Source organism: Ammospiza caudacuta, chromosome 7 (genome assembly GCF_027887145.1).
Source record: "Ammospiza caudacuta isolate bAmmCau1 chromosome 7, bAmmCau1.pri, whole genome shotgun sequence".
NCBI classification, from domain to species: Eukaryota; Metazoa; Chordata; class Aves; order Passeriformes; family Passerellidae; genus Ammospiza; species Ammospiza caudacuta.
The window spans coordinates 38,147,671-38,428,880 of NC_080599.1; the positions used below are offsets into that span (position 1 = coordinate 38,147,671).

Consider the following 281,210-nt stretch of genomic DNA (forward strand, 5'->3'; position numbering starts at 1 on the left):
TGACTCTTCCAGCTGTTTTTATGGTATGAAAGGGGATGGGGTAATGCCTGTCTGGAGAGCTCAAGATGAAGCCATTGAGGTTCACTGCCATCACAGTTCTAAGCATCTCAGAAATTCAAGTTTATTCAGCAATCATCTCAGAAATTCAAAGACAGCACTTCTGGCTTCAGAGAGGCAGCATGGCCACAGCTGGAGCTGGGTTCATTCAAGGTTCCTGCAGCACTGGCATGAAGAAATGCACTGTGATACCAGTGATGGCATCTGGGCTGAGCAAGACTACATATTTCACTCCCAGATCTCAGGTAGGCTTCACTGGGGAGGCTGCTGGTGGGTGGGGGAGGTTATTTTACCTGGTTTCTTAAGGAGTAGAATTAAAGAGGAAACCTTCACCTAGCCTATTACTTTTAAGAGGCTGTGTTCATGGTGTGCAGCCTGGTAACTAGTCAGTGCACAGATTCTACGGTGACCATTGTCACTCTGGACAGAATGGGTAAAATATTAACAGGCATTGCAAAATACTTCCCAGACAGTCAAACCAGCCTGCCTGCCAGCAGGCACTGCTTGGTTCTGTGCTCTCCTTCTTGCACGGTGCAGTAACCTACTGGGACCAGGACATTTGCTCGTGGACAGCTCACCAGGGCTTAGCAAATCTTCCTAAGGCCTGCCAAGCTCAGCTCTCTAAGCCCCCCCAACCATGACATCCATGATTCTAGGACAAGGGAGCAAGTGAGGGAGGTGTGTGGGAGTGGAGGTGTCTCCAACCAGCAAACTCCATTCCTCAGTTCCTGGATGTGCAGCTGAGATACAGGTGGTTCTAACCTGCCAGCAGGGGGTCTGGAAAAGATTTAAGACAATCCTGCCTGAATCCTTATCCTGATGCTGTGGTAGAAAGGACTAATGCAGCTCTTTAAGTCAGAAAATAGGAAAAGAAGATTAAATCCCTGTGTCAAAGCATTAAGGGAGGCTCATTGTGGGATTCTATATCTTGAAAAGGATTCAGGAAAATCAGAGAGGCTCTGTAGAGCAGAAACACAAAAAATGGCTTGAGGGTGGGAGGAAAAGCCTGGCAGAAAGAGAATTAAGCGACTCAGTATATTTAGCTTTTCAGAAAGATGGATGAGAGGGGGTTTGCCTGCAGCATATGTGTAGTGTCACAAAGAGAAAATGCCAGGCTCTGAAAGGCTCTTTAATCAAGCAGAAGGCAGAATAAAATGGTATGTCTGCAAGCTGAAGCCAGACACAGGGAGGTGGGATTCTCTTCTGAATGTGAGGGTGAGGGACTCCTGAAACAGACCCAGAAAAGTGGGAGTCTTCAATGATTGTCTTCAATTCAAGCCTACCTCCTCTCTTGGAAACTCTGGGTGAACCAAACATAGTGTATTGGAATTACTGCAAGGAGAAGAACTGCTGAGCAGGGTACTGGCCAGGGGCTTGCATTTGCATGACTGCCTGCCAGGTGGGACCATTGGGTCACATCCTCTGAGGAAGATCCTTGGAAAGCTGCTCCACTCAGGCAGAGTACTTGGGGAGGCAATCAGGCAGGCTCCAGATGTTTACCTGCTCCCAAAGTGGTAAGTGTGATTCTTTGCTGTTGAAAACATCTGGAGGGTGGCAGAATTTTTGAGCCAAGTTCAGATTGTTTTAACTTGTTTTGTGTGGGCCTGGTGCTGATGCTGTTTAACATTTCTGTTCTTAGAGTAGCCAGAGCACCAGATATGTAAAGTGTTCTCCACAGTCTGATCACGTTCAGAGTCTGCATTTAAGAATAAGACATGAATGTGTGAGATGAAACAAGTTTGGTCAGAAAGATAAGACAAACTACAAGTGTCTTATAGCCCAGATTGCATTCCTTGAGCCTGTGCATCAGCAGAGGTAATCTCTGTCTAGCCATTACTGAAAGAGATCTTTGCTGTGGTATAGAGTGGTATGTAATTAATCATAAAATATTGCATTAATTAGTATTGAGTCTGATTTGATGACATTTAATTTGGGGAGAAGGATTACAGTGTGAGTATTAGAATAGTAATTTTTATAGGGTAAAGAAACAAAATGAGATTAGAAGTCTCTATGAAGGAAGCCTGGAGGCTGATGTGTATATTTGGCATCTGATGCAGATAGTTACAACCTAACTTAATTTACTGGTGGGAAAAGATGCTGCTCAGCATCTCCTCATGCACATGAGGGGAATTTGCAGAGCAATTCTGGCATGCCTCAGGTGGGCTCCTTTCAAAAGAAGGGCTGAAGGAAGCTTTGCTTATGGTCATGGTGGTGTGTCCAAGTCATGCTGAGTCCAACATGAGTGTCTCTGCAGCATTGATGCAGGGACACAGGGGTAGGACCCCTCACTGCCTGCTCCAAGCAGTGACCAGCCCTAACTGTCTTATGCTACTTGCTAATGCAGCCACCAGCTGTGCCCTCTGCCAGAGCCCTTTTTCTCCAGATCATGGCCAGTGCTGCAGTAGGAAATTCTCTGCAGACATGGGTAGCTACAGGTTCAGCTGGTTTACTGCAAGTGGGTTTTGTTGAGCAGGATGGGCTAGATCACTTGCCTGATCATTTGGTCAGTTTGGCTTTAAAAAGCTCCAGAGCATTCTGGAAAGCAGCACAGCAATATGATAGGATTTAATCAGACTTAATTATTCCCCTGCTGTCTATCTCCTAGCAACATCCGGCTTGACATCTGCCTGCGAATGAAATGTGTAAGCTAAGTAGGAACATGTTCAGACTAAAGTCCTGCTACTTGAACCAAATCACGCCACTAATCATTGCCTTAATTCATCTAATGGCCATCAAACAGCTGCCAGGTGCTGGTACCTGATTTTCCAAGATGCACAGCGCTCGCCTTCCGAGTTTTTTCCAGGCTGGCAAGGAGGGTGACTTCATCCCGGGCTCTTTGCAGCACACTGACACCTGATAACGGGGTTAGAGTTTCCCGAGTGACAAACAGGGCTCAGGGGCAAGCCCCAGACTTGTCGCTGTTTGGCTTCGTGCTGTAGATCCCCGCTTATCTCATCAGTGAAATCAGATCACCTGCTGTGCCCACACACCGCGGGGTTCAAATGCGGTACGGGGGCGGTGTAGGTGAAGCTTGGGGACAGCTGGAGCAGATGTGGCGCAGTGGCAGCAAGCAGTGCAGCAGCTCCGTGTCACAGGGACAAGGGCGGTTGAGGCAGGGAGATGAGAGCCAGCTTACACAGATGGAGGGATGAAGAGGGGAAGAGAGGAGCAGGCATAAAGCAAGCGTTTGTGAAGCAAAACTGGGCTCCAGCCAGACATGATGTGGCACAGGAGTCGGTGGAGCTGCTGGAAGAAATGAGCCCGGCAGGAGAGCTGGGGCCATAGGAGGAGGCTGCCTGCACCAGCCCTGGCTGCCTGCACCAGCCCTGGCTGCCAGCTCGCCTTGAAGCTGGAGGGAAGGGAGCTGCCTCAGAGCAACGAGCATCCTGAGCAGGTCAGCCCTTCGAACTGGGGGTTGATGGGCCAGTAGCTTGGGGGCAGATCTACAGATAGACAGGACTGCATGAAAGTGGTCGTGTCCCCTCTCCACCTGCCTCCTCACCACATACCTCCTCATGGGGAAATTGGTGTCAGTGGTACCTGGGTGCTTGCATGAGCCTGTTGGTCTCCTCTGCTGTCTCTAGAAATTGTTGTTGGCATCCAAAAAAAACTAATGGTGTATCAGTGTGACATGTGTCTCCCTTGTGTCCCTGCAGAGGAGAGTGGTAGCTCTGGAAGCCTGGCTGCATGGGTGCCACATTAGCAATCAACTTGTACCGACTTCATTTGTGCAGAGCACAAAGTGGGGTTTCTGGCTCTGAAAATGGGGCTGCATGAACCCCCACCAGCTCTCCCTGTGACCAGCAGGAACTTGGCCTTTTGTCAATTCCCTTTGTCAACAGAGCTCAGCCAGCTCTGCGCTGTTCAAGGCAGTGTCTGCCATTCAACATCAGCACTTGGGCTCACCTCAGTGGGAGCTGCCACCATGCCGGACATGATCTTACTAGGATTCCCCTAAAATCACCTTTTGTTTTCCTTCTGTTATCAGTGACAAATGGAGGGTCACTGGGCTGGTCACTAAAGATGCAGGTTTATTCCTCACCGTTTCTTTCCTTTCAGATGACTTTCCCCTTCACGACTAATAATTTCCCTTTGTCATTCTATTCCTGAGAGGTGTTATATTAGAATTTGTCACTTGCCCTTTGCCTAAGGACCATTAGATGGTTGTGGGACCAGCAAGAACGAGGCAATGCTGTGGGAAGGTTGCGTTGCAGGCTGTTCCCAGTGCTGCTGTGCTCACAGGGCGGCTGTGCAGTGAGAAGGTGGAGACTGTCACACACCGGGAAGCGGTGGAAGCTGCACTGTGTGCGTGGCATGAGCTGTGCTGTGCTGTGGAAGGGCAGCTGGGGGGGTCCGTGCCGCCCGGCCTAGTGTGGTCCAGTGGCGGAGGCTGTGCCACAGCGGGGAGGTGGCGCAGAGCCGTGCAGGGGCTGGGCAGCACCTTGCTGGGTGTGCAGTGCTGGGAGGGTTTGCAGGAGGTGTGAAGGCAGTGGCCGGACGGTGCAGCAGGGACAGGCGCTGTGCGGGGCAGTGATGGAAGCAAACTCAGGGCTGCGTTGTCGTGTCGCGGCTGCATCTCGGCTGTGCAGAGCGGGGCAGGGCCGAGAGGCCATCGGAGCAGTGCTCGGCGGTCGGGCAGTGCAGCACCTGAGGGGAGGCGCAGCGCACTCAGTGCAGTGCCCGGAGGGAGGGCGATGCCGTGTCACTGCAGGGGCAGCAGCTGAGGTGCCTCAGCTGGCGGAAGATGCAGCGCTGTGGGGTGACAATGCGGCGCCTCACAGCGGGTACAGTGCTGGCAGGGGCCACCCAGTGCCATGCCTGGAGGTACCACAGTGCTCTGGAGGTGCCGCGGCGTGACTGGAGAACGGTGCGGGACTTGGAGGAGGAGCGGTGCCCGGCGGCGGCCGTGACGGGGGAGCGGGCCCGAACCGTTCACCGCGGCGCCACCGCCACGCGCTGATTCTGGGGGGCGCTCGGCGCACGCGCACCGCCGCCCTGCCGCAGCGCTCCTCCGGCGGGGACCCCCTGCCGCGCGCCATTGGCTGCGGAAGCCTCCCGCGATTGGCCGGGGAGCGACCCCCCGCGCCGTCCCATTGGCCGGCGGCAGCCGCTATGCGGGCGGGCCCCGCCCCGCCCCCGCGCGCCATTGGCGGCCGCGGCGCCCCCCGGCGGCGGCGGGTCCCGCTGGGCGCGCCCGGCATGGCGGCGCCCGCAGCCCCGCGCCCGGGGGGCGCAGCCGGCGGCCGAGCGCCCGGGGCCGGCGGCGGCCGGGTGAGGAGGGGCGGGGGGGAGCGGGCGGGCAGGGCCGCTCACGGCGGCTGGCGCGCCGAGCGGGGTCCGGCGGGGCGCGGCGCGGCGTAGCCCGTAGCGGAGCACGGCGAGGCGGGGGCAGCCCGGCGGTGGCGACGCCGCTGCCCGTTCAAACCCAGGCTCCAGCCGGCCGCTGGCGGCTGTCAGCTGGCGGGCAGCTGCCGTCCTGCCCGGGCCCGGCGAGCCCCTCTCCCCAGGCGCCGGTACCTGTCTAGGGCAGCGCGTCCCCGCAGCGCGCAGTGCCCGGGGCTCCGCGGGGCTCCAGCCGGGAGCAGCGCCGCGCCGGCCGCTCCCGCGGGCCCCCGACCGCAGGACACCCCGGCGCTGGGGGCTCGCTCTGTGGCGTGTCGGCAGGACGCGGTGCTCGCCAGGCCTCGGCGGCCAGGGCCGCGCTGGGCTCGGGTGTGTGAGGCGGCAGGAGCGCGGCTGATGCTCGGTCACAGCGTGGCGGTGACCGCCGGCTCTCCGGAGCGGCGCTGACCCTGTGGCGGCCAGAACGGGCGGCTGCCCGGGGTGGTTCTTGTTCCGCTGCTACGCTTTGGGGAACGCGTGTGTTTTATCTGGAGGAGGAGCACGGTTTGGGATCTGTGCGTTATGGTGGGTATGGGATTGCACGTTTTGGAGAGGACGCCTGTTGGAGAAGGTGGCTCCAGCCTCAACCTGTTTTTCTTTCTCAGGTCATGTAGAAGAGCGGATTTAATGTGAAGATGGGACTCTTGGTGTTTATGCGTAACCTGCTGCTAGCCCTCTGCCTCTTTCTGGTTCTGGGATTTCTGTACTATTCTGCTTGGAAGTTGCACCTTCTCAGATGGGAGGATTCAAGTAAGTAGGGGAACGGTGCAACTGTTTCTGGGCTCCCTAAATCGCCTGTTAAATAGTTGCAATAGTGGTGAGGTGGTTCTGATTTAGTAGTATTAGAGCGATGTGATTAAGCCCACTCAAATGCTAGAGCTTTTAGTACGCTTAAGGGGTCGAATTTGTGACTACCTAATGCTCTTTATGGCTTTGCTTTTATTACTGGGTACAAGAGCAGATTCATGCTTTATAAATCTAGTATTAGAGATCTCAGTTCTTGAAATATTTTGTTAGTTTATGATTCCTAATTGTCAAAATAAAGAGTTTGTATGTTGAGGCTTTTATTTCCTGAATCCTCTGTGCATTTTAACATATCTAAGAAAAGTTTGGTTTTTTCCCTCTGGTGAGTTTTGATTTCTTTCTGTAATCATCTGTGCTGGTTATCTCATCATCTTACTTTGTCCTTCAGAAATCCCCATCTTCCATTTATCTTCCATGTTATTATCTGCCAACTATCTGTCATCTAAAGGATGTCTTTCAACCTTTTTAAGTCCAAAGAGACATCTGACCTCATTGAATACAATCTGCGGATTGTACTGTGCAGTAAGGCCATAGAAGGTTACAGTTGCAATGAAATTAGGCTGAAGTTTGATTGCTCAGTTGCTGCTCTTATTTTTGTTTGTGTTGATTTTGCCTGCATGCAAGAACTGTTTATTTAAAACATAAAAACAAGGAAACAATTCCCTCCTCTCCCCTCCTGCCCAAAACACAAGCCGGCCCTCCTTGCAGCTGTTCCACAGGCTGTTTCAGATGTCTCAGAGCTGACTGTTGCTCCCTGGATCAGCAGCTGAGAAACATTGATCCAGAACTGACAAGAAGTCGCTGGTCAAATTTCTTCTTTGCTGTACTGTGTTTTTGTGCATACTGATAGAGGTTTCTGCTAAAATGCTTCTTAAACTTCACATTTTTTCTACCTCTGTGTGCTCCAAATCTGTTGTTGTGTGCTCTTAAGAAGTTTTGCATGATGACAGATGATGCCTTGGATATGACACTTGTGCTGATGCACTGATTTTGACAGGGAACTACTAAGGTGACTTGGACTAGAACAAGTATTGTAAGACTAAATTTGTAAAAGAAGATGCATAGTGTTTTTCTGAGCAGGGATTTTTTCTTCAGGTTTGTGCTTCAGAGAGGGAGTTAAAAACCTTCATTATGTGTTTCTGCAGAATAGCACTTTTATTGGCAAGATGTAGAAAACCCTTCCTGCATGAAAATAAGTACAGTTCTGGTTAAAAGAATAGTTTTTCCATATCTGCTATCACATGATGATCTCTTATGAAATTATACCACCTACCATCCTTTACTTCCTTCACGCCACCAGGAAATCATGTTGGACTTCCCAAGGCCTGCAAAAAAAAAAAAACTTTCATGCCACAACTTGCGTGTGATCTTTGTTACAAATGAAGAAGCAGCTATGTGTTTATGTGTTATGCACCACGGCGCTGGGGAGGGTTCTAACTTTCTGCAATCCTCCTCAGATTTTGTGCCTTTAGCTTTGTGTGCTATTTGTTGTTTTACAGTCCCTGGGAGGTTTTGTGGTAACTTTGGGTTGCAGTGTAGTGTTGCAAATGTGTGTGCAGATGCTGTGGATTTCTATAAATGGAACATTGTACCTAGAAAGATGACTCTTAAGTTGCAGCCTAGTTAGAGTGATTTCTGTTGAGTGCATTGCCTGCTTTTGGGTAACCAGGATGTTCTGACAGGAGCACTGTGAGGTGGCATAACAGAACTTTGGTTTGGTGTGTCTCCCTTTTTCTCATCTTCTGTGTAAAATGTGTCATTCATTTATTCTTGGAAGTTCAGTGCTTGCATTAAGCTTCTCCAACCTGTACAAAGAGATGATTCTAGCTTGAGGATTTAGCTTGCTGTTCTTTATCAGTTGCCACAATTGATTTAGGCTGTACTGTTGTTCCTTCTAGACGCTTTTGTGGATTGTGTCTTAAATATTGGATGAAGTTCTTTGAAATATTAGCATAAGCAGCAGCCTAATGTAAAGGGGCAGATGTTACTTTTGAAACAGTAAGGATGGTACCTGTTTTCAGTTGATCTTCAGACTTTTTTATGCATCATAACCCATTTTATTTATCATGTAATTTAACACAGGATGAGCTTATGCAAATAATGTAGAAATTTAAAACCCCATTTTGGGAAACTTCATATGAAGAGTTAAATAAATAAATTGTGTTCTAGAAGTCTGCTTTGGAAGTTAACAAATGACAGATTTGAATTACTTATTTAACTGATTAGGCCTTCTCGAGTATGTGTAATATGATACAATGTATAATGGGGCAATTGTACTTTGTATTTGCTGAAGGGGAGCCTTGCTTACTTAAGTGCTCCAGACAGGTGGTGCATAACTCTTGTGGTTTTATTTCCTGAATTACAATGTAGTGTGTGACCTTGTAAATTTCCTTAAGATTGATATGATAATGCTGATGTCCCCAAAGGCAAAACTAAGTCAGATGTGTTAATTTTGGGGTCCTTAGTAATCAAAGGTTATTGATTTTGTGTGAGTTATCTTCTTATTAAGTTACTTTAATTTTTCTTTTGACTAGTGCCTTTCATCTGTTTAATAGTGACTCCCTAGCTTCAGCAGTGATGTTTTTGTTCTGTTCTTTGTGCTAGAGGAGGTATGAAACTAAGCTGATCCCAGCACCTGACACCTTTGCAATCTCTTCAGAGACTGGTTTTAGTAAACTTGACACCCGTGTTTAATAATGGAAATAAACAAATTTGTTGTAGAGTATGGTGGAAAACACTTGATCTGCTTATTTGCTGCTTGTGTGGTTTGATCACTTAATGTATTAGAAGATGCCTCTGCTTATCCATTCTCATGGATGAATTGAATGGTAACTGTAAAGTGGTTTACTGTGTAACTAGTCTCCCTGACACTTGGATGTTCATGTATTTAGCTGCTAAAGTAAATAAATAGCTAAATTATTTTGTTTATATATACATCTGACCTCTACAAGAAAGGAGGCTAAACTTGGAAATAGACTGAAAGATACACATCAATGTTTCTCTTAATGTTCCCTTAACATTAAATGTTCTCCTCTTAATGTTAAATCTGTCCTCCTTGAGTGATGCTTTAGTGAGTACTGCAAGATTATTCTCCTTCTTGTATGACTCTCCACCTTGCCAAAATACAAAGGAGAATAGGAAATAATTAATTTTTAAAAAGGCTTATCTTTACTGTGACAGGAATAGATTGGATTCAGCTCATGTGAACTAATTAACATTGAATTAAGTTCAACTCCTTCTTCTGTTCAGACAAACCTCCAGTGATTGCTACCCTTCTCTCATCCTTTTAGTGAGTATCATGGCTGGCTACTCTTCCCCAAGCCTTGTTTCATGTCAGTGGCAGAATGTTACTTCTCAGAGCAGCAACAAAGTACAAAAATAAGGGGTGTAATGCTGAATGCAGAAGGACCCTTGAGTTCTCGTGATGGTTGGGAGTACATAAGCAGGGTTTGGGACACATTTCCTTTTTCTCTTTCCTGATGTTTGTAATGCAGCTTCAGTCTCTGACAGTAGTGGTAAGGGACGTGCACTGGCCCTGCATGTTCTCCCCAGGCAGGCAGTAACAGTGGATTCACAGCTCTCTGAGGAAGTGTTGAGTTGCACGGAGGTGTGCTGAGCACATAGAACTGATAATGTGATGTGGGAGACAAACAAGGAAATAACTAGTTTGTAATCAGGCTTAGCTGTCCTGAACATTCTGGAAGGAACTCAGAGGAGCAAATAATTGTACTGCTGTTCTTTGTGTTTCTGGCCACTTGGTTGTAGGAGAATTCTTGCAGAGTAATGGTAGTGATAGGAGCAGGTTTTGAAGGTCTGAGACATGCACAGCAGCTCCTTTCCCAGTAACTTCCCATCCTGTTCCTTCCCTGATGCATTTGGCTCTGAGGGGGAAGGATGGTGTTGTCTGTACCAGTGTGAAGATACAGCTCGTAGGAGGGTGCACTGTCGTCTTTAAAAGTATGGTGGGAGATGGAGTTACTTAACCTGATATGTGTGTAGCTGATTTTGCAACTTCAAAATGAATGTGTTGTAAGGAATGATTCCATTACAAAGCATCCTGGCAATGGAAATATTGGACTCATTCCCCCAGTCAGCTTTTACTTTTTCCCTCTCTCTCAAAGTATTGAAGTAAACCTGGGACAAGGACAGTGATGCTATTTTCTTGTTCTCTATTGTATTTCTTTCTACATTAGCATTGAACTAATGTAAAAAAATCTATACTCTGCATGAAGTACTTTTGCCAGAACCCATGTTAATACAGTTTGAGCTTGTCAGTTTGAATGTGGTTTTTGAAACATCTCCAGGTATGTTCTGTTGATGTCTTCTTAAAAAAGTCAAGTCACTATTCTATCATCTGTTGCTCTGTGTTATTTTCAACTCTAATTCTGGCAAAGCAGCCAAAGAGATAAAGCTTTGGGAGGAGATTTTCCAAAGGTATTTCAGGACCCTTATCCTTTTTACTCCTTTTTTTTTTTAATGTCTGTTTCCAAGGGAACTGAGGAGACATAAACAGGCAAAACTGACTCACTTCTGGTTGCAGGTTTTTAATCTGCTTGCATTGCCATGGAAACCAGTCATGCAGCAAAAAAGGCTGAATTAATCAAAAGCAATCAAACCTTTATTATCAATATAAATACTGGTTTATCTCTTTCAAAGTAAAATGGTACTTTTGTCAATTCTTGTATTAGGGTCTAACAACGTACTGAAGAAATGGATCTTCTTGCAAGGACTTGGAAAATGTTTACTCTTAGTCAGGTGGCTCATGGATGTGTGTTGGTATCCAGGGTGGATGGGTACAGCTGCTGTGTCTTGGGCCACTGGGAGTGTCACTTGTTCTGCGTCAAGGGTGTGGCTCTTACGTACACGGACATCTGACTTCCTTCTGTTCTTTGTTTAGTGAAGAACCAATGAACAGACCTTCAGTTGGTGTGTGAGCAACTAGGCCATGGGGACAAACTTGTCCTCTTTGTGGAGAGAGTCACGTAATGGTTTTGTGCTCTGCTCTGACTGTCCTACTTGCCTTTGCCAGAAGATGTGAATGCAGGAGTACTCCTATAAAAAAATAACAACTCCAGGCCAGCTCAGCTTGGCACTGGGACCATAAATCTAATGAAAGTGGCTTGAGCTGGGATGGCTGAGTTGGTGGTTAGGTGGTTGAGGGAGCATATTTTTTGACAAGGCACTCACAGTGCTGTTGTGAGTGATAGCAAGTAAATGGTGATGGTAACAATTTTAATTGCTCTGTATCTGTGGCATTAGCTTTAGAGGGGGTATGTGTGTACATTCTTTAAAGTAGACCTTACTGCTGTTGCCTCTGCTTCCCATTCTGGAAAGCCTGAGAGACTAACCTTGTGGGCATTGCTTGGGACAGTATTGTGCAGCACTCTAAGCTTCCTGAAACAGTTGGGGATTTTTTTTTTTTTGGTTTGGTGTTTTGTTTTGGTTTAGTTTTTTTTTTTCCTTTTGTCGGTTTTTTTTTTTTTAATTTGTTTGTTTGTTTGCTTTGTAGGAAGAGACCAGGTACAGCACTGAGATGGATTATTGTGAATTCTTTAATGTTTGAGTTATTAGTAACTTCAAGGTTTGTTTCATCCACTTAGCTGTAAAGTGTATTAGTGCTGTACTTTATGCACCAAAATTGAGAACAAATGTTTAGAAAGTTCTTGTAACATGGATCCAGCTACAGTTTTATGAATCTCTTTGCTAGTTTTCAGATGCTTTGGGGATTTGAGGATCACAGTGATGCTTTTTTGAAATGCTAAAAATAGCAAGTAGTGTTATTGAGGCAGCATGCATATTAGAAACAAAGATGTAAAAATAGAACTTAAAACAAGAGTTGTCTGGTAAAGTAGCTTAAATTTTCTAAGTTTTTCTCATATTGGGCTGAAGTATTCCACTTGTGTTCAGTTAGAAACTTAAAGCTAAAGTGTACTAACTATGGTGGATAATTCTTTTATCTGTGCAGAACACAGGAAAAAATTGATCTGGTGCCCAGAAATTGTCACTGCTCAAGTTACTTTTGTGTTCCCTCTTAGCCTGCCAGAATAAGGAGCATGGCTAAACTTAAACTCCAGCAACTGCAGGACACTCAGTTGTGCTAGTATCTTTCACAGCTGTAATTGTGCCAGCTATTTCTCTCTTGGCTGGAGGCTGGTGTGTGTGTTCCTGACTGCTCTTGCTGCGGCTGTTAAACGTAACCGCACGGAGCTGCTGCCCAGCTCAGCCACGGCAGCTGCCCGTGTGTGTGCCACCAGGACAGAGGAGACAGTCTGCTCTCTGAATGTGAATCACAACCCAGGAGACTTAAAAACCAATTTCAGAAATTCACGAGTGCCTCTCTGTCTTTTAGAAGGCAGGACTTCACAGGACAGACAAGGAACATAGGGGAATGCAAGTGCCTCATCTTTTTCTGATCTGTTACTGCTTATTTAGTGAAATACCCAGCATTACTTTATGACCCAGCTGTCTCTCCAGGAATTTTGAGTGCTGCTATGATGTTAGCAGTACTGGACAAAACTCTGCAGGGGCAATGGGAAATGATGCATGGCAGAGCTGTTGAGAGAGGAAGTAAGTATAATGTGCCTTGTCCTTGGGATTTCTCCAGAGGAGGACACTCCCTGAACAGTCTTCTGGCTTTAGGAACATGTAAGGAGCAGGTTTAGTGAAGGTCATTAAGGGCATAACACCCTAAGCATGTTGTGGCTTGAGGGGTGGCTGTAACACTCCATCTTAATTTTGGCTTTTTTGGGTTACTGTTTTAGTTGTGGATGAGTGCTGACCTTTTAGGAAGATGAAAAAGCGAGGTGCAAGAATACTTCTCCATCTCCCTGCTTATGGCTGAGCCATAGTTTTGCATTTTGAAATAAGTAAGTTGCTCTTGCTTCTCTTGACAGCGACTGTCTTGATGCTATTTGAGTCCCTTTCTCTTTCCCCCATCTCTTCATTTGTGTTATTAGTCATGGGTGCAATTGAGGAATTTGCCCAGTTTAAAACTCAGTGTGATATTTATTTGTTTCACTCAGTTGACCTCAGCCTGGCTTGGTGTTTCACTTGCTTCACTTTCTTAATTTATGCATTTTCTCCCCAGCCTCCCCACAAATTTTTGGGAAGGGTATGTTCCTGTGACTTTAGATGTGTTCATAAGGAGCAGTATTTCAGTGTCTTACATGCAGCCGAAGCTGTGTCCTCCAGTATGGATTTGCAGAGGTCAAAGTCAGCAGTTTTCCATATTCTGGAAATGCATTGGAAGTACATTGCAGTGAAAGCACTTTACCTTTGGTTGCAATTGCTCTGCAGCTGAGTGCTTTCAGAGGTGAAAGGATTTATTCATCTCAGCTGACTGTGAACCCCTCAGCAATGTGTTCAGCTGGAAACAATACCTCCTTGTGAGAGCTGTGTCATCTGTGCTAGCGAGTGCTTCTCTGCCTCTCCTCCTCACTGTGCATCCTCCTCCTCTCACCTGTACCATTGCAGCACTGCCTGTAGTGATTAAGGTATTGCCAACCTCAATGGGAGCTCCCCCCACCACTCATTTGATAGAATAGATGGCAAATTTTCCCTTAACTTTGATACAGACATGCTGGCTTTTGGCACCTTCCATGCTCATTTCAGTTCTGCTGACGTTGGGACAAAGGAGGTAATTTGTGATTTGTCTCAAGTTGGACAGCTGCTGCTGCTGCTGTGATCTAAGTGTGGCCTTGGTACTGATTCTGACTATGCCTGTCACACTTAATGATGTTTTTCAGAGATTTTTCCTAGTTTGTTATCTTCTGTCAACACTGTCACTGTAACATCTCATTTTTGTCATTGTAGTCTGGGTTTACATCACAGTGTCAGGCTGAGGCAATAAAGCAGCCAAACAACCTGGGTATGACTTGCAAGGACAAGTACACTTGGGTCATGAGGTCTAGCTCTCTATGAATTATGTATCTCTTCTGCACTTCAGAAGGAATGTAATTGTGCATCCAAGCAAAAAGTAATTTGTACTGTGCATGCATATCCTGAATGGATAGTTTGAACCTGAGGTAGCTGATTTCAAGGGGTTACTCCTTCATGGCACTGGGTGATTATATTGCTCTTGTATGCATTGCTTTCCTGAGAGAGTAACAGGATAGTGCCAAAATTCTAGTCAGGTACAGAACTACAGGATGTTTCTTAAGCAGTCCTTGGTATTTTGCATAACCAAAGGCCTCAACAATCCAGGAAGTGTATATCTCTGAGGGTCAGAATTTAGCATTCCTTGCTCAGTTCCAAAAAAAAAAAAAATCGGAATGTGTTAAAATCATCAATTTCCATTTTTAAGTGCTTATAACCATGTATTTTTAAAACCTTTTTCATATCCTGCTGGGATCCCTCCTACTTTAACTCAGTTCTGTTAGAGCATGTCACTTTTTCACAATTGTTACCCTGTGAGTTTCAGTGTTTGGACACTGATTAAATGTGAGTCATTAGAGCTGCAGCAGTGCAGGAAGTGTACTCCTTAATCACACACAGGACAAAAGAGATAATAACTACAGAAAAGTTTAACTGATATCTAACTACAGTGAATATGCATGTTCCAAGGAGGATCTTCTTTCAAAGCACTATGAACAGATGCATGTATGCTTTAAAAGAAGTAGTGAAAAAAAGATGGCACAGAAATTAATAAAAACTGAGTTTTACTAACAGATAAGTAGCTGATGGCTGCCTGCTTCTGAAGGCTTACCCTTACTGTTGCAATGTTAATAATTTATTAGTGCAATTGCATTTATTTGTCTTTGTTACAAGTTAATCAATCTCAGAGTAGCTATAAAATGCTATGTAAATATTGTTTCTCAGCTGTAATTGTGCCCAGACATACTAATGGGAAAAATGTACTGAGGCATATGTCTTAGGATGAAGGGTGATGAATAGACCTGACTCAGGGAGGCAGAGGAAGCTGAGGCACAGGAAAGTCAAATTTTTCTACGTCATGCAGCAGCTCAAGGGCAGAGCTATGAATAGAATAAAGGTCTCAAGGTTTTTCATCTCAGTCCAGTTGGCTAAATGAGACTCACTGTCCTATAATTACACATTCTGTGTCTCTGGTTTAGGAGGGCAGCAATATGTTGAAGTTGCTTGCTTGTGGCAGAGGTCACCTGTGGGTGCTTGTAAAAGCACAGGCAGTATTTCGGAGAGCTGCACTGATGCTAAAGCATGGTCTGCATGGGCAGTGCTGCTGGAGTGATGCAGGGGCTGTAATTGGGGTGTGATGTGGCTGCTGTGAGTTGCTGCTGGGAGCTGCCTCAGATGCATCTGTGCAAGTGCCTTCAGAACTAAGTGTGCAGCCTGAACTGTTGTGAATTCTGGTCTGGGGCTTTTCAACCTTTGAAAGGGTTGATTTGCCCCATCAAAGGCCCTGTACTTCTTGCTTTTTAGCTGCTTCGATACTGGGGAGTATTTATTTTTTTATAGTGGAAAAGTTTAATTTTGCTCTCCATATATAAGGTCAAGACTCTCTGTCATTCCAAAGTTTAAACATTAAACAAATACATGTTCAGGCAAACTAAACTTCTATAATTTCTGCTCAAACAATGAAAGACTGAGCTTTCAGAAAGAGAGGAACAACGAAACAGTTCAGGCTGTTTTAACCATAGCAATCATTAATGCTCTGGGTATAATTAGAAACCTAATTACAGTGAATTTACTTGCAAAGACTTTTCAGCCTTTTGAGACTTGCCCCACACAATTCTATCAGGTTCCAAGTGGAGCATGGGTGGTTCTCCTTTAAACTGCTAGGAAATTAGTAATGCTGCTTTTTTTTGTTAGCACTGCTGCTATAATCTCTGTTTAAATGTGCCTTATCTGAACAATGGAAAGACTTTTAGTATTTTTCATTATGATTAATTTTAATATTATTTTCTATATATTTGAGTCCAGAGCTTTTGTGTTTGGGTCAGATACTTCATTAGAGGCAAAAGCCTGAGTTAATGCAGTGTGATGAGTGCAAATTGAATTACAGTGGAAAAAATGTGTTAATTTTGATTGAATTTTCTAATTTCGCCTTTTTATTTAACAGTTCTTCAAATATAATTTTTAATATTTCTAAACTTTTGAAATATAGGTTTATGCATTGATTTCAGTCAGGTATGAGGAAGAAATTCTTCACGGTGAGACACTGGAACGTTGCCTGGAGAAGTTGTGGATCCCCCATCCCTGGAAGTGTTTAAGGCCAGGCTGGATGGGGCATTGACCTACCTGGTCTATTGGAAGGTGTCCCCTGCCCACAGTGGAGAAATTGGAACTAGATGATCTGTGCTCTTAATTTTTTTTCCAATTAAATACTTCAGTCTTTGTAAAGATTAAATAACATGACAGAGTAAGTAATGTGAAACAGGATTTCTGTACTGGAAAGTTTCTGCAGAGCTCCTGTCTAAGCAGTTTCTGCTCCTCTGGCTTGCGTTCAGATATCTAAAAAACTTGTTTGTGTAGTGAATTAGTCCAGGGAACTGATATCGTGTGAAAATACAGGGACCTTCTCTTCCTTCCCCCTCCAGCTCTTTAGGAAATGTTATTTTAAATCTGTCCTGGACAGACCGGCATTCTTAACTCAGGATTTTTACGGAAACATCGGGATGTTCGCAGAAACATCAGGGCTTTTACAGAAACATGAGGATTTTTACGGAAACAACAGGATTTTTACGGAAATATCAGGATTTTCCGGGGAGCTCCGCGGAGCCCCGCAGGTGAGGAAGGATGGGCGGCCGGGCCTGCAGTAGCGCCCGGGTACCGCGCGGGGGCAGCAGAGGCCCGGCGCGCCCGCCACGTCACGGCCGCGGCAAAGATGTTGGGTTAAAAAACCACGAAAAACTCCAAAACCAAAAACCCAGAGCATTCTTATTTTCATCGCAGTTACAGAATGGCAGCTGCCATCCCCTGGGTGAAAATTAAGAAAACTTCCTTGGAGTCATTTGGTTTTACAGTACTCTAATTTGGAGAAACCTTGCTATTTATATCCACTTATATTTAACAGTCCATTACTGTTGCCTATAGCTCTTTTCATAATCTGATGATTCAGATCACGTCCTGTGACAAATGTATGGTTTTATTTCCTGGCACTGGTGTTCAGAAGGTCTTTCCTAGTGGAATTTTTTTTCTTTTGCATTCAATTGAAATTCTATATTTGTCCAAAGAATCTGGAGAGATCACACAGGAATATAAAGTTTTGAGTACCATTATTGCAGAGAGGAAAAAAGGTAGACAAATCTAAAATTTTTAGGAAGTCAGACTCTGTTACTTCATTCATTTAAAAAATAGCTCATTCTATTTGAAGGACTTCTGCCAGCTGAGGAGAGAGAAGAAAAGTTCTTACTATTTAATCTTATCTCATGGGTTGCTGCTGTGGAGAAAATCTGGGTGCTTTTAATCTTGAATAATTGAAAGGTCTAGAAAATCTGCAGATCCTTCTGCAGAGGTTGAAGCAGGAGGAAAATAAAGACACATTTGATAATTTGAATTGCTTTCCATAAGGTAGAACAGATACAGGAACTGAAAGTGAAAATATGCTGCAGTCCTCTGACAAGTGATGATGGCGTGTTTATAATTACTGAAACAACTGCTGCTCTTAGTTTCACGTACTTTAAAGAAAGAAGTAAAATAAAAGCTTTGGGAGACAAGTTTGTGTTAAGAAGCGCATCTGTTGTAAATGTCTCTCATGGCAGAATCTGTGCAGGTGAGTTCTGCCCCTCTGGCACTGGTACCAGTCTCCTGTAAGGGCAGATGGGCCTGCTCAGGCCAGAGGCACAAGCAGCAGACAGTGGGGTTAGCAGGTACTGTTGTTTCTCCCATCCTATACTCCTCTCTTCCTGCAGTGTGTGACCATTGGTTTCCTGAGATAGATATGTTATCTTTTTATATAATAGTGCCTGTTAAATTTTCAGACATAAACTTGTCTGACTGCTTTGCAAACCTAATGAGAGCTTCTGTTACCATCTTCACATGGTATTGAGCTTCCCAGACTAATGGTGTTGTCTGAAAAAGCACCCCTAACACCTAGTTAAAACATAAATGAGTTAAGAAGATGGGGAGATAATTAATGTTTCTAGAAATGCTTGATAAAATTGCCCTAAATGAATGGCAAAGTATTCTCTTTGTATATGTTTTGTCAAAAGGTGTTTAAGAAGACAGGGTAGCGAGTGTTTAACTCTGTGTAGAAATTACAATGAGACTCTTAAGAATTTACCTGGGTTCTAAAAATAATTTAGTATCTACATAGAGATTGGAAAGGCTAAGAATGTGTGACTAACCAAGATTGTAGAAAGCCAGTTTAGGAAGGAGAATGAATGAATAGTATTTCAAGATATTAAACTTCTTTATGTGAACTTACTTGGAAAAAAATATATTGTAATTGAAGCAGTACTTTTCCAAATGTTTCCTATACTGTAAGCACCTGAAAGATTAAATGCACATACTACATTATTTCTTTGAAAGCAACTAATCTTTGTACTACTTAAGTTTGCACATTGTAACTGTTGACATGAGATCAGCTTGAAGATGAAAGTAGATTTATTCTAGCAAAGCAGTGTGAGATTATGAATTAGTCTTGGGATATGTGAGAATTAGCCATATTGATAAATAGAAATATTAGATATGTTCAGAATTTCCATCTCTGTTCTCTTGTTTAAAGCAGAATGTTTTTGCTTCTTTCACCTGAGCTATTTGTATATTTCTCTCCGATTCTGTTTAGCCATTATTGTTGTAGGCTTAGTAGTAAAAAGAGCTCTTTTACTAAAGGTAACTGTAGTACACTCTTACATTTGTGTACCTACATCTGCAATGTGTAAATAGTGGGAAAAATAATTCTTTCCATCTTATGTGTCCAGATATGTTAAGCTAGAGGAAAAGAAATCTACATGGATTAGTTTTAATGTTTGATTTGTTCAAGTTTAAAATACTTAAAAAAAAATCTTAAGTGTTTTTAAGAATAGAGCAAGACTTTGCAAAATTAGAGGATAATAATAGTTGGAATGAATGCAACTAAATTTCTAGTCCTACCTCCTGGTCAAAGCAGCATCAATTATTGGCTGAGACCAAGTCTTTTTCCAGTCAGGTTTTGAAAACTTCCAAGAATGGAGACTGCCCAACCTTTCTATACAGTCTTTTCCAATATATCACTGTCTTCATGGTGAACAGATTTCTCTTTACATCCAACAGTCCCAACCTCTCATTTCAGCTTGTGGCCACTGCCTCTCATCCTCCCACCGTGGGGCACTTTGGGAACCAGGCTCCATTTCCTGGGGTGCCTCCTGCAGGTGCTGGAGGGCTGCCCTTGGGCCTCCCCCAGGTGCAGGCTAAACAAGCTCATTGCCTCAGTCTCTCCTCACAGGCCTTGTGTCAGTGCCCTGGTGTTTGATCATCTGCACAATCCCTGCACAATCCCTTGTTTGTCTGTAGCCCTCCCTAGGGACCAGGCATGATGTAGTAGAACAGAGGGTTCATTGTCATCTGGAGTGGTTTTTTATATTTGTGTATTCCTGTACCCCTTTCCCAAAACGTTTTTGCTGTTTTCTGTCAGTTAAATAGTTCTATATACTTTTTGGTACGTCACCTTATGTTTCACACACCTCTGTCATGCCTTCGTTGCACTGGAGGTGCTCATATTGGAGTTGGTTGAGAAAATGTCAGGTGAATGATGGAACACTTACCATGGAATGTACAATATTGAATGTATTGAATATACAATAACAATGTAGGTATTGATGTTGCTGCCACAAAGGCTTTATGCTTCTCAAGGGGATCAGTCCAAAAGCAGTTACTTTTAAGGGAGTATAAAACAGAGTGATGAGTAGAAAAACAGACTTCAGGTACCAGGCACCCTCTGTGGGCAGCCTGTTCCATTGTGCTGTGGTAGAGACATTTTTCCTAATGTCCAGTCAGAGCATCCTAATCTGTAACTTGTGGCCATTGTCACTTCCTTCCTCTGAAGGACTTGCAGGATCGAGTGAGAATTGAATATATGTTCCATATGCTACACTGGTTTTTTTTGGTTTATAATTGTGGGTATAAAGTGAAGACCAGAAGACAGTGTGAGAAGTAATTACCAGAGTAATCAGGGCTGTCTCTCGAAATTTCAGAACTCAACAGATGAGAAGGTCAGTGAGGAAAGGCAGTGGCTGTTTGTGCAATACTTCTCATTTAGGCTCTGAGTGCTTGACACACAGCTGTTTAGTAAGCTCAGAATAACAAAGAACTGTTTGAAAGGGAGTGGCTGTTACTGACTGCTGTGAAATCAGAAGCTGAGGATTCGTGAGAAGATGATGGTTGCAAGGGGGACTATATATGTTGTAACTGGTTCCCTCTGGAGAAGGCAGAGCTGCTGAAGATGGCTGGGTTGGGTGTGAACACTGATGTGTTTTAACAACTTCTGCTGCTGCCAGCTATTAATGATAGGCATGTCTGGATTGTGACTAAAAATGTGGAGATATCTGGAGTGTTGAACGTAGGTTTGTTCAATATTGAAGTGACTAAATTTGGGGTTGCAACCTGTTTCAGAGGCAGTTGGGGACTGCAACGTGTTGCATCCGAAAGGAGTGGTGCCCTTAAAGTCTCCCTTTTGTACTTATGTTTGGTTTTTCTAATCCTTTTGAGCATTTGTATTGCTTATTTGATCATGCTTCAACTTTCTGCATATCTTTCTTCAATTTTCTTCAAGTTGTGGTTCCTGGTGTAACACAGATGTTGTTTTCCAAACTATTTTTGAGGTAGTTTATTTTTTCAGTCAGGTATCCACACTAAGCTCTTTAAATCTATCCCATGAATTGCTTCATTGATTCAAAACTCTCTGGTATAGGAACACTGGAGGTATTTCATGAATTGTGCAATAAGATATATATGCTGGTGGCAACCATAGTGTTGTATGTTGCGAATTCATTTCCCTTTTGAGTCCTTTTAGCCATTGCACACGATTGTCTGTCTTTCTGCCTGCAGTGACTGCACCAACAGTAGTGGTTGTCTCTTCCTCATAGCACCTCCACTTATTGTCCTTGAAAGGTGAGATTTCCAAAGCTATTAATCCATAACAAATACCATAATTTCTTTTCTTTTAGTAGGAGTTGAGAAGTAAGTATACTTCTTTTCTATTCATTTTATCTTATTGTGTTTTTTACCAGTTCCTTCTAATGTGTGCCTGTGTACACTTTGTAACACATTTTAATTAAAAAGCATTATTTGTGGTATTTCCTTTGTCCGTGTCCAGTGGGATGAATGTTTCCAGAAGGCTTCATCTTGCATAGATTGCTGGGTGGTTCCCTTCCTGCATCCTGTGCAGTGTGAAGCCTCATCTCTGGAATGTCTGTCTGCTCCAATAAAGTGTTTGGGGAATGCAGTTACTTGGAATCACGTGAGGTATAAATCCCCTGCTATTGCATATTGAATGCTGGGCTCTGTCAGGATTACAGACTTGTGGAGGTGCTTGCATATTGCAAGTTTCATCTTGAACATGGAAGCAAATCTCTGTTTATAATTTTTAATTCTCTTTTCTTCCATGTTGTTTCTCCATCAAGGCAAATGTTTTTGGCTTCTTTTAAAGGACAGGCTTGAACCAGTCTCAAATTTCTAGAGGGATGTTGGTCAATTGTTCGGAGGAAGAAGTTACGTTGTTATGATTGTATCCTTCTTAGGACTTGGATAGTATTGAAGAATAATGTTTCTTTGGCCATAAAGTAGAAGACTCCTTCCTTATTGCTGTCCTAATGCTAAAGTTGGTTGCAAATTAATTTTATTCTTTTTTTTTTTTTTAAAGCACTGACAGCAGCAAGATAATATCAGCAAGTGAGAATAACAGTCCTGAACAGTGAGTCTGTAGGTAAGAAAGGGATAGTGTTAAGAGGGATAGTGTTAAGCTCCAAAATAATTATTTAAGTTTTGAAAAGATAATTAATATTTATTTTTAACTTATTTTCATATTTATGTTATGTACCTCAGTGCCGTTATCTTGCATTTTTGTACTCCTGGCACTGTGGCATTTAGTCCAGCTACCTCACTGGCATTAAGAAACAACAGGGAGTGAGCTGGGTGTACAAGGCAGTTTCCTCTCCTTCTGTATAAAATTAAGGTACTTTCTAAGATATTTTAGTAAATATTTAATTTGAAAAATAATTGTCCTGTGCTTTTTTAAAGTGTAGATTAATAGGCTTGATTTCTAGTAGTGTGTTTTCTTGATTATCTGACCTTAAATGTTACTACTTATTTTAGAGGTTGTATATTTTAATAAAAGCCATTCAAAATATTTTCCTTCATAGGAAATTGTAGCAGATAGCACTGGAAAGAACTACCCCAGGTCTTTCTCTGGACTTTTAGAAACAATATTTTTAACATATTTTTATTCTAACATATGTCATAAGTACTCTATAAAATCTAATTAGGGGAACTGGTACAATCTGTCCCAGTGCTTATTTGTTCTTCCCTCTAGACAGATTTTTCCTGATGTCTACTCTAAGTCCATTTGACCATAATGAAGTCAATTGCAAGCTTTTCTGACTTTCACCCTCTCTTGTTTAATTTTTTTTCTCCCCTGATCATGTGTTTGTGAGTTTTAGATTAGTTGATAAGCTTCTTGCAGTCTTACTTTCTTCAGATTTGGGCTTTATAATCTTTCTAGTGGAGAAATTTTTAAAAAATATTAAACATTGCTACTTCTAAATACTCTCTAACTTGTGTGTATGTTTCTTGGCGTGTGGTGCTCCAGCATAGATTTCTTTGGAATGAGTGGAATAGAAAAATGTGGTTTGCAGTTGTGCTCTAGCTATGCTTTTCAGTGCAAAGACATGAGGGTATCAGTGTTGTGGTGCCAATTCAGATCAGCTTGCTGTTCACTGTAACTCATTACAACACCATTGAGTCCCCTTGGAAGTACTTTGTTCCGTTGCCAAGATCAAATATTTGTATACTTGCCATACACTTGGAAGTCGTGTTGCTGTTAAATGTATGAAAATTTGATTCTAAGTCTGCCTGTGATGGAAAGACATGAAACCAGCCTTGAAGCTTCAAAGTTGTGTCCTTTGCTCAGAGGCAGCTGACTGCTGTCTCCCATCGCTTCAGAAGAAGACACTGAACTGGGTGGAACTGTCCTGTTGACAATGTAGTTAAGGACAACATGTTTTGTTCTGTTTCTTTTGATTTTAAGCTCTGTAGACATCTTCTGTCATATGTCACCCTGCCCTGAAAAGCTTTTGAGATCAGGCAGTAGAGGTTTCTTTTCCATTGCCAGTTGTACAAATTTGTTTCTTCTCTATACTGAAAGAGTTCTATTTTCTGGTTTGTTTGTTTTGAGGTTTTTTTTCTGTAGTTCTGGATTATATTTCAGTGTATTCATTCACATTTCAATTTTGGCACCGTCATCTTAACTATGTAATCTAGTTAGAGCATTCCTTGTTCTTGTATGTCTTTTCCTCCTTGTGCTTGTTCATACAGGCTGCCTTGGTGAGATGCCTGTGCCTCAAATCCCACTTGGGGGCATTTTTTCCCCTGTAGGGCTCATACAATTTGTGCCTATCCTCCCTGACATTGCCTTCCACGTGAGGGGATAAGAGCAGTAGTACACTCCATTTCTGAATTTCTCTGCTGCTGGTGATCATCAGCTGGACACTCTGAGGGTGGTGTCTCCTCAGGTTCAGTGCTTTTCCTGAAGCTTCATGGTGACCCTGCGTGGGTGGGTCTGGAATTTTCATCACAGGGGAATTCCCTGCCTCGCCTCCCTGTTTCTGCTCTTGCTGTGCTGCATCTGCAGTGTGATGATCCTTCTTCCAGCATGGGCATGCTGGGTTATCAGAGGATATCAGAAGTACAGGAGTCTTCCTGTGTTGTTTCCCCTAGGGCCATTTGCCAGATGGGATGTAGCCTTCAAGATGCGTTTTGAAAAACCTTGTGGTAGAATATCTGATGTGTGGCTGTTGAGCAATACACTGATTTTAAAATCTAAAACCCCCTTTGGCTTTACAGAAATGTTCCAGAAAATATTATTGTGGTGTTGACTGGGTCTTGTCTTCCTTAGAGGATAGCTTTCCATTTATTTTGTTTTTGTTAATTTTAAAAGATTAATTTAAAAATTATTTCTAAGGCTAAAACTGTGTTTTTCTAAACACAGAAGAAGGTTTTGGGACAATAAGTATATTAATATTATAACCAACCCAAAACCTGTCTCATTAGTAGGAAGTAACCAATAGATCTGGAACATCTTTACAGGAAGTGGGATAATTAATGAATAAAGCTAGGTGGATGCTTTTGATGGATGGAGTATTCTGATGGTCAGGGCTGGATGTCACCTTATGCAGTGCAGCTTTGGAACAGCAGAGGGTACTGTTGGTGCAAGATAAAAAATGAGGTTTTTCACACCGAGTTTGGAATTTTTTCTTGTTCCTAATATGTTACTCATTAGAACTGTTGACATGTTATTGGTCTTTGTTGGATCACTGCCCTGTCCTCATAGCATGCATTTATGGATTTACTAAGTAGTTTTGTGGAGAATCACCCAATTAAGTACAAATGTTTTCTCATTAGTTCTGATGTCACAAAAAGTGCTTCAACGATGTGGATTCTGATACAGTTGTTTGTCCTTCAGTGTTGTGGAAGGACTGTTCCTTCTTTGTTCTAGATTGAGGAGTTGATTATGCTGGAACTTTCCAGAGACTTTTCTTCTGGAGATAAACTATAAAAGAACCAGTAAAGGTTTGGGGACAAAGTTGCAATTATTCCATCTCTTGTTGGACAGCCCTGCTCTCTCCTCCTGTGTTTTATTTACCATATTCTTGCACAGTCTCTGGCTGCTGTTCACCAGAGTTGTGTTTTATTTGAATGTCAACAGGTGGGCTGTTATTTAAGACCTGCTTTTAAGGAATGTTACCATTTTGCCAGGGATCATTTCAGTTCTGTGGAAAGGACCTGAGCTTTCCAAATCTAAGTTTCTGAGAGTACAGTTACATAGTGTGTTGATTTTGGTGATAAATCTGCTCTAAGTGACTACTTAATAGTAACATTTTTAAGGACTATTTTTGGTGATTTTTGTCCCATACTTTTTCAGTGATCCAATTTGCCAACTCCCCTGTCCCTGTGAGCAGTTGTCATGGCACAGCTGTGCTGGGGGCAGTTGCAGTGATATGCTGGGCCACACAGGGTGTGAAAATCTCCTAAATTTTGCTTTGCTGCCAAAGTGTCCTGTCTGGCCTTGAGGCTGGTGTTAATTTGGGGTTGGAATTGGTAATCCTGATGGAAGTGAGACACCTTCAGTTTGGTCACTGCTGTGTTCTGACTCCACTGTAATGTGCCTGTGCTTACAGAAATGGTTTCAAACTGAAAGTGCAGGTTTAGGCTGAATATTAGGAAGAAATTATTTACTGTGAGGCTGGTGAGGCACTAGAAGAGGGTTCCCAGAGAAGTTGTGGCTGCCTCATTCCTGGAAGTTTTGAAGGCCAGGTTGGGGTTTGAGCAACCTGATCTAGTGAAAGTTGTTTCTGCCCATGGCAGGGGTTTGGAACTATGGTGGTTTTTAAGATCTAGATGGTTTTTAAAACTAGATGGTTTTTTGGTTCAGAAGTTCCCTTCCGAACCAAAACATTCTGTGATTCCATGGAATTCTGGTACAGGTTTATTTGATATGAAGTTGGCAAAAAGAACTGCTCTGTGAGTGAGGTTTTCTGCTTTGCAGAGTGATCTAAGCCATGGTGTCAGAAGACACCTCTTGCAGGTACAGGATGTAGTAGATACAGTAGCAAACTCACTGAAGCACTTTGTGCTGAGTCTACCTCTCATCGTGGTTTGTCCTCATGGATAATTTTACAGGTACTGACTACAGTGTGATTTCATTGAGAGAAGACCTTATGTAGACATGCTTGAAAAATAAAAAAATATTCAAAGGCCACAATAACTCTTTTCCCAATCTGTCTTCATTCTTCTGCATGTTTCTGGGACGGTAGGTGGCTTTCAGTGATGGAATCTGTTGGGAGCAGAAGACAAGATGCCTGGTAGGAGTAGAGCCATAGTGAAGGAGGAGTGGATAGAAAGGTATTAATGTGCCTTTGGCTGCAGGAAACACTGCTAGCACTGGCTATAACTGTGTTTTGGAACATCACTCACATTCTTTGTGCTTCAACCCTAGCCCTTATTTCTACAGCTTACCTTGAGCCAGCTGTTTCTGTTTGACTGATGGCATGGCAAACAATGCCAGCCTACTGCAAAACAGCAGAAAACCAACATGGAAAGTCTGACCTTTCAGCCATGGGAGTCCTTGTGATGGCTCAAAGGAGGGGGCCTAGGGGAATGGGCTGTTTGGGGCTGTGGTGGGAAGCTGTGCCTTCTTGGCCATCACTATGTAAATTTTCACTAGCAGAATGCAGGGCATTAATAACCCACTGGCTTGAAATCTTCTGAAGGGTGAAATTTGGTGGGGGAATTTGTCAGTGTGGGACACTTCAGTCATGTTGAATATGTTGAGCAACTCTAGAGAAACTGCCCAGATCCTTCTAGCTCAGTTCTTGGCCAAAACACTCCAGTGTGCACATTGTATTTAACTGGCTGCTCCTCTTGTGAAAGCCAGTAGTAAAACCCAGTTCATTATGGGTAATAATCATGACCTCAGCAGGATCATTGGATTTTCACTCCTGGACTCAAATAGTAGCCATTAACAATATATTTCATTATACTGGGAAGGAAATTCTTTGTAAATGAACCCTAACTTTGTAGTTATTAGATTTACCCTGTGCTCCATTTGAGTTCTCACTTTTTAAAGGCATTTGCTCAGAATTTTTGCCTGGCGTCATCTTACCAGCAGACTGGAAGGTTTGTCTTTTTTTTGCAGTTGATTCCTCTGCATTTAATTTGTTCTGAAGCAATCTCAATTGAGGGGCAGTACTTGCACTTAAATCCTAAGAGCAATACTTATTTAGAACACAAGGGTGTTTCACAGAGTCACAAAATAGTGTAACTCAGTGGCACCCCCATAGTACAGATGTGGTTTTTTATAAGGTTTAAACAGAATTTCCTGCTTCTCACTTTGTTCCCATTGCCTATTGTCCTTTCACTGGTCACCTCACCTCTGAGCCCATCTCTGCCTACAATCCTTGCCATCAGGTTAAGTTACTAAGATCCCTCTGAGCCTTGCCTACTCAAGGCTGAGCAATCCCAGCTCTCTCAGCCTCCCCTCGTGGCAGATGCTCCAATCCTTTAATCATCTTAGCCTGCTGGACTTGTTCCAGTGTGTGTCTCTGCAGAGGGGAGCTCAGCAGTGCCCCAGCCCTGCAGCAGAGCCCCCCCAGTGCTGAGCAGGGGAAGGGTCCCCACCCTGGGGGCTGCTGGCTGCCTTTGTGACCAGGGCATGCTGCTGGCTCGGGTCAGCTGCTCCACCCGGATTCCCAGGTTCTTCTCTGCAAAGCTGTTTTCCAGCAGGTTGGCACCCAGCCTGAAGGGCATAGTTATTCCTCTCCAGGAGCAGGACTTTGCATTTTTCTTTCTGAACTTCATGAGATCTGCCTGCTCGTTTCTCCAGGCCTTTTCCATATTTTTTTCTTGGCAGCAGGCCCCCATTTTCTCTAACCTTCTTTTTACTGCTCTATTGCTTGTAGAAGCACTTCTTGTCCCTGGCTGTTTTCAGCTCCAGGCAGGATTTGACCTTTCCAAGTCTGTCTTTGCACACTAGGGCAGTGTCTCTACATTTGTCCCTGCTCACCTGGCCCTGCTCCCACCACTTGTGTGCATTCTTTTTATATTTGAGTACTGTCAAAATCTCCTTGTTGATCCATGTGGGTCTCCTGGTACCATATCTTGATTTTCTGCACATTGGCTCTATGATTCTTGAGCATGGTGGAGGTCATTCTTCAAAATGAGCAAACTCTCCTGCACCAGTCTTCTCCCAAGGCCCAAATCCCTTGGGCTTTTCTGAAGCTGGTCCCTGAATTCTGCTCTTGTGAAGCTCATACCTTGAGTGAACCAGACAGACCGGGTGTGGGTACATGCTAAGTGTTCCTGCAGAGGGCTGATTTTTTTTTTTTTTCTCCATGTTCTTGACTTATTTTTAGTGATCCCTCTGTTCCTTATGTGTGTTGGTGTCACATACCAGTGCTGGTACTGATACCATTAGTGTCTCCCACTCCAATTGCCGGTCACAGATTCACCTTAGAAAAAAATTTCCATGTAGTTAGATGCCATTAAAATTACTGCTTTTCTAGACCCTTTCTCATTCCCCTAATGGGGCTTACATTTGCACAGTCTGGCCATACCCTGGATTGTTCTGACATCCTGGTATAACCCAAAGCATTTCTTCGTGCTTAACCTGCCCTATCCTGCATGTATCCATAAAAGAAAAACTACACAACTAGCCTGGAACTTATATAGGCCATTCTGTTTGTTGCAGCTCCAAAATCTCCTCAATATCCATGTGATCATTTACAGGTTTCATGTACCATGGGCATGGCCAAGGCATTACAGGATTCTGGCAAATGATCTACCTGCTTTTTCAGGAGTGGTTTTCTCAGTGGAATTTATCCAATGCCTTTCCTCACATTCTGCATCTTCTCCCCACACTCCATTATCTGTAAACAGTGGCTCCAGTTACCTGTAAGCAGTGGCTGTACCAGATGATTTTAAAGGAGAGTGGATACACAGCTCTAAAATTCTGTCCCTCAGACAGATCCTAGTTAGTATCAAGTATCCTGGTTATCACAGGTGGTGAAATGCTGGCAAAAATGCTTGCAAAGTGATTTGGGAGGGCTCTGCTTGCTGTCAGTCATTACTGCCAAATTAGCTTAATTAAAACCAGCTGTGGGAAAGTGCTCTGCTGCAACTGATAACTTTGTTTCCTTCTCTGAAGTCTTGTGGGCCTGGGGCTGGTGATAACGAGTTGCTCAGATTCAGTGAGGATCTTCAAGTGGTTGCAGCTCTCTTACGTATATAGAGTTTTGAGGCTGGGCCTAAATCCTGCTTTTGGCTTGTGTTTCTCCATATGGAGTCCTTGGCCTTGAGATGCTGAGGTTTGTGTATTGCCTTGAATAGCACCTACTGTGGTTAGTGTTGCCATTTCTTGACCCGATTTGGGAGAGCTGGTGGCCATGTTTGTTTCAGTATGGTTTAAAAGGAATGTCAAGGTTATCCAGCCTGAGAAAGACACTCTTTTATTACAGTTTAAAAACATTATAAAACCCAATAACCTCTTCTTCTACAGCCAGTCCTTGACTTTATAACCCAACAGCTTGAGCCATTCAACGCAGTTTGCCTTTTCTGAGTGACCAGCAGCCCTTTGTGTTATGTGAACTGCTGTCTCAGGCTTCTGCAATATTCTTCATTTGCAGAATGCCCTACTCATTGCTATCTCCCTTTCCTTAATCCTCTCCTCTCTTTCCCTATCATCTGCTCAGTTGTGCAGGCAATTTCATAGTCAAATTCAGGGCCAAAAAGTTGCCAAAATTGATGACTTGTCACAAATCAAGAAAAGGCCTTTTTCCATTTCTGAGTTGATCCCAGACCTGCCAACATCAAGCTGTTGGGTTTTTTTGCCAGTCAAAAGAAGTTGTGTTGGATGAAGCAGCTGTTTTGGAATAAGGTTAATAAAATGACTGTTGCCTTTTATAAGGAGTTCTGCTAGTGGAGTAATCCAGAACTGGTGAAACTCTAAAATTTGTGAATCCCAGTGAGCCTGTGAAATCCTGGCTTGGAAGCACACATTGGCAGGTGGCTGGAAATGCTAATAAGTACTGGAGTCTGTTGTGGAGTGTTGTGGAAGTTTTGTCTTTCTGAGATTACAGTAGATTTTCTTTGTGGAAATTGACTTAGAAAGGGAGTTGTTCTTGGCATCTCTCAATTTCTGAAGTTTCAACTTTTAGTGAAGTAGAGTTGGCAGTTTCACAAGATTTTCAACAACAACAAAAAATTGATGCTTCAGTGATGCTGCTGCACTGCATGCTGGATTACTGTTCTTAAGCAAGCTTATCCCTTGTCTCCATATCTTCCTTAAAGTAGTCCATTGATGTGGATTGGGGTTTTGGCTTTTCTTCTTCTGTATTTGGGGTGGGTTTTCTTGTTTAGCTTTTTTTTCCAGAAGAATTTTGATTGCTTGTTGCAAAGATGCAAGAGACTTTGTGGCTTTCCTGGGTTCTCTGGTATTTTACTGCCTATTCCAGTTTTGCACACAAGTTTTGTGTCACTGTAACCTTCAGTCTGGCTGACAAGGATCTTTTTGATAGAATTTATCCATGGACAGTAAAAGTTCTTATAGCTGGAGGTGATATTGGCATTTTTTTAATGTCCTTTTCCCACTTAGAAGAGTGGCTGCTGATTTTTAGTCACTGCTGACTTGGAAACGACCCTATGAGTTATTTTTTTTTTTAAAGGCCGAAACACTTCAGGGAGGTGCTCAACAGTTTAATTCCATTGATCCCAGACTGCAACCGATGGTTCTTCTTATTTAACCTTCTGGGTGCCTTGGAATTATTTTAATGCTTTATTTGGTTGGTTGCTTTTTTTTTTCCCCCTCAGTGGCTTGTTTCTCTGCCAAGTGCTAATTTAAAGGGATTCATTGTATTTTTCTATGTGGTGTGATAGAAGGAACACTTTTCCTTAGATTGTCTCCAGCTGTATTTGTCCAGGGCTGAGTGGTGTGTGTGGTGATCAACTTCCACTCCTGCAGCTGCTATTTCAATAAGTTTTTCATTGTCCTGCAATTTCTGCACATGGAAATGAGGCACTACTGACAGTATTTAGTGCATCCCTGAGTTATTTTTCTTATGTTTTGATGAACTCTCTTATTAAAAATTAAAATCAAACACTTCTTTAAAAGAAAATAATAGGAAATGAGAATATAGGCACTGTTCAGTAACTGAGGTTCTTGTTTTGGAGCTTTATGGTTTTTTTTTTCCTCTGAGTATGGGCGCTTTCATAGTCCAGCAGATACTCTGGGAACATCTTTATTTCAGATTTGCTTGTGTCAGTGTTTGGTTTAGGATGTGAAGGCTTTTGTGTAGACATAATGCCCTTTGTAGGCCAGTTAGTGTGTCAGTAAGGTCAAGACAAATTGCTTCCCAAGCCATCAGCTTGGGAAGAACTTATGCTCCATATCTCTGAGTCTGTCTGCTACCTATAAAATCACATATTGTTTAGGATCTCTCAAATAAAAATTTTCTTTTGGAAGTCTCAGCGTGTTTTGGAAACTTACTAAGTTTTAGGATTTGATGAGCCAGAAATCCCTTCAAATTTTTGAATCAGTTGTGGTGATGCTGTTAAAAGTTAAACGAATTCCCACAAACTTCCCCCTGGCCCCAAAGTGCAGAATACATGAGTGAAAAATGGATCCAGCAGACTTTCTGTTCAACATCACCTTTCATGTTAATAAATGATCTAGATCCTTGCTATGCAAAAGAAATTCAAGTGTGGTCATTTTCTGGACAAGATGCCTCTGAAACACTTGTACTCAGGAGATGTTTTAGGTTCTTACCTCATACCTTAGTCCTTCCTGTAATTTGTTTGTGCTCCAGGCAGAGTCAGGAGAAATGACAAATCTTACTGTAAAAACTCTACATAGGAGCTTGTTGGCAGTTATTGTGGCAGTTGGGCCAGATATTGCATGCTTTAAGGTTTTGGGAAGCTTTTGACCACTGGCTAAATATCTTAAGTTGTAGATCATTTTCAAAGAAACTCAAGAATGTGAATTTCCTGATGGAAGTATTTGTACTTCTGCTTTTGAGAAAGGAGGGGTTCCTGAGAGTTAGCTTGGAAAAGGTTTTTGCATATCAGGGAAAGGGAGAAAAAAATGGTTGAGTGGCTCAATAGGCATAAAACCAAGACCAGTCTATAAAATAGTTGTTGTCCTAATTGTCATTAATTGTGTGTAGATATCTTCATTTATGTAAACCAGAAAATAGTGTGCATCAGCCTTCCAGAATTCTCTGACAGCTGTGTGAGTATATGTAAGTTTGAGACACAAACTGTGTTTTATTAAGGTAAAAGCCCATGTCCATATTTAGGAAAAATGCTACAAGACTAAAGCAATTTATTTCAAATTATAAATGCTTTGTGTTTTATAGTATCTAAGCTAGCAATATATGCTTTTTTTGCAATATGAAAATACAGAATTAATTTTCTCTGTGCTGTGTAATTCCCCAACTGCCAGTACCTATTTTCTGTCTTGCCACATAGATTGTTATCTTCAAAGAGAGAAATTATACTGCTTTGTAATTTATTGCATGTTCTTCTATGGAATTTGGGAGTATGACTGACTTTTTGCTACGGTAATAATTGAAACCAAAATATGAGGCTTGTCTTAGGAGATAATGAGCTCCTTAAAATACTGAGAATCTGTTCGGGATTAGCTATAAAGAATTTCTCATTGTCAAGAAAAGAACTTCTTGGACACCAGCTTTATTGGCAGAGTTTGGCCTGGGTATTTTTGTGACTTTTTGATAGTTCTGTACCTTCTCTGGAGTTGTGTTCCTCAAAGCCAAGTGTATCTTCATTAATGCCTGCAGCACCTTGATCTCACCTTGTCCTTTGTCTCTGGGAACTGTCCACCTCCCTTCTGCAAGGTGCAAGGTGAGAGGCAGGAGCTGTTGGCCTTCCCCTGGATCAGGAGCTGTGGTGGGCACGGAGGAGCTGCCTGTCCCTGATGCTCAGTAAGCACCATGCTCATCATGGCTCTGAGAAATTATGTAGTAGATTCAAGTAAATACTGATCTTATGAGCAAAACATACCAGCCCTTCCTGCCACCAAACAGTTATTTGGGCACTGCTGAAGACAATAGCAATGTAATATCCTTCTGAAGCATTTGCCAGCTGGCGCAGGACGCCACATCTTTTCATTCCATTCATTCATTGCAGAATAAAGAAAATTGGCATGCTCAAACCATTTTAAAAATACATCTGTTCAGAACATGAGTGTTGTTCAGTTCATTTACCACTTCACAACAAACGTCCTGATGAAAGAGGAGTAATGCACAAAACAGCAAGTGTAAAAAGGTTGGTTAGGTGCCATGAAATTCATAAAAATTGCCTAAAGGAATATTACTACATCTCTCAAGTTCAGTATCACTAAGACAACTGTATTTTCAATTAAATGACAGGAAATTGAGAGGTGATAGAGAATGACTTTTCTGTTTACAGTGTAACCAGTAGACCTTGATGCCACATTAAATTCTCCAGACAAGTGATAATACTTTGCTATATCCATTCTTAACTTTCAAGCCTTTTATCCAAGGGTCTTTGGAAAAAATCAGATTGTTTATTTTTGTGGATGAGAAACAATTTAATCAAAGGACTTGTTCAGGGCTGCATGGGTTATAGCAGAATTACCCCTGTTGGCTATGGCTTAGTTTGCAGAGACTCACTCAGAGCCCGCTGTGCCTGCCCTCCCCAGCAGAGCTTGTGCTGAGCCTCAGTGCTCCGTGGCAAGTTTCGCGGTGTGGAAGCTGGCTGGCTCCAGGCTGAAGCACAAAAGGGACCTCATGTCTGCACAGAGAGGATGGCCAAGGAATCTGGGTTCAGATCTAAGCTTGGCTGTGAAGTCAGCTGTCAATAAAATGGGTGTTTTGGGTGAGCCACAAAAATGGAGAGAGAACCTATGGGTCTTCAGTACTGTGTGCTTTGTAAATGGGAATGGTATTTCAAGAGATAGTGGCTAGAGCAACATGCAGAAACTTTTGTTTGTACAGTGCATGAGTGAATTGCTCTTAAGAATGAGATATTTCCATTATTATGATATTTCTCAATGATGTGTGTTCTCAAATGAGGATGAATCTTCCCTCACAGGTACGTTATTTGAAACAAGCATTGTCCTATTCCCACATCTCCATACCAAAATAAGTATAGCTAGGTGGCACACAGGACAGACATTCAAATTTAGTGTAGCCTTGTTTTAAGACAATTTATTAAACCCAGAGTTTATTGGAAATGTTCTTTACAATCGGATGTTTCCTGTTGCTGAGTGGCTTTTCTCTTCCCATAAAGGGACTAAGTTCTGAACTTTGAACCTGTATCTCCTATCAGCTGCAGACAGCACTGGACTGAAACTCTGCATGTGTTTTGCTTGCCAAAACTTGCAGTTCCTTTATTTGCTGCTATTTACTCTCCCATCTGTGATTAGGAAGTGTGCCTGTGCTCTGTGTGTGTCATCTTTATACGTAATTTCTCATCTTAGATATTGAAAATGTTAGAATTATGCTGCTCAAACAATACACTTGAGATAATAACTCCTTGTGGTGTCTAAACACAGGAGCAGTACTGATTATTTTTGACAAAGTACGTGTGTAGGAGCTGAGATTTTCAGTAAGAGTGGTATGATATGTGTTTCCTTTGACCTTCACTGATGCTGTGTGAAGTGGAGCTTAGGTGGTGTGTTACAATTAGTGCCTTGAGTTTTAAATGATGAGTATGAGTCACTTGGAACATCCTTGAACTGTGGTACAGAAGATGTTGTTGTAGTGACCAGTGCCCTTAACACAGAGCCGTCTGTCTCACTGTGTTCAGAAAAGGAGGTGTCAAGTAGGAAAATCCTTGGCACTATAGAAGAAAGAGCTCAGCAAAGCAAAACAGACCAAGCTGGGGGGAATGGGGAGCCCAACATTAATGCAAAAGTAGGATACTTACTAAGTTAGTCAGATGGCATTTGTCATTAAACTCAGTAAATTACTTAGCCCTTTCCTGAATCCATCTTCAGCATGCAAAACAATGTGTTAGGAAGTGAAGGTTGCCTTGTCAAGGAATTTTTAAGTGCAGGCAGTTATGTTTTACTGAATCTGAGGAAGGATATACTTTAGATATCTAAGTGAGATCTCTAAGACAGAAATGAAATTATTCAGTTTCCTTCAGTTCTTTGGATATAAGAATTATTCAGTATAATGCATAGTCATCATAAGATAGGGTCTTATTCAAAATATTTTTTCTTTGGGGCAGGAGATGTTCTAAGATCTTCTTGCCAAATGAATCCCAACAGTAGAATGTGTTTGAGAGTGTGCTTTTGTATGCTTCATTTCCTGACTAGGTGAAACATAATAATAGTTTTTGTTGTTATTGATCTCTTTGTCAGCAAGTTATGAAGAGTTTCAGGCATTAAATATTCCTTCTCTGGTATGTCACATCCCAGAATATTGATCTCAAATAGAAAATAAATTTTGATGGCCCTTGGGAATTTTGATCCTATACTTTTCAGTACTCAGCAGAAAAAGGGAGACAGATGAATGACAGACCCTTAAGAATGTTCTTCTAATTCCTTGATTAAAATGAAGCCCCTCTTTTTTTTTCTTTTCATTCTGACTCTGAATCAAAATTTTGTTGGGCAATATTACTGCAGTTGCCATCCCCAGGCCAGCTGATGGAGCTCTGCAGGATATCTGATCTCTGATCAAGCTCTGGAGGTATAAATTACATTAGATATTATTAAATACAGGTTGTAGTTCTGTAGGAATCCATCAGAGTATCTGGAGAACAGAGGTATATGGAATGAGAGACATTGATAATGCATGTAAGAAAGCAAAGCAGACCTCAGAGCTTGAACATCTGAAGAAGGATGTGCCAAATCACAGCCTTATGTTGTGATGTGTTCTTGTATTCCCTGTTTGGCTTGGCCTGTGGTGTGTATTGCTGTAATGGTATGTGGTACTGAGGCTGTGTTAAGCCTTTATTATTAAACTCTTATAACTCCAGTGGGACTGACAGTTTGTGGTTTCTCAGGACCATTTCCAAAGCAGCACGCAATCATGTTGGTTTTTTTGGGGAAGTTACTTTATTGCTGAAGTCTGGTTTTGCATTTCATTTTTTTTTTTTCTTTAAAAAACCCCTAAACAATCCTCCCCTAAAAAAAAAAAAAAACAGGAGAGAGAAGTTATTGGTTCAGCTTCTTTGGTTTCCAATAGGTTGAGACAGATATCTACAAATCCTTGCAGGGAGAATCTGTAAAAAGCAATAAAAACTTAGTGACTTCGCAGAGGGACTTACTATAAAAATCTTAACTGAAATTTTGAAACAGCACTTAGGTAAACATACAGTTTATGTACAGTTCTTGTTTAAATGTGGATTATATTTGCAGTTCTCATTACGTGTTGTCACTGCTTATGTTTTGGTTTGTATATTGCATCTTCTTCAATTATGAAATCAAAGTAAGGATAGTATTTGTGTTGGAAATTAATCCATGTATTTGCTCTTGCATGATTTTAAGAACTTGACACAACTGGGCTTTTAAGAGCTGTTTCCATACATCTCTTCAGTGCAGTACCCATGGTAAATGTTTATCTAGGGATGTGCATGGAGTATGAAACTTCAGGTGCTTTTCAGCATGGCTTTGTCTCCTACAAATCTGCAGTTGGTGTGGGTCATCAGTCATTTGTGAAGACCCAAATCTGCATTTATTTTTCTGTTCAGAAACCAGAGTACTGGAAAAGATGCAGCAATGTGTTACAAGTAGCAGTTAAATACTAGTCTGGTGTCCAGAAATGCCCTAAGGTGCACAATATATGCAGCAAGATGGATGATTTAATTTGTCTGTCTTGGGGACAGGGGAATGTGGTGCAGTTATCCAGGCCCTGAGAAGGTTAGCAACACTTGAAGTGCATCCCTTGCCTTGAAATACAATCAGTCCACATACCTGGATATCTTATCTGGAGTGTGGTATAAGTGCAGCAATACATTTAGTCATCACAGATTTGCTTGAAGGTGGGGTTTTTTTGAGGTTTGGGTTTTGTTTTTGTTTTTTCTTTTACTACAGAACAGGTCTGTTGAAGTCCTGTTGTGTTGCTTTGAAGGTGCATTCAGCTCTGGGTCCTGTATGGACCATTATTGGAAATGATTTAAATTTGTTCCCAGAGCAGCATTGAGGGTCTTTGCAGAGTCTGTCTTCGAGCCCTTATTTCCTGAATGAAATGGGACCCTTGTGTTGGTTTCACAGCAGTGGAGCAGGGTCTCATGAACCACTCCACTGTCCAAAGGGGCTGAGGTGAGTGCCTTCAGGTAACCCTGTACAGCACTGTTTTGTGGGGCATGATGGAGCACATTTGTATATTGGTCCAATTTGTGATGCTCTAACTGGATGGTGGGAGTGAGGGAAAGTGACCCAGAGCATAGGTCCCAATGCAATTTTGGGTTTAAGTTGACACAAAGTGACCCAAAGCAACTTTGCAATCTGGCTGGTGAGGTCTCAGCCATCATTATTCCTGGCACCGAGTGCCTTCTAAATTGAGTGAGTGCTTGTGCTGTCTTTGCTTCTTCTGATGGATTGGATAAGATCCAGAATTACATTTGGATTTTGCTATATCGTGTTGTTTTGGGGTTTTTTTTTCCTTTTCTTTTTTAAGCTGCTAGAGCCACTGAAAAAAAAAGATTGTAGTTAACATGAAAACAGATGTAAAAGACTGGCACTGCGGCATGTGCAGCCTTAAGCTGTACATATTGGCAAGTTACTGTGTGTCAGATTTCATGATTTAGGCATAAAGGCTGCCCTTCAGTTAAGGCAGGAGGACAAAAATTTAAGCTTATTTATGGAAATAGGTATCTGAAAGGTTGGGGATTGCTCCTTCAGGCACGAACACTTCCTGGCACCTAAAGCAAGGGTGCATGTAAGTGGGTATGTTTTACATTGTATCTTAATGAGTTTTGAAAGGTAGAGCCTTTGAAGATTGCCTTTGAAAGGTAGAGCCCACTCTGGGGCTTGGGGAAAGGCACTGGGCACAGACAGAGCTGCCACTTTGTCTCAGCAAAAAAGACCCCCTAGAAAGTCAGGGGGATTTGGAACTGAGTGATGACTGGAAGAGATTTGAAAATAGAAGCAAAGAAACTTTTCTTTTTGAGTTCTGTGAAGCAGAACTCAGCGTATTTGCAAGTAAATCTGGCTTGCTTCAAAGAAATGTTTATCTCCATCAAATTCTGACAGAAATAACCTGTAGCTCTGAGTTTGGATGTGAGTAGGTTTTGGGGGTAGAAGAAAGGCGACATATTATTATCTTCTCAGCCTTTTCCAGGTTTATAGTTTCTTCACTTTTGGAGTGTTAATACCAGAAATAAACATAGTGTTTTAATAAAGATCCATTTTTAGTGAAATTACTTCTGGAAGTCTAGGGGGAGTTGACTATAATTCAGGTTATTCATAGTGAATTTGATTAGTTGAAACTAATAGTAGCATGAAGAACTAGATTGGAAAAGGGAGCTCCTAATCTGCTTGTAAATTGTTTTTTTTTAATATGAGGAAGACAATGTTCTCAGTTAAGGGAATGAAACATTATGCTATTTTGTGGGTTGCAATAATGTTATTAATTTGGTGCTTGCAGTGCTTTTCAGCCATTCTCAGATAAATCCTAATATTTCATGTGCAGTGTTTGAATGCAAAATATATTTTAGGAAAATTAACAGCTTTTAAATTTGACATTAACTACAAAGCAGTACTTTATGTTGATAAAAATCTCAACAGTTTTTTAAAAGTAGAACCCCACACAGATACTTTAAAATTGATGACAAATGAAGTTAATGCAGTTAAAATGAATTAAACTCATTGCTATTTAGAATAATATAATGATGTCTGAATTTTATTCCCAAAAGAGGAAATACAGTTGTTAAGTCCAGATGGATTTTTGTTTTTGTTGGAGTAAGTTTTGAGACTAGCAATATCTTCTTTTTAATATTTTTAACGTTACTACCATAGTGCTGGATCCGTGACAGCACAGACCTCCTTTTTCTAAATTCTTTTGAACCCAGTCAAATTAACAGTTCTTTATTAAAACATCAGTGTTTATTTTGAAAATTAGCAGTTTCTTATTGCATTTTTAAGAGTTGGAACATAAGCACCAGGATAATGTAAAATATAGAGAAGCCAAGGGCTCAGTCCTGTCAAGTTATTTTCAGCTCTAATATGGTAACTGCCTGTGATTGTAGCCTGCCTAAATTTCAAGTGGTGCAGCAGGAGGTTAAGCTCTTCAGCAGGCTGTCTTCTTGTGCTTGAGCTTTTTGCCTTGCACTGAGGGCTTGCACCTTGGCAGCCTTTGTGGTGCTGCAAAGGATGTGTAGTGAGTTGATCACACATCTGAAACCTGAGTGACAAAGATAAAGGATTCAGACCATTTGTTTAGATGAAGATGAAAGGCAGTTCAGCTATTGCTGTGTCAGTTTAAAGCTTCTCAGGCCATAAAATTATTAATCCTATTGTGCTGGTTTGTTCTTTTCTGTGTTTTGGCCGTTGGCAATTTTTTTCTAACTTCTGGGCCCTATTTTGCTTCACTGTTAGGGAAATAGAATTTGGTCATCTTTCTCCTTCATTATAGGACTTCCATGAAAATAGATGGGAAACCAGGAGGCTTACTACCAAAGTAAATCCTGGTTTGTCTGAAATAAGCATAAAGCTGGGGGAAAGTCCCATTATTGAGCATAACATAATGCAACTCCACTTGGAACAGATTATCAAATCATTACTGATAATTTTGCAAACAAATTCTAGGTTGGAAGGGTCCTATGTGAGGAAAATGAATGACTTATAGAGGGGTCTGGATCATGGGGTAAGCTGAGTGCAAGCAGGCACTAAGGGTTTCTATGGCCAAATGTCAAGTTGCATATAGAAAAACTCTGGTCTTTAAACTACAGTTGAAGCAAAGGGTGCCCCATCCTATGAAACAGTGACTAAGTGTCAGGCATTAACTGGTGAGCAAGAATTGCCACTGCAGTCATGGATAAAAGCTTTGTTGTGATTCCCAGATAGAAAAATAAAAGGGTATCAAGTACAGAGGTTATATTTTCTTGATGCTTGACACATGTGTTGCATATAGTACAAAGGTGAAAAGATATTGATGAATTGAAATGCATTGAGTTGGAAGCCACTACTGTGAGTAAAGATGTGGGAAACATGGTGAGCATGGAGTGCAAGGAGCACAAAAGTTCTTGGCTTAGCAAACCGTGTCAGGGAAGAACTGATCATAACAGGTGAGTCCTCTAAGTGGGGACAAAATATTGGGAATACATTTGATAAGAAAAAACTCTCTGGGCCAGCAGTCAAAGCATGTTATGATTCAGTTGACCAAGCTTATTAGACATAAAATTAATTTATTTTCAATGAATTGTGGCTACTTCATTGGTTAACAGCACTGTGATTTACTGCATACTGCGTTGTTCTGCCTTTGCTAGGTGCCTGTTTTCTTTCTGGTTGGTGAAGAAGTTGTTCTGCTTCCTGGCAGAAGGGAGCACAAGGAATTCTTAAGCAAAAGAACAAAAAAAAATGTTACAGCAAGAAATGCTGCTGAAAAAAAGGGGAAAATGAACTTGTACTCTTGTGTTACAGATTCAGTGGTTCTTTCCTTTGACTCCGTTGGACATACAATAGGCTCAGGTACAACATTGCCTTCTTCTTTATCTCCCACCTCATGACAAGGCTTCTACTTAACTGGACATGGTAGCCATGTTGGGAGGCAGGACACTGAGTCAGGCTTCTGTGGGAATCAACCATCTAGCCAAAGGGTAAATAGATCCTTTCCCAAGTGCAGTGGGAGTTTTTAGAGCCTTAGTAGGACACAAGGATTAACCTGCGGGACTCTTCCCTTACCCAGCGAGGAAACGACCTGGACATGTGTTGATGATGCAGTTTGTGCTCCTCTTCTCGTGTGAAAGGCATTAAGATGATGTCACCTACCAGCTGAAGAAAAACTGTTTCATGCTACTAGGATAGTTTCCCAGCTAAACAAACAGTTGAGTTATTTGGGGAAAGACATGAGGAATGCTTCCAGGAAGGGGAAGACGAAGGAGTCATAACTAAACCAATAGGGCTGGAAACTTTTTTTTTGGGTGGAGATTGACCAGCATTATTGAACCCCAGGGCAAATCCTTCCCAATCTCATTTTGTTTGGAACCTAAGCATGACCTACAATGAAACTGAACCAGAAATTAAAAATTCTTTTGTGCTGGGAGCACTTTACTAGATCAGTAACTCTCCATTTGGCTGTGTATAATGTGCAAGCTGCAGCCAAGACACGCCACAGTGAGCATGATACTTGATGAAATTCAGTTTAAAATGTGTGTATAAGGATATATGAAGTCCAAGGGAAAGACTAAGAATTGCTCCTATAACTTTAAACCCCTTAACACTTAAAAGATGGGGATATTTATTGTCTTCCACAAAAGACAAAACCTTTGCTTGGATTTTTTTAATCTTGCTTGCCAGCCTTTCCTCTTAGGTTGATAGGGGGAACATGCTGCCTTCCAACATAGCACCTGTCTTCTGCCTGCACACTTTGAAAGAGAGCCTGCTGCCTGACACTAACATTGAAGCTTGAACACACATCTGATTTACTAACCCCTCAACTAGTGGTAGTAACTTACTTTGTTTAGAACACCTCAAACTTTTTCTGCTCTCCCTATATCTCCTCTAAAACTTGTATCTGGAAATAGATCTAATCTTAGTGCATGATCTGATGTGGGAGTATCTCTAGAGTGCCAAATGGACATGTTGTGTATATGGGGGGAAGAAATCCTCTATTAATTCTTTCTAATTAATGTGTCATAACTGAAGTGTGTTGTTGCCTGTCTCCTGTATTGGGTGGTGGTCTCTTCAGCCTGCAGAAGTAGAGAGGAAGTTGCATAGGTTTTGAATTTTAACCACAGATTTTGTATCTGTGGAGTTAACCATAAATGTTTTCACCAATAGGAAAGTAAACTTAGTGATTAAAAACAGTTCAACTGCTCTGTGTCTTTTGGAGTTCTGTTAATATGGAGGGTGGGAGACAGGCTCATGCAAGCCATTGGACTGCCTGGGTCTGCTTTAAAAGCACTGATCTTTACTCTGCTTGAATTTTACAACTCAGGCTTGGTTTGGTTAGGAATTGAGACAGTAAGACTTGACCTTTTGTAAACCCTTTCACTGCAGCAAGACTGACTTCCTTCATTGAAGAAATGTGAAGAAAACTCATATATTTGAGAAAGGAGGCTCAGAAATGCCCGAGAAAGCTGTATGTTTATTGCTCTTGTGTTTAGTACTTTGCACTTACTGTGCTGCAAGGTTCACCTTGCTCTGAACTGGTATGTTTAATAAGATGTCAAGATGTGTGATATCTGTCCAACTGAGGGATAGCTTTCCTTGTTGAACAGGAAGGAGAGAGAGAAAAACTGTGGCTATTGTGCTTCCGCTGTCCATCCCATCTCACCTTGCTGCAGACCCAGGAAAAGACAGAGCCCAGAAAGAACCCACAGAAACCATGGCAGCTCCAGGCCCAGCCATTCCCAGTAGGTGATGTTTCAGCTAAAGTTATATGCTTTGAAACATAAAATTACATATACCTTTTTCTTTATTAGTCAAAACCAGCTGAGAATAATAGTCTCCCTGTTAAGATTTCATGCTGCTTAAAACTGGTACTTATATTTGCATATTAAACACCTTAGAAGTCCTTTTTAGTACCTGTTAGTCATGCCATGTGAAGGGCAATGTCTTGTTGCAGCTTCTGTATCATACTTGAATTGGCTGTTTGTCTTTATCTTGGCTTTCCTCTTCACTTTGTCCCACATGCAAGTCTCAGTTTTCAGAAAAGCTGGAAATCTGTCCTTATGCAACTCAGATTAATGACACTGTCTAGGTTTTTCTGGATAAACTTTCTGAACTGAGTGTTCAGAAGCTCATATGTCTATGGAGCTTCATAGGAGATTATTGGGTAGAGGGTATGTGAGCCAAATGTGTTTTGAGTGAGACTGAACTATGAGGTTCATGCTGTGGTCCAGCCTTCCCAAGTCCAGATGTTTTTGTAATTCTCTTCATGGCTGTCTGTTCCCTTAAAAGATAAAGCTTGAGCAGCTGAGATAAGTGTTTGATGTTATGTCTAGGCCAGAGTTTCAGCTGAAACCATTTCAGAAAGAAGGGTGTCATGCTCTGAGGTTGGGGAAACAATCAGGACGCAGGGTGTTTGAGGAGTCCTAGATTTCATTCACTTGCCATAGACAGCTAGTGCTTCTTTTATTTTTTTCTTTTCTCTCTAGTTACTTTGTTTTACTTTGTTGCTACCAAATCAAACATTGGACCTTGAAAGTTAGATTTATACCCCTGCTATTTTTGTTCAAGACCTTTTCCTACCTCCTGTGTTTAACAGCAAGCTAAATTTTTCTTCTCTAAGCCTTGGATAGGAGTGCACTGGATGTGCAAGTTTCCCAGATGCTACTGAGCTTGCTGAAAATACTGAATACCTTTGGGCTGGTAGGCTTATGCTCTTGTCAGATGTGTTTGATTGCAGTACTGACCACTGATTCATTGCAGATGTTCTCACTTGCAGGCTTAAAAGGTGCTAGTTTTAACATTAAGAGCAAGCAAGTGTTATCTAGGTCTTGCTCAAATTGTTTGCATGTATTAACTCTTCTGGATTCCCAGACTTTGGTTTAGAGTAGCTGTCTGCTGCAGCTCACGTGCTTGCGACAGCCCACATGTAAGACCATGCTTCCAAATGCTGAGTTCACACTGACAGTGGAGTAATCATCTGAGAATTTAAATCTGTGCTTCTTTTGGAGTCTGCTCTTAGTGATTCCTTAAGTCAAAGTCCATAAACCATTTTGGGAAAAGCTGTGAGAACTATGAAGGAAACTTTCTCTGTTCCATTCAGCTGCTGAAGATGCTCAGATAACCATTGTGTGAAGGATGAGAATAACCCTGTGTCTGTCCTACCAAATACAGCTGCAGAGTGAATTTGGTGACTGCTTGCCTACATTTTAGATAGACAGTGGTATGGATGGAGGCCAGGAATAGAAATGCAACTGAATGAGGTATCAAATCTATAGGGTAGTGATAGATTCCTAGCATAAGAAACATTGGTGACTTGCAGAAAATTCCTTGCTGTTTATTTGATTTCTCAATGATACTCTGATAGTACAAATGTCTACAGTTGCACACTCTGATATTTCCTGGATTTTCAGGTCAGTGGTAATTAACTTTAGGCATTCTTAGTTTGAGGAAAGCAACTTTAATTAATGTTTGGAGCTGATGTGGATCTAGAGTGTTGGGGTTTTTCACCCAAATTGCGTTTCTTTCTTAGCACTATGTGATAATGATGTGAAAGGAGAGATGAAATTACTGTGCTATATATTTCTCCATTCCTGTAAGGCTGAAAGAAAAAAGGGAAATACATGTATTCTCTCTGATGGTTTAGTGGGTTTTTTCTGCAGAAATGCTTTTTCCTTTTCATTTTTTGATTATTGAAGTTCTACTTCATTCTTTCTTTTTCTGAGTGTAGACTGTGGGAGCTGTTTGAATCTTTGCCAGTGACTGTCATGAAGCAGTTTCATAGTCCTTATGTGACTTTGCCAGTGTGTTCAGTATCATCATCTGTCTTCTTATTAATGCTCTATTCCTCCAGTTGAAAATACAGCTGTGAATGATTTGAGGTGCAAATGTCAAGAAGTGGCTTAATGAACGCCTCAAATTAAGAGTATTTCAATGTGATTTTTCTCTCTCACATGACATCTCTGCATCAAATCAGCACATCTTGTAAGTCACTAAAAGCCAATATAGATTACTGATTTGTTAATATTGTTCTTGACTTTTATTAGGAAATACGATAAATTTCATAGAATAAAGAGTATGTTGGGAAACTCAGTAGGGCAGCATTAACTCCATTTGCCAAGTGGACTCATGGCAGTAAATGTTTAGCAAAGGCTGTAATCTGTCTTGAAACAGATGACTTCCTGGGAAAAGTGAAAGGGCATATGCATATCAAAGGAGGAAATATTTCATCTTCCTATTGTAGTCTTTCCTAAATTCAGCTTAAAGCAGTCAGTTGCTTTTCTACCATTGGAGGTAGCTATAGTTTTATTAGGATGTGCAGATGTAGACTGGTGAGGTAAGCTTCTGGTGCTAGGCTGCAAGGGCTGAGCACTTCTGCTCCTTCTGTGATTGTTACAGAGCAGGGGAAGGCACCAGGGACTGGGCTTTGTCTTAGCAGTTTTCTTGGTGTTTTTCTTGATGTCACTTGGCAACCTGCAGAAAAAGGTTGATAAATGCATATGCAAAAGCATGAGTGGGGGTGAGGAGGAAACTGAAGCATAGACCTGCATGCCGTCCATGCAGGGCTGGGCTGAGAAGCTCGGGTGGCCTCAGCTGTACCACTCCTGAACTTGCCTTTGCAGTCTTTTTTATTCCCTGGTTATTTAAATAGAAGATAATGTTTTCACCAGTAAATTCCATCACTGAAGAGGTTAAAGGGAAAATCCTATGGAAAGGATGTAACATTAAGTCTTTGTTTATCCAGTACTTTGATTGTTACTCAGTAGTCCTGACTGCTATTTTTTTAACCTTGCAATAAAAGCTTTCTTTTGTCCTTTTCAGTTGATCCATTTAACATGACTTTTTTTTTTCATTAATTCTTTCTTGTCTCTCGAGTTCTAGCAGAATTATTTTACATTGGTGAACTTTTATAACTGTCCATATGTGTTTTCTTAGTCCAAGGTGAATGTGATGTGTTTGGCCTTTTTCATTGCAGAATAAATTATTTTACTTGTGGCCTTTACTGCAGATGTAGAACTTGCATGTGAATAGTGACCAGGGCTTGGCTCATATAGATCCTCAATTCTGCAGAGACCAAACTGCACTGGACAGGATGAAATATATCAGGGTGGTCTGAGCATCCTTGATAGGACCTCTGTCTCTTGAGAATCGTACTGATTTCTTTGACAAACACAAACATTTTGAATAAAAGAGCGAAATTGAATCTTCTGCCTTCCCTCCTGTACTTGCAATTAGCAGTTAAACACAGAGCTAGAACTGCATATAGCCTGTCTTTTTAAAAAAAATTTAATTTTCTATTTCTGCTTCTTTATAGCTATATTGGCTGCAGATGCAAGAGGCAACTTGAATACTTGCTAGATACTGTACACTGGACTTTATGGCTTCCTGGGTGGTCTGCATAGAGTTTTCAGACATGAGACAATGCATCTCTCACTTGCAGCCTGATAGCTGGATTTCTGTTGGATTCTTTGGAGGAATTTCCATGCTAATGCCAACATTGAATTTGGCACAGGATTTGCATAATTCATAGAAATTGCTATGCTTGGCTGTATTTCTGTTCATGTAATCCCAATTACATGCTTTATTATGAAATAGTTGTCAGTTCTTAGATCCTTATTCAGTTCTGATCTTCCTGGAAATGTAGAAATGCATTTTGGTTTTGACCTAAGATGACCTCTTGTTCTAACGATGCAAGATGGTGCATGATGAAACTTCATTTTCCGTATTTGTTCACTTCTGTGCTTCTGTGCACTGCTGTACCACATTGTCAACGGAGATCTGTAGGTCCTTAGCACAGGTGATTGTGATCTTTAGAATGACTTGTGTTCTTCTAATAATGTTACTTTTATCCTCCATGGGCCTTTCAGTCTTCTGTGGGCTGATAATATGAAGTCTTGTTCAGATTACTCCATGATGTTCTTCCAGGGGATGCAAACTAAGTTCTTTATTACCTTTACTCATCTTTTGCTTTAAAAGCAGATCCTGTGCCACAGAGCCATAGAAGTGTTTGGTCTGGAAATTGGTGGGTCAGACATGGCCTGGGCTGGATCAGACCTACCAGCATGCTTAAATGTGAAGGGAGTTCTCCAGACCGTACCTGTGAGTGGCTCTGCATTGTCCTTCAGTGCAGAGACCCCTAATGATTTGGGTGCTGGGGGAGGATCATCCTGATGATGTTGGTGGAGGCCAACATGAAACCACACTTAACATGGCCAGCTGGTCCGAGCTGATTTTTGGTGGAGAAGTCTTTTTACCTTATTCTCTCTGATTATTTTGTTCTATTTTCTCTAATATTCCAGCACTTCTTTATTCCACTACATGAAAAAGTGGAGAAATATTTCTGTATATCAAGGGCTTAACTTGGTGAGTAAGGCTTTTAACTAAGGTTATGGGAGGAGGAAGCAACCTGTAAGGTCACAGAGAGGTGGCATGAGTGCCAAGGCAGGCTATTGCCACCTCTATTTTCAGTGGAGGAAAAGGTAGGAATGGGACTGCCCCTTTCTTGAGCTGTGAACTGTGTGATCAGTTCAGTTCCTCTCCTGTAATTGTCACACCCTGACCAAACTGTATTTTAGATTCAGTTGTACTTTGATTGTGTGGATCTGTGTTTCATCTTGTTTTAATTTAGACACATAACTCCAGACAAGGATTGCCTTTTCCTGCAGCTTGGCTCTGTGTGTTTGACTTTCTTCAGATATTTGGGACTTTATCTGTCTTTTGTGAATCCAGGCCACTTCCAGCCAGCATGTGGGCAGACTTTTGGCCCCTGTATTTGTAGTGATACAGCTAAATGGCACTGGAAGTCTGTAACAAGACTCCAATTTTACTAAAAAGGAAGATAACTTTGAATCTGTAATTTTGGAGTGTCCTAGTGTCTTTCCTGGGGAAACAGCATGTGATAGAGATTGATTTCTAAGCTAATAGTAATGCTGACTTCTGAAAGTGCCCATGAGGGTGAGATGGCCCATGGTGAGGGCAGCATTTCTTTGCCTGCAGTAGCTTGCACATCTCACCTGCCAACAAGAGGAAGGGGCATGGATGCTTCTGGTTTGATGTTACAGCCTGAAACTGTACTTACACCCTAGTGAAAATCAAGAACATACCCCTGCATCTGGCTTGAAACCAGAAATGTTGTTTTGTTTTGTAATAGTTGTTTTTGGAAGTGCCTGTTGCAAGGTAGTGCAAAGTAATTTCAGTGAACATGAAAACTTAAATCCTAGGGAAGGTGAAACAGTTGTGACAAACAGAAGATAAATCTTCTGAAACATTGCAGTGGAGGTCTGTCCTTAGTGTTTAGCTCATATCTTTGGTTGCAAAGTTGATGAAGTGCTGAGTTAATAGAAAATCCAGGATGTTGTTGTAGTTATGAGGTTATGTATCTCTTATTGCATTTCCTCTTTTTGTATTTCTTGTTGGGAAGAAGGCAATGTTGGTTTGAATGAGATAAGACTGATGACAGATGGGTCAGTGGCTATAGATGGTTTTTAAAAAAGAGTTATCAAAAAATTCTTTGTGGTTTTTTGCTTAGTACAGACGTTAGTTTTGGGAGTCAGAAGGGTTAATAAAAATTGAAGGCATGTTTCTTTTTATGGAATGGATACCTTCCTATGCACAGTCCTGCTGGTGGAGGAGGTGAGGTTGTACAGGACATAATTTCTTGTGGGAGGAATAAACTGGGAAGAAATTATGAAGAAAGCAGCACATGGGGGAAACAGAACTGTCAGTATGTGAAGAGTAGGGGAGAGATGCACAGGTGGAGTGAGGATGGTGGGTGGCACTCGGGTGCTGGCAGGGAACAGACACTGTGTGCCAATATCAAGCGTGCACGTGTTCTGCAGCTTCTGTTACCTAAATGATGTCAAATAGAATACTTCCTTTGGCTCAGGAATTAAACCTTAATGGGATTGAAACCAATGGCATAGTTTACATTGGCCTGTCTGCTGCAATCATTGTGTCTGAGGTACATGTTTAGGCTTGGCTGTTCTGCTGGTAAATGAGAGTGAAAAGCTTGTGACCTTCAGTGGTAAACTTCTGCACCAGAAATCCTAGGGGTGTCTCATGAGAAAAGTAATCTTGTATTTTCAATGAGGTCTTTCTAAAAGCTTGCGAGATTTTTTTTTCTTGTTGTTTCTTTTAATCTCTGATTGGGTTATCTTTTACTTCTCTGTATTTTTTTTATTGTATAGCTGTGAGACCCAGGGGTCCTCAGTGTGAGGAGACCCCTGAGTTTAACCCAGCACTGCACCTTTTCCTTGTGTATCTCATGTGAATTCTAATAGTTTTAATTTTTGTATCCAGTGTTTGATTTACAAGATCACAAAATATTCAGGGATGCTGTATTTTGTACATGAGTTGCATATATTCTGAGTGATTTTGTTTCTGTAGCTGTCCCCTGTTCATGGCATAAACTGACTTTGCAGTTTTATACTGAAAACACCTGAATTTTAAGCATTTTTGCCACTGTGAGTGGGAAAAGCCTTTCTCTTGAAGAAGAGCTGCTTGATTATGAAGTTGTGGGTTGGAATGGACAAGGAATGAAGAAAAATTTCAAAGCTCTACATATCAGAACTTAGGAGGAATGTTTTTCATACAGTTTAGTGTCAAGATTATTTGTACAGCAAGCAGGAAAGCTTTGTTTATCACTGCCTAAGTGGTTTCAGTAATACTTTTTATCACTCTGGATAGCTTGCTTAATTCTAGTGATTTCTGAATTAATGGTTACCCATGTGTTCTCTTGCTGTGGTATTTCCGGGAGACTGAGAAATGTTAATTTAGGAATACTTTGGAGTAACAATAATCTGTTAACAGCTGCTATAAGGACTTGCTGCTGTTCGGTTTTGGTGCCTTTTGCAGGGGAGACTCTTGCAGCTTTTATGATATTGTGTCCTTTGCTTTTGTTTTCCAGAATATGACAAACTGGGCTTTCTCCTGAACCTGGACTCAAAATTGTAAGTAGAACAGTAGGATTCTTCTTCATTTCTTTAGTTACAGCTTTATGTTGTAAGCAACTTTTATGTCACCTGGGCAGCTGGCTCACTAAATTCTGCACTTCTTCCTGGGACAGCCAAGTCCTGCAGCAACCTGGCAATTACAACTCCTTTCCTTGCACTAGGCTTTGTAGGCCAGCTTGGGTTGTGGTTCACTGTCATTAATTCCTTAATAACTGATCAAGAGTCTATAAATACCCGCTTGAAGCCACGACTGTCAGTCTGCTCTAGATAGCCTTCTCTTAACCTTCCAAATGAAAAATGAATTACAGATGTGAAAGCAGAAGAAATGGGAATCTCCAATTTCCTGGGATGCTTAGGAGTTTATATTTATTTCCTACTTGTTCCTTTCAAAATGGATATTACTATTTTTGTTGATGAAATAGAGCGGAAGGAACCTCAGCACAAGGCGGGGACCTCTTGCTATGTCAGAGGGACGCTGCAGTGCTGAAGGATGAATATGCTTCTCGTGCTTTTTGCCTTAAATCAGTCGAATTGAGCCTGGGTTGCCGAACACTAGGGGTCAGTAGCCACCCTGTTTCTGGGGTCAGCAACCTAACGGAATTTTCATGTATTGGGAGCAAAAACACTGCTAAAAGCCTTTTACTTAAAAGGGCCCAGAACCAATCTCGTGGCTTTGAATGACTTGAGAATCATCCCCTGCACAGCATGTCATGTCAATATGAACCCCATTCTTAATGTTTTGAAAATATCATTGTACCTATAGGTGAAACAATTTAGTTTAATAATCATGAGCAGCCTGTGAGCTTCCATAATGGAATAAAAGCATCCTAAGTGTGTTGGGAATTGCTGCTTGCAGGAGATGAGAAAGTTTCTAGGTAGGAACTTCTCTTGCAGATGCAGCTGGGTACATCAACTCAGTTATAGTAACATATGGCAAAAAGATTGCAGAATGCATATGAGAAAGAAGAAATACTGATTATTTGTTTATTAATTTTCCTCCAAAGGCTCTGTATCTTGTTCAGTGGTCAGGAAGGATAGTGTTGACTGCATGAATAGTTCAAGGTTTCTTTCTGCTCTCATTCAATGTAGTGTTCTACACAGTTTTGTTGCATGCTGTCTGGAACCCATGCTGGTGGCATATTTACCCATTTTCTTTGTTAAATTTTCTGTGTTGGGACATCCTAGTGATTCAGGAACAATAGTGTGTGTACCCATAGATGAGATTCACATGATACATTACCTTCAATTTATAAATGTAGAAGTCAAAGCAAAAAGACAAATCCAAAATTGTGAAGTGGGTAAAGTAACCTTTGAGTGAATGTCTGGGTGTTGGAGAGGGAAAATTTTTTTTAGCTTTTTAACTAGACTGATTGTTTTTTCCAGGCTATTTCTGTGTATTTTGTAATGTCCAATTTATTGAACACGCCATTGACTGTCCACACACAGTTGTCATCCCAGTCTGTGCTGCATCCAAACCACTGCTTCAGTCTTCCTCTTCCTTCTCCTTCTGCTTGCACTGTCCTTTTCATTGTGCTTTTAGCAAATCCCTTGAGTCTTCCTTCCCCTCAGGCCTCTGTTCCATTCTTTTCCCCCTTCTTTGCTGACTTACCAGTTTGATTACAGCACTCCAAGGCACAGTCTGCTTTTTCTTATTTTTCAGCATGAGGCCAAGTGAGGTTTTTACCTGCTAGAGGGCTTCCAGAGCACTGATTTATTTTCTTAAAACCTAGCCTTTATAAACTTTCCATTGGTTTGATTAAAAAAATATTTTGTTGACTACTTAAAAATATATATTCTAAATATGCGTGTTTATTTTTCAAAGTCCTAGAGTTAACTTCTAGAAAGAGTTGTAACAAAATCAGCATGATTAAAATAAATGCTACAAGTTAGCTTAAGGAAAAAGAAAGCAAGTACTGTATGTAGGTGAAATAACTTTTTTTTAACTACAGCTTTGTTAGGTGTTTGGCTTTTTTTTTTTCTTTTTGTTGTGGTTTATTTGTTTCTTCTCTAAAATTAAAGCTAATCCTGCTTTGAAAATAGAGCTGATGACCTGCAGACTTCACTTCTGGCCTGAATATTCTGAACTTTTTGTTTTTTTCTTTTTAATAGCATGGAAGACAGAAAATACCATAAAATGTAGGAAATAAATTTGGGAAGAAAAATGGCTGATAGTGTAGAGCTACCACTAGCTACCATTCTACAAGTTCACCTTTGTTGGTCAGAAATTTTGTGGTACCAAATTTCTAAGTACAGACTGAATTCAGTGGGACTTAGTGGTTAAAATACTTGCTGTGATTGAGTCAAGATGGTACCATCATAGAAGCACTCTCTGGTTTAAAAAAAATGCTTAGAGTTGAAAGGGGTAATATGTTCTGCACTGATGACTTTACTGGCAGAAATAATTGAATTGTGTCTGTTGTTGTGATATAATCACTCTGGTGGAATCTTGCCATAAATCATAACTTTATAGGGTTCACTTAATTGACAGCATGTGAGAATCTTGTGTGACTTGAAGCACTTAAGGCAACAATTAGTTTTCTTTGGATTCTTTTTCTTAATCTTTCATTTGCTCAAAACCTGTTGCTGGCTGTGTCAGTTGATGTCATTGAAACTAGTGGCCCATAAGACCAACATTTTCTGCAAAGGTAGATCTGCATTACACCTTAAGTGCTCTGACTTGCATTTTGGATGTCATACAAAGGAAAACATTTGACATAACTAAGTAGTAATGTGTCCATTTGCCTTTGCATCTCTAGTTTTTTTGTGCATTGCTACTTGAATGTCCTCTACCCTGCAGTTGTCCAGGGCTTTTATTCAGATATAGTACAGTCTGCTCTGGTTACAGGAATGTAATGGTTTTGTTCTCCCTGAATTCATGGAAATGCTAATGAAACCAGATTTGTTCACTTTGGAAGGAATTCTGTCAGAAGCACTTGAGTAGTTTTCTGTGGGATCTGATAAATGCCTGGCTGTAATTAGGGAGGCTGGCATGGACAGGAATCTCACCTGTGAGGGAATGGCCACTTTTAAAGATGCTGTGTGGAGGCTTCATGGAAAGGACAGCTTCTGACCAATCTTGTTGGGAAGAAGAATATTAAGGTGGAAGATGCTTCTGTTCTGGTGCCTGAGCCTGGGAAAGCTCTTCTTTAGAAAGCCTAACAGCTTTAAAAGGGCAGGATGGTATCCAGGTGGGGACTGTTAATGACACACAGGGTGAATGGAAAGCTGAGGACTTCCATACACAATGCAGTTTATGAATGAGTTGTTCCCTTAGTCAAAACAAGACCTAAGGCTCCTAAGGACCAGGTTAGTGAAAAAGATCAGTTGCAAGAGGAATTTATCTTTTAGTTATGTTTGTAATAACCATAACATCATTACCAGAATTAGAATAGCAAAACAAAATATGCACTAAGTATAGAAACAGGCCAGTTGCATCTGTTTCTCCCTGCTAAAGAGTTTTCCCAAGCAGCAGGAACCTTTTTAAAACCTGTAAGGATAACATTTGCTGGTTGTGCAGAGAAAAACACTTATACAAAAACTATGATAGAACTCACGGATTTTCATCCTTGGGGGGGTCAATAGTTCCTGAACAACTTAAGACTATCAATCACTTTGGTGACTCAGGCAGTGGATTACTGGGTGCCACCAAACGCCAAGATTTGCAGTCACTTCTAACATCTGTGCTTGGCAACGAGTTGCATGCTTTTGTTATTATTAAATATTTATATTGTAGTAGTTCTTTGAGACTGGCCAGGTCTTATAAACAAGAGTCTCATTCACTACAAATTCTGAATCATTCCCCAAGCAGAATCTATGTTTGCATTGAATTAAATGAGATTTCCAAAGGAGGATCACGAACGTGGAGTTAATTATGGACTGTATTTAATGCTTATTAGGTGGGCCAAGCTGAAGGTTGTATTGTCATTCTTCTGCTTGGTTTGGTCACCTTAATGGCTGCTTTGTGTCTGCCTTGGCAGATTGCAAGTGTAGGTTCACTTGTGCTGAGCATATGAAAAGTTCCTTTTTTGTAACCCATGTTATTTGGGGGCTTCTCCCTTGCATTGTGCTTCTGGGCCACCTTTCCTTCCTGCTCTGCTGGTCTGTCATTTCCTCAGTGGGATGGAAGCTTAGTGGTTGCTTCTGCCCCTCTTTCAAACTCATCCTTCAGAAACTACTTTCATAGACTTCAGCAGGTACACTGGGGGTTTGATGCTTCTAAACAGAGAAAAGTTCCCCTTAGGAACTTGGTTGATCTTTTCACCTTCCACCATAGTCAGTTCAAAACCTTGGAAGTCAAGATCTCAGCTAATGAATGATGGAAAAATCTTCCCAGGGCTTGACTTTGACTGGGGAAGAACCAGTCCCTCATAAAGTTTAACAAATGTTAGGAGATACACGTGAGTTTCATGGAATCATTTTGCACTTAAAAAAGGGGGTCTTATCGTTTTCTTTCAAGGTAGGAATAGGAAAAAAAAAAGTTGTTGCCCCTCTGAATTGGAAAAATGGTTATATGATCACTATGGTTAATCACAATAACATAATATTAGCATATATGAGTACACCCTATTAACTATATGATATATATTTTATATTGTGTACTTTGGGAATCTTTAGGCAGAACTTAACTAAAAGAAGGAATATTTTTCAATAGGCTTTTTGTTTTGCTAGACATTTTGTAATGTTGTGTATTTACCTATTTCTTCATTATGGAATAGATTGGGAAAGTGCAACAAAGATTTTTTGAATATTCATGATGATTTCAACTTTGTGTTAAAAAGAAAAGAGAAAAAAATTGTCTCTTGTGGAGGGGAAGGCAGAAATAACAACCTTCACCCTGCAAACTCAAATGAAACTTGATATAGACTGAAAAGGCCATAAAAATGGAGGGAGTTTGGGCTAGGGAAACACACAGATTGGGTTACTTATGTTTGTTGAAATTTCTTTACTTCAGAGCTTTAATAATGAAGAACTGAAACAGAGCCCCTTCCCCTCATTTTCTTTCTAGACTGGGAGACTGCTTTGAGACTGTTTGTGTCTTTGTGTGGTACTTTGCCATTAAACACTGTAAAAATAAGCAGTAAACGTGTTGGAATGCTGGACTTTCCCCATGCCTGGTGCTGTGGGATTTCTTCCTGCCCTGTTTTTTTTTTTTTTTCAATTTGTCTTTTTGTATTCCTGCAATCCTGAATGAGGTACAAAAGAAAAGTGAGAAGTCCCAATGATATCCTGCCCTGTCCAAGGCTAAGTGAAAGGATTCTGACCATCACATGAAGAGTCTCCTGATGCTTTTTTTGAAAGATTATTTAAAGGCTTAGCATGCTTTATGACACTGGTATTTTTCTGGCAATTATTTATTTCTCTTTCATTTCAGATTTTTACTTCATCTCCTTCTACCTAATCTCTTCCATTCTTTACTGTTTGAGCATTGAAATAGTTACGAAAACTAACCCAAGCTATTTATAGCAATTCAGTTACCTGGCTATTTGTTGTTCATCCATTGAACCTCTCCCACATTTGGGTGGGATGTAACTACCATCCCTGGTTTTGTTTTGCTCTTCTTAATTCATTTCAGTTTGTTTCAATTTTGATCCTTTGTCATTCTGATAAAGATTTCTTATGTGAGTCTTTGTTATGTAACTTTGGGATTCCTGTGTTAGACACAGTCTCAGTTGATGAAGAAGATAGAAATTGTAGAATTCAGAATTGCTGGCAGCTTAGATAGAATTGATTCATTGCTTGATTTGTTAAGTGCAAACAAAGTCAAGAACTTATGTTTGGTGCCTTTAGAAGGGCCAGTTTCCTGAAGCTGGAAGTAATTATGAATCAAACCATGTGGAAAAAGCATGTAAAGCAAGAAATATGAATGGCTGGGCATTGTTTAGACCAGTTTTATACTGTTTGCCCCAAAAGTTCAGTTTCATAAGAAAGAAATGCTCATGGAAAAATAGTTTTATTGAGAGTATAAGGGGAGACAGTGATAATGTATTTATAGAAAAGGTAGAAGTGTGCAGTAAATGCAGAGTTTTGTTCAGCTTGGATGGAGGGAAAAAATGCTCTCCTTAATATAAACAATAAAATTTCAAGCAGTAGATACCTAAGTTTATGTGCTTTAGAATTGGTATGTCTGGATAAGATTTTTGAAAGAATTTCTGAAGAAATTGCAGAGGACTTTTTGGACTACTACAGAGTATTAATAAATCTTCAAACACTAGGGATTCTCCATATCCTTGGCAGAAAGTTGAAGTGCAAATATTTTAAAAGCAAAAGGCAATGACTCATAATCTTTTCAACCCATTTTTGATTTTGAGATCAATAGCACATTTGCTACTATGAGTTTCCACAGAGAAAAAAGAAGTAATACCTATAGTTCCAGTTATTGTGCACACTAACAAATGAACACTTTTTAAAGATGGGTTTGTTCTTCATCTGAGTACCCATGAAGGTGCCTTCTGTATGTGAGATTGATTTCTTTCTTGATATGTTTGTCTTAGAACTAAGTTTGTACATTTTGTGTTCTTCTAACCAGCCAGACAAGTTGCATAAAATGGGGAAATCTCAGTTCTTTTTTCCCCCTTTGTATGTGTAAGGTGGAATGCTTAGTACTAGTACAAGAGCTACTTTGCTTGCAGCTCTTCACCACAAGTAGCATCAACCTAATTAAATGTTGGTTTATTTGTTTTCCGGGATGGAATATGGTTACAGCTAGTTACAAGTTTCTACTTTGTTGTCCTGCTACTGTTGCTCCTGCAAAAGTTTTTACAGTTGTTGCATTCACAGAAGGCTAAATTAGTAGCAAAACTCTGTTTAGGAAATATCTAATAGCTCATAAATGGCATGGAGATCATCATGTTCCTTTGTTTTCTTGAGATAAGAGTTCATTAAAAGCTACACTTAATTTTCTTCCTTCAGAGATCTGTTTTAAAACTCAGAGACAAAATATCTTCCTAGAAAGACCTTCTTGTTCCCTGAATAACTTCAGAAAATTGAATGAATTGGGCTATCTAAGCATTGGTTATTCCCAAAACTTCAGTTAAAGAGATTTTGGTTTTGATAGAAATTTATGTTAAAATGCTGGCTTTCATAATTTTGTTCTTCATCTTGGTCATAAAGAGCAAAGCACTAGCACACACTGTGGAAGCAGGTGATGTGTCGCTGCCTTTATTGAATCAAAGCAGTTATGAACTTATCCTCAAACTGATGCAAGAGCTTCCTCTCTTGAAAATCCTGAAGTTGTGTGTGTGATCACCAAGCATCAACCCTTCTGTGCCTGCCTGCAAGGTCAGCGATGTTTCACCTCCAGAGGGAAACCTGCTTCCCTTTTGTGTTCTCTTGGAAATGTTGTAGGGAACCCTCATCAGATGATTGAGTGGGAATCAAGTGTATTCCAACAGGTGAATGTTATCTATTTTATCAAGCCTTCCTCTGAACCTTGTCACTTACTCTGAAGAGCACACTTGCTATGGTATCCAGACACAGCTCAGTTGGCAGCCCTTGATTTATAAGCTGGCTCTGAGGAGGTTTTGTAAATGGAGTGTATGGGAAGAGACATATATAGTATACTCAGCCTGCCTCTAATTTTGTCTTCTGCATTGCTATCATGTCACCAGAGAGATCAAAGCTTTGCTGTCTGCCTCATTCTGGAAAGATTGCCATACATAAATTTTGGAGTATGTGGTAGATCATCAAGGCAGCAAAGAGTTTAGTGGAACAAACACATACAGACTTCTTGTGTGCTGAGGAAGGCCAGTAAAACCAAGACCTACTTTTAACACTTGTGATTAACATCTGTTAGGTAAGAAAACAATATCTTATTACACTGTGAGAATGGAAGATGCCTTATTGTTGTGCTTGAGAACTGTCTAGCAGAAGAGAGGAATGAAGGAGACTGAAGGAACCCTGTTAAATGTAATCCAAGAGATATTTTATTTTACTTGTTCTGTTCTCAGTCTTAAGACTGGAAATCTGGTAGTAAGTTGTGATGAGCAAAGACCTCTTTATTTTATTGTTCAAGGACTGAAGGACAAGGTAAGTTTTGATTAGATTGATAAATTTAGGATGTGCTTTTTCCTTCAGGAAGCATGATGTTGCTGCTGGCATCCTTGAGAAATCTGCACTGGAGAAGTACTCCAAAAGACCCCAGACATAACTAGGACTGGTGGAAGAGGTGATGGGGTGTGATGCCCATTGCAATAAACAAAACATGATCAAGGCTACTTTGGAGCAGGAAGGTTAATGGCAGCTGTGTCTGATGTGACATGTTTGGAGAAGGAGTCATATAGCAGTTGTTGCTGTAAGATATTTTTGAGGTTATGGGTGTTTAAATAAATTAGGAGGCTGAGGTGAGGTTTTCTCTGTTTGCTTTTGAGAAAACCAGGCAGTTGAATTAATTTTAATGAAATACGTTTTACTCTAACATTACAGAGAAGCTCATGTGATTCTTTCCCAGTTCACAGCAGAAATGTAAACAGGCAGAAATGCTACTGCTAACACTAGCTTGCAGTCCCACTCCTGCTCTAAGAAATCAGAATGAGGACTACAAAGGGAGGGACAGAAAACTGAGAACATGTATGTACTGTTCTTGCCTTGTCTGCCATGCAATCTGTTCCAGCTCATCAAAGAATAAACTGAAAAGCCAACAAACAGTGTTTTAAATTTCCATATTGAATGTGCTTGAATAATTCTGGTTGATTTCAGACTTCTAAATTCCTACTTAGAAATAACTTCTCCCTGGCTCCTTAAAAGAGTCAGTCTTGAAGACCTCAAAACTGTGAGTGGTGTCCTGTACAGCTGCAAAATGTCAGGTGCCTTCCTCCTGTCCCCTTTAATCTTCAGTCAGTGAGTCTTTCTATATCATTGAAGGTAGAAATTCCCAAAGGTGGTTGTGTCACTGGACTGTTTGAGTCAGAGACCCTTGATCAGTACAGGAGTCAAAGCTGTATTTTAACATCTTGGAACTTGGCTCAGATGATTTTCTCAAGTGTTGCTATTTTGGTGAATTAACAAGGAGAGGATAGGATTTGTCCTGCTAGCAAGGGAAACCTATGGCTCAGCCTTGGGGCTCTCCTTTAGCCTGTTCTCCAAACAATTTGGAAAAAACATTTCTCTCTCTCTCTCTCTGTCTCAGAGCCACGAATAACCAGCTGATCTAGGGCTGGTGTTCAGTGGAGTTATGATGATACAAGATGAAGGACAGTCTGATTAACTGGACTATTCACAGTTCTTTGTGACAAACTTTATTGAGTTCTCTGACTCATGGTGCTTACCTATGGCAGTTTGGGCAGTTGGTTAGGCAGCCTTTTCAGACAAACAGCTGCTCTTTGAAGCCAAGGAAGGAAAAAAAAGGCATTTATCTTAGCAGAAGAACATTCACTAGAACAATGTATGGAGTAAACAGCAGGGCTTTTTTGATCTGAGTGATTCTGCAGCTGTTCTTACTGTTAAAGGTTGCAGCTATTCTCTATTTTCCCTAAAGCAGTTTGGATTTTGTTTAGTTTTGTGGGGGCACCTTAAGTCACAGTAGTTGCAAGGGTTCTTCCAGGATAGGGTTGTGCTCTGTACTTACAGCAAAGTTTCTGGAGGAAACATTTTTCCTCCCCTAACGTTCTTCTTCTTAAGGTTTCAGTGTGGTACTTACTAAATTAATTGATGTCTGCTTGAATTCATGACATCTGTCTCTAATATAGGTCAGTGGAGACAGCCTTTTTTGGACTACTGTTTCAGAAAGAGGGGTGAGGAATATTCAAAACCTCATGACTATATACAGCATTTTGTAAAACTACTGTTAAACCACATTCCCCAATTGTGAGGTCACCTCTGCATACCATCTAGAGCACTTTATTCACTGACCAGTGGTTTTTTTCTCTGAATTTCAGCCCAGTCTGGAGAGGGGGGAAAGCACCCTTGCCATGTCAAGTTGGCTTTTTCTTTTGTTTAGAGGAGTTAAGTTGTTATTTTTTCCCAGGCTGTCCAGACCTTCCAAAGAAGAGTTTAAAGGGCAGCTTTTATCACCCTTAGCCCTGGAAAGTTACTGAAGAAACTGAAAAGGGAGGATGTTGTGAAGTGTTCGTGTGAGATTTCCATCTCTGTCAGTTGCTGAGAGAGATCTTTCCAAGTGGAGTTCATTCCCCTAAGGTTTGGTGTCTTCCAGCTGTCTGTGCAGTAGATCTGCTGCTGCAACAGAAAGGGTTGAACTTCTTTTGGAAAATAAAAATGGCCAGACCAAAGACTCATCTGCTCCAATATCTTGTCTCAAAGTGCTCCTCTAGTTTAGGGGAGGAGAAAAATACACAATTGTGACACTATTCTTACTCCAGGATCTGCTCTCCAGCTTCTGAGGGGAGGAAGCTTTAGAATTTCCAAGTTAGGGATGTTGTTAAACCTCTTAATAGCTTTTGATCCCATTTATATATCTGGTGTCTGGTAACATACTGATGTGGAGAAATCTGCTTATTAACTGTGTGTTATACAAGTGCTTCCTTTTGTTTGTTTTACAATCTTCAGGGTAATTATGCTTGATGTTTCAATGATATAGGAAATAGTGAATAATAAATCATGGTGGACATATTCCATATTATTCTGCTGTGCCCTACACCTAGCAAAATGCTGAGTCCATAGCCTGGTTCATTCCACAATGAAATGAACTACATTTTTCTGAAGGAAGATTTGATGATTAAGACCTTAGTGAGACTGATGTTCTCATCTGGCATTTAGAACTGCTAAGCACTAGATTTTGACACTCAAATCTACTAAAGTGTATTATCCACAGACATACAACTGTAATTTTGGCTGTGCTGCTCCAGAAATTATTAGGTGACCTTTTTTCCCCCCACAGCTATAGGCTTTGGGGAAGTATCTTTGTTTTCAGATGTACTGATTCCTGTTAGTTTGAGCAGAGGATTCCTGGATTCTAATTGGATCGAATTATTTATTCTAATCTCTTTAGCACTTGTTTGTCTCTTCTGGACCTACACTGCTGAGTTCATTACACTACAAGTAGAAAAACCCTGTTCCCTGTCCAAAGAAAGCATTGCCTATTTGTAGATGTAACAGATGAGTGTTGGTGAGGAAGATTTATGGGTTACAGCAACAAAATTATGACACTGCAATTTATCTTCCATCATTCCTTTCTTTGGCTGAAGTTGATGTGATAGGTGAGCATTTTATTTCCTATTGGGCTTGTAGTTGCTTCATTTATTATGGCCATTGGACTAACAGTGGTTTTTAAGAGGCATTTAAATAGCTAATCTAAACTAAACTAAATCTAATCTATCTAAACTAAATCTAATCTCAGCATTTAGTTTCTGCAGGCTTTGAGAATACATAGCCTAATATATCAGGGTGCACAGGTTCCTGGCTTTGGAGAAACATAGACATTCTTTAGAAGGTTCTTGAAGAAGGAGTTGAGCTAGGAATCCCAACTGACTGCTGAGAGAGTTTTTATTGGCTACTGAGTCCTAACACATCCCACCTCCAAACAGTGTGGTCATCCTCCATTAGGTTATCCTTGTCTCCTAGTGTAAAACCAGAATGCTGATAATTATCACTGAGGATGGAAACCCAGTAATTTTGGACTTATGGAAACTAGAATAGATAAAAGTCTAGTAATATACATTGGGAAATTGTGTTGATTGTCAGCAAGTTACTTCATCATTAAGTTATATGGTTTTTGTCCAAAGATTAGTAAATAATCAGAAACTCGGGGAGCAGTCATCTTCATTTCTTTGTCTTTCTTTGGTAAAACAACTGCCTTCTGAGGAATTAAAATTTCTGGAGTTCATGCTTTTTGTTTAGTCTAATAATTGGTATTCTAGCCAGCTGTTTTTTCCTTTCCATGTTTCTTTAAAAACACAAACAAGCCTGAAATGGACTGTTTTCTTTGGTCCTCATCTGTGTCTATTTGAACACAATTCTGCTTTTTCCCTGGACTACTAGTCTTGATGGTAAGATGTAACCAAAACAGATTTTTTTTTTTTTTTTTAAGGGCAAGTTTACAGAAACCAAAGGAGATTGGGAGATCAGGGATATTACTCAGTCTTGGAGGAGTATGCAGCATGAGGTCACATACAAAATGTGCCATGGAGTTTGGTTGCATTTCTTATCTTCATCCTTTAAATCTGTTTTTCGTTAGTGTCAGGATTTTGTTTCTTTATTTACTTACTTAAACAAATAAAAACTGTCTACCTTGAAAGCTTTTAATTCTTTTTTCCACAAGAATCCCAACACTTTTTTAGGTGTTGATAAAAGGTTGTTACTTGAGAAGCTCCAGGCAGGGTTCTTAGTCCTTGGAGCTATAAGGGATGGTACAATGAGATATTCCTTTCTGATAGAAAAATCACTTACAGCTGTATTTCTTAAGATGTTTATGTATTTAGCACGGCTGAGACTAATCTGAAATTATTTCTTCTGCCTAGTGGTCTAATTTCTACTATTGCAAAGACCGGGAATGGAATTTAGTAAGGAAGTAGGATCCTCATGACTTTTTTGTGGGTGGAAGCCCTTTCAGTGTGTTGGTGCAAAGATGGCATTTCAGAGGGTGAGTGGCATTTCAGTGTCACTGCTCTGAGCTGTCCCTGCCCCTCCGCCTGCCCTGCACTTCCCAAGGGCAGAACTGGCTTCATGTCACCTCTTCCTTCAGGGATGTGAAGGTAGGTCGTGGGTTTTGGTGAAATGTCTTCAAAACTTTGTTTTCCTGGGCCAGTTTAATGTAACCTAATCTTCTTCAGCTGCTGTTCTTGAGTAGTCCAAATAAATAAATAGAACTATGTGTTGATTATCCTTGTAAATTAATTTTGTGAGAAGCCACAGCTCTTGATAGAGAAGCAGAATTAGCCATTCATCGTGTCATTTTAGAAACAGGGATTTGGATCATCTTTCCTTGTATTTGGCCCTACAACCGCCCTGAGGAATTTGCTTACATACTGGAGTAACATTTAAAATATTTACATTTATTTTGCTGGCTATAGGGCAGTAGATGCAGTTCCCATCTCTTTCAATGTAAGCATTTTGATTTTCCTCTATCTACTCATTCCTTTCATTTGTTTACTTTTTCCTCAGCTGGAAAATAGCAAATATCAAATGATCAGGCTGTGTAATGCTTTGAACCCAAGTTTGCAAACTTGTAAGAACTGTAATTGGAGCTTCTTAAAATTCTGGTTCAGTGTTTCCCAAGCCATACAGGTGAATGTGGATCTCCTACCATGTACCCAGGGGAGGGTTTTGTGGTGGTGTCTTCACTCAAAGAGATTCCACAGAGTGACATGATGCTCACAACTCTACTTATGAAGGCAGAGGTGGAGATGCAATTTTCAGTGCCCTGGTGTATGGGATTGACTACCCTGGAGGTGAATGTAAATGACTTCTCTTCCTCAGGCTGAGTGGCAGTAACTGAGGGAAACTGAACTGAAAGTTTTGTTCCAGGAGTGTACAAACTTGTCCTTTGGCCAACACTGAGCAGTGACTGGATATGGTAGATACATCTGAACCAGGGAGTCCTACCTAAATTAAAATGCTCTGAATCTTACAGGGTATAGCTATGGGGTCTCAGTCTCATTAGCTGCTTTGATTTGGTGATGTGCCAAATTATATACTAATATTTCATTATTGTTCCATAATACCTCGCTTTGTTTTATATGCCTTCATTTCATATTCTCATTCCATCTCCTATTCATTCTTCATGTATCATGACAAAAGCTTTGTAGAGCTGCTGTGTAGGCATAAGACTCAGGTTATTTTGAACCAAAGAGAAAGAAACCCCAAGGAGAAGGATCAGCCTAGAGAGCACATTGCCAAGGACTCCTTTTCCTTGCTTGAGAAATGTGTCAGTTCATATATTGTGTGTGCAAGAGTAACAGGAAGAGACATCAGTCCTCAAATAAGATGATCTCAAGTAGATGAAGTTTTTTTGATTTTTACAAGCTGCAGTTTAAATTCCATGTGAAAGGCAAAGCAACAAAATCTGTCTCTTCAAGTAGATTTTGTAATATTCAATTACATGAGCTTAGTTGTGGCCATTTTTTTAGTAATCTAAACACTGAGTTGTATTACTAATTTCTTTTTTTAAAAGGATTTAGATTCCAGTCTATGAGGATGACATGCTGTCCCTGATCAGGACATGATGAAGGAATTAACCATGGTGACGTTTTCATATTTGAGATTAAAAGGAGACACACATCTGCCAAATGCAAGCAGAAGGAAAAATCTTGTTACTTTTTCTAAATCCTCTGAAAGCAGCTGGATTTTTAACTTATCCAAATTGTGAAATTTTGTTGAGATTGATGTCCACATAACAGTGTAGAGAAGCACAGAATATCATAAGAATTCAGGATGTGTGCTGGTCTCATAAGAGAAAAGTTAGAAAAAAAAGCAAGAGTGCATTTTCTCTTCAGTGGAATAAGACAATTACTTCCCTTCAACTTCACCCTCATGCAGGCACTTGTTTAAAAACAGCAGATGTTTACAGTTACTGACTGTGACTTGTTTTTCTCATTTATTCTGGAAAAATTTTTTACTTTACTGAGTTTTTCCTGCACAAAATCTGAGCAAAATTTAAAGGGTCCACAGTGTCATCTAATTACATTATTTCTGGTGTCTCCACTAGCTCTTTAGCTACCTCAGCCCAGTGTGAACATGAGCATTGAGAGCTGGAATAATGTATCTGGACCTGGAAGATGTAGGGGAGATTGGAACCCTTCTGTCATAAGTGTCACTATGCTTCTGGCTGGCTGGCTTATCAGGATGGCCTTGGAGTCCAGGCTCAGTAATGGGGCTAGTGAGATGAAGTTATTACTAGCTTCTAAAGCACTAAGAAAGTAAAAGTGTTTGGTTTTCCCATTTGGAAATAAAAGCATTGTCAAAGAGGCACCAAAATATGCAGGAGTGTAGTAGAGACATTGTCATCAAATACAGAGGAGATGTTCATTTGTAGACTTGAGTTCTGTGCAGTTCTTTTATTACAGAACCACATAGCTACAAACACAGTGTGATTTTTCAAAGTTGGATTTGTTTGAAAGATGTGTAGTACTCTATGGGATGCTTCATGCAGGATGTTTTACACCCTGATTTGTGGAACACTGATCTCTGCAAGATTTGTGGATCTTGCAGGGAAAAATACCAGCAAAGCAAATGTGTGTATTTAAAATGAAGTCAGCTTGGATAGCTTCATCTGGTAGCAGAATGATAAACAGCAAAGCTGCCCCCAGCCCTATTCTGAATTTGCTCTGGGTTACACCTACTAGGAGCTTATAATTACGAGCATGTTGGCAGTGACAGTATGCAGTGCCTATTTCAAAGAGATTGAACAAATAAAACATGTGCCTAAATGGATTTAAAATGTAGAGTGCCCCTTTCTAGTTTTCTGTAGCTTGGTGACTCAAAATGCGGCACCAAGAAAGGAGATGAGCAAATGTTGAATGATATGAGATGGCAGCTATGGTTGGCTTAGAGAACTGTTCTGCCTCTGGCACTTTGGATCATGAACTTCATCACATCCAAGAAATGTTAACAGCTTGGCCTGGGGGCTTTAGCAGCTCTGGGAGTCTTTGTGGGTTTGTACTGACAGCTCTCCTCCATCAGTATGCAGCGATTGGCATGCGGGGGGCTCACATGCAGGAGGGTCCCAGCCTGCTATTCTTGTGCAGAAACACCATGATGGGCATCTGAGTGACGTTTTAATTTGATAATGAAAGCACCATTAAATCAGAAAAGAGAAAAATGCCTGTGTTTGTGGCTCAAGATATTTTGTGTGACCACTGAGGTCATTTGAGACAGGCCTGCTGTTGAAATAGTTATACAAGTTTGCCAGCAATGACTCACTGCTGTGGTGGCTGCAGATAAATTCAGTTGCTTTCTACTTGTTTTTGGAGGTTTTGGTATTAGGGGTTTCTGTACTTTGCCTAAAGATTAAAATTCTAGCAATTTTAGATTTGGTTGAAAAAAGTTAAAATTTCCCACATTTCTTCATATCTGAAATGCTTCAACAAGCTGTGATCAATGCATCCTGCTGTCCCTTTTGTCTGTGTCAGAAGGGGATAGAATATACCTTAGCATCATTAAAACCTTTTGTTTTGTCAGTCCTTCATGTACCTATTTATAAAGAGATCCTGACTGGCATAAGAATGCAAATAATTTTGGATACTCATTTCTCAGATGTTTTCTCATCTCTCTCATTTAAAGAAATGTATTATGATATCCCATCCTCACCTATGGAAACCAAACTCACGGATTTGGGTTGTGCTAGATGATGTTACACCTCTCTTTCTCTCCATGTCTATATCATATATTTAGAGATATCTATACTTTATTGTAAGTAATTGGCAGTGTAAATGGCTAAATGTATTGTTCTTCCATCCTACAGATGAGGAATTTTGGTGGTAAAATACGGCATATTTGGACCATAACCATGCAGGATATCTGTGGCAGAATTAAATAGGATCTGTGTTCTTAAGCTTTTTATGGTGCTTTTTAGCTTAAAAGATCTTACAAAATTAAATACTTACAATGACTATTGATCTTCTCTTGGTTCTTCTCCCTTCCAGCTGCTGAAGGTTTAGATTTTTATTCAGCAGAAATAGATTTTATTCTTTAAGAGCCACAGAGGTTCTGTATGTATGTATATATGCAGAATTGCAGGGGTTCTGTATACAGAGAGACCATTCCCCTATGGTTTAGGAGCTATATAAGGTTTTGTACTCTATGCAGCTAATTGTAAAATTAATTGTCCATCTATTGTCCATCCATTTGGAAGGGGCTACTGGCCTCTTAAGAGGTAATGCAAGACCAATATAAGAAAAATAGTTACTACCAGTTCAGCATGGAGTTATTGTCCTTCCTATATGTAATTTTGAAACTCTGAATCCACATTCATTGCAGGTAGTAGTAGTTTGCTGGTTAAGTGATAATGATGATGCCTGGGAAAGAACAATGATTGGGATAATAACGGGCTCTTTGGAACTGATTTTGTGGTTCTACTCTGTGGGGCTGCATTGTCATCTTCATTTGAGTGTTACTGTTGAACTGGAGGAAGAAACCTTTCATTACTTTCCTGTTGCTGATAATGATGCAGCAAGAACAGTGTTATTGATGTTATTGATGAGTCTTTGCAGCTTTCACTGAATGTTGAGCATGGAACTGTAAATGCTTTCTTGGTTGTTCTTTGAAGGAATATTAACAATCCTCATATTGTGACTGACACTAAGATATCTAATGTTACTTTGAAAGCACAAGTGAATTAATGACCCTTGTAATGCTTTAATGAAATGGATGAACGTAAAAATTTTGCAGGTGATGAATAGAGGACAAAAAATTAAAGGGTTTTTTTCACATAACTCAGTAGACCTATGGTAAATGCATGTGCTGGACTGAAATACCTTTAATTGAGTTGCTACTCTTGTTGCTGTACAGAAACTGAATGAAGAAACACCCATATATTCTAAATTTGGCCAAAGAGTCACTAGCCAAGCTGAATTAAGACACACCTCAACAAAGCAGCAGCAATGTCATCTGTTCCAAATCCTGAAATCACTCATCCCTTGATGATACCCCGCCAATACTGCTTGAAGCTTTGTTTCAAATTCCTGAAACTATCTTCAAGTAATCTTCTAAATAATACTTTTCTATAATTTTAACTTTGATCATAACTTAGAAAAATAGCCAAAGCAAAGTGCTGTTTATGTCTTTTTTCCTTTTGAAAGGTGTAAGTCTAAAATGATTATTGATATTTTTCTTCCATGAACTTTACCTTGCTAGCTATGAAAATCTTTCAGCAAAACTAGTGGTTTAGTGGTATTACAGATATCTTTACCTCTCTGCTTTGTTTGTTGTTCTTTTGTGATGCCATAGTGCAACAAATACATGATGGTCTGTGTTTGCAATTACTCCCTGTGGCTCTTTTCTGCAAAGCTGTGAGGAGAAAAATTACTTGGATGATTGCAAAAACTAGTTCATAGCCAGGAGAGTCCTGATTCTGTACTTGTTTTTTCACAGGCCTCCAGAACTAGCATCAAAGTATGCCAATTTCTCTGAGGGAATGTGCAAGCCAGGCTATGCATCAGCGCTCATGACTGTCATCTTCCCAAAGTAAGTAATCATTGTGGGAGTTTTTCCCCACTTCCCCCAACGACTTCTCATCCTTCAAGGTGGGTGATAGGCAGAGCTTGTCTTGAAAAGTGTCATTGCTCTCTCACTTCTTTGGTTCATGGAGAGACCAGTGCTGAAATTCTGGACAATTTGAGTGGTCAGTGGCAATGGCTAAGTTGACTTCAGTCTGATGAGGACTTTGCTCAAAGAGTAGAGACTCCTGGGTGTTGAGTGATGGAACAAATTATATTGTTAGTGCATGATACAAACGTGTGGTCAGGCTCACTGCTAGTACCAGGTGATGCAATGCTTGGGGAGCTTTGGTCATGATTAAGTTATCTGGAGTAAATAGTAAAGTGTGATGTTTTGTTGTGGTTGATTTTGGGTTTTTTGTTCTTGGGAGAACAGGGTAAAGCATCCCTCAGGTGCCTGGAGTTTATAGAATTGCTGAGAGACAGTTCAGGAGATAGATTGGCAGGAACATTAATCTGTTGAGGCTCAAGCATTTCAGTTTGGTGCATTGAATGGAAAATTTGACCAAACAGTTTGACCACTGTACCAACTTCTTGTTCACGTGGAAGAGATGCTTTAGTGCAATGATCTCTTTGGCAAAAGAGATTGTGGACTTCTTAACATAACTGGCACTTTTCCAAAAGAGATATTTTATTTCTTTTGAGGAGGGAATTTCCATGACCTGTGCATCTAAAGGTTAGGTTGAGTGATCATGGCCTTCCATCCAAGCCTGAAACTGGTGGTATCTTCTGCCTTTGTTTTTGTTGACAAGCACAGTGACTGGAAGCTTTTTTAAAATAAAAAAATACATCTGACATTGCCTTGTAACCAGTAGATACTAGAGACATGCCTTAAAAACAAAACAAAACAAACACTGAAGTTCTCCATCACCAGTGTAAACCAATTATCAGTATTATCTTCTGTGAGAATTTTGGAACTCTGGGTAGAGTATAAATACTAGAACTGAAAGTGAGTGCTTTTAAATCTGTATTTGTGTACATGCTAAATGTAAATAGTAGAGAGTAGAATGAACTCATTATTACAAAACTATTAATCTTATTTTAATTTTTAAAATACTTTGGCTTTAAGAAGGAGCTGTTTAGCCTCCTAGAATCTGAAGTGATATTTAGTCTCTCCCTCAGCAGCTGCTAGCATATCTCTGTTCAGTCACCTCCCAATAGCTGCCTGCATTGAACTAATTCCTTGCAAAGAGGTACAAATGTGTCTCTAGTCAAAGGAAATGTTCATACATTGAAAAATTGTATTGACAGTTTTAAAGACAGCATGGACCTTAAAACTTGACTAATGTTGCCTTTTTTTCCTGTGATGTGTTTGATTTCTTTACAAATTAAATTCAGTGTTGGACATTTAATTATTTTACCCAGTTCTGCTGTAAGGATGACTGACCAGTAGTTCTGAAAGAAAAATCAAGCTGCACTTAAAATTCCTTCTCCTCTGCAACTTTCCTTGTACTCAGAGAACTATGAAAGTTAATATTACCAAGCCAGGTATTCAATATATTTAGAACTCTTAAAGCCAAATTATCATGCCTGTTCATTTAAAGATTGGAGCTGCATGATTTGTTTTATTCTAGCTTCTGTTTTCAGTTGATTGTGTCATTAGGAAACCATCATCTCTACAACTGACGTTTTTTAGGCGCGGTCTTTGTGGTAAAATGTGTGTTTTTGATGGGTGTTTTTAATATTTGGATAAAGTTGGTTTGGCTGTTTTCAAGCATGAATGAAATGAATAAATGTTTTCCCATTTTAAGGTTCCTGACTTTTTAGTGCAATTTTAAATGTGAATGGGCAAAATATGGTGGAAATAGTTGAAATAGAATAAATGTTTCTCAAAGGATGTAGCTGTTCTTGATGCTTTTTTACTGGTAAAAATGAGAATTCAGACTTTAGCAAGCATAAGCAAGTGCTGGATGGATTAAAGAGCAATAGCCTGAGAAATACCAAAATGTGGTTGATGGTAAAGAAAGACTAAGTATTTGTTTGTTTGTTTGTTTGTTTGTTTTCTTTAATGAGGTCCTCAGTTGATCAGTTCTCATTCTAGCAATGCTTTATCCCTTCATCAATAATCCTATCTGGAAAAAATCCTAGGTTGTGAGTATTAAATAAAGGGTCAGTTATTTCTAAAGAGCAATCTGGATTGCCTGATTTAAATGGCCACAGTCCAACAAAATATATGTTAATATATCCAACATGAAATAAAACATCTGGGAGGACCAAATACAGATTTTACCTTCAAGATAGAAAAAAAATTCTCTATCTTGGAAACAGGCAGAGAAATCTTCATGTCATCTTAACAAAATACCATTTCTTAAGTGCTATTTCATATGTGCACAAAAAACGTTGAGAATTTTGTGTGGAACATTGACTTAAAATTAAAATACAAAACCTCACAATCCAAGATTTCTAGACTACTGTGTCCAGTTTCAATGGTAAAGTGTGAGAAGGGAGAGGAAATAAGAGGTGGAAGAAAAGCCACAAAAATGAACAACGACTTGCTTAAACAGTAAAATAAACAAGACTCCTAGAAATAAGTAATCTTTCTGAAGCCGAAGTTGTATCCAAATGAGGAGAATAGGAAAGAGCATTAACTTTGGCAAGTTAAATATAAACCATAATGAGGTAGAGCAAAAAAAATGTTGAGGAACAACTTTGTAGAGACTTTAAAAAAATAATAAAGCTTTTTGTCTAACTGTCAAAGGCAGAGAGCCTGTCAGAGATCCCGATGAGCTGATAGAGGTTCCTAATATTACATGTGAGCTGAGGGAAGGTAAAGCTGGTGCAGAGAAGTTATTTGCATTGCTATTCACTGCAGAACAGTTCCCATGTGGACCCTTCATTTCCAGGGGACAGGCTGGGGGAATGTGACAGAAGCTTGACGTTTTGGAGTGAATTCCAGCACAAAGAATTGCTAGGAAAAGTTCTCACTTTGTGAGGAGCTCGGTGTTGATGTTGCCGAGTTACACACGGTTGTGTGTAATCATTGCTTAAATTGGCCTTAGAATGGAGGAATGAAAAGCAGTAAACGTGCTGGGCTTTTCAAGAAGGGTCTGGGGGGTTCTTTGGGAAAGTGGAAGCTAAGAGCAAGCCTGGTTTCTGTATCAGGCTCCTCTTAGAACCTAAAATTAAAGAATAGCATTAGTGTTTGTTCACAGATAGAGAGGAGACAAGTTGGCTTTTGCAGCAGGAGCTTCTGCCCTGTAAATCTGCTTGTTGTGTTTCAATGACTGGATCAGCATTTGATAAAGGTGATTCAACTAATACAATTCATCTGGATTTCTTTTAAAAACCCATAATACATGCATTAAAAAAAAACCCCAAGCAAACAAACCCATGCCCAAAAAACCAAAACCAACCAAATATTTGCTGTTTGAAAGATTTTTTGGCAAGTTAAACTGGTGTAACACTGTACTGATTAGATAGTGACTAGGTAAATAGTGCAAACTGTACGGAAAAGATAAGAAGATTGGACAGTACAGGGATGTTACTCCTGGAGTCTTCTGGAAGAAAGTGTGCTGGGATCTCTGGTGTTCTAAGTGCTCATAAACTACCTGGAATGGAGGATGAATAATGAAGCACTAACACATTTTTCCAGGTGGTAAGACCAAAAGCTGACTGTGAGAAATGTCAGAGGGATCTCACAGTGGTAACTGGTGGGGCAAGAAAATGGCAGCCCAAATTCAGTTCTGATAAAATGGTGTTTGTTTGTGGAGAAGACTGATCTGATAGTTTGAGGTGTGTGGTGGACTTAGTTGTGCCTTAGTTATACTCTGTGAATCAGAGCAAGCAGAGTGTGTTCACAAGCCTGTATAACATAGTGAGTGATGTGGTTTGACAAGTTTTAGAGATATTAAATGCAAATATTGTGCTCCGGATTTAAAATGAATAAAAGTAAGTGCTATTTCATGTTATTTCCAGTTAAATTTTTCTGCAAATGGCTCCGTAGTGGACAAAAGATTTTTAAAAAATAAAATATACTTTAAAGCGTATTTTATATACCAAAAGTACGGAACTCTCTAAGTTACATCCTAAATGGATGTTGACGGCAGCATGTGGCTTGATGTAGTCCCTCTTTCTTAGGCGCTTTTTACTGGAGTGTTGTCCCATGGACTCAGACATCAGGTGTTGGACAAAATGGATGGCTGGTCTAATCCCTTGTGCCCATGCCTTTATTTTCTGGGTTTTTTAATGATAGCAGAGTGACATAGCTTCAGAAAAACATGCTGTAATCTGAGTCACGACAGTGGCTCCACACCAGGAGAAGTGGGTGCATGATCCCAGAGCTGCATCTCAGTGTAAGGTCTGGCCAGCTGGGCTGCTGCTCACTGTAAATGAAGGAGCTATCTACTTTCTCACTTTCCAGGACAATAAGATTCTGCCTCTTGCAAATCTCTCAACAGCAGATAATGACTCAAAGTGCCTGAAGTGAAGTTACTGGTTTCAGAATGATACAAAGGAAATGGCAAGTGTGTTTGGTAGAATGGCATCAGTTGGTCGGTGAATTAGACTACTATGTTCAATGAATTACACTATTTTAGTTGGTCTGAGGTCACCTACGAGTCTGGAGTTAATGCTTTGACCTTTTTGTAGAAGGCACTAACTTGTATTTGCAGTGGTAACCCTGCAGTCTCCTGCGTGTCTGGCCTTGCTGTGGAAACGATGCTGCCTGTGTACAGCTCTTTCTATGCCCTATTCTTTATCAAATCAGAAAAGAGATCTCTGCCCACAGTTTGTGGCTGACATGCCAGCCTGGGACAGTTCAGCTACTCAATACTCAGCTGCAATTTTCCAACCACAAGCTCTTGTAATTTGGCAGCTAATACTAAAAATTAGAGGAGGCGGTAAATAGAGAGGGAATGTCTGCAGCCTGCAGACTTGTGTATCTGTGTGTGGTAGGGTAACATGGCAAAGAATTATTTAAAGAGTATCTGAAAGTATTTCAGAGTAAGGGAGAAAGGAGAAGTTCAATACACAACAAATCTGTTGGTGTTGTGACCAAAATAGTGAATTTATGATTTGTGGTTCAGATACATAAGACTGTTTTTGCACCAAGGATAAGATTGTAAGCATTTTCTAGTCAACTGGTGCTAAGAAATAGCCTTATATGAATCACAAACCTTTTAAAGTCACTTCAGATATAAAATCAGTCTGATTTGTTTGATTATTCTGGTTTGAACTTCTATTGATTAGCAATTGGTATTTTCTTTACAGTCATATTTTTCCCCCTCTTATTTTTCAATACTGTAGCATGCTCATCACTCAGACAATAAACAGCTCTCCTGTAAAGTTTTCTGGGTTTATATTTTCATGCTGAATTGCTTCTTTGTACATAAAGTTCAAAAATTTTAAAGCTTTCATATCAGCAGAGAGTGCATGACACGGATTTATGCCAGCCACAGAAATTTCAGTGGCTTTCTCTGAAGTCATTCTTCTGTGGGTTTTTTTTCTGATGTTTAGTTTCCTCTTGATTTTGTAGGTCACAGACTCCTGTGCCTTTCTCTACTTCCACAGGCTGGGGGAGTATAGATAGGGCAGCACCAGAAGTCCTTTCTTTAGCATGTAGACTCCTGTCTCCTTCACATCAGAGTCTGGTAAAATTTCTTTGCTGTTTCTTTCCTACAAATACGGTTTTGCAGTTTTTATGCTTTAGGGAAAAAAACCCCATTTTTATATGCAAATGGGGGATAGGGACTTTGGGTGGAAATGGAGCTTCAGCAAGGGCTTTAGTAGGAGTCAGGATAATTTAAAAATGTGGTCCCCTGATCCTAAGTATTTCCACATTCATTTCCATATCTCCTTTCAGGAAGCTGTGCTTCTTATAATAGGCACACAATAGCATCTGTCCATCCCACACATTTCTGCTTTGTTGTTTAGATATTCAGAAAAAAAATATTCCAGAAAGAGAATTTTTTAACCCTCTGCTTGGAATTGACTTTCTGCATGTCTGACTGTCTCCATGCCTCATGAATTACTGCCATACCCAGCATGGGTTTGTACTGAAGTGACAGGACACGAGCTCAGTGCTTAGGGGCTGTCAGTGCAGGTGATGGCTGCTTCCTCTGTGATTAACTATTTAGGGAGAGCAGAGGAAGGCGAAGGATGGCAGCTTCATGTGGCTCCTGAGAGCTCCTGAAGAAATAGGCTGGATAATTAATGTGCCACTGAGGATTGCTACAGAGATTCAAAACTGTTGCCTGACTGTAGTGTGGGGCATCTGCTGCATAGCTTGGGGTCTTCTCAGTTGCAGTGGACAGTATCTCTTAATATTTTACAATATATAAAATTGTGTGTGTGTGTATGTATATATATATATATATATATGCTGAATTAGTTATTGTAGTTATTGATAGTAGGGTTTTTTTTATTTCTAAGTTTAAATATAATGTGCATCTCATTTTGAAATACACTGAGCTGGTTCATTTTGTTAATGTGAGCTGTGAAAGCAGCTCGTTTTCAACGAAGAGTACACACATCTCAAGACTTCCATTGAAGTCAGGATCCCTGTGTCTCAGACACTGCTGTGAGAGTTTTCTGCTTTCCTTCAAAACAGGATTGATGCTGTTCTGGGAATGGGGAGTACTCTAATCCCTGTCCCTTCTTTAAACCTCTTGTTCTGTGCCTGTACATTCATTTAGGAATAGTGTGTGATGGTGACAGTGATGGTTTCAGAGCTCACTGTTACATTTGGAGTCCCAGTAATGCTGTAATCACAGCTCTGGAAGGAACTTCCTAGGTGCCAGTGCCCAAAAGGGTGTTTGGGGAAGCTGATCTGCTGACCTGGAATCTTCATCACACATCCCACCTGTCACCACATCAAAGACTAAGAAAATATAATTGTTGCATTATTGAGGTTTGAATTTGAAGGGACAAGTTCATGCAGGTGTATTTTCTGATAGGCAGCACTGAACATCATCCATTTCCTTAATTTTCTTGGTTAACTGCGGCTAAAGAGTTCAAGACTCACAGGAGGGGAAAGGAAGGGTGAAAGAGAAGTTGTTGGTGCCCTGGTCACTTGAGCTGTCAGGGTTTTCCATTTGTCCAAGCTCCAGGCTGTTAAAAGCCTGCCTGTGCCATGCCAGGGGATTGAAGCCTGCTGCTGCTCACCCTTACCTCCTGTCACCTCCTTGTTCTGTGTTTTGTAAATCCCAGGCTAAACAAACATGCAAGCCAAAACACACACCCTCTCAAATCACTTCTGGTGTCTGGGTAGCACCTCCCCACGCAGAGCTCTGTGGCTTTTCCAGCAACACATCTTCCCATGCAGTCAGCTGCTGTTCCACTGCCACTGCTGGCAAAGGCAATATTTTGCACTTTCCTACCTTTCTTTCCTTGTGAATTTTATGAAGTAGTGCCTTTTTTTTCCTTTATATGTTGGTTTTGGAAAAACTTCCTCAGCTTTTTCACCTCTGCAGTTAGTGTGTCAGATATTATATATAATTTGAAAGCAGTTATTAAGAGGGTGATTTTAAAAAGTATGTATTAGTGTTGATTTTGAGTGACAATTGGGGTCAGAGTATAGAACAGGTGAAATTCCCATGTTTGTTTTATTGTCATGGACTTGTTTGAGATATTTAAATCTCTCATACTTCGGCCTAAAGGTGACAGGTATGTTATCTCACTAAATATTTTTGCAGAGGCTGGCTCTAGTGAATATACAGCACAGTCTGCTAAGAGATGTTTGCTTTCAATGTTCAAACTAGGATTGTTGTCTGAGTCTTGGTGCTATTTATAGCTGGGTCAATTGGATTGCCCTTTATAACACCCTGACTGCTTCAGTCCCTTGAACCTGCCTTGTCTGTAGGAGAAAGCTGGAATTAAGGAGCAGCATTTGTTAACTCATGTCCAGAGTGTTGCAAACCTCTGGTACTGAAGTGGTGGTAGCTAAAGCTTTCTTTAAAGTGTGGTCATTTAACTTAATTTCTCTGCAGCTGATTCCCTTCATTCATTTTTTATTGTAGAGAACAGTGCTTGGGAACGTAATTCCAGAGAGGAGCAGATGAATCCTGACTCATAACTTCACTGCTAGCTCTGAAATTCATGCACTGATTGACCAGCTGGAGCTCAAAACACTTTGTACTTTAAAACAAAATTCAATGGCAGCCGCTCATTGCCTCACTGCTGGTGATGTGCATGCTGCTGCAGTCAGGTTGAAGTAGACATGGCATAATGTAAGAGTAGATGTAAAAAAAAAGAGGAAGAAAAGGAAAAGCCTCTGGTTTTGTTTCTGCATCCCTAAGGAGTTCATGCTGCTCCATCACCTGAGTGAGCAGAGCTGCCTGTGCACAGTGCAATGAACTAGGTAAGTAAAGTAATCCTTAGAGCTGAACATGAGTTTTCCCTCCCCCATCACCTACTCATTTAGTGCAAGTTTATTTTAAATCCAGACAATCCAGACCAGTTCACTGATTCAGTTTATGGAGTTTCCATGTCATTATACAAACCCTGCCAAGGGTGCAGCCTGAGAATTGAAGAGCTGAGGTGATGGCACTGCAAAAGCTCTGGGCACCAGGACAGGGGTGTGGGGAGCTGATGCTCAGGAGACAGAAGTATGGTTTCACCTTCAGTTCATGTAGGTTGTTCTTTCTATCCCCTGTTGAATTTTTAATTTTTAACCAAATGTGTATAGTTATACATGCAATTCCCACGTGCTGATCATGACAGTAGATGCTGTATCAGAGCCACTTTTGGTGCTAAAATTTTTCATGTTTGACCTCTCTCAAGAGTTTAAAATGAAGTATGTGAATCCATGTGATGTGCAGGCTTTGTGACTGAAAAGTAAGTCTTCAGAGTCTTTTTCGTGACTTTGGAACTAAGTGAGACTATAAAATGAAAGTGGAACATGGACACAGGGACTTTACTGAGTATGTGCCTTTCTGGTTTCAAAAAGGATGCAGAGCATATGTGTTCTTTCTTTAATATGAGTACCCTGCATCATATGTTAGAGTGGGAACAGGACAGGTTTGGTTGTTTTGAGGGTGGCTTTTTTTTTTTTTTGCTTGTTGTTGTTTTGAGGAATACTGAAGTTATTTTAAATTGCGGACTGTTAACAAAAAAAAAAGGAAGGAGAGCTTTGAAATGTACAAATAAATAACCATATTTGCGTGAGCATGAAAGATTGTAATAGAAGCAATAAACTTAATTTGTGCTACCAAATGAGCATATTTTATTGTGCGTGGGTGTTTGGGCTCTGTTGCTGTGGCCCATCTGCTCTTAAAGCTATACCAGCAAGAATGTTTGACCTCCAGGAAAATCTTGAAAATCTTGCAGGAAAGATTGCCTGAGGTTCTAAATCCATCTGAATGAAGGAAAATATCAATGAGCATGGAATGCAAGATATGAAAAATATCAGTGAGCTTGAAGGTTAAGCTGTAATATCACTGTGGTTTTGATATACAAGCCTTACCTTCTTTTCTCTTCCTCACATTCCCATAAGAAATTATTTTTATCTTTTTTGATTAAAACTCTGACTTTGCCTTTCTGAAAATTCATATTTATTGGTTCAGGCCACCATCTCCCCAGAGCCCCAACAAGTTCCTTGGTATCTTTGAGACTCTGTATGTCACTGATGATTTCCTCTTGCTGTAGAAAAGTGTGCAGGTTCCCTCAAAGTTTTCTGAATTGTATTCCAGAGTGGATAATTGTTCCTACTGAACTCCCTACTGGTGGCTTTCATCACATTTCCTATCTTTGGGTAGATTTCAAGTCAAATTATTTTCCTCTTCTATCTTTCCCTCTCCTCTATTACTGCTCACTTTGTTCTATTATTGAAACATTTCAGGAGTGTCAGTGCATGCAAATGCTGTCACTGAGCCAGTGTACTTTGGCTAAGAATATGGATGAAAAGGCAGCCTGATAATTTATGCAAGATTATTAGACCAAATTAGAAACAGTCTGGGGAACCCTCCAACTCTACATTAGGCAAAGGAAGGTAAAAACTGCAAAGATTATAAATTCTCTTTGTAACAATTTGAAAAGTCACTTGAGAACATTGTTCAGATAATGTTGTAGAAACTCTGGCTCCACCACAGAGAGAACAGCAAAAGCTCCTTTGGCAACTATTTTCTTGCTACCTTTACTACAATTCTGAGCTGAGTCCCCAAATGAATTGCTAAATACTATCAAAGCAGTGCTGTAACTGTTGCAGTAGTGCCAGGGATCACAACAACTTGGTGAAGTTTCTGTAGTTTCCCAAGTTTGCCCAAACCAACACACACGTAATGCTGGAAACCAGGGCAAGGGCATTGCCACACACTGCAGTGGGATAGCAGATTTCACTTGTATTGCACACTGTGGGTTCTTATTCTGCTTCTGTCTTGCTAAATTCTGGAGATTCATGCATTCAGTAAAAGTTGTTTCCTTTTTGTGTAATCTGCTTACATTTAAGAATGATCACATCGTTTTTCTCCTGAAGCTCTTTGAGTTACTTGCACAGGAACTTTCTTTGTGCAAGTCAGGGCTGTAGCTTACTCCAGTGTCCAGCCTGAAAACGAGAAAAACTGTGTCCAGCTTTCTTGAGAAACGTTTGATTGTGATTCCTCTGAAACTCATTACATATGCCATGCTAACTTGCTCTTCTTTCAAGCATAAATAACTGATGTAAACTTCAGGATTATGCAAGTTTCAAATAACATGCCTTGTACAGTTCTTGGAAAAGAGAAAAGAAGATTTGAGGTTTATATGGTTTCCCCTTTCTAAACTGATATTTGTGTCACACCAATTTTAGCATGTTTCTTATCTGTTTATTAGCTGTGCCAGCCTAGGTTCATGTTCACACTGGTGATATCAGTATGATAAAGAGATTGCTGAGAAGTTAGTTAATTTATCTTGGAACTAAACAGATCAAAATATGTGTGACATTCTGAGGGATCTTGGAACACCTGAAACCAGAAGAATATATAACTCTGCCAGTGCATAAAACCACAATGATTTTACTCCTAGATGAAAAGGTCTGTGCATCTGATTTACTTTGGGCTTGCCTCTGTTAGTAAGAGTCAGTCTCTGGTACTTTTAATGGAAGGTGATGCTCTGTTAGCCACCAGAAGTGTTTGTTTCTGGGCTTGGGTTTTTTTTTTTAAGCTGTTTGTGACCCAGTGAGTTTCCCTGTCCCTGGAGCCATCCCTGTGCTCCATGATGTGCTGTCCTGGGCTGGCCTCAGCACGAGCAAGTCCATAGGATGGCAGCTGTTGTGGTGGGAGAGTCTTGCCTCCAGTTTGGAAAGAAAACACCAGCTTTGAAGTGGCCTTAGGGATGTTCAAAGCCACACCAGCTGCTCCACCAGGCAGTGAATTAGGGATGAGTAGCACAGCATCTATCTGTCCTGGGAGTTGTGTTTATGTTTTAACAAATGTAAATGTGTAACCTCATGCATGGATACAGTATACAGCTCCAGGCAGTCTTAGTGTAACCTGTGGCAAAGCAAGCGGCTTCTCAGAGGCAGTAGTGGCCAGCTTTTTTTGCTTTTGATTTGTTTCTTAAACAGTGTCTGTGGGGTTTAGGCATCTGCAGAGGAAGATGCTGGTCCCAAGAGTCTGATTAAACAGGCCAGCTCTCAGTCTGCTGTTGCTGACTTATTCCTGCTGTTCTGGGAACGTCTGAGAAAGGATGTCCAGAATTTGAAGGAGGCAAAATATGCTTACAGGTTCTGGGTTAAGGAAAGAAAACTAAAATAAAGGAAACCACAACATTTCTCTGGGTTTTTTCCCTTGTTGGGGATTTTTGTCAGTACATGTACCAGGCATTTCTTCTCCTTAAGGCAGATCTGATCTCCTGGGTAATAATAATTATTTATGGAACAACAGGATACCAAACAGTTTATAAACACTGGGCTTGTTTACTTTTGCTCTGTGACTGCTCATTTCACATAGGGGTTTCCTCATGTGTCAAGGGTGAAGAAACTTGTCTGAGTAGACACATCTGTAAAGAAGTAATTGGTCTTGCTCTGCCATAGTAGCCTGGTGGAAGATCTGTCCTGCTCAGCCAAAAATTCCACCTGTGCTCAGTAAGGAAGGTATTTTAGCAGGAAAGTGGTCATCATGTATTTTCTAAGAGAAAAGGAGGAACTGTTCTGCTTCATTCTTCCAGATCTGCCACCTGCTGCTTATGGGGGGTGTGGGTTTGAAATGCTGATCTCTGTCTCTTCTCTGGGAAGCAAATTGTTCATTCTTCAGTACTGCATTACTAGCATTTGGAATAGCTGGAGGACTCCTAAACCATGTCCAGACAGGAAATTTAAAAATCCAAGGCTAATAGTTTGGGTGGGTTTTTTCTCTTTATATTAACAGGACATTATTTCCAGTCTTTTGCCATCTCTTGTGGGTTGTTGGACAGAAAACATGGAGGGGAAACAGCACTTCATTCTGTGAAATTAGCTGCCAGACACCACACCCTCCCTGAGGATATGGGAATGATGATGGTTCCAGGCCATCCAGGAGAAAGAGGAGAGTAATCCTGTGAAACAAGCCATGTCTGAAGGTCTCTGAGCTACAGAATAATTTATGTAGAAATGCAGAGCTGTGTGAGATGTGCAGTGCTGACTGATGCACCCTCTGTCTCCATCTAAATGGTGGCTGTGAGATGATGAACTGCTGAGATGTTTTGACAGATGCCAGTCAGAGGGATGCTTTTGACAGGTTTTTTGTAATGATTAACATCACTTGAAGCAGTTGTTTGGGTTTCTGCATGTTTGTTTTAATTCATCTCCTCTTTGTTTCCCTTTCACAGCAGTGCCCAGTTTACCATAATGAGATTCAGGAAGCTGGAATCAGTCTCAATTAGGGAGGTTACTGTAAATATTTTCACTGACAGAACTGTCTTTATTCAGTTAAGATCTCAAAATACTTGAATGTCGTCTTGTGTTAAACAGAAGATCCAGTAATTCAAATAAAGTGATACCAGGAGAGCAGTTTATCCTGAGATAATCCTGTCTTTAGCTATTCTAAAGAAATTGTGCTCCCTGAAGATGCAGGAAGCCCAATGAGAGTCAGAGAGAGGTGCATGAGGGAAAAGATTCCTACAGACAGATGTGCCAGTATTCAACAAGTTGCCTGGCCTGTTTGGAAGTGCACAGGCACTGTTGTCTGGAGTTGGTAAACTGAGTAATAATTTGAGTTTTCTGTATCTGGAGAACTTGGAGCAGCCGTGAGGGGCTTGTCACTTCCTTGGTGAGGAGAGGAAGCCTCAGTATCCCAGACACCTGGCTGAGGAGGAGCCCTCAACAGCTTATTCACAGTGACCACTGCAGCTAAGAAGTAAAAAATTAGGTGGGAAAAGCAGTGTTAAACACTTGAGACTTTTCTACAGTTGTAGGAATCTCTTGCTTCTAGAAGTTATTTTTTAGCATAGCACAGACTTTCAGCTGCTACTGAGGTGTTTCTTTTAATACCCAAGACCTGGCATGTCAGCTACAGAGTTAGACACACAGGAGGGGAGGTTTCCAGCATTGTTCCAGTTTGTGAGTGTTGAGAGGCTTTGTCTGCTACATTTTATTTTGGGTTTGGTTTGGGGTTTCTTGGGGATTACAGTGCATCTCTTCATGTCAGACCATTAAACAAAATTTTTAAAAAACAACCTGATTTCTCTAGCAAATCAGAGTTGAAATTCTTGATCAGTAACTTGAAAATAGCTACAAAACAAAGCATGCAGTTAGCCAAGTGCAAAATTCTGAATATACCTGGCATCAATCTCTTCATTTCATCTGCTGCTAGAAGATTTTGGAGACTTGACTTGACTGTGGAAGCCAAGTGTCAACTCTTCAATATTCTGACTTCATAATGCTGCCTTTCACTGCAGTGCTAGGGAAGGAGATGCTTGTTCTCTGTCTCATCTCCCAGGGTTTGTTCTGTGCTGTAGTCCTGGGCTGTTTTCTCACACATAAGGCAATCACTTCTCTCCTTCTCCTGTTTTTTTCCTCAGAGCTCTTCTTTTGGCCCCATCTGCCTTTTTGTGTGGATGGAGATTGTGTCACACGGATTGTGTCCCTCCTTTATCTCTCTGGACTACATCTCTGTTTACTTTTTTGTTTAAATAAGGTGGTAACCCTTGTTGTTCACAACAATTTAAGGCTCCTACAGCATTTTGTATATCTTGTGACAGATCTCTCAGGGTTTTTTTGGGGGCAGTTTTGGATGGAATGGAGGACTCCGAGGCAGCAGAGAAGAATCAGAGATCGTGTGCTGGTGGACCAGAGGGTTCAGGCTCTCTGGGGCATTTCAAGGCAGCACAAGCACCACTTTGGTGGTTTGTAGGGAGCCACTGCAAAGCTGTGCCTCCCAGGCCCTGGAAATTCTCTCAGTTCCCACTAGCAGATATAAGCTGGTGGGTTTCCTGTAAGCATTGCTCAGGAAAAGAACCTGCAGTTATCATCACCCCCGGAGCATGACAGCCACCTTCACTCTGCTGAAATGTGGGGAGCTGATTTGTTTCCCAGCAGACTAATTGCTCATGGCTTATTATAGAGACTATTTGGTGCCCTGTTCTGAAGACTCTTTGTTCTGGACAGAGTGTTTTAGAATATGTTTGTATGTGCTGACAAATTTTTTGAGTTGTGCTGGTTTTTTTTTTTTAAAGGTCACCTTGGGTTTAGGAGAGTTTAAAGAACTGCAGCAGCTAAATAGATACAAGAAATTCAAACAAATCTTGAAGGTGGTTAGATTGTGGAATTCTTTTCAGCTTTTCAGTCTGAACTTCCTTAAATTTGCCAAATGACTCATTTACATCTGTATTCTAAGGCCTTCCTGGCTTTATTTCCTACAACTGCCTTAGAACTTTCCAGGTTTTCTGCAATTACAGTGTTTCATTAAAATTATCCTTGCAGGATTGCCTTAGTTTCTTCACACTGTGTCACTTCATTCTGATCTAAACCTGTTTCTCCACTATGGAGCTAAAATAACTACTAGCATTGTGCAGTTCCCTTTCTCTGTGAGATTTGTGTTGCCTTTGCCTTATCTGTCCAAATGAATGACAGATGTTTTTGCATGGGCTGGTCCCTGGTTTTATGCTGCACAGCACAATAGGACCTCAGCTTTCATCCTCGACTCTGTGGTGATTAGCATTGTGAGTAACATTCCTGGAGTCTACTGGGTTATTCTGCTGGCAAAAGATTATTTTGCCCTTTCTGTGCAAGGTATTTCTTCCTGTTTTTGCAGTTTTGCACACTGTGCTCTTTGGGTAGCTCTGGGCACTATGAGCCAGTGCCTTATCTATCCTTTTCCTTCCACGGTAAAATTTGTTTATTCTCTAGACCACCATGTGTCCTGGTATGCTGCGATACTGCAGTGTGATACTACAAGAATGAAAACACTTGTCAGCTCATTCTGCTGAGCCACTGTTCATGATTTCTGTAATTGTCTGCCTCTGAACCTGTAGGAACTATTTTGCAGCTGGATGATAATGATCTTACTTTAACATTTGATGTGACGCCATGTTTTTTGTATTTGGAATGTATATTGGAAACAGCAGAAATGAGTTTTGGCTGGAACTTCAGTGCAATCTTGCAGGCAGTAAATAACAAAGAGTTTAACAGGAAAAGAGAATCCAAACACTTTGTGTTCTGGGTTAACTTGTATGAATCAGCAAGTCTGTGTTGCTTAATAACAAGATCAGATTGCTAAATGTAACCCAAATAGTATAGCCATGTAGAGACATAACCCATGGGATTCTGCTCCAAAACTGATCTACAAAAAACCAGCAAGCTGCCTCCTTTTCACATAGCTGAACCCTGAGCTGGGACTTTCTCTTTTTAGTATTATTACAGTGATGTGCTGCTTTCTCCTTGTTTACACTTGTATCGCTCCTTTTAGTCTCTCATAAAACTGGTATTAAGTTCATCCTTCTCATTTGTCATACTTTCAGTGACAAGATCTGCCTCCTTTCACTAACTCCCTCTTTTCCACTCTATTAAATTCAGGCTTATTGGCCTCTGCAGGACTCTGGGGACCGTTACTGCCAACCACTTAACTGTTAGCTGACTTAAACGTAAAACCTTTTTGTCTTTCCAAGGAAATCTGTGAGCATTCTGACAGCTCACACAAGTTGATTGCAAGCCTATAGTGGATTTAATTGCAAAGATAAATTATTACATGATACTTTCCTGTAAATGTTCAGAATGATGTAATCCTTGTATGTGGGTACCTGAGACTAGGGAGAAAAACAAGATAAGGCAGAAGAAAGGTCGTCTGTCTGACTGAAGGAAAAAGAAACTAGATTTGAATTGCATCTTCTTTGTCTGCCAGATGTTGCCACAGAGTACCCGACGAGTTTGAATGTATTAAGTTTGAGCAGCATGTTATGTAATGCATATACACTTACCATGAAATGGTGGGCATGAACCTGCCTTTGGAAGGAGGAGAAGCTCATCTGTGGCTCCTGTGCCAAAGCTCATAAGCCCCATGGGTGGCTTTATTCTCTCTGGCATGGCTCTCCTGCTTCTGGGAGCAGGCTCCTACCTCGCTGTGGCCGTGCGTGCCAGCTTGTCTCAGCAGCACAGCTCTGTGTTACACAACGGGGATGTGCCACCAGGTCCCTGACTACCAGGTGGGTTGGAGCATCCACTGGGTGTGATGTTGCATTTCTCATTTGTGCTCACTAATCAGAGGGAGGTGGAGTCTAATATCTTGCGAGCATCTTGAAGGAAAAGTCAGAGCATTGCAGAAGAGTAACACCATGTTTTATTAATGAGTAATAGAAGTGCACAACAGTGATGGAAATAATTGTAAAGCAAACATGGTACTAATAGGATAGAGGCTATAAAAGTTAGAGTTTAGCCTCATGGGAAATTTGTAAATGTTGAATCCTTTGCTGCCTTAGCTATTTCTTCTTAGAATTTTAATTTCTAGATGCTCTGAATTACATTGATGAGGAAGGAAGAGAGCCCCTTACTTTTCTTGCATTTCAATTTTCAGACAACTAGCAAAAGCTCTTGACCAGAGGGAAAGTGAAGAGATTTTCTTTTTTGCCTGTGTTGGTTCAGTGTAGTGTTCTACTTCTTGAACTAAGCAGGAAAGAAAAGACCAATAATGGGAATTCTTGTAGGCTGCTAACTTAGTGTGTTATGTCAATGCTTTCTGCAGTGCTTGTACCACCTGAGTTAAAGTGATGCAACTCTGAATTTACTGTGTTGGTTTGCCTACAGTGAGGAGGTAATAAAAAAAAAGCGCCCAGTAGTTATGTCTGTGCTTTGGTATGTGGAAGAGTGAAGAGGAAGCTAGAATAATTCAATTACAAGCATAAGAGATCTGCCTGCTGGGACCTGTGCCATGGAAATGTATAGATTTCATTTTTTCCTAAAGCACACATCTCCTGCAAGCACTGTAAAATGCACTTACAGGAGGAAGGAAGCCAGCTGAGGTACCTGAGCAATAGTCAGAGTGTGTCTCACCCCTGCAAGCACTAGGAATTATGTAGGAAAATAAGCATTAGCAGAGCTCTGTGGAAGCAGGCAGTGTATTTCATAGCAGACATTCAACAGTCCATTAGGACTTCGGGTGACATTTCTTCAGTGTCTGAGGTGGTTATTAAAAGCATGTCCATTATGGATTATACTTCAAAAAAGAGGCATTTGTGAGCATGGATCCCCCACTGCAGTGTAATATTAATGTTGGTTTTTAAAATTTGTTTTAAAGAGAGAGAAGAATGTGCCCAATGAAGGTATAGCTCAATAAATCTTTGCTGTGTGCATGATGCTGTGGCATAAATGTGCTAAGAAAAAATGCATAGAAAATATTTTCACAAGCTGACTCTGGTTTCTTTTGTGATCAGTTTCAGATCCTTGACTTTAAACCAACATTTCCAAAGTTTAGTCTATACCCATGTTTTATGAACTAGTCTCTTTTTTTTAAACTATATATGCTACAGAGCTGTGGGAGCCGAATGCATTCAATACCTCAGAAATCTAGGCCAAAGTTTTATAGACTTATTTTACTTAAATTGCCTTAGAAAACTGATGTCTGGGTAGCCTATTTTAAAAATGTTGACCTCCATGACTGAAAGCTGCTAAAGCACAGAATTTCACACAGTGATGGAAAGGCATTCTTCATGCTGACCATCCCTTCAAATGGTGTAATGGGGTAATAGTTATGAACAGTTTGATAAAACTTATCTCAAAACAATTTCTGAGTCACTCTTGGCTTAGAATTATTTAATTCAAGAGAAAGTAGTCCAAGTATTAGATAGTTTATGAGTAAATTTACTTGGTTCCTACTTTGCCGACAGGGAAAGGATTAAGTTCAGCCTTCTTTCTCCTTCTCTCGGATAGGGAAAGATTGTGAAGTGAGGGCTAAGGAGTCTAAGGTGCTTCCAGAAGGAGATATCAAGGCTCCCTCTAGGATGGCTGCTGGGAAGCAGGAGGGACAAATCTCTGAAGAAAAGGCAGGCTGTGCCCTGTGGATTACAGAAGTGGGAGTAATTTGTAGGTTTGCCAGCCTTTCCTAAACCACTTTAGGTGTTTGTGTTGTCAGGAACCTTGGCCTCATCAGAAGGATTCTGTCTGGGTTTGTTATAGTCCTAACTGAATCCTAACACTCTTTGGATGTTCACAGACTACTTCATGCTTAGGAGGCCTCTAAGTGCTTTTTGGACTCAGGCTTTGATAATACTTGTGGAGAATAAAACCTGCCATCTAGCTGCCAGCATAACCCAAGTGCTGGCTGTGTTTTCTGTTCCCCAGTCTCTTGTTTAATACCTGTGTTGGATCAGCTGGATTGATGCTGAAATGATGTATAAAAGGAGCCTCAGATCAGATAAACTGAAGTCCCTATTGCTCCTATGGTGTGTTCGTATTCAAGAAATATTCTGCTTTGTGCTGTCCAAGATGGCTCATGAGTATAAATTATAAAACCAGATCACATGTCTGGGCACATAATTTTCAAATTTCTGACCTCTCTGCCATGAGGCTATTGGGGAGCCTTGACTGATAAAGGGATTGTTCAATTATTAATTTGACTCAATCACAAAAGTGAAGCATCTTTCCTATTTGTGCTTATTAGTTGTATAAGTTTATGTTAGTTGCATGGTTCTGTAGTTTGTCAGATGACTGTGCTGAAGAGTAGCTTAGAAAAAAATAAAATCAAAACATTAGGGAGAAATAGTAGTCACTTTTGCAATCTGTTTCCTTTGCAACACAAGTTAACATTTTAAACAATGCCATGATGTGCACACTCACTGGACGTGCTGGGCTTTCTTGTTCTTTTAATCTCTGCTCTATGACTGTCCTTTTGTCCTTGCCTGCAGCAGCACTGCTGGCTGTACCACAGCCCTGAGTCTCCCAGCACAGACAGTGGTGTCACACAGCTCTGGTGCTAACTTATTTATCAGTCCTACCACTCCACTTAAATTGTGAAGGTGTGGAATGGTGTTGGGTGTTTGTATACATAGGAGAGCTTTGACTAAACAGCAAAGACCTTGATTTATCAAATTATCCTTGTGTGGTTTATGCCAGGTAAATATGACCATTAGCAATGGGATGACATTAAAGCTACAGATTTCCAGTTTTGTTGAATGTCAGATTTCAACTGTGATTTCCAGAGGATGAAATCCTCTATTTTTATGCATTAATCCAATTTTCATGAGCTCTTCATAGCCAAGCATTAGGTCAATGGAATAGCTACGAGTAATGATCAAATTAAAGCCCCTTTTTTTTTTTTATTTTTGTAATCTTACCACTTGATTAGGCTGATTGAGGTCATCAGGAATTACAGCACTTGTATAAAATGGGGTTTTAGCAGACCCATGTTTCTGAGATTTGACCTGGATAGGAATTGAGTTCTTGCAAGTTTGTTGTTCCTTGCTTCATGGGGAGAAGGATCACAGCATCACTGACTAGGAGGGTTGGGCAGGGACCTCTGGAGGTGATCTAGTTCAAACCTCTGCTCAAAGTGGGGTCACAGGTTGCTCAGGACCATGCTCAGTTGTGTTTGAACAACCTCTCTGCTCAGCCTGTTTCTGTGTTTGACCACCCTAGCAGTATTATTATTTCCAAAGGAACTTCTTGTATTTCAGTTTTTTCCCTTTGCCCGGTGTGTTGTGCACCCCTGAGAAGAGTCTCTCTGCCTGCTTGACTGCCCCTGTCAGGTGTTTATGCACACTGATCAGAGCCCCCTGAGCCTTCCCTGTTCAAGGCTGAGCAATCCCAGCTCTCTCAGCCTCCCCTCGTGGCAGATGCTCCAATCCTTTAATCATCTTAGCCTGCTGGACTTGTTCCAGTGTGTGTCTCTGCAGAGGGGAGCCCAGCAGTGCCCCATCCCTGCAGCAGAGCCCCCCCAGTGCTGAGCAGGGGAAGGGTCCCCACCCTGGGGGCTGCTGGCTGCCTTTGTGACCAGGGCATGCTGCTGGCTCATGCTCATCTTGCCCACCAGGACCCTCACCTTTGCTTGTGGTACAACCAGTGCCCCATCTCAGTGATACCCTGAATAAAGGCCTCATTCATCCTTTGAGTTATCTCTCTTCCTTCAGTTTCCTTAATTACACCCTTGCTAATCATTTAAAAAGAACCCCATTGATCATGAGGTAGGCTACCACGGAAGCTGCCACTAAAACTGCTTGGAGGGTGGATTCTTCGTCATGCTTGTGCCCGTAACAGCAAGTATTTTTTGTAAGTTAGAGGCATTTTGTTTTCATTTGTACAGACAGGAAGGAGGTGGAGGATAGAGTGTATCTGACTGAAGCTTTAGCTCTCCTCCCTGTTGCAATTTGTAAAGCTGCTCTCCTATTTTTCAGCTTTCAAACCTCATATGCTGAGAAAGTAACTTCAGAACAGTAAAATACCTCTGAGCAGTGTCTGGTCTCTGTCACACCACTAAACTAATCACTGCTAAATCACCCATCCTAGGCTGTATATTTGCAGGAATTTTAAAGAGGCTTAAGAATGTAAAGATTGAGCTGCTAACCAAAATGAGCAATCTCTCATTAAAATCAGACTTTCAGTTGCAGGAATGAAAGAAACAAATATATTACCTAAACTTGCCAATAGACTTGAGAAACCACAACACAATACATATGCTCTACCAGGAAAACTCTTTAAAAGTAATGCTAAAAATAGAACTCCAAACATCCAGTTGACCATGGAATGACGGATCAGCAAGACTCCTGTAATTCAATGTGATGCAGTGGGAACCTATTTGAAGTTTTGCTATATATGTAATGGCTCAAATCTCACATTTCAATTCCCTTTTCTTCTTTGCTATGACCTCTTGCATCACTTATGACAATTCATTGTGCTTTTCTTATACTGCCTTGTATTGCTTTTCCCCCCTCCATTTGCAGCTGTTTTGTTCTCCCCATCTTCTTTTTACTTGCTTCACTGCTAAGCTTCAAGGACTAATCTCAGACGGGGTCCTAGCAGACTGTAGAGATGTGACTCTGAAATACGGTTTTAAAAATTAAACTCTCTAGTCCAAGTCACCAGAGAGCCTGTCCCATTGTCTGTGGAATCCTGTATTTATAGCTTTTCTTGTTATGTCTTCCTGGTGATGTTTTCTGAGCTGATGTGATGTGACTTTACAGGAGGGGATGGAAGAAGAAGTGTGACATATTAAAACTGGTGGTCTTTTAGGTTACTTCAGCCAACAGCCTTTACCACTGTCAAGCTGGCTCTTCTCAAAATGTGTTTTTTTACTGCATTCCTTCACGGGTCCTTCAGAAGCTCTTTCACACCAGCTCTGTAAAGCCCCCTTTAGAAAGAGGCCCAAAGTGCTCAGGCACTGGTCGTGTGCTCTTTCTCCCACCCTGTGCTAAGAAGATGTAGTGGCAGAGAAGACCTGTGTGTCTGCAAATCCACTTCAGATCTGATTTCTCATCTACTCCAAAATAAAATCACAGCATGTCTGTCTAGGAAGGACGGGTTTTGTATGGACAAAAATGTGATGCATTTAGTTTGCAGAGGGAATACTATAGGTGTGTACAATTTAGTGAACGTTAGAAAAGTGGTAAATTGCATTAATATTAAACCTTCTTGGCTTTCAGTTGAAAGGAAATAGATCATGTTTCAAACTAGTCTTATGTTATACACTTTATTGAGACAGAATCTGAAAGAGAGATTGTAACATCATAAACTAATATTAATATAAAAGTAATAAAACTTCTATAGTTACAGTAGATTAAATAAGAATGTGAATTCTTGCTATTTAGGGTATTAATTTTGAAGCTGATTGGGGTTGGGAAGAAACTGTCTCTGCTCAGTTTATTCCTCTATGGCTTAACACAAAGTTATTTTACATTTGTGGGAAGTATGTTGCTGGTTTTTGTTTTAGGTGGGAATGCTTATCTGATTTGGTGTAGCCTTGATACTTGAAGTAATACATGTCCTACTGTCATCTAATTGAATAAAAACATGTGCAGCTGCACACATCTTATTCATAGCCTCTTTCCAAACCTACCAGCTAATCTAATCTCAGTTAATTGTTTGAGTGATTTCAGTGTCTACCAGAGGTAATTTGTCAACACTTCCCACACAAGACTGGGTTTTAAGTTATTATTGCTGGATCAAAGCATATGTATTCCTGTACTTCCTGCAGGTCCATAGGGACAACATGTGAATGTCTATACTCAAAGTACAGAAAATGGGAGAGTGTCTCTATGGGCACCTACTTTGTGCTGTCATATTGAGACTCTGAAGTTGCTCAGTTGGCCAGGGTTGTAGTAGCACTTCTCTTCTTCCTGTGCCTGACTTGTTCAGATGCTGGTTCTTTGACAGCTGCAGGACATTGCTACAGAGGAAGTTTTCTTGTGTCTGAGCTTCATTCCCATGCTAGCCAAAGCTAAAGAGGAGGAATGTGGCTCTTTGTCATTGGTGTCTGAACAGACCTCGTCTCCTAAAGAAAGAAGTCTTTTTGAAAGCTGATGTTTGACTCCTTGTGTGCAGCTGCTGAAGAACATTGGCCCTCTCAAAAGAGCAGGAGAGGATCTCTAGAAGCCGTTGGTAGCTGCCATAATTGCTGTTTCTTATTCAGTGCAGTCTGTGGATGTAGTGACTTCATGTTTTTCACTAGCTGGAAGCCCAGACCATTTCCTGAGTGTGCCATGATTTCTGTGCATGTGCCTGGTTTCCAGAAAGCACCTGGAGTTTACTGTAAGTGTATGGATGGGGTTTACTGTATGTGTGTGGCCCTTCAGTCCTATGCAGATCATAGAACCATACAAGGGTTTGGGTTGAAGGAACCCTAAAGATCATCATGTTCCACTCATCCTACCATGGGCAGGGACACCTTCCACTAGACCAGGCTGATCCAAGCCCCATCCAGCCCACCCTTGAACACTCCAGCCCTTTTATCATCTTCTTGGCCCTTCTCTAGACTCGCTCCAGCCTTTCATGTCCTTCCCTGGAATTTGTAATGGTCCTGTCAGGAACTACAGTGTGCAGAGAGAGCTTTTCAGCCATAGACCATAAATCTGAAACTCTCCCGCCATCTTAGCAGCCAGAAGCATCTTAGGAAAGCTGTCCTCTGCGAACACAGGAGGTGGCTGGACTCCTTATGAGATGGGAGAGGCAATACTGCCTGTGGTACTCTCCAGTTTAAATGTTACTGAGTAGTCTGCCAGGCCAAAAAGGAGAAGGTGCTCACCTGGTGGGTAGGAGCAAGTGGCTTGAGGTGGACATCAGGGGAGCCAGCTGGAAGCTTTAGAAGATACAGTATGAGCACACATAAGGAACATAATAAATTGATGAAAAAACTTCTGTTGTACAGAGGCAGAATGTACTTCCCAGATGAGAGCTGCATGAAAAAAAATTTCTTCAAGCTTGGTAATATTGGATCCCAAATGCAGAATAAAGGAAGACCTTGAGAACAAAGAGGGACTGAGAGGTAGGGGACAATGTGATTGCTGAGGCAGCTGGAAGGAGATATGATCTTTCGTGGGGGGTCTTCTGGTTGAGCTGCACTAAATTTACCTTTGGCTTTTACTACAGGGAAAAAAGGTAGAAGGGAAAAATCATTGATATAGTCTTTCTGCATAATGTGTTTCTACTTACATGCATCAGAACAAAAAAGATTCAGTTCTTTGTGCATCAGGTCATATACCTGGGCAATTCCTTGCCAAAGCATGTGACAGCTGCAAATTGTCTGTACAAATTCCAGAGGAGTCTGAACAAACATTTGGAGGAGGGATCTATTGCTGGGAGGGAAAGGGGGGTTGCTGATTAGACAAACCACATCAAGCTCAGGAAATCCACTCAGCTGAAAATGTTTGAAAGCTGTGTGAATGTTAGGGAGGAAATATTTTATCTCTTTGCCCTGTTCTTGCTTTACCTTGGACATCCATTTATTGCCATTTTTGGGAAAGAGATTTTGAACTCTGATCTGCGCCAGCACAGTCTCACTTGCATCGTTAGGTAGGATTTTCCTTACTGCTGGGCAATCAAACTGACGAATTCTTAAAAAAATAATCCCAAGCTAAAAATCAAGCAACACCTTTTTTTCCCCTCTCCCTCAGAGACAACTAGTTCTGGTACAGTGACTGTAATTACCTCTGAGCCCTGTGCCTGTCCTGGGGTTGGTGTTGGTGCCTGGCACTGGCACAGCTCAGTGCCTCCAGGTCACTGCCCTCAGTCCAGGCTCTTCATGTGCATTTCTAGAAGCATCCACAACATCTTTTAGTGGGTGATAACTGTGAGTAGAGCAGGCAGATTGTTCAGATTTGTGCTTTGTACACATTCAGCATGCTCTTGGTATCAAAAGGAGCAAGCAGCCATGGAACAAAAGCTCGCTCCCTCAAAGTGTTCTCCAAAGCTGTGCTGGCCCCAGGCAGGTTTGGAAGCAATTTGTTCTTATTTCTACTAAAGCTGATCTTGTATTTTTATTCCTAATACCTGTTTTCAGGGAGATACTAATCCCTCTAACTAGGGGCACCATTTTTCAAAGTTTAGCTGATAAAAATTGATGGGAGTGGACCTATTTTGCTGCCTCTAAAGCTTGGTATCAGCAGAGGGGCTGTCCATTTGATTCACTCCATGACTGGCCAAGATATTAAAATCAAAACCATTGCTGCAGAGCATGTATCAGGTTGTCATGGTGGGAAAGCATGTACTGGGAATACTCAGAAATAATTGCTGCAAGACAAGTATGGTAACATGAGTAACCTGATTTGTTGAGAAGACTGGTTATTACGCAGTTGCTGTTGAATTTAGCAAAATGCTGATTGTCTCTGAAAATCTGCAGTCACTTGTAGCCTGTGACATTTACACAGGATTGATGAAGATCTGCAGGTTTTATAGTGGTGCTGCTTGTGAACATCACAGCCAAGTGCACTTAGCCTGCTGCTCAGGGAAAGCAAAATGTCCAGTGGAAAGGTACAATTAAGGAGGGCTGAGCATGAGCATTACAGAGGCAGGGAGAGTAATGTGGGATGATCCTGTACTGTTTTCTCACTCCACAGCTGGCTGTTTGAACACTTGCCCAAAGAGCACCCATAAATACTTGTGGGAAGTTCTCCTTTTGGCCAACAGCATTGCTATTTTGCTGGCTAATGCAAATCTGCTATTTCTCTTGTCATTGAGATCAGCAGATACTTGGCTAATGTAGTCCTTCAATTTTTCTGTTTAGACAAGGAAATTTAAGAATATCCTGAGTTAGATGGGGTTGTGGACTTGAACTTTTTTTAAACTACTCTAAGTTATATGGGGAAATAATTTTTAGAAAAATCAGTATTTGGAGAAAATTTTGAACTTTAGTCGCCACATTTTGTAGGATTTTCTTACAGCTTTGGAAAAAAGTTATTGATTGCCATTATTTATTTATTTGGTAGGTTGAAGCATAGCTTTCTTGTTATTTGTTGTATTTTACATCTCTAAGTTCAAAGAAGATACTAAGCATTTGTTGATTTATTGGAAGGTAGAGGTACTTAAGACTAAAAGACATTAGAAATAGCTGGTGATTAAGATTACTCATCTTATGGTCTTCATTTTCTTTGCCAGTGCATTTCAAAGCTTTCACTTTGCAGGCTGAAGGCTTTCATGCCTTTTTTCAGTTTTTCTTAACAAGGTGATTGTTTTGTTAAAAGTAAGATTAAATGAGAACAAAATGACTGCAATTTGTCATTTTAATGGAGAGATTTCTTGCCCTGTCACACCAAGCGTGTCTGCTTCTAAAATGTCTGTGGTGAAAAGTTTAATACTTTTAAGAAGTGGAAAGAAAACACAGAACACCTTCTCTATGACAGATGTAAATTGAGAGTAGTTGTTTGTGGAGTGCCATCTAAGTGGTTAGACAAACATAAGTGGGCAAACGAAAGAATGAGAAAAAAAACCCCAAAACTGGATGATGTTAAGAAAATACAGAGAATGGACTGAATTCCAGGCCAAGGCAGAGACTAGTTGGTGGAGGCTCTAGAGGACAAGTTCAGTGAGGAGCTGCTGAGGGAGCGGGGGGTATTTAGCCTAGAAAAAAGAAGGCTGAGGGAACCTCATCACTCTCTATGGGATGAGAGTCTGAAAGGATGTTCTAGTGTGGTGGGTGTCCTTCTCTTCTCCAGGATAAGAGGAAATGGCCTCAAGTTGTGCCAGGGGACGTTTAGATTGGATATTAGGAAAATTTCTCCACCTTCTCCAAAATCAAGCAGTGGAATAGGCTGCCTAGGGAGGTAGTGGAGTCACCGTCCCTGGAGGGAGCTAAAGGACATTTAGATGTGGCACTTGGGGACATGGTTTAGTGATGGCCTTGGGAGGGCTGGGTTAATGGCTGGATTCGATCTGAGTCTTTTCCAACCTAAATAATTCTGTGATTCTTTTGCGTCTCCCTGGTGGATTAATGGAGATGCTGAGTTGCTCTCTGTACTTTGTTCCACCCACACTCTAAGGGTATGGAAAACTCCCGGGTGTGGCAGGATTTCTGTGTCAGCTGGCAGTGCTGCACACTGGAGCTGCTTCATGTTGGTTTGCCTGAGGGGGTCACTGGGAGAGTATCAATTGTAGGAGTGAATTTATTGATGCTTTCTACAAAGGCTGAATGCAGTTGACGCAATTAAACGTTGCTACTGGGACAAAAGTAGTGGATCAGCAATGTTCACTGCTCTTTGTAAAATTCAGGAGCAAATACAAATGTGGATGATGAATACGCCTGCAGCATTTCTTTGCTTTGGAATTGGAATCACGCAGACTGCACTTTGTCCGTGTGTAGAGCTCCCTTTGATAACAGCCAAAGATGTGCAATTTTCACTTCAGCCGTTGTGTCTTGTTTTCTTTCCCACAGCTGTAGGAGAAGTGCTTTCTCTATCAAGGATACTGAAAGAGAAGGCATATTTGTGAGAGGTTTTTATCCCCTCATCTTCACCATAACCATTTCCTTTAGTAGCTAATAATATTTAGTATTTGTTTCAGTGGCTTACATCAATCTCAAATGCATAAACCAGCAGTATCCTTTTTTCTGCAGTTTTTTCTTGTGGGAAATTGTTGAAATGAAGTATCTCATTGAAAAAATCCATTCCTGGAATGAGGACTGCTGTACCGTTCTTCAAGTGGAGCAAAAAGAAGTGGGAGGGTGTGTCTGCTTTGATTAGTGAGGCAGGGAGGATATCAGCTCTTCCAGGAGATTTATAGCATTTTAGAAGGTAGGCTTTTAAGAGCATACCTTGTGCTCCAGTCTCTATCAAGGGTCTTGGCAGAGTCCTTTGAAGTTACTGCTGCGGGTGCTGTTGTTGCTGCATGGTCTCTTGCCAGATGTGTGATGAGTTTGGACATGGGGACACAGCGGAGCAGAGGGCCCTGGTTGGATGAGGGCAGTGAATGTGCTGGCTGGAAGGACAGGCCTTATTTTTCACACCTGTTTTTAGGTAGGAGAGGAGAAGTCCACATGGCTTGTGGTTCTTTACTTCATCAGAGTAGTCAAGTCTCACCTCTAGTCTCTTTTTCCTGCCTGATCTCTAACTCAAGCCAGACACTTTCTGTGTGGGGTGATGAGGAAAGGATGGAGCTGTCTGTGCTGGCACTGTTTGCAGCTTTCTCCACAGCACCCACTTGCTCTGTGAGTCAGTAAATCCTTTTGGTTTTGTCAGGTGGCCTCTTGCATGGAAACTCTTCCATGTCCAGTCTCTGTGCCTTATCTCTGGAAACAGTATCTAGAAAGAGATTTTACAGAGTCTTACCCTTGGTTTGTTAACATACTTGTTTATTTTTAGAACCATGGAACCAAAGGGGAGAGGCGTATATTAAATAGTGCTGATATTATCTGGAAGATTTTAGTGCATGTTACTTTACAGATTACCACTCTTAGGCTAAGGGCTGGAATTAATAAGGTGACAGAGGAGCCAGAAAATTACATTAAACTGGACATTAGGTCCATGTCAGCCCTCTCAAGCATTATATCCAGTTACAGATGTACCTTCTGGCACCTAGGGGGATAGGTCCCTCTGAGAACACTCTTTCCACTTGAGCTTTTGGCTTTTTTTTCTTTTGTTCAGGCTTTCAGTGAAGTCCTTGGAGGTTTTTGCATCTGGTTAAAGGAAGAAAAAAACCTCTGTCTGAATCTTAAATAATAACAACTGGCTGCCCTCACTTTGTCCTGGACTACAATGTGAAGTCTATTGTGCAGCAGAGAAACAGAAATGCATCTGGAATTTTTCCCTTTGAGATTGATATAGATCTCATTAATAGCAGCTTTGTGATCTTTCTGTAACTGTTTTTCAGCAAGTGAAGTTATTCTGATAGTAATATTTGAGGTTTCTTTGTGTACATTCTACAAATGCACATCTGGTGGCTGCACCTAGGAGATGGCACTTAAAACTACATTATCCTGTTTCACCTAATAGAAGGAAAAAAGCTTAATCTTTGGTTGGATGAATGATGCTGCTTTGACTTCTTGGCAAGCTTGAAAATCTCATAATTGCTCCTTGAACAACTTCCTACAAGAAGGAGCATGACAAGCTAAATTGTTTAGGTCTTAGGAATTTGTGCAATAGAGAACATTTCCACTCTCACTGTTTTTTAAGTTAGGATGTCCAACTGCTGAGTGGTGCAAGCCATGGTATGGATTCCAGCCAAAAAGCATTGTCCAGTTTTTAGGGAGAACTGTGCTTGCCCAACACCTTCTATGCTTTCAGTCCTTTCTCAGTTCCACTGCAACTTTTGTTCTCATTTCTAGTTCATATCTTCCTGTTTTCTCAAATGAGCTGCAGACCTGATTTGGTCATTGCTATGCCAGTTTTTCACATGAAATGCACATTGTGATAACTTAAAAAAAATTCTAAAAATAACTGACAAAAATTGTAAGAAGCATCTGTATAATTGTCTTTGAGCATCAATTTGTGGTGTGCAAAGAAGATTCACTTCTTGTCTTTGTTTCTTTGCATTTAATTGTCTGCCTGTCTTGTGTGCTGTAGGCAGCTGTCAGAGCAATAGCTTCTGCAGACTTTTTTTCCCTCACATTTACTGTTTTCCTCTCATTTCCTGTTGGTGTGTGAAAGCAAGCTTGTCCCTTGCATGCATTTTCATTGAGGAAACCTTCTGTGGATCACCTGAAAGTCACTATGGGGAGTTGCACTGATGAGAATTGCAACCAGCAAATAGTCAGTAATAACGAGTCAAAACAGAAAATTCATGCAGTTGAAAAAGAATGGTTTCTTTTTATTCCTCCTCAGGTTTCTGAGCATTTATTAGTTATTGAGTCTATAAAAATATTTTTTTATTTGCTGTGAGATTTTTTTAACATGAAGGCTGAAGATTCTCCCAGGAGTGTGATATGAGGAACTGTGTTCTGTAGAACTTTTCAGAATGTTGCCATGTATGTAAGAAAATCAGAAGAGCTCACAAGACTTCTGTTAATGCCATGTGTATTTCACAACAGACTAATGTTTTCCATATTGTGTTAATAGGAATTTTTTGTCTAGGTTCTAAAATGGCATTGGTCATTCCAGAAGTGTATGAGCCTTGAAAAAACTAAAGACTCTTTTCACTCAGATCAACCCATCTGTTTCAGTTACAATTATTGAAACATTGACGTTTCTTCTGCCAGCATCCTCACTCCTGTAAGACTTACTCAGGGAACTTTTGCCCCATGTGGATTTTTGAGCTGGATAAGAGCAATGGGCCAGAGGTGAAGGAACATCAGGCATTCAGAAACTGAATGAATGATGAAGTCCAGTCTTCTGTCTATGCAGACACCAGATCATACAACCCCTTTCATAAAATGACCAAGCTTCACATCAAGTAATTTGTTTTGTGCTTTCCTGTCTTCATTAGCTGCCATAACAAAGCTGTTCTGGATTTTTTTTAAAGATTGATGGCCTTATTTTTGTCTTTAGCTGGTTGTATCAGGATCAAGTCTCACTCATTTTGTGCTTAGCTGTTCATTAGCTTCAACAGCTCTTTCCCTTCTGTGCTACATCCCCTGTGCTGTACATCAGCAGAGCAGTCACATCAGTTCTGTGCTGGGCTGTGTTGAGCAATATGTGCATTTTTGGCTTAGCTGATGGTGGAAGGCTCTTTATCATCAGTGCCCTGTTCCCTACATATATACCTATCTCTTTACAGCATTGAGTGTTCCAGGCTCCTTCTGCAGCAACATAATTACTTGTGAAGTAATGAATGAAGGCCACTCAAAATTTTACTCTCCCCTCCAATGATTTGAAATCTGAAGATTGATGTGAGAGAGTAGGATAACCTCAAGATAGGCATATACATTAAACAATGTGGTAGGAGACGATGAGATCAGAGCTTTTGAAAGGGAGAAGTGCAATTTGTTGTGCTCCACCATAAGACTGCTGGCAGCTCAGGACAGTCAGACATGGCCAGTGGTGGCAAGAATGAGCAGTGAGTGGCAATAACAGGGATTAACTTCTCTCTGCAGGAAGGATAAAGAGAACATTAAATTGGCTTTATAAAAGTACCATGCAGTCACTGCATTTAATAGACTGGTTAATTAGTGTGATGAAAGACAACAGGTCCATGCTGGGAACTGTGCCCATCCTATGCAGTCTTTTGGAATGTGTTAGATCTTCACCAGAAAAAAAGAGATCCCTGGATACCCTGCCTTTTGGGAGTGCAGTGTTGAACAGCAGCAGACCCTCCATGACTGCTCTCCACTTGGTGTTCATTAGAAAGCACAATCCCCTTCCTGTTCCAGCAGAGTATTAGCAGGAACATAATTGTGCTAAAGCCTGGCCAACTGGCAGAGTTGCTGGCTGGCATCTTCTATGGGAGCTAACTCTTTCCTTTTGGGAGAAGTATTGGACCTTTCACCTTCCCTCTTCATCTCGTTTTTTATTTGCACAGAGGCTTTGGAATCCCAGGCAGTAATTGCAGTCTGCTTTCACTCACCTTCATCATGTTTCCAAATACCACATAATCTCATCTATTTGGCTCAGTGCTCCCTCAGAGTTCTTGAACCCCCCACCTGGCTTTTTGTAGGAAGAATGAGCTGTAATTCAATCTTGCATCATTGACAATAACACATGAGGAACAAGCTATGACATTGAAATGATGTTAGAAGACTGGTTTTTAAACTAACAGAACCTTGTGTTGTTGAGAAGTTAGCTTTTCACCCTTGCATAATTGTGTTTTGGTATTGGAGAGTTTTGTGAACAATGACAAATTTTGCATGTTGTCTTATAAGCTGCTGCATGAGGCAGGTCAGGACAAAGTTTCTGCCTGGTCTGAATTTTATAGGTTTTTGATTTGTTTGTTTTGGGTTTTTTTCCAAGAGGAAGCCAACCTTTAAACCAAGCTTCTTGTTATTTTTGGGCATGCATGTGTGTTTTCAGTCTGAAATGTTTGGAGAATCAGGAGGAAAGTGTGAGGATTTCATCAGAGCAGGCAAACTGATTTCTTTCTGTCTTTAATATTTAGTTTATCTGAAAACTTTTCCAGTCCCCTATGACTAATTGCATTATGTGGGTAAGCTGCTCAGGACACTTTGTTGGACTTTATGCATGTCAGAATACAGTCAGTGAGCAGGAGGGACTGAGCCAATGTTAAATCATTCTTTGATTTTGTGCCTTGGTGGTGCCATAAGCCCAAGACATTAATGACTGCAGAAAGGTTAAACTTTACGTGTCTTCCTGTTTATCACAAAGGTGCGGGGTACAAACAGAAAGCACTCTTGGCAGGCAGCAGGCTGGAAAATCCACGTGCTGCTTATCTGCAGTGATTGTACTGAAACTAGATTACCATATATGAAGAGAAATACTTAAGAAGTGCAAGGATTCTGAAGGGCAGCTCTTGATTCCCAGCCCAGCTGTAGCTTGGCTAGTTGGTCACCTCCTAGCAATGTTAGCCCAGTATGAAAGTGGTTTTAGATGAAACAGACCTGTGCAGAACTTCAAAAGATCATCTATTTGCATTTCCCTCTAAAAAGTAGGCACAGCTATGGCTAACTGGTGTTTAATAGATATAAACTTGTTAAAAATATTACAATCAAATCAGAAAGTGGTGTAGTTGATGTGAGTTCTGTAATCCATGTCCAGACAGTAGATTTCAATGTGTAATGATCCCAAGCATAACAAACATTTTTTTAATGATTAAGTTTTCTTTGCTGCATTTTAGGATTGGTGTTACTACTTCTCTTTACCAGGGATGTAGAGATTTTATCTTTCTCTTTTGCAGCAGCCTTGTAATATTTATCATGTACTCCTCCAGTTTTTTCTATACTAAACAGAGGTGGTTGTTTTTCCTAGCTTTCCTCAGACATCGTGTTTTCTAGACCTTAGATGTTTTTCAGAGTGTCCTATGGCCTTTTTTCCAGTTTGTTCATGTTTTTCACATGAGGCCCAGAACTGGACATGGTCCTTGAGTTGATGCTTTCTGATCTTAAATAAAGTATTTAACAGGTTTTACAGCTGTAATAGTTACATTTTTCATTCGTGATAGGATGTTTATCTTTCCTGCAAGAGTATAATAATGTTCTTTGTATGAACCATGGCACTGAGAATGGGAGCCTTTTAAGATACATCTTGGAGCAGCTGGTCCAGCTCTAAATAGAGCAATAAGAAAATGAGAAAAGGGCTGCATGGATGAGTTTAAACAACCTACTAGGTGATGGAGAGTAGAGGGCAAGAAGGCTGAAGATGTTCCAGAGTGCCTCAAAGGTACAGGGCAATCATTCACAGGGAAGTAGGCAGGGATAACTGCTACATGGTCTGTGGGGTTTGGGTTCAGTTGATTTTACCTGCCCTTTCCTTTGCTTATGGAATAAAGCCTGTTCAAAGTCATCTTTTTGGAGTGGTGGTGACATTTACTGCAGAGCACTGTTCTGCTGTGTCATTCAGTGGTGTCAGAGTGGGGAGTGGCTGCGTAGCTGAGACCTTTGCAGCCTGAAAGAGGCAGCTGCAGATACACACAAGGGTCTGTAGGGACAGAGGGCAGGGGAGAAGATGGGTGGGGATCTGTGGCACACACTCTCTTGTAAAGAGTTAGGTGGTCTCAAATGGCACTGGCAGGGTGCTCTGACCAGCCATTCCTCAGTGCTACGTTCTCTCTGCCATATTCTTTTATTTTAGACTTCTGCAGTTTGTTAAGATAACTTATTATTTGATGTGATCTCTGCTGTTAAAGATATTCTTCGTGCAGCCATCTTTTTTGGGGGGGGCTTATTTGCTGGTCTAGGAAAAGTAGTATGTTGGTTGTAGGATGGGGTTAATCCTTATTAATGCAGTTTCTTAAATTTTTCAGCTCCTTGAGGAATCTTTGAGCTGCTTGGATTTTTGACAGAGGATTAATGTCAATAAGAAATGTAAAATCAGGATGTCACAAACCTCCTCATTCCTATGCTGTCACACCATGTGGCTCCCCAGAGAAGGGAGGCAAGGGAGACAGCATACTTCTAGGTCTCAGTAAGGAAAAAGGAAAAGGTTAGTTTAGATTCTCTCTCTCTCCATAAATGCCTGTGTCATGTGCTAATGATTCAGCACTCAAGGGCTTCAGTTTGTATTTAATTAATAACATTGGTAGACTTTGTGCCTTCTGTCTAACCATGGATGCTTTTGATCATCGGCAAACAGAAGATAGAAGTCATGCCAGTGTAAATAAATAATTTATGTATGGTTTAAAAAAAGAGAGAGAAGCTGTTCCTGCCCCTTTACAAATGCAGTGTGCAGGTTCTGCACAGCGTTAGGTTCTAGCCCTGTTTGGGCTTTTTTTTTCTTTCAGCTTTCAGTTTTCCAGCACTACTGATTCTCCTTCATTAAAGAATAAACAAAAGCACAGGTCAACTTAAAGGAGGATGTTTTTAAAAAAGGGAATATCTGAAATATAAGCTCACAGCGGAGCTTGGTGGCTGCCAGTTTGCCTTTCCTTAGTGTCGTGGCTCCTTAGAAATGTGGTGCTGTCTTCTCCTTTACTCATTCAGGAACTTGACCTTTTCTTCATCCCTCTTCATTAAAGCCAAAGACACATAAATCAGTTTATTTATTTTTCTTTCTCTGAGATGTAACTTTTTATCTTCTACACATTTATGTATTAATTGCCTGGAAAGCAGCAGGTAAGGAGTAGGGAGAAGATTCTGGTCAAGATTCAATGTCTAAAATTGTCCCATAGTTACCTTGCCTAGTGACTGCAGGATACTTTGGGAAGTTAGTGCTGCTTATGCTGTGTACTTCCGTGCTCATCAAAGAGGAGCAGCTGTGAAGTGGTCTCAGTGTCAGGGACAAAATTGAATGGCTGAAAAACTTGGCTGGGGAGCTTCTGGCAGGCTAGCTCAGCCTTCAGAAATGCTTTGGGGTCACAACTCTTCTTGTCAGGGAGGAAAGAACTGGAAATGTAATGTTTTGTCACAAAAGCCAGAGTCCTTTAGGCACAAATATATATCACATTTTTGTGTGATTATAGATTTCTGTTTAAGAACAGTTTCTGGCAGAACGTTCGCTTCCTTTTGCTGTGCGTGGTGACAAATTGTTAGAGATTTTATTACTGCTTTGTATGAGGAATTCAAACTTGAGAACTGGGAGAGATTTGTTTTGTACCTCACAATTATCATGTCAAGCATTTAGTCCATTTAGATGTCATTTGTGTTTTAGCAGGGTATGCCATTCAAACTAGAGATTGTAGATGCGTGGCATTTCTCTCTCAAATTACAGAGGTCATAAGTGTGTGCCACAAGCAGCCAAATTCCTCAGCTTTTCAGGGTGTCAGGTGCAATGAGGTTGCAATATGTCTGTTCTGGAATTTGGGGTGGAGTAGAGAGGAAGTGCTTAAAATTTAGAACTGAAAAGTCAAAACTTTCACTTTCTGTGCGGTTTTCTGAAGGAGCACAAACCTGTTTTGGGTCTGGAGCTGTGGTTGCCAGTGAGGCCAACCTGCCTTTAGGCAGCTGTGACAGGCAAAATGCAGCATCCCGTACCCAGCTGCTCAGTACATGCAGAGCTTTAACATCATTCAGAAACATTTGCCTTTTCTGTTTGACAGACTCCCATGCATTCCTTGGAATGTATTTTAGGTGCTCTGCAGAGAGCATTCCCATGGCCTGTTTGAGACAAATCCCAATATTTCCTGAAGGGTCCTGGAGTACGCCAGATGCAGTTCAGAGCTGAGACAGAACAGCCATGCTCCTGGAGAGTCTGGCAGACAGCATTTCCCTGTCACTGCTGGACATCAGCTCTGGCTAGCTCTGATTTATTGAGGTGGCAAAGCGCATGAGCCTACAGCATTCATAATTTCTTAATATTTCCCAAACGGAATTACTTTCAAGATTTATGGGAGCAAAATATCTTCTAACTTGCTCCCTTTTTTCCCATATGGATATAATATTTCCCTAAAACTGTTCTTCCTCCTTAAACGAAGCAAAAGTATGAGTTAAAAGTCCATTTCTCTGCCCCTGTATACAGGAGTATTAAATATTGCCAAATAATGGTAGCTAGTCTAAGGCTGTCATGTCCTTTGCTACAAAAATCCCTACATTTACTTGTAGCAAATACAAAAAAAAGGCCAGTGATCATTTCACCTCTTCTTTGGCATCACTTTGGTGCCCTGGTTGTCACATGCAGAAGCAATACCACAGAGCATTAGATCAGTCATGCCTTGAGCTTCAGCTGATTCTGGGGACTCCCCTGGGGTCCAGGGAGTCTTAGGAGGATCTGACTTTCCTCCTGGTTTTATCAGGCACCTTTTGTAAATGGAAATCTGCATTAGGGAGAGGATTTCCTTGCTCCCCATCTGACTACTGTAAATTGGCTTTTCCGGATGTATCACTTGCAAACAGAGCAGTTATTTGCATGTATAAATAACACTGCTTCTGAGTTAGGCTGGTGCATGGGGAGAACAGGGACCACTCTGTGGGACCTGGCTTCTGGTGAGAGTTCAGGGGGTGGCTGTAGAGGAAGGGCTGTGAGCATCTCTGCTGTAGCCCTTCAGCTTATAAAAGCTCTTGCATTGCATGACCAACCTGCAAAGATTCCTCCTGTTGATGTTGGAAGGAGGTGGAGGTAAGTCCCTGGAGACACCCCAGGAATCATAATAATTATATTTTGGTGCACCAAGATGTGTGAGAAAACATTGAACTAATTTGTCAGGTTATTGAAGTTTTTAGGATATTTTCAGAGTAAATGTGTTACAGTTAATGCTATATTGCTCTTTATTTGTTTTTAAATAGGCCTGTGAGGTGTTTTTACTTAAAAGCTTCAGAAGCTCTAATATATCTAACATACCTCCCCCACCTTTTCCCAGACAAAGTTATATATTTTGTATTCTCAGCTCTGGAAAAAACATTCCTTTCCTTCTAGATCAGCCATGTCATCTGTGCATCTTGCTTTTATGGTTATAGATGATCTTATTAAAGATTGCATGAGTGGATGTGAAGCAGTATGCATGGGTGAATCTGAGACTTCTTGTTTTGTTAAATTCTCCTGGTCTCTTTCCCCTTTCCATAGATTTCTGCATTTGTGATTTACTGGGCATCTATGATAGGGCTTCACTTTTACCAGTTTATAATTTAGATTTCATTCCATCCTTTCCTTACTGAGCTGCTCTTTGAAATTGTTGCTTTGTACCTGGCTGTGGCATAGTGTAGATGAGTTTATCCTAAATCAGGTAGTTCAAAGGTTGTCTGACTGCAGTAAGAGTTGTATGCTGAGCTCAGAAGCAACCTAAAGGGCTGAAGGGAGAGCTAAACCCATGGCTTACACCTGTCCTGTCCCATGTGTAGGTTGGCCAAGCTGGATCTATTTCAGGGGTATGTACCTTACTCTGTGGTGGAGGTGTTTTCTCTGACTCTGAACATGTAGTACATTCCTTTTCTTGGTGGGATTGATTTTGATCCGGAGCATCTCTGCTACTGTTTTGATATGATTGAATGAACAGATTTCTAATGGTATTAACATACTTTCTAGTATACTTGATACACTCAGAAATGGTCCCATATGGAAGTTAATGTTTCTATATTTGCTAATTGTTTCCTTTTCTCTGGCCACTGTAGTAATTGTTTCTAGAACAGATAAATTTTTATTAGCTGCTGTGTTTGTGTGTTGAGGGTATAATTAGGATAATGTATTTCCATAATGACATGGTTAAGAAGGACTAGGTCTCTTTTTTGTAAGGGATTCTGGATAGATTGTAACTGTTTGGTTTGGCAGGAACCTCTCTTGAATCATTTATGTGTTAATGAATGCTGAAGAAGGCACTGAATTTCCATTTCCTTTCTCTGTAAGCTACAAACTGCTTCATGATCTCCCAAACTGTTTTCTTGCCTGTGTGGTGATAGCTGATGTGTGTGTGCACAAGTGAGGCCAAAGCAGACTCCTCACACACTCACACAGACAGCACAGAAACTGGCTTGGGCTCACAAAGCTGGAAGTCAAACTGCCTAAACCCTGCTTGCAATTTACACTTTATTGTAGCTAAATTAATAGCCAAACAGTACTGGGGCAGTTTTAAATTGTTGAGTGGAAGTGATTGCTAGGTCCATGACTTGAGTGATTTGAGTGGTGACACAAATTCTGGCACATTTGTTTCACCTTTGGGTAAAAGTAAAATCTTCCACATTACTCTGTCGCCAGTGACATTGTAGAATCAGCTTTTAGGTATGGATTCTCTCAACATTCCTGCAGAGGTTTATCCTTCCTAGTTCAGGAGTTAATTTCTTTCTCTTTTTGGTTTTCTCAGGTTCTCGAAGCCAGCACCAATGTTCTTGGACGATTCCTTCAGGAAATGGGCACGTATCAGGGACTTTGTACCCCCCTTTGGAATTAAAGGACAAGGTATGAGAAAACTGCAGCTGTTGGAGGAGAAGGTGGTCTGCACATGCTTGCCCCATTTTCTTTTCTGTTTTGAAAACTCAGGTGGTCCTTTGGGCTCAGTTTATTTCCTGTTTGAGAGAATTATTGTATATGTAGTTCTGAGAAATGCAGAAGGGTTTTTACAGCTGGACCATGGACCTTGGAGGCTGGCCTTAGGGAATATGGTTTAGTACATGTGGAGAGTCAGTGCAACAACGGCAATTGAGACCAACGACCACATTCTAGAAGAAGCATTTTGACATTGGCTGCCAGAAACCTTGTTGCAGCTTTGCTGACAGCAGCAGAGGGTTCAAACTGGTTTGAAGTGCCTTGGGCTTGGCCACTGATACAAATCTTCATTTTCTTATCATAGAATTTTATAGTTGGTCTACTTATTTACTTATATAACAAGTAAGAAAAGTATGTTCAGATGCTTTGATGATAATTTTAATATGCCCTATCCTCCAGCTGGAGCGAGGCAGAAGGGGCTGTGTCTCAGGTGTGCTGTGGAAAGCAGGAGTGGTGCTGGTGGATGAGATGGGAGCCAGTAGCCCACCCAGAAGATGATCTGTTTTGGGGTGCCAAGCTCCTACTTGTCCCACATGGGCAATCACAGCCTCTGTCCAAGTGGTGGTGGAGCAGAAGGCTTGTGCTCACTGCAGTGATTTACTGCAGACTATCTGAGGTCCTGCATATTTAATAAGTTTTTGTGGCATTGCATCAACTTGGAATTTTTTTTTCCACTGACAAACTCAAGATTACAGATAATTCCTGTAGGAATTTAAGTACCTGGTGGAGAAAAAACTGCAACCACAGAAAGCTTGGCTCTGTGTCTCTCCCTGGAAGCAGGTGTGGTAGTTATGGAACAATCTCTGATCAAATCAAAGGCTCTGCTGACAAATTGCTTTTGGCTTGCATCAGTTCCCTTCTTTGTTTTGTCCATTCCTTGTCCAGTCAGTCTTTTGAAGCTCAATAGGAAGCTAATTACTGTCCTCTAAATCAGCCAGCAGGGTTTGCAGCACAGAACTAACAGTGGCAGCACAAGTGGGAGGCTGCTGTGACCACAGCAGGGCTTGTCCCCTTCTAACCAGCTCACAAGGTATACAAAGCTAGGGCAAGATGCCTGGCCAGTGTGGAGGTGGGATTTACAGGTTACATGTGATGTCAGCTAGACCTAATAAAAATCATTCAATTAAACTGAATCCAAATAGAGAAATCCACCAAAAGAGAATGACAGAATGGCTCTGGCAGCCTTCTCTCTGGGTTTGTTGCCAGCTTGTATCACCACTGCAATGTTATGTAAATCTGGTGTTTTATATTGGATTTCCTCAGTTAAAAAGAGAAATGAGAAATTGCCATTATTTAAATGGCTGTGAGCTGAAGCCATGGGACGGAAACCGTTGAATAGGTTATTTTTTTAACACCCTCCTGGGACTGAATTTTGTGCCAAGTTTCAGTCTGGAGCAAGTTCTGTGTGTGGGAGGGTTGAATTATAAATCTGTGTAGCCCCGGATTTGTAATGGCCCTGCTGACAGGCTGTGAGTCCTAGCGATGCGAATGGCGCCCTTTCATGTTACACATCACTTGGAATTCTTGCATCACTCTTTTCTGGCTGTCCCATGGGATGCATTTGGGCTCAGACAACTGATTGGATGATGGAATCAGCACCTCATTAGGGCTTTCAGTCAGGGCCATCTAATGATATCCAAACAAATGATCCAGGCAGGCAGTGAGGAGCTCAGTCAGGTGCTGGTGCAAGGTGAAGACTGTCAGAGCTGGGATGTACATGGGAAAAGGAGTAGTCAGGGTGGCTGAGCAAGTTAGAGAGATGTGGCTGTGTTGAAACAGATGGGGCAGGAGCTCTGCTCTGTGTGTAAGGCAGCCCCATGACACTCTCAGCTGGGATTTCCGATGTGCACCACACTGGGAAAGGTGGTTGGTGTTTGTAGACACCGACTGCAGCTGAGATGGCAATGGGAAGACCTTGCTGAGAACTGTGGTGAATATCACCTGCTGTTCTTAAGTCACTGTGATCCGTTCCAAGTGCAAAATGGCTTTTTGTTTGTTTGGGTCTTTTTTGTTTTTTTGTGTTTGAAATACATCTACAGGATGAGCTCACTTTCAGTGATGCTGCATGTTCCAAGGAACTTCTAGAAACTAATCTGTGGTAGCTTGAAAATGCTACAGTTATGAAACCAAGGGATTATTGGTAGCTTGGAAGCTAATCCACCATTTCTACTTTCTTTTGTTAAAGTTTCTATTCTTACCTAAGTTCTGCTTTGCTTTGTCTCTGAAAAAAAGCTGAATTAAGTTCTTTTTTATCCATCACTTTGTGTTTACTGGTTCAAGAAAGGACAGTTCCAAGATTGCTAGAATGAGTCTTGCAATATTTAGGGGAAAGCAGCTTTTGAGGAGTATTGTCTACTGAGCTGCACTAATTTGGAATAATACATCTCTATAAATTACATGTAAAAGAATAGAAATGGCTCAGAAATTTTCAGGGCAGGACTACTGCTCTTTAAAGGTTATCATATCAAAGAGAAGGTGGTATGCTGATCATTTTGACACAGTCCATCAGAGATTTTCATTTTCTTTGATGAGAATCTGATTTTAAAGACAGCTCTCCTATCTCCAGATGCTTAAAAGTACTCAGTATAACATAGAAAGTTTAACAGTGCTTCTTTGTGAAAGATTTCTTGCTCCTTCACTCCAGTGGTTATTTTCTGATTTGGCCATCAGCCCAGGCAAGGAGGTTTTATGGACAGAGTGCTCCATTCTTGGCAAGAGCATTTGTGTGTAGAAGCCCTCAAGGTGAATAGGGTCCTGAATATGAAAGTTTTTAGACTTTCCCTGAATGCTGCTGGTTGTAGAATGGGCTATTGCAGTAGGAATACTGCACATCCTGTGTCAGATGGGAAACTGCTGCTATTATCAGTTAACAGCCTTAGTGATTACTTGCATTCTGTGAAAGAGGCACAGAATAAGCAGGCAGCAACCCTGCTGCTTTGAGATGAGGTGTGTGTTATGAAGTCTTGATCAAACTCTCTTTGAACAGTGGTTCTGAGAGTCCTCAACTAGTTATTAGAAATAGATGAAGAGGAACTGAAGAGCAGCTGTTGTACCTTTTTCTTAACCTCTCTTAAATGGGTAGAGTTTTAATACATGTTGTAGTTGTTGACTCTGTTCACCAAAGATCTGGACCAAGGATTGGTTCTAATTACTTGATCACAATGCCCAGGAACCTGGGACAAAAGCAGAGGTGATAGCTGTCAGGAATGTTGGAGCTGATCCAGCAGTTTGAAGATGTTGTTGCATTCATCATAGGTGTCTGTAGCCCTTGTGGAAACTCTGTTTCCTCTGTGTGCAGAGAATAGGGGAAATAATAGGTATGAAGAGGTGTGATTATGTTTGGGCACCTTAAATGGTCACTACCAGTACCTAGTTTGGCCATTCATGTAACAGTGGCTCTAGCTTTTGCCCAGTGACTTCTGCAGCTGGCTGTGAACCCATGAGATTATATTTCAGAACCTGGATCAAGATTTTTAAATGAGGAATGCCCATGTTGACAAACAGGCCAATGTCATGTTTGACTGCTCTTGCTTTTAGAAACTGAGATTGTCTGCCACATCAAACTTGTTGTCCCCTACTGTGGGATTTGACGGAGTCTGGAAACGGGATGGGCCACTCCAAGTGCTTGGAAACGATGACTCCATCTCTATTAATAAATAAAGTGGTTGTCCTGTGGTTGTGAACGCTGTTGAGCTCATTGTTCAAACAGATTAACTCCCTGCCCCCCACAAAAATAGAGTGGCTATGTCCAGGCTTCCTATCAAGAAAGGTCACTGGCCTATATTAGCCTGTGAATGCGTGAGAATTGTAGAGGAGGATGTTTGTTGGCCCTGGTGAGCACATCTGGGACTGTGCTAACACTTTGTTAGTGTGGACTCGAGGAGGACTGTGCAGGACCATGCCCTGCTGCCAGTTTGTTTGCTGGTGTGTTTATAGCCAAAGTGAGGAACGTGATTAAATTGGTCAACTCTCACAGTTGTCAAGAAGATCAAACTGCAACAAGATGTTGGAACTCTAAAAGCTCCAAATGTCAAGGGTTCCTGTGGGGGACAGCTCCAGCTGCCGAACACCCTCCTGTGTCCCAGGCTATTGTTTTGGCATTAACTTGGATGTTGGAGTGCCTCCCATATTTCACCATTTGTAAGAGTATAATTTGCTTGTAGGAATTCTTTCCCAGCACCCACCAAGTCTGTTGTTGCAACTTTTTTCAGTCAAGAGCAGGGAGACTGCAGCAATCTTGGGCTCTTGAACAAGTCACATGGAGTTTTTTTTAAATCTAAATTGAAATTTCTTCTTTTGGATTTGCACCTTTTTTCTAGCAGTGCTTCTATCAGTGTAATTATGGATGTATGAATATGCCCATGCTGTCCATGTAGTTGCAGAGATTCTCTAGCATGTGCACTGCTCTCAGGGTTAAATTTGTCAATGAAGAAGCAATGGAAAAATTGTTTATAGTGTTAGTAAGATTATTAATCCCAGAGGGCCTCCTCCCCAAATTTACCTCTGTAGCTAAAGCAAAAGGAAAGAGTTATTTGGAGAAGGGCAACAAACAAGACTGAAGAAATACCTGACTATTAATAGCATTTCTCAGTACATGTGGTTTGAAGAATATAAAAGGCTTTCAGAAGGAGTAGCTAGTATCTGGCAATCTCTCTGTGTAATGAGGACGGGAGAGTTGCTGCAATTTTTTGGTTTTTTAACTTAAGTGAAAACATATGGCACAGCATGCACTAAAAAACTAAACAGACGTGATCAGTGTAATATCCCTTACATGCATTTAGTCAGTAATTGTGTCACTGCTTAGCAGTAATTGCATGTCTTCACTTCCACCTTTGTTCCTGCTCAGTTGTTTTGGGCAGAGAGGCTGCTTTGTTGGGCCTGAATCAGTTTGTCTTTGAAGGTGATAGTTACTTCTTAGGGACTGATTCTGTTGTCAGCATCTCAGAATTTCCCTCCCATCAAGCCACTGGGAAGCAATTTCTTCCCCATGATGATAAGAGAATATTAAGAACATGTTTGAAATGTTACAGTTTTATCAAATATAATATAAATGACTGGCCAGGAAACTTTGTATTTTCACTTGATACTGGAGGGATGTCTGGAACTGGTGATACATTCAGTGACAAAGGAATTAAGTCTTTGTCCAGACCACCAATGCTAGTGGATTGCTATTGTGCAATGATTAACTGTTCTTGTACTTGGTTTTATTTGGATGTTTTCTTTTGTGTCAGTGCTCCTGGGAAAAACCATGGTTCAGTGCTGCTCAGCAGTTGTTCAGTAGTCTCGTGGGGCGGAGGTCATTCATCTCCAGTGAAAATGTTGAGTTTTCAGGCCTGCAAAAGTTGGCATATCACAATGTTATTGGGAGAAAATCTCCTCTCTTTCCGTGCCTACTCCTTCATAGCTTTTTCTTTTTCATTGGCTTTCTTGGCATGAGCAATACTTAATCTCTGAGAAAACATATGCAGTTGGACATGACAATTTACAGCTGATTCAAGGAAAAAAAAACATTAGAAAACTAGGACTTTTCTAACCTAATCTTCTTGCTCTTTGTAGAGACCTGGAGTACCATATGCAGTCACCTTCCCTGCATTTGACTAGGTCTGAATGAGGCATTTTATGCTTTAATTCTCCAACTTTATCCTCATTTTGTTAGTGGTACTCTGTTGTACAGATGATTTTCCTCCTATAAGCATTCTTTTGTTCTTCATGTCTTATTCCCCTAACAAAAAAGCAGAAGAGCAAGCATGTACAGAAGAGCCATTAGTTCTGTTCATAGTTGGTATTAACAAGGTTGTTGTTTCTTCCTGAGTTGGAGGCACATTTCTGAACTAGATTCCAGTAGAATTTTGCATTTGACCAAAATTGGTAATAGTTGCCATTATCACGTGGGAATATAGATATAAAAATGTTGATGTTTCCCCAGGGAATTTAGCAGATTTTCTAGCCTAAAGCAATTAAATGAGTGATGTGAAGAGGAAAAAAGATTGAAAGTTTCAGATGAGGTAGAGGGTTGACTTTTCATTACTGAATAGAACTTTTAAAGGGAAGTAATGTTGTGAATTTTGAAATTAAATCCCTTCTCATTCTTGAGCTCTCATGATGAAAATACAACAGTGCAGTCCCTTATTTTAATCAAAACTGATGCTTTGCTGTTGAGTGTGCCTAAAAAATAGTCCTGCTCCCAACTCATTAAGAAGGGAGATGCAAACCTTTGTAAGGTTTCATTTAATTGGATGACTCCATATTGGAGTTCTTCACAGAAGTCTTGAATTGCAATGGAAACACAGATATGATATTATTCCTATTTTCTATCTCCTGAAGAGAAGAGCAGATACTCTCTGGCTGTTGTGTTTTGAAGTGCCATTTATTAATGCTGCTAGAAGGGTCAGAAGAATTAGGAATCACTGTAGTGGTTACTGAGATTTTTGGCCTTGAAGGTATTGCCTGGCCACCTGTGAAGGGTCATCAAAAATGTAGAGCCCTCTATAACAACTGTATTTATTTTCCTGCTTGTCTTTAGCCAGCACACTGTGAATCTTTCAAGGACTGTTTTTATTTGGCGTGAATTTGCCTCTTTCTATGGACTTTATTACTTCCTGTGCATTGAACTCAAGTTTAGATAAAAATTGTTAATGCGTGGTTATTGCATAATGTTGCCCATTTTTTTTCATAATTGTTTTTTAAATTAATGTTCCAACTTTCCAAGCCCTGGGATTATGTTGGGAATAAAGCTTGTATTCTGAGAAAACAATCTCTTGGTTGTGAAGAAAAGCTTGGAAAAAAAAATCCCCGAAGGCTTCAAAACGACAATGTAAATGAAGAGTCTAAATGTTATGTATTTTATTTATATCTTGTTATAAAAATAGGCCTTAAGGGCTTTAATGGAGCTTACATTTAATGCATGCCAGGTTCTTCTAAAATTGCTAGGGAGGATACCATGCACATTCAGTCTTTTTTTTTCTTTTGCTTTGTGTCTAGGCAACAGTAAACGCCTCTTGTCTTAATGCCATTAAAAATCATCAATGGAGATCTTGTGAGGTGTGGCAGTTGTAAGTCCTGCTGTTAGTAAAGTGTATCTCCAGCAAACCACCTGAACCTGGTACAGCTAGTGACCTCATGAAACCACTGTCTTGTATTTACACACGAGTTTTGATCTGGGGACAGATTCCTCAGTTTGTAGTTAGCTGTTTTTGAGAGCCAGTTCACATGTTTGCAATGCACTGCTAAATTCTGGAATTCTTCATAGCTGCTTTCCCCTGCATTGACCTCCTAAAGTCAGCTGATCAATAATAAAAGAAGTGGTGCTGGGAATTTCAGACATTGTGATACCTGTTGTAACCACTGGATTCCCAGCTTCACAAAGGTATGAATAATGTTGGCTGTCTACAGCTGGACATGGTGTTTCTGGGAGAGAGAGTAGAACATGTGGTGAGACCTGGGCCCATGCTGGGCACCAGGGAGGAAAATCACAGAATGAGTCAGGATGGAAGGGACCACACTGGGTCGTCTGAGCCAACCTCCCTGCTCAAGCAGGGTCATCTCAAATCACATATGACAGGACTGTGTCCAGATGGCTCTGGGATACCCCCAGTGAGGGAAATCCCACACCCCCTCTGACAGCCTGTCCAGGGCTCAGTCACCTGCACATTAAAGAAGTTCTTTCCCGTGTTCAGGTCAAACCTCCTGGGAATCAGTTTCTGCCCGTTTCCTCTTGTACCATTGCTTGGCACCACTGAACAGAGCCTGGTCCATCCTCTGGCACCTCCCCTCAGAGAGTGACAGATATTGATTAGGTCCCTTCTCAGTCTTCTCTTTTCACCTCTGAACAGCCCAGCTCCCTCAGCATTTCCTCATAAGGGAGATGCTCCAGTCCCTCCATCATCTTTGTTGCCCTGCACTGGATCTGCTCCTGGAGCTCCGTGTTCCTCCTGTCCTGAGGAGCCCAGGACTGGACACAGCACTCCAGATGTGCCTCACTAGGGTTAAGTGGAGTGGAAGAATAACCTCCCTTGACCTGCTGTAAAGATCATTCCTCAAAAGATGTGAAAACTTTTCTGTTAAAGGTCATTCCTCAGCTCCTATATGGAGCAAGACCTTAAGGTAAAAAAATGCTGAAGGAAGAATTTTATACAGAGCTGAACTTTTGGGTAGTATATTGAAAAAAAGTGTATGCACTGGCTTGTGCTAAGAACTTGTTTGTAAATACTGTGATTTGTTTAATCCATAGCATTGGTAGTGTTTAGCTTACTCTCCCCACAAAGCTGACACACACGTGGCATTCTGTTGTGGTGGGACGGGGACCCATGTGCAGTCTCCTGGCAGACTGCACAGGATGTCAGTCTGCCTCACTCGGGTAAGGCCATTCCCAAAAGCTGGAGCTGGTGCCCAGGACCTGCAGCAGTGCTGGCTGGAGGGGTGGCAGCTGTGTGACCACCAGAGGAGATGAGCACTGGCCCTGGCTCCCAGGGCAGACACAGAGCCCTGCAGCTGCACGCTGTCCCCTGGCCCTGAGGCAGGACATTCACACCTTACTGCAGCCACCAGGAGCATGTGAGTGTGCTGGGTTTTGAGGAAGGTGGCTGGTATACACAACTTGAAAAATTACAGCCTCTTCTCTTGACCACTTGAGAGTGCACAAACGTCCCAGTTTGCCTGCTTTCAAGGCAGGCAGAAGGTAGACCCTGTAAGATGCCTGCACTAAGCCCTGTGGACTGGAAAGGCCTCCCATCTTTTTTGGTGATACAAGCAAGAAGTTTCTGCCTTAGAAACAACAATTTTAAGTGTTGTTGACATTTACAGTGAAGGTCTCCTCCATTCCTTCACATAAATAACAGAGAAAAAGGCTAGAATTGAGACTTAGGCTGATTCTCGCTGTGTGGTCACTGTCTGCCTAATTTCTAACTATTTAGTTTTTCCAAATGTCTGAAAATTTCAAGGTCAACCTGAAGTCAATATGTACTGGTGTTCAGACCAATCATGCAGTACCAAGCTGCCTTTTGAATCTTCTGATGTTGTAAGGCCAAGTTGATAGAATATGTCAAGATAACTCAGGATTCTTAGATAAATGTAGTTGACTCCTCCTCTAGATGGGAGAAAAATGTGCAGAGGCTTCTTGCTTTGTTTTTATAGTAAAAGTGCATGCATAGTGGTTGATAGATGAATGGGTTAAATAATCTCCCACTCTCCCCAATGAACTAAATTCTCCATGACAAAAAAAAATATATATAATAAACAGGCTATGGCTGAAGAAAACTGTTCTATATTGCTTGCCCTGCGGATGTGCTCATGTAGACAACTTGGCCTTTCTTTTGTCCTTGCACAATTTCAGTCACTGACTTTCAGGCAGTGGCTGTGCATAAATCCTGTTTCTTGAAGCAGGAAGGAATTTTTCTTTGTAGTATTTGTTACGTGTACTTGCACTTGCATTATTTTCACTCAGTACACAGGTGTCTAAGGCAGACTGTGCTCATCACCCCTTCAGTTTCTTACCCTGGACAGAGCATGTCTCATCCATTGACTTTACATAATGCAGCTGCTTTCCTGGTGCCCAATTTTCTTTAGTCACAGCCTGGAGGCGAGCCCTGATATCGGGTACCTGTGATAGTCTTTGCAGTGGGTGATTGCAGGTGATCCTCCACCTTGCCCAGCTGTATTGAAAGATCCTGCCAGTGGTTCCTTATTGCTCCTAGCTGCTTTGTGGTCTTGTGCAATGTTGCAGGTCAGCCACAGCAGCATCTGGTGATCCTTCAAACCTTTCCCCAGGAAAATGCAGAAAATGCAGTAACTCCTTCTGGAGGAGATCTTGTCTTTCCATCCTCGTGCCAGCATCAAGGTTCAAGTGCAAATGCCCACCTTAGCAACAGTGCAGTAGAGTTCCAGCTCAACCACAAACATCTAGTGCCTGCCCCCTGCCCCAGCCATTAGCTTTTCCTGGCTTGTAGCTCCTGCCTTCCAAAAAGAGGGCTAGACCAGATGAACTTAGTGCCACTTTCATTCCTGATGTGGGTGAACACTTGACAGTGAAGTACTTTGTCTTTTATTGAGCTTCATTTGGCAATTTTGAATAGTAACACTGAGATTTGTGCAACTTCCAAAACTTTTGGATGCCATGTATTGTTGGACTGTGGAGTCTGCTGAAGAGCTATTTCCTATTTGTCCCTTCATAATCTGTACTGAATGCTTGATATTGTTGTGTTCTGTTTTAGTTTGGGAAGCACCTCCATTCCAAATGCTGCCATATCCACTCCTGAAGTAGTTTTATTTCATTCCTGAGCAATCACTGAGAGGGCATTGCTAATTATCTTGCAAGATGAGTAAACCAGAATCATTTGAATGCATCACTCAACTCTATTCTTTTAATGTTTTTTCTAAAATAGTCCATGGGATGCTCTCCAAGTAGTGCAGGGTGTAACTTGTGGGTGATAGAGCAAACCTGGCATAACAAAAGCTTGGTAGATGGGAGGTTGCAGCCCTTGACATGCAATCCTTTGATGTCTTCTCTGAGAATGTGGGAAAAAAACATCAGTAAAGTATGCTGTCCAGCAAAAGCCAAGGTGTGAAGCAGGCCAAGGAGAGGACTGTGGCATGATGCCATTAGAGGTCACAGCAACCTACTGCTTTTAGGGCAGATTTAGGGGAATAGCATTCCTGTTGGAGGGGAAGCCTACTGCCCATGCATCAGAAGAAATTCTTGAGATGAAGGAAAACTAAACACCACTATTTTGTTATCAAAGTTGCTTTTACCCTTATAAATTGCCTCGTCCCTTGCTCCACTCCAAACTAGGATCTGAAGGTAATCACACTCCCCAGCTTGCAATGGTTGGCAGGTGCTATCAGTGCTGCCATATCAAAAACTCCCCCAAATCTCAAAGTAATTGTCAGAGTTTTCTGTTTATCACCTTTGTGTGTCTGGCCAGCTTATTGTCAGGTTCAAAGCTGTTTGGCACATGGACTGCCTTGAGCTCCTGTGTTTATCCCACACATTTGTCCTGTTGCTGCTGAGGAAGGACACAGTGGAAAAGAACAGAATCTCCCCTAACTGTGCTGATTGCAGTAATTCATGTTTGTCAGGAAAGGTGTTTAAGATTGAGGTGAAAAATCGCTTGTTGTCAGTTTTCTTAATGTTTCTGAACCGTTTTTAGTCTTTCATAAAGAAATGAGACTTATTTGTTCATTTTGACTGATGTTTCATAAAAACTCTTGAATTAGTTGATATATTTGAGAATATTAGAATATTTGCTATCTCCCAAGCAAAGATGGAAGGGGACTAATTGTTCACAATCTTTCCCAGTATAGATAAAGCTCAGAAAAGCCATATTCAAAATTGCAAAGGGAAGTGATTGAATGTCCATATGGATCCAGGAGAATTCTGAGCTCATGGAATAGAAATCATTGCAAGTTACTAGATACAAGGAATCTATGTCTGATATATGAAATCCCTGATTTGAAAACAGTTAAATAGCAGTAGAGAATTTCAGGGAAGTATATCTGTTTGCTTTGGTTTTGTTCTCCTCTTAGGCATCTGCTTAAGACCACAGGTAGAATCAAGATTTGGAGGCAGACGGATTTTTTGTCAAACCCAGACATTCTGAAGTTACCGGTACATTTGTAAATACGGACTAGACACAGCCTTACTGCTTCTTGGCCCTGGTTGGGTCATGGTAAAGGAGTTTGGATCTCTCTGGGGGAGAGAGGTGGAAAAATTAGGGGCAAATGAAAAATCTAGAGGGAAGCAGACTCGAAAGTTTCCATAGCCAATAGAATTATATATATGTAATCATTGCGCTTCTGCAACTTAATGCATTTAATTAGTGTGTGTGCCTAAGCTTGCATAACTTACACCCCCTGGTTGCTGCAGCATTTGCAGGGTATCAGGGCAGGCTGCAGTTCCATGGGAATTTCTTTATGCAATTATGGTGCTTTAATTGAAGAAAGACAGACTGAGGAACCTAAACTGAAAGTAACCCACAGAATAAAAAGCCTCCGTTTTAGCCTGGTTCTGTTTCTGCATCCAGTTCAACACTCAGCCTCATAAAAGCTTTTCTGAAGGCCAGCAGTGACAGTGATGCTGGCCTTTTCATGTCTGAAGTGTTTGTGAGACTGTCATCTCAGGGCAAGGGATATGAAATCACTGCTATAAAATGTACGGTGCGTGTTCCCTGTGACACTCTCCGTGCAAGGCAATTGCACACTGCATCAGAATCTGGCACATAATGTGTCTTTGCAGGCTGTGTGTGAAGGTCATTGTCCAGAGAAAATAGGAATATTCAGCTTAGTGTTCCTTCCTAATGAGAACCTTTCAGTTCCTTCAAGTAACTGCTTCAGATGCTTTACTCCACATTGTTCCTCATTTCTGTTAGAAGTCAGAACTTGTTCCTAATGTCTTCTTCCTTTCTCCCCAGATAATCTGATCAAAGCCATCCTGTCAGCAACCAAAGATTATCGTCTAACTCCAGCTCTTGACAGGTAAGATGAGACCTTCAGAACAGAAGGAGTAGAAGTGATTTTTTTCCATATGTCCTAAATAAATTTTGTTGGACATATTTTGCCAGAAATTATTGCCAGTACATTTGAATGTGGATGAGTAAGTTAGGAGCTGAAAACTGAGTCCTCTTTAGAGTAAATCTGCAGACTCTGGAGACCTCTGTCAAGTCAAACATAAGTAGAAAAAAGCATTTAGCTTTTGACTATTTCCTACTCATTTGTTTCATATGTTGTTACAAGACATCCTCTTGCCCTGTTTTCAAATAGGTAAGTAGCAGGTTTTCAACAAACACTGCTCTTTTCCAGCCTTTCTGACAAAGCAACAGAATCACAAGGAACTTTAGAAGGAAAGAAAGGACTGGCTTATTTCAACAATGTTTTTCATTAATACCTCACTCTCAGAGTAGGAATGTTTGGTTGTGTTGGCCAAGCCTGTGCTAGGATGAACAGGATAGCAGCCTCCTGGGTCCTGTGATATTTGAATTGATGCCTTTAGAAGAAGATCCTTTGATTCTTCAGTTCTGTTGTAGAGGTTGTTTCTGAAACTCACTGGCATGTTTACAATCAGCTTCCCAGTGATAGTCCTTTAGTCCTTCCTGTCCTTGCTTTTCTGTCATTCCTTCCATTTTTCCTGCAGGTTTGGTTTAGTGCCACCTCCCAGATTAGGGATAGTTTTTTTCAGAAGGTGTCAGAGGTTTTTACTCTGGGACCTGAGCTCTTTTCTAAGTCCTGGTAATACATCTTTCCAGTGGTACTTAACCCAGGCTGACAACACAGCTCCTGCTTTCTAAACACATGGGTTTTATTTCCTGGCCCAGCTCCCCTTCTGCCCACTTTTGGTGGCAAAGTTCATAAGCTTAACCAGTCTTTCTGTAGTTCCCTGCATCTCTCATGCTGATTTGTAGAGCTTGCCTGCTGTAGTTGGGAGCTACTCTCTGTGTGAAAGCTTATTCTTAGTCTTGCACAGTCTATGTGTTAATTTAGGTTTCTTTGAAGTTTGCCTTGCCTCGCAGCAGTGCCAGATAGGGTTACCCTTCAGACTTTGGATTAATTTGAGAAATTATGTCCAGAAGGTAAAACCATTTTACAAATGACCTTCTTAGAGATTTTGCGCACAAGCGAGTCTCACCCATCTGGGGTTTATCTCAGTTCTGGTTGGAGACTTAAGATTTTAATCTGTTGAAAAATCCACATATAGACTCTTTCAGAAGGTTGCTCATATGAAATTCGTGTTAATGACAGAGGGCAGGTGGAAGATTCTTGCAGAGAAGGTTAATGCAGTTGTGACTCTTGCTGTTCACCTGTTTTTGAGGAGTAAAATGTTTCAGGCTTTTTAAAAGTAATTTCACAGGAGATTCCGAAGCATAATGACTCTGGCATGAGCTGCTCACCTTGGTTTGTGTTCTTTTTAATGAGTTTGGTGCAGAGGTAGGAAAGATCTTAAAACTCATAAAATGTATGCAAAATCCATGAGATACCAAGTGCAAATGAGACTTCAGGAACAGGCTAGACATTTATTTCTCTGGTTTTACGGCAACAAGGTTTGGTGGTGTGTAACACACAGGTGTCTTGGGGCAGTACTGCTTCCTTGGGAATTGTGATAAATCCCTATCAGTGGATGTTGGCTGTGTAGTACATATGCATCACAATCCAATAGCTCCCAAAGCCCTTCCAAGTGAGCAGGTCTTAGGAAGGATAAAAACAGAAGTGTTTATGAGAGAAAGGGACTCAAGGAGGCTTGGGATAGCAAGCTAGAAAGTAAGAGCCTAAAGGAGGTGGATGAAGCTGCAACAGAGGAGTTTTATTAGGAGAAAGAGCTTGAGAACTGAAGGAGGTGTTAAGTCTGCCATAGTGCTGCTCTGGCAAACCAGCTTGGTGAGCAGGGCATAGATGAAGACTTGGGTATCATTCCAGAAATATTCTTCAGTTGTAGTCATCACTGAATTCCAATGCCACCAGCAATGGGTATCTGCCATTTTGGATTCCTAAAATGTTGGTGGAGAAGACTGGTGGATGAGGGCTAGCTCCTTTCTCATCTTGTCTCAAGCTCCAGGTGGATCCTGAGTTCCCCTCCATGGCAGCACCAGTGTGCCTGGGGCAGAGCCTTGGGTTTAGCTACCCCCTTGCTGCTCACTGGTCAAGGAGAAAGTCCAGACCTCTCCCCTTTGCTCAACACCTTGAAGCAACTGGAGAAAGCCTGACTTAGAGGACCTTGAAAGGTCCCTTCCAACCCAAACCAGTCTTGGTTCTATGATAGAGAACTGAGAAAATGTCCTATTGTGGAAGAATTAGATAAGAGACACAAGTCAAGTTTGTGAGGTTCAAGGAGTTGGGCTTGGGAGACCTTGTGAACCCTTCCACTTGTAGTCTCTCCAAAGTCCAGTGGGCTGATTCTAGAAGCAGGAAAAATGCTCCAAGTTCACCTTCTTTTCAGAATGGAGTTACACCAACATTTTCTCTGTTGGCAAGTCTAAGAAGCCATATTTGCTACTGCTGCTGCCCTCCTCCTTGTGCTGCTGCTATTGTTTAAAAGGGGACTTCAAAGCAGATCAGTGAGATGGTTCCAGTTTATGAGCTTTTCTCTCAACCCAGGTCATTCCAGTGACTTCATTTCCAGAGTCCCCTCCCCCTGAAGAGCTGTGTGGGCACAGAGCTGGAACAGCAGCAGGAGAGGCAGAGGCTGGGATGGGTGAGGAGGGTGAGCACTGCCCAGCCCATTGGAGTAAGTGTTTGTGTAACTATACACTGAAGGCAGCTTTCCCAGGGGAAGGGTGGGAGAGGCAGGAAAGGTGAGGTCAGAGCAGTGCGTGAGAGCACAGAAAGGAAGGAGAGGATTAGAGTTGTGTGGTGAAGGATCTCTACACCAAGTCTTTGGTCTTGTTCCTATCCAAGCTTCTCCATTTCTGCCCTCCTTCACAAAGCTGGTCCTTGAGAAGTTGCATTCACTTGCCTCTCATAAGCCCTGGAAATGAACTTTGTTTGATTATTCCTGTGCTAAAGGGCATCCTGATGCACCTTTCCTGACACAATGTACTGACATGGTGCTGAAATGAGGCAAACGTGATCCTTCCAGGTATGCGTGCACTTTTCATCATCCCACAGCAGCTTTGCCAACTCACTTCCACTAATCCCTCCATTGTGTTGTAGCTAGGAGCAGCTGGAGGGCATGTGCACAAAGGCTGTGGTTCACACCTGTAACACAGTGTGCATGGTGCCCTGCTTTCTCCATGACTCCTTATTACAGCACCATTGTGTTGAGTAGTAACCTGCTCCTGCTCCGGGGCAGGGGGCAGGTAAAGCTGCACTGATGTTCAGGAGGGCAGTTACAACTCACCCCTGGGCTTGTCTGGAAAAGTTTGGAGATCCAGGAGACTTTCTCTAGAGCCATTCACCTCTTCCTTCTGAGCTGGCATGTCTTTCTCCCTAACACAGATGTCAGTGGGTCTTTGAAACTTCTTGCCCTCCATTGGCTTTTCCAGGCCCTCTTATATTGTTGAGATTCTCATTGCTTGATTTAGTGGCTCCTCCAGTGGCCTGTCCCTCATTCTGCAAATGGATCAGGACTTGATTTATAATTCCACAGCCCATCTGCTGGCTGGACTTCAGTGGATTTTTGGGTTACATCTCTGTGGTGATGACATGTAAATTTCCTATGAGAAGACATAAATATAAAAGCCTGAGTGATGTTTTTTGTATTGCCTCCAGCTGGTAATGAAAGAATGAGAGCTTGAGTTTATAACTATCATAGTCTTTACAAATGCAGTATATTACCTGAACAAGTGAGGAAAGGATTTGATAGAACAAGAATGGTGTGTGTCCCCCTCTGGTTCAGGCTGATAGCACCCATTTAAGTAACAGAGTATGTTAAGCCTCCTTAAGCACCAGCTACCCTAAAGATGTATTTTTAATTATTCTGTTATATCTTTCCTCAAAGCCTTCAGATCCAAAGTTGTGTAAAGAAAGGCTTTGTGGTTTTTCTCCCCTGACAAATCCCTAAAGCACTTTGATAAGAGAGAAGAGGAAATAGGAATTGCAACAAAGTATACACATGTTTACAGTTCTATATTGTTCAAGAAAATCTGCATGAATCCTGCTTTTGGTGCAGATGAACTGAACCTTGGAGTATCTGTGTCAGGAGTCTGTACATCTGGCTGCAGCTCCCAGCTTAGGGCTTTAGGGAGTATCTGTTGTGGAAAGTCCATGACCGTCCTTCATACCACCCTGGTAGCAAACTGAAACATGGGCTGTGTCTCATGTGCTCAATCCTTGAAATCTTCTGGAAAAGAAATAGGGCTTTGACATACTGTGTAAACAAGCACAAAGGTGTTTGCACACTTCTTTGTGGAGAAACAATTGAGCTGTAACTGATGCTGCTTGCACTGTCTATTTCTTCACCCAGAAACTTGTCTGGAGCCAGCAATGACTGTGCAGGTTTCCCATGCTCAGGCACAATCAGTAGACAGAGTACATTTGAAAGAAATTTAAGCTGTTAGAAGATCAAAGATGAGACCTTAGGGTCAGAAAGTTACTAATGAAAAATCTTATCTGCAGACTTAAGGAAAAAGGAGAATGCATTTAAATATGTCAGAACCATGAGGGTAGAAGAGTGGTTCAGACATGAAGCTGGGCAAAAGTGATTAACCTATCAATTACAGTGAGTAAAGGCAGAACCATTCAGTTAAGTATTTGTTTGATTTTTGGGAGTAAAGATAGAAAGATGTCTCATTTTACAGCAACAATTAAATACTTTGTGATTCTTTTATTAGTAACTACAAGGATATTAAATGACAATTATATGTCTTTTAAAGTCAGTAAGCACTGAAGAGTTAAATAAAGAATTCTTGTTGTTATTACTGTTTGCTTTTTAGCCCTTCCTGGAATGTTTGAGAGAACAGCAAATGTGCCATTCCTGGAGAAATATGGGAGATAATAAAGAGTTAGCTGTAAGTCGATTAGTTTGGTTTTGCAGGAAAAATCCTGCAGAGGACAGAGCCAGAATGGCAGCATAACTGATGTTATGTTACTTTGGGTTTGTGGAAATTAAATCTTGCCATGTAGAAGATATATTTTTAGATGAACTAGAAGCTTGAATGGTAAAGGTAAACTTTTAGAAGCACACATTAGTTATTTGTCTCAGTCCATTATGTTCTGTTTCTATATTACACCATTTAGAGGTATCCTTTTTAGGAATAGAATATGTTACACAGCTTTAAAAAATTATTGTCAGTGTGGAGAATTAATCCTTTAGTGACACTTGTAGTGAAATCCTGCTGGCAGGTGTTCACAGGGGCTAAACCAGTCTGGAGTAAATGTGAAATTCCACTAGGAAAATTTTCCAGAACCAAAGACTGGGAAAGTAACGAGCAGGAGGGCCAAGTCAGTCCTGACTATTTTGTTGCATCCTTCACTGGAGCCAAATCAAAAATCAGGCATCACCAAGGCAACAATTCAGGTCATGTTTACAAGATGAGGATTAAATTCTGCAAACCAGTGACTGTAAGAAGAGGATTGGAATGATGTAAGTAAAATCTCTGTGTAAAAGGCACTCTACCTTGAGCAGCATTAGCTCTGAATGCTGGTCTTCCAGAATCAGTACTCAGGAGATCTGGGAAATTGGGAATTGTTCAGGGACGTGCTGCAAGTGTGAGTCAAGACCTAGAAGAGCTGCCATACCGTGCAAGATGTCATGAGCTCACTCCAGTTTGTTTGGTGAACAGAAGATTAGGAGTGGGGTTAGATCAATTGATGAGTCCTGTGTGGGAGCAGGGCCATGAAGCTGCTGGAACAGCTTTGGCTTGTGGAACTGGTTCTTCTGTCTCATGTGCAGCAGCTTATGCTCACCAGTCTGCCCTGTGAGAGGCAGATGTTTGTACACAGTGCTTTCTGAGCCAGTGGATCTCATGCAGATGTGGAAGGGACTGCTGACAGTAGATGGTGCTTTAATTTAGCAGGAAAGCGAAGAAAGCGATTAAGTGGTTTGAGGTTGAAACAAGCAGATCTGTATTCAGAATTGGTAGGAACATCCTAACAGTAAGTAGGAAGAGGATAGAGTGGAGTGCCTGGAGCTTGCAGCCTTTGGATTTCAGCACTGTATTCTTCTTCAAAACAGAAAATTCAAAAGGAGTCATAGCTGAGTAGAGAAGGTACAGTATTTCACCCAGCAGTCTGTTTTTTAGGAGGTTAAACTTTCCTGTCATAATCATCAGAAGAGTGTATTTCCTTCTGAAATATCACTTGGCCAGAATTGAACTATGTCTCTTTCTCCCTCCTACAACACCTTTTCCTTAAAGGTTTTGACAAAGCTGCTACCATCTTTGTCACTCATTTTGGTGTACTTGGGGCTGACTCTCCCTTCCCTCTTTGTCACAATATACTGCTTGAACCAGATCTTATGTCTGATTTCTCCTCGTTGCCAGAACTGGTTTGCTTGGGTTTTTTTTGCTATGCCATCATCTATAAAATTTTTTCTCTATTGTGGTTTGATTATCATAAACACACACATTTCTTTAGCCTTTGGGAATACTGGGCTAATATGTCCATCTGCATGAGGAAGTTTTTTCTTTTGGAAAGGCTTGGATCTGCAGTGGAACTTTATCTGGGCAGGGGAAGCTGTTCCTTAGCATTTCTTGGTGCTGTTAATTCTGCACGTGTCTCCAGCTAATGTCTCTGTCAGCAGAGTGACCTTCAGTGGTTTAGCTGAGTCTTTTCAGTGCCCTCCAGCCCTGCTCTGCAAAAAGGGACCCCACATAAACACAGCTTTCCTCATGCTGGCTCTTGAGACTTAACACAGAGGGGACAGCCCAGAAGCAACCAGTTGACGGTGCCTGGGACTAGGAAGGCTGCCTAGTTCAGGAATCTGCTCCAAACAACGGATTGCCTTGGACCCTTTCCGAAAAAGGCTCTGCAGACACGTATTCCTTCAGTGAACTACCAGAGCTGGAGGCACACTGCCAGAAGAGCCAGCTGCATTTGGGATTAGATGGCTGGAAAGAAGTCCTTTCTCTGTCTTCAAAATAAAATCGCTTTTTAACATCTGCTGCAGAGTTCTCGTGACTCAGGGTTCCACGAGAAACTGTTCTCTTCCTTCTCTTTCCTGTTTCTTTGTTAATTAAGGTTATTTTCCTTCCCTTTCCTCACCTATTGGGTCTCCATATATATTTCCTACTGGACAGGCATGGGGGGGGGGGGGGGGGGGACGGTGTCTTTTTTTCTCTCAATTGAATGTTTTTCTGTCTCTTGAAGTCTCACCATAACAGCAGCAATTTTGCTCTCAGCAAGGTGAGCACACCCCAGACACCCAGCAAGATCTGCCTGCACTCATAAAATCACTTGGAGAGAAGACTTCCTCACTAAGCCTTTGGTTTATTGTTGTTTCAGTGCTGAATGAATAATGAGATGGTTCAAGTAAACAGATGGGTTTGATTCAAGCCCATCATACCAGGGGTGTGGGGGGAGAGGAGCTGCTTGTCCTGACAGCTCATTTCATTAGGCCACACGTGGTGTGAGGTGTTGAAAGCAATTTATCACATGTAATGCCTGGGCATGATGAGGTGAGCTGAGGATCAAGTGTATCTCTGTCCCCCTCTTAATTCTTCATATTTACAGAGGTTTCCTGTAGTTCTCAGATGCATGCAAACTAAATATGTGCTCTCTGTGTGTTTGAAGTTCTGCTACAAAAATCACTTCTCTGTTTCTTCCACAGCCTCAGCTGCCGGCGATGTATTATTGTAGGAAATGGTGGAGTACTTGCAAATAAGTCATTGGGGTTAAAAATTGATGACTATGATGTTGTTGTCAGGTGAGTCTTTGGCATTACAGTTCTTTCCCATATTCAGTTTCTGTATCAGTTCACTTGCTATGCAGGCAAACTTTAACCTATACTAGTGACAGTATCCCTTTGTATGGAAGCATTAACTTACAGGGAGAGTAAAAATAGACATGAGTTTAAAAAGGTTTGTTATAAATGATGATCACATCAAAGGGTAAAGGCATTCCTCAAGCTTTCTGTTTTCCACAGCTTCTTGGGAATGTGGTCTCTTGTATGATATCACTTGAACCTTCCCTTCATAGCTCCTTTCTAAAATCTGCTTTTGTGATGCCCTTAGGTGGTCAAGCAGTAACTCACACTGCTGGATCTGCTCCCAGATATATTCCTGTGGTAGCTCAGGACAGTATTAGTGGTTGTACATGTGTAGCATTCCCCAGGAACTGCACCTCACAGTTAGGATGGGCAGGACTAAGAGTGGTGCAGCATAGGGTGTTAGGAAGCAGGAAGCCTCTAAGAGAGAGGACCCAGCAGTGATTAAACACCTGTAAGTGTGCCCTAGAAACTGGCAATACTTTGGCTCTGGGTCTCTGGAGATGACAATGTTGAATAAGGCTGCAGAAGCAGAGTGGTGGGAGTGCCAAGGACTACAGTCAGAGTCAGAGCTTCTTGCTTTTGCGGAGGACCTGGATCATGGCCATCTCAGAATGCCTGAAAAACGTGCTGATATGTGAAATCACAGGTCTAGTCATAACTCTCAGTAATAAATCTGTCAAGTCAGGGAGGCGTTCTGGGTGACTGGAGATTAACAAACATAATACCTGTACTAATGGAGAGTGAGAGAGTGCGTGTAGGAGGGAGGGAGGATGTGCTCTAGGGAGCTACAGACCCATTAGTCTGACCTGAAAAAAAAATGCACTTTTCTATCAGGTTTTGAGTAACAAAATATTATTATGGTAAATTATGAAAGTGGGATAAACTGCAATGTAAGTTTATAAAACTGGTTTAACATAGTATAAGTTGGTATTTTTTTCTTAGTACAATAACTGATTTTGTATTAAAAGAAATATATCTGATATAATATCTCTCAATTTTAATCAGCTTTAAGACATGGTGGCAAATAGCAAGTTCTTTGCTAAAGGTAGAAAAAAGAAAGGGATTAATAAAGGAATTTAAGGCAGGTATTATTTATCACAGTCTCTATTCTCTCCCATGTGTAAGGAAAGAATAGGACAGACAAAGAGAAATAAATATCCTCTAACTCTGGACAAATAGACCAAGAAGATCCCTTTCAGTCTTTGGTTCCTGTGAATGGTTCCCTGCTTCTCCATGAGTGTGCTGGACACAGGGATGGCCGTTCAGATCGGGACAAAATTTTTACAGCCCTTCTCCTAGCTCATCCCACTACCAGTTGATAACAAAGAGCTCTTATTCCTCATCATAGTCGAGTGACTTGTAGTTATTTCAGCTGAATTAAAATGCAGATTTTAGCCTTTCCTTGGGCTCAGGTTATTAAAAAAGTAGCAAAAGAACAGTTTCAATCCATCTGGCCTAAGCCACCCACTAAGATTTACATCAGAAAGGCCACTATTTAATTTTGAAATGAAAACTTCAACTTTTCCTCTCCACATCAGTAAATCTATGTCAGTTTGCAAGCTGGGAGGATAAGAGGGCAGCTAAGCACCTGTGCTGTTGGTGGGATGGATAAAGGAGAGAGAAGTCAACTGTAAAGGTTAAATGAAGCCAGGTGCTTGGATATGTATTCAACTGCTTGCTTTATTCCTGTGGAAGCTGGGGAAGTCCCATGTATTATGACATCCTTTTTCATACACTGAAGAACTTCTTTGAAGGACGATATTTGGGACCTAGGGAGTGAATTTTAAATGAAAAAATGTGGTACATTTGTGGACAAAGGAGTGATCCAGCAGTATGTGGAGTTCTTTGATGCCTCCTGTGTTACCATGTGAGGATTGCTAATTGCAGCAAAAAATTTTGTTCTTTGCAGTGAAAATAGTCCAATTCAGCTTTGTCAGTTCTAAAAGAGCTTGGAGTGAGTTACTGTTTTTCTTTAGCTAGACATTATCAGATTTCAGTGCAGATGTTATTCCCAGCTGTCACACCATTTACCTGGCAGGACTTATTGCAGCAGTCAGTCATCAGTGCTCTGAAATGCCTCCTTATAATAGATTGCAGACTGGGCAAAAATAAGTGTGTATCAGAAATTCCTGATTAGAACCAGATAGGGATTCACCTGATGGTGATAGTTGAGTGGTGTCTGAAAGGATCTTCATAGTGGCAGGGTTAGGAGTTATGTCTCCATATGTAATCAGTGAACATAGACAGAAAAACCCTCTGGAACTTCTTGTGGAGAATACTGCCTGTCCATGGGCAGTACAAGGAGGCCTGAGATCCTACCTGAGGTTTTCCAAGATTCAGCTGTGTTTATAAGCACAGTGCATCCTGCCTGGGAGGGGGTTTGGGCTGTGGAGTCTGCACCTTTGGGTGCTGTAGCTGCCTGAACTCTCCCTGCTCCATTGCCCTCACTGCCCTGGGCCTTGGTGGTGCTGGCTCTGTCGCTGTGGCTCCATCAGCAGCTCACACTCTGGCCCTTTGCTGGACACCTGAGTTCATTTCCCTTGGGGGAAATGGTTTGGGTTATTTCCTGTCTAGATACTAAGTAGGGCTCCCAAGTTTTGAGAGTATTAGCAAAGTAAGCAGCAAAACAGCGAACCCAGCAGCTGGGTATGGGAAAAACCCCGCCAAAGAGTGGCACAGTGACATTTGAAACAACTGCAGACACCTCCTCACCCTAAAGAAAACAGATGAAAATATGTAAAACTTGCTTTCTTTGCAGAATATTGGTAGTACTCTGTTACCTTTAGAGCTGCATGCTTTTGCTCTGTATAAGGTCATCTGCCCCAAAGAGACACAACACCTTAAAGTTTAAATACTCTCCACAGAAGAAGTGAGTGGTGTATGGATGTGCCATCAGCAACAGAGGAAAGAGCAAGGGATCAGGCTGGCTGGGAGCATTGTACTCAGGTCTAGTTCCTCAAAGTCAGGCAACAAAGAGTTTATAAACCATGGGAAAATACTTCATCTGCTGTATTCATTGTGGTGGTGCTGATTCTTAAATTGTTTTGCCTTTAATATTTTATTCCTGATGATAAAATAAGTATTTTTGCTTAAAATGCTTAAGAATGTATTTCTCTCGATTTTGCATATGATTTTCAGATTGTATAGAGATTTTTATTCTACTAAAAGTTTTTCAATGTAAAATGCTTACCCAGGTTAAAAAAGACAAATCCAACATTCCTACATGGCAAAATTTGCAGTATATTGAACAACACCAAGTTCAGGAATGCTGCAATAATTCAAGCAGGCAATCCTGTGCCATCAGAAGCTGCTGTTTGATGTCAGCAAGATTTGTATTCCAAGTTACATGAAATTTCCTCAGCTTTGGGTTTTTAGTTTTGAATAGAAATTCTGAAAACTTTAATGTCATGAAAGTCATCATGGCTGTTCATGTCAAAGCAGTTTGCTTTTTCAAGCAAAAAAACTTTGTTCCTGAGAAATGTTTTAAGAAAAGCACAGCTAAATACGTAGCATCTCCTTAGAAATCAGTGTCCCCAAGAGCAAAGCTGTGTGACTGCTTGAGTGTTTTCAGAGTGGGATGCAGAAACTCCTTGGAGCCCGTGAGACTGCAGTGGTGCTGAGCCTTGTCCCAGCCCAGCCTCTTCCTTTGTGCTGGCATTGCAAGGCAGCTCACCTTCCTGATGGACCAGTTTGGGGAATTAAAGAGGTGCAGATTGATCCTATGGGATTTTTTTTTGAGAATTATTAGTGGCTTATTTCCCTGTGCAGCCTCCCTGCAGGTGAGTGGTGTAAGCTCTGGGCTGGGGTTGGAAAATGAGACCAGTTTCAGTTTGTTTAAACTGATGAGGAGCTTCATCATCTCTTTCAACACAGCCTTGCAGAACCCAACTAACACATCAAAGGAGCAATGGGCCATTAAAATATTAATGCTTAGTTTGTTACTCTAAATGTGCAACAACAATATTCTTCACTTTCCTTTTCCAAAGCCTCCAACCCTATTTAGATCACAGGAGTTGATATGCAGCAATGGTTTGCATTATATTCAATGATAGAATTTGTGTAACTTCTAATTAAGCTGTCGTCGCTTGGTACAAACCTCCCTAAGTGTTTGTGATGAAGAACTGCAAGAATTAAGATTTGCTGCTGTAGCAGCTGCTACAGGGAGCTCCTGCCCAGCAGTGATTGCTGTGTCACCAACACACAGGAGTGCAAGTGGGAGTCTGAGTGGGAATCTGTGACTGTGTCTCCTCTCTGGTTGCCCTGCAGGCTGAACTCGGCTCCAGTGAAGGGCTTTGAAAAGGATGTGGGTGGCAAGACAACACTCCGGATCACATATCCCGAAGGTGCAATCCAGAAAATGGAGCAGTATGAGAAGGATTCCCTGTTTGTCCTGGCAGGATTCAAATGGCAGGATTTCAAGTGGCTGAAATACATTGTTTACAAGGAGAAAGTGGTAAGAGCGCTGTCAGCTGACACTGTGAAGGTCACCTAATTAATAATGATGGGGAGACATTGTGTCACCATCATATCTGCCACATTTTGGTCTAAGGAGAGTTCCATTCTGTGTCCTGCTGCATTTAAATGAAGACTTTCTTTACCTACAAGGACTTTAGCTTTAATTAAGTTTGATTTACAAACACATCTCTGTACTCTGTTGCATCACAGATGAGGCTTGTATTCAAGATTGTTAGTGTGTACTGTGAACAATTAAATTAATTTTTAGTTACCTTAAAGAGTATTTAAAAGGACCAGCTTTTGCGTGAATTTTATGGACTCTTAGGATTTAAGAGCAGAGGAAGGAAGAGAGCAATGGGAAAGGGAAGAAATGGGAGTTTGGGAACAAGGATGTGATATCACAGGAGGGGAGGAGGAGACAGCAGCAGCCCAACTTGTTGAAAAGGCTACAATCAGACTAAATGTGACTTCCTGAATTGCACAAGCCATTATATTTTGTTCAGTTACTGAGATTCATGATTTGTGTTTGGTCAAAGTATCATCCAGAGCAGTATCAAGTCTCATTTTAAAACACTGAAATGGTGGATACACTGCCTTCCCCATGTAAAAATTTTACCCCCTTATTTGCATGAGTGCCCTTCTGAGGCACCATGGACCTGTTAATAGTCAGGGTTGCTCTCTTTAATTCACCTACCCAGAACAGAATCAGGTTATGATCAATGACTTCTCATTCAGTGGATAATTTGTCTGTCAGGAAATTCCAAATAAATAATGTGTATAGTTCTTGTTTTACAAATCTTTTATATATACATATATGTATCTGTTTTCAAATGTTGCTTAATGACTTTTCAGCAAATAAGAAGACAACTGGATCAGCATTCAGGGCATGACATATTATATTATGTGTTTAGAGACAGAGAGAGGAGGTTGGCAGCTCACCACATACATAACTAAACAGTCTGGGAATATCATTGTATACAGTTGTTACACAGAGGGCCTTAAGGGCTCATACTTTGCTCTTGTCTAACACTGGCACCAACTTGCAATTATTTTCTTGCTACCAGACAGATGAAGTTACCTGTCAACCTCTGGGCAAGCACAAGTGGGCTTTCGTAACATGAATAATTGAGTCAAAAGTAATTTTCTTTGCTTTATGTCAGCCTCTTGTTCCTCATTCAGGGAAAGGGAAAGCCCTGGCAGTAGTGTCAGTGCCCTGCAACCCAAATGCAGTTGCAGGGACTCCTAGTGTTTGGCTTGAAGCTCAAAGGATGGGTTGGTTTGCTTCAAAACAAATTTAATTTTTGCCTGATGCTTGCAGTCAAGTCATCATCAGTAGATTCTTGTGTGGTATCCCCTGTTCTTGGAAGGGTGCAGAAAATAGTCTGTTAAAACCTGCTAGGCTGGGGAGACTGATTGCAGTTCTCTTAGCTGTGTGCATCAGTGCCATTATTGGCAGAGAGCAGAAAGAGCTTCAGCTTTGTGCATTAATTCAGCGTTCTTCTGATTGGCTCCTTACCGTTCAGTTCTTCAGAATAAACACCCTGAGGTTTTTTCAGTTTTTTTGGGTGATGTTTTCCAGATCTCTTAATTCCTGTTGCTCTTTTGAATGTTTGTAGTTAATTCATCTTTTTCTTAAAGAGCAGTGCCCAAAAATGTACAGACTACAGCAAAAAGGAGGAGCAAACAGGTAATTCATTAACCTCACAGTTCTCATTCTTTATGCATCCACTGCTTCTGTGGCCTTTTCCACAATGGCATGGAACTGAAGGTGAATGTTGGGTTCCTGCAGACCCCAGGTCTCAGGAAGAATTGGAGAGCAGCCACTTCCCCCACTCCACACCCTGTGCTGGTGCCGTTGGCTCCTCATGCCAAAGAGCAGCACTGTGCACTTGTCCCTCCTGATCCTTCCTTCCAGAACACTCCTCCAGTTTGCCAAGTTCCTTTGGCAGACTTCCCAGCATACGTGCCATTCTTTCCAGATTCATGTCCTCTGCAATTTAATAAACATACTTTTCACTTCATCATCCAGGTTGATAATGAAAACATTAAACAATGTTGGTTCCTAGGCAGACCCCAAAGTATTAACATCCTTCCATTCCTAGAGAGAGCCCACTGAGCCTCCTGGTTAGTTTTTTGGCCACTTCTGAACTTGTATCACGCTTGTATCATCAATAATGCTTTTGGCATGTTTGTGAAAGTGATCTGTCAGAAGTTTTACTGAATTCCAGTTTGTGTCTTACTTCTCCCCTGAGATAATTTTTTTGTCTGTATAAAGAATTTTTTAAAAAATAATTCTCTCTTGACAAATCCACCTGGGCTGCTACTCAGTCTGTTTTGTTGTTTTGTTTTTGTTTTTTTTTTTTTTCAGGTGCTTACAAATAATTAATCCTGCTATTCTGGGAATTGAAATCATAATTCAACTCTCTTCCCTTTTTTGCCTTATTAAGTCTAGGCACTACTTCTGTCCATTTTTCAATCCCTTACCTTTTTTTTGGGTTTTGATACCCCAAAGGGAATCAATGCTAGTTCTTGAGACTGCTGAGCCAGTTCATCGAGTACTTTAGGATGCAGCCCAGGTGGCTGGAAAACATCTGTCTTGTGCTCTCTGGTGCTCTCATCTGATTTCTCTCTACTTGAGGCTGAGATCTTGCTGTCACTGGCTTTAGCTGCAGGCAGGTGGCTCACACAGCTGCATTTTCAGGAGGAAACCAATGCAGAAAGTGCTGTCTCTTAGAGAGGAATGACCCAATGGAGGATGAGCAGTGCTATGGGAATAGCACGTAGGCGTCTGTTTGTTCTGGTAGTGAGTGTTGGTATTTTCATCAGTGTGTGGTAGGCTCAAAATGACAAATGCTCTCTTGTGTGTCAAGAGTTTGTTTCTCTCTCAGCTGATTTTCCAGAGAAAGGGGAGTTTCTTCCTTTCCTGGATTTATGTAGAGGTACTTGCATGACCTGAGAGCTCTGTATGCCACTACTGCATATTCCTTATCTGACATGTGCATCTGCAAGACTTCGTGCAGACACACTGCAAACCAGTGGTTACAGTCAGGACTCTGGCCTCAGGATGGAGAAAAGGAAAATGGAAGCATTCTGCTAAAGAACAGAACTGCTGTGGAAGTTGATGCATTCCTCAAAAAAATGGGCTGATCTCTGTCCTCTGATGTTTCCTTTGTCTGTGACTGTTGGTGGCAATTGCATCTGTCCGTGGTACAGTCACAGATGGGTAATGAGACCTTCTGAATTCCTTCAGGCACCTGGAGCAGCTTGGACTTGCTTGACCAGGTACTGGGATCCTTGCTTAGTCCTCTCTTGAGTAAGTGAAATCAAAGGGAGCTGAGTGGAGAAAGAGTAAATGAAAGGCGAGTGGCTATTTATTGCTGGGTCAGTGGTCAGATCAGCTTATTCTCCCTGCAGCTGAGAGGGATTTGCTCTGTGTTGTGTTGGTCTTTTGGCAGCACTTGCATACTGAGAAAGGGGTAAGTGCTGTGTAGAGAGGAGGATTTTCAGGAGATGTTTTAAGGAAAAAGAATTAATGTGATGCAGAAGCATTAGCAGAATAGTGAGGCAGGGGATTTTATGTGTTACATACAGTCCGGTGCAACAGCCTCCCTGATATTTGTTTGGTGCCTTAGTGCCCTGGAGACACTGTATCCAGAAGGAGGAGCAGTGGAATTTGGACATAAGGAAATGTAAAAGCTCAACTACTTTTTATTTCACACTAAACCAGAAAAATCTGGAAGCAAGTAAAAACTTGAGAGAAAGCATTAGCTTGAGAGAAAACATTAATGTAGAAAGGACAGGTTTGGCTTAATGTTTACTGTCAACAGCAAAACAAACATAGTCTCCATCACAGAGTTCTGGCTACACTGGCACTCCAGATTGAAGTCTTGTAGGAAGATAGAGCATAATGTATCACCAGAGAAGGTAGACCTGCCTTTAAAAGGGGGAAGGGTGAGTGAATCCAAGTGACTAAAACACTGGTAACCTGATTTCAGTCATTTGACAAGCATTGGAATAACTAAAAGAGAAAATCATAGCACTGGTTGCAGCTAGAAGTAGTATGGGATGGAGAAAGGTGGCATGGTTAGCAGAGGGGAGTATTGCACCATGCTGACCTAATCAGTGTCCAAGTGGAAAGGATGTGGGCTGGAGTCCCAGAGCCTGCAGTTCCATGAACTCATGGCTGTTGCAGAAGGGTCACAGATGTAAGCTGTTCGTGCCTCTGTGGTGGCTGGTCTGGCTGTGCTGACTTGGAATCTCTGCTGTAAAAGCCTGTGACACTTCCAGGCACCCCTTTGCTGATGAAACAACTGCTGCCACTGCATCACCAGAGGGGGATTACTCATGGACAGTCACTCAGAACAGTTAAACTTTCTCCTGGACTGTTATTTTTGCCAAGAGACATAATCTACATAGATTGTAACCCACTCCAATGCTTCCCAGTGCTTGTACTCCTGCATCTGCCTGGGCCTTTCAGTGACAGAAACTCTTTCTGAATACACAAAGTACTAGAGGAATTGCAGAGGGATAGAGGCTTGGTCATATGTTGCTTTTTAAAATAATGGTCAAAAGCTGAAAGTTTCTCTGCTGCATGGAGAGTAGATGCTTCCTGAAACAAACAGGACTTTACAAGCTCCAGATATGCAAAGCAGCCATCTCAGCCTGGTGCTGAGGCCAGTTCCAGGGTGGTTTCTTGGCTGTCATTAGTCAATTAGAGGGAGCTCTCTGGCTTGCTCACATCCCTGAACATCTGGCACATGGCAATGAAGCTGCCAAGTGAGGGCAAAGGTGCCTCTCGAAATTGGCAGCTCACGAGCTTAATGCTCATGTGTTAATGAGCCTGTGGATGATTCCAGTGGGAATCTCTGCAGCCTTTGCCAGGAGGAGTCACTTGTGCAGAAAGTGCCTGTGGCACCCAGAAGTTCTCTTTGATAGTGAAAGTCACAGGAGCAAGTGAGCACCTGCCTGTGAGTGAGGCCAGGCTGGGCTGTCTGTCCCTTGCAGGGACATGTCTCTGACCACTGGCACACAGCAGTGGTGCCCAGCAGCCACCATCCTCCAGCAGTGGGCATGACAATGACCCCTGCTCCTGTGTCACAGCATGTGGCTGCTGCTTCAGAGACCTTGTGGATGGTTTTATTTAATTTTTTATTGGGGAACTACATTATTGTATTAACCCAAGAGCACGCTCCTAGTTGTGGTAGAATGTGTGCTATGATACCTTCCTGCACAATCAGTGAGTGTTGCTGTGCTGCAGCCAAGGCCAGACTGCTGCCAGCACTTGTGCTGTCTGCTGAGCTTTTGTTTAGAGCTCCTCTTCCTCCATCAGTTAATGGCCTTGTTATGCTGCATGTTTGCTGGGGCAGCCTGTTAATGTCACAGCCCTGCAGTTCACTGTGGATTCCTGAGATTATGAAACAGCCTTACCTGTGGGCTGGTATACATCCTGAAACAAACCTGAGGAGCCATCATGCTCCTCCTGTCATCTTCAGGAAAGCAGTGAGGCTCTGAATCTGTGGTTGCTCTCCCATCCCAAGGAAAGCTTCATTCACATGCCTGTATTTTTAGCTTGTTTGGAACTTGAGCCCAGCACTTGAGCAGGTGGTTTCTCTGGGTCTGCATTAGGGAAGGAGAATCTGCTTTTTCCAATGCTGTCCATTGCCTTTGGTGACAAATTGAGTGGCCACTGCTACTGGCAGATTCACTCCAGAGTTTGCTTTTGAATTGCAAATATTTTCATTCCATTTTCTCCTCCAAGGGGCTTGTTGCTTTAAATGTCTTGTGTACAGTGGTTCTTTTCATGGATTGTGAGAAAGACATGTGGGATGAGTCTTGGGACAGCATTCTGGTTTGGTGGACCTGTAAACCCACTGCAAGTTTTCTTAATGCATTGTGAATGCAGAGCTTGGTAACAGGTTTGTGGTGCCTCATCCTGTGCTGAAACACAGCTTCAGCCCCTCTGCTTAGAGATGTGCCAGGGTGGGCATTGCCTTGTGTCCTTTTTGGTAAGATTGTTTTGACATCAGTGTTTGGGTTTTAAGGTTTTGATCTCTCTGGCTCTGTAGAAGGCTAGTCCATACTGCCTGGGGGGCTGTGCTGCCATGGTCAGGAGCTGTTTCACCATTGGAGGCATTGGTGGGAATGGCCCAAGAGAGCCATGGAGGACTTGCTTATGAAAAAGAAAATCCTTTCTGTGACTGGCCTAGGAGATCAGAGCAATTTCCAGAAGATTTAAGGAGAAGTATGAGCACTGGTGCCCTGTGAGAGAAGGTAAGCCAGTTTCTTCTAGTCATGGTTAGAAGAGAGGCTGGAAAATATGGAGATGTGCCATATAAAACGTTGTCCCTGTTGACCAAGAAAAGGAGAAAAGTTTAGTTGTGTATTTTGTGATTTTAACAAGCTTTCAGGTAGCACTGTGGTGAGGGCCCAGTTTGCAATGTGGGCCTTGGGGGAGACATCCTGGCCAGATTCCCAAGGGAAGGTTGTTGGTATGGGAGGTGCAGGCTGGAGCCTGCCCTTCATACATACCTGCCTGCAGCAGTGTGATGAGATTAGGCAGGTCACTGCATAGCTGAGAGCTGCTCCTAGCCAGGCATGCACAGTGTGGCTGTGAGTGCCCTGCCAAGCACCAGCTGGTGGCAGGGGCTGCTCTGGTGCCTTTGCAATGTGCCTTCATGGCATTCAATGGTGCCAGGTGGATGTGTCCTGGACAATGAAACTTGTCCACCTGGATTGGGTAGCCATTAATATCTACAGTCTGTAACCATTCACTTAAGCTCATGGGGCAGATGAAGAAATTAAAAAATAGCCATGACCACACTATTTCCTGGATTAAAAAAACCCAGGTGTCAAAAGTTTGCAAAGTGTCTATACTTGTAGGAATGACATCATTGATGACTCAATTTTTAGACAGTTTTTCTTTAAAATTAAAATGCAAATTGTTGGTGTGTCTGCCCTTCTAGTCTTTTCCACACTACGCATGGGTTTTGTCTTTTTTTATTTGTTGTTCCTTGCTTTGCTTGCTGTTACCTAACACAAGTCATCCTTGCCTTATACTTTTATTAATGGAGGAGAAGCATTTAGCCATGCTAGGCATCAGCAGTCCTTAAGGAACCTTTATCCCACATCTGCCAAGACAGCATCATCTTCATTTCTGGCTCAGTAATCCCAGCTGTAACGTGAAAACCAGAGAGCTCCAGTCAGATTTTTATTTCTTTAGTTTCTATTCCTGTACATCATTCTTAAATGAAGAGACCCAAACAAGATTTAGCCCTGAAAAGACTGTATCATTGCCCTAGTAGGACATCCTTTCTGGGATTGCCTACACATCCTGATTTAGCCTGAGACAATTTCTTCCTAATATTGTCACCATCTAATCTCTTCTGATGTCTGTGGCCATACAACTGACAGCTGCTGCTCTCTCATTAGATATTTGATCATTCCTTCCTTCTCAACCAAAGTCAAAAAAGATGGGCAATTTAGAGTTGCAGTTTTTCCACATCTTGAAAAGTCAGTGTGAGGGCCAGCTGAAGAGCAAGTGCAGATGTCTTGAAAAGGCACCAGGAGGGTGCTCATGCTGCACTCGCTCTGTTTGGCAGGCTCTGGCAATATTCAGACACCAGTTTATGCAAATCCCAGTAGGTGCATTTCAAGGTCACAGTGCCTGTAGACTCAGCTTGCCTGCCTTGATTGGGACAGCTGAGCCAATGTAAAGAAAGAAATTCCAAATCTGATGGTGATCTTAATGAAACACACACAATTCCATTAACAGCAGAGCTAACAAAACTGCCTGATTGCCTGTGGATTTGTGTTGTGCTCTCTTTTGCACCCCAGTGCTCTCGGATGCTTGCATGGCCTCACCTCCAGCTGGCCTCTCCAGCAGCAGGGTGTGTGTCTGTAGTTCAACCACCAGTGCAGCCCATGAGGGTGTTGCTTGGCCCACATGTGCAGCAGATGTTCCTCCATGCAGCAAATCCAGCACATGGGAGAAGTGCCAGGACAGTGCCAGCAGTGAAACTGAGATGTCACCCAGGGGGTATTGGCCATTCGTGCAAGTGCTGGTAGAATGAAGATGTTCTGTGTTAACACTTCACTACAGGAATCATTTGAAGTCTGCAAAGCCTCCCTTAGGCTGAGAGATTTGAGTTCAATTTATTTAGTTACGGAGTTCAATTTATTTAGCTTATGCATGGGATTTTGGGGGGATTTACTTGTAGTCTCTCTCTCTACCTAGAGGGAACATTTTTTCTCACAAGAGTTTTTAATTTTGTAGGAAGAAGCGTATCTGAAGCTAGGCAAACGACCAAAAAAGGCAGCACTTATATCAGTATGAGTATTTTTGCTACAGCTGCCCTACAGGCTTGATGAATTTGCTCTTGATTTCTTGAAATCAAGGCTGGATATCTTGGTCAAGTTCCACTCAAACAGTGTGAGAGTGAAGGACTGGAAGGAGAAGTTGCTGATGGAGGAGCACTGCTCCCTGCTATGCAGAATATCCACAAGGATTTCAGCAGGGTTTCTCTCAGCCTCTCAAGCCGCGCTGAGAAGAAATAGTAGAATGTGGTGGCTAGAAGCTCAACTAGATAAAATCAGTCTTAACACACGTAATTTCCTAGAAATCTGTCCCTACTATTGTCAGGTGACATACTTGCAGAAGAGAGCACTGACTGCTGACATCTTTTTGCTGTAATGCAGACTTAATCCAGTATCTGGGAAAATTCTGTGTGCTGGGAGTACAAAGAACAGGGCTGCACTCGTGTTGCCTTCCCACCCTCCTGTTCTGTGACTCTGGGACCCCCTGTCCTCACTTTCTATGACCCATTTGTTGACTAAGGGGAGCAGGGTAGCAAGCCAGTAATACACCTGACAGCTTGTCATGGAAGTAAGTTATTTGCTTTATCCAGTTGTCTGCAAAGGTCACAGCAAATTTTTCTCTTCTTGGGGCACAATTAGCCAGATCTGTTTCTGCATCCAGAGGGAGAAGGCTTTGTGGAGTCTCTGAGGTGAGCAGTCTCCAGCATAACAGAATCCCCCGGAAGAGCTCTTTGGAGAGCCTTGCAACACCACAGGATGCTGTAAGTTCACCAGTGTGGGGTATGAAGGCTCACAGAGGAGGGGGAAAACACTGATTTGATTTTGTAAATAAAATCACATGCTTTCTGTCAGTGGCCGAAAAGAGACTCCCCTTTCACAGCTCCAGGAACTTTGCTATCTGCATTTTTTATTTAAAGTGAGGAGGGGGGAGAAAGTCTGAACGGTAAATATTTATCCAAGATGTGTGGTTGTTAATATGATCCAGTCTTCAGTCATTTTGAATGGTGTCATGATGACAGATGTTAATTCAGAAAGGAATAGATTGGACGATTTATGCCTGAAACACATGTGTTCCTTGGCAGGCTCCATGGATTACTTGCATAGTTAGAGCTGTCTGAGCAATTTGTAACATTTTCTCTGCCTCGAAGCACCGAGGGCTCCAGGACAGGGGGTTGACCTTTATCTTCAGTCTGCTATAATAAACAGAGGTAGCTAAACTCCCCGTGTGCTTTTATCTTCCTAAATTTATCTCTCCCCCTGTGCTCCAGCTGTGTGTGGTGCTTCTGGTTCTACCCAAGGGGAATGGCAGTTCTTTCTGCAGCAGAGCAGGATGCTCCTGTGTGTGAATCCCTGACCTCCTTCCCCTCCTGCCGGAGCAGCACCCCTGCCTCAGCACTCACAGCTATTTAATGCCAACACTTGTCCTGACAGCAGAAGTGAAAATAGACCAAGCCACGTGAAGGCAGTAAGCAAGAGGGATTCAGGAAAGACCTGACTTTTTTTTTTGGTAGTATTTCTATTCCTGCAGTTGTGATTTTATGCCATGTGTCTCAGGGTGTTTCTTCTCTTCTTAATTAAGACAGGATTGTAAAACTGTTAGTGTCTTAATTTTTATTTGTTTATTTAGTCAGAGGCATAAAATTGCAGGAAAATGGCCAAATTGTTGGGTGCACAAGAGCTTGGTAGGTCTACTTGGGAGTTCCTCTCATCTTGACCATCTCTTGTATTCTGACCATTTTTGATTATATGAACTTTGTCCACAACTGACAGGGTCAGAAAATACAGATCCTGGCCCAAGCCATCAGCACTTCTGCAATTTGGAAAAAAACTCTTTAACTGTAAATGTTCTGTTTGGATTATGGTTTATTTAAATTCTAATCTTTTAAGAATATTAAATAATCTTACTTAAAAACTCTTCTTCTGCAAAACACTAATTATTAATGCAAGTCTAGAAAACAAAGTAGGGCAGGAGCTTCCTGGCATCTTCCCAGTTTCTTGTTATTTTGACCTTTCTGCCTTCTCCTCTTAGAGGACACTGAATAATTTGTATATGTTCTATATGAACACTCAGTGAGTATACAAATGATTTGGCTTCTCATTTCAGCAAAGATGCCAAAATAGGAGAAGACAGATTTTCTGTGTACTCTTGCTGTAAAAACAATGTAAAAATTTCCCTGGAGTCTCACTTTGAGATAACTTCAGAAAGCAATGAGGGCTTTTAGGCCATAATTCTTCCTGTGGTGATCCTTTAGCTTTTTTTTTTTTGTTGTTGTAATGTGCCAAGAATTTAGTCTAAATATATGTTGTTTAATGAGTTGCTGTTTGTATTCAAACTCGTGAACCAGTTCAGCTCCCCAAAAAAGACCTTGCTGATGGATGTCCTGGGATGCCCTTGTGCTTTGTCACCCAAGCCTGCAAAGACAGCTTTTTAAAATTTTTTTTCAATTTTTTTCTTCTGAGCAGGCATATGGTTGTAAGTGGAGCAGGTAGCTGGGCTTGTAGTTGGGATCATAGTTGGGATCACCTCATATTTTCCGTTATAAGTGATGGGGAAAATGCTTTATCATTTTTATCATTTTTACACTGGCATCTTTGAGCTGATCTTTTCCATGCCACATGTTTGGCACAGCTGGAAATTTCGGCTGAAATTACTCAGCTGTCTCAAGATGAGGCTACTGAAAATGTACAATTTAAAAAAATGTTAAAAAATCAAAAAAATATTTAAAAAAACCTTCCCACCCTATTTTGCAGAGGTTGTCCAGTTCTCCAGCCTGGTGTGGCTGCTGCTGTTCTGTGAAATCCCAGGGCTCAGTCTGATGTTCCATGGGGGTGTTAGATGCTCTCAGTCCTGCTGTGGGTCCCCTGTCCTGCCTGTCAGGTGTCTTCCCACAGTTAGCTGGGATAAAATATCTGCAGGAATGTAATAACCAAGTAAGATTTTCTAATCAGTCACTTCCCCACAAAGAGTCTGGGGCAAAGGCAGCAGACCAGGGAGCAGGGAACATCTCCTGGGCTCTCAGGAACCCCTTTTCCTCCTCCCTGCCATCTAGGCAATGGGAAGGACAAAGGCCTGCTCTGGGACATGGCAAGAGCAGGAGTGATGAGGACAGCAGAGAAAGGAAGGGTTTATAACTGGCAGGAAATTCCTAAAACACTGGCACTTTAAGACTTTTTAAAGTGCTGTATGATTACAGAAATCAAGCTGCCAGAAGTTTAAAAAAGCAAAAAATAACATTGCATTTTCAATGTTAATTCAGTTCTCCTGTGCAGATGTTATCCTTAATTGCTTAATTATATCCTGGCTTGCTTGGAGCACAGCTGTCTATCTAGTGGAGAGGGAAGACTGAGATTTGGACTAATTTTTGTAATGTAAAGCATTCAGCCTTGTATGAGCAGTTGTAGGAGCTGCAGAACACGTGGATAGCAGAGAGGAAATGAGAGGAGGAAGATTGGTCTCCTGGTTACAGACACTGAGGGTTCCTCTTGAGGAGATGTTAAACACATTAAGTATTGCAGAGATGCTCTAAATGTGAAAGCATGGTTTGTAAAACCCTTAGATACATGGTGATATAAGAAAAATCTTGTGGAAAGATTGAAAAGTCAGTGTTCTCAACAGCAATCCTGAGCTGAAACTGCAAGACAATCCTACTTCAGCAATTACTAACACATGGATCTGACCCTTTCAGCCCTGGTATCCTTTTAATGTTATATGAGTATGACATTTAATAAACTATGTCATAAGAATAGTAACAAAGTAAAGGAGGTGGTCCCTTATGGAATAAAACACCCTAGATAATGTGTATAATGATGATTTAGGGCCTATTCTTCCTCAGGATTTTTCTGAAACTCTACCACTTTAGATATTTTTTCATTGAAGGATAATTATTCACAGACAAAAAAAAACACAAAGCAAACTTAAGTTATCTAAATCCATTCCTTTCACTAAAAACTTGCTTGTTTCCTAAGACATCTCAGAACAGGAATATTTCTTCAAATTTTGGCTCAAAATCCAGGTTGCATTTTGAACAAAGGAGTCTGTGGGACAGTCTATCCATCACCCTGTTTGTACAGAGAAGACACATCTACTGACATGCCATATGTGAGCCATCTCTTATGCTTCAACTTCTGAAACAGCATTCATCAGAAAAATCTTCAGTTTTTCTGCAGCTCCTCTGACATGTTCTGAGTTCCATTTTCTTCACAGGACAATCTCTTTTTTGGTGGCATTTTGTTATCTTACAACTGTGAACCACGTTTTGCTCTCAGTTACGTGGATAAAACCATGAGAATACTTTTTTTTTAAGAGGAATTCCTTTTCATTTACAACATGTCATAAAAATAGCTTTGCTCTCCTGACTCCTTAGAGCTGGTCTTGGCCTTGTGCTGTTTAATCCTGTGAATCAGAAGACAGCAGCTGGTATTAGAGCAGCCACACAGGAGGCCCACGTGTCTGTATTTGGGTTAGCTGTGGCACTAAGTTATGTAGGTCAGATGGAGCTGGAAATTCAGTAGGCCTGTTTGAATATGCTTGTCTCCTTATTCACAATATATGTTTTCAGGTAAACAGGGCAGAAACTTCCTGACATCCATGGGAACGAGAGCATTGCTGAGTTACAGCAAGCTGGTGTGTGACACAGCAGTGCCACCCTCATGTCCCAGGTGGATTTTGTCACCACTGGAGTTGCTGCTTTCTGAGCCAGAATCTGTGCACGGGACAGCTTCCAGTTTCATGTGCAGCCAGGGTGCTGTGTAAGTTATATGTCTGGCACAGTGTTTAAAGTTTGCAGCTGCTGCTTGGAATAAGTTTCCTTTCTCTTGTGGTTTTTGACTTGGTTATCCAGCTTAAAGGAACTTATCTCTAGCCAATGTAGCGAGCTATTAGCTCAGCTCTATCAACAAAGAAAATACTGTTGCTTTACAAAGAGAATAAAAAGCTCTAGTAGTGCCATGTTTTGAGGTGCTTTTGTCTCCATTAGTAACAACATTATTAAAAACTAAATTTGTGGCCTTTATAACCTGCCAGGAGTTCTTTTAGGTGCTGTGAGGCAGTTGGCAGATGGAGCATACTGACAGGGGAATGACCTGGTGAATTACAGCCAGTTGATTTTAGACTTGGTCAGAGGGAGGCTGCCTTGGGAGAAGAAACAAAACTGGTAAAAAATTAGAAGTATCATGTTGTTGGGTAGTCCAAGAGCTACATCTCTTTTGACAGCAGAACCAAGAGAAGATGAGGGAGAGGCTTGAGCAAAGCTCCTACTTCAGGCAGAGTAAGAGCTTTTCAGTGGGGCAGATAAGAGTGGAACTGGTCTCTAGAGCATTTCTAGGCTCTAGAAACTGAAGATAGGTTCATTCAGAATGGATGCTGGCTGTCAGAGCCATGTGCAGAGGATGGTGAGGGGTTCTCCATAGCTTTGAGAAAGTTGGGTAAATATGCTTGAAGTGTGGGCTAGTGGGTCTGGCAATTGACCATTAACCCAGACTGCAGGCTCTCAGCACCTCTGTTCTTGTTGCTAAAAATTCCTTGTTGCTTTGATAATCAGTGCAAATGATGCAACTTCATTTATTTTACCACTTGCAGAAGAGCATTTTCTAGGCCTCTGTGTCTACTTGACCGCTGAGAAATGCAGCCCTGGCTGATAAGATGGTTATTTTCTAGTGGAAACACAGCTTCCACATCTAATCCAGTCATGCCTGAGCAGAAACCTTTCAAAAGCCTCTGCATATGGATTGCAGTGGTTTTGCTGTACCTTGTTTGTGTGACAGTGAGAGCTTGTGGATGGCTGGTAGAGAATAAACCACATTCCAGCCTCGGTGGGGGCAGAGATTCCAATTAACAATGTGCTCACAGGCACCCTGAGGTCTTGTGACTGGTGCATCATCTCTTGACTTTTTTTTTGCCTCATGTCCTTCTTCCTCTGCATTTCTGGTCTTAGCAGAGTTCAAAAGAGCAGTAATCTCTGTTTACCACAGACTCCCTCTCCAGTCTCTTCGTTTGGTTGCTCTGCAGCAAGTATTGCATACCCAGACTTCATGTTGCATGTAGGTGACCTTTGCAGTCCTCCTGTCCCCTTTTCCATCAGAGTTGGAATCATCAATGAGCTATTGTGCTCATAAATCCAGTCACAGAGGCAGCATCTGTATCATGTGGATGCAATGGCATTACCTCTCTTTTGTTCAGTATGTAGAAGTGTTGTTATTGTGGGAGACTCAGCCTGCTTCTAGTGGTTTGTATTTTCCACTGAGGTGCTTTTAGGCTAAGGCTCTGAGTTTCCATATCTTATTTTAGAGAGTGTTGTGATCTGCCTTGGTAAATCTGAGAACAGGAGATGGAAAACTGAATGGAGACAAAAAATAGTTTACAACTGACTGTGCCTATTAGCCTTCAGTATTCTGCAAATGGACAGAGTGAGGGATTGCAGCTGGATTGTCTTGTCCCTGGAGCTATTTGGTGAGCCCTGCCACTTTTTATCCCTTCTTCCTAATCTCCTATCTTTGGTCTGTTATGTCTGTACCAGTTTATTCCTGGAGTGGTGTCTATAGAGGTGGTGTCTCTTTCTGCCTCTCATTGTACAAGAGACTGACTTGAAAGTCCTGGCCTATCTAAATTCTTTTGCACTTTTAAAATACTTTCCTCTAAAGCCTTTAGTGATGTCCTTTGCAATGATACAATTTGGAAAACATTCCAAGATTGCTTAAAAATGCCATGGCCCTCACAGACATGTTCTTCAGTCGTGTTCTCCTATCTGCCCGTTTATGATGCTTGTTTCTTTATGCTTGTGTTGTGTCAGCTTCTTTTGGCAGCCTTTGGCACTGATCTGTGCCTGGGACTCCAGCTGCACAGTTATACCAAGTAATAACAGTGGAAGCTTAACATAAGGATACACAATTTCCAGCCTGTTCCTTCTGGTTTCCACCTCGGTACCAGGAGGTGATGAGGTGCTGCAGGAACATTGCCTAAGCAGTTTTCAGACTCATTTTCTGACTGTTTATCATTGTGCTGATCAGGACAGGAGTTATTTCATTGTGACAAGCCCACCCTTAAGCACTGCATGTTTAGCCACTGCAGCAGACAACAGAGGATGCCCCCAGCCTCCAGCTGCGAGTCTGAGCTGCGAATCTGGCAGGAAAAGCGTGCCCTCCCTCCTAATGCCTGCTGCTCCTCGGCTCTCCTCCCAGCCAGATGAAGGGACAGCGTTCCCCGACGGGAAGGGATTGTTTTGGAAACCTCTGTGAACATCTGGGTGCAATCAGGCTGACCATGCATCGCACAGAGCCTCGGCAGGGCTGCGCTGCTGGGGCCGTGTCCGGAGCAGCCCGGGGCTCACAAGGCTGGGCTGCGCTCTGCAGCCTGCCCGGGACACCTGCACAGCAAACCCACAGCACTGGGAAGGGAGCTCAGGGCCATGGGACTGCAGAGCCAAACCACAAGGCTGGGGTGTCAGTCATTATAAGCCAGGAAAGCAGTTTTGGTTCTTTAGCGCTGCGCGGGGCTTTGCCTGCTCTATAGGTGGAAGTGAGAGCTGCCTGCTGTGACTCCGTGTTCCTCCCTGTAATTGTTGTAGAAATTACAGCGGGGAAATGCACCAAAATGAAAGACCCCCCCAGGTGTCCCTCAAAACTAATCTCAGGGGAACTGCCCAGTGAAGTTACAGGGAAGAACACAGAGCAAACAGAAATGAGACAGGAGGGAGAAGCCAGAGCAATTTCAGAGCAGTGTGATAGCTGAAGGAAATGTTTAGGGAAATAGTTATGAAGAACAACAGGAGAAACAGCTAAATAGAAGGGAGTAAAGCAGACTGGTTGTATTTCCAGCTAGGGATAGGCACCCCCATTTATTTTGCACTGGCATTGAACTAGCTGAGAGGAGCCCAGGTGTGGTCCTTGTGGTTCACACAGCACTGGGAAGATGGACAGCAGTGCTATGTCTGGTTATTTCAGCTCCCACAGCAGCCAGGAATAAAACTCTCCAATGTTATAACTTTTCTTTCTTTTCTTTTCTATTTAATGTTTTATGTGTAATGTAAAAGCCATATAAAACTTACTTAAATCCAAGAACTTATGTAGAGTCCCGTACGGAGTGTATGTCCAAACAAAGGGCATCTTCTGTCCACTTTAAATAGCTTGCAGACCTTTGGCTTGAGTTGTTCACAAAATTTAGGCAATGCCATATTTAGAGGTGTATGTGAAATTGTAATTGAACTTATAAATTTATTTTAGTTTCAAGGTCACACACTATTTTTCCAGGGAGTGCCTGCTTAAACCCCTGATAAGATGGTTTCACTGAATGAGTAGCTGTTCACAATTTTTGTTTATCATCTTCATTTTTGTGAGACCTGGAGCATGCTTAATGCAAGTGGAGTCTGTGACCCCTTTTTATTTTTCCCCCTCCTTTCCTGGAACTGAAAGACCTCTACTTTACGTGTGCCCTTAGGAAATTCCAAAGGTTTAATATTTATCCAATTTTTAATGAATTTTCACAAGGAGGCAAAACCCAGCTGGCATACCAAATCCCTCAAATCCCTTGGTCAAATGGATGTTATACTTTATTAATATTTGTAAAGTTTTTTTTCTGTTTTTTTCTAAATGCTGGGATCACTCAGTGGCTGAAAGTGTCTTATTATAATGGAAAGTGTTAGACTACTTTGACACCAAGCATTCTTTCTAATTCTACTATGATGAAAGAACGTGAGTGATAACTGAGAATTTTTTCCATTTAGGGTCCCAAGGGCACTTGGCCATTGATGAAATGTGAACTTAAACCCATGGGATCCTTGCCCTGGTTGTCAAAATGTATTGTGTTTAGGCAGTTTTGAGGGGGAACTGATAGCAATGGGATTTTGCTTTCCTGGAATGTTGGTTTGGGTGACAGTGTGCACCCTCCTCAGGTTTGCTCTGTAAATGCCTTTTGTAGCACGAGCCATCTGCCAAAGTTTCAGTTTCAGGGTATGAAATTCAGCAGCTAAAGATATCCATGGGATTGTTCCATAAAAAACACTCTGTAAGGTGTTTAGCAACATGTGGTGTGAGAGTTCACAGGAGCCGAGCAAGGACAGGGAGTGTGTGAAATGCAGCAGGCATTGGCTGAGGCAGAATTCCAGTCTGTAATTACAGGGGTGATCACTACTGGGCAGAGGAAGCTCCTGAGGATTTTGCAGTGGATAATCAACATTTTCATCAGTGCCTTGAGAGCAGCTGTAAAGTCACTGCTAATCTGCAAGCAACCCTAAATTGATGTGTATAATGAATTCCAGAGTGTGTCCTTTTTATGTAGTGTAGTTTCTGTTTCTTGTCATGGAGATCTCAGGGAAGATGGCTCAATGCTTCAAGGAGGTGTTCAATCAGATTATCCTGCCGAAGAAGCTGGTCAGCAGATTAATATTCCTTCCATCCTCCCTATGCCTTGCTCTGAATTAATCCAAACAGAAGTGAAACAATGGAACACAATTGCTCCCTAAGTCCTGTGAGCACAGAGCCTCTGGTTATTTTGGGGGCACTCTGTGCTGTGCCTGCTGACACCTGGAAAGGTGTCAGTGATGGCAAGCAATGATGCAAAGCCATCAATGAGCAAGGATGGGAAGCCATGTGGCAGAGTGACACCAGCCCCTCCTCAGGCCAGGCTGTCTAGGAGTGCAGCACGCATCAAGGCCACTGTTCTTCCGTGTGTGCAGGGTGAAAACTTGAATTGGGTAAAAATAATAGACATACTTAGTTGTCTCTTCCCTTGTACTGTGAACATTCATGACTGTTCACAAAACACAATGATATCTGTAGGAGTTTACAGCTTAATTCACATAAAACCTAACAGGGGAGGACAAATGTAGGATAAAGTGGGAAGACGTGGCCTGTCTGTCTCCCTCACAGTTACTATCCAGACTGGCTCAACTGCATCAGTCCATGTTGCTTCCACCTCTCCATGAGACACACATTCCCTACAATGTCATACTACTGCCCTGTGGCAGTGAGCAGAGACAATGGGAACTGCTACAGAAGTGCATTATAATATATTTTTAAAATAAAATAACAGAAATCTGCTATACTTTGTATATAATTCTGTTTGTTGTTTGTTGTTTTATCTTTTCCTTTTTGTTTCTGTTTTCTGTTTTTGTTACCAGAGTGCCTCTGATGGCTTTTGGAAGTCAGTGGCAACCCGTGTGCCAAGGGAGCCCCACGAGATCCGTATCCTGAACCCCTACTTCATCCAGGAGGCAGCGTTCAGCTTCATTGGACTGCCCTTCAACAACGGCCTCATGGGCAGAGGGGTAGGTACAGAGCAAAGGGAGCCAAACCTCACAGAAGGATGTGATACCAAGCAGCACAGGAGGCTTACACTGTTCTTATTTTTCCTTTGGGCCTCTACTGTTGGACATTGAAAGGGAGGGACTTTGGTTCTGTTACAGTCACAGCTCTCAGACTCCTTCAAACCCTTCCTGATCCAAGGATTCTGGGGGGATCATCAACACTTTAGCAGTGCCTTGAAAGCCACTGTGAAGTTGCATCCCAGTAGAAGAGGGTAAAAGTTTGCTTTATGAGGCCTTTGGTAAGAAATTCTGGTCTTATCCCAACAAGTTTTATATGCAAAAGCTCTCAAAAGAAAACAATGCAAACCACAGTTTTGGCTCATATTTATTAACAAAATTCCTTAATGCTCATTCTTGTACCTCTCACCGACAGTGCGGCTTTTTGGAGTGTTAGTGTTGGAGTAGGTGGTGACTTGGGTTTTCTGGATTATCTCACATTGCAACACTGTCCTCAGAACCTATTTATATTTGCTCTACGTAATATATCAACCATTAGAGTAAGTATTACTTGGGTGGGTAAATTGCTCATGTACACATGTGATATAGCTGTTGATAGAGACCACACGTGACATTTTTGGGCACATTGGCACAGCTGACAAACCCAGAGAGAAGCACTTTTGCTGGACAAGGTCTGCTTGGTCTGCCCCTGGCATTGTCCTCCCACTGCTATCAGGCAGGAGATTTGCTGTGTCACAGCAGGGATTTGGACAGAATAGTGCCTCATTTGCCATGCTCAAATAATTATATCATGTAGACTTCTGGAATATTAGAGACTTTTGTTTTGTGCAAGTCGGATGGGTGGATGCCTCAAGATAAGACATTTCCTTCTCGAAATGCAAAATGCAAGATATGCAGACAGATTCAGCCACATGGAATGGTGCTTTTGAAAAATGCACTGCTGTGTACAGAAGCTATCATGCGATTCTGGGAACTCTGGATTTTTGTTCTGTGCACTGAAGGTATCTTATTGCAAATATTCCAGTCAGCTAGGAATTAAGTTACTTCATCTCTCTGCATTCTCCAGAACTTAGCCTTAGAACAATGTGGTCTTGATGTGTCTTCCAGAAAATCAGGAGTGGTGTCCCAATAAAGGACAAAAGTCATCTTACTTTATTTTTTCCCTCATTTATTTTTCTTTTTAAACACATTATTTTAATACACAAGTTATTGCTTAAACTGGAAGGAGAAGAGAGAATCCGGAAATGAGAATGCTGTGAACTGAAGTTTATGAGGTTTTGATAGGTTGTTTAACACACATCAGATTGGGAAATGAAGGCATCTTAATTGAAACCTGATGTTTCGCTTCACGAAAGTCTATTTGAGCATTTAGGAATAGTTTATGGTTCTTTAAGGCAAGCAGTGTTTGCCTGTGACCCCTAGACTGTGTGAATTGCAGTTTGTTCCTCCAGGTGGGACAGCAGGAGCTCTGCAGGTGCCTGTGTGGGGCTGAGATGTCAGTGTAGCCTGGGCGGTCTCTGCAAGGACCCTGGTACAGGGATGCTGCCAGAGCTTAAAAACAGAGATTTTCTGGCCTGTGGCTACAATTTTGCTGCAAACATCAGCTATGGACTGCTGTCATGGAACTGCTGGAGCTTCACACTTTAGTGAATTCTGCTGGGCAGGCTGCACACTGCAGGATCAAGGCTGGGGATGCCTTCGTAATCAAGGCCAACACAAAATCCTCATAAAGAGCAGTAATATTCCACTTTCCTTTGGTTCTGTTGCCTAAATAAACTTCAGTGCTTCTCTTGCACACCACATATGGTAACAATGTGCTGCCAATTAACTTTGTAATTTGGGGGCTTTTCCAGCAAGGTTGAGCAGAGCTAGTAAAATAGTTTGGGGCTGATCTCAAAGCGTTTTTCCCAGGATTCAATAAAGAGTGAATGTAGTAACATCCTCTGCTTTGATAATATAATTTGGGCCAGATGATCCTGGAATATAGTAATGGGGTACAACTCAGATGTGCATTTTGATTGCCCTCATGGCAGTGGTAGCCAAAAGCCTCAGCAATGAACAAAACTCACACCCACAATGAATAGTGACTTCTCTCTGGGACTGGTAAAGCTTTTTAGAAGTTGTCTTCAATCCTGCTGAAGTCTTACGAGTAGAAGAGCTGTTCCATACTGTATGTGGACTTCTCTTTCATGGGATAAGCTGATCATAAAGAACGAACTTTGGGCTCCTTGCAATATCTAAGGGAAAATAATTGTTAATGCCTGAAGATTGTTAAGCACAAAAAATAAATATTTAGTAAAGACCTTCTCTTTGATTAAATAATTCTGTTAATACATGGGTGTGGGGTTGGCTTTCTCACTAGCCAAATGTGATTTTTGTTCAGATGGAAGTTCTCTTTATGCAGATCTTTGGGGCTTGAAACCAGACATCACTGGTATTGCAGCTGTTGGTTCAAGCTTGCAGCAGCACCCCTTACACTGCAGGCAGTTTACTGGGGGACAAGCACGAGCATCACCTCAGAGGTGTCACTGCTGTGAGGCCTTTGGCTGTGTAGTGAATTGTCCTGTCCAGGCAGCAGCCCTCAGAGCCATGGGAGCAGTGTCCTTCTGGCTCCTGGGAGCCCTGAGCCTGGTGTGAGGCAGAAGGGAGAACACTTCAGGTGACACAAATTATCAGAAATCTGAGGACCCCAGGGCAGACTGCAATGTTTGTTTCTCTCTCTGTGCTGGTGCTGTGCATCCATGGATCAGTTTATGATTTAACTCAACTCTGTAAGCCTTTTGTTTGTTCATGTACTGGAAATGGTTGGATCTATAAACTAAAAAAATAAAGCATCTTTCTTTGGACTTCACCCAGCCTCAGCACTAAGCTGGTGAAGGAGGAGCCATGTGCAGGAGGTGCTGCCAGGCTGATTCAGGCACCCAGCCATGGATTAGCACCTCTGCAGAGTGCTGACATCTCAGGGATTAACCTCTGATGCTGGAGTGTTAGCACGTCCTGGCCACAGCTTCTCATAGCTCTAAGATGGTTTTTCCTGTGGGCAGGCTCTTAGATGGTTTTTCCTGTGGGCAGGCAGCCTTTCTGGAGGTGCCACCAGGAATCCTTTGCTCCTTAGGCACTTTTCGGCTCCCTTGTCTCATCATCATGACCTTTTCTCTCATGAGTTGCCCAGGTGTCAGCAAACTTTGTCTCCTGGGCTGTTCTTACTGGACTCTGGCTTTCTGAAGGCTGTGTCTTGGAACCTGCTGGGTCTTTGTGGGGCGGAAGAGAGATGGGGATGGCAGGAGCAGAACAGTCTTCCACTTAATCCTTTCCAGTTAGGCGGCTCTCCCTTTTTTGCACTCTGCTGGCATCTTCTAAGGCAGGTAGAGGGACAGGTGAGGGCCACTGCAGCTGCAGTCAGTTAAATGTAGGGACTTAGTGTCACTGTAAAGCTTTGGGTTTGCAAGGCACCACATCTGCTCTGTGGGCTGGGCTGTTCCTCCCATTGCCACTGCAGTGGGACCAGTCCATAAGCTGCTGGGGAAGGGATGCTCACACAAACTGGTGCTGGGGAGCAGGTAAATGCTCATAGCAGCTTCTTCTTGGTACAAGCCCAGCCATCTGCTTCTGCTCATGAGAGATGCCAAGGAGCTGAAGGGAGTTTGCTTCTCAGTGAAGAGTAGGCCATGAACTCCCACTTAGCATGGGGTATGTATGTGCTTATTACAGAGCAGGTAGAGTGTAATAAAGTCATGCCTTTGGTTGCATTCTGTTAAGTCCTTACATCCTTTAGAAATACTCCCTATGCTGCACAGGAATCTGCTCTATGGCAAATGGTGAATCAGAGCTTGTGCATCAGGTTAGATGTGGTCAAAAATACTGGGACTGGGCTTGGGTGTTGAGGAACTGAGCAGGGAAGTGGCAGAAGGGAGCCTGCTGGGCTGTCCTGTCTGCAGCCACCAGCTGCTGGCCCTGCCCTGTGCTCAGCTGTGCTCAGCCATTCCTGCAGGCTCTGCCCCACTCCCAGCCAGGGTAGCTGCAGGAAGGGCACTGAGATGCTCTGCTGTGTTTTTTGAAGCCCACTATTGCAGCTGTTTCAGGGCTTTCTGAGGTAGCTCTGGGAGCAGCAGTGTGCATTGTAAGCTCCTGTGACAGACACCACTCCACAGAATGCAGGCACTTGCCTGCTCACAATAAATGGCACTAAAATGCTTTCTATGCCATATTTTCCACATTTTTCAGCTAAAGGAAACAAAGGGTAGGTTTGGGTTTGCTCTGATGCAAACAAAGAAACAAAAGGGATAGTTCATGTATGTTGAGATGACTATTGTAGTTTTGTTCTGGATTTCTTTTGTTTTGAAAACTTCAATGCTATTAGGTGATCAGTTTGTAACTGATAAAACTAAGGTAAGAATTTTTCCCAGGTAAGCAAATTTTTGGATTTTTTCCTCAAATCATTTAGTATAGTAGTCAAACCAATTTAAGTATCCAGGTGTATTATTGCTTGTAGGGAGTTTATTCTTCAGTAACACTTACCCTTTTATTGAAAAAGGTAACAATTGGAATAGTCTAAACAATCCAATAGGTCTTACCCTGAACTAAGTAAAATCCCATAAATAACTGGAATTCATTTAACATATTAAGGGAGTCAAATATTTCTAAAAACAGATTTACAGCAGTCATTTCCTTCCAGTCCAGCAGACAGTGACACAGGAATGACCCAGGCATGGAATGAAAAGCAGCAAGAGCTTTTCACATGCACCAAGTAAAGAGCAGTTCCAGCCCTAGTTCAGTCACCAGCACTGGATCTTCAGCACAAGCCCACGAGGTAATGGTCAGCCTCAACAGTCCAGAGGAGTTCCAGAGTTCATTTCTGCTGACTGACTTCTTTCCTTCTGTGAGTAGAAGTCAGTCTTTAAAGCCTCTTCAGGGGGCAGAATGGAAGATGTAACATCCATGTCTTGAGGTGAAGCCTTTTTCCTCCTGCTTGCAGCAGAGAACAGTGTAGGAGCAGTCAGGAGAACCTGTCCCATATTTGTACTGCTAAAAGCATTTCTGGTCCCCAGAAACCAATGGCACACAGCTTGCAAGGCCGAGATCAAGACTTGTGGCAGAGAATTGTGAAAGAGAGAAGGCTGCCAGTGATTTCTGGGCTTTGCCATTCCCGGCTCACACTGCTTGCTGGGCACCACTTCAGGTCAGAGACTCATCATGGCCACATCTGCAGCAGTGGTTATGTTGAACCTTTCCAGGTCTAACCTGCACTAACACTGTGCAGCTGGGGGGCATCCCAAGGGGCTCCTGCCTCAGCACTGGCTGCTGTGGGGCTGTAGCTCTCCAACCATTTGGTTAAAGCAGCACTGCTTGGTGACACAGGAACACCCAAGCACACAGAGGGCCATGAGCAAGAACACAGGCTTTGAACAGGTCTCACACTAGATTATTATTCTGAGACAAGATGGTACAATTTGGGGGGTTTTGTCTTAGCAAAAGCCTCAAATAATGAGAGTCCTGCTCAGTTGTTTGAGAGAGTTTTATTTTCATAACTCAGCAGAGGAGGTGTGGTGGTTGCTTTGGTATGTCTTTGGGGCACGGCACAAGGGTGTGTGTGGTGAGATAGCACTGACACATTGTGCAGGGCATTGCAAGCCAGATTTGGCACAGCCATGACCATGATGCTTAACTTCTTTTGGAGTCACTTGTCTCCCACCTTGCCCCGTAGGTTGTATATGGTCCATTAGGTCCAGATTAGAGGTTAGCAGCTAATGAATTTAAATGTACAATCAGGAGAGCTTGGAAGCTCTGTAGATGCAGCCAGGGAGTAGTTATAGCCACTTCCTCTCTAATAATGTGTCTCCTTTTATTTGGCACTTCTTTGCTAAGAGGAAAGGAGGGGAGAGCCCTTTCCCTTGGACCTGAGAGTACTGCTCTGCTGCATTCTCTGCAGCACAGCCTGGGAAATGTCCCTAGATCCTGCAGGGTGTTGTCTTTCCCATGCCACAAGCTGGGCATGAGGCAGTGCTTCATTTTCAACAGGCAGCAGGAGTAGCAGAATCTCAGCAGGCTGCCACAGGAGAACAGGGCTCAGTTTCTGTAACTTAAACCGAATCAAGACTAAAGTACTGACACTAAAGTAATGGCAATTAATCAACAATTGTACTTTTTTTATCATTTTGTTTAAGGCAGCTCCATTTTCTTCAAGACCGTCTAATTCCTCAGTTACTGTTCAATCCCTCTGATGGTTGCTTCTTTTTTAAAGATAAGCACTTTGGAGCAAGTGCCCAGTTATGGCACAAAGTGTGTGTGCACTCACACGTGATCTGGGCACGTGTGAGTGCACACACACTTTGCACCATGCTCTTCTCTTAGGCAGGTGCTGTTATCCACACATTTACTGTGGGTGGGTTCTGCAAGCACCCCTGTGCTGCCCTAATAGTTGCTGCCCTCAGTGAATAGCAGGGGTGATCATTTTGACAGTATTTTCAAGAGGCACCAGCCTAGCCCATAGGATTCTGACTGCAGCAGTGAGATTGAGGCTGCATCTCACCACTGAAGGATGCAGAATGCTGCCTTCAAGGGGGACACATATTAAACTACAGCTACTGCAGTGTTGGAGGGTGCTAACATCAGTTAGGCATAATTAAGAAACTGTCATCAGATCATCAATTTCCAGATGTGATTTTTAGGGTAATGCAAAACAATTTGCTAAGGACATCCTGTGAATTTCTGGTAGTTATAGAGGCCAAATCAGATACATCTACTACAAGAGGTTAAGAAGGTGGGTAGTCTCTGGTATTTTAATCATTATTGAGAGCAGAGCAGGTGGTACTAAGATAGTGGCATGTCAGGAACTACTGAAGAATTACCTTGTATTTTTCCATAAATATCATTGGATGTATTGTAGAAAGAGTAAAGTCAGACAGATATTTGGTGACCAAACAAAAGTTCACTTTCGATTTCTGTCTACTGTTATTCTCCAGACAGAGTATGCCTGAAAGAAAGTTTGGCAGTCCTCCCATAAGGTTGGGTCATGTGATTAATTCTCTGTGGTTTGCAAGACTCACATTAGAAAGTTAGCTCTTAAATGTTAAATTGGCCAGTGAAATTCCCTCCAGGCAAAGCCCCCGTGTCTCCCTTGAGCGGTACCGTGGGAATGGGCCCAGTGCGAGTGTGGGTGGTGTTAGCACCACGGTGCTCCCAATGACGACACAGCCCCAGGGATGTAACCATTCACTCACTGTGTTTTGGACACTGTAACTACAGCTCTGATGAGGGAAAGGGTTTTGTGGCACGTCCACTTACCAGCTGATGCAATCCCAGTGACATACAAATGTCATCTTCTATGCAAAACATAAAGCTGGGAAATCAGAATTAAACTGTCGTGTCTGGAAAGACAGGATGTTCTTGGATATTTTGAAATTTGGGGCAATGTTCTTATCCTTGCCTAATAAACATTTTCCATTTTTTTGAAACCCCTACTTGATATTTTTTGGCTCCCAGTGAATTAACAGTTAACTAAAGTAACTAGAATAAAACCAGTATCGTTTCTGTGAGTATCAATTGAAATTAAGCGGTGAGAACAAAATTGCTCTGCTGCTTTTCCTGATATCTAGAGCTGGAACAGCAGGATCCAGGAAGATCTTGTCATTTCAGGTGTGCTCTGTTACTGTTGTGCTGCAATGTTTGACCTTAATGTCTCATTGATTTAGCCATAAGCAGTTTTTGCCTGTTTGTTTTCCGATTAGAGTCATTCCAGTGCACTGTAGTGGAGTTCTACAAAGCACACGAGCTGTGCTCCCAGCTCTGCACATCTCAGCTGGGATATGGGTGGCATTCTTTGCTTGGAAAACATTTTCCTTCAGACTGGTCAGGCAACCAGAAGTGAGCACGATCATGTGCCAGCAAAAGCCAGTTCCTTTGAATGAGAAGTAGAAACTCAAAACATTGTTCCCAACCTTTTTGAACATGCAATAGCATTGCTCACCAGTTCACGGTGAGCAATTTATTTTGTAAATTTCATTTACAAAACCATTGTAAATGAAAAATATAAGAGTGCCAGTTGGTTTCTACATCTCAGCTAAGAGCTGTCACCCTTGGTGACTGTCTCAGCATGTCCTCTGAATTTGTGATATTTCCAATACGGCCAGTCTTGGATACTCAACAAATGAAGATGTGGGTGGATTTCTCAGCCTCTCCCTAGGCCCTGGGGCAAAGTTGCCTCTGGATTTATCTATCTGGCTAAAAGGGAGCTAGAAAAGTCAGTGAGCTAGGATTTTACCCTGGAAACACTTTGCTGTCCCAGCAGAACACACAGGAGCTGTGCAGCACTGCTGTCACAGCGCCAGAGCCCAGTGAAATGGGAAGGGTTAAGGCTGGACATCAGTGCAAATTGCAGGTCAGCAGATGGGAAAGGACAGTTGTGGTGTGCCCTGGATGCTACCACCCATCTCTGACTGGCTTCCCACTGCTCCTTGTTTTCCCAGTGTGTGGTTTGGAGGGAATGGCACAGGCCTGAGTGCCCCTGCACTGTCATGGTACCTCTGAGAAAAGGAAGGAGTCTTGGAAACACACTGCCTGATCTCTTCTCCATCTTCCAGAGCTGTTTAACAGCCTTAAATTGCATTTGCCATCAGTAAAATAAGGTGTTTGTGCTGTTCCTCAGTTTTGCTCCTGTATGGTGACCTGTTTGGGATAAGTATTCTTCCTTAACCTAGCTGGAAGCCAGTAATGTGCATTAACATTGTAATCCACTGTCTACATCTGTTTTAATTTCAGAGAGCTAATGTATCCACTCTGATTCATCCTCCAGCTCATCTGCTGCCCTGTTCTCAGGACAGCAAAGCTGTGGAAGGGGAGTCTGACCATTTGCATTAATTTCTTTACAAGTTGGGAGGCTATCATCAACCCTGCAAGCTGGCAGGTTGAATATAGCCAAATACCACGTTCCTGATTTTCTGCTTAGCAGCAGCAGTGCCCCCATGAGCAGAGACAATAAGAGGAAATTTTTGATTATAAAGATGACAGCCTGCTAATGCCTTCCATTGCTGCTTTCTCTCCTCCCAGAACATCCCCACCCTGGGAAGCGTAGCAATAACCATGGCGCTGCACAACTGCGACGAGGTGGCGGTGGCTGGCTTTGGCTACGACATGAGCTCACCCAACGCACCCTTGCACTACTATGAGAACATCAAGATGTCTGCCATCAAAGAGGTAGGCAGCTCCTGCCAAGCACATCCTCCTCCCAGGCCCACTGGCCACCCCGACTCCAGAGCCTGACTGGGATGGTGATGTTAACTTATGTGCTGTGTGGATCAAAACTCAGCTCCGCTCATGCATCTGCTTGTAAAATTCTAGACATTCTCCAAAGCTCAGTGTGTGTTAAAAATGGGTACTACTGCTGGGAAAAGTTCTCTGGAATGTGTATATAATGTAATTTCTTCTTTGAGTGGCAGGGAAAGGATTCACATAAATGTTTACCCAAAGAGTGTGAAAGGGAGCAGTTCTGCTCTGGGGTTGAAATGATGCACTCTCTCCTGCTTTTTGATCCATTGGATTGCTCTCTAATCCGTAGGCTTCCTTTGTGAGCTGATCCCCTCCTCAGGCCCTGGGAAGCATGGGGAAGGTGAGATCAGCCTGTGTACCTGAGCTCTCAGCTGGCTCTTCAGCAGCACCTCACTGCTCTGAGCACCACTGGCTCTGTGGAGACTGCTCTGCAAAGACAGGTCCAAGTTAAACACATTTTCTGCTACTACCACAGTGAGACAAACAGCATTTTTGGAGGAACAAAAGTTCTCCTATCGGTATAATGCAGCAGTATAGATACCTTCAGGTCTGTCCATTTCCTGTACCAAACTAGAGCAAACTTGGACACTGGTCAAAATTTCTGTAGTGGGAAGGTTTGCTACTTTTATGGGGAGCTCCTTCTTTCCCAGCACAGATGTGACCCAGGGCTTCCTAAGATTGCTTCTCCCTCTTCACTGGGCAGGGAAACTCATTCTATCCTACTCCACACTGTGGAAAGTTGTATTGTTCATGGACAGTAGCTGTCTCCTGGCACCTGGCATTTGTTCACCCCAAGGACTTTACCACTGATTCAGACCAGGAGGGAAGCTGGGAAGTTGTGTTTTTCCAAATCACAAGACTGTACGTGTCTTAGTACTCTCACAGACTGCATGACCCTAGGCAGAGTGAGAGGAATTATAAATCAATGATTAGTCAGCTTGAGAAATGAGAAGAGTGTGTCTAATTATCAGAGTAATGAGACTTTGAAGCATGAAGCTCTCAGCAGAGGCTAAGGGAACAGAGTTTAGGAAAAGGCTGTGGGGAGGTCCTCAATACACCAAGGGATTTGACATTGTGGTCCTGAGGTACCTTCTGGGCCTGTGGAGGTGCCAAGAGAGTCTGCTTAGCTCAGTGGGGTAACCATGGATTTAATTAGTCCTTGCTGGGGAAATGAGTGCCTATTTGAGGATTTAAGGGGTATGTCCAAAGAAGTAAATTGAATTGAGGTGATGTCTGGCTTATGAAATCCCTGAATGGAAAATAGCTAAGGAATATAACTTTTGCAGTAGTAGAGGAGGTATCACCATCTGCTTATAACCATTGCCAGAGACAGGACCCTGGGCTCCCCAGGCGCAGGTGTGAGACAGTACAGGTGATCCCTTATCTTCCAGCAAAGAAATGGCTAGGCCAGAGTAAAAATGGCTACAGATGCCTGAATTCAGCAGGGAATACAGAGACTCTTCAAGAGAGTTTCAGGAAAAGCTTTTGGTGCCACTCTTCTCAGTCTGGTGAACCAGCTGCCATTGGTGGAGAATCACTTTTGCCCAGTTGTTTCTCCTGTTTCATAAGGATGTCAGTCGCATGGTCAGATTTTGGACATGAGGACACCACTGGAACTAACAAGCATGAAGTCTTCTTTTATTTCATCCTTGGACAAATCAATGGGAAAATTTGGCATAGAGATGGATAACGGAGTCTCTGGTTGAAGTTGCAGGTCCATGTCACTTGGATCTCTGAATTTGGAGGCCAGCACCCCAAATGGGATCCAAGGCTGCTGGAAGGCTGGAGGAGGTCATTCTTGGACATTGTATGGGGTCTCAGGATTAGTTAGATGAGGATGAACACATGAAATGCAACCAGAGAAGTCTCCTAGAGAGAGCAGTTGGTGCTGATTTACCAGGGCTCTGCTGTCTGGAAGCCATCAGTCATCGTGTCCTGTACAGAGGTGAGGGAGCGTTGAAAGGTTCTGGTGAGGCCTCAGTAATTCAGATGTCAGTGGATTTGTTTCTGCAGCTGGGGCTGTTGTTGGGAGCTCTGCAGCCCAGTGGAGCTGGTTCTAGGAGGAAGGTTCCTGTTCCACCTGAAGGCTGGTTACCTGATCTGTGTCTGCCCATCCAATCCTCACATCCTCACCCACAGGCTCCTCTTACATTTCACTACCCTGCTACAAGAAAAGCCATCTGTTCCCAAGTATCAATAATTAATGCTCCTCCTGCCTCTGCCCCTCCCAATATGACAAATTGTTTGTGATATTGTGGAATGTGAAGAGCAAAGAGAGGATCACATTTCTTTCTCTCCTATTTAATATTAATGGTAGCTGGTAATTGTTAGTCATCTGAGGGTGAAGTTGAAAGGTGAAGGACATAATAGCTGGCTTGTGTCTTCTGTAGTTGCCTTCAAAGAATGCAGAAATAGAGATTTGCCCCACTCCAGACTGGAAGCACTTGCTTGATGGAAGGGATTTGACATTGCTGCATGGACCTGCATGCAGCTTGCAGATGGGGAGGCTGGCCTGCACTGGCACCCTGTGTCAAACCTTGCCCTTGGTATTAGTGAAAGAATACTGACCCAGAGCCAAGATCCACCAAGGATTTGTCTGTTCCATCTGCTCTGACACCCAGAGGTCCAAGACCATCCACAGGATTTTTCTCAGTGTTTCTTTGGACCTCTGGGATTGTGTCCAGGCCTGGTTCTTCCTGGTCCTCCTCTACATTTCAGCCTCTAAAGGAGCCACTGAAGCAGGCTATACCTTGAAATTATGCAAGTATCATCTTTGTCCTCTGGCCTGCAGACCCATGGAGGCTGGAGTGTTCGTTCCTGGGCAGGGGAATGAACAGGTTTGCTTAACAGAGCATCATCACAGCACTGAAACAACTGCAATGGGATACAGCTGGTCCACCACAATGAACATCCCAGGCAGGAACCCCAGCAGTTTGACCAGGCTTTGGTGGGGCAGAACCTCTATTTCTGAAGTTCAAATCTCTTCAGTGACTGCCAAGCTCCTCCAGCCTGAATGTCTGAAAATGTTCAGTGTTTAAGCCTAGAGAGCAGCTGCAGGGAAGCACTCCAGCTCCACCCTGAAAACATCACTGTCTTTACAGAGGAAATGTAAACACCAGCAGTGTCCTGGGCCTGGAGATGCCACATATGTGTGTGTGGACTGTGGGAGCCTGTTGGTAATATCCCTCTAGCCCCATTCCTCTCCTGGTATCTGCAGGGCAAATGGGCTTGCTGGTGAGCAGGAGTCCTCTCAGCAAGGTGTGTCACTGATTTACACTTGAGGCTGCTTGACATCTCTCTGGACACCCTTGAAACCCTGTGAGTCATCTCCAAGGAATTTGTTCTGATTATATAAAAAAAGCCAGCAAAATGCACTCACTTGCTCACGGCTGGGTGGAGATGCCTCTCCCATGCCAAGACTGAGGTGATAAAATCTCTGTGGAAATGAATCTGATTTTTCCTGTTGCTCTGTGGCACTGGCAGCTGAATTTCCAAAAGGAGAAACAGGCCTACCCAGTCCATAGTTTAGCCCAGCCTGTGCATTCCCCACAGGAGTAAAAGCTGTCAAGGTCCAAGATTGTGCTGCTATTGCTACCACAGAAACCAGCTGCCTGCACTGAGTCTTCTAGGATCTCCAACTCCTGAGGGCTGGACAGGCATTTCCTGCCCCAGAAGAAGAGGATCTGCATGGAGGGAGATGCACTGGAACTTGATCACTGTTAATTGTCAAGGAGAATGTATGGTCTTGGGACCCTGTTCTGTAGTATGGCTGCAAACATGTGTGGATTTTCCTGTGCTTGGGAATGCTTGTCAGAGTAAATTTCTCTAATTTGGTATTGGATACCTTCTTTACCCTCTCTCCTGGGTAGCTCAGAGTACTCTGCCCAGGGTATGTCCAGGCAGAGCTGGTGGAGGAGACCCTTTTCTGTTGCTCAGTGTGCTCTGGAGAGCTGGAAGCAGACTGGGTGGTGCTTTCAGTTTCAGGTGTGAGCTGGAAGAGCAATGCAATTGAAACTGTGCCTCAAGGCCAGTTCTTGTGTGTCTGCACTGCTCCCTGCACAGCTGGGGTGCAGACTCCTGGCCTGCACTTCAGCAGGAGATTTCTGGGTGGTGTCAGGACAAACTTTGTTCTCTGATCTGTTACTGGGACTCCACTGCCCAACAGACCCAGTGCTGTTGTATAAACTCTCACAGGTGATTTTTCAGCTCCTATCCCATCTCTTTGTTTTAGCTTGCGAAATGCAGAATGGCCAAATGTGTCACCTCTGTTCAGTTACTATTTTCCCTATTCCAAATAACTTTGCAACAGCTTTTGTCCCTTGCCTGCTTCCATGAATGCTGTACAAAAAATTGAGTCTTTGCCAAGGTGTCTGCTCACTTGTTTCTGTTTTCATGGCAATGAATCTATTGGAGTTGGATTTTCATATACTTTATGGATTTTTATGTCTTGCTCAGGTCCTGTAATTCTTCCTGTCCAAGCACTCCATAAAAATGTATTTTTATCACAAGTCACTGTCTTCTATTAATGTAGAAGTGTCAGACCCACTGGGAACATAGCGAGAGAAACGTGGAAATGGTGGTGAGGAAAAAGAATAATTTTGAAATAGAAATTATTTAAGGATGGGAAAGTGACTGTTTAGAATAGTAAAAACAGATCCATAAGCAGCTTATGAAACTGAGAGCAGGGGGCTGTGCTAAATCATGGGAACGAAGCACAAGGCAGGCTCCCAGCATCCCTCCTCCATGTGCTCTGCCCCAGCACAGTCTTCCCAAGCCTCATGATCCAGAGGTGAGCTTCCATCCCTGGTCATTTCTTGCAGGAGCAAGGATGTGAGCAAGGAGTTACCTCAGGTGCCACACAGGGAACATCCTGGGCTGTCTTCTCAGCTGCAGACTGCCTCATGCACTTAGGAGTGGCAAAAAGGGCAATTCATGGTTCAAAGCCAGCCTTGCTCATGCAGAGCTGCCTGCAGTGTTTGTGTCCACAGTGGAGCTGCTGGCGGGTCTCTTTTTGCTGGAGAAGCAGGTCAGGCACCAGCACTGCTGCTGGAGGTGTCAGCTCCTTTGATACAGCTGTGCCCAGCACCTCAGTGACTCGGTGCCTGACCTGAGGGGGAGGTGGCAGGGCAGCCTTTGATGGCTTCCTTCTGATCACTGCCCCTTCCCCGGCAGGTCTTTGTGGGATGCTGAGGACACCATCTTGTAACACTTCTCATTCAAGCTGTGTAAGGCTGTCACAAGGGCCAGGGGAGGTGGCCTGCAGCACGCAGTGACACACAGCTTTGTCTCTTTCTCTCCCCGACAGCAGCTACCTCTCAGAATAATCCGCAAACATCGAGTTTGGAGTCTTGAACCATAAAGGCACAGACAATGGTGCTTTATCATCATCTGAGCTCTCTCTGGGAAGCTGCCTTTTGCATTTTAAATCAACACAAGTTGCTTGGGAGGGGGTGGTAGGGCTGCTTCAGGCTTCCAAGTACCTTAAAGTTTGTGGTAGCCAACGAGAAGAACAAAACTCCTTTGAAAGCCAGGCAGATGTCTGGCGTGGTGATTTATAGACTGAAAACATGGCTATTGGAGCCTGGCTGATGAATTGTGATTGCAGTACAAGGAGTGGTGCAGACTGAAATGGAGGTCAGCTTTTGAGGGGGAGGTTAGGGGCTGGGGCAGGGGCACCTCTGAAAGGGCAGTGCTTTTTCTTGGGGCCGGCAGTGATGACTGATGAAGTTTATACATTTTTGTCTTTGTTTAAAAGCCACCTGTTTGACAGTGTTGGGGCTGAGCAAAGGCCTCACATGCTGTTCCTGTGCATAAGGACTGTGTGTCTGTATAACAGAAGTCTGGAAAAGATTGCTGGAATAGCAGACCTGACCAGAGGACAGGTATTGCCTTGTTCAGAAGGACAAAAGTACTGTGACACTTAGGATATCACTGTGCACCAAGAACGGCAAGGAAAGTACAGCTGTAGAATGGGCAGAAGCAGAATTGGGGTTTGGACAGTTCTGTGTAGGAGAAGGCAATAAAAGAGCTACAGAGGTGGGTTAGAGCCCAGCTGCTGACCCCAGCACTGAACACAGCTGTCTGTGGGGTGCTGGGTGCCCCCAGAAATGGCACTGTCAGGGATGTACAGTGGGATTGTCAAAAGGAGACTCCAGGTATTCCCAGACACAGTGGCTGGCACAGCTCTTCTCACCAGCTGGGAGGGCATGAGAAGAGCTGTGGGCCTTTCACAGCTGCTTTGGGCATGTATGAAGACCTTGCAGAGGGACATTTTAGGAAATAGTCTTTCATTAAGTGCCTTCATGGTTACATTAAATGGAAAGTCAACAGAAGGGATGATATAATTCAGATTTTGCTTCCAAAAGGAGGGAGCTTGATCAGCAGGGCTGTATATAGACTCAGCAGTGGTGGAGGGGTGCTCAGTGGAATTGGGGCATGCTTGCAGACTCTGACCTCTCTGCATTTAGGCCTAGCCTTGGAGAATGGGCTGCTAAAAGCACATTCACTGAAGAGTTCATGGACTTCTTGTAGACTTGAAGTCTTGTTTGTGACAGTACAATAATTATCTGTGATTCATATTTGCAGCAGGGGGAAAACTGGCAGGAAAAGGCTGTAAATATAATTTCATAAAGAACTGCTTCAAAGTGGTGTTAGAAGTAATAGAGGAGTGAGGAAGAACATCAGAAGACTTCACTCCTGATGGCTGGAAGGGACAGAGATAAAGTAGAAACTGGCAAAAGTCAAGTTCAATTAGATGTTGCAAAGGAAAATTAACAAATACTGAACAGTGTCACTAACAATAAGGAAGTAAGGAAAGAATTATCAGGACTGGCATCCAAGGAGGTAAAGGAAGCAGAAGTATTAAAGTAGAAACCACATGAGTATATATATATATATTACCTCCATCAGGATGATATGATGAATGTGAGGGAAAGGGTCGCTTACGGTGAGAAGTTCACAGAAAACGAAAATTACTGGGTCAGCACTGAAAGGCAAAAGCTGTTGAAGCTAATGCAGAAGGTGTGAGAGCCCAAGAGATCTCGGTTCCACTTTGAGCCAATTATAAGCTGCAAGTGCAGAGGAAAAGGTTCACAATAAATCTATCAAGTTCCACAAGATTAGCTTGTAGTGGATATAATACCTCTTTTTCCCTTCTTTTTTTTTTTTCTTTTTGGGAGGGGGGGACTGGTATGGGAGCAAGTCAAGGAAAATAATCCTGTCCAATTCAGAACTCTTAAACCAACCTCAGAGGTATTATTCAGAACTTCAGAGCAAAGTTTAAATCAAAGAATATTTAAATCCTGAAAGCAAACACAACATGGATTTACCAAAGGCAGGTTACAAAAACGAATTTAATATCTTTATTTGATTAAAAAGAAATTCATTCTTGGGACAGAGGAAGTGTAGCGGTCCCGCCTGTCAGAAGTTCAGGTAAGTGTGCAATCCTGTGAGATGTTATCATTAGTTCAGCTTCAGAAGCCAGGGCTTGGTGCAACACCTGTACATGAATAGTCTCTCTAAGAGAGAGCACAAAAAGCAGCACTGAATGGACAGCTGGGAGTTCCTCTGCAGGAGGTTTATGTTTAGTGTTTGCTTTAATGATTTTTGGCACAGAAGGCAATGGTGTGCAAGTGGAATTTGTGATGAGACAAAACCAGGTGTGGTCAATACAAGGGAGGATCAAAATACCATCCAGGAGGGCCATGAGCACCTTGAGAACAGGAGTGAATTGGGTGGCATGAAAGCTAAGATTATGAATGGAAGGTCATGCTATTTGGGGCAATAACAGACATTCTGACTTTAATCTGGGATAGCATGATTTGGCAATGGCAGAGGACGAAAGTGCTTAGATAGGTACAAATAAATCACTGAATAATTCAGGCTGCCAGACTGTTACTGGGGGAAAAAAAAGACAAATGCAGCTCTGGAAAGACTAGAGCAAAGGACTTCTTGTTGAGTGAAATGAGGGAATTGCCTCTGCATGAGGCACTGGTGAGCCTTTTTTCCTAGCTCATGAGAAGTAAATCTGGAGTAAATAGGGGCAGAGGGAGCTACTATAATTCTGTGAGATTTCCCAGTTTTCATGGTGTAAATGAACAGCTTGTTTTGGTAGAAGAAAGGCGTTGCTTGTTTAACTTGGTATAATGAAGACTAAAAAGAGATACAGTTTCTCTTTCTGTGAGTGTAGTAAGAGTAAGCAGGAGCAAAAACAGCTGTTAGAAATTTAAAGTTGACGTAAGAATGACTGGGCATAAGGGAGCTGTGAGTAAATCCTCTGAAGACAAGAAGATGAGGGTGCCCAGCCACCCCTTTTGTTTCAGTACGTGCGAACCCCAAGCGGTTTCAAGCAGACTGATGAAAATTAAGCAGCTCCAGAAACAAGGCAGTGAAGGTTAAAGACAAAAATAAATTAGCACTGGTGGAGACTGGAAACCGACTGTTGCCAGTGAAGTAGCACTTCTTGCTCTGCTCTGGTTTCCGTGCAGGTTTTTGTGGAGAAGTGCTGCTGACACACAGAAATACAGAGGATGTAACAGAACTGAGAAAACTCCTTCTCTACAACTTGCTGTTTTTCTTGAATGCGTTCCTCATTGACTCACTCTCTAATTTAGTGTTCCTGTATTTAAATTGCAGCATGCTTGATAAGACTAATGTGGTCTGAAGCTGAGGCATTCCTCGACTGTAATTGATTACAGACAGGGAGCTTACCTTCCTCCTGGGTTTGTCTCTGAAACATTTGCTTAGGCTTAAAATATTCCACTTGGCTTTTCTTGAAGCGACAGATGATGTTTTGTGCTTCTTTGTGGAATTGTCAAGATAAAAAGGATAGGTGGTTTGGGGCTGCTGCATTTGCCTAACCCTGAAAGATGGCTTTAACTGATGATAAATTTTCATCTAATAACTGTGACCAAGCCCTCAGAGCCACTGCCACCTCCCTGGCATAAACAGCCATAACAGTGAAACAGAGAAACTCTGCTCCCTCTGCTTTGCTCTTCACTGGAAGAAGGAAATATCCACTACTCAGAGACAGACCCAAAGCACAGGAAATCCCAGCCTGATCCCTGGAGAACAAGAAGGGGTCTGGAGCCTCCTGGGATGTTCCTGTTGTAACTCTCAAAGTTCATTGCTCCAGCCATGGGCTCAGCAAGCAGCCTGCTTGATTCCACAAGTGGAAGCTGCATTGGATGCGAGCAGCAGAGGAGAGAGGGCAGAGCCAGTCTGCCAGGTTACAGCAGCAGTGGTGATGTGCAGGGACAGGAAGGTGGAGGTGACAGTAAACGCTCCAAACTGCTCCATCACTGTCTTTGAGGTGCAGATTGACAAGAAAAGAGCTGGTGTTTTCTGCTGGCAGTGTGTGCTGTTTAAGGTGCATACCCATGGTTCTGTTTGAGGTGTGTACACCCTGAAACCTTCTGGGGTTTCATGTGTATTTTGTTGCTTTTTCCTGTCGGAGCAGCAGGACTGAGGTGCCTGCTTTCCTGTCAGTTTTGAGAAAACTGCTCTGGCTCTTGTCCCCACTGCTGGTGCTGGAATGCAGCTTCCTCAGTCGGATCAGCTCAGTCTGTCAGTGGGATGAGTGAGTCCCTCTGGGTAATCAGTAACCGGAGCTGGTGTTGGAGACATGCCTCATCCCTCCTGCCCCTGCTGCTCATGGGGGAGCAGCACTGCACTCAGTGCCCTGACAGTGCTCTTTGGGAGGGATGAAAGCGTGTTCTCATGGGGGAACCTCTTCCTCTGTGGGCTTACATTAGCCACTAAACATCAGAGAGTACTGATGTGGACATCACTAAGATCCATGGATCCGGTGGGAGGCTGAATGGCCTTTTTGTGTGACTGCTTGTAAAAAGGAGTTAGTGGCAATGCCTAGGGTATAAAGCAGCCTGGGTGCTGAACAACCACAGGTTGATAGGTCTTGCCAGCAACTTTGCAGTGAGTGCTGGAACCAGACCTAGCTGTAATGTGAGAGACTGCAATTGTGTTACCCAAAGTTTTGTTATCTACCTCCTGAACTTAAATTCCTGCTCCACTTGTACTTTTCACAAAGCAGATTTCCTCCTGCCATCAGATAAGGCACTTGCACGTGGCCTGAGGTGGCATTTTAGGTGGTTTGAGTTTTCCTACAAGTGGCTGCTTCCCCAGTTCATCTGTACAAAAAGCAAACACAAACTTGGCTTCTCAGACTGTGTGATGAGGCTGAAAGGCGTGGAGGAAGGCTCAGATTGTGCTATGAGGTATCAGGCTCCTGGTGCTCCAGGCAGGTTTCAACAACCATCCCAGCCAGATGCAAGTGAATACAGTGAGCTGGTGTCCCAGTGTGGCCTCTGTGCCTGCAGGCAGTGCTGCTGCTCCCTGCCTGTGGGCAGGAGCTCAGGCTGAGCCTTCCTAGCAAGGGGCTGTGCTGGCACAAGTGACACTGCTGCATGGCTGGGGCCAAACCCAGGGCCCCCAGCTGACATGCCACGTGTGGAACTGTTTCCAGCACATTGGGGCATCCTGGCTCTCTGCCTCCAACACACACTCAACCCTGCTCTCCCAGCTCTCTCTGTGCCACCATCGTTCCCACTGCTGCTTTCTGGAACTGATGCTTTTTTCCTTTTACAAGCCTTTGTAACCCTTATTGCCAGTGCCACTTGTCAGTTTCTGTTTTTACATTGCTTTCATCCCTCCCAAAGAGCACTGTCAGTGCAGTGCTGCTCCCCCATGAGCAGCACAGGCAGGAGCATGCTTGGCCAGGGCCATTGCTGACCTCCTGTCTCTCTCATTTTCTTCCAGTCCTGGACGCACAACATCCAGCGGGAGAAGGAATTCCTGAGAAAGCTGGTGAAAGCCCGAGTCATCACTGACCTAACCAGTGGGATCTGAGTGGCTGCAGCCCCTGCATCCAAGGGAGGAGATGAAGACATGCTGCAGCTCTGGGAGCAGGCACTGGCAGCCCCCTGCAGGAATCCCACCTCACTGAAGACACACAGAGATGCCCAGGTGCTCTGGGAAGACCCTCTTGCATTGCCAGTCTGCACGAGGGTTCCATCTCCCACCTCCAGGCCCAGAGCTGGCAGGAGGTGGGCAAGGGGCTGAGTGAACAGTTCTTGAATTCTGCATCCTGAATTAGACAGGAAAGACTCAGGAGAGAGAAGAAAGGTTTGTGAATACAATGATCAGTGCCAAATGGGAGGTGATGCTGCCCCAAGGCAGCAAAGCCTGAATGTACAAAGTATTATTTTTTAAAAGACTCTGCTGGAACCATACTAGAAATACCAAGGTACAAGACAAAGTCTGCTTGCGCACAGCCCTGTGAAAAACCTGGCCTCTTCATGCTCCATCTGCATTGTCACCAGCCTCTGACCTTTCCCCAGGAAAACAAATCCATCCAAAACTTCGGTGTCATTGGTGCTGCTACGATTCAAAGGGAGAATAATGGCTTCCTCTCATTCTCCACTTGGAGCTTCTGGATGGAGATGAGCATGGGTTTGTTTTTCTGCATTTTTCCTGACATCCTCCACAGAGGCAGCAACAGCAGCCACTGACTTGGCTGTGTTTTCCATAGCCATTTTCTCTGCCCTGAGGTGGAGCAGGGAGCCAGTGGCTTTCTCTGCCTACAGCAGACCCTCCCCACCTTCCTGCCTGTCATGATGCAGAGGAGCCTGCCCCGTTGTGCTGAAGGCTTTCAGGCCTCCTGGTTTGTGCCTGCTGTGCAGGGCCCCTGAAGAGTCCGTGCAGACTTGTGTCACTGTTTCTGGACAGCATCTCACTTTGGTTTTGTGTGGGAGGGGAGTAATTTATTCTTTGGAAGGAGGTCAGATCTTGAGCAGAGATCTCAAGCTTTACAGTTTGAGAGCAGACTGCTGAAGATGTTTGTTTTACGTTCCAGACTCAATCATGTTCCCTATTTAAGCGACGTGTGACCTCAGTGATGATGGAACCTGATGGGAACTCTCACCCTCTGCTCGGCCCCTGCTCACTCCATTTCCAGGCTCCTCCTGTGCTGCTCTAGCACTGCTGCTCCTCCTGCTCTCAGGAGCACATCCTTCCTTTGTCCTCTTGGTCCCAAGATGCACTATTTGCACATTTGATTTGTATACGTATTTCAGAGGAGCTGGAATAAACTGATCAACATGGCCAAGTGTGAGGGCAGCAGGGTGGTCTCATCCACCTGAAGAGCGTGGGCAGAAGGGAGGTTGCCAAGGGAATGAGCAGTTCCATGTGGAAAGTGGCTCCTGTGCTCTCCTGGCCTGGAGCAGGCTGGAGTGCACCCACAGGCACTGTCCCAGTACCTGGTGTCAAGGCACTGGCACAAACCAGCCGGTGCTGGGGTCAGTGGAGGGGGATCCCAGAGGGATGTGGGTTGGGCTCATGGTCCTGACACTGTGTCTGACATAGCCCAAGGATTGCAGTCTGCCTTGCTCTGGACTGAAGGGAGCATGACCCTGGCATGGGCAAGGCATGCTCAGACCAGGGCTCGCATGGCTCCCCTAGACCAGCTCTGCACCTGCAGGGATTGTGGCTTTGGACCTGAGTGCCCCAAGGGGCTGTGCAGGAGGGGCAGGCAGTGACCCAGGTGTGGGGCAGACCAGCAAACAGTACAGGATGGTTTGAGAGCAGGCTGCAGGCAGAGGCAGCTCCCAGGACATGGCACTGAGTGCTGCTTACAGAGCAGTGTGGGATGCCTCCCTCAGGAGCCTCTCCTGCCTGCTGTGCCTGTAGCCAAGGAGCTTGCTCAGGGGCAAGTCCTGCCCAGCTTCTTGTGGCTGCTGTTTCCCTTGTTATCTGGGAGCAGCTCAAAGTTCCTGCTGCTCCTGGGCTGCAGAAGGCATGCTGGGAGGCTCTCCTTCCCTTTACCCTTCCCATGTCCCATCCCCACTGCTCTGGCCTCCCAGCCGAGCAGTCCCCGTTCCCCCAGGGACATGTCTCCTTTCAGGATGCTCTGTGAGGTTTGCAGCAGGTTTTTGAGCATATGCTGTGGCAGATATTCCTTGTAAGTATCTCCCAATTTGTTTATCCTTCTTGTGGACTCCATGGGACTGAATTTCCATGGCTCTCACCAGGCAACCCTCCCTTTGCAGTTCCTGGGTGTCAGCCTGGCCTTGGGACCATCTTCTGTTGAGTCCCAGCCATGCTGGCACGGGGAATGCTTGGTCTGGGTCTGGCTGAGGCTGTGGCTGGGGAAGGGTTGACACCCATTCTCTCAGTCTTGGTGCTTTGACCAGCTGCCATGAGAGCCCTAGGGCTGCATGCATGGGCTGCAGTGAGCTGAGATGGCAGAGTGGGCAGCTGCATCTGCAAGGAGGAGGGAAGAGCCTTTGGTGTCTCTGCTGGGACCCCCACAGAGGATTATTCAATTGCATTATTGAACACTACAAAGCTCCAGAGCACTTTTATCTTCCAACTCACTGGCTCCAGGTCCAAGGACACAGCATGGCCTCTGCTCAGCCTTCCCTGTCATCCCAGCTCTCCATCACAGCCATGAATAGGTCCTGATGGGAAGTTGACCCTACAGACAGGGAGGTGACTCCAAGCCCTTCCCTCCACCTTGACAGGGGTCTCCAGGCAGAAGAGTCCAAGTGGAATAGATGAGCGCATGGTCCAGAGTGACTGTGGTGGGTCAGGACCACCTGCATGCAGAAGGGAAGAGCGTTTTGGGGACCAAGACTCTCCTCTGGCTCACTGACACCACAGAGCAGCCCGTGGCCAGGTGATGGGGCTCCGGCTCCAGGAGCAGTGCACAGCACTGGGTTTTGCTGCTGGGTGCTGTTCTTTTGGCTGCCTCCCCAGGTGCACCTGCAGCCACCTCCCGCCCTGGAGACGCCGCGGTGCGGGTCAGAGCAGGGTCAGTGGGACGGATGTGAGTCTTGGCCTCTCCCTCACAGTGACTCACCTTGTCAGATCGGAAGGGAGAGCCCAGGGGAATTCTCCACAGCCTAAATATAGAGCGGGGTTGCCTGGTGCCTCTGATGCGCCGTGGTGCAGAAAGGCCACTCGGGTGGCAGGAACCCTCCTGGAGACAGCCCAGGGAAACACAGGGAGACCGGGGGCAGCGACCACTGTGGGTTTTACTCCAGCTGGTGCAGAAAGCAGGTCTGGGGAGCTGCAGGGCAGCCTGCATGTGCTGCTCTGGAGGACAGGAGGTGCTGGAGAGCTGCTGCTGTACTGACCACACCATGAGCTGCTTGTGCATTTCTGTCAGTGCCCACTACACTGGCACTGGGATCCCACCACCAGCTCACCCTGTTAGGCTTGGCCATGCTGTGGCCTCGAGCTCACATGTGCCAAAGGTAAGCACCATGGCCAGGTAGCATGAAGCAGCAGTGGGATCCAGCTCAGCATTCCTCATCCCAGCATCTCTGGGATTCCAGTGTCTCCTTCCTTGGAGGGAGAAGTGGAGAGGTGCTGCCTGGCCATGCTGTGCCACCCCTTGAGTGTGAGCACTGCTGGGAGGGGGGGAAGGTGTCAGGACAGGGCCATCTGTGTCAGATGGGCACAGTTGGGTTGGGTACGGGCAGAGCTAGACACGGGCAAGGGCTTCCAGAGTGTTTGGCAGGGAGGCAGCCACCATGCTGAGCTCCATGGGCACTAACACAGCGTGTGCTCTCGGTCCAAGTGTGTGTCACTCACAGTATTAGAGACGTGTCCTTCAGTGCAGGACCCCCTCTGGGGCACAGCCCAGCCCCTCTGGGCTCTGGCTCCTTGCACAGCCTGCACAGGGTCTCGAAAAGGCCAGTGCATTTGCCGGTACTGTACCAAGCCAAGATGCAAGAACTCAATGAGTTTTTAAAATTAGTTTTAGTTTCTGCATTTTTTTTTAATTTTCCCTCTAGGCAGGGAGGGTAAGAGTCTTGCAGGCTCCTCCAAGCCGGCTTATGTCACATCAATTCAGTCATATCACAGAAGCAATAAAGCTATCAAACAAGCTTGGCTGGCCTCTTTCTTCTGCTGCCTTGGGCCTTTTATATGGGAGGCAGAGGGATTCCCCTGGTTGGGCTGTCCCCTGCCTGGTTTCACTGCTGACTCCTCTGGAACAGTAATCCAGCTGCCAGGAGCTGCAGCTGGCCAATGCCACTGGCCTGGTGCTGGGGACAGGAGAGGTCTGTGCTCCTCCTTTCAGGTGACTTTGAGGGGTGGGAGAGGGGATTTTGGGTTGGGTTCATTTAGTGTTGGAAGGCACAGACATCAGAGCTTGTCCTGCCTGTGACTGTGGCTGCTCTCCTGGGGACTCCCTGCCAGCAGGATGTCTTCCTGCCAAGGGTCACAGCAGCAATCGGGCAGGGTGCGGCCCTGACAAAGGCAGGTGTCCAGCCAAGTGACCTTCTCACCACAGTGTCCTGGAAAAGGAAATGGTTTAGGAAGCCAGGACCGAGGCTGTCCAACTCTCATACCTGCCAAGTCCCAGCTGGAAGAGTGTAACTCCTTAGGCAAGCCCTGGTGATGCCACCAGACTCCCAGAGGCACAGGATATGTTGGAGACAGTTCCATCCCTTGGAGGCATGGGAAGGCTAATTCCAGGTGAGTGACTGGTCTGCCAGACCCCCCAGCTTCCAAACAAGGGGTGGGTTGTTGCTAGCACCAATGGGGCACCAGAGAAGCAACTGCCCAGCCCTCCCTGATGCATGGTGGCAGGTTTCAAGGAGATGCTGGAGCAGCTCAAATCCTCCCTCTGTCCCTCCTCTTTTTATAGCATTTAAAGAGCTGGGCCACCACTGCCATCTGGCTGAGCCAGCCACAGGGATGGTCCATGCCCTGTCCTGGCCGTGGGAGGGTGGAGGAAGGAAAGAGCACAGAGCCTGGGACCAGGGCACACGAGGACGTTCAGGTCAGCTGAGACAAGGAGCCTTGTTCAGAGATATCCCTGAAGGAGCCACGTCACTGCTGAGATGGGACACAGCGTGCGTCACAGCTCTCTCCCACGTAGGTTGTGTCACACCCAGCCATGGCCTCGGACAGCAGTCACGACGAGCTCAGTCCTGCCATCTGGCTGGCCTGCATCACCCCCCTCCTGCCACTTGCAAGAGTGGCACCTTTAGGGACAGATGTCACAGCAGGTCCTGGCTCGGCTCAGCAGGGCTTATTGCAGACCAGACAAGGTACCTGTGACACCCCAGCCCCAGGGATGCAGGGGCACGGGCTGGCACAGGCAGTGCCCTGGGAGGTACCAAGCCCGGCAGTGCCAGCAGCAGTCAGGGAGCAGGTCACCCCTCTGTCTGGAGACTTGTGGGGCTGGAACCTGCCCTGCACCCCAGCACCCTGTGCAGCCTGAGCCATGCCCAGCACACCCCAGGGCCGAGCCAGTACTCATGGGAGTCCAGGAGGGGAGAGCAGTGCTAGGATTGAGGCACATAGCTGGGACATACCATCCCCTGCCACCATGGCTGTGGGGGACAGGGAGGAGGTGCTGCTGGTAGGACATTAGTGGGCCTGACAGCAGCTGCAGGCTTATTTCTCCCAGGACAAGAAGGAAGGGCAGAGGAGGGGGCCAGTGCCTCCAGGTGTGTGGGATAGCAGCCTCAAAGGGGGCACACCTGGAAGAGGACAGAGGCCAGGCTTTGCACAACCACCCCTTCCACATGACTGAGGACACTCTGGGCTCACCTGTATGAGTGCCCTGGATACCCTGTGCCATGCCCCACATAGCCCCCTGCATACAACCAGCATCACAGGCTCAGGACTTCCTGGCTGTGTCCTGGGGACATGAAGACCTGCCCAACCTAGGTAAAGTGGGAGGGGATGGGGTGACCCCTCTGCTGAGCCAGCCTCCGAGGCTGTCTCCAAGCCCTGAGGGTTATCAGTGGGGGAGGCAGCCCTTCCCTTCATTGGCAGCCCTCTCTTCATGGGCAGCTTCCCTACTATGGGCAAGGCTGTGGCCAGACCCAGCTCCATGGGGACAGCCAGGCAACCTGGAACAGGACATGCCACTCACATTGAAATCTTCCAAGCAGGCAGCTGCATTAGTCTGTAGCCCTGCAAAGCAGAGGAACCTGTTCCTTGTCTCTTTCTCTACCCCAGGGAGGCACCAGGGCCTCCAAAACTCTGCTGGGCCAAGGCATCCACGGGCGCTGCCTCCAATGCCTGTGAGGACATCTCAGATGGGAGCAGCCGTAGCCGTGGAGCAGCAGTCCCACGGCAGAGCCCGTGTTCCCACGCAGTGCCACTAGCAGCCAGGGAGCCACCCAGAGCCACAGACCAGGTCAAGCTGCTTGCCAGGACAGGAGTGAGGGTGAAAGGGGGGAGCCGGGGCCACGCGGTGCCGCTCCAGGGCAGGTGAAGCAGCAGCTCCGGGCCGCGTGCCACCTCTGCTGTCCCTGCTCGCGGTGGCAGGGACGGCTTAGTGGGCGCCGCCTGTGCCCGCACACTCCCTGGCAGGTGATGTCGCAGGAAGACGCGGGAGTTGTCACCCCCGCTCCGGATAATCCGCGGAGATGAGAGCAGGCGAGGCGGCGGCTCCGCAGGTGGCTGCAGGAGCGGCCATCCGACCCTTCCGCGGGATCGCGGGGCCCGGGCTGCCGGGCAGGAGGTTAAAGCCACGCGGGTGGCCCGGGGTCGGGGCGACCTGGGCGTGCAGCCGCGGCACAGCCGGCGACCGAGCCGCTGGCCCCGCTCCAGCCGGGGAGTTGCATAAGCCCGGGGAGCAGCGCCGGGGCGGCGGAGCGCCGCCGGGGCAGGTGACACGGCCGGCGGCGTAGCGGGGCGCGCAGCCCGCCCGGGCGCCCCCGGAGCCCGCAGCCATGAGGGCCGGACCCGGGGGGCTCGCCTGGCCCGGGGCGCGTCCCGGAGCTCGGCTCCGGCCAGGGGAGCGCGTGTGAAGCGGGGCCGAGCGGAGGCGGCCCCGGGATTTGGCACGTTCGCAAGGAGCACTCGAGAGCCCCGGGATGGACGCGGAGGGCCCCGGGCGGTGACGTAAGGACTCGCACGGGCTCGGCTCGACTCGCCAGCCGGCCCCCATGTCCCCGGGGCCAGCGGCGGCCCCGGCGGAGGGAGGCAGGGCGGCGGCAGAGGTAAGGAGCCCGGTGGCGGGCGGCCCGGCCCAGGAGGAGCGGGGCGCGGGGCGCGGGCGGGCGGGAGGCCGGACTCCTCCTCCGGCGCGGCCGGACACGAGCGGCAGGCACGCCGGTGCCCCGAGTCAGCTCGGGATGCTTGGGACGCGGGCCGGCCCCGCCGCTGCCGGGAGCCGTCGGGATAGCCCTGACCCTGCCCGACAGCCCATCCCCGCCGGATCCCCACGTGTGCAGGGGGTCCCCCGCGGGCTCTGCTCCCGGAGCGCTCCGGGAAGGGCTGAACCCTTTCCCGACGGTGTCCGTGTGTCCGTCCGGGTTGCGCTGTGGTCGCGCTGTCGGGGCAGGAAGCACCGCTCACGGGGCGTCCGTCCGTCCAGGCTGCGGGTCCGCCTGCCCGGGGGTCGGCCGACGGGCAGGTGGCGGTAGCGGGGGTCGGGCTCCGGCGGTCCCGGTGCTGTTCCCGGCGGGGTGCGAGCTTCCGCGGGAGCTCGGAGGCGGTGCGGATCACGGCGAGAGCCGGTGCTGAAGCGGGTTGGGCTGCGGATCCTGCTGCTGGCGGGATTCCGGTGCCCTCCTGATCCCGGTGCGGTCCAGGCGCCCGTGCGGGTCGGAGTCCCGGTGCCACTACGTGCGGATCGGGGCGCCGGTTGGTATCCTGGTGCCAGTGTGAGTCGGGGTCCCGGTACCGGTGCCCGCCCCGCCGGTCAGGTGACGGTGGCTGGAATTTGACACCGGCAGCCACGACGGGAGCGGGATGGAGCCGCCGGTGCCCCGCACTGCGCGTCCGCCTGACGCCGCCGCCACCGCACCCCGAGACGCAGCGGGAGCGGCACCGGGAGCAGCGGCGGGAGTCGGTGCCGGCGGGGCAGCGCCGGCCCCCGCCAGCGCCCCGCCCCGGCGCAGCGGCGGCGGGCGGCGGGGGGCGGCGGGGAGCGGAGGCGATGCGGGGCAGCGGCGGCCCGGGGGATGGTCCCCGCCGCGGGCACGGTGAGTGCGGGCCGGGGTGGCGGGCGACAGCGCCCGCCCCAGCCTGCCGGCGGCCCCGAGTCTCGGCGGAGGCTCGGACCGGGACTACGGGGGGGACGAGGGGAACCCGCTTCGCCGCCCGCCTCCCGGCAATATTCGCGGGCCGGTGAGGAGTCTCGGGCCGCCCCCGGGCAAGTCCCCCCCGTTCGGCTACCGGGGAGCCGAGCCCGACCCGGCGGCGGGAAGCGCTGGGGGCCGCAGCGGGGCCGGGGCTCCTGCCGGGGCGGGGAGAGGCGGCACCCCGCTGCGGGCGCCCGAGGGGCACGGGGACGGGCTCGCCCGCCTCTTCCCGGGGCTCCCGCCCGGCCCGTTGGGCACGTCGGACAGGTGTGCGCCCCGGGCGGTGGGCAGGCGAGAGGCAAGGGCGGGGGTACCCTGTGCTCCCCGGCTCTGCTGTCCCTGAGTTGGGGCCGAGTTTGGTCTCTGCCGTGTGTCCCGCGTGTCCGAGTCCTCATACGTAGGGTTGATTTCTGATCCCCATCACTTCTTCTACCATGGTCAGCGCGAAGGGATGCAGGGCCTCCGCCGGTGCCCGCAGGTGTCCGAAGGGGTCTCTGGGCATCCCCCCGCGCTTCCAGGTGGGCCCCGCGGCTGCAGGGCTGCCGCAGCTACTCCGGGAGCCGAGACACTCACCGCGGGCCTGGGGACACTTGGCGAGTGTCTGTGCCTCCCCGGGGGCCTGGGGCAGCCCGGGACATGCTCTCCCAGCGCCCCGTGCACAGGGCGGGCATCGGCGCTCTCGCCGGGCTCTGCACCAGTGAGTGTGAGGTGGCTTGCTCAGGGATTGCGCCAACAATTGCTGTTGTTTAACCCCGGGCGGGGGACACGTGTGGCGGGGGTCCAGACAGGTGCTCACATGAATGAGCTCGGTTCCGACCCCGGGAAAAAACCCTCCTGTGTCTATGAATCGCCCGGAAGGGCTCTGGCAGCCGTGTCTGGGGAAGATCCAGCCGGATTTCCCCGTACAGGACATGGGGGTCTGCTGTGGGCTGTGCAGGTCTGGCACCGCCGTGGGGTGCCCGGTGCTGGGCTCAGCACTGCCCGCGCTGGACGAAAGCAGATGCCGAGCGGGGCCAGCGTGGGCTGCGGTCCCGCGGGCTCGAGGAGCTGCCCCGTGGACGGGGCCCCGAGTCTGAGGAGGCGCTGCTTGTGTTAGTCCGGGCGCTGGGGCTCCCGGTGGCGAAGGGAGGCTGCCCTCGTTCGGCGCCCCGCCGGCAGCGCTGCCGCTGCAGAGTCCGGGGCCGTGCTGCCGCCGGACGGGAGAAGCCTGAATTGCACCGGCTGATCCCGTCCCGTCCCGTCCCGTCCCGTCCCGTCCCGCGGGATGCTGGAGCCGAGGGGCCGCAGCAGGGAAGCGAGGACAGGGGAGTCCTTCCCATTCCAGCAGGGCGCAGGGACCCTCGCCTGGCCCCTCCGGCCTGGGAAATCCATGACCTGGCGGCAGCGGCTGGCGTGGGGCCACGGCCACCACGAGAGCGAAGGGCAGCGCGGGCTGTGTTTGCCCGGGCTGTGGCGGCTGGTGCGGCCGGGGGGCGGTGCGAGCCCTGCCGGCACCGGGAGCGCATCCCGCCTGGTGCACGGCCCGGGGGCGCATCCCGCCTGGTGCACCGTCCCCGGAGGGGACGCATGGGTCTGGCAGCGCCCACTACAGACCCGTGGCACAGTGTGGCCAGTGCAGGGTGGCATCAGATTCCACAATTGGGATTTGGGGACTATCCTCTGAGATGCTAGAGGGACTGGAAGAAATTATGTTTTCTTTTTGTCCCAGCAGTGCCCAGGTATGTGCTTTCACTTTTTTTTTTTGGTCAGGAGCGCTCTCCTCAGCTTGTTTCCATCCCTTATTGCTTCCTTTGCCATGGAAGCAACTGGGACGTGCTTGGGCAAAGCCGAAGTCATAGAGTCATTGAATGCAGAATGCCACTAAGCTCCAAGGGGACGGTCCCCTTGAGAGATAGGATAAGCAGCAGATGGGACAAGGAAACTACAACCCCTTTTGGAACCACTTCTAAAGCCCTTCAAAGCCAGGGTATCCTAGCTTTGGACACTGGGGCATCCCTGCACCACAGAGGGGAGCTGGGAAAGGAGGCAAAGATGTGGCTGCAAACGGGAGTTGCTGCAGCACCTCCTGGGAAACATCACTCCCCTGAGACCGTGCTTGCTGCTCCTCTGGGACCACGCACAGCAGGGATGCAGTGCCTTTCTGTGTGTCAGGGCAGTGGATGCCAAGCTGTGGTGTTGTGGTGAATCACCACAGTGAGCCCAGCGTAGTGCTCTGTACCCTGCTGTGTCCCCACAGGACCTGCCTGAGCATCCTGCCCCTTGCAGTCCCACTCATCCAGGCTGCTCAGGGGATGTGTGTCCCAGCTTGGCACAGGCAGCAGCCTGGGGAGCCAGCACGGGGCCAAGGGGTGGCTGCACCCAAGGACCCTGTGCTAATGGATTTGGAGTTTCCAAGGTCAGGCTCCCACTGTGAGCAAGAAAAACATTCCCAGGGAAGGGCCATGGGAAAGGGCCCCCCTGCACAGCACTCCCAGTCAGCCACTGCCTCACAGCCCAGCCTGGCATCCCAGGCTGTTCACATGAGGACATGGCTGCATGGCCCCTGAGGAGATGTGCTGTACAAAGGCTGGGTTGCCCAAGCTGCCCAATCTCTTGGAAGGGGTGTTCGTTGTGGTGAGGATGCCTCTATGCCAGGAGAGGAGAGGGGTAGGGGTGGGCCATGAAGGGAGTGCAGGAGCTGTTGTGAGATTCTGGGGGGTGAGGAAGGGGATGGCAGGCTTGGCCAGGGCAGGGAGGCATGTGCCAACTCTGAGCCAGCCAGCTTTATACCCACCCTGTGTGGGCACTGACCCTAACCTCTGTATTTGCAGCTAGCATGGACCAGCGACAGGGGCCACCAGAGCGAAGGCCTGCAGGACCTGCCACGCACCTGCAGCCCAAGGTGAGCCCAGGTCTGTCTGGCTGCCATGGCCAGGACTACATGACCCTATTCCCAGCTCGTGGAGCCTCATTCCTGGTGTGGGGAATGAACCCTGGTCAGGGCTGACCCTGCTGTGCTGTGATTCCTTGCAGGAGGGGACACTGTGGGGGTTCTTTGCCATCTTGTCGCTGCTGGCTGGGCTGGCCACAGGCACCCTGCGAACGCCCCACTGCAATGAGACGCTGGACGCAGCCCCCACGCCCCAGGGCACGGCCACTGCCAGCCTGTCTGGGGAGGATGCTGTGGAGGCGCCCCTTGCTGCTGCTGCTGCCTGGAGCCAGCTGTACGGTGCGTTTTGGGACAGCCCCCAGCCTGGGCATGGCGGTCCCGTGTGTGGAGCATGGGCAGGTTGGGAGTTTCTGTGGGGAGCCCCAGCCCATGTGGGGCTGTGGCTGCGCTTTGGGGCTGGGCGGAGGGGATCTCAACACATGGGGCCCTGAGCTTCATGCCGGGCAAGTGGCAGAGCCCTAGAAATGAGAAGATCAGAAGATTCTTGGCTGGAAGTATATTCCCACCAGCACACCCTCTCAGGCACCAGTCATTGCCATGGTGGGTGATCAGGAGGGACCCGTAGGTCACAGCGGGGACCGGCGGGCTCAGAAGGAGGGCGATGGGTGCAGGAGAGGTCATGACAGCGCCATCTCCTCCATGTGCAGGGGACAACGCGACAACAGGTAGCCCGGGCACCGCAGAGCTGGCGGAGGACCTGCTGCTGCGTGCCGAGCGCTCCCCGCCAAGTGCCAGCAAAGCCAAAAAGGCGGCGGGGAAATCCTTGCGGCGCCCCCGCGGGCGCAACTGCCACATCCGCAACCTGATGGTGAAGGTGCGCGACCTGGGCCTGGGCTTCAACTCGGACGAGATCGTGCTCTTCAAGTACTGCAGCGGGTCCTGCCACCGGGCGCGCAGCAACTACGACCTGACGCTGGGCAGCCTGCTGCGGCAGCAGCTCATCGCCCCGGGGCCGCAGGAACGCGTCCTCAGCCACCCCTGCTGCCGACCCACCCGCTATGAGGCTGTCTCTTTCATGGATGTGGAGAACACGTGGCAGACGGTGGAGAAGCTCTCAGCAGCCGAGTGCAGCTGTATTGGCTGAGGAGGGGGCCGCTAGCTTGGCCCCAGCTCGACACATGCCGACAGACTCCAGCTTGCCACATGCGGTGGCACTGTGGCTCAGAACGAGGGTTTGGCAGAGGCTGGTGCCCCTGCTGTTACGTGGCCACAAAGAACCGAGGTGAGACGGAGTCATGACTGGAGTGTGGGTGGCCAAGCCCGCTCCTGCTCAGTGCCAAGCAGCTGGTGCCAGCGGCTGCATGGAGTCCTAGCTCAGCCCTGGGAGAAGAGCTGAAGAGAGTATGGACCATCCCCACCACTGCCAAGGGTCTCCCAGCCCAGTGTCCATCAGCAGCATCCCTGCACCTGTGCTCCAGGGGCCAAGCATCACCCAGGCTTCAGAGGGGGCAAACCCTCCCTGTCCCCTCGGGCACCCTGGGGTCAGTGGTGCAGAGAAGGGGTGTCCCTGAGGGCAGGGATGCAGTGGGGCCAATTTGCACCAGAGTGGAGTGGGGGCTCTGCACCCGGACCAGCAGCAGACCCTAGTATTCTGCAGGGTGTTCGTTCCTAGACACCCGTTGGGACCCCCACCCCTGCCTGGTTCCCAGGGTAGTGGCAGGGTCCCCGCGCTGCTCCGTGGTGCTGTGGCACTAAACTATTTATTACTCTAAATTATTTATTTATTGTTCTCGAGCGGCAGCTCCTATTTATGACTTTGGGCCCCCAGCGGCCGGGTGTAATTTAACCCCAGCGCTGCACTGAAGCCCTGGGCAGCGCCCCGTGCACCCCCGCACCCTTTTTCTATTATTTGTAAAATTTGAGGGATAAACTCTATTTTTGTACAGCCGCCTTTTCCTGTAGCAATAAAGCGATGGGCTGCGCGTCCAACCCCTGCGTGTGCCCGTGATGGGGACGGGGACGGGGGTGTCCCTGAGGTGGCAGCGGGAGGGTGTCCCTGAGGTGGCAGCCGGCTCCGGCCGGCGCTGCCCGCCCCGCGCGGGGAGCGGTGCCGGTGCCGTTGCGCGGTGCCCAGCAGGGGACGCGCCTGGGCCGGGACTACCGCTCCCGGCGTGCGGCGCGGCGCTGCGGCAGGTCCTGGGCTGCCCGGCCGCGCCTGCGGGGCCGCGGGGAGAGGCGAGGCGGGGCCGGGGAGAAGCGGAGCGGGGCGCCGGGGCTGCTCGGGGAGTCCCGCGGGCGCCTCCCGGCCCGACCGCCGCGCCGACCCGCGCCGCCCCGGTGCCGCCGCCCCCGTCGGGGCGGGAGGCGGGTCCCACCGCGATGCGGCTGCCCGTGCGCCGCCGCTGTCGCCCGCCCGCCGCCGCCTCCTGAGCGCCGCCGCAGCCATGGAGCGGAGGGCGGAGGCGCCGCCGCCGCAGGGCCTCGACTTCACCGTGGAGAACGTGGAGAAGGTGAGCGAACGCCGCCGGCCCGCGGGTGGCCGTGGCGGGGCGGGGGGGTCCGCAGCGGGATGCTGCCGGTGCCGCGGCGCTGCGAGGGATGCGGCTCGGGGAGCGGGGGGGCACCTGCTCGGCCGTGCCGGGCCCGGCCAGGGCGACGGGCGGCGTCCCCTGTGCCCGCCCGTCCTGCCGCTGCTGGGCTCCGGACACCGGGCTGGAGGGGGAGCCGCCGGGGCAGCCCCGGAGGGAAAATGATGTGGCAGGAATGGGAGCAGGAGGGAGGGGTTGTGTTTCTGACTGGCGTCCTCTAGGTCTCCGGCTGCAGCGGCGGGCAGGGAGAGCCCACGGGTCTGGTCCTGGCTGCTGAACCAGCTGCATCAGTGTGACACCCATTATCAGTGTCTGCATTAGGCAGGGAAGGAAGGAACTTTTGCCAGGTGCTGGGCATTATTGGGTATTACGGTTGGGAAAAGCCTTCAGTGCGTGGATGGCCCATTGATACCTTTCTAAACCAGGAATCCAGCTCCTTTGCTCCTGCTGAAGCTCAAGGTCTTTCAAAGTATCTGCAGAGCAACAGGAGTGAGGCTGATTGCTGAAATCTGGGATCCAGGGAATAGCCACGGCAAACCAAGGCCTGCTGGCATCACGCTCCTGTTGGAAGGAGCTCTGAGCAGCTGATGTGGAACCTGGGGTTCATCACAGAGACTAAACAGGGCACCTCAGCGAGCACACCCGGGAGGGCAGCGGGGCAAAAACCTCCCCTTAGTCGCCTTGGAGGTGATGGGGGCAGGGCAGCAGAGGATGCATCACTGAAGGGCAAACAGCAAGTGCATCACTCTTCCACTTACCCTGTAGCCAGACATCCAGCAGACATCCATAGCTTGGTCCTCAGACAGTGGGAATCCCAGTGTCCTCATTTTTCCTGTATAAGAATAGACTGAGATCCTTGCCAAAGCAGTACTCATGGGCGTACTGGTGGGCACATAGAATCATGGAATCATTTAGCTTGGAAAAGACCTCTCATGTCCAATGGTTAGTGCAGCCCTGCCGAGCCCACTGCTAACCCATTTCTGAAAGCTTTTCACACCCGTCCCTCCCCAGTAGGTTGCCTGGCCCCACAGGAGATGTCAGGTCAGGGATGTCAGGTCTGTCACTGGGTGCTGGTTGCCTTTGTGGCTGCAGGTGAGACACAGCCCACCTCTCCCAGGGAGATGGAGACAGAGCACAGCCGGGGGATTAACTGATGTCTGGAAAATGTTACGTTCGTGCGACCTTCTGCAGCTTAATCTGCATCCATCCAGGGCTGCTGGATGATTTTGCCTCTGACTCCCTTTCTTTTCATCAGGCACAAACCGCTCCTTTGTTTGCACCAACAATGAGGTGCACACTTGCCCGGGGAGGGTGGGCAGTGCCAGGGTGGGGGCACCCGGCGCCGGCCGCGTGAGGTGCGGCTGTGCCGAGAGGCAGCTCATCCTTGCCAAGCTGCTCGGGATTTAGTCTCCCAGTGCCTGGGAGGAGGCAGAGATGCCCTCCAGGATGCTTCATCTCCCCTCCCCCAGCCTGCCTCTGCCTCTCCTGATCTCTGCAGGCTTTGCCATCTCAATGGTGTCCTCTGAAGGTGCAGCTGTGGACTGCAGTGGGGCTCTGAGCTGCTGGCGGGGTGCAGCAGCACAGTCCCTGAACAGGGAAAGAAGCATGGGGTGGGATCAGAAAAAACACAGAGGTTCAGCAGGCTTTTCCAGGAAGGTCTGTGGGGTACAAAGTGAAGGAAAGATGGGCTTTGCTGGGAGCAGGGTTGGTGGGAGGCAGGTGGGTAGAGCCGCTTTGTCAGTGGTGATGCTGGCAGATGAGTGATGATGCTCCTACTGGCCCGGGTTCTTCCACCTGCCAGATTTTGTGCATGGCTCTATTAATAATCCTGAATACTGATTTAAGTCAGGGTTTGACTCCACTGTGAGTCAGTCAGTGATAAGTGCTGGGGTTAGGAACAGCTTGAGGAACTGGTTATCTCATAAGTCAGAGGGCTGAAGCCTTTCCAGGTCCCCTGCAGTGGAGGTCTTCATGTGTGACATTTGTAGCTAGGGCAGTCTGGCAAGACTCTGCCTGTCACACTCTTCTGATGGTTTTCATGGAGAAGATTCTGTCCCTGGAAAATCCTTTTGTACCCCTACTGTTGTTATGCAGTGGGGCTTTGCAGGGCTCTGGGGTGCCAGTGTAGCTGAAAAGGATCATTACTGTGTTTATGTGTAACCAGTGCCAGAGGGAGACACCTCCAGCTGTGAACAGTGGTTTCAGGGAGGCAGGAGGGTGCAGATGCTGGAGGCAGGGCCAGCTGACAGGTCTAAAAGCCTGGGGACAAGTGCCAGGTTCAGGTGCTGCACTTCAGGAGCCATCTGAAAGTTGCTCCCTGTATTTGTTTTTCCATAGGGAGCTCCTGTGGCACAGGAGAGGAGGCGGGCTGCACTGGGGCTGAGCTGGTTTGATAGGGTTACTGTGTCAGCATCCCCTAGTCCTAGCTGAGGGCTGCTTGTCTGCTTTTTGTTTTCTTCTGAGCCTGACCTAGATGCTGCTCTGGCTTCAGCACAGCTAGAGCCGGCTGGCATGGCCACGCTGTGCTGGGAGTCCGGCAGCTCTGGACTGGCTCTGCTTCCCCTGCGTCTGCTGCTGAGTGGGGCTCTGTTGCTGTGTTTGGAGGGGGTGGAGGATAGGCAAGGCTGGGAAAGCCAAGGGCTTCAGGCTGTGGGAATGCTCAGCCTTTCACTGCCTAAATGGTGCAATGTGGTTTGTGACCTGTGTGTGCTTTTGTGTGCCCAGGAGCTGTCCCTGGTGTGACTAACAGCCTGGTGCTGGGGTGATGATGAGGACAGATTGCAGATGTTTAGTCCAGGCTGCTCTGTCCATCTCAGAGGAGCAATGCACAGGCAGGACTTGTGCCCTGCAATCTTGATTTCCCTCAGCACTTAATACTGCAGTATTGGACAGGAGAGGAAGAATGCGAGACCCTCTTCACATGTCCTTAGGGCAGTTGAATCTGCTTCAGCAGTATCACCCTTTTTGAAATAAGAAAAAAGACAGTGCCATTCCTCCATGAATTTCCCAAGTGCAGACTCTCGGCCTCTTTTTTTGTCTAATTCCTTCCAGGTCTTTCCTCCCTTGTCCTGCCTCTGATCCTCTGGGGTGTTTGTAATATTTGCTGACGTCTTTTCCCTAGCACATTAGCGGTCTGGCATCTCTGGGCCTTCCAGATTGCCGTGTGCCTCTCTGGAGATGCCTGATGAATGCACGGAGTCTCTCTGGCAGGATGGGTAGGCGGGGTGTCATGGAGCTGACATCCGGAGCCTCCCGCGATGGGAGAGGGATGGCTTTGATCACTGCTCCTCAGAGATGCTGAGCCTCGGGGATGTGGCAGCTGCTGGGGCTGCCTTCTGCCCAGGAGGATGGGGAGGAGAAATCAAGTGCATCTGGTTCCTTTGGAAGGCTATTGCCTGTCTTCAGAAACCTGATCAAGAGAATTACAAATACTCGAGGGTGAGGGAATGGCATCCTCTCTCTGGTAGTGGATTGACCACTGGGGCCTTAGAGGCAGCCTGCATGTGTGAGATGTGGCAGCCACACTGGGGATGGTGAGCTGGGGGCCTTAGGAGCAGAGATTCCTCCAGAACTGAGGGAAGCAGGGAGTCACCTTGTTACATGTTTAAGCAAATGTTCTTGCAGAAGCAGATTCCAGCGAGAGCCAACCTTGGCTGAACACATGGCTCCTTCCCATGGTGTGGTGGTAATGGGATGAGAGGGCAGTATCTTGTTGTCCAGTGCTGGTCTGAGCCCCACAAGGGCCATTGCTGGTGCCTCATCTCAGCTGTGATATGTTATGGTGCAGGAATGGATGGAATTGGTGCTTGGGCTCCAGCAGAAATTTCTCTCACAAATTGCTTCTTTACTCCATCATGGAAGTGTTGGGTAGAAAGAAGGGATAGTGAACAGGGGTGTTTGGCTCACCCTTGTAATTCATCCTGGGCTCTGCATCTCCAGGGTTTCTCTCTGGTCCTGCTCACCCTTTGCATTTTCAGGCCCCTGCCCACTCTGGCTGGGAGCACACCTGTCCTACAGCCCCTGTCCCTGCTGGGGACCATGCTGTGCTCTGCAGAGGGCTGATGGCAGTGAAGCAGTGCGAGTGATGCCAAAGCTGCTGAGCTGTGTCAAGGCTGCAGCCTCTTCTGGACAGCCAAGGACTTGGTGTGGGCAAGCTGGGCTCAAAGAGGGGCTTCAGAGTGGCAGCATCTTTTATTAGGAGAGGAGAGAAAACCCTTTTCTTTTGAACTGCTGGCAAAATGTGGGTCCTTGGACAGGAGCAGCATGCCCAGCGGCACACACCCAGCTTCACTTTGCGTCCATTTGCTATTGTGGGCAGGCTGCCGCCTTGCCGGGGCGCCGGCTGCTGAGCCTGCCCCGCTGGGGCCGGGGGGGCCAGCTGCTGCAGGCAGGGGAGGCAGGGATGATGATGATGATATTCCCTTCGCTTGGCAGAGCCGGGGTAATGGCTGTGCTGCTGCTGCAGGCCTGGAGCACTGACGCTGCGAGTGCGCTCAAGTAGAAAGGACAGCGAGAGACGGCAGCGGGGACATCCCCAGGGTGCTGCTGCAGGGGGCTGGGGGTGCCACGGGGCCGTGGCCACCGCTGCCCCCACTGTGCCATGGCTGTGGACAAGCTACGAGGAGCAGAGCAGGAATGTATTTTGCAGCTTTCTGTTTCCCCAGCTGCGATGCAGACCTCGCTCAGAGCTGTACCTGCTGTCAGCTCTCTGTGCTCAAGCAGACTGGCCCTTGGAGGGCAGCTGTCTCCCCATGGAGCCCCCAAGAACAGGAGGCAGCGCGCTCTTGCTCTGGGGTCAGAGTCGTGTGTCTGTGGCTCATCTTGTCACCCCATAATGGCACGGAGACAGCACCTCCCTGCAGGGTACCCCATGGTAATGTATTTACGCAGTGCAGTGAGGGAGACAGCCTGCTGGCACTGGGCTCCCTGCAGAAGGGTGAGAGCTGGGGGCTCTGTGCTTGTAGCAGATCTTCTTCTCTTGCTGTGCCTGGGTGCAGCCTAAGATCAGATGCCTCTGCTTGTCTGTAACTCTCCTTGGACTGCTCCCATTCCACCTGACGAAGGAACCAGCATGAGATCTCTGACCCATGCCTTTTGGGCAGGCTGCCCTGCACCACAGCAGCTTACTTGAGGGGCTGATGTTTCTCTAGCGACTAAAGCCTGACTGAGGCTTTGGTCACAGCTTTTTAGAGCAGGGAAGAGCCATCATAATAAGCTAGAATTATTTTCAGCCAAGCAGAGCTGATGTTGGAGAAGGCTTCTTCCCCAGCCAAAGGGCATAGCTGACAGCCAGGCTGTTTACCAGCTCTCACATTACAGGTCTAATTGCAGAGAAGGCAGGTCTGGTGTCAGCCACCCGTTCCAATTGGAATGCACAAAGCTTCCCTGTTAGATGTCACCCGATTTCATGCCTTCTGCTTCTCCCTCTTGGCACTAATAGTTCCCCTTGTCATCTCCAGTGCCTCCTAATGGGCCCAGGGTGCTGGCCAGAGGAGTTACACTAAAGTCCAGCAGCAGCTGATGCTGGTGCCTGGTCTGGCATGAGGGCAATATCTCCTTGCTGAGGAGGAGCATGCTGAGGTGTTCACATGCCCTTCTGTCCCTTGCAGTCCCCTGCCCCATGCTCCCAGCAGAGGATGGTACTCAGCTGATGTGCATGGTAGATCAGGGAGAGAGCCTAGTCTGCTCCCAAAGGCTTCTTCTGCTGCTTTGAGCTCAGGATGGTCCCAGTATTTATGCCCAGCCTTGGAGGTCCTCTGGAAGGGTCTCCCGTGTTGTACAGAGTACTGGATGGGCTGTGCTGCTGGTAGCCCTGGGGCACATGCTGCCTTTCCTTTCCACCTGGTGTCCTCCATGCAGGCAGGAACAGCCATGCTTTTTTCAGGAGCCACCACAACTGATTCCCTCCCAGGCAGGATACTTAGAAAAGGCGGCTGAGATAGTGAATGGATGCTTTTTTCCAGAATATTCATCTGACTTCCAACAGCTTGTAGCGTGAGCTCTCAGCATTACCTTTGCTTCCATCCTCTGAATTGCTTTGTGTAGTTGGTAGATTTTTTCATCTTGCCATTCACCTTCTCACCCATGGTGGAGGCTGCAGCATGTCCTTGGGGACCTTTGCTGGAGACCTCCCCAGAGACTCCCTGCAGGAGGAGCAGGGCTCTGGGCTGGTGTTGCTGGGTGTGGACGCCTCTCCAGAGAGTTCACTGGGGATGGTGGGAATGGTGCACAGGGTGGAACGTGAGGGATGCAGGCAAGATGCTGGGATGGTGGTGATGGGAGAGCTGTCCACATACCTGAAAAGCTGGCCCTGCCTGGGAAGGGGTCTTGCAACCCAGCTGCTCACTGTTGCTCTTATTGCAGAGGTTGTAACATCTCCCCAGCACAAGTATTGTGGTGAGCAGCTATGACAGTTCTCCCTCTGTCATTGTTACAATGCAGCAGCTGGGATTTTTTAGCATAGCCACTGTTGGAGTCTCTGACAGGGCTGTGTGCAGATGTGTGTGTGCTGGAGCTGTGTGCAGCATGTCTGTGTGCAGGATGTCTGTGTGCTGGAGGTGTGTGCAGGATGTCTGTGTGCACCTGCTTGGATCTCACCTTCATGTTGGGCTTTTCCTGGTTGCTCGCTCCTCTCCATTCAGCTGGATGATCACATGGCAGCACCAGCACTGCTGGCTTGAAGCAGATCCTGTTGGCAGCATCAGGCCTTAGCCAGCAGCACTGGCAGCCCCAGCCAGAGGAGGATGAGCCCTCAGCTGCTTCCCAGCAGGCAGACTGTGTTTGCCATCCCCTGCTCTGCTGCCCTGCCACGGTCCCAGTCACTTGTGGTGCTGTGCAAGTCTTGCCCTGCAGGTTCATTGCTCCTGGGGCTCACTGTGGTGTGCCTGGAGTGTGCACAGTGCCATGCTTTGCCTGGCAGTTTCCCTGATGTAAGACTGGCATGCAGCAGCTCTGTGGCCAGCACAGGTGAGCAGCTGGGGAGTTTGTGGGTCAGGAACCCAACGCTGTGGGCCAGGTCCATCCTGCACACATGGTGAGGTTCGTGTTTTACAAGGCTTGTGCAGGTTTAGAGGTTAGGGCTCCTGTGTACACATTGTACCTTGTAATATATGATGCATAGGGATTATTTTCTCCCCACAATTTTCTAAGCAGTAGCACCATTTAAAATAGAAGAAATAAATTCATTGGGAAGTGTATGGAGATGTAAAAGTAGAGGCTGGGAAGAAGTGGGGAAGGATGCTGGGCTAGGGAGCATGCAGAGGGCACTGCTTGTTTCACCTTGTGACAGTGCCCAGCAAGCAGGGAAGGGAAAGAGTGGGCTGTCAGCATTCTGGGAATCTCAAGTGAGATTTATTTGGGAAGAAAAATAAGCAGCAAGCTCTGATGGGAGCAAGAGACTGAGCTGGTAATGGTTGGGAGCTCCAGCTCCAGCCCTGCTGCAGGATGACTCAGTCCTTAGCACAGCAGCAGGGGTAGGAGCCAGGTTCCTACCCCCAGGAGTGGCTGAGCTTTTAGCACATCTGCAGCTGCTGCTCTATAGTGAAGTAAATTGTTGCTTTGCTTGGAAGGGATGACAGTGCTTACCTCTGCCCCAGCAGCTGAGTGACACTTCCTGCATCCAAGTCCAAGATAACTGGGAACAGAGCAAAGGTTTGGCTAACTACTGAGAGCTTGTGGTCTCCCCTTGGCTTGCTCTGTTGGGACAGATTTCTCTCTGCCATGTCCTGCTTGTGTAGGGTTAACCTTTTCTGTGTCAGGGTAGGTGTTTTAGTGGGTCAGATGCTGTCCCTCTGCAGCCCATGCTGGCTGACTCCATCTCCTACAATGTACTTCATAACCTCTTTCTTACAAAGATCTTTCTTACAGAGAGGTTATCCTCATTTTCCCCCATCACAAAGTCCTGAACAGTAGTGATTCAAATTATGGCCCAGGCAATGCCGACTCTGTAAAGTTCCTGCCATATTGTCCCGCTCCTTGGTCTCACACTGGGAGGCAGCAGGAGGCACAAGCACTTGCTTGGGAAGCTCGTTCCTGTGCCCCAAGCTGCCAGTTCTGCATGCTTAAAAATAGGGTTTAAATCCTCTCCTGGGCACAAGAACCACAAGAATTTCATAGGGCTTTTTTTTGGGGGGGGGGGGAGGCTATTTGAGACCTGGAGCCAGGGTGGGTACATAAAAAAATCCTCCGCACCTGCTGCAGCCATCCTCTGATTTGCTGGTGGGGTGTGATGGGTGCCTGATTGCCCAACAGGTGCCATGGATTTTCCTTGCTCCTGGCATGTGCAGTCAGCAATTTGAAATGAAACGTGCAGTGCCAGGCAGAAATCCTCACTGCTGGAAGATGGAGTCGGGCAAGGGATAGTTATTCTTCTCCTTGTGCGAGGACATCACTGGTTGCTAGCTGTACCCACTCAGGATAAGTAGCTAATTAAGGTTGGGCTTCATATCTGTGTAATATTCCTCTGCAAATAAAGCCTTGTAGCCTGTGTGAAGCTGTTCATGTGGATCTGAGCTACGCAAAGCAGTAACTAGATCTCACAAAGCTGCAGGAGCAGGTAAGTGATGTTTCCCTTCTCTATATGGAGAGATGGACTAAGCAGCACTGGATGTTGCAGAAAGCAGTGGCAGAGGCAGGGCTGGATGCCAGCTGTCTTGGTTCCGCTGTAACTGGGTGGGCTTGGGAATATTTTGAAGGTGCTTAATGGAGAGATTAATCCCTGAATTTAGTGACTGTAGATTTTCAGGATACTGCATAACCTGACAACAAAGATCTGCAGTGGCTCTTGCATTCCATGGGCTGATGGATGCAAGCTGTGGACCACAGCACCTTTCAGAAAGCAGGTGTGAGTGGAGGGCAGGAGTGCTGGTCAGCCACATCCCTTACAGTCCTCATGTGGAAGAAGGGTCCTGTGCCCACCCCAGTGATGGCACATTAGCAGGGAAGCAGGCAGATTCAGCATGTGTGAAGATGGGAAATGACTAAAGAAAAGACATTTCTAGAGTGAAGCATGAGAGGAGGGAAAGGATGCTTTGCAGGTCCTCTCCTGCTGTCAGATCACTCTGACTTCCCTGAGAATGGGAAGAGGGAGGCCAGCTAACACGGGCTGCCCTGGGAAGGGGGGCTGTGCAGGGCAGCCTGGGCACTGGGCTCCATCCTAGTGAGCCTTCCTGGTCAGCCTTTCCCAGGCAGGACAGGCCACAGTGGTGCTCCTCAGCTGCTCTAGGGTGCTTCCTTCTCTCTTCCAGGCTCTCCATCAGCTGTATTATGACCCAAACATCGAGAACAAGAACTTGGCTCAGAAATGGCTGATGCAGGCACAGGTGTCCCCCCAGGCATGGCACTTCAGCTGGCTGCTTCTCCACATGGACAAGGTGCCCGAGATCCAGTACTTTGGTGCCAGCGCTCTCCACATTAAAATCTCCCGCTACTGGAACGACATCCCGGCCGACCAGTACGAGAGCCTCAAGTCTCAGCTCTTCACGCACATCACGCGCTTCGCCAGCGGCTCCAAGATCGTGCTGACGCGGCTGTGCGTGGCGCTGGCCTCCCTGGCGCTCAGCATGATGCCCGAGGCCTGGCCCTGCGCCGTGGCAGACATGGTGCGCATGTTCCAGGCCGAGGACTCCAACGTGGACGGGCGGGCGCGGTGCCTGGCGCTGCTGGAGCTGCTGACGGTGCTGCCCGAGGAGTTCCAGACCAGCCGCCTCCCCCAGTACCGCAAGGGCCAGGTGCGCAGCGTCCTGGCGCAGGAGTGCGGCTCCGTCTTCCCTTTGCTGGAGCAGCTGCTGCAGCAGCAGGACTCCCCGGGTTTCATCAAGCAGAAGGTGCTCAAGTGCTTCTCCAGCTGGGTCCAGCTGGAGATCCCGCTGATGGACTGCGAGAACCTCATCCAGGCAGCTTTCACCTCTCTGCAGGACCCAGAGCTCTTTGACACAGCGGTGGAGGCTGTGGTCAATGCCATTTCCCAGCCCGATGCCCAGAGGTAAGGGCAGCCTCTCCTGTGTGCTGCAGGCTTGTGCTCCTGGACATCAGCAGGGTAACGGGGTGGGAGGGAAAAATCTCAGGCTTTTTTTCTAACTGCTGTTGGCTCTGAAGGTAATGATGACAAGGTTTGGAAATGGGAGAGTATCAAAAGCAGTTGGAGGCTGTTGGTTATTCATGGTTGTCCTGGAAGGCTTTGCACTGTGGTTGACTTGTAGACACCATGAAGTCTTGGCAGCTGCGGCCCATGTCCATGCTGGCCTCTGAGGGAGATGAGGATGCATGGTTCTGGCTCCCTGTGTCAGATCCTGCAGCAGCCAGCCAGAGAGCAACTGCCTGACTCCTGCCAGCAGGAGTTCAGAGACCTTCCTCTGCCTTGCACTGCTGGTCCAGCCAAGGAGCTGATTAAATGCAGAGATAATAAAACCAGATCTGTCATTTTTCCCCTCCTCTTGGCTCCAGCAGCTTGTGCAAGCCAAGGACTCATCCTTTGTCTGTGGCCATGGCTGCCCTGGGAGCAGCTGAACTGGTCCTGCTGGGGCTGTGCTGTGGAGCTCCGAGCTGTCTGCTTGGCTGCACTGCCTGAGCTGCTGTCAGCTCTTGGGACCACTGCCTGCAGAAGGGACAGTACATCTCCAGTTCCCGTGGCCCCATCCCTTCCTGGCTGCTTAGCAACCTTCCCCTCAAGAGGAGGGTTTCCTTGCAGGCTGAGCTGAGCTGCTGCCACTGTGCATGCCCTGTGCATGGCTGTGCATGGCTGCACATCGCGCAGGCTCTGACCCTCCCCAGCCTGGGAATGATGGTGCCACTGCCCTTGTGAGCCCTGGTCCTCCCCTTGGTTAAGGGCAGGGGCAGCCTGCACATTCCCCAGCTCTAGGGCTGCCTGGGGCTGTCCTTTTCAATGACAAGGAGTTGCATCTGTGGACTGCAAATCCTGGTGCACAAAGGGACCCAGAAGGATTTTAATGTGTTGCTGGATGGGGTGAGGGGTTGCCTCATTTGCTAGTGTTTAGAAGGTCACCAGAAGCTGTTTCTTCTTGTGCCTGGCAAAGGCTGTGGACCAGCTCAGACCCTTGTAGCAGGTCTGGGGCAGGAAGTGAGAAGGTGTGAGAAGGTGTGAGAAGGTCACCTGCAGTTCTGAAATGTTGGACTCTGTCTTCCTGCTTTCAATTTCCCTTGAGTCTCAGAAGTCCCTTGGCAGTGATTCCATACCTTTGTGCAGAAGCCTAGGCCTGCAGTGCTGCTCTTTGATTGCATTAAAGGCTGAGTTTTCTGTTGAGCTTTCAAAGTGAATTGTGGAGAGGAGTGACTGACAGTGGGGTTTCCTCTCTGCTTCTGTGCTGACCCTGTCATGCAGGTTTTTTTGTCCCCATTCAGACCTACCATGCTGGGTGCTCCCTTACAGAATTTTCAGTACTTGTTCTCCATCCTTCTTCCTGGAGGCGTCATCAGCCATGCAGAGCACCCTCCTGTCTGTAGGCGTGTGGGCAGTGGCCAGGATAGGGCAGGCAGCTGGCCTGAAAGGCTCTGCAGTGTGTGAGCCTGGTGCAGCTCCTGCCCTGGCACATGGGGACAGCGGTGGCATTGTCACAGGGTGCCCTACCAGGCAGTGTGTGGTGTCAGCTGCTTCCCAGCCCTGGTGGGTGCTCTCCTCCCCTTTGTTTCTTGTGTCCACTATAATGTGTTCTTCCTCCTGCTTCCCCTAGTGCCAGCTGTCCCACCCCTCTGGCTTTGTCACGCAGCCAGAGTGGATCCAGCTCTTTCCCAGAGCCCCCAGGGAGTCTACTGATCTTTCTGTCTCTTATGTTGATAGTCTGGGAGATCCCTGCTGCTTTTCAGCTGCTGTCTTGCTCTTGGTCTCTTGCCTTTGTTCCTGCAAGGCCCTTGGCTGCAGGCTCAGAGCATTCTTGGCACTGGGCTGCTGGCATGGTCCTCTCCAGAGCTTATTAGAGCATTGCTCCATGAGAGGGTTAGTGTTGGGGCTCACCACTTTGCCATGGGTTCCCTGAGTGCTTTCTGCATTGTGTCTTTCCCCCTTTGCTCCCTCCCAGCTGTCTTCACTGACATTGCTGCAGAGATGATGAGGCAGGTGTGCTTCTGCCACCAGCAGGAGTCCTAGTGCTTCATGAGCTTGGCTTCTGACTTTGGGGGTTAGATAGTTTGTCAGGCATCCTCCCAGGGGAGCACCACCTTGCAAGGCAGCTCTCCTGCTGCAGCACCTGTGTCCACGTGGCCCTGGTGCTGCCTTGCTCTTGGGTTAGTCACTTGTGCTGGCAGCTCCAGTTTCCCTGCTTGCAAGGAGCAGGGAGTGGTTTCCTGCCTCTGAGGTGTTACTAGAAATGATGCACCAGAGATGTGTAGGTGCAAAGTGTTTGATCTCTGTACCTGCCAGGTGGGTGGGAGCCCTGTGAGCCCAGAGAAGGGGATGTGCTGTGTGTTGCTGGAGTCTTGATGCTGCTCCTCTGTTAGGACATGGCCTTCCTGAGAAGAAATTCAGATTTTTGGAGACTGGCCAGGAGCTGGAACTGGAGCATCTCTGAGCACACCCTGCCCTTGAAGGTGGTGGGATGCTCCTGAGTTGCAGGAGGGGAGGAATGGAGATGCTGTATGTCATCTGCAGAGGAGAGGCTTGGGCTGTATCTTCCATCTCATTTGAGGATTATCCCCTCAGCTAAATGGGTCAGAGAGCTTGGCAGCACGTGCTGCAAGGGGAGAGCTGATGTGTTGCGTTTGGCCACTTGGCTTCATGTAGGGCAGTGGGTGGCATCAGAGTGGGGTAGGGATGCACCTAGGATGCAAAAGGATGCACCTCCTTGTGGTGTTTGCCCAGCGTGGATGTTGGACACTGAGTGTCCTCTCTGAAAGCAGCAGGGTGTTGCTACAGTGGTGGACTTGGCAGGACTGCAGGTGACTGTAGGGGATTGCCTGGTGTCTTGCCTGCCATGTCTTTCTGGTCTTGGCACCTGGTGCTGAATTTCTGAAGAGGAATTTCACTTGAGTTTTCCAAGAGCTTCATTCAAAACAGGTTTTTAATAAGATTGGGTTATTGTCTCATCAAGATGTGGTTCAGATTTTGGATCAGGAAGGATGAGATTGTCCCATATGCCCATATCTTCCCTCTACAGGTTGTCCCCACACTGGTGCACTTTGCAGAAGAGCAAGAGTGGGTGCTGGTCCCACAGAGGGAGCTGCAAATGCTGCTGGGCTTTGAGAAGGGACCACACAAGGTCATGAAAGCAATATTTGCTCAGCTCCTAAATACCAGGATTGCAAATCTTTCTCAGGAAGGCTAAGACAAATCACTTCAGGGAACTGCATGGGCAGGAGTCACCATGAGGCTGCCATGTTCATGTACTCTTTCACAGGCATTCACAGGTTTTGGCTGCTGGAAACAAGCTGGGCATCCAGGGGCTCTTCTGAGCTGGGATGGTTTTGCCTTCTGCCTGACAGTGGTGCAGGGAAGCAGTGGCTGGCAGCATCTCCTGGGGCAAGCTCTGCACCTGGTCAGGGATGTGGCATCAGCTGGTGCCTTGGGCTGGAAAGCAGCACTGACCAGGTGGAGTGACCTGGGGCTCTGTGCTCCTGGATGTGGAATAGAGCAGCTCAGCTCTGGCTGACTTGTCTGCAGGTCTTGTTGTGTGACTGGTTAAAACAACTCATCTAGAGCAAGCATCTCCCTCCTGGCTAGGGACCTTGCATCCAGGATGCCCTTTTGTCTACAGACCAGTTAGCAGAGCAAGGTGGTGCTCAGGAGATGTGGTTCACCCAACATTTCCCAGAAGTCTTCAATAATATGGGATTGAAGCATGGAGGCAAATCTAGGTGTTTATCTCTGTTGGCTGTGCAGGGATTCCAGAGGATCAGTTCAGGTCCAGGCACTGTGAGCATTTCAAGGTAATTGGCAGAAGCAGAATCCTTGTCAGAAAAAGTCATAAAAGTCACAAAGCCATAAAAGCCTCCCTCGGGTACTGTGAACCCAGTGCTGTGGAGGAAGGAAGGCTTTGGCTTACACTGGAACAGTGGAAGGTTCCCTGTGGCTTTTGTCTGGGCACTGCTCTGGTTCCCTTGGGCCTACCCTGCATGCAGCATTGGTTCCCTGGGAGAGGAGCTATTGAATTTCCAAATTCGCCATCATCACATTGTTCTCATGCTGCCACATGCATAACTCAGGGCATCAGAGGAAATGATTTATGGAAAAATAAACCCTTTGCTATGTGGTTTTCTCTGGGGGAGAGGGCAAGAGGAGGGTGACCCCCAGCAGCACAGAGGGAGTGCTGGAAGGACATCTGGGATTGTAGACACCTTGTTTCCTCTGTTTTCTCTTGCTGACCCTGAAGAAAGGCTGCCACCAGAGCACAACTCTGTCCCTGCACTGGTGGCACCAATGGCTTTGTTCTCTCTGAAATCATCCATAGCAAAGCCACCCTACCACTCCGGGGTGGATGTGTGGCTGTCCTGGTGTCAGCACTCACATCTCTTCCCCAGGGTGGGCACAAGAGAGCTGGAATCATGTATGCCTCCCACTCCAAGCATCCTCAGCCCCGCACCTGCATGTCGGGGGCGGGCAGGGAGCACAGGCTGTGGCTGCAGATAACACGCCTGGGCGGGCAGGGAAATGGCAGGGAAAAGGCAGGCTGCTCGTCAGCCTCCAGCACGGCCTCTCTCCGGGGGCCCTGGGCTGCCTTTCACCTTGGCTGCCTCCTTCTCGTTGCCTTGGTTACCATCCCTTGCAGGCAGCGGAGGGGAGGCTGACGTGCGGGATGGGATGGGATGTGGGAGAGCAGTGCTGCTGGCCTGTGGCAGCGGGATGTGCCAGGGGTCTGCACTGTCCCTGGGTGGGACTCCCCAGCGGTGGCTGCCCAGTGCATCCCAGACATGGGGCACAGTCTGGATGTGTCCATGCTGGAGAGTCACCTGGTTTCCCACTGGCAGCTTGGACTGCCTCTGTGCTAATCTGAGGGCACGGTGGGAAGAGCCCACAGGTCTGCCCTTGCTGCTCTTCTGCTCCACATCTATGCTGCTGGGCACAGGCACAGCTCACCGAGAGCTGCTTGTGGCACTGGCAGGTTGGAGGTGCTGTGCTGGCAGCGCTGCTGGCTGCTGTGGGTGGGTAGAGGCAGGGGTCCACACCGTGGTGCAGGGGGGCTTGCCCAGAGCTGATGGCCCCTGGCTCAGCACTTCACTTGCAGAGGCTCTGCTGCAGCAGTGCTCAGGCTGCTGCTTTTGTCCTAATGCCACAGGCTGCAAGGAGAGTTCATGTGAGCAGTAGGGGCTCCTGTAGGCAGGAGCCCTAACCCATTGCACAAAGCATCCTTCAATAGGCAGAGCTGGGCAGGAGCCCTGGGAGAGCATCAGGAGGGATGGATGGCATGGCAGCCCATGCCAGGGAGGTGATGCCTGGCACTGACCCAGGCTGTGCTTGCAGGTACGTGAACACCCTCCTGAAGCTGATCCCGCCCGTGCTGGGGCTGCAGGAGCAGCTGCGCCAGGCGGTGCAGAGCGGGGACATGGAGACGTCGCACGGGATCTGCCGCATCGCCGTGGCCCTGGGCGAGAACCACTCCCGGTGAGTGCCGGGGATGCTCCCCAGGAGGGGCACTGAGCTTGGAGCAGCCAAGCTGTTTCCCACACCCTGCCTTGTCCAGGACCTGTCCTGCACCCAGTGTGTCAGGGCAGAGGAGCTGGAAACTCTGACCATGCTGTCTGCTTCCCAGAGCCCTCCTGGACCAGGTGGAGCACTGGCAGAGTTTCCTGGCCCTGGTCAACATGATTATGTTCTGCACTGGAATCCCTGGACACTACCCTGTCAACGAAACCACCAGCTCCTTGACCCTCACCTTCTGGTACACGCTGCAGGTCAGTGACTGTTGTGGACAGCCTGCCTGGGCTCTGTCCTCCAGGCAGGCTCAGTGCATGGGGACTGGGGTCTGGCCTCGGTTTAATTGGTCACAGGGATTTCTGATGTCCCCACTCCTTGCCCTGCACTTGCAGCTAGGGCAGGGCACGTACCTAGGAAATGCTGGCCCTGTGGCTGGCTCTTTCTGCCACCAGTCCTCCTTAGAAGTATGAGCCATCCTTTAAGGGCCTCTGTAACAAAACTAATTAAAATTTCATGTTAATTCTTTTCTTCCCAGCAGCAGACCTGGTTGTTTAGCTTCCTTCTGCATGCCTGCAGCACGCTAGAATGTGAGCATGGCCCTAGTGGCAGCCCAGTTTGTGGTCCCTCTCCCATGGTCAGTGTTCCCTGGATCAGCAGAGCAGCCCTGCCACACTGTGCTCTATTTTTAGCTCCCTTTCATCCCTTAGCTCCATTCCTCTGCAATCCAGTGGCGTGGCTGAGCGTGGGCGGGGAGGTTAGCAAAGACAGTGCCGTGGCAGCAGCTCCTCTGCTGCATGAGGCCAGGCTGAGGCTCCCACGACCCCTTGCTGCTTCTCCAGATGGGTGTGAGATTACAGGTGCATGCAGGAGGGGGCTGTGCTCAAGTCATCTCTCTCACAGCAGTCTGAGGCACCCATGCTCCTGGTCTAGGGGTGCTCCCAAGGGTAGGACATGGCAGGACACTGCCACCGCCTATGACGATGCTGTCTGAAGGTCCACCCAGCTTCTGGGGCTTCTGGCATCTTGCCTCCAGATAATGCTGCCACTGCAGAAGGGCACAGCATCAAGTGAATCTTAGGGAGCTGGAAATGCAGGCTTCCAAGGTGTGACAGGTCCCACTAGCACTGGGAGATGTGCCTGAGTCCCCTATTTAGCAGGCCTGTTAGCTCTGTTTGCCTTTCCCTGCAACGCCTGATGTATTTATTCCTCCTCCTGCCTCCAGGATGATATCCTCTCCTTTGAGCCAGACAAGCAGGCAGTGTACCAGCAGGTCTACAGGCCTGTCTACTTCCAGCTGGTGGATGTGCTGCTGCACAAAGCCCAGTTCCCCTCCGATGAGGAGTACGGCTTCTGGTCTTCGGATGAGAAGGAGCAATTTCGGATATACAGGTACAAGTGGGAGATTTGGATTTGCTTGTCAGGCTGGTGAGGATGCAGGGGCAGCATTCTGCCACCCTGGAGACTGAGTGGTGTATGATGAGCCAAGGAGGGACACAGAGGAGATTCCTTCCATCAAGAGCTGTTCTGGCTGTGGTGGTAATGTGAAAATGAGCTGGTTTGGCTCATTTGGCAAAATTTTGGCACAGCACCAGTTACCCTGCCCAAGAGGCCATAGGATCACTCCATTGGTTGGGACAGTGTGCTTGTATGAGCAGTGCCTGTGCCCTGGGGAGAAAGTGACGTGTCCATACATGGAGCTCTCTGTGTGGGCTGGGGACAGCGTTTGGAGACACCCGTGTTCTCTGCAGGGTGGACATCTCTGACACGCTGATGTATGTGTATGAGATGCTGGGTGCTGAGCTCCTGAGCAGCCTCTATGACAAACTGGGACGTCTCCTGACCAACACAGAGCAGCCGTCCACGTGGCAGGTGAGCAAGGGGACCCAGGGCTGACAGCTCCCTGTCCTCACCCTCAATGGGGCATTGAAAGCAAAGGGACATGAGGTAAGGAGCATGAGCAGAGCACACAGACAGTCTCTCTGGGGTCTGCTGTGGAGAGGAATAGATCTTCTGCCTCCCTGTCCTTAGTTCTGCCAAGGGATCAGCCTCTTCAGCTACTGTGGGGGTGCTGAGCTGGTGCCTGGAGCTGGGGCAGGGTTGGGCATCAGGGATCAATGCAAGGCTCTGACAGTGCCTCTCCCACCCTGGCAGCACACGGAGGCCTTGCTCTATGGCTTCCAGTCCATTGCTGAGACCATTGATGTAAACTACTCCGACGTGGTGCCCGGGCTGATCGGCCTCATTCCCCGGATCAGCATCAGCAACGTGCAGCTTGCTGACACCGTCATGTTCACTATCGGTGAGTGGGCAGGGCAGGGAAAGCCCCCCTGAGACCACATCTGCCCAGCAATACCAGTGGTGAAAAGCAAAGCTGGGCATTGTGGAATGCAAGAGCAAGAATCTGTGGTGCAGCCCTGCAGTCTGACCCCATCCATGTATGCAGGATCCCTGTCTGAGTGGCTGGCTGATCACCCTGTCATGATTAACAACGTGTTACCACTGGTGCTCCAAGCCTTGGGCAACCCTGAGCTCTCCATCTCCAGTGTCTCCACCCTGAAAAAGATCTGCCGAGAGTGCAAGTACGACCTGCCACCCTATGCTGCCAACATTGTTGCTGTGTCACAGGTAGGAGCTGAGTGCTGAAGGTTTTGGGTGACCTGGGATGTGCTCTGTGCACGCCTTTTCCTTTGTAAGGACCAGGGCAGGGGGACAAAAGAGCAGCTCAGGGCATCTTGCTTGGCGCAGATGTCTTGCCAGTTTTGTTCATAGGCTAGTAAATCCATATGGCAGGCCCTGTGTCCTGCTGTGAATGCAGAAATGGCAGCCACTGACAGACACGACTGCCAGGGGTCTGCTGGGGTTGCATGTGGGTGTCTGTCCTTCCCCCAGGGTTTTGTTTGCCTTGTTGGGAGCAGCAGTTTGCCAGCTGTGCACCTGCCACGCTGCTAGTGCCACTGCTGGGCATCTTGGAGGGCAGCACCCTGCTGTTCAGGCCTCTCCTGGAGCCTGAGCTGATCCCTGCAGTCTTGGGGCAGCTTGTTCCATGCTTCTTCTTGATCCTCACGATTTGTGGCAGCTGGGGCTCAGAATCCTGAGGCACCAGGAGAAGGGCTGGACTTGGGCAAGCTGCCAGGATGTACATGGGAGGAGAGGGGTGAAGGGCTCTTAAAAGCATCTCTGCTTTTAGAGCCTGGGGAGCACTGTCACTGGAATAAGGAAACCCTGGCTGAGGCTGACTCCTTGAGCAATCCTGCTGCAGGGCCCATCCAAGCCAGGAGCTCCTCTTGCTGGGTGGCTGAGTGGGCTGGCTCAGGGGACAGGAATTTTAGTTCTTGCCTGTGGCAGGTTGTGGGGAGCACACAATGTTTGTGCTCACACTGGTGTTAGTTGTCTCAACCTCCTGTGTCAATCCTACCTCCTGCTGTCAGTCCTGCTGCCTGGAATGGAAGGGCCTTTCTGCAGCACTCACCCTTCTCTTCTCCTCTCCCTTTCCCTTTGACAGGAGGTGTTGATGAAGCAGATTCACAAGGTAAGAGAGGCTGACTCACACCTCTGCTGGTTCTCCTTGTCCCCCGTGCCCCCTTAGTCATGCTCAGCTGAAGACACAGAGCTGTCCCCAGAGGAGAGCTCAGCACTGCATCCATGGTGTGCAGGATCAGGAGATCTGCTGGCTGCCTCTCACTGCTGCTGAGCTTCACTTCCCCACACAGCCTGGGGTTCTGCTGGGAGGGTATGTCCCCTAGAGAGGGAGGAGGAGGAGGCCTAACTCTAGCAGTTCCCAGTCTCTCCAAACCCAAGGATACTTAGATGACAGGCATGTTTTCAAGAGGAGAAAGGGAGATAAGTGTAGGAACTGAGCCCCAGCCTTGCCTGTGACTAGGACAGGGTGGCTGTGACAGGCTGTGCAAAGGATGGTGTGCCAAGTTAGGATGAGTGTTGCCAGCTTGGAGATCTCTGGACACCAACTGGTCTTTCCTTGGCAGGTGCTGGGAGGAGGCCAGGTGTGCTGAAGCCAGAGCTCCTGTTCCCTGGGAACAGAAGCTGTTAGGGAGCTGTTCCCCTCTCCTGCAGCGAGATGCACCTAGAGGGACTCAGATAGAGCAGCTCAGGAGCTGCAGCACACCCAGCTGGGACCCTGGCAGCTGTCAGAGTATGGGCTGTGGGCTAGGCAGTGACCTCCCTGTTGTGTCTTCTCTGTCCCAGACAAGCCAGTGCATGTGGCTGATGCAGGCTCTTGGTTTCCTGCTTTCTGCACTGCAAGTGGAGGAGATCCTGAAGAACCTGCACTCCCTGATCACCCCCTACATCCAGCAGCTGGAAAAGCTGGCTGATGAAACGGTGAGTGCCTGTGTGCTGCCTCCATCCAGGTTTCTCCTGCTGGCTGTAGCCCTGGGGCTGCTGTGCTGAAGCAGCACTCTAAACATGGGCTCAAGGGAAAGTGCAGTGCAGGGAACCCCTCTCTGGCACTTTGCCTCTGCAGTTCAGTTCCTCAGCATCCCAAAGACATGACTACGATTGAGTAGTGCAGGCTGTGTCATACTTTGGCTTTATTTTCCCTGGCAGCCCAATCCCTCCAACAGGCTGGCCATCATCCACATCCTGGGCCTGCTTTCCAACCTCTTCACCACCCTAGACATCAGCCACCACGATGACGACCATGAGAGCACCGAGGTCAAAAAACTGCCAGTGCAGCAAGGACCCAACCCAGTGAGTAGAGCAAAAGCTCCAAGTTCTCTGCCACAGACTGGGCAAAGCCTCACAACTCACTGCACCAGAGGGGGGTTAATGGGGAATGCAGCATGTGCCAGCAAGAGGGTGGTGCCAGTCTATTCCAGCTAAAATAGCTCCTTCAGCTCATCCCACCACTCCTGAGGTGGACAGAGCTGACTTGCCTCTTGGATGCCTCTTGGCTAGGTGCTGCTCTGGAGGGTGGCCTGGGTGCTACCTGCCAACTGTGAGCAGTGGCAGGCTGCTTCAGAAATAAAGCTGTCCAGCTTTGGAGAGGGGTGGTGCCTGAAGGTTTGAGTCCAGGCCATGCTTAGTGTTGAATCTCTCTTTCCCAGAGAGGCCAATTCTCTTCAGTGTTTCTCATTCCTTACAGGTGGTGGTGGTTCTGCAGCAAGTCTTCCAGCTCATACAGAAGGTTCTCAGCAAGTGGCTGAATGATGCCCAGGTGGTGGAGGTAACCTGGTTTCACCTGTGTACTGCCTGCAGCTCTGCCTGTCCTTGCTGACCTGAGCAGGGGACAGCAAAGGACAAACTCTGTGTGATGGCCTGTGAGAGGGATGTCTTGCTGGGTTATCTGGACCAATGCTGCTTGCTGTCACCAGCAGCATCAAGTCATTCTTATCTGTCTTGTTCCTCCATCAGCTCTGCTTCTCTCCAGTAGCTGGGGTCCTGCCATGAGCAGGGAGGTGGGATCTACCCAACCTGTGTTCCCTAAGAGAACAGCTCTGTTCTGAACTGGACCTGTATCATCTGGTGCTTGTCCATTTGTTCAGTCCAGTACTGCCCCTGTGCAATGTCCCAGCAGCCAGTTCTCCCCGGCCCTTGGGGACCCTTCCTGCTGTGGTGGGAAGGGTTTTTCCTGGTCACTGGGAGCATCCTGTGCTGCAGGGCAGGCCAGCAGTATCAGAGCAGGTCTGAGCCCTTTGCCTGGCTGGTCCCTGTCCCCAGTGCCAGCTCTTTGCTCCCCTGGGACCCATAAATTAAGCCCTGGGAGAGGTCTCCTGATGCCTATTGCTCATGCAGTCCCTCTCTTCCCACAGTCTGTCTGTGCCATATTTGAGAAGTCTGTGAAGACCCTCCTGGATGATTTTGCCCCCATGGTGCCTCAGCTGTGTGAGATGCTGGGGCAGATGTACAGCACCATTCCCCAGGTCTCTGCCATTGAACTCACGCGGCAGGTACGGAACTGTGCCTGGGCGGCTGGGGACGTGCAGGGCCAGCAGGAGCTTCAGTCCTTCTCTCTCTTTTGCAGCTGGTTCACATCTTTGCCCATGAGCCTGCCCACTTCCCTCCCATCAAGGCCCTGTTCTTGCTCGTTACCTCAGTCACACTGACCCTGTTCCAGCAAGGTACGTAGGATTAGCCGTCCCTGCTACAGCTGGGGCTGTTGTCAGGCTTTTGCATGCGTGGACTCTGGAGGCCTCTTACCAGGAATGGCTGTTTTCACTCCTAGCTAAGCTAATTGGGGCCATCTCTGTTTCTTGGATTCATCCCAACCCCTGGAAGGTGGGTACCTTCCCTGCAGGCAACAGAAGCAGGAAACCCCTGGGTGCTCTGGGCCTCTGTGTTGTTACAGCAGCCCAGGCTGGATATCACATGCAGCAAGGCTCAATCTGGAGCTGCAGTCCTGCTTGGCAGGGACGCTGTGCCCACAGGAAGATCTTGGGGCTTCTCTGGGGTCCACTGCTGCTTCTAGTGGCCTGAAATCAAGCCCTCATATGAGCAGGAGAATGTGTGTGTGAACAGCTGGGAAATTACTTTTTCAGTGTCACTGGTGGCCACCGAGTCCCTGCTGGGATGCTGAGGATGCTGGTGTTCTCCTGCAGGGCAGGGGCCCATCTTTGGCTCACTGCCCACCCTACAAAAAGCAAATGGGGTTAGAACAGGCTCCTTTGCACCATGGCTCCCCTCAGCATCTCAGTGACCTGCCCTGTGACAGAGACAAATGTACATTGGAGCTGCTGGATCTGGTCCTTCAGCATTACCACATGCGGCCCCCAAGGGGTCTGATCCTTTGCTCACAGCTGGGTGCCAGGTAGGGGGATGCTGTCCCCCAGCTCAAGGCTCAGAGCTCTTTAGAGAGGTGGGGGAAAAGACACGAGGAGCCCTGCTCATCACCACACCACAGTCCAAGCAAATCCCACTGTGCTCAGGTGTCACTGGGGTCAGTGACAAGCAGGCCAGGCTTCCTCGGGTATCAGGTCCCTGCTCGTGCCAGTGGCGTGTGGATGTGTCTGTGCTGGAGCCCTTTTGCCTCGGTGCTGGGGAGCTGGCAGTGCCTCCAGGCAGGAGCAAAAGGGAGGGGCCAGAGCCCGAGCTGTGCCCACACTTGGATGCAAGCTTTGCTCAGGCTGTTCAGCTTGGTGTGTGCCCAGGACTGTCCCCTTGGGAGGGCCAGCTCTGAGCAGGGCGAGCCCCTTCTGCTGAGCCCACGTGTGGCAGGAGAAGGGGGGCATGCCTGAGCCTACAGGGGCCAAGAAGTGAGTGTGCACGGTCAGATGCCAAGGTAGGGTGAGTGGTGCTGGCACAGAGATCTTTGGGCACTGAGCTGCTCTCTCCCATGAGGATGCTGGAGGAGACCTCCAGGAGAGTCCTGGACTCACCGTCCTGGAGAGCATCTGGGAATGGGGTGGGAGGGTGTCTGTGCCAGGGTCTCCTGAGCAGCTGGAGCTGGTGACAAGCATGTGCACGCCTGAGCCCAGCCAGGCCTATCAAACATTTGCTGAGGTGTTGTCATTCACTTGCAGTTACCTTCCAGGACCAAACAGTGCTCTGAAGACACCTGCTCAGTCCCCACAGTGCAAAAGCTCTAATTCTCCTTGTGGAGATGGTGCTCAGCTAGCCCCTGCTCCTCCTTCTCTTCCTCCCCAAGGAAACGAAGAACTCCTCCTTGGCTCTGCAGCACCCAGGTGCTAGCTGGAGACCCTGGGGCTTTAGACCCTTTCCTTTGCAGTTTCTTTCTGTTCTTGGGTTCTCCAAGTTTCATGATTTTTTGTATGTTTTGTTTCTTTAACTTGCTTCAAACTGCTCATGTTGCCCATCCCCTTCCCCACACACCCCTCCTCCCTTACACTCCTGTTTTCACTTGTAAATTCTTTCTGTATCACATAACTATATGATGTTGAGTTGCTGTTTGTATGATTTTTCTCTTAAGTTACATCTTTATTATATTTTAGGGCCCAGGGATCATCCTGATATTGTTGATTCATTTATGCAACTCCTGGCACAGGTGTGTTTTAGTTTCTTATTCATTCACTTTCTGTTCTCTCTCTTTCTCTTTTTAATTCAATTTAAACCTATTTTTAGCTTTCTGTTGACAACGTTTTTTTTTCCTTTTAGTTGAATATCGAGTTTCTCCATCTGTTTCCGTGGAAGTTGAAAACAAAACATTCTCCTTTAGTTCTGGGTTCACACCATCCCCAGGGCAGTGCCCTCCTCTGCAGGCAGCTCCAGCTCCCACCCCCCTGCTGGGCTGAAGCTGGCATGGAGCGCTTTATGCTGCTGCTGCAGTCACTCTTGGGTGACAGACAAATCAGAGCATTAAGTGGATGTTTTCCAACCCGTTTACCTGCCCTCTGATGGGTGCTCTGGAGCGGGGACAGGCTGAGCTGGCTGCCCTGCCCAGGGGCCAGTGGGAGGAAGCCCCTGCTCTCAGGAGCAGGCAGCTGCCAGGGTTTGGCTCTGAGCAATGTGCTTGTGATGGCATCTAGATCTGGCACGTGCCACATTGCCTCCTGCCCCAGCAGCCTCTCTGGGTGGTGGCAGTTCTGTGCAGGAGCTGCTGGGGACAGTTTGCCATGACGTGGCAGGGGCTGTGGGCTGGCACTTGTGTCACTGCTGTGGCACTGGGCAGGCAGGGCCAGTGCTATGCTGTGTGTGTATATACACCTGCCCAGGGTGCTCCTCAGCCCCCATGGCCCTTAAGGGAGAAGCCCTGATGTCCTTGGTGCACTCAGTGTCCCTGGCAGAGATGTGTTCCCTGCCCACCTACCCACAGGGTGGGTCTGTGGTGAGGAGGGGCCTGGCAGAGTTGCTTTCTGCTGTTTCTGTGATGGGGAGACCTCTAACCACATGTTGGACCAGTGGTTGTGCAGGAGCACTCACCCAGGCTCCTCCCAGAGCTGTGGCCATCCTACCCTGACAGCCCCGGGAGGGTGCCTGGCATGTCCTGGCACTAAGCTGTCAGACTGTCCCATAGGTCCTGAGGGTTGAAGTGGGCAAGAGGGTTGCACCTGACCTCCCCCAGGCAGGGTCTTCTCCTCACAGTTCTCACCTTGATGCCCAGAGCCTGCTGAGACCCATTGCATCTCAAAGCCATAATGCAGCCTCTTCCTCCCTGCTTTTCACCTTGAAAGACATAACATAATCAAGGCTATCAGACTTCTGCTCTCCTTTTGGTTTTGGAAGCTGTGACCTTTTAACAAGGGTTTTGAACATGATGGGAGGGTGGTAAATGGGGTCTGTGCATGAGGTTCTTGGTGTGTCCTCACTGCTAGCAGGACCTCCATTTGAACACTGTGCTTAGTTTGGGGCACAACATTTCTGTAGATTGATATCAGAGACCACTGAGAAAAGCATCTGGGAAGATGGCCATCTTGTACACATGGTGGGGAGGAAAAGCTGATGGGAGCCTGTGGAGCTGTGTGGGTCTGGGAATGTGTAAAAGGTAATGTGGCAGTTGTAGGTAAAAACAATTGTTCTCCTTGAGTGGGACAATCAGTAACGGGAGGAAATCATGGTAAAGGATCCAGGTCTGGCAGAAGCAAGTCTTCCTGAGAGGGCAGGGAAGCACTGGAAGATCCTGTGGAGAGCTGTTGCGTGGAATTCTTGAAAGGACCCAACAAGCCCATTGCTCTTGGAGGGTAGGTAGAAGTGATCCTGCCAGGGTGTAAGGCATTAGGTGACTCTGAAAGACCCTCCCAAGGCTACTTGTGCCATGTGCTGGCAGCTGGCCCTGTCTCGTGTGTGGATCTCCAGATATCCATCAGAAGCACTCCTGCAGGAGCAGCTCAGAGGCTCCTACCTCCATGTCTTCTCCATCTTGGATCACTGTGAGACATCTGACACTGCCCACTCAAGACCTGTTGTTTTCCTGGGCTTTGTATTCCTGAAACCCATGGAGACCAAAGGATCCCATCCCTGTCTTCTCTCTTCACACATAGAGCTCAAGGTTTCCTCTTCCTTGCCTGACCCTTCTCACAGACTGATGATCTAGTGAGGTGCTTTAAAACCCATCAAGAACTGGCCATAGCATCCCTGATTGACTCCTTGCTCTCAGGACTTTGAGGGCTGTCTGACAGCAGAGATGGGTCCAGCCTTTCCTCTTCCAGAGGACCATACTCTGCAGTGATGCTGCTGAGGATTTGCAGATTGGAGGATTAACTTCAGAGGGAACTGGAGATCTCTTCAGACCAGATTTTTGCGTGGTGAGAGCTGTGTTTTCACCCAGCGTGCTCTGCCTGCAGACCTCTTGGCAAAGTAATGCATCTTCCAGAGCAGCAGTGAATTTGGACACAAGAGTGTGTCAAGGTGGAAATTTCCCACTTCCCTGACCATCTGTTTTTGTGTTTTGATCTGTTTTGATTGCCTTGGAGGAAATACCATCTTCCCTGTTTCGAGTTTGTCAGGTTCCTCCTTGCAGGCACTGTTTCTGCCCTCTCTGCCAATAAGTACTGTCCTGCCTTCTGGTAACTCAGGAGAAGCTCTTGGGGCCTGCATATCAGCTCTCTGTCACCAGCACATGGGGAACCATCTCTCTCTGTCACAGGATTCCTGCTGACTTCATCTTTGGGCTTGGTTGCAGATCATGGAACTCCCCAGTTGTTGCAGGTGATCCTTTTGCCACAATGTTAATTGGCAAATCATTCTGATGGCTGGCTGATCATGGGAGCTGCTGGCTTAAGCCAAATCACAAAGTAGCATAATGCTCAAGGATAAAATAACCAGTCTGCCATAAGGCTGCACAGGGCAGTGCCAGCATCCTGTTCTCAGCTGCTCCCTCCTTCCTCTGCTGCATGCTGGGATCAGTGCAGAGCATTGCTGCTGCAGTGCCAGGGTGAGCATCCCACCTGGAGGGCGTGGGGCTCAGTTCCACCCAGGCAGCTGGAGCTGCTCTGCCCAGGACCACGTGCCATGGTGGTTGGGGCTTGCACCCAGTCTGCGTTGGCAAAACCAGGCATGTTCTGAAGTTGGGGAGCCAGTGGGTATCACATGTGCTCCTGGTTGCAGGTAGGATTTTGGGACTCTCCAGCCTGCATTTCCACCTCATCCACCCCATCCCAGCAGAGCTTCTCACTTGCAGACCTTGGGAGTGTTTTGGTGATCTTTGGGGCAGTCTGGGTGTGTAGGGCCTCACTGGGCAGATGACTAACCTCCTGTGATGGCACAGACAGTGCCTGGCCAAGCACAGCCAGCTTCATCCCCACCTCCCTTCCTTCGTGGTCTGCTCCAGGCTGCATGCAGCAGTCATTGAGCTCTCCACCTCACCTGCTCCAGCCAGACTCAGAGAACCCCATGGAGGACAGGGGTTCAGCATCCCCACGCTGAGGCTCACTGCTCCTCCTGGCCAGCCTTATGGGCTCTTTTCAAAGCAAGAGGCTCTGCTCTGCATGGTGTGGGTTCTGAGAAGAGACTGGATACTGGGCACTTAGGCTGTGTGTTCTGGAGAGCTGCAGAAACTGGCAGTGCAGCCCCCACTGTCCTCTGTCTACTGGAGGAGTGGGTGTCCCTTCCATGCCTATGAAGAAATGGGCACAGAAGAACCTGGTCTGAAGACTTCTCTGGTGGTTTCTGAAGTGCTGTGGAGAAGACCCCAACATTCCCTCAATGCTATCCTGCAGAACAGTTGTTCTTGGAGAGTGAGTGCCTGTTTCTGCAGTGGCTGCTCCTGCAGAGGATATGGAGGGATGTTTGAAAGCATTTAAAGACCCTCTCCCATGTGAGCAGAGGTGCTGTCGCAGAAGACTGGGAAGATGGGCTGGCAAGAAGAGGTCCTAGAGCTGGAGCAGGGTTCCTGGTGCTAGGAAAGAGCAGCTAGACATACCTGGTGTTGGGAAAGAGTAGCTGGACCTGCCTGGTGCTGCTTTCTTATGGGAGAAGCTCCAGAGGGCCACACCTTGTGGGGGTAAAAAGCATCTCTTTTTACATTAGACTTAGGTATATGTACCCAGGTCTGCATTGGGCTTGCACTCTGCTAAGTGTCCTATGGGAAGGAGCTGTCCCAATACTGACATCTTTCCCCCCGGCACTGTTGGAGTGAGGAGCAGATGCTGCAGTGAATCTGCAGGAGAACTTGGGGGGCTCTGCCTGCAGCAGGTCTGGTTTGGCTGGGAGAAGCACCCTGCAGGTAGGTGGGAACCTGAGCACATTGGAAGACTTGTGCCAGATGGAACACTTGGAGCGTGCAGGACTCAGGTTAAAACCCATGGACGGGCAGGGTGGAGGAACCTGCAGCTAGGTGGTTATGGGAGCCAGCTGCATTTGGGCAAGGTGCTGCTAGGGGAAAGGCTTACAGTCCCTGCTCTGGAGCTCACAGTAGGGCCCCAGCAGGATTAGTGTCCCAGGGCTAAAACTGTAACATCTCTTGCAAGCATTTGTCCTGTATGGGGCCAGCTGTACAGCAGCAGCCTCGATGAGTGGATATGTTCCTAAACCATTGCTCAGCCAGCAGCTCACCTGCGGATGTTGGTGCCAGTGCCTCAGGAGCAGTGGTGCACAGCCTGTATATACACACACAGGTATAACGTGGCCCTTGGTCGCCCCATGAAGCTCTCTGCCTGTATCCAGCAGGGAGAGGTACCTGCAATTGTGCCATCTCCACCTGGTACAGCGATGCCTTCTGTGCCCAAAACTGAATCCTCTTCTGCAGTGTGTGATAGGAAAGGTCAGAAAGGAGATGGAGTAACTCTGAAACCTGCTTCTCAGCTTCTTGTTTTCCAGCATCTGCACTGGGCAGATGGCTCTGGACTTTCCCTGGAGAAGATGGGGTAGGAATTAAGTCTGTTTTGCTCCAAGTATAGACCACAGGGGCAGATGGCTGTGTGTCCTGGGTGCTGTTGACTGAGAGCTGTCCCTGCTTTTATCCCTGGGAAAAGGCTCAGAGGGTAGAAGTGGCCCCACACAGAGCTCAGCCCAAGGGCTGCTTGCCCTGGTATGCTGCTCTCTGAGCTCCAGGCACACAGCAGGGCTGCTCCAGTGCTATGGCCGCTGTCCCTGGTGTTGCAGTGACAGCAGGGCAGGAGGCATGGCTGCCATTCCCAGTGCTTTTCTGCAGCAGTGGGCATGGTGGTCAGGGTATGGATGTGGCTGCCTAATACAGCAGGGCTCACTGAGGCAGGTCAAAAACCCTTCCCATTGAGTGGAGGGTGCGGGCTGAAACATTTCCACCTAGTAATTGCTCAGTGCCAGCACCAGGGGGACTAAGTCATTGCACAAGGTACTACAGCTCAGGATGTCTCCAGCAGCAGTGCCTGACCCGCACAGTGGCTGGTGGAATCATTGTGTGGCATTAAAAAACCCCAAGCTTTCTTGATCTCAGACTTGCTGCTCAGGAATTGCCAAGAAATGTTGGCATCTCATCATCTGGTGCAGTCTGGGGCTACTGCTTGAACTAGTTGCTGTGACCCCAGGGATGCCAGCATCTTCAGGAGAGGAGAAAAGTACATGGGTGGCTGGTCTCTGCTGAGCCCTGCATGGCTGCCCTTGTCCTGGGAGCAGTGCTGCTGCCTGATCTGCTCTGATGGGGCAGGAGCCCTCTGTGTCTGAGTGTTTGCACACCACTGTGGCACCTTTCCTCAGCTCCTGGGGCCAGCAGATCCTGGGTGTAGCAAACTGCCTGGCTGTTTGAATTATATTCTGGGGAGGGGTAAAGTGATGGTTTCCTGCTGTACTGTGTGAATCTGCCCTTTCCTGGGGGTGTGCTCAGGTAAGTGTGTGGCCAGGCAGAGACTGTCTGGGGCACTGGGTTCCTTGGAGGCTTCCTGGCTGCTTCTGCAGCGCTGGGTTCATGCTGCCTGTCTGTGTGCCTTGCAGGCTCTGAAAAGGAAGCCGGATCTCTTCCTGTGTAGCAACCTGGATGTCAAAGCAGTGTTTCAGTGTGGTGAGTACATGGGCATGGGCATGTGCTCCAAATTACCCTGAGGAGAAGCCAGCCTGCTCCTCCTGTAGAACTGGGTGCAAAACAGGAAGGGCGAAGGGCTGGGGACCACAGGGCTGATTTGGGATGGCCAGGGGGTTTTCTGGCTGCTAACTTGAGTAATTTTTGCCTGCAGGTGTCCTTTCACTCAAGTTTCCCGAGGCCCCAACAGTCAAAGCATCCTGTGGCTTTTTTGTGAGTATGATGCCATTGTGGAGTCCTCCCTGAGAGCTGGGCATGGGGCTGAGGTTGGGCAGTGCTGCAGTGTGGAGCCTGTGCTGGCACTGAGCAGCCTGGCCTGTGTGTTGCAGACGGAGCTGCTGCCCCGCTGTGGAGAGATCGCCCCGGTGGGACAGGTCGTGCATGAGAATGGCAAAGCGCTGCTGCAGGCAGTGCTGGAGGTGAGAGATGCTGCACCACGGGCTCCCCAGGCAGCACTGGGCTCTATTCCTGAGAGCATGCCTGCAGAGCCAGGGGCAGAGAGCCCAGCAGCGTGGGTGGGAGCAGGGAGTGACAATGTGGGCTCAGCGTGTCATTTGCTCCGTGGCAGGGCATCGGTGGCCAGGCTTCCCGCAGCCTCATGGATCACTTTGCAGAAATCCTCTTTGCCTTGAACAAGCACTGCTTCAGCCTCCTGAGTGTCTGGATCAAGGAGGCCATGCAGCAGGATGGCTTCCCCTCAGCCCGAGTAACTCCGGAGCAGAAGGAAAACTTCAGCCAGCAGATCCTCAGGTTTGTGTGCCACTTGCCCTGGCAGCTGTGCCCCACATTTCCCACAGGAATGACCCCCCTGCATGGCCCAGTGCAGCTGTCCCACTTCATGTTTGTCCCATCCCTGTGTCTCAGCAGAGAGCGTGTGAACAAGCGGCGAGTGAAGGAGATGGTGAAGGAGTTCACCTTGTTGTGCCGAGGGCTGCATGGTACAGAATACACAGCAGACTACTGAGCACCTGGCCAGGACCGTGGACGATTTGCCTGGACCAGCTCTTCCCCACAAGGAAAAGCCCCCCCATCTCTCCCTGCCCTGCTGCAGTACGGCTCATAGAATAACCCTCCACCTAGAATTAACCCACTCGGGACGCTCCTCAGCTAGATTTGGTGGCCACATCTCGGTGTCAGCATCTTTGTTTCCCCCAGCATGCTCCCTCCTCGCAGGGAACAGGAGTGCTGGCTGCAGGAGGTGGTGGTGGGGCAGGGGAAGCCTGGGCAGAGCTGCCCCAGCACAGGCTGTCCTGTCCCCGGGCTACCAGCCCTTCCCCGCAGCAGGGAGGCCACCCTGTGCCTGCAGCAGTGGCTGGCTGGGCAGGGGGACTTGCCCCCTGCTCATTTGTACGTGTGGTTGGGAGGGGGGAGGCCCTGCACCTAATTATATTAAGAATATTTCTATGTTGTGGCTGTCGTTATTGCAGTGCCCAGACCTTGCCTGCCTCTTCCCTCTGGGGAAAAAAACTGAGTGGAGGGGTAAAATCAAGGCTGGGACACCTCAGTGTCTCCCTGGGTTTGGGAGGGATGGCAAAAAATGGTCTGTCCTGCTTGCCCAGCATGGAGCATAAACAGCCCTGCCTCACATGAGGGAGGCTGGGCTCCACCCCTGCCAAACACAGGGTCCTTCCTGCAGCACAGGATGTGCGCACCCCATTCCCATCCATAAAAGCAGTTAAGGGGCTTGTTCATGCTCAGAGTTCCCCTGCCCTTGCCCTAATTCCCCAGCCCAGCCTGTGCTTTTACTGTCAGAGGTCCTGGTTCTGGTTTTCTGTTCCCTCTGGCTGGTGGTAGCTGACACACAGGGCTTTGCTCCCCAGTGGGCACTATGATACGTTTTTCACTTTGGGACGTCTGTGCTCCTCAGCCCATGTTTTATTCTAAAAACCAGTTCATTCACAAATCCTCTTCAGCTTTAGTTAGCAGCAGTAGTCCACAAAAGCCTCAAGTCGCAGCACTGTCAGCTCTTGCAAAGTTGTGACCTTTCCATGTAGGGACAAAGCTGCCCTGGATGAAGGAGCCCTCGGAGACTGGCTCTGGGCCAAGTGCCTGTCTCTCCTGGCCCTGCTGCTGCCCTGGCCGTGAGCCTCAGGGTGCCACAGGCATTCCTGAACACACATGCAGCTCCTGCTCTCCCACTGCAGTATTACTGACCAAAGGCTGCATCCAGCAAGGTGCCAGCAGTGGGAGCCAATGGCAGGGCACCTCACAGCCCCGCTCCTGGCTGGGTGCCAGTGCTGCTGAATCAGCGTTGCTCACAGCCTTCATCCTCATAGGCAATGGCAATCCCTCGTCGGCCCTGCACCGCCTTGGACACCGGGGTCTGTCCCAGCTGCTGCTCCAGGCCCCGCCAGCTGCGGGACTCCAGGAAGGAGGCTGGGAGGAGAAAGGGAATTGTTACCCAGAGCAAGAAGGTGGCACTGCCCTGCACCAGCGCTCAGCCCCACCACGGCACCAACACCAACCTGCGGGGCTGATCTCTGCCAGCGCCCGTGTCTGGTCCCTGCAGGCCAGGGCGGTGCTGGGGGGCAGCTGAGAGGAGGGGGGGTCACAGAGGTGGGCAGCTCGCATCTTCCCTGAGATCAGTGAGACATCGGGAACAGCCTCCTCTGCAGGAACAGCCGGGGGGAGCTCAACATGCGCACAGGCACCTGCCAGGGAATGGTAGTGTTAGCCTGGTCCATCTGTCCTGGAGCAAGCACAGCCTACAGGCAGGGCAGCTGGGTGCAATATGCCCTGGGAGGGTGTTGGGCAGCTGTCTGTAGCTGTTACCTGGCAGCAGGTCTCGGAAGTCTGTGAGGTAGTTCCCCGTCCACTCACGGGCTGGGTTGCAGGCCAGCTCCAGCTCATAGGGGGTCACAACAGGTCTGTAGAAGTCACTGGAGTCCAGGAGGGAGTTCTGAGCACAGGCCACCAGGACAAAGATGTCCACCTCTGGGAAGTTGGCCAGCTTGGCGGGGTTGGGCTTCCCCACGGCCAGCGTGTAGCTGCGCTTGCCGGCCCGGGCCAGCAGCTCCCGGAGGTGCTGCAGCACGCTCAGGTAGCCCGCCACGCCGAGGGTGCCCACCAGGATGCCCACCACGCTGGCATCCCGGGCACGCTCCACCAGGTACAGCCGCCGCATCAGGGCCCGGTTGACGTTGAGGGTCTCGCGGCGGCCGCAGCCAGTGCTGGGGTTGAAGGAGCTGAAAGGACAGCGGTTCCAGGTCAGCATGAAGCTGTTGAGGGCAAGGCCCTCAGCTCCCACATAGAACATGGCATAGTCCTGAAGCCCTCCTGCAGCTTCCACCAGGAACTGGCGACCAAACTTCCGTTCCTCGCCAGGAACTGCGGGGCCAGGAGGGTCTCCCCACACCAGCCTGGAGAAGATGACATTGGGGTACTCGGGGCGCAATTGCTGCTCCAGCTCACCTGAGGAAAGAGAGGAGTGAGAACCAAACTTGGCCATAATCCTGACGTGGAGAAGGTGCAGCAGATCAGGGGAGAACACAGAAATCAAACCTGCCAGTGTCTGGGGAACGAATGCCTGCTTGGTCTGACCCTGGCAGCCCTGCAGAGCTCAGAGCAGTAGCAGAGCCCCCCTCCCTGCCCCGGAGCACTCACCCATCGCATGGGCGTACACCACATCGCTGAGCACCACCACACAGCTCTGCTGCTCGGGGTAGAGCTCCCGGAACGCCTCTGCGCAGCGTCCCACGTCCAGCGGCTGCTGCCCGAAGATGTGCAGCACCGGGAGCTTCCTGCAGGGGCTGAGACAGGCCGGGCCGTAGTGCAGCACCGCCTCGGCACCCACGTGCTCGGCAGCCACTTCATCCACGCAGCAGCTGCGAGGAGAACAACGCGGTGTCAGATAGGCTCTGCAGCACGGAGCCCCCTCCCCTCCCTGGCACTGCCCCGTCCCTGCCCGCGGGGGAAGCCCAGGAGCCCCACACGGACCTGCCGTACGTGGTGTCTCCCAGCACGAACATCTCGGCCCCGGTGGCTGCCTCCAGCCCGCCTGCCACCTGCACCGCGTCTGCCAGGAGCTCGTCAGGGAACTGCAGGGCGACCTGGCGGGAGCAAGGGGAGAGGCAGACGGGAGTGAGGCACTGGGGAGGGTGAGGTGAAGTGACAGAAGGGGATAGAATGGATAGAATAGACCCTGGGCAAGTTTGCTGATATGAAACTGGGGGGAGTGGCTGATATACCTGAAGGCTGTGCCATGCAGCAGGACCTTGATGGGCTGGAGAATTAAGCAGAGAGAAACCTAATGCGGGTCAACAAGGGCAAGTGCAGGGTACTACAAAACCCCAACTACCAGCACAGGCTGGGGGCTGACCTACTAAAGAACAATTCTGCAGATAAGGACCTGGCAGGGCCCTTACAGCCAGGACAGCCAATGGGATCCTGGAGTGCACTGGCAAGAGTGTGGCCAGCAGGTTCAGAGTGATGATCCTGCCCTCCTACTTGGCCCTGGTGAGGCACGTCAGGAGTTTGGTCTCCAGTTCTGGCCTCCTCAGTATAAGAAAGACAAGGAGCTGCTGGAGAAGGTCCAATAGAGGCCACACGGGGGTCTGGAGTATCTCTCTTGTGAGAAGAGACTGTGGGAGCTGGGCTTGTTTAGTCTGGTCAAGAGAAGACCGAGAGGAGATCTGTTGTGGTTTAGGAATGGAACTCCCCAGTTCAGTGCTCCCACTGAGCCTCTCCAAACCACGCTGCCACTCCCTTGCTCCTTCCTCTCTTTCTTCCTGCAGCGGGATGGAGTAGAGAATTGGAAGCACAAAGGGTAAAGATCTCAGGCCAAGATCAGAGCACTTTACTGGAAACAGCACATTAAATAAGAAAACCAGTGGTAACAGCACTACTATTAATAACAATGTACAAGAAACAGATGATTCACACACAAGTGTTCGATGCAGGGCTCTGACTATACCTGACCATGCCACACTCTGGGAGCTGGGAAGGACCCCTTCCCTGTCCCCAGAAAGTGATGGCAAGTGGGACAGAGTAACCTCTGGGTCGTGGCCATGTCCCCTCCTGGCTACTGCAGAAATTAACCCTGTCCTGCCTGGAACGAGGAAAAGATCTCATTAATAATATAAATATCTCAAAGGTGGGTGCCAAGAGGGCAATGCCAGACTGTTTTCAGTAGAGCCCAGCAACAGAACAGAGGAAGGAGCAATGGCTATAAACCAAGGCAAAAGAAGTTTCATGTTAACATAGGAATGAGTTCTTTACACTCATGGGTGGCAGAGCGCTGGAACAGCTGCCCAGAGAAGTCGTGGAGCCTCCAGCACTGCAGACATTGCAAACGCATCTGGGAGCGTTTCTGTACAACCTGCTCTGGTGCCCCTGCCTCGGCAAGGGGGTGGGACAGAATGATCTTCAGATCAGCCTCCCAGTGCTAACAATCCTGTGAGGCGGCGGCCGGCAGCCCCCCGCCGGCTCCACCCTGGGTCCCACTCACCTTACGGAATCCGCCATCCCGTACGAAGGCGGCGGCCCGGCCCATCTCGTAGAAGCCGTCGAGGTCGCTCCGCGGTGCCGCGGCCATGGCCGTGCACAGCTCCCGCCTCAGCGCAGCCTCCCCATCGCTGCTGAAGACCGCGGCCATGGTGGCACGCGGGACCCGCTTCCGGGCTGCAGCGCGGCACTGGCCAATGGAAGCTCGGCTCTGCATTACCCGCCCCCACAAGCCCCGCCCACAACGGGATGGAGAGGTGACGGTAGCCAATGGAAATACGCGCTGATCGCGGTGCATTATGGTGTGTGTAGTTCCCCCGCCACTGTCAAACCAGGCAGCCAATAGGCGGGCGCGGTGGCAGCGGTGGCGTTCCGGTACTTCCGTGCGGGCGCTGCAGTTCCGGTCAGGTGCCGCGCGGGGGTCAGGTGACCCGGCCCGATCCGCTCCCGCCGCGCCGCCCGGTGCCGCCGCCGCCGCCGCCATGACGGGGCTCGCCCTGCTCTACTCGGGGCTCGGCCTCGCCTTCTGGACCACGCTGCTCGGCGTCGGTCAGCGCCGGGGCGGGGAGAAGGGGGGTCCGGGGGCTGCGCTGCGGGGCTGAGCCGGGGGGCGGCAGGGGGTTCCGGGCCCGAGGGGCGGCTGCGGTTCCTGCCCGTGCTGCGGAGGGCGGGAGGGTTGCTTTGATGTGCGAAAGGCAGCCGGGCGGTGAGGGGTGCAGCGTTGTCGGGCCCCGGTGGCCGCGGCGCTCCGTGGGGCTGGCCCGTGCTCTCCGGCACGGCCGGGGGTGCTGCTGGGGGCTCCCCAGCCTGGGCAGTGCCCTCGGAGCCCCAGCGGTGCCGGGTCACCCCCAGCGGGCCTGTGGCTGCTGACCCGGAGCCCCAGCGGTGCCGGGTCACCCCCAGTCGCTGATGGATGCGCAGCTCTGAGCGTGTGTGGCTTGAGCAGTTGATTTGCTTCTCTGTGTGTACGAGAGCAGAAGGGTGCCGGTCAGGGGGTTCGGTAGATCGGGGCAGGTGAAGGCAGGAGGAGCCCGGTGCTTCAGACTCTGCTGGTTGATGTCTCTCGGGTGGAGAGATCGCCTTGCTCTGCCAGGCTGTGGCTGCATGAGAGAACATGCAGTTTGGATGATGGTGGAGCTGCTTCATGGCAGCCCATGCAGTGCTGCTGAGGGTGTTGGGCTTTTGGAGGATGGATTTAATGCCCTAGGGCCAGCAGGTGGATTTTGTGCTGGTGCTGCTGGTTATTTTCTCTTAGCACAGAATGAAGTGACCACAAACCAGGCAGAGGCTGGGGAAACCTTGGCCATTGCTTCAGTGTTGGGGTGAGGGGAGAGAATGAGTCAGGAGTGAGGGGTGTCTCACTCCCTCGTGTTTCCAGTGCCTGGTGAACCCACTGTGGGCCCAGGGCTGCCTCCCTGGCCTCTCTGAATCATGTAGCTCACAGCAGTGCACATTCACCCTCTGCATGTGAGACTGTTGGAAAATCTTGCTGAGCTGAGCCCAGTTAGTCTGAACTTCCCCTGCCCTGTTGCAGTCCCTTTTTGAGAAAGACCACGTGCAGGAAGTGGTCTTGCTCCATGCAGTGTTGCAGCAGTGTCTCTTTGTGTTTTCTGTCTTTGTCCTAAGCCCTGATTTGATCCTTCAGTCCTGCTGCCCTGTCTTCTGTCCTTCTGGCTTCAGGGCTGCAAGTCAGGGCTCACAGGAGAGTGTCCTTTCCCCTGTTTCTTTTGCATATGAATCTAAGGTTACACCTGTTCTTGAAGAGATGAAAGGTGCCCTGAGGACCTGCCCTGAGCTGGTTGTAGCTCTCTTTTACCACTTCTGGGGAGTGGAGGCAGCTGAGGCTGGCTGGGTTCAGTTCCTGTTCTGACAGCCAAGCAGCAAAGCCAAAACACAAGTAAACAGACTGGCTGGACCCAGCACTAGAGGTTGCCAGACGTGCAGGCTGGGCTGTGGCTTTCCTCTGTATTCCTTGGCTGTGCTGGCACCATTCTTCTTCTTGTGTGTCTCTATAGAGGAGGGGGGTACCCCAAATCTGTGGCACAGAGAGTGATCAGCATTACCACCTCCCATTATGGGGCCTGACAGTGTTTGTGTACTCTCCTGAGGGTGCTCTGTGGGGTGCTGAGACCTGGGCTGCACATGGAGGGGTGAGCACATAAGAATAATGGAGACATCCCTGCTGCCAGGGATCTGCAGTGCTGAGCCCTTCCAGTGGCATGAGCTGTCCTGCTGTGCTCAGGGAAGGGCATGGTCCTGCCCCCACATTTCTGCTGGGCAGATTGCCATCACCCCCTACTTCCAGGCTGCTGCTCTGGGGTGGAAGGGAGCAGTGGGACACGGGCAGTGACCTTTCTGCTGCATCGGAGCGTTCCACAGGTTTCCCATTTCCTCTTTTCCCAACCGTTCGCGGGATCAGCGTCACGCAGGCAGGGACTGGTTACAGTCAGATATGGCAGAGCTGTCCCTTCCCCCTGTGCCTGGCATGGAGCACACAGTGCCACGATGCCTGTGCTTATCTGTTCCTTAGGGCTGGTCACCCTCCCTTTTCCAGCAAAGAGCAAGTGTCTCTCCTGGTCTGCAGCCATGTTTCCCACTCAGGAGCTCAGAGCAAGGCAGGGTTTTGGTGCAGCACCTCTGCATGTGCAAGGATGTGCTGGGATGTGACTCTTGGCTGTGGTTCCTGGTGGGAGATGAGCACAGCAGGGCAAGCCCTCCTTGGAAAGGAAAGGCTTTTCTAAGTTTCTCAGGACAGTGGTGTGGTGTCTCCCATCTGTGCTGGAGTATAAATTTATCTGGAAATTATCCTGGGGGAAAATGCTGAGAACAACAGTCATGTCTTGAACCCACAGCCTTGGAAAGGGGGTGTTGGAGCAAAGCTGGAGCTTCTTGTGTTGGTGGGCTCCTGGAAAGCAGCACAAACGTGATGGGATGGTGATGTAGCAGCATGTGATGGTCAGTCAGGGCACAGCCTGGCTCCTCTTGTCCCTCCTGTGGCAGGGAAGAGCTCACAGCTGGTCCCTGTGGCTCTCCAGCAGGGCTGAGCCATTGGAGAGCCACGGGCTGAGGATTGAGACCCCGTAGCTCAGCATGGTCTGTGGGTGCTCAGCAGGGCCAGGGAATGGAAAACGGGTGTGACAACAACCATGATCATCTTCTGGGCAAGACTGGGATGGGGTCTGACAGTACCTCAGGCACAGGCTGTCTGTCGTGTGCTGATGTGGAAGTGTTGGCATCACAGGGGTAGGATTTGGAGGGCACACCCTGCCCCACAGCTCTGCATGCTTGAGCCAGTATTCCCAGTAACCCTCCTTCATGCTGTGCTGTGCTCCTGGGCCTTTGCCTTGGGGCTGTGCAGGTGGGGGAGGAACGGGCAGTGCTGGATCCAGCTGCTGCCTCCCTGGAGGTTTCCATCTTGTTCTTGCTTTCCAGGGATCTGCTACACTATATTTGACCTGGGCTTCCGCTTCGATGTGGCTTGGTGAGTTCCCTGTAAGCTCGGGCACCCTTAGGGCTGTGTGAGAGGCTGGCAGTGCCTCCCAGGAGCAGCACTTGCTTTTGGGTGATGGGCAGTGGTCACTGCATGGCAGGAGAACCCGAGCTGCAGTGAGCAGGAACTCTGCTCCCCGGGAGGTGGGATGGATGCAGCCCCTGTGCTCCTGTGGCTGGCTCCCTACAAGGTCCTGGTGCAGCTATTGCTGCTCTGCCCTCCATGTCTCCAAGCCCAGGCTTCTGCTTCACAGTGAGGGCTTGGGAGGAAGACCTTGGTCCATGCAGGTGAGGGTCCTGTGTTTCTGGCTGGCAGACAGAGGTTCTCATGTCCTGCTGTCTGGCTGCCCAACCCACCTTGGGCTTCATGATTTGGTGGAGGGGTACCTGGTTTGGGATAGGCTGTGTGATGCGACTGTGGGGGCTTAGCCTGTGTGCTAACTCAGGACATTTCTTCCTCTCCAGGTTTCTGACAGAGACCTCACCCTACATGTGGTCCAACCTGGGCATTGGCTTGGCCATCTCCCTGTCTGTGGTGGGAGCTGCCTGGTGAGTGGGACTGGCTCTTGAGCACTCTCCTGCTGTCCTACCTTGGTAGCTGTGTATGCACTGCAGTTTTCCCACGGCAGAGCAGGGTAGAGCAGTGTGTACATGTGGGACTGTGGGTCACCACACCACCGGGGCTGAATTGCTGGACTGCTGGGGGGTCTGGGTGGACCAGCCCACGGGCAGTAGTGGCAGTGGAAAGACAGGGAAGTCTCTGGAAGCTGTACCCTGAGCGTGGGCTGTCCATGGTGGCTCTTGTGCCCCAGCAGTTCTGCTGGTGTAGGTGGTGCAGCCTGGGGCCACCCATACCCTGGGAGTGGCTCAGCTGAATGCTCAGTGCCCCCAGCTGCATGCCTGATTCTTTGCTCAGCTGAAAGATCCTGGCTTCTGTATAGAATTCTGTGAGTGCCAGATCTTCTACCAACCACCCTTGTCTGCTACAGGGGGATTTACATCACAGGCTCCAGCATCATTGGCGGTGGAGTCAAAGCCCCGCGGATCAAAACAAAAAATCTGGTGAGGTAAGCACCCACACACCTGGGGTTGGTTCTTGTGTTGCACCTGAGTGGGGCAGGTCACAACCCAGTGAAGAGGCTTCTGTCTGCTCTCTAGCTGGGTGCTGCTGGCAGGCTGCTCCTTGCTGAGCTGCTGATGCTGTTTGCTTTCAAAAGAAAGAGCCCTAAAGGAGCCAGAGTGCTGCTTTGAAGGGTCACTGTGTGATATCACACTGTGAATGAGCCCAGTGTGTTCAAAACAAACACCCTGAGATCACACATCCTGTCCAGGCAAGGGTTCTCCTTGCACAACCCTTCCACAAGGAGCAGAAACAGGCTGGTGAAGGGCAAGGCTTCCTAGGCCTGCTTCCAACAGGATCCTTGCAGCTTACTCAGGTGCCACAGCAGAACCAGCATCCAGCCTTTGTGTTTGGCACCTCCCCTAGTTTGAAAGTTAAGCAGTGGGTAGCTTCCCATATGGCTACAGAAGGGTCTGGCTGGCTGGGCATGAACTGGTAGGGGCTCCTTGGGGTGGGGTCTTTCCCCCAGGACACTGGTGAGACTGACTGAAGTGCTGTGCTCAGGCTTTGCCTTTCTCCCACAGCATCATTTTCTGTGAGGCCGTGGCCATCTACGGGATCATCATGGCAATAGTCATCAGTAACATGGCTGAGGTATGGGAGCACCCGAGGCCATGGGGCTGGTGCAGGGATGGCACAGCTGGTCCTGGGCCAGTATGGTGAGGGGTGGCCCTGTGGGCACTGGGAACACTCTTGTGCCTTTGGGAGCCCCTGGACTGGTGGTCTGTGTAGGGATCCTTGCCTGTGATAAAGAGAGGGTTGGGAGAGCACAGACAAGGCTGATTCCATGAAGCCATGATGTTGAATCAGGGACTGGCTCTGGCTAAAATGAGGCTTATCAGGGACAGGTACCTCTTCCAGAGACCACAGACTTGTCACTAACCCAGGTCCTGTGCTTTCTCTCAGCCTTTCAATGGAGTCACCCCAGAAGAGATTGGAGCCAGGAACTACCACGCAGGTAAGGACTTCTGGGTCCCTGGTGCTGTCTCTGTGAGCACTGCCACACCCTGACCCCACCTCTGACCCACCCATGGTCGGCTGCTGGTGTCTGAAGGACATGTGACTCTTCTAGCACCTCCTGTGCCCAGCAGGCTGTGCTGTGCAGCAGCAGCACTGTTCCTTCCCTGGGTGGAGCAGTGACCTGGCACTGTGGGACTGAGGCACACCTAGGAGCAATCCTGCTCCCCAAACAGGGCGTTGCTGGGGCTTGGCAGCTCCTGGTCTTCTGTCACCTTGAGACAGAGCTTCTGCAGCATGTCCTGGGTGCAGGTGGCAGGGGTTACATCCTGTTGTTGCAGCATTGCTCTCTCACAGGTTTCTCCATGTTTGGAGCTGGTCTGACCGTGGGTTTATGCAATCTCTTCTGTGGGGTCTGTGTGGGCATCGTGGGCAGCGGGGCTGCCCTGGCTGATGCCCAGAATGCCAGCCTCTTCGTCAAGATCCTGATCGTGGAAATCTTTGGCAGTGCCATAGGGCTGTTTGGGGTCATCGTTGCTATCCTGCAGGTACCTGCTTCCTGAGGCCACCAGGCCTGAGTGAGCACAAGGTGCTGTCACCCTGGATGCTTTCCAGCCCCAGGGAGACACACCTGGGTTTCAGCACAATCTCTGTATTGGGATGGGGAGGCTGCTTACAAGGCTTGGGGTGGCACAGCTCTTCCCAGACCTTACTGTGCCTATTTGCAACATTGGGAACCCTTCTGATGGCCCTTCTGTCATTGGGAATGTCAACTTGCATGCACCTTGTGTGACATTTGTGTCTTACCAGTAGGCCTGATATGCTGTCTGCAGCTTCTGGATGGTCCTGGGGTGCTTGGGTGGGGCTGGGGTGCTGAGCTGGGGTTTGTGGGCCACAACCTAACCTCTCTTCTTTCTTTCCAGACATCTAAAGTAAAAATGGGCTGAGCCCTGTTGCACTCAGCCTGTTCCAGCGCACCCCAAGAGGTTCTGTACATACTTATTTAATGTTTCTATACTCGGTTGGGGTGGGAGATGCTGGCACTGGCAGCAGGATCCTGACCGCCTAGAGCCCCGTCCTGCAGATCAGTCGGCCCCTTGGAAGAAACAAATTTCTCTGTGTGAATTCTGCCCCCAGCAGCCTGGCCCAGCTCGTGGGGCCCTGCTGCTGCCCGTCCCCGGTGTGTAGAATTGACCATCAGTGCAATCCTGTGTCAGTGAAATAAATATGGTTCTTGTCCAGCTCTTTCTCTTCCCTGTGCATGCTGGGGAGGTTTGCTGAGAGCAGTTGCTGGTTTGGGCTCCCCCAGAGATTCCTCTCTGTGCCTCTGGCAAAATCCCTGTCCTGTTCCAGGAGCCTGGTGCTGTCCTGCCTGTGTGGTGTTAATTCTGTTGCTTTCTCAGGCTGCAAGAGCCACCCTCTTTGGGCTGTGGGAACGCAGAGCTGTGCTTTGCTGCCTGGAGCAGGTACAAGGCTGTTGGAACAGGCAGCAGGCAGCTCTGAATTGCCTCTGCCAGGCTCCTAGCAGCCCAACACAAGCTGCTTTGTGCTTTTCAGCTCCCATCCAGGTAGTTTAGTGTAGGGGGGTGTACACAGTGTCCATAGCCCCATTGTGTAGCTGGAGAGCACCAGAAGAACAAAGTGAAACTTTTGCCCCTTCAAAGGGCATCCTTCAGCCAGCAGCTCCCTGGTGTGACTGTGGGCTGCATGCTGGGGCACTCCAGTCTGCAGTGCCCCTCTGTCCAGGTAGAGGTCCCAGGGGTGGGGACACTGTGTTGGCTCTGTTCCCTGTCCCTAGCTGTGCTGAATAGTGTGGGGAAGCTGGCTGTAGACAGCTGGACTTGCAGCTCATCTGCTGCTTGGGGGAAGGGAAGAACAACGTCCTTCTGCATGTGCTCTGCTGAGAGCCTGGAGGCTGCTGCATCTGCTGTATCCAGCACAAGGCCCTCATACTGTTCTTCTACCAGTATACCTTCATAGAGAAAGCACTGATCTTCCAGTGCTGTGTCAGAGCAGATGCACTCTTGGAGCTGTCCTTCTCTCTTCCTGTGTGGATGCCACAGGCTGGGGCAGCAGTGAGACTGCTGGAGTCTGCTGATTCTTGCCCTTGAACTAGGGCAGCTGCCTCTGCATGGCCCCTCTGAGATCTGCTGCTCTCCTGCCTCTGTTCCAGACTGTCCTATGAGTTTTGGGGCTGCAGTGAATTTCAGCCCTGGTTGCATGACAGTTGTGGGAGGAAAACCAAGCCACTGCCTCTGCTACCCGTGCTGGATGTCCCCTGGGGCTGGAGGCTCTCACAGGAGCAATGTGACACCTGTGTAGTGGCAGAACACAAACTGGGCCCTGCCTGGTTTGAAGAAAGAGTGTCAGGTGTGGGCAGACTTTTGCCTGTTCTGTGTGGGAGCTGCAGAGCCATTTCATCAGATCCACACCAAGCTCAGGAAGGAGATGTCTGGAGCTGGAGGGGCTGTACTGTGCTGGAGTTAGAGAAGTTGCTGTGTGGGTTAATCATCTTCCTGGTTAGCAGCTGTCTTGAAAGACTCACCCACTTGTTTTTCAGTAATGGGCCTTGCCCTGCCCTGCCCAGATAGAAATGCATCTGCTATCAGAAATGTGCCTCCATAAGGTGCTTTTCCACTCTCCCAATCCTGCCTGTGAATATCACAGCTTTGGCTGGGGAGTGGGCTCCAGACTTGCCCACAGGCCCCTTATAAGGACATGGGACCCATCAGGGCTACTTTCAGGGTGACCCACAGCCTGCCTACCATAGCCAGCAGTGATAAGGTGTGCACGCCCTGTGGTTCTAGGTGTGCACTCGGGTTCCAGGACTTGGACTAAACACCTGCTGCTCAAGCAGAGAAAAAAAAATGCTAAAACAAGGCTCCAGGATCTTACACCTAGTCTCATTTAGAACCACCAGCAGCAGGAGTTAAAAGATATTTCGGTATCCATGTGTAGGTATTGATGATAAAAATGCCACCTGCTGAGGAGCCAAACCCAGAGCTGGAGAAGAGTTGGACTGCTTTCAGCAGGGCTTGTTTGCAGGGGTGGAACAGGGCTGGGCTGGGTAGGTGCCACTCGGTTCTCTGCTGAAAGGCTGTCTGCTGAAGGGAGCTGGAAAGCCCTTGCTTGGGTGAGCAGCCAGGCATGGCAGGAGGAAGGGGCTCGTGGCACAGGGCTGCTCTAAACAGGCACAAGTGCTGGGGAACGGAGCTGAGCGGGTGGCAGAAGGGAAAGGCTGCAGACAGTGCAAAAACTCCTTGTGGTGGGCCGAACTTGTGGTGGGACCAAACCACGATGTTTCACTTATGCCATTGTGGTAAGGAGAGTGAGATTCCCGCTGTTTCCTAGCAATGAAACATAGAAAGGGTGGTGTTGGGGGGAAGGAGCCACAAATAGGTTGCAACGGTCGCTGAGCCAGCACCAACGGCCGGGAGCGTGGGAGTCGCCGCAGGTGGGTCCGTGGAAGCACTGCCTTCCGGCAACGAGGAGCCAGGGAACGGAGAAAGGCCGGGACACCCCGTGCCGGTGTCCCGGCGGTGCTCGGAGGGTCCCCGCTGCTGCGCCCGGGGCCAAGAGCTGAGCATCCCGCGGCGCAGCCGGAGGCACCGGGCACCCCCGGGCGCGTCTGCATCCCTGGGATCCGCGCCCCGAGGCCTCGGTGCCTGCGGGACTGCCCTCCTCGGCCCGCGGCTCCGGGGCGGGCGGCGGCGGCGGCCCCGCCCGGTGCGGCGGCGGCGGGCGGAGCCGGCGTGCGGGCGCGGCCCCGTCTCCCTGCGGCTCTCGGCGGTGCGGCGGCCCGGCCGGCTGGGCCCCCCGCAGCCCCGGGCATGGGAGCCCGCGGGCCGGCGGCCGGGGCTGGAGGAGGAAGAGAAGGAAGAGGAAGAGAAGGAGGCGGCGGCGGGGGCCGCTGACCAGCGCCGGGGCGGCGCGGCAGCCCCGAGGCCGCGGTGAGTGGAGCGGCGCGGGCAGGCCTGGCCGGGCGGGTGAGGCCCGGGATGCAACCCGCGGGATGCGATCCCGGCCACTCATGGGCGGCACCACTCCGGCTCGGGAAAAAGACTGATTTTGAGGTTGTTTCTCATTTTTAAAATAAGTTTCTGCATGTGTCGGGGACTGGGAAAAATTAGGGGGTTGGGGGAGTGTTAGTTGTGCTGAATGCGGCCCCTCGCCCCACTTTTGGCCGGCAGGTTGTCACCTTTAGGGCATCGGGGCCACCGGGTCCCACCGTGCCTCCCTTCTCCCAGGCATGGGATGTCTTGAGGGAAGAAAGATTGAGTGCACGGGGTTGAGCACCCACTGCAAAACGAGCATCATCACCGGCCCCATGGCACATACTGCACTGGCTTGAAACCCTGGGGAGCAGCTCCCCATCCCCAGCTTGCTTTTGGCCTCTCACACCCTGCACAGATGCTGCTGTGGGGGGAGATGACATCATATTTCATAACCCCCTCCTTAGCAGTTTAAGCCCACTCATGTTCATGGTGTCCTGTGGCTGCTGCTTGATGGAGTGCTTTGCTTTTGTTCTTGCTGAGTGTCACTGCCTACTTGCCTCATGGACCAAACCAAAGGGCCCCTATAACCAGCTCTGATTTTTCCCTATTGCATCCCTATCTTGCTATTGAGGCACCACCACTCCTTGCACTGCACAGGTGTTTGGGGAGGGTTTCTGGCAGGTGCTGGGGACAGGCAGGTTCCTGTGTCACTCTGTGTGGGGTGACAAGGCATTGTGATCCAGGGGAAAGTCTGAGCAATAACAGCAAAGCCAGCTTTTCTTCAGAGAGCTACTTTGTAGAAAAAAAACTGGATGTGGGGATGTGCTGCTGACACATGCCAGGACCCCCCTATCCACAGGGGTGCTGCTGTGCATCCTGCAAAGGGAGGGTAGGCATGGTTGGGCAGTTGGGCTCAGACCTTTTTCCAGCACCTCTCTGCCTGTGGTGGGTTCCAGGGTCTTCCTGCCAGGGTCAGTCCTGAGACTGGGAGGGGACACCCCAGAGCAGGGTTGGGCAGAGGATCCTCCTTCACACATCAGCTCCAATCCCCGTACCCATCCAGTGTGGCCATCACTGCCAGCTTAGTGCCCTGTGGCTCCCTGGGGAGCCCCTCTGGACAGGGCTGGCAGCTGCCAATGACTGGTTGCCAGCACTGTTGGGTGCTACCTGCACTCCTGCTGGGGATCCTGCTGCAGACCCCCGGCCACCAGGGTCCTACAGGGACCAGGCAGCAGCTCTGGCCTGTCCTGAGATCCTCAGGGCTTTGTGAACCCCGGTGCCTGTCCCTTCAGATTGCTTTGCTGTGTCCAGCAGCTTCCCTAAAAGCAGGGACTAGCAGGGCAGGGCTCAGGGCAGGAGCTGGGGTGCATGGCTGTGCTGTGGCAGGGCTGGGAAAGGCCGCATGGTTTGACTTCTCTGGGGCTCTCCAGTGACTCTCCCAGCTGGCTTCCCAGCAGGGCTCTGGCCCAGCTCCAGGCGTCATGTGGGAGATAAGGGGACCCTGACTTCCAGCAGTCCAGTGTCCCAGGAGGCCTGACCATCAGGAGGAGGGGAGAGGATCTGCACCTCTGGCTGAATGCCAGACCCCCCTGGATGTGGCGGGGAACGCTGACTCGGGGGGGCTGGGATGTTCTGCTTGGCTCAGCCTGGCGTGACTCTCATTGCTGCCCTGCTTTGGTGCTGCTGCTGGGGTGTAGCTCTGTGGAGTGGGAGCAGGATGGGGAACTGGGAAGTGGGGTGCCTCAGAGAGGGGCAGCAGGTGGGGACACCTGTGGTGCTCTTGTGACATCTCAGGCTGTTTTTGGAGAGCAAAGCCTTTGTCAAGGGCTCAACCCCTGTGGAGGCTGTTTGTGGCATGTCTAGAGGTGTCTGCATAATCTCTATGGGTGGGAAAAGGAAAGGGGAGTGGGTCTGTCCTGTTCTGGTCTTGGCCTGGGAAAGCAAGGAGATGATTTGCTATGTGGGCCTGAGGACCTCTCATATCTTCATGGTTGTGCCTTCAGAACAGGGATCCAGGTGCAGCGTTCCCCCTGGGGTGCTCTCTGGCATTCCAGCCTGCAAGCCCTTCCCTTCTGCATCAGGCCTATGCTGCTCCTGCTGTCCCACTGTCATTTGGGCAGGGCTGGGGGCTCAGGCTCGTGGTGTCCTGAGCGTGAGGTGTCTTGGCAGGATCAGGACCGTGGCTGGAGCCGCCCCCCTGCCCCGCCAAGCGCACATGTCCGCCTGCCCGTGCCCAGAAGATGACCAGGCTGCTCTTGGGGGTGACCCTGGAAAGGATTTGCAAGGCCGTGCTGCTGCTCTGCCTGCTCCACTTCGTCATCATCATGATCCTCTATTTTGACGTCTACGCGCAGCACCTGGACTTCTTCAGCCGTTTCAACGCCAGGAACGTCTCGCGCGCCCACCCCTTCCCCAACTCGTCCCGCCCCAACGGCACCGTTCCCAGCTACGGGCCAGCCGGTGCTGAGGCCCCGTCCCCCAGCACCAAGCCCAGCACCAACCAGTCTGCCACTGAGAAGCCCTTGCAGCCCTGCCAGGAGACACCTCCTGGTTTAGGTGAGACATGCTGGGTGAGCATTTGGGATGAATTTGGGCTCTGACTCTGAACATGGGGCTAAGGTGGGTGCTCATGGCTGACATCCTTATCCCATGGGCCCTGGGTATGGCTTTCCCATGAAATAGTAGAGAAACCCCAGCCTGGAAGTGTATCAGGACAGCTTGTTTCAGGTTTTGTTAGCCCAGTCTCTCTGCCCTGTATTTGGAAATGTTCTGAGCACTCTCTGCCCTCAGCAGTGCCGGTCCCCCCTGCAGGTCCCCCTCGCTGTTTGCTTTGCCGCCCTGGGCAGGAGCGGCAGGTGACCGTGACCCTGACCGTGTCCTGTCCTGCGGGCATTGCCCGGCCCTCCCTCTCACAGTTGGGCGCCTGCTCATCGAGTTCAGCTCTCCCATGAGCATGGAGCGAGTGCAGCGGGAGAACCCTGATGTGCGCCAGGGTGGCAAGTACACCCCCCCAGACTGCCTGCCCCGACAGAAGGTGGCCATCCTCATCCCCTTTCGGCACCGTGAGCACCACCTCAAGTACTGGCTGCACTACCTGCACCCCATCCTGCGCCGGCAGAAGGTGGCTTACGGTGTCTACATCATCAACCAGGTGAGGGGGCAGGGGCAAGGGGTGGCAGGGCTGGGGTGGACAAGCAGGCATTGCTGAGCTTTGCCCTGCAGTTCGGTGAAGACACCTTCAACCGGGCCAAGCTGCTCAACGTGGGATTCATGGAGGCGCTCAAGGACGACGAGGAGTATGACTGCTTCATTTTCAGCGACGTGGATCTCATCCCCATGGACGATCGCAACCTCTATCGCTGCTACGAGCAGCCACGGCACTTTGCTGTTGGCATGGACAAGTTTGGGTTCAGGTGGGTGCCCTGGGGTGCTGGCGTGTTTCTGCACAGGCAGGGCTGGAATATCTCTCTGGGATGACATCAGGGCAACCACCCTTGATTGCCACCTGGGGCAGGCATGAGGTCAGTGGCTCGAATTGCGGACCTGAGATGGCAGAGACCTGAGATGACAGAACCCTGGGTAGGAGGGTGACACAGGGAAGGTTTGGTACTTGTACTTGGGATCCCCATGGTGCTCACCTCTATCTTTGCCTGTTCCTGGGGCTGACCCATTTGCTGTCAACCTGCAGGCTGCCCTATGCTGGCTACTTTGGCGGTGTCTCTGGGCTGAGCAAGTCTCAGTTTCTGAAGATCAATGGCTTTCCCAATGAGTACTGGGGCTGGGGCGGAGAGGACGATGACATCTTTAATCGGTAGGTGCCCAGCCCCTCACTAGCACTGACTGGTTGGGGTGTACCAGGCTCCCCACTGAGCACTGAATTAGCACCCTTACAGCACCGGTGTTTCCAGTTTTGTAGGGGATGTACATGGGCTGTGCCACATGTCAGGGAGGGATTTAATTACACTCTGGCTTTGGGGTTGTGACCCTCGTGTGTGGAACTGGCCTTTCCCAGGGTGCTGGGGGGCTGCAGGACACTCTTCTGCCTCTCTTGTGGCTGAAGCCTGCAGTGTGGTGTGCCTGTGGGCTCTGCTCTATACAGGGGCTGGGATGCTAGACTTGGATGTGTCTAGGGCTGAGATTAAAAACTTGGAAACATTTCAGGGGTGGCCGTGCAGCAGCCACACAGTGATTCCTGCCAGCAGCCGGCAGGCAGCAGTACAGCTGCAAGCTGAACAAAGCCCAGTCTCCCCACACCCTGCGTGGGGAGCCAGAGCTGGACAATGGCCACCTCACCTCCCATGGGTTCCCCATGGTGCTGCCCAGGGAAGCAGTGTGCAGCTAGCGGGGTGTAACCAGCCTGTAGTGGCCAAACTAGCAAGGCACCCTTGTGCGAGCACTGGACATGTGGCACAGTTGTTATTTCCACACTAGGTGGGCTCAGGGTGGGGGACAAGAAGTGTGTGGAGCTCTGGAAGAGCTTCAGGCGCCCCTTGATCTGAGGGGAGGGCTCCAAGGGAAGGGCTAGGCAGCGGCATTCAGGGAATGTAAAGGGCAGGGGCCGCAGAGGGAGGGAGGGAGGGATAGCTGTGCATGGATGGCTGCCTGTGTGCAGCACAGGCTGAATGCAGCTGCTCGTTCCTCGACGGGAGTGGTGCTTTGGGCACACTGCCATGGGGCATGTGGCACCCTAGGTCATGACACTGGCCTGGGAGGGGCCTGGCTTTGCTTATCTTGGCTTGGCACAGCTTTGTTTAACCAGGGACAGGTTTATTTTGCCTGGGGTCTGACCCTGGAGGTCTCTGGGCTGGGGAATGTCCCACCCTGGTGCCCACACACTGATCCCACCCTTCTCCTGGCCCCCAGCATATCCCTGAATGGCATGAAGGTGTCGAGGCCCGACATCCGCATTGGGAGGTACCGCATGATTAAGCATGAGCGCGACAAACACAATGAGCCCAACCCGCAGAGGTGAGTGAGCCACGGGGCTGGGGCAGTTGGGACTCTGGGAGATCATTTGGCTGCTCACCCCCACAGAGGTCCAGCACTGCTGGCACTACAACAAGACATCCCTCCGTCCTCATCCTGCTGCTCTTTCTGCCAGATTCACCAAGATCCAGAACACCAAAATGACGATGAAGCGGGACGGGATCAGCTCGCTGCAGTACCGGCTGGTGGAGATTTCCCGCCAGCCCATGTACACCAACATCACGGTGGAGATCGGCAGGCCCCCGCCCCGCCTGGCCCGCGGCTAGGGCTCCTGTCACTGCGAGCCCTGTGCCTGGGGCTGGCTGGGCACGGCGCCTTTTGCCCCAGCTCAAGAGCCAGGACTGGACAGGGATGTTTTCTCCCTACTCTGCTGCCTTCTGGAGACGGCTGCCCCCCAGCCGGCCCTTTGGTCCCTAGGATTTCTCTGTCTCCCCCATCCCCACGAGTGTGTTTGCAGGACCCCTGCCCCATACGTGGTGTGTTGGTGGATGAGCCCAGCTGCCCTGCAAGCAGCTCCTGGCACAGAGGGAGGGGGCAACCCCAGGCCTGGCAAGGAGCCCCCAGTCCATGCCGGCTCCTGCCTGCACCCTGGGTGGGGAGGGTGAAATCCCACTGCTCTGTGAGAGCTGGAGGGTCCCCACCGGCGCTGTGAGAAGTGGGGTGCAGGCTTCCCCCTTTACAAGCGCTGGAGCCACTGCTGCCCCAGCTGGGGATGGGAGCAGCCTGGGGCCCCCAGGCAGGCAGGATCAGGGTGAGGTTGCTGCCCTGGCCAGGCACTGCCCCTGCTGCTGGGCACACAGACGTGGCTTGCTGTCTTCCTCTGCTTTAGTCTGGTGCTTAGAGCCGGGCCCTGTCTCAGCTCTGCCAAACAGAGACCTCTGATTAGTGAATGCCCCTTGCTGTGCCTCAGTTTCCCCAGGGCTGGGGGGATGGCAGCTGTATCCCATCCCCCTTCCCCAAAGGCAGGTGCTGTGTGTGTGTGCAGCCCCTGCCTGTGCCTGCCCTCACCTGCCCTCCCCCTTTGGTGGGGGAAATAGGGCTGATCTGAATCCCCCAGGGCCTCTTGGTGGGGGCTGGTCCAGCCCCCCTCTAGCAGGGAGGGAATCTTCTCCTTGAGGTCTCCCCTTGTCTGCCTTCCCGCTTCCAGGCCAGGGGCAGGGGGCTGCAGCCAGGAGAGGCTGGGACCATGCAGGGCAGGAGCCCTGTGCCCCGCCATGGGACTGGGAGCCCCAGCACCCCTGATGCTCCATGGGGGACTGGGAGCAGTGGGGTTGGGAGCAGGGCAGCTCGCCAGGGCGGGGGGGCACCGGCGACTTTTGTACATTTGAATGTCTGACCCTTTTTTCAGCGTACGTTGAATGCAGCGTTCGGTCATAGAGACCGGGGGTTTTGTATTTAATAAAAGTTTGAAAAGTTGGCAGGCTTTGTGGGGGTGGGAGAAAACACCATCTGATGAGGAAGTGGGATTGTGGAGTACAGAGGGGAAGTCCTGTCTGCTGCCTCCAGCTGCTGGCTGGAAGGCAGAGCCCCTGAGTCACCCCCTCCAGCCCTTGGGGGATCCCCCAGCTCACTCAGCAATGCAGGGAGGCCTAACAAGGTGCCGATGTGGGACAAAGTATACAGGGCAAAGCCAGCTGCCCTCACTGTGCCATAGGAGGATATTTGCTGCCCTCCTGTCCATTTGGGGACAATGCTTTCCTCCAGCAGGGATAAGCCCGTGCTCCATTCTGTGCCTTACCTCCAGCTGGTTTTGTACGTCCAGGTAGGGCAAAGGAGAATGCCCCAGGACCTAGCTGGCTGTTGAGTGCCAATACCTGGCATCAGAGGGGAAAAGAGCTCCACCCATTAAGTGTGGTCCCCCACTCTTCAACCCCTCCCTCCCCTCAACATGGTTCCCAAAGAAGGGCACAGCAGGACACAACTTCAGGAATATAAATCTCATTAAAATCTAGGATACTTTAGAACTCTACACCAGGAGAGACACTGGCACAGGCAGCGCTGCCCAGGGACACTGGCACAGGCGGCGCTGCCCAGGGACGCGCGCGTTATTGCTAACAATTAGAGGTGAAGAGTAGCGGCGTGACTCGAGGGGCAGGGCACGGGCACCATGCAGGAACCTGCGCCCCTCGCCGCGGCACGACGGGGGGCTCGGGACGGGGAGCTGGAACATCCTGCTGGGGCTCGCCGCCCGCTGCCTCCCGCCACTGTGCCAAGCTGTGCCGTGTCCCTGTGCCAGCCTCGGGGCTGCAACATAGGGAGCACAGGGTGCCGGCTGGGAGGGGAGCAAGCAGGGTAGGAAGGGTCTCATCCCATCCCCCCCAAATCAAGAGCTCCAAGCCCTTTGGCTGGAGCTGGAAGACAGATTTAAAACCGCCCCGGCCTTTGCCAGTGCATCCTGTTCCGCTAATACTGACTGGGGACTGAGCATCCCCAGATGGCTCGGAGCGAGTGGGCTGGTGCAGCCCTTCGTGTCTCCGCTGGTACCTCTTGCTAAGCAGCAGCTGGGGGAGGCCAGTCCATCCTGCTCCCCCTTAGCACCGTGGAGGGTCCTCCCCTGCCAGTGCTGGGGCTGCCGGGGAGAGCTGGACCTCATCCCTGTCTGGTGACCCCCCGGCCAGGCTTTAGTACTCCCCTAGCCTCCTGCCCCACTGTGGGGCAGGCAGCAGCACTGGGCTGTGCCCACACTGCTTGTGGCTGTGCCCAGCTTTGTAGGAGATGCCTGGCCACCCAGAAGGGCACCCACAGACCCCAGTGGGGCCACAGGGTGGAGGGGTGCATGGAGGGGAGCATCCCAGCTCACTGTCTGCACAGGCCCGGCGTACAGTGCATATGTGCGTGCCCACGTACGCCACATCTGTGCCCATGCTGTGTCTGTGAGGGACACACGTGTATGTACACACGTGTGCTCTAAGTGCTTGTGTCTTGTGCCATCAGATCCCCCTGCCGGTGCAAGCAGCATGCTTGCCCCCATCTCCCTGTGCTGGCCTCGTGCCTGGCAGCAGCCCTGGGTGTGACCACCCAGCAGGCTCTGAGCCACAGTGGGTGTGCACCCAGGCTGGGGGTCCCTGCAGTGCCCACCCCTCCCATGATGGCCTTGTGCACACAGGCCGCAGGCAATACTGGCATGCCCAACCTTGGTCCCACCCCATGGGAAGGTCAGGAGGGTGCCCCATGGCAGGGCAGGCTGCCTGGCTTAGGAAAGGGGGGGTGGGAGCCTGGAAGCATCCCACCCCCCCCATCCTGTGCATACCCCCAGGTCAAGGCTCCTGCAAAGTGCCTCTGGCTCCCAGCCCTCCCGGGGCTGTGCCCCCTCCTCTCTTGTCCCAGCGTCGAGCACAAAGGTTACCTTAAACACGAGGGTTAACAAACGCCACGGGGGGCAGGGGCAGGAGGGGTTAACCGGCGAGGAGGTGGGGGGGTCTCGGGGATGGGTGCTGAGAGCCCCCGTGGTCCGGTGCGCCCGGAGCCAGGCTCCGCCAGCGGAAGGTGCAAGAGGGGTTAGAGGGGGTGCGGGGATTGTGGGGGGTCACAGTCTGGAGTCCTGGCTGTGGGCTGAGCCATTGCTGCCCTGCACGGGGGATGCGGCCGCTGCCTCACTCTGGCCCTTCTCTGGCTGCAGGGGCTGCACCTCCAGGTGGGACTCGGTGGAAGGGCTGAACGCCGAGGCGTAGCGCCCGCTGCGGTGCTCTGGCAGAGCTGGGCCCCAGTCCTTGCTTGCCTTGGTAGCATTTTTCAAGCGCTAGAAAGGGAGAGGATGGAGGCAAGGTTAGCACCCACCATGCTCCCCTGCACCAGTCTGCAGCAACATGCCAGCAGCTTCCAAAGGCACACAAACCGTGTTGCCTTATGCATGCTGTGTGCACACGGTCATTGCTGACAGCTCCAGTGAGGTCAGGGACAGCCTTGATGGCAGCCCCAGGTGGAACACAGACAAAGGGGTGTAGCCCCTGGCCACCCACCTCAAGCAGTGTGTCCCCCTCAGAACGGCACACTTTGTAGATGGCGTAGATGGGAATGCAGATGACAGAAGAGAGCGCCATGAGGAAGCCGATGCTGATGGCCCAGGTAGGGTAGACATAGTCGTTGTAGGAGATGGGCCGGTACTGGATCACTGTGAAGACCAGGATGAACTGGGAAGGGATAGGCAGGATCAGCCAGTGGGGAGCAGTCAGCTTGCTCTATACTCCCACAACTTCCCCGCTCTACCCTATTGCTGGTCTCCTGAGCCCAGCACCCTCCTCTCTAGGGAGTCCCATGTCCAAGTGAGCTCCCTCCTCACTCCCTCCTCCCACAGCCCAAGGCCCCATGCTTGTGATGCTCACAAATATGATGGCAGGTGAGATGAAGCGCCAGCAGATCTGGAAGAAGAGTGGGGGAGGAAAGCCCAGCATCATCTCAATGTCCTTGAAGTAGTTGCGGTGCCCTGGGGAGAAAAGTGACATCAGCCCTGGTGGTGACCTGAGCTGCCTCAGCGCCCACCCAGCTCCAGCCCTAGCGCCATCGGGCGGGACCCATGGGCCTCCCGAGGCCGCAGCTCCTGATTGGGCAACAGCCTCCCCTATGTAACACAGAGCAACCTGCTGATTGGCCAGCTGTTGGAGCAAGCCCTTCCCCATTGGCTGGCTGGATCAGCCCTATATCCGATTGGCTGCAGGCAGCCGCACTTACCATAGATATACATGATGGTCACACACATGATGCAGGAGATGACCACCAGGGAGAAGCTGGCGGCGTAGTTGTCCATTAGCAGGAGCCAGTAGATGCCCGCCTGGAAGACAGACACATTGGCACAGCTGCCCTGCGGTACCACCTGCTGCTGGCAGGGCACCAGCACACCATGCTGACTGTGCTGGCAACACACAGCTGGGACACCACAGCTGGCACGGCAATGCCTCATGCCAGAGTCGGCATGGAGACACTTAATTCTGGGTACCCTCCCCAGTGTTGGCATGGCGAGACCAGGCCCTGGCTGTCAGTACCATCACAGTGGCAACAAAGTGGACGTGGCTGCTGAAAGTGGCCATGGCAATGGCACCCCGTGGCAACAGTCCCATGGTCACGTACCTGCGTGGTGAGCGGGACGCCCAGCAGGAAGCCAGCCACAGCCACTCCCAGCGTTACAAAGGTCTTTTTGCGGATGATCCACTCATTGCCCACCTCATCCACAATGGCCGTGACCAGAGTCTCCAGCAGGCAGAACTACACAGGGGGCAGAGGGGGCAGCATGTCACCACCTTGGCCCCACCACGCCACCCCATCTGAACACGCTGGCCCCACCATGACCTACCTGTGTACCCAGCCCCAGGAGGATGAGCATAAAGAAGAAGAGAATGGACCACAGTGGCGAGATTGGGAGCAAGGTGAGGGCCTCAGGATAGGCAACGAAGGCCAGACCTGGCCCGTGGTCAGCCACCTTGGAGACATCCACACCCAAGTGGTTGGCCATGAAGCCCAGGATGGAGAAGATGACAAAGCCAGCATAGACGCTGGTAGCACAGTTGGTGATGCTGATGATGATGCTGTCCCTGTGGGAAGAGGAGTCAGGGCTAGCAGTGGATACGAGGGCAGTGGCAGGGCTGGGGGACTGTGGTCGGGCACTCACCGGTAGCAGTTGTTGTTGAACTTGTTGTAGGAAGCCATGGTGATGAGCCCGCCCCAGGCACAGCCCAGCGAGTAGAAGATCTGTGAGGCCGCGTCACCCCACACCTGTGGCAGTGGGATGGTCAGTGCTGCACCCCCAGCCCCCCTCAGCCCTGGCTGCCTGCCACCCTTCATCCCTGCTCACCTTGGCATTGAGGATCTTGTCCCACTGGGGTGTCAGGTAGTACATGATGCCAGTGACAGCCCCCTCCAGCGTGATGCCGCGCACGAAGAGGATGGTGAGCACCACGTAGGGGAAGGTGGCCGTGAAATACACCACCTGTGGGGCAGCACCTCAGTGAGAGGTGATGGGGGCAGGGCTGGGGACACAGGCAGGTGTGGCTAAGGTGTGGCTAAGGTGTGGCTGTGGACTGGGGTTATGGCCAGAGTGTTGAGAGACAGACCAGGAGGAGAGGATATGGTCCAGAGAAGGGACTATCCTGAAGGAGGTGAGACCATGGCCATATGGGAGGAGCTGTGTCCAGAAGGGAATGCGGCCAGGTCACAGGGGTGTGGCCTTTCCCAGAGGGGGAGGAGCACATAGAGGGCAGGGACAATGCTAAAAGGGAGGAGTTGTGGCCAAAAAGGATTGGGAACATGTCCACAACAAGAGGTTCATTCCCAGTAGGGGTGAGGCTATGCCTAGAGGGGACATGGCCACCTATCCTGAAGGCACGCCCACACCACCAGGGAGGGGCCCAGAGAGGGAGCACACAGGTACCTTCCCCGAGGATTTCACGCCCTTGATGAGGCAGAGGAAGACAACGACCCAGGAGACACCAAGGCAGCCCAGGAGGGGCAGCCGAACCTCGCCCAGGTTGCCGATGTCATCCGACAGGTTCAGCACATACCTCCTGTATGGGGACGGGGCAGCAGCGTCAGTGGGGCCCAGCCATCCCCGCCTCCCCCATCCCTGAGCCCAGGCCCTGGTACCTCCAGTACTCCTCGCTGGGGCTGGTACGCTTCTGGGTGGTGTTGAGGAGCTGGCTGATGTTGAGGGCAGCCCGGCTGGAGAGGTTCCCGTCCAGCACCCCCACGCAGTCGGGCGTGTTCCAGGGGTTGCTGCAGTACGTCCAGGGCAGCACGCGCGTCATGGACACAAAGAAGTAGTAGAAGGCAATACAGATCACCACGTTGTAGTAGATCCCGATGTATGTGGACACCACCATCATCCCGTAGCCCACGCCTGGGAACAGCACCGGGGAGGGGTGAGCGGCAGGGTGCGGCGGCACGGGCACGGCGCACAGCACCGGGGTTGTGGCACGGGAGGAGTGGGCTGCATGCCATGCTGTCAGCAGCCTTGCAGCCAAGCTGCAGCTCAGCGCCTGGCTTTGCCACAGGTGTGAGGAGCACTGTGCATGGGATCCTCTATCTCCAAATGATCCTAGTGCTGCTGAGGGTCCCCTGGGACACATGGCAATGCGTACAGGCTGCAGGCAAACCCTTGGGGTCTGCAGCCCGAGAGAACAACTGGGTGGGGTCACTCCTGGCTACAGTGACTTTAGGCCTGCAGTTATCTGGTGGCATGTGACAGGCCACATGAGCACAGGGAAGTGCACCCCAGGCTCAGCATGCCACTGTGCAGTGCACACAAGAGCGTGTGCACAGGCTGCTTGCACTCAGACATGACATTGTGGGCATGTCACCTGGCAGGCAGCCTGCAGGAGGTGTGGGCCAGGGGAGGCAGCAGCAGGGGAGCACACTGGTAGGCCAGGAGATGCACCTGGAGCAGGGTCCAGGCGTGGCAGGGCAAGCATGTGGCAACAGCACCTGCTACCTATGGTCCAGGGAGATGACTGCAGAAGCATGCTGACAGCTGGACATGCCACAGTGTGTTCAGGGGACCCGAGTGGCCTCTGCAAGAGTGATGTGCTGGGGACACGTGTGGCGTATGCAGGGATGTGTGTGTAATGCCTGCAGTGGATGCCAGCGCAGGGCCAGGGTTTGCGCAGGAGATGCAGCGCGTGTGCAGGGGCACGTGTAATGCGTGCAAGGGATGCTAGGCAGCTGTGCAGGGCAGCGTAGCCAGGGAGGGCATGGGCACAGGGGACCAGGGCAATGCAGACTGTGATCTATGCACAGGGCATGTGTGTGCACGTCTGCACAAGCTGCAAGTGCCTACACTGGGCCGTGTGATGTGCCAGAGGTGTGCATGCACACCGTGGTGTGTGAGGGTCATGCCAGCAGCTGGGCACTGTGACAGCAGGTGTCCCATGCTGGCCTGTGCCAGTACGGACAGGCAACTCCTTACCTTTGAACATGGGGCTGACCCTCCAGACGCCAAGGCAACCCTGGCTGGCAAACTGCCCAAAGGAGAGCTCCATGAAGAAGAGGGGGATGCCGCAGAACACCAGCATGATGAAATAGGGGAACATGAAGGCACCTGGTGAGCAGGAACCAGAGGATGAGTGAGCACTAACCACAGGCATGACTGTTCTTCCCATACCCTGCATTTATCCCATGAAATACCATGCCGGGCCAGGGTGCACACCCCACACCTGCCCAGAGAATCCTCCCTCCCCTGGCCCCGACACCCACCTCCCCCATTGCGGTAGCAGAGGTATGGGAAGCGCCAGACGTTGCCCAGGCCCACGGCATAGCCCACGCTGGTCAGCACAAACTCGATCTGGTTGCCCCAGTTGCCACGCTTGACGCTCTTCTCCTGCTTGCCCTGCTCCCCGGGCACAGCGCCATTCTGCGGAGAGATGCCATGGGATGTGTCAATTGGGGACCCCCCTGCTGGCCCCATTGGAAGGGTGACAGCCGCCGAGCGGGGCTGGGAGGTCCCCGGCATCCTTCCCCATGCTGCCCCCCTGCCTGTCCCCGCCGCCCGCCACGCACAGGCAGTGCCAAGGAGGGGGAGGGCAGCGGTGTGGGGCCCCCCCATGAATGGCTCTGCCCAGAGCCCGGCTGCAGCAAAGGGAGAGCCTGCAACTCATACAAAGCAGGTCCAGGCGCCAGAGCACAAAGGGGCCTCTGTTCTCGTGTCCCCCCTCCCTGCGCCCAGGGAGAGAGGTCCTGCTGGGTGGCCACTGCCCACGACTGGGAGGGAAGCTGCAGGACCCCCGGGTTGAAGCAGAAGCCCCTCTCAATGTGCAGTGATTGGAGCTGGCAGGGGCCTGGAAAAAGCACCCTGCTTCAGCCAGGGTCCTGCTGCCAGCTCAGCACTAAGCAATGGCACTGTGCTTGGGGCAGCTCACAGGGGTCCCATGCAGTTGGGTCCCTTGGGTGGGCAGCCCCAGTGCCCAGTTGTCTCTCATGGCAGGGGACTGGGGGGGCAGGGGGGCAGAAGGGGGCAAGAAAGGGCACTTTGTGAGACCGCCACACAATGTAAGCTCACACCAAGGACGACAACAACAAAGCTGATGAGTGCCTGTCACTGCAGCAGGGATGGCACCCATCACCCCATGGCTCTGTCCCAGCACAGCCCTGGGGTCGTACCAATGTGCTGCATGGATGCTGTGGAGCTCTGGCACGTTAGGCTGAGGGCAGAGGGCACTTTGCAATGCAAAGGTGCCCTGAGCCCTCCCCAACTGAGGCCAGGTGATGGATGGGTGCATGGGGCGAGGGTGCTGACTGCCAGTCCATAGTCCCACAGCACCCATGCTCCTACAGGAGCAGCACAGGGGGCAGCAGCCCTAGGAGCCTGTTGGAACTCCACAGCGCTGGTCTCAGCACCACGGACAGCCCAGCGCCCATGCCCACCTCCTGCCTCTGCCCCAGCTGCCCCCCACAACGGCTGAGGCCGGCAGCGAGCGGGCACAACCGGGAGCCGTCACTTTGGATCTGCTCAGGCCGGCGGGGCGGGCAGCAGGCGCAGTGCACCTAACCGTGTCATTTGATTAGGGCGGCACAGGCGGGACGTGATGCCCAGCGACTCCGGCACGGCGCTGCCAAACAAAGCCATCTGCTGAGCGGGGCCCGCACGCGCCGCGGGCCGCGGGGGGAGCAGCACAGGCCGGGCAGCACAGGGCACTCGGGGCAGGGGTGCAGGGGCAATACCTGCCCTGCCCAGCCGGGAACCGGCGTGCCCCCACCCCACTCTGTGAGCCAACGTCAGGAACCAGCTCACGGCAGCTCCAGGTGCTGCGGGACCTCCCTCCCAGCAGAGGGTCTTATTGTGGGTGCTGTGCAAGAGCAGGAGTCAGATGTCCCCAAAGCAGGGGACAGGACGCTGGCAGTGTCCCCATGCCAGGGCACACTGCCCACTCGAGCAGACTGATCCGATCGGGAAGCCTCCGATTAAGCTGCTCGCACTAACGAGGCTCCTAATGAGCAGCACAGCCAGCAGGAGCGAGGGCAGTGCTCCAGCCTCCCTGACCAAGGGTCTGGTAAGGAGACCAGAAACACTCTATGGCCCCAGTTCAGCCAGGAGCCCTGGTGCCCACAGGGGACCGCATCCCTGTTCCAAGCCATCATCGCTCTGCTCAGGTGACCCTGCCTTTACTCTGAAGCCTCACGGAGCACCACAAATTTGAGTTGCTTGGCACCAGTGCAATGAAACTGCCAGGCCTGTGCTGCTCCCTCCTCCTTTCCTGCAGCACTGGGCTTTGGTGCACTTGTCCCCAATAAGGGGCAGCCACATGTGTGTCCATGCATGCACAAGCGAGCACACGTGCGCAAACACTTGCATGCTCACCCATCAGCTCGCTACACCCCCCCCCCCCCCCCCCCCAAATCTAGGAAGGTCATCCTGTCCTTTACACTCATTAACCACCCTCCCAACCCCACATGGTAAAAAAGGAGGTGGATAGAGAGAATCCAGACATCTGGGAAGATGAAACTCCCCCCCTTTCCCTGCTATGGGAACGGGACAGAGCTGGAATGCAAAGGGAGAGCGGCCACCCAGCAACAGTGCAGTCTCTGAGGGACCAGGTCCTGCTTCCAGGCCCCAGATTTTCTGTGCATGTAACCCAATTCAGCTTCAAAGCATGCCTGGCTTGGGTGATAACATCAGGGAGGAGGAAGGATGCCACAGGCACCCCAAATGTCTCCAGAAGGGAAGTTCCAAAAGGGAATGTCCAAAACATCCCAAAAGGGGACGTTTGGGGTGCTCAGGGCATCCTTCTTCCCCCTTCCCCAGGGAACCCCCCATACATCACAGCCAAAACTTCCCCAGCCCAGCAAAGCAGGCACCATCCATCACCCTGCCTGGCACCAAGGTCTTTCTCATGCTAAGCAACATCGACTCACACAATGGCAGCTTGGCTGGGGTGCCCGGATGCGCCCCACTTCCCTAAGGGGCCCTGATTTATGGCTGCTGAGCTTGTGATGGTGGCAGGGTCTCTCCTGGAAAGGGATGTCCTCAAGGGAGGCATCTGCAGCATGAACCCCCTCCTCTTTTTTCCCCATTCAAACTGTCCACATGGGGGTACGCCAGCCCAGCCCTCTGTGGGGCACAAACCTTATCCAGCCCCCATTAACCAGTGAGGGACCTCCAATTTCTCCAGAGGGTGCCATGCAGCTTCCAACTCGAGGGCTGTCAGGGCTGCTCCTGCAATGCCAGCAGAGGGTACCAGTACCCCTGATGTCATCAGCCTGATGTCATTGCTCATTGCCATAGCAATGGCAACAAACTCACGGCTGTTTTAGGCAGGGGCTGCTGGAAGATTGAAAAATACACCAATTACATAATTTCCACAGTAGTGGCTCTTCCAGGGCAAGAGGAGGGAAGGATGTTGGAGGCAGATGAACCCCAGCCTGAGGTGGGAGTCCCAAGGGATGGGGTCACTTAGAGAGGGTGCCCTGGGTACCCTTGCTGACTGTCAACTGATGCTGGGTGCAGGGGACCCTATAATCAGGCCCTGCACTCCTTGTCCCTGGTGCATGGGGTAATGAATCCACAAGTGTCATCCCTGCATCTGAGATCACTGTGCCCTGCGCAGCCTGGCTCTGCCAGCCTCACCAGCACATCCTAACTCTCCCTACCCTCTCTCTTTGCTGCTCAGCCCCATGTTTGCCCCTGTCCCACTGCAGCAGAGACATGTTGTGGGAGAAAAGGCATCTGGCACAGCACTGGGGACAGTCCCAGGGCTGGGGTAATACAGTGATGAGGGGCACGCCCAAACCACAGGACCTCCCAGGAGTATTACACTGCCTTCACCACCCCTCATTGCTGAAGGCTGCCCAGCCCCAGGGACAGCCCTGAGCCTGCTCTGTGAGCCACCAGTACTGCCCTGGGGTGCCAGGGGGGAAACAGGGCAAACTTTGACATTGCTCACCGATGCCCATGAAAGGGAACAGGGGAGGGGGGACAAGGAGGATCTTTGCTACACTCTGCCCCTGCAGCACTGAGTTGCAACCCAGGTGCTGTGCACCCTTTCTGCAGAATCAGAAGATTCCAGGGATAACAAACACAAGGTAGGTCAGGCAATCTCTTCGTGCTCCCAACACAGCTGAGGCCGTGGAGGGGTTTGGTGCCATACTCTCCCCTCCCTCCCTGGAGCACCCCACATCAAAGGCTATAGGGCGTGGGGGTACCTCTCCAGCACGCCATGGCACAAAAGTACAGCTTCAGCTCCCCCCTGCAGAGCCACCACCCCAAAGACAGTACAAAGGGTTTCTGAGTGGTGGGGGGACAGCACGGGCATGGCCACCACTCCACTTGCTCCACCGCCCACTCTGCCCCCCAGACGCTGCTCTCACCTGCCCACTGACCTGTTGAGAGGGTCCGAGGGGGCCTGGCTGCTCGCAGCTGCCATCCGGGGGCCCAGGCTGGACGGCTCCGGGAGTCCCCAGCTTCATTGGCACCTCGGGCTCCGGCGCAGCAGCAGCCACCCGCCCTCCCGCCTTCCCCCGCCCACTGCCTCCAGCGCTTGGCACCGCTCCCCCCTTGCCTCCCAGCCAGGCTCGGCCCCCTGTTGCCCGCCCTGATGCAGCACCGGCACCCCACCATGCCACCTGCCCTGGCACCATGCCTGCCCGGCCCGCCCGCAGGCACTGCAGGGCTCTGCTACCCCCCACGAGCTGTACCCCCACAAACCAGGTGCCCTCCCTGGCTCAGTAGGCAGGGCAAGGCAAGGCAGAGCAGGCTGCACAGCGGGCTCAGCCCTGTCCCACTTAATGAGGCCTCATTAGCGGGGTCCAGCTGCTCACAGCCCTGCATGCTCCAGTGGGCAGCACTGCCCTCCCTGCGGGCACCGCTGCCCGTCTGGCTGGGGCCAGGAGCTGCTCTTGGAGCATAGCAGAGGATGACATTCCCTCAGAGCCCCCTGTTTCCATGCCTCAACATCCCGAGCCCCACACATGCATTCCCGCCCCTATGCCCATCATCCACACAGCAGCTTGGCCCTGCAGCCCAATCCCAACCCTGGGCATCCAAGGGCTGCAAGAACAGGGCACAGCCCTGCTTGGGGGTAGGGACACAGGGACAAGCCGTTCTGCTGGCACATCCCCAGCCTGGTGCCATGCTACTTCACTCAACGTCATATTGTTGGTGACATCATGGGCCTCCATGGCAACCCTCACAAGGTCACTGCCCCCAGGGGGACCATCTGGCTGGCAGGAGGGCTGTGCCACGACCCCTTCACTGTCCAGGCACCCCACAGCCTCCCTGCTCACCCCTCTGCAGCGCGAGGTGGGACCCTGGTGGGGTGCTGTGTCCCACAGGAGGCCGGGCAGAGGGTGCCCTGCAGCCAGGCTCAGGGTGCCCCAGCTGCTGCCAGCCCCGTGTCCCGGCTGGGGAGCGTGGCCAAGGCGGCAGCGAGGCATGATGGCGCGCGGAGGGCGGGGGGACAGGCGGCGCTTTCGGGCGACCATCTGGGGTCCGGCAGCAGCAGCCGAGGGCGCACACGTGAACAGCACACGTGTGCGGGGTGGGCACTCCACCTCCCACATGCCAGCACCCAGGGCTTGTTCCTGTCCCCTCCTGCACCAGCCACACAGTAGCTTGGGACATGCATCACCCATGGGATGGCAGCACCCAACCACGCTCCCCCAAAATGTGCAAGCCAAAAGCCACCTCATGCTGTGCCAACCCCAGTGAGCCCAGCCCAGTCCTGCCCTACACACAGCCAGGCAGCTCTGTGCCCAGATAGCCTGCAAGGTGTGTGGGCACCTTGTGAGCATCTCTCCATGACCCAGTTCAGCTGCAACACTTTGCCTTGGCCACCTGTGTGCCAGCACCATGTTTTGCCCTGGGCATGTTGCATCCATCCCCTGCCCCTCAGAGCAGCCTGAGCACATCACAGCAGAACCCACCACCCTGTCCTGGGGATGCCAGACCCTCTGCCAGCCTTGCCCCGGGGGAGCAAAGTGCTGCTTCCCTGGCAGCCCAGCCAGCAGACAGAGGGGACAGCCAGCTGCATGGAGGCACACTGCTAGAAACAAAGGACCCTCACCTAGCCTGGCATTCTGGTCCCCAACTTGGCTGCCTCCTGGTGCTGAACAAGAGAGACAGGGGAGATGGGTGCATGGGGGGTGGTCCAGAGGTCTTCCAGCCCCTGCCACGGCTGCAGGGTGACTGGGGTAGGATGGATGCCCAGGGACCTGTCCCAGTGCCACTATCGCCTAGCTGAGTGCTTCCCAACAGGGCTGCCTTTCTCCGGCCCCATTCTACCAGGGCAGACATGATTCTCCCGGGGCGTTCAGGCAGAAAAATCCCCCGCCAGCCCCCCCATCCCTGCCCCTTGGTATTCCGGGAAGGGCTCCCGCAGCCAAAAGCCACTTCCGCAGCTCCTGCCGCTGGTCAGTGGCACCGCGCCGCTGGGGGTGTCTGCAACGGGCAGGGACCCCCCAGCCCTTCCCCCCGGCATGCAGGGGGAGCAGCGCCCCAGTGTGTGCTCAGGGTGCTCTTGGGTGGCAGCAGGAACCTACCTGAGCTGGGCAGGCTGCAGCCAAAGGCTGCCTGGCCATGCCAGCAAGGCAGCCCTGGGAGTCAGGAGCCACTGGAGTCTGAACAAAGCACTCCAAGGACAACAAAACAAAACGTCCTTAAAGGCCTGGGAGGGAGAGGCAGCCAGACCCTCCCCTGTGGCTCACAGGGAGCCCCTCTGCCCAGCTACACAGGGACTGATCCAGCCCCTGGAGCTGTCCCACACTCTGCTGGGTATCTGCAATCAGAGCATTTCTGGGGGTTGGGAGTAGCAGGGTGGGCACAGCCCCTCCCAACTGCCTCCTGCTCTGGAGGAAGCATTCAGAGCTTCACAGAGGCACCCAAAACCACAGATCTTGCAAAAGCAGTACACATCAGCCTTGTTCTCCAGGCCTCAGGTGACAGGTGGGGAAACTGAGGCACAGCTGCACGTCACCCACCTGCTGCCTCCATCACCCCTGTCCCTCCCCAGGTGGGGCACAGCAGGCACTGTAAACTTGTCCAGCCCCAGGCACTGCACACAATGCTGGGCAGGGGTTGCATGGTGAGAGCCTGGCTGGACTGGGAGCTGCACCTGCAGGCAGGGATGAGAGGACAGGCAGGGACCAAACTTTATGAGGTTACTGGCAGGGCCCTGGAGGCAGGCCAAGAAGATTGTGTTCCTTTCCCAGGGACTCAGGCAGCTCAGTGGTCAGAACCTAGCCCACTGCAGTTCCTCCTGGTGCTCACAGGATGTGGGAACGGGGATACTTCAGGAACAGGGATGCTCTCACAGGAACCTACCCTTCTCCCCACAGACCCCATAGCACAATGCCCTGTGCAGTGGTATCCTTGCACCCTGCAACCAGGGGAGGCCCAGGAAGAGGTCTGAGAGCCAGGGCAGCCAACACAACACGTGTCAGGTTCTGTTGCATGTGACACCCTGGCCCTGGGGTGGGCTGGTCAGGTACTTCTGAGAAGCAGGTTAAAGATTTATGGGGAGTGGGTGGGCTCTCCAATGGCTGGCTCCTGAGATGGGCGTCAGGCTCAGCCCTCGCCCCAGCGCGATGCTGACTGCTTTGGTCATAGCAAGAAAACATCAACAGCATGGAGCCATGGTGAAAGCCACGTGCAGAAGTGTGTCCCCATGACAGACCCCTGACTGTGCCCAGATATATCCTCAGCACCTCCCTGTTACCAGCCCAGGGCTTCTCCAGAAGAAATCTGCCTTCCTATCCCACCAGCTGCCCCAAGCTCTCCTCTGTTGGGGGCAGGATGGGCGCTGGGCTGCCTGCTGCAGGCACAGCCAGCGGGGCCACGCTGGGACACACAAGCAGAGGAACTGTGTGCACGCTGGAAGCACTTGCTGGAGCATGCTGCTCCCCGGCTCTTGGCTTCCCAGGCAAACCCTGGCTCCCAGCCCTCCAGCTGGAGTGTGCAGCTATTTCAGGAAGCCCCCCGGGAAGGGGAGGGCCCGGTGACCGTGTCAATCTCAGCATTCAGCTCCTATCCTTTGGGAAAAAGGGAAACCGACAAGCCTAGCCTGGGGGCTCACCTGCCCAAGGCAGCACAGCATCCTGTCACAGGAACCTGAGCTGCCAACAGCATGGGGCCATCACAGCCTTCCAACAAAGACATACAGCGGGCACATCCCACATCTGCCCAGAACACCAAATCCACTCCTGGCACAGGCAAGTGCACGGCAGCTCACAGCACCCTGCAACACACCGCTCGTGAGGATAGCAAGTCAGGCACTACAGCGGTGCCCAGAGAAACCTTTCTCTGCCATTGCACCATCCTCAGAGAGCCCACTGGGTGAAGGCAAAGAGAAGCACCCACAATGTGCCCCTCTGGGGGCACGTGGCTCGGAGGAACACCTGCACCCTTTGCTGAACAGCAGGCTGTAGAATTGCCTGCCTGCAGAGCTGGGGTGGGTGATAATGCTGGACAGAGCGCCTGAAAACAGGCGATAGCATCTCCAGGCACGAGACACCACACCCGAAGAGCCCCACAGGCAACAGGCTCATGGAGAGAGAGCATCAGCCCAAAAATCATCATGCTGGGATAGCACCATGGTGCCACAACCCCCAACTGGAGAATCCAGGAGGGCACACCAAGCCCTACAGCAGCCCCAGTGTCTTGCTGCCTCCGCCAGGCTCTCTGGTCCCCAAGGCAGTGGTGAACACCAGCCCGCTCCCCACACCCCTGCACTTACCAGCAGCCCCTCGCTGCACTTATCGGCCATTCCTGGAGGCTGGAGCACGGTGCTGGTCCCGTGCAGGGTCCCGTGCCTGCCTGCTCTCTGTCACGCTGGCTGCAGCACCAGCACTAGTGTCCTTCAATCCACTGGCAGAGCGAGCTGGGCAGAGGGGAGAAGACACCAAGAGAGATGTGACTGGTGGGGTGGGCACATCCCCACCCCAGGCCTCCCCCTCCCTCCAGGAACCGGGGGGCTGTGCTAGGCGAGTCGCTCCCCTCTACCTGCCCGCTGGGTAGCAGGACTCCTGGCGGAGGACGCGGTGCCTGGGGCAGGGTGGGCTGGCGGCGGGGTCTCCTTCTGCTGGCTCCCAGCCCCTGCAGCGTCTCTGAACCCCCTGGCACCCACACGAGCGGCGGCTCCCAGGTGTTTCCCAAGAAGCAGTTAAAGATTTACCCGGTGTGGACAGACGACCTTGCGGACAGCTGGCTGCTGGCCCCCTGGCAGGTGGGCGTCAGGGGCCGCGGGCAGGAGCGGGGGCCCCTTGAGCTCTCCGCCAGCGAGAGATGAAGCTGAAGTGGCTGCAGCACACGACAGCGCCGGGACTGGGCGCAGAGCGGGGCCAGCGCAGGGCTCAGCTGCCGCGCAGGACACAGATGGGAAACGATTGCCTTCTGCCCCGGTGCATCGCATGCACGTGCAGCGCAGGGGGGCCGAGCCGCTGGGCTCTGCCGGGTGCCAGGTGCTGCTGGACAGTGCACGGGCATCTGTCTCCCTGGCCCTCACCCCGCCCCAGCCTGGGGCTGCCGGAGGCCCCAGGGAACACTGAGGCCTGACCTCACTGGAAGGGACAGACGCTCTTGCAAAATACCGGTTTGATTATCTGTGCAACAAGCGCTGGTGTTTGCAGATCCCACACCAGTGCTCAGTACCCTTGTTGGCTGAAGAAGGACCCCTGACCCGCACTGAGGGTCCCCGACCACCACCAGCAGCAGTCAAACACCCCGGGGCCTATCCCCAGGCTACCATGACTCTGAAGCAATCAGCAGAGACCTTAAGACATAAGGAAGGCGCTTGGGCAGTGTAGATAAGGGCAGGAATCCAGGGGCTCTGGCGTGAGCCCCCAGCCCCTCCAGCGCAGACAGGCTGCTGCGGGCAGATACCGCAGATGCTGCACCTCACTGACAATGCCCTCCTCGGCAGCGCCTGCATTTCCAGAGGAGCTGACATGTCATTACTGCCACAAACCGGGCTCCTCGCATGGCACAGGGACCTCTCAAAGGTGGGAGGTGCAGGCTCAGTTGGCAGACCTCCACCCCATCACACACCTACCGCCAGCCAGCCAAAAGCTGCCCTCCCTCCTGCGGCCCTGAATTCACACCGGGAACGTGCCCTGGGAAGGGGGAGTGCCCAAGGGGCCGGACGGCTGCCACTCCCCTCGGGGTCTGCCAGGTGCTGATAAGCCTCCATGAGCACCGCAGGTGCCGCTGGCATTGGCTCCCAGCCTGACAGGGACCGAGCGGGAAGCCAGGGGTGGTGTGACAATGAGACGGATGCAAGTATGTCCGAGGCTGCATCATCCCCTGGGACAGCTCAGCAGGGACGAGGTTGCAAAGCACTGGTGCCACGGGGTGGCTCTCCCACAGCTGCGCGATGCCGTGACAGACCAGAGGGCAGCGCAGCTCGTACCTAGAGCCGGCACGAGTGACAACACCTGGAAATGGGGACAACTGGGCACCCACAGGGGCTCCCGTAAAGCATGTCACACCTCGGCTCGGGGACGCAGTGCACGGCACCCATCAGAAGGCCACGGATATCCGACCGAAGGATGGAGCGAGCCCCCATCCCTTCTCGCCCGGCGGGAGGGCGGCCCGGTGCACCGGTGCAGCCGCTGCCACCTGCGAGGCCATTTCTTCCGCCAGCATCCGCCGGGCCCACAGCAACCGGGCCTCCCCGGTGCCGCGGAAGGCGGGAAGCGAGCCGGCCTGCCGCCGCCATGCTCCCCTCCCGCCCCGCGGGGGCGGCTCCGGCGGCGGCCCCGCGGGAAGCGCCCGCCGCACGGCTCCCTCCCGCCGCCGCCGCCGCCGCCGCCCGGTGCAGTACGGTGGCGGGGGGGCCCGGTTACATCAGCCGCCACGTGGTGGCTGCTCCGCCGCCCCGCCCCGGCACATGCCCGTGGAAAATTACCGCCAACCCCCCCGGCCCGTCACCGAGCCGGGCCGCCCCGGTGCCCGGCGCCGTTCCGGGAGCGGCGGCGGTGGTCCCGCACTGCGCGCCGCGCCCCCGCGCTCCGCCGGCACCGCGCCGCCGTGCCGCGAGAGCAACAGATGCGGGACCGCCCCGCATCCCGTTATCCCGCTCTTCCGCTCCCGACACCATCCTGACGGGTGGCCGCTCCCGGTGCCGCCACCGATGTCCCCGACCCTGCCGCTCCGGAGGCCCTCGCCGCCCTCGTCCCCTTCTCATCCCTGCTCGGCAGCCAACCCACTCCTCCTCCCGTCCCATCCCCACCGCTGCTCCGGCTGCCGGACGGGCCGGGCACCCGGTGCCGGCGGAGGTGCGCGCCCCTTACCGTGCCCATGCCGACGCCCGGCCCCTCCCGCCGCGCCGGGTGGGCCCGCGGGGGCGCCGCTCCGCCGCGCCCAGCCCGGTGTCGGTGTCAGTGCCGGTGTTCCGCCAGGCCCGGAACCGCCGCCGCCGGTGCTGCCGAGTTAATGAAAGTTTGGAGGTCGGTGGGGGCTGGCGCCGCCTCTCGCCCCCGCCGCCGTGCTCCGCCCCCCGCTTCGCCGCGCTCCCCGCGCCCCGCCTCGCAGCACCGCGCCTCGCCGCACCGGGGGCACCGGGGGCACCGCGGGCACCGCGGAGGGCGAGAGCGCACGGGGTACGGCGGGAGAGCGGGCTGCCTATGGCACACACACACGCGTGGGCACACGGCTACACGCGGCACACACGGGCGTGCTGCACGCATGGACATGCACGGGCACTCTGCACTTGGCGCACTCGGGCACGCACATGGCATACTTGGCACACACAGCCACCGGTATCCCACAGGCATGTGGGCTTGGAGGGGCATATGCAGGCTTGCACGGGCATGTGATGTATGTGAAGGTACATGGGAGGTATGGTCACACAGAGGCTCCCCCTGGGCACACACGCATCCCCGCACACACACATCCCTGGCACACGCGTTTTCACACACAGGGGAATGGCCACACGCAGCGTGCACACACTGCCAGGGCACGGTGCCATGGCAACCCCGGGCAGCGGGATGGCCGCAGGCTCCAGCCAAGATGTGTGAAGTCACTCTGTCAGTTGTGCATGTGTGTGTTGTGTGGGTGTCTGTTGCACACGTGCATGTCACACAGCTGTGAGTGCATGTCCATGCTGTGCATGCTGCAGCAAGTGTGCTGCTGGCACATGTACACACATGTATGTATGCACACTTATCCCTATGTGGTTAGGGGTGTGTACACATGCAGTTGTACATGCTTACATCCATATGCACACACACGTCTGGGGGTATCTACATATGTGTGCAAATGTTCATGCCTGTGTTTGTGTGTCTGTGCACATATGGGCACACACGTACACATGTATGGGTATGTGGCACACACGAGCATGCATGTACACAGGTGTAGGTACATGTACTGATACACATGTACCCATAAACACATATGTGTGTGTATGTTTCCCCACACCCATGTGCTTGTGCACACATGTGTGTGCAGCCAGAGCACGCCCCCACATCCCAGGCCAGATGTTTCCAGTAATGCATGACGAGTGCGCCAGGGGCCACCCCTTGCTTGGCCTCTCGCCGAGGCCTCTCTTCCCTCCCCTCTCCATCCCAACGGGCTTCCCACGTGCTGGGATGTGTGCCTGCTCCCCAGCACCCTGCCCTGCTCCCTGAATACCTTCCAGTTCCTGCACCTCGGGGCCTTGGCACTGCATCCTGTGTCTTCAGGAAGGAGCTGCTTTGGGGAGCTTGGCAGGGGCGCAGCACAGCACCCCAAGTGCAGCAACAGCACAGCCTTTCCCACATCCCATTGAGAATCCTTTCCATCTCCACAGCCCTGCACACCATCCCGGGGCTGACCTCGCCGTGTTCCAACCAACTTGGGAAGCATCCCTTGTCTGTCTGTCTGTCCACAGATCCCTGCTCTGTCCCTGAGGCCTGCTGCCAGGTTAGGGAAATCCTCCACAGGGGCGGGGCAGTGATGGGGCGGTGCCCCAGGTGTGTCTGTCCAGGCCCCAGTGCAGCAGTCTCACCAGCTGCTGATCTGCAGGAGGGGAGCAGTCATGCACCACCACTGCTTTCGTTTTGGAAGTGTGGTAAAGCCAGAATGAAGGCTCCCACAGCAGGAAGGGGAAGGCAGCAGTGAAACTGACAGTGCTCAGGTCCTCCCACACATTCCCAGCACCTACACATGGCGGCTCTACACAAGGAGCCAGGTTGCTCACTGGCACCCTCGCTCCCGGCTGCGTGTGGCCTCACACTCCAACCCTGCAGCCACAACCTGAATCCAGCATCCCACACCTGGCTTCCTGAACCCAGCATTCCACACCCAGCATCCCGTGCCAGAGTCAGAATGTGGCTGCAACCCACACCCCTGCCCCAGGATCTGAGCTTTGGAGAGGAGCTGCCAGCTGTGGAGTTGCAGACTTTATCCTTAAGGGCTGGATTTCCATGGATGAAACTCGTGCTTTCAAACACCCTTCATAGGATCTCTCTCACTTTTTATGCATCTCCTCTGAGCACTCAACAGGAGCTCAGGAGGTGGGGAAAGAGGAGGAGGGGGCCTGCAGCCCCAAGCTGGTCAGTAAGGGGGTGCTCCTTCTCCTCTGCATTCTCTGAGATGCTGCAGTGTCTTCTGGCAAACACCTCCTTCCCAGGGGCCTAGCTGCTTTGTGCACCCATGGTCATGGTGCTACCACGCCAGTCAGAAGTTTCCTGAACTCTTCTGGTGCCCAGAGACACAGCAGGAGCAGAGGCCAAATGTGACCTGTGGGGGGAGGCTGCAGTGCCAAAGGGGTTTAGGAGCAGTGCTCCAGCCTGTACTCATGCACCTTCAGCCCTCTCTCTCCATCTGGCAGCAATCATGCCCCCATTCCCCATCTTGGAGCACTCATCTCTTTCCTTCCTCACTATCCCCCCCATGGCTGACAGGTGTCACAGTGTCCCCCAGATCCTTGCAGGGTGGCGGGGCCACAGCTCCCCTATCCTAGTGCCACTCCAGTCTGTGAGGCTGGAAACTTCCGCCTCTGTGGGCAGGTGCAGCGACCTCCTGGCGTCAGTGCCATCTCTGTGGGAGACATGGGTCAACTTGCAGGTGGCCCCGCTGCCTAGGTAGCACAGCCTCTCCCCTCCTATCTGCACGGGTGCTGTTGCCTGGGAAACCATGGGCAAAATGCGGGCAGGGATCCAGAGGGTTGAAGGGTGGAGAGGAAATGCCAGCTCCCAGCACCTTTGAGAGGGATGGGCTGGGTGAAACACCAGCAATCTCTGAAGGTTTCCTGTGCACCAGGCCTGCAGCACGGGCTTGTGATAATCCCCAAGTGGCTGAAGCCCTGATGAGTCCAGGGCTTGTCCTTGAGTTCAGGAGTGCATCAAATGCAGCAGGACTTAATGCTGTCCCTGCTGTGTGCCTGACATGGAGGTTGGCTCTCCACCTCCCCAGACAGATCCTGGGGTTGTTTCCCAAACATTTCCAGAGCACCATGAGCCCCAGTACTGCTGGGTCTGGATCTAGCCTCGAGGTGTCCCTATGGTGGGATGCTGCATGCAGAACTGGGGGCTCCTTACCCACCCCTCCTGGAATGACAGCTCCAGTGCTTGTGTGTATCCTGGGGTAGGAGGCAGGGGAAAGTTTAAGTTCAGCTTTGGCATGAACCAAAATCAAGCAATTTTATTTTCTTTTAAATAATTTTCTTGGAGGCAGCTCACAGCTCCCCAGGCTGCAGGTCAGCCTCAAAGGGCACCAGGCTGCCCGAGGAGCTGCAGAGACTGGGAGACCATACGCTCTGGAGTGGCTGTCATCTCACTCCCCCAAATTTCCACCTGTGCACTGGAGCCTGGAAAGGAAGTGAGCTGGTGGGTAGGAACCTCTGCCTTCAGGATGGGAGGAATGGGGATGGAAGTCCCCACACAGGCTGGCTGTGCCCACTCTGGCGATTTCACAGCTGGCCCTGTATTATCAGGAGGGATGCTGCAAGAGGAGCAGCAGAAATGCCACAGAAGAGTTACCAGATTGTGTTTTGTCCTCCCAGCTTTCTCATATTTCTTTTCTCTCTGGCATATCATCTCCATCCTGCCTGACACATTCAGAGAGACTGAAGTGTTCTATGACAGTATGTCATCTCCTGCCCCAAAACACCCATGATAGTATCAAAGCTCTTGGAAAATCCCCCAAATTGTCCCTGATTTGCCAGCAATTCAAAGCCACCTCGTGAGAGCTGCCTTGCTCCCCAGCATAGATCTGGAGTGAGGGCAGTGCCATGATCCTGCTCTGGCACCCCTCTGCAAGCTGGCACCCCATCCCCGCTGTGCCAAGGGCTGCCCTTCCCCCAGCCCTGCCCCAGGCTTTACCAGCAGCTCACACCCTCTCCAGGCTTCCACTGAGTGCCCACAACCTGGGCCAGTGCCAGGACAGGCAAGTGACATCGGGAGGAAATACCACAGGCATCAGTGCTTGTGGTCACAGGGAGCTGCATCCCCAGCAGCCTCAGCTCTTGGGGACTTTCCACTCCCGTGCCTGCGTGCCTGCTAATGACCTAGGAAAATTCCTTCACAGATTATCCAGACAGCCTGGGAGAAGCCCTGGCTTGGATGGGCAGCAAGATGGGTGTGGATGCCCAGGGGACAGCAGCCACAGGGGTTGAAGCCAGGCTCCTACACTGCCCCATTGTGCCCTCCCTGCAGCTTTGGTGGCACACACAGCACCCAGCTCGCAACACAGAGCTTGTGTTTGACACCATGGTTACGTGTGCCTGGTGGCGACAGTCCTGGCTACAGACAAGGATTTCACTGCTGCGAGCTCATACTTTGGCTTCAGGTCCCGAGGCTGTTGTTCCTCCCTCTGCCTTGGTGACACCTGTCTGGGAGGCACAGAGCCATCTGGATGGGCTCAGCATCACCCAGGTCAGCCCTGCACTGGGCTGCCTCGCCCCTGGAATGTGGCTCTCCCCAGGGCATGGGGGGCAACAGGGTGCTGGCTCCCTCGTGGGAAGCATGTCCTCCTCTCCTAGGGCAGTGCCCAGGTCCTGACATGACAGCTGTGGTGCCTTGGGCTGCCCAAAATAGCTGTCCCTGGTTCCCCACTGCCTGGCCATTGGAAGCTATCCCATGACAGTGCCCTATGGAGCTGGAGCCAGCTGGAAATGATCACTGTAATGCTCAGCCTGCCACCCACGGGCTGCCCAGCACCCTGGGCTGGAACAAGCATCACCACAGGGCCTGTGTCCTTGCCACAGCCCAGGGCACCCTTGGGCACTCCGCCTGGGGAGGGTGTGTGGCTGTAGCCCTGGCCTTGTCAAACCCACCTTTGCCCCCCAGACAGGGATAGCTGGTGCCTGGAGCTTCAGCAGGGCTTGCAGAAATGCTCCCATCTCCTGTTGCAACTTGGCAGCCAGCCACGTGCTGCAGGGTGCACACCCTCCATCTCCCAACCCCCATCCCCTTCCCCATCCCGTTCCCCTTTTGCCTCAGACACCTTCCTCTCCCCAGCCTGGCCAGCTGGCTCTTGGGCCCTGGCAAAAGGGGGTGGCATTGCTGCCCTCTGGGCTGGTGCTGAGTCCCTAGGGGGTGGTGGGCAGGCAGGGACCCAGGCATAAATCACAGCTGGCTGCTGAGGCTGGGCTGGGCAGCGTCCCTGGGGTAGTGACACTCCCACAGAGAATGGGTTGAGGGACAAGGGACAATGGCTGCAGCAGCCTGGCCAAGCAGCAGCCAGTACTTGCCCCAAATGACATTTGCCTGTGCAAGTCCCTGGAGAGAGACCCCAAGGCTATCTCTGTTGCATCCTCAAGGGCAGTGAGCAGGATGAGGTGCTGTCCACCCAGCTTACCATGCAGCCTTCCACCCTGCATGACACAGGGGTTTCAGTTCCCTTTGGGGCATGTCTGTGACATTTCTCCTCACCCATCCCCTGACTTCTGCTGAAATTCCCTTCGGGGAAATCAGCCGAGCATCCCGGTGGAGAGGGGACACAATGACATCAGCCCTAGGAAACAGCCCATTTCCCTGCAGCCCTGACAGACTGCAGCCAGGGTGCTGCTGTAGCCCTGGGCTTGGTGACCCACGGGACAGCAAGCCTGCACACACCCAGACCTATGCTGTGGGCATCCCTGGGCTCCAGGCTAAGCTCATCCAGGTTAGAAATCAGCCTGTAACAGAGGAGTCTGCAGGGAGCTCATACCTGGTACCTGCCATGTGAATATCTGTGCCTTTATCTGAAACACCAGCAAGAAGTTCTTACATCAGCATCTTCGTTTTTGGCAGTAAAATACTGAATAGAGCTGTTTTCTTCTAAGGAAATTTTATAATAGCTCAAATGTTAAACTGGCATAACCCTTTCTAGTGACAGGGTCTGCATGGTGTGCTGTGTGTGGACTGGAGGTCTGTTCAGTGCTGGGCCACCCGGGGTTCCTGCATGTCAAGGCATCTAAGATTATCTACAGTAGTCACTTTATAGTATGAGCTTTATTAAATAGCATTTTAAACGTCACTTAAGGAATCTGACTGCCTTTCTCACTGGAATAATGACAATCCAGCACATTCTGGTGCATAAAGTACATCAACTGCATTAGGAGTGGAAGACTCAGAGTGTGACGGGGCTGGAGAGCTCCATGGTTGAAGCCCATGGACCTCAGGACAGGTGATTTTAAATATAATTCCTGTTGCTGGCAGAGATGAGTGGGCTCTATGGCTGTTGCCATCAGGCATGTCCAGACCTGAATGCTGGGGACCCCCTAAGAGGCTGGAGGGGGAGGATGTCCCCAGCACACATCCAGAGAGATGGAGGCACCCGTGGCACATGGACAGAGCTCAGGCGGGACCCAGCCTTGCTCAGTGAGGGTCACCTCTCTGCCTTCTTCGTCCCGCTCAGTGCAGGGGACCCGGGGGATGCTGAGCACTCGCACTCACGGGGCCTGAAAGGGAACTGCCGGCAGCAGGAGGAGGAGGAGGGCCGGGAAGGAGCCGCGCTCCCTCTGCGGACAGCTGCTGCTCACTGCAGCCGCCGGCGAGGCACCGGGACCCCGGCCCTGCCCGGCTCCCACGGCTCTCTCAGGGATACTGTCCATCTGTCCATCAAAGGCAGTGGGCACCCCCGTGGGTCCCTTAGCCCTGGCTGCTGGCAGGTACCAGGGTTGTGTGCCCCTGGGTTGTGTCCCACGCTGGTGTGTGCCAGCCACAACGGTTCATGTCTTCCTTGTGCAGAGCTTGTAGGAGCTCCATGTGTAAAGCTGGAGGGAGGGAGAGCAGATAAAATCAGATATCACAGCAGATAAAATCCAGATATCCCTGCTGAGAGTGTCCCCAAGTCTGAAAGCAAGGTCTGGGATGTCTGAGGACAGGGATAAGCAGCCTCCAGGCAAGGCCAGGCTCTGCCATGCAGTGCTGTCTGTCCTAGGGACACTCACCCCAACAAGCTCCAGCGTGCAGCTTCGCAGCTCTTAATATGACTTGGCAGCAGTAAGGGAAGCAGGGGACAGAGGGGACAGCTGGAAAAGACTGAGAAGGATGGTCCAGGCCCGGGGACCGGCCAGGAACATGGTCCTCATAGGATGGAGTGAGGTGCTGGAGAGATGGGCAGGCAGGCATTGCTCAGGCTGGCCAGCCCTAAGCTCCCACTGCTCAGAGTCGTTTAGGACTTCTTCTAATCTGTGAGGCAGGGATTTTAGGACAAGCTGGAGGTAAAATGCTTGGTGTCAGAGTAGAATGAAGAGCAGCACATTTATGGAAAGACACAGGGCTGGCTGTCTTAGCTGTCAAGGACAATCACAGGCTGGTGGGCATTGCATTTGTCCTGGAGAAACAGCAGAGTTTGAGATGGGATCTAATTAATAAAGACTGAGTGGGTAGGAATCCTAATGCACGTTGCCTTTGCCTCGTGTAAACTCGACCTCGCCTGTCCAAAACTATTGAAACCCTCTCCAAGACAAGGAATTAACCTGTTAGAGGCACTGAGTAGACCAGCAAGGAGTCTGGTGAGATGAGCATGGTGGCACGTCCACAGAGCACAGAGCTGCAAGTGCCAAAGGGTGCTCGGCTCAGTGCCCATGGCACGGCACAGAGGGTCCACATGGGACAAGGGGCAGCCAGGTCTGTGGGTGCCTGGACGCTGCTCTGTGCTTCACTGCAGAGTAGGGGAAATGCCAAACCTCTTCTCTCCAGATGATGCCGTAGCAACCAGGACAGAGCCACACATGGAGCAGCTGGAAACTGTGGGAGCAAAATGCCGCGTTTCACCCAAATCCGGGTGAAGAAGGGGCAGAAGGGGACAGCGGGCCTGGCTGGCAGGGGACCGTGCTGCCCCGGCGCTGAGGGACCGCCAGCCCCGGGAGCGGCGGCGGGAGCGGCGGCGGGAGCGGCGGTGTCCGCGGCCGGCAGGGGGAGGCAGACACCGCGGCGGCGGCGGTGGATGCTCCGCACGGCCGCAGGGACAGGAGCAGGGGCCCAGCCCGCTGAGTCGGGGTGGCACAGCGTGCCCCACGGCCCTGGGCTGCCCACAGCCCACCCGGCTGAGCTCCGGGCTGTAATTTCGGGATGTAGCCCCAAGATTGTTTCTGACCCAACAACCAGCCTCACATGGCACTGAGCACAGGGATAAGAAGGTGTCAGTTTGTGTCAGAGGAGATGTGGATCTGCCCTGGTGGCACTGGGGTCCTCACTGCACGGACACGGAGCCTGTGCCATCATCTTTGGAGAGCCTGTCCCACTGGGGTGCAGCCTCATCCTGTCTCCATGGGAAGTGCTGCTGTGCCCCCAGCCATGCCCCTGTGCCTCACACCCACTGTAGATACCAGTCCTGGAGGTGACAGTTCCAGGGCACACCTGGTGCTGCTGGTGTAGCCACTGCCTGAGTTGGTGTGCCAGCTCAGACTGCACCAGGAGCTCCCCATGGCCGTCAGCACTGATGGGGCCTGGGTGTGTCCCCAGCTAAATTTAAAGGCCTTTGCGGTATAAATATCCTCAGTCATAAATAAACAGAGGCTAGATGTTTATCAGGGCTTTCCTGGCAGCCCCAATCCAACATGCCAGGCACCCCACACAGCCTCTGTGGTCCTCCCCAGGCTGTCCCCCATGCCAGCAGCACAGCTGGGTCCTGCACAGCCCTACAGGGACAGGGTCACAGGATCCTGCCCCACACCATGGCCCTGCTCTGATGCCATCAGGTCACCAGCAGCAAGGTTCCAGCAGGCACTTGCTCCTGTGGGGATGCTGACTCTTACAGTTTGCCGGTGGGAGTGGGGATGGCCCCAGACCCTGTGCTATCACCTGCCACCAGCACTGTTTTCCTGGCTTCCTGAGAACAAGTTTGTGTGGGGACACTGGGGTTGGCATCCTGGCGCCTGCTGTTGCTGGTGTGGGCACCACGGTAGGGGCCTGTGCGACCAGTGCTGGAGCCCTGGGGACCCTGAGGCATCCTGGGCCTATCTCCAGAGCTAGTGCATGGAGTGTTCTGGGCTGGGCTGGCACTGCCCCTTGGACGCTGGCCACCATGGGACCACTGTGGGACAAGAGCCACTGCCCCCATTAGGGGTGACCACACTGGGGGAAAGGAACCACACTACAATGTGGGGTGGAGTTCGAGGTGTTGTCAGAGAGCCAGGAACACATGAATGGGAGGTCAGGACCAGGCAGAGTGGCAGAAGCAGCTCCTCAGCAGTGGCAGAAGGCTCCCATGGGCTCAGCACCCACGTTTCTCCTAGTTGTTCCTGGACTACCCATTTCCAGCCCCTGTCCTGCGTCCTGCATGTCTCAGGATGTCCCATTGTTCACTTTCATGGTCCTCGACCAACATGATCCTGCACAGCCTTCCTACCCACAGCTCCCATCATGAGGCCTCTGAAACCCTCCTGTAGCTCACAGGGCTGGAGCATCCCTCTGCAAGAGCCAGCATCCTCTCTGCATCCCACAGCTGTGTCAGCAACATGGACTGGGCTGAAGGGGGATGCCCTAAAGTTAAGCCCCATTGTGCTATACTGTGAGGCGGTGTCAAGATTTAACCCCAGCTGCCAACTAAGTACCACACAATTGCTTCCTCACTTTCCCTTCCCATTCCTCCACCAACAGCTTGGGGAGGAGGATCAGGAAAGAAACTACAGTAGAACTCATGGGCTCTGATAAGAACGTCAGCCTGTGGCTATGCTGAGCTGTCAGCAGCTTGGCCGCACCTTGCAGAGGTGTGAGGGGAAACCTCTGGCACATCCGCTCCTGGTAAAAGGTCACCAGAATTTGCTCAGAGCTGGTCCCCAGCACTGTCAAACCATTCCTGGCTAGCTCAGATCCATCCTCCTCACCATCTGCAGCCCAAGGTTAATGAGTACCTCCAGGGTACACAACTGGAGGGTCATTAAACAGCAGTCGAACAAGATGGGGCTGCCAGCAGCACTCGAACAAAGAGGGCTGATTCACTGTTTGCCCTGCAACAATATTTACCATGGCCGGGAGTGAGGGAATGTTTGTGCGGGACAGGACGGCGCGGCGACACGGGGACCAGCAGGGGAGTGTGACAGCGCTGGGCAAAGGACTGCTCACACTGCTGCAGTCCCACCCACTGCAGGTAGGGTGCCTGGCACGGCCACCTCTGCCCTCAGCTCGGCAGGGTGTCCCCGTGTCCCTCTGGTGTATCTGTCCATCCCGGGGAACCAAAGCCACCTCCGTAGGTGCCCAGCCTTCCCCTTGCTGGCAGCCTGCTCCAGCATCCTTGCTGGCATGTTGTCCCCATCATCTCAGCCTGTTTCCCAATGAGGCAGAGAGCTGGAGACAAGGACAACAGGGATGGATGTACCTGGCTGAAGGTGGGGAAAATCCTCCCCCAGGACACCCTGGTGTGAGGCTGCTTGTGGTTCAGGTGTGGCTTAGAGGGATGCTATGGGGGAGCATGTGTCTTCACTGATCCTCATTTCTCTCCTTTGCTGTCCCCAGAAAGCCAATGCTTTCAGGGTCATTTGCTGATCAGCTCACTACCTAATTAGCCCTGACTGAAGATGTGTCACGTGCACAGCCAGAATGCTCATGCTCAGACATATGTGTACACACACACACACACACACACACACACACACACACACACACGTGTCTGTGTGTGCTCAGCAGCCTGAAGGCCAGGACACCCTGAGAGGAACACGTTGCCTCTCCTGGGAGATGCTAAGACACGAGAGGAGTTCAGCAAAGACGCTGCTTCATGCCAGGGCCTGCCAGGCAGCCAGCTTCCCTAGCACAGCAGTGATGGGCTGGGGCACGCAGGCCATACCCTCCCCATGGGCCCTCCAGCCACTCTGGCTCCCAGCCCTGTCAGCACTGCCTGGCACAGCCTTTTTCCAAAGCAGTGCATTACTGCACCTTGCTGGGGCCTCTAAGCACCCCACTGGGATCATGCTCCCCCCCACCTGTGTGCCAGGACAGGAATTGCTGGTTCCAGGCTGTCAGTGGCCAGGAGCTGGTGGGATCAAGAAGCACCCACAGCTCATTCCAGCACGTGCACCCAGCATAGGGACAGTGTTGGCTGTGCTGGGTATGCATGTTCAGCTGCAAGGTGGGTGAGCAGCTGGCACCAACCCCAGTTTCCTCCCCAGTGTCCCATCAGAGTCAGGACTCGTGTCGGTGGGGCAGAGAGGACCCACGCAGCTACGGCAGCGCTGCGGGTGCCCTGCCCAGTGCAGGGTGCTGCCTGCCCTGCCTGTCCAGGCTCACAGTGCAGCAGCCCACCTGCACACCCCTCCCTGCCCCTCTGGGCCCTGCAGCCTCCTGGGCTGAGGGCGGAGGGGGCAGATTCCTTTCCAGGTGGAAGATTTCTCTCTTCAGGAGCGGTGAATTATCCTTGGCCTGTCACACGCAATCTGTCTGCCTCTCCACTCTGCTGCTTGCCAGGCTGCAGGCACAGCACCTCTCCCATGGGCTGGCCGCACCAGGCTCCCACTGCAGGGTCCTGCCTCTGCACACCGTGTCCATCCTGGGTTCCCCACATCCTTGCAGCCCTCACAGGGTGCAAGACCCCATCAGGGCTGAGGTACGACCAAACACAGGCTGTGTGACCTTGGTTAAAGTAGGGACCCACACATCCCTCCCCCGAGGCCTGAGACACCCTCAGCATGCACAGGAGTGGGAGCCCGTCCTACTCTTCTCCTGGTTCCAAGTACAGTGCCCAGCTCAGCCCACACAAGAACAAGACCCTCTTCCTGGCTCCCAGCATCCATGGGCTCCAACGTGTTTCCCAAACAGTGCTGCCTGATGTGTCCCCATGCTGGCACCTGCACAGGTGAGCAGTGCAGAGGGCAGCTGGCCCAACATGCCCCTGCAGCCTGTGGCACTGTGGCCCAGGGCCAAAGTGAATTGGAGCCTGCTGTCCATGCATCTGTCCCATCCTGCTAAACCCTAGCCACTAGAAATGTGGTGTCCCAAGACAGGACCTGATAGCTGGATGAGTTTTGCAGCTGGGACCGGGATCCTCAGACCTGGGGGTGACAGTGCTGGGATGTCGCCACAGCTGACACACTGGGTCTGGGCAGTTGAACTGGAGCCAGGACTCCCAGGTCTCCAGTCAGGCTCTGGCAGCAGAAGCATCCCCTTAGCAGGACACTACAGAGGAGTGGGAACAGCCAGGACTTGCTCAGTTCAGCCCTTTGGTACCCACTCCTTGCTCGGGGCATCCTCATCCTCCTGCCTCTGTTGGAAGCAGGACCAGAGGGGACAAAAGCCTGTCATTACCTGGCCCAGGGTAACCTCCTGTGCCCAGAGCCAGCCCCCTGCCCTGCTAATCACATTCCCCTCATTAGCCAGCCCTCATTCAGTCCTGACCAAGGGGAACAGCAGAGTATCCAATTAGAGACAAAATGACAGGCCGGAGCAGGGATCCTGCTCTACCTGTCCTGGCCCCAGGCAAGCATCACTCATGGGGTGAAGGCTCTGCTGGGACAATGTGGGGGACAACAGGAAAATGGTAGGTTTGTTTGTATCTTAATGTCCAGCACCCTTGCTCTGGACACTGATCTGATGGCACTAGAGCCAGGAGAGGGGTTGCAGGTGCTGCCCACATGCTGCTTCAGGGAATCTGCACATCCCTGTATGTGTGTGCTGTACAGGTATGTACAGCCCTGTGCACAGGTGTGCCAGGCTCTGATACCCTCAGGAATAGGTTCCTCCAGTGATGAATATTGCTGCTGTCCCTTATGGGGCAATGCACTTGGCTCCCTTATGCTACAGCAGGCCCCTGCCACTGGCTGCAGTGGCAGACCTGCATCCCAGATATGCACTAAGGGTGCAGCCTGGCCCTTCCCACAGCTCCATCCCTGCACCTCCACCCTTCTGCCTTGTGGGTCCACAAGGTCCTTTCGGTCTTTCCAACAGGACCCTCCCCCGAGCCATACCCCAGGATACTCGTGGGGCTGGATGGGACCACACAAGATGGACAAATCCTGGCTCTGCTAGGGCACCCAGACTTGCCAATAGCCCTGAAGTCTGGGTCCCCTATGGCTGGTGCATCCCCAGCCTCCACTTGCCAGCCAGGAGAGGACACAGGGCAGGCTGTAGGAGCCCAGGCTGGGAAGGGTTACAGCCACAGAAGGACAAGGTCCCAGCACCTTCCCAGCAGGAACTACAGGGCTCATTAACCAGATGTCTGTGGCAGGGGTGGGAAGGACTTCATTAGGGATGGACAGCAGAACTCAGTGGCCCAGCCTCTGGGCACTGAGAGGCTCTATCCCTCCTACATCTGGCCTTGCTTGCCAGGGAGGACACTCTGAGTCGGCAGTGGTGCTGGTCAGCCCTACTCCTGCATCCCTTGGGCTAAGGCAGTGATCCCCATTTCATTTGCTTCCTGCCCCTGCTGTGCAGTGGCTGGTGGGACACCACAGCCAAAGGGCTCCTGGAAACACCAGAAATGAAGAAAACTCTTTTTCCCTCCAATGGGGATGCAGCCCCTGGGTCTCACAGGGTATCAGAGTGGACTTCTAGCCTGGGGGTCCCACTGGCTCCTGCAGGGGGATTGTCCCTCCAGGACCATGCTCCTGCCATGAAGAGCTGTGGGTAATTACAGACCCTGCCAGCAATGCTAATCACAGGTTGTGGGAATAAATTGAACAGCTCCAAATGCCTGAGGGCCTGCACTTCCCCTGCCCCAGCCAAGAGCCTGTGTGGCCAGGAGGGCACAGAACCACAGCTTAGCATGGCTTGAGGGACATGTGCCCAGGGCTGTCCCCTGCCTGTTGGGGACGCTGAAATGGGTCTGGCATTACCACAGTACCTGAGCTGCATATTCCAGCTCTCCCCGAAGGATGCTCTTGCAGTGTGTGGGGTTGGGCAGGGCTGATGGCTCAGTGCCCACAGCTTCTCTGGGGCTTAACCCAACATGTCTTTTCTAACACACTCTGCTTCACTTTTCCCATGTGCAGAAGGAGGGGTGGGCGAGCAGGCATGTGAGCAGTCCTGCTGCCAGGGTAGGAGCGATGGCATGGTGAGAGTTACCTTGGGCAGGCTGCAGGGACAGCAAGGCACAGCAGGACTCAGCACGGCAAGAGGCTTCCACGAGCGAGCGTGCCTGTGGCCAGGGCTACACCCTCTGCTCAAAACTGCATCCTTACCCCTGGCATGGAGCCGTGAGTGGCTCTGGGCAAGGAAGGGATTTTCCATGGGCAGCGTGAGATCTGGCCTGTCCCCAAGGCTGAGCATCCCCATATGGCCGGTGCCATCCTGCACAGTGGGAGGGAGAGCCGAGCTCACTGGAGCCATCCCAGCCCAGCTCCCAGCCCCGGGCAGGCCTTGCCCTGCTGCCCAGCCCCTCTGGGCACCTCTCCCCAGGCTCCAGCCCCGGGAGGTGCCCATGCCCACCGTGCTGCTGCTCCCGGCACGTCCCACAGCCACAGCGGTGAAGGAGCGAGCGGCGCCCGCCTGAGCCTGACTGGCCCAGCCAGTCCCGCCGCCCCAAGCCCCGGCAGAGGCGGCAGCTTTGTGCCCTTCGTGCCTCCCGCCCTGCCTGACTCGGGGCCCGTCCGCAGCCCCGCTGCCTCACCACCCCCTCAAATCACCCAGGCAGGGAGCTGGCCAGCACTGGGGAGGGATTCTGAAGCCAGGGCACGCCGGTGGAAAGGCAGGGCAGGAGCCAAGGAGATGTACTGCCCCAGCCTGGTGCTCCAGGAACTTGTCCATCCGGATGGGGAAGAGGAAGGTGCCAAGCAACCATCCGGGAAATCGCAGCAAGACCCAACACGACTGGCCTGACAGGCTGGGAAACAGCCGGAAAGAGACAACCTGGCCCCTGTGTCACGGCTTGGAGCCACCGCTGTGGGGAGAGGCACCAGGAAGGGCTCAGGGCTGCTCCCCCGCCACCTGCTTGCACGAGAGCTCGCTGGCTGCTGGCACCGAGTGAGCCAGCGGTGCTCCCTGGAACTCTGCTGAGTGCTGGGAGCTGCTGCTGTGGGCACTTGCCCATGTTTATGTGTGGCACAGGTGGACAGACACACACTTGACATTGTGTGCACATGCTGTGTACACACACACGCACCCACCACCCAGGAGTGTGGCACATGCCTGGACACAGACCCCACAGGCGTGTACGGGCCTCCCACACCCCTCCAGACATGCTGTGCATACATCAGTACCCCCTCATGCATCTGCACCACAAAAATGCCCCCATGGGAATGCATGTGCACCCCTCACATGCATGTACACCCTGCACATGTATATACATGCCCACACATGCCTACACATGCCCTACACACACACACAGCACATACACACTCACCATACCTGTGCATGCCTGGGTGACCCCAGACCCCACACCATGTATCCCCCCACATTCCCCATGCCCCTCACATGCCAACCTCCATGTGCCCACTCACCAGCCCCCTTCACCTCACTCCTTTCCTTGCCCCCAGCCACATGGGCTCAGTTTGGGCTCACATGTGCCTGCACATCACACGGGGATATGGACACAGGGCCCACCACCATGGACAGCCACAGAGCACACACATCCCCATGCTCCTGTACATCCACCAGTCACACTGCTTCCCCTCCTGGCTGCTCCCCCAGGGGCTGTCACTGTGGGGCTGGTGGGGTGCTGTGGTGTGCTGATCACCCAGACTCCTCTGGCCATGCAGCCACACAGCCCTGGGCTCAGCTATGGCCTGGCAAAGTCCCTGCACACACCGGCACCGGTGTGAGCCGAAGGCCCCACGGTGGGGTGGAATCACATCCGTGCTGGGGGTCACACATTGCTCTGGTGCTGGGTCTTGGCAATCTCTGGCATATTTGTGCCAGGCTCCACAGTGGACTGAAGAGCCAGATGACAGGAGAGGCACGTGCAGTCCTTGCTGACTGAGCCATGCCAAGGTGCTGCCAGGGCGTTGTGGGTGGGAGCCCCACACATCTCTGCCTCTGCACCCCACTTCCACAGCCAGCACACAGAGCTCCTTGTCAAGTGCTTCCCATGTGCCTGAGCCCTGGTTGTGGCTACTTTTGCAAATGCCAGTCCAGGCCCAGAGCTGGGGGGTGGCACTCACTTCTGGCATGTCTGGATGGGGACATGGGACAGTGCACATGGCGATGAGCAGGGGCTGGGGCAGGGCAGGCTGGCTGCCAGCAGGGTGAGGTAGCTGGCAGCACTGCTGCACTCTTTGAAAGAGTCAAGCACCACGGTGAGCTGGGACAGGAGGCAGCAGCAGGTTAGTGATGCAGTGCCTGGAGCTGGGGAATGGTGGCAGAGGATGCAAACCCCTTCCCTGAGATGCTTGGAGCAAAGGGTACAAAGGTGAGTGTTCCCCATGGGGTGCAGGACCTCCAGCACCAAAGCTTCCCCAGAGCAAGGCAGGAGCATTCCTGCAGTTCTCCTGGGGCCAAGGTTGGGAAGCTCATCTCTGAGGCAGGGGAGAGTGCCCTGGAGCAAACACACAAGGATAGGTGCCCTCACCTCACATGGAGCCATGCACAGCCACTGGAGCCAGCCCTACCTGCTGGCACAGCCAGGCACAGGTACAGGTTTTGGCAGCAGAGGTGTGGATGACTCAGAGCGGGGCAGAATGTGGAAAATGCAGCCCGGCCGCAGTGCCACGTGAGCAGCAGGCAGGGCTGGGCCAGCGGGCGGCCTGGTGCCGCGTGCCCACGCTGGGTGAGGGCCGCGGGCCGGGGCAGCCGGGGCACTGTTGACGAGGGCCCTCATTACCCGCGTGGGCCGCGGCCAGGACGGGCTCAGCTCGCCCTCCAACGCAGTGTTGAGCAAGCCTGAGGGAAGCTGCCACAGTGTGGCTGCCCACACGTCCCACAGCAGCAACCAGACAGGATGCTTGGGGGCACAGGGGCCACCGACAAAGCCCCAGCCCACTGCAGCCCTGTGCTGGAGGTGGTGGTGAGTGGCAGCTCCAATCACCAATATGTGGGCTGGGTGAGCAGATGCTGCCTGGCCTTGCAGGTTGGACAGGTGTGGAGAGCAGGGACCCCAATTCTATGTTTTTGTGCCCCCTGTGATGTGCCACTGCCCTGGTGCCCATGGATGCTGTCTGTGGCCATGCTACCCTATGGTACCACAGCCCAGCCCTCCCTAGGTGTATTTGCTCCCAAACAGACACCAGGATGCTGGAAGAAACTGCCCAGGGCCACTTTAGTCCTCCCTGGGTGTCATTTTGAGGTGGCATGGGCTGTTCTTTCATCCCAGCTGCCTCCAACCACCCCAGGACAGTCAAAGAATGGCCCTGGAGACCAGCTACTGCTGGCAAGACCAGAAGCACCAGCATTTGCAGGTGATGTTGCCTTCAGCCAGGGATGGTGACAGCAGCAGCTCCTGCGTGGCCAAATTCTTCACCCAGGGCAGAGCTTGCGAGTCCCTCTGGGCAGGGCCAGCGTGTGTCTAAAGGGAAGTGGCCAAGGGATTTAATGCCACAGGGAGAGGAAAATGCTCAGTGAGGTGGATCCTGGATGGCAGCTTTCCTGAAGCATGCCAGGATCACAGGCAGGACTTGGGCTGGCTGCAGGGACAGGAATGAGGCTGGCTGCAATCCAATTAACCATGGTGCTCAGTCACTGGGTCAAACGCTGGCTGAGGGAGGCCATTGACTTAGTGCATGGGCTGAATCCAGGCTGCAAAGTGTAAGTGGGTCTGTTGGCATCTTCTCTTCTACTTAAGCCTGTGCTGAAGACTCCACCTTGGACAAGGGACAAGTCCTTGGGATCTCAGTGGGGTGCACATAGTGTCCAGAGACTGGATTTGAGGGGAACAGCCATGTGACACTGCTTCTCCTCTCCTAAGAAGGGACAATTTGAAGAAACAAAGTCCCAGGAGCAGAGGAGTTCAGGTACCAGGGAGCACTCCCAGTGGGGTGGTCTCAAGGCCCTGGAGGTGTTTACAAGAAGGACTAGTTTGGATGTCTGGAAATGGAGGTGAGAGTCAAGAGGTGAAGCTGTAGCACTTATGAACATCTGGGGACAGAGAGCACCCTCTGGACCACAGGCAGTGAAAGGTGGAAGGGCAGGAAGCTGTGGGGTCAAAGTAACTCAAGTGCAAGTCATGGCCAAAGAAAAGGTGAGATGCCTGGATAAGAACCGCAGCTGACTCAGAGTTTCCACCTCTTCCAGAGGGTGACCACAGAGAATGGCCAGGAACTATTTGGTGCTCCCTTAGCATTGAGGCAGTGTTGGGAGGAGGTTGCAATTGCACCCCGAACCCAGAGTCCAGATCTGTGGTGGGGAGCAGCACCCACCGACCCCCCAGGATATCCATCCAGTGTCAGCTCCCGGGGGAATCCCGGCAGGAGCCCAGCAGCCAGGCTGGGAACCTGGGCTGAGAGCCCATAGCTTCCTGGAGTACCTAGGCAGAGGCTGTTTGAATTAAATAGGAGAGATTTCCCCCTTATTAGCAGGCTATTAATCACGTTCAGGTTGGGCTTTTTTTTTTTTTTTTTTTTTTTTTTTTTTTTTTTTTTTTTAATTGAGCTGTTGCACAACAGGTTGAGTAAGAGCCTAATAACAGGCTGTAAATCTCAGTTTGCTCTTGGGAGATTACAGATGTTAATAGCAGATAATGACCCACAACTCACGAGCTTCTCCACTCCCCCACTTCTTTGATCCCTCTGCTCCTCCCCTCGCTTCCCAGCTTCCCAGCAGGGCTGCAGGGAGACCCCCAAAAATGCAAACCACCCTGTAATCCCCCCATCACCACCACCCAGCAGAGCTGATGTCCAGCTTCCTACCTCTCCCTGCCTACCCCACCAGCTCCCACCAACCACATCATCTCCTGCATCTCCCAACCATCACCTGTGCTGTCACCCCACACTTCTCTGGAACGCTGTTTTTGGGGTCCTTGGCTCCATGTGCTGGTTCATGCAATGAATCTTGAGCCATGGGAGTGCAGGGAGCAGCAAAGCATCGGTGCCTCTGCATTCTTGTCTTTGCATCAGTGCTGCTGCAGCCTGTGGGTCCTGGCTGGGAGCTGAGTGCCTGCAGGACTCGTGCAGGACAGCTGGGCCAGGCAGGACTCGGCCCCAGCCCCCAGCCTGCTCCTGCCAGACCCTGGGCATCATCCCACATCCTCCCTGCTGCAATCAGTGTGCAGGGGCCAAGCCCCATGCACACTCAGGGGCTCCTCTTGGGCTTGCTGCCACCCTGGATGTGGCAAGAGCAGAGCACATCACACGCTGCAGGAGGCTGTTGCTCTTTAGGGACCCATTTGCTGCCACAACAGCTGCGCAGGGAGCTAAACTCTACAGAACCTCTGGGGAGGGTTCCAAAGCCAGTCCTGTCCCCACCTCCTGCCTACTGCCTCACCCCTACCGGGCCCATCTGCCCCTCCCACACCCACAGCTCCTTTCCCAAAATGGCAACTCACAACTGGGACACATCCCAACGTGACTTTCCGTTCTCCCTGGATGAATGCAAACGTTGCCTGCATCCTTCCCCCAGGATGCACACACATCCCTGTGAGCCCTGGGGCAGCTGGGTGTTGGCTGAGTAGGGCTCAGCTCAGCCCCAGGTACTGCCCTGGGGACCACAGCAGTCCCAACAGGGCTCCCCCTCTCCCTGTCCCATGCACTGGTTGGGAGCAGGAGGATGGAGGGACCCTGTGGAAGACATTGGGGATTCCCCTTGAGAGGGCAGAAAAACAGGGAAAAAGGAGCGGAGGATGACTTTCTTTCCCCCCTGTCCTGAATCTGGCACCCTCAAGCCAGGGCACAGGAACAGGGTGTCAATGGCAGCCTTGGCCCTGGGGTGTGGGGTCCCCCTGGCTCAGGGGTTGTCCCCCATGGGTGGCAGCCAGCCCAGCCAAAGGATCTGTGCCCATGGAGGGAGCAGGGACTGGCAATAGCAGTGGGATGGGTTGCAGGAGGAGTCACCCAGCAGGCAGGGCTGGTGAGGGTAGTGAGTCACTGCCCGCTTTCCCTGCCAGGGTGGGACTGCCGCAGCCACCTGGCATCCCACTGGTTGCACTGGGAGCACCAAGCCACCAGCAGGCATGAAAAAAACATGAAAAAACACCACTGTGCCCCAAGTGCTCCCCACCACCACAAGGAGAGCAGCTCCTGACTGTGCCAGGAGCCCATCCCCATCTCCAGCAGGCCAGATCAGACATGGCTCAGCCAGTGGTGAGTCCCTATCCCTTGTACAGGCACTTGAGGGTCTCCACCCCACTCCTTGCCAAAGGGTGCAGCCATTTGGAGGGTGTTGTGCCCCCCCGAGGCCAGGCAGACCCCAGGGGAGTGCTCCTGGCACACTGTGTGTACCCAGGCTCTGTGTACATATCAGCACCATATGGCAACAGGCTCTGGCGCCAGGAGCCGGGCATGGAGAAGGATGGGGAAGCAGCTGTGTTTGCCATGAGCAGCGACTGCTGGCCAGGAGCCGTGGGCCAGCGCCCTGCATGGCACCCAGCCAGCACAGCCAGCACCCCCGTGCCTCTGAGGAGGTGTCCTCATGTCCCTCCAGGAGCACTGTGCTGTCCCTTCAGCAGAGCGAGACCCTGCTGTGGATTGAGCAGAGCTGTAGCCAGCAGCCATCCAGGGAGGGCATGGTTTCCAGAACCTGCCTGTGGCAAGGGTTATCCAGTGACACAAGGGTGCTCTAGGGTCTGCCTGAGCTGGAGGATCAGGGCCACCAGCCCATGGTGTGGGAGTACCCAATGCATGCCTCTGGATTCAGGGATGGCTCAGGTCTGTCCTGCCTGCAGGTGCAGTGTGATACCACCTTGGGCAGTGTCCTCTCTGCTCCCAGGGAAGGTTCTCTGTGGTGACCCTGGGGGTGCAGAGGATGAACAAGGAGGAAAGCACTTTCCAAGAGGAGGAGATGCTGGCTGGTCTGCAAGCACACCCTGGGGGATGTAGCAGCCCCAGGCAGGGCACCCTGAGGGGCTGGCTGAACCACTCAGCTGAGCCTCCAGCATCCAGCACCCTGTTACATGCATGCCAAGCAGCACTCTCCCTGTTGGTACGTGGCACCAGGGCTGCCAGTCCTTTCTCTAGGGACACCTTGCAGTGGGATGAAGGTGGTGCCACTCCCTGGTGCAGAGAATGTGGGGCAGGGCTGCCTCAGCCAGTTTCCTTTCAGATATTATTTGTAACCCCATTAATGAGTCAGTGTTTGTGGGTGCTCCTGTCCTGCGCTGGCCCCACGGTTCCCTCAGGTCAGTGGTGGGGGCTGTGGCCCCCTCCCCAGTCTCTCCATGGTCGTGTTCCTCCACAACATGAATGGGGACAAAAGAAGTCCTACAGGGAAGCAAAGTACAGCAGTGGGGGAGTGACCATGCTGGATGGGGCTTTAAGCAGCCTGCTCTAGTGGAAGGTGTCTGCCCATGGCAGGCAGGGTGGAACTAGATGGTCTTTAAGGTCCCTTTCAACCCAAAATAATCTTACAATTCCGTGAAAAGGGTGCAGGCAAGGATGCAGCATTGACCCCATCCTGCACTCAAGGAGGCCTGGTGGCCCTTCATCATCCCTGTTCCTTAGACTTCCCCCAGCCAGGGCTCCCCAGGAGAGGGGTGACAGCCACTCTGGCAGTGATGAAAGGTGGCCGAGGGGAGGTTTGTGGCCGGGAGGCTGCTATAAGGGAGCTGGGGATCTTTGATGTGCAGAGCCCGGCCCCGCTGATTGCATTAACGGGTTTAGTGCCCGAGCAGGCTCGCGGCCCCTATCAGGAGCAGAGGAGCCGCTAAAGGGCCCAGCTCCCATTTTAGATGCAAATGACCCTGCAATTGTGTACTTGGAGGGCAGAAGAACCCCCACCCATCACCCTCTGTGGAAGCAGACCCGGCTGGAGACTAAAAGATACAGATGGCTGCAGTGGCCCGTAATGGTCCCACTGATGGCTCCGGTCCGGGGTTCCTTCCCGGAATCAGCCCCTTTATGGGAAGTGCAGATTCCCAGAGCAATCTCCTACCATCCCCACCGGCAGCCGGGGCTGCCTGGATGTCCCCCTGCCTGACACTAATGTCCCCGGGGCAGGCGGCCCGTGCTCCTGCCGGGCTTTGAAGTGCATCAGATTGGGCTGGAGGGAAGGTATAGCCACCTGATCCACACCGGAGGGCTGGAGGAGCCATTCCCCTGCCCAGGGCACAGATGCTGTGGGGGAGGTAACCAGGCATGACCGGGAATCCCCAAGTCCCTGTGCCCGTAGTGGCCCCGTGTGCACCAAGTGAATTGGAACAGGCTTGCTGGGGCAAAGCCGGGTTCAAGTAATTCTAGGGGCATCCTGGCTTCCTAAATCCAACCAAGGGCTTCCTGAATCCAACCAAGGGCTAAGAGCGAGGTTGGGCCACTAGAATGTCGCAGTCATGGGTGGGGGGCGGGCTGCCCACCAACCCATGGATCCTATCCCCCACCCCTGGTCTCTAAGTTTGTGAGGGCAGGCTCCACAAAGGGCTTGGTGTTGGGGAAAGCCTGGGATGCAGGTCTGGGCTCTCCCCATGTGATCCCTTGCCCGCTGACCCAGGAACAGCCCAACAAACTATCCTGTGGAGTCCCCCCAGCCCCATGGAGAGAGTTCTGCAGTGCAACAGAACCTCACTTCAGCCCCTTAGAAACTCCCCCTGCCCCCCAGCATCCTCCCCTTCAGAGCAGAGGGAAGGATGGAGGGTCATGCATGGGGGGCAGCAGTGGGTCAGGGTAGACTTACAGCTCTAAACCCCTGAGATCCCCTCTCCACCCCCTTCAGTTCTTCCCCTGCTGTAGGCAGAGCAGCCTCAGACCTCATTCATTTTAAGTGTCTGGGAGGGGAGATGGATTTAGGGTAATCACTGGGAAAGCCCCCAGGGTCGCTACACCTCACAGTACATAGGGCACTGGTGGGGGGCAGGAGGGACTGAAACAACATGGTGTGGAGCAGGGGACCTCGGTATCCTGCACAGTGCCTCGTGGTCACTGCGATTTTCCAAAACAAGAAAACAGCCGGGCAGGTGCACAGGACACAACCTCCATGTCCGTTCCTGTAAAACCATGTGGTTTTGCTTTGATGTAGGTGGAAAATTCCCTGTTTGGCTGTGAATCTGTGGGGCTGGGGACTCCAACATTGGCTATGCTCAGTGAAGGATTAAAAGGGTGTTTTTTGGGAAAGATTTTTCCACTCTTGATTGGGGAGGTGACATCCGAACTTTATTTTCCTTTCCACGCTGGGACACGTGCCAGTGAGGCCAACAGGTCCCTGGGGAGCCACGGGACACCACACTGAGCTGGCATGTGGGAGGCAGTGGCGAAGCAGAACTGAGGCAGGTCAGGGAAGATGGAGCCAGGCAAAATGGAGGCCACTAGAGGTTGGGTTTGGGCTCGAGGCGGATTGCCCATAGCCAGAACACGCGCTGAGGTCGGGCAGGGAGCCGGATTGGCTGTGGGTTTTCAAATAGAACCTTGTCTGCCAAGGACCCTCCTCCTCTGCCAGGGGCGGGGTGGATCCGGCCCCGCTGTGCACCTTGTGCTGCTGGCGGAGCGCTGCACGCCCGGCCGGCTCCTCTCCAGCTGCAGCTGCGGCGGGGCCGGGAGGCAGGGAGCGGGGTGCTGCCTGTGCCTGCCACACGCCGTGCACCAGCTCAGCCCAGGGACAAGCAGCCTGTGGCCACCCCCAGGCACTGTCCAGCCAGGGGACACTTATCCCTGGTCATCCTCAGGGCAGGGTGTCGGGCTTCACCTGGAGAGGAGCATCCCCGTGTCCTGGCATTGTCTGCAGTAGATGAGTGTTCCAGGGACCATTCACCTGAGTGGTCTCTGCTTGGGACCATAACTGTGGGATGTCACTGCCCTTTCTGCCTACTTCCCACACGCACTGGCTTAGGGCAGGAGTAAACAGGGTATGCCATACCAGAGCCACCCAGGGAGCCAGGAAGACAGTGGGATGTGAGTGCCAGGTCTGGAAAAGCTCAGGCTTCCCCTAGTCTCTGTCCCAGGACATTGGGCCACTACGCCACAGGTTGCAGAAAGCAAATAGGTCCCATCTGGCGCAAAATCTTATGAGAACCACCCCCTCAAGAAACATGATGCCCTGCCAGCCCTGTGGAAAGCTGGGGGATTGAAGGCTGTAATAAGGATCTTCCTTTGTCTTTTTGGATGTGGGTGCTGCTCTGGAGGGACACCAGCAGCGAGGCATAGGCTGTCCTGGAGCTGGGGTGCTGTGGCCCTCACTCACTTGATTGCCTGCAGCAGTGTGTGCACACTCCCCTCTGGATGAGTTTGCAGACTTCCTGGGGATTATGCTCACACCACAAATCTTAAAAACTTCATGGGTACTCCAAGGCAACCCCTCTCCATCCCCAAAAATGGCAGTTGCCCCAGGGAAGGGGAGGGTGGCATTCCGGCTCGGGGTCTGCAGCAATCCTTAATTTCTCTCCTGCCCAAGCTGATATATCTCTATCTATCCTTGGATGAAGAGCACCCAGGGGTGCCCTCCATGCCCACTGTCCCCAGTACACACAGGCACAGCCAGCTCTGCCAGGGAAGGTGACGCAGCTGGTTCTCTCTGGGTGACTCATGCTGAAATACATGACGTTCACCATATTTCAGGGCTTTCAGCTTGGATGAGAAAAACATCAGGGTGTAAGAAAGTTTCTTTGCAAACTGCTTTTAAAACACTGGAGGGACTTCTCCTCCCACTTGCTCACAGTCTACGTTTTTGGGGGAGAAATGCAGCCTTTTTAACAAACAAATCTTTTTGATTGTTTATAACATGGAAAATAGATGATTAAGTAACAAGTTTTGCCTTGATTTATAAAAAAACAAACTCCAAAAGACCATCTGGGTCCATCCCAAACAACTCCTGGCTGCATACAGTGAACAGCTAGTGCATGGCTCTTCAGCTGGATGTGCTGACTCCACCACCTCTTCCCTTTACCTGGCCCCTTTGGCTGAGCTTTTGTGCCGGGCCAGGGAGCCATGTGGCCACTGTGCCTGCTTGCTGCCAGCCTGCCCACAGGGCCATGCCGTGGCCACAGCCAGCAGCGCTGCCCTTCCCGGCACAGCTCTCCCAGCAGTTCAGTGTGGTTTCGCTGCTGCGTTTGCTCACAGGGTTATCTGCTCTGGAACTGGTGTTGGTTTTGGCACACAGCACCGGGACCACACCTACTATTTAAATACCGCAGCTAAGGGCTTGGAGGGGGGAAAAAAAAAAGGGAAAGAAAGAAAACGAATATGAAGTATTTGTTGCGGTTTGGAGATACACACACACATGTACACACAACACAAACACACCAGCCTGGCTCCGGATTGCTGGCAGTCGAGGAAGGAAGACTCTGGCTAAGATTGTCTTCAAAACCACCCTGGTGGCAGAGTCTGCTGAAGGGAAAACCTTTGGGCCAAAATTAAGCTGGAGCGTGCACTGCCCTGGGCTGGGGAAGCCGGGGCAGCCCCAGTGGCACAGCTGGGGCCAGGGAGCCATGCCAGCCCTTCCCGGGTGGCTCCCCTCCCAACAGGCTACAAAAAGCTGGGGAAAGGGTGCAAGAAATGGAAATCCCCAGAGAGGCACTGCTTGTTGGGCTGGGAGGGTTTTTCCCCCACAATATCATGGAATCTTGTCCTAGAAATGCCTGGGTGGCAGCACTTGCAGTGAGTCTGGGAGTGGAGACTGGCAGCACTACCCCTCGGTGCTGGCTTGGGATACATGAGTGCCCAGCAGCTAAGGATGGGCTGGGGCTGGGAACAAGGAGGATAAATCTCCCATGGGAGCAGATGTCCTTACTGGGACAGGTCTAGCTGTACTCTTTCCCCATTTTGGACCTAGTGAGGCAGCTTCTGGCATGAAGCCACAGCAAGGTAGCCCAAGAGGCACTGAGTGGCTGTGACACACCATGCCATGCTGTGCCACGTTGTGCCATGCAGTGAGGCCTGCCGAGGCGGCTGGGGCAGGTGGATTACTGCACCTTCCTTTCCCCAGGCCCCTTTGTGGAGAAGTTTTCCTGATGATCTCACTGGATGCACATTTCTAAATCGTTTGGTTGATTGTTTCATCATCGGAGGTCAATTAAAAGAAGGCGAGTTCCTGTCACCCTGCTCCGAACCCCTTCGCTGCCAGAGCCCCAGAACAAAGGGAGGAATTGGGCTTGGGCTCAGCAGCTTGGATTCCCATTTGATTATTTCCAACAAGGGAGTGAATCTATTTTGGAGACGGTATTCCCAGGAGATGAGCTCACTGGCGCAGAGCATGAGCAAGGCTGGGGATAAAAAAAATGTAATACAGCCTTTTGTAATATGTTGGAAACCTATTTACTACCAGGAGGCTGGGTAATTAAATGCCACTTCCTGGAGCAGAATGAAGCACCCTATGTAATGCCAGTGCAGAAGGGTTTGCTCTCAACACAGGGAGACCACTGATCCTGCCAGACACCCCACGAGCATTGTGGGTGGGAGGATGCAGTTTTGTGGGCTGCTTCTGTAAAACCACTGCAGCAGCCACATGTGGCTGACTGTGATTTATTTCAGCATCCTGTGCCATAGTGGTGCTCTTGCTGCAGTGTCCCAGGGGCATGGGATGGTGGTAGGATGAGTTTTCCATGCAATGTGCTATGCTATGTGATCTACACTGGTGGGGGGCTCTGGGCAGATAGCTGCAAGGGAGGAATAACAAAATCAAATTAGCTGGAAAACAGTTTCCACACAAAGTTCTCCAGCTCCCTGTTTGTTCTGCTGTTGCCTGGGCTGTCCCCCACTGCCTCACACTGAGCTGTGTCCCCCCAGTGACTCATGGTGCAGACCTTTCACTCAATCCTATCCCACAGCTCCCGTTGGAAAATTGTTCCTCCACTGGCCCAGCAGTGGTTGGATACTGCAGCCACAGCAGTGCCCAGCTTCCAGGGCTAGCCAGGCTTTCTCCAGGCTGGCAAATGCCATATAGCTGAGTGGATCAGGTCTCACCAGCACTGGCCTCAGCATCCACACTTTTCCTATCTCTGTGCATGGTTTAAGAGGGGTTTTCCCCACTCATTGAGAATCCAGGTTCACTGGAGACTGAATACCTCAGAGTATAGCTGGGAGGAGGGATGGACACAGCTTGGAAAAGAGTGGCAGAGATGTTTACCTAGGCCATTAGGAACTTTTGTAGACAAATTGCTTTTACATGATGTACAGCTATTAATCTCCAGCATGTGAAAGAAGGGTTCTAACATGCACATCCCGTGGGCACTGCAGCCATACCATGATATCCTCTGCAAAATTCCCTGTTCAGCTAGCTGTGGCACTCTGTGTTGTGGCTTTTTTTTTTTTAAGATTAAGCCAGAAATGTTGGAAAAATATCTTGTGTTCCTCCTCCTTGTTGCTCACAAGGAAAACAGCAATTCCTGCTGTTACTCCTGGAGCTGCTGGGGTGTCACAGGTCTTGTCCAGCACTTTTGTAAGTGGCAAAAGGGAATGGCTCCCATGGCTGTGGTCCAGTCCCAGCTGCTGTGGCTGGGGCCAGAGCACTTGCCGGGCCAGAGGGAAGGAAGGATGGGCCCCTGGGCTGGCATGTGAGCACACGTGTTTGCACGTGAGGCTGCTGCTGTGAGGGCTGCCCGGATGCCTCCAGCGCATCGCACTGCTGATGGAGCCTGTGCTGTGTGCTGTGGGGAGGGACAACTCCTGGCACCACGCTGAGTGCGATGTCCCTTCCGAGTGGGATACCCCGTCCGCTGTGGTGCTGGACCTTGCGGGTCTATGCAGAGCCTGGAGCTTTCAGCTTTCCTGTACCAGTGAAAGTTAAGAAGTGGAGGAAAAACGTTGCTGTATGTTATAGAGGAAGAGAGGTATAAAGGGCAGGAAATTTGCACCATGTCCATTTCCCCTTGGCCCCCGGCCGCTGCTCATTCCGGATTCGGGATTTGCGTAGGCAGAGTTAAAAATAACAGGGGTATATAAAGAAGGACGGAGAGGGCTGCACTGGCCCCGCAGCCACCAGGGCACAGCCAGGCAGCAGGCAGAGATCAAAGCAGGATGCGGTCCAGGCGATGCAGTGGGGCTGGGACTGTGTGCAGGGTCTGTGGGTGCCGCTGGGCTGCTCTGCCAGGGGTGGGATGCCAAGATCTGCCAGCTCGGCAGCCTCCTGGCCAAGCAGCTGGGCAGCACCCATGGAGGATGAGGCCGTATGTATTCCCATAGGCAAAAACATCTCTCACGGACCCTGTCCCTCTGTAGCCTTTACTCTGTGCTGACATTCACTGGGAGCAACCTGACCCATCTCCCATGGCCAGAGAGCCGCTCAGGCAGGCTGGATATGGCCTCCAGCCAAAGCACCCTGTCCTGGGACTGAGCTCCCTGTTGGTGCTGCCGGGGTGCTGCCTCGGGTCTCCCCGAGCCCCCGTCAGCCCTGGTCCTTGGCTGTGCATCCCGGCGCTCCCCAGACCCCAGGGTAGGCAGGGCGGACACAGCAGCTTGCTGGGCCGGTGCAAACGAATCTGCCCTCTGTGCCCTGATAACATTGTGTTTGTTGCGGAGCGGGAAGAGCCTGCCAGCACACGATAAGAGCAGATGACTTTACTCTGGACCCGCTCCGGATTGAATTATGCTTTAATTTCATTTTCAGTTCCTCTTTTCTTTTCAGGAGGAGAAGGGGGCTTTGGGTGTACAGGCAGGTCTGGGGGCTCCTGGACCCTTCTCTAGGCAGGCCAGTACCATGCAGAGGGGAAGACAGAGAGTAAAACCCATCCAGATTCATTTTCTACTCTCAGGGATATAACCCTGAAGTGTCACCGTTGTTTAGGATGTTCTGCAGTGTGGATCTCCCGCAACTCTCATGGGGTCCCCTGTGGAGCTTTTGGGACTTGGGTTTTGCCTCCCACTGGAGCAGAAGCTCTCTGGGCTGTGATGCTGTAGATGGTGTTGGAGAGGGGACACTGGAGATGCTCCAGAGGAGAGTCCTTGGGTTTACTCCAGTCTCCCAACTCCAGGTGACAGCACAGAAAAGGACGCAGGGTAAGTGTTTTTCAGTCCCCAGTGTTTTGTGGGGTAGGGGACCCCTCTGGGTCTCCTGGGAGCCCTGCTCAGCAACCAGGGCACCAATTCCACCTCTGGCAGTGCCCCAGGGCATTGTCCCCCTGTCCATCCCACCCATGCTGTATGCACTGGGGAGGGTGCCATGGCACTGTGGAAGTGTTGGCAGGGCTGACAATGCTCTTGTTTTGACGGGCCCACCTCTGGCACACCATGCTGGGCAAGCCACTCTCCTCATTCCTCTGCTGCCAGATGTGTCAAAAGTAAGGATAACCATTAACCCTTTCCTCTTTAGCCATCACCTGGGTGGGTGGCCCTTCCCACTTTCTGTTTGCTCTCTTGCCTGGCTGCTGTTTGATCTCTTGAGATGCCAGTGACTTTACAGTCTGCCGTAGTGGCGCGGGAGATAACCCACGTTTCCTAAATGGGCTCCTGTCAACAGCGGGCTGTGCATGCACTGTCTGCTCCTGCTTGCCTCCCCTGTGGCCCAGGGGCTGACGGGGCTGTGGCAGGGACCCCCTGTGCCTATCC

The 281,210-nt window shown here is 48.7% G+C and overlaps 8 protein-coding genes across 19 annotated transcripts in view; 6 read left to right on the forward strand and 2 right to left on the reverse strand.

The window, feature by feature from the left end:
* Positions 1-3,220: 3,220 nt before the first annotated feature.
* Positions 3,221-173,447, forward strand: ST3GAL3 (ST3 beta-galactoside alpha-2,3-sialyltransferase 3). 5 transcript variants are annotated; one of them, XM_058808215.1, is made up of 13 exons: positions 3,221-3,451; positions 6,045-6,189; positions 40,478-40,525; positions 42,277-42,411; positions 49,572-49,614; positions 67,597-67,689; positions 105,724-105,818; positions 118,310-118,373; positions 126,094-126,189; positions 130,519-130,705; positions 149,133-149,279; positions 158,322-158,468; positions 169,314-173,447. In XM_058808215.1, the coding sequence occupies exons 2-13, from the start codon at positions 6,075-6,077 to the stop codon at positions 169,401-169,403; spliced, it is 1,260 nt and encodes a 419-aa protein (XP_058664198.1). In that variant the 5' UTR covers positions 3,221-3,451; positions 6,045-6,074; the 3' UTR covers positions 169,404-173,447. The 5 variants fall into 5 exon arrangements, with proteins under 5 accessions (XP_058664198.1, XP_058664199.1, XP_058664197.1 ...); XM_058808214.1 differs by lacking the exon at positions 3,221-3,451 and adding an exon at positions 5,267-5,328; XM_058808218.1 differs by lacking the exons at positions 3,221-3,451; positions 40,478-40,525; positions 42,277-42,411 and adding exons at positions 5,296-5,328; positions 22,001-22,063.
* Positions 173,448-177,465: 4,018 nt separating this feature from the next.
* Positions 177,466-182,225, forward strand: ARTN (artemin). Its single transcript, XM_058808561.1, has 4 exons — positions 177,466-177,511; positions 180,421-180,491; positions 180,623-180,818; positions 181,187-182,225. The coding sequence occupies exons 1-4, from the start codon at positions 177,466-177,468 to the stop codon at positions 181,621-181,623; spliced, it is 750 nt and encodes a 249-aa protein (XP_058664544.1). The 3' UTR covers positions 181,624-182,225.
* A 572-nt stretch (positions 182,226-182,797) lies between these two features.
* Positions 182,798-213,892, forward strand: IPO13 (importin 13). Of its 2 annotated transcripts, none has more exons than XM_058808559.1 (20): positions 182,798-182,989; positions 192,313-193,049; positions 198,474-198,614; positions 198,763-198,904; positions 199,870-200,036; positions 200,396-200,516; positions 200,799-200,946; positions 201,091-201,272; positions 202,150-202,176; positions 202,851-202,985; positions 203,211-203,354; positions 203,749-203,829; positions 204,416-204,553; positions 204,628-204,724; positions 206,552-206,604; positions 212,406-212,472; positions 212,645-212,703; positions 212,820-212,909; positions 213,059-213,240; positions 213,355-213,892. In XM_058808559.1, the coding sequence occupies exons 1-20, from the start codon at positions 182,924-182,926 to the stop codon at positions 213,452-213,454; spliced, it is 2,877 nt and encodes a 958-aa protein (XP_058664542.1). In that variant the 5' UTR covers positions 182,798-182,923; the 3' UTR covers positions 213,455-213,892. The 2 variants fall into 2 exon arrangements, with proteins under 2 accessions (XP_058664542.1, XP_058664543.1); XM_058808560.1 differs by having other exon boundaries at positions 213,358-213,892.
* A 793-nt stretch (positions 213,893-214,685) lies between these two features.
* DPH2 (diphthamide biosynthesis 2) lies at positions 214,686-216,520 on the reverse strand. Its single transcript, XM_058808936.1, has 5 exons — positions 216,427-216,520; positions 216,094-216,314; positions 215,263-215,901; positions 214,956-215,141; positions 214,686-214,866 (listed from the first exon to the last, which is right to left on the reverse strand). Exons 1-5 carry the CDS (start codon positions 216,456-216,458, stop codon positions 214,736-214,738), a joined length of 1,209 nt encoding a protein of 402 aa, XP_058664919.1. The 5' UTR covers positions 216,459-216,520; the 3' UTR covers positions 214,686-214,735.
* Positions 216,521-218,345: 1,825 nt separating this feature from the next.
* Positions 218,346-224,739, forward strand: ATP6V0B (ATPase H+ transporting V0 subunit b). Of its 3 annotated transcripts, XM_058808705.1 has the most exons (8): positions 218,346-218,481; positions 221,365-221,413; positions 221,887-221,970; positions 222,411-222,488; positions 223,066-223,135; positions 223,448-223,499; positions 223,856-224,046; positions 224,422-224,739. In XM_058808705.1, the coding sequence occupies exons 1-8, from the start codon at positions 218,415-218,417 to the stop codon at positions 224,443-224,445; spliced, it is 615 nt and encodes a 204-aa protein (XP_058664688.1). In that variant the 5' UTR covers positions 218,346-218,414; the 3' UTR covers positions 224,446-224,739. The 3 variants fall into 3 exon arrangements, with proteins under 3 accessions (XP_058664688.1, XP_058664687.1, XP_058664689.1); XM_058808704.1 differs by lacking the exon at positions 218,346-218,481 and having other exon boundaries at positions 220,198-221,413; XM_058808706.1 differs by lacking the exons at positions 218,346-218,481; positions 221,365-221,413 and adding an exon at positions 221,587-221,709.
* Positions 224,740-227,264: 2,525 nt separating this feature from the next.
* Positions 227,265-233,779, forward strand: B4GALT2 (beta-1,4-galactosyltransferase 2). 2 transcript variants are annotated; one of them, XM_058808474.1, is made up of 7 exons: positions 227,265-227,448; positions 229,663-230,049; positions 230,409-230,644; positions 230,716-230,906; positions 231,182-231,304; positions 232,357-232,461; positions 232,595-233,779. In XM_058808474.1, the coding sequence occupies exons 2-7, from the start codon at positions 229,734-229,736 to the stop codon at positions 232,743-232,745; spliced, it is 1,122 nt and encodes a 373-aa protein (XP_058664457.1). In that variant the 5' UTR covers positions 227,265-227,448; positions 229,663-229,733; the 3' UTR covers positions 232,746-233,779. The 2 variants fall into 2 exon arrangements, with proteins under 2 accessions (XP_058664457.1, XP_058664458.1); XM_058808475.1 differs by lacking the exon at positions 227,265-227,448 and adding an exon at positions 227,497-227,571.
* A 622-nt stretch (positions 233,780-234,401) lies between these two features.
* Positions 234,402-251,809, reverse strand: SLC6A9 (solute carrier family 6 member 9). 4 transcript variants are annotated; one of them, XM_058809021.1, is made up of 14 exons: positions 251,680-251,809; positions 249,126-249,269; positions 240,658-240,814; positions 240,371-240,502; positions 239,053-239,305; positions 238,841-238,973; positions 238,265-238,399; positions 238,082-238,185; positions 237,767-238,004; positions 237,544-237,678; positions 237,148-237,247; positions 236,802-236,902; positions 236,439-236,609; positions 234,402-236,218 (listed from the first exon to the last, which is right to left on the reverse strand). In XM_058809021.1, the coding sequence occupies exons 2-14, from the start codon at positions 249,153-249,155 to the stop codon at positions 236,006-236,008; spliced, it is 1,902 nt and encodes a 633-aa protein (XP_058665004.1). In that variant the 5' UTR covers positions 249,156-249,269; positions 251,680-251,809; the 3' UTR covers positions 234,402-236,005. The 4 variants fall into 4 exon arrangements, with proteins under 4 accessions (XP_058665004.1, XP_058665006.1, XP_058665003.1 ...); XM_058809023.1 differs by lacking the exon at positions 251,680-251,809 and adding an exon at positions 249,392-249,467; XM_058809020.1 differs by lacking the exons at positions 249,126-249,269; positions 251,680-251,809 and adding an exon at positions 244,765-244,863.
* Positions 251,810-280,411: 28,602 nt separating this feature from the next.
* KLF17 (KLF transcription factor 17) overlaps positions 280,412-281,210 on the forward strand; it is an 8,338-nt gene continuing 7,539 nt past the window's right edge. Inside the window, exon 1 of the mRNA XM_058808300.1 lies at positions 280,412-280,661. The gene's annotated coding sequence lies outside the window, so the exon portion shown is untranslated. The remainder of the gene's footprint in view (positions 280,662-281,210) is intronic.

Bases quoted from the DNA above. Each gene is read 5' to 3' on its own strand.
- ST3GAL3 (XM_058808215.1), top strand. From the start codon at position 6,075: ATGGGACTCTTGGTGTTTATGCGTAACCTGCTGCTAGCCCTCTGCCTC. The intron at 130,706-149,132 runs GTAAGAGCGCTG...TTTTGTTACCAG, and splicing joins TTGTTTACAAGGAGAAAGTG to AGTGCCTCTGATGGCTTTTG. The intron at 158,469-169,313 runs GTAGGCAGCTCC...ATTTTCTTCCAG, and splicing joins AGATGTCTGCCATCAAAGAG to TCCTGGACGCACAACATCCA.
- ATP6V0B (XM_058808704.1), top strand. From the start codon at position 221,079: ATGATCATCTTCTGGGCAAGACTGGGATGGGGTCTGACAGTACCTCAG. The intron at 221,414-221,886 runs GTGAGTTCCCTG...CTTCCTCTCCAG, and splicing joins TTCCGCTTCGATGTGGCTTG to GTTTCTGACAGAGACCTCAC. The intron at 224,047-224,421 runs GTACCTGCTTCC...CTTTCTTTCCAG, and splicing joins TCATCGTTGCTATCCTGCAG to ACATCTAAAGTAAAAATGGG.
- ARTN (XM_058808561.1), top strand. From the start codon at position 177,466: ATGCGGGGCAGCGGCGGCCCGGGGGATGGTCCCCGCCGCGGGCACG. The intron at 177,512-180,420 runs GTGAGTGCGGGC...CTGTATTTGCAG, and splicing joins TGGTCCCCGCCGCGGGCACG to CTAGCATGGACCAGCGACAG. The intron at 180,819-181,186 runs GTGCGTTTTGGG...CTCCATGTGCAG, and splicing joins TGCCTGGAGCCAGCTGTACG to GGGACAACGCGACAACAGGT.
- SLC6A9 (XM_058809020.1), bottom strand. From the start codon at position 244,863: ATGAAGCTGGGGACTCCCGGAGCCGTCCAGCCTGGGCCCCCGGATGGC. The intron at 240,503-240,657 runs GTGGGTGTCGGG...CCTGCTCACCAG, and splicing joins CTGCTACCGCAATGGGGGAG to GTGCCTTCATGTTCCCCTAT. The intron at 238,974-239,052 runs GTACCAGGGCCT...GTCCCCATACAG, and splicing joins CCCAGCGAGGAGTACTGGAG to GAGGTATGTGCTGAACCTGT.
- B4GALT2 (XM_058808474.1), top strand. From the start codon at position 229,734: ATGACCAGGCTGCTCTTGGGGGTGACCCTGGAAAGGATTTGCAAGGCC. The intron at 230,645-230,715 runs GTGAGGGGGCAG...TTTGCCCTGCAG, and splicing joins GTGTCTACATCATCAACCAG to TTCGGTGAAGACACCTTCAA. The intron at 232,462-232,594 runs GTGAGTGAGCCA...TCTTTCTGCCAG, and splicing joins AATGAGCCCAACCCGCAGAG to ATTCACCAAGATCCAGAACA.
- DPH2 (XM_058808936.1), bottom strand. From the start codon at position 216,458: ATGTTCGTGCTGGGAGACACCACGTACGGCAG. The intron at 216,315-216,426 runs GTCCGTGTGGGG...TTCTCCTCGCAG, and splicing joins GGAGACACCACGTACGGCAG to CTGCTGCGTGGATGAAGTGG. The intron at 214,867-214,955 runs GTTGGTGTTGGT...TTCTCCTCCCAG, and splicing joins GGCAGAGATCAGCCCCGCAG to CCTCCTTCCTGGAGTCCCGC.
- IPO13 (XM_058808559.1), top strand. From the start codon at position 182,924: ATGGAGCGGAGGGCGGAGGCGCCGCCGCCGCAGGGCCTCGACTTCACC. The intron at 198,615-198,762 runs GTGAGTGCCGGG...TCTGCTTCCCAG, and splicing joins CTGGGCGAGAACCACTCCCG to AGCCCTCCTGGACCAGGTGG. The intron at 203,355-203,748 runs GTGAGTAGAGCA...CATTCCTTACAG, and splicing joins TGCAGCAAGGACCCAACCCA to GTGGTGGTGGTTCTGCAGCA.